The following is a 259,352-nucleotide window of genomic DNA, read 5'->3' as shown; positions in this document are numbered from 1 at the left end:
TTGGAGGGAAGCTACTGGATGCAAATAAATTTCCCTTCCAAAAGATGCCAGGACAGATGGCTAATTTCCCCCCTTGAGGCGCATTAGGAATTTATACCTGCAAATGTGTTATGTTCTCTGTAAAACCCTGTTGTCAACATTAACCAAGCATGAAAGCAAACGATGGGCGTGTTTTACTTTCACAGTTCTCGCGGACATTTAGCAAAGTTTGTATTTCAACTCGATGTTACTGCAGGGAGTCATTCGGCGTGTGTATATGGTATTTATCGGGTTACATGGTGTTGAAAGGAGATATTTAGATCAGATGTTTGCAAGGACTAATTGTTGCGTTGGGTTAGCACGCTGCCGCTTCACATTGTTTTATAATCAAGATTGGAATCCAAAATAACGTCCACTGGTGAAATGCGATGGATGATATAACCATCCATCCTATATTTTCTTCCATTCGCCATTATTTCACACACTCCAAACTCTGCAACTGTTATGGCAGCATCTCATTCTCACCACACGCTTATTTGGCAGCTTCCAGCCCGAAGAATTGTTTTCCTTTCCCCACCTATTTCTGCGGGGCTTCTCTAAAGTTAACCCATCCTACTCCTCGAGGATCGCTCACTGGCTGCAAAATCCTAGGTCCAATTAGTTTGGACAGCCCAGATCCAAATCTTGACATGTGCAAGTTCACCGGCACAGAAATTTCCCCATCCTCTAATTGGACTGGCATTTTTACACTGACAGGGGGCAAGAGTAATACTACTTAAGTTAATGAGATGTGAACTCCTACTGCAGTAACGACAGAAGCACATTACGGAGGGAGACGGAGTGCTACTCTGTCGTTGACAATGATGTATCTGAATTAGTTGATAGTACTGAATACAATCACTTTTCATTAATTTGAGGGAACTGAAGGTTTTGACTGAGCAGACTATGTAAGCACTTATTGTGGAAACCCATAACCTCCTTTAAATCCATGTCCCTAATCTTATGTCCGCATTCTGGTATTCTTCACAGTTGCCCCAGACAGTTAGAACAAATAGGACTGAAAGCCAAGGGCCTTGAGGATTGCAAAGCTGGCATCTTTAGCCTTGACAGGCCACATCCTTCATCTTGGCATTGAGCGATTATGTGACAGCTGTAATGTCCTCCTTTTTTTCTCTAAAGGGTCTAAAGACCATTCCATTTCAAAATTATTTGATTTACTTTAAACATTGAACTAAAAAGTAAAACGTGAAGGGACAAAGAGTAGTCAGGCAAGGAGAAATAACTTGTAACTAGATTGTCCACACACGACAACAATAAACGTGAACGCATTCCAGTTGATGAAAAGTTTTGGAATTGGCCTTGCCATTACTATATATAAAACGGTGCTTAGCAAGGCACCCATAAACTGCAAGATAAAGGTTGGAAAATCTGTTTGTGATAGTGGAGATAGAAGAGCGTTGTTAACGAGGACGCCAGAAGTAAGTGATGGAGTCTATCATGTAACCCTGGAAGGGAGGGATGAGATGGGTGTATCTCCGACTCTGCAGCACACCCTCCGCACTCTGCACCTTCTCCAACATGGATTATATTCTCTAAGTGACTTTTGATCCCAAAGTATTCCAAACTCAAGCCAGTGAAAGTTACAGTAATTGAGAACCGCATAGTTCTTTAAGATTGGCTATCTGTCAACTTCTTAAATAATAATGTATTTCAGATAACTGAAACAAATATGTTCGGTTTGGGAATTACCAGGCATTCGCGCAAGCAATCTATGTTGACAGCTAGAATCCGGCCACACTAGGGTTGTGTCACACTGTGACATGAAATTAGCACTCCACTTATATTTTATATACTTGCACACTGAAACGTCGTAATAGTATATCTCTGAACATCATCTCGATATTGGAATGCTCTGTGTGGCTATATGGGTGGCAAAGAACTGGAAGCTGCGTTCAGTTCCTCAACACAGACAAATTTAGCAATACATTGGATTTTGTTATCTTCAGGTAGAATTGATTATCCACAATGCCTCCGTAATTCGAGTGCAAGAGTCCCAAGAAAAGGGTTCAATTAATCTAGACAGTCACAATCACCGAGATTGTTTTTGAAGTTGGCAGCTATCCACATAGGGAATATTACAACTAGCCTTCCATCATAATTCTTACCAAAAACTAAATCAAACGTTATTTCATTTTAGCACAGAGAGTGGCAGCTCATCAGAAGTACTTTTTGGGCCCCGAAGTGATTCGGGGCTTCCTGGGGTCATGGAAGACGGCGTTTCACTGCAAGCTTTTTTAAAGAGAAAAAGAAATCCCTTATATTTGCCGCACAACACTAACTAGTCAGTAAAATCTGACGGATGTTTATTCAGTTTAAATCAGCTCTACAGACGACCCTGTAATTCAATGAAGAAATCACAAGTAGATGTTTTATGATTGCACTATTCCCTTCTTGTAAGTGTTGGGCATGTTTAATACTGAAGTAAATTTTCATTTTTGAAAAGCAAATATATTGAAATTTCCACGGCAGGAAAATTGAAGATACATCGTGAGCAACAGACCAACTATATTTATTCAAATATTTATATATAAATATTTGAATAAATTTCTGGAAATTGTATTCTCAGTTTTAATTTATCTGATCCAACTCCTAATACAAACTGGGCATTACACTCTTCATCATCGCCCATCGGTCTTATTTGGAAATGAGCTTTCTTTCAATATATATCCATACAACCGTGTCTAATATTAAGCTATAAAACCCAGCTCGCAACTGGTATTTGTGTTTTATTTTTGTTAGCATAAGTTATTAAGGGGCATGAGCGAAAAGGTATATGTGGCTTCAGTACATAGCTCAACCCTGATCTCATTGAATGGAGGAAAACGACCACCAGCTGTCTCAAATCCCTTTTTAATATTCACTTGCAGGACGTGACAACGCTGGCTAGGCCAGCATTTATTTCCCAACCGTAGTTGCCCTTGAGAAGGTGATGGAGAGCAGACCTCCTGAACCGTTGCAGTCCATGTGTTGTAGGTTGACCCACAATGTGTCGAGGAAGGCAGTTCAAGGATTTTAACCCAGCAACAGAGAAGGAATGGCGATATGTTTCCGAGCTGAAAAATGTGTTGCTGGAAAAGCGCAGCAGGTCAGGCAGCATCAAAGGAGCAGAAGAATCGACGTTTCGGGCATAAGCCCTTCACATTTTTCAGCTCTGATCTCCAGCATCTGCAGTCCTCACTTTCTCCTCCGATATATTTCCAAGTCAGGATGGTGAGTGGCTTGGAGGGTAACCTGCAGGTGGTGAGGTTCCCAAGTATCTGCTCCCTTTGTCCTTCTAGACGAAAATGTTCTTGGATTGGGAAGATGCTGTCCAAGGACCTTCAGCAGTGCATCTTGTAGATGGTAGACACTGCTGTTACTGAGCATTGGTGGTAGAAGAAGTGAATATGTTAATATGGTCACTTGTGACGTGGGAAAGGTAGCAGCCAATCTGTACACAGCCAATTCCCACAAAGGTGAATGAGCAGATAATCTGTTCAATTATGTTGATTAAGAAATAAATGTTGGCCAGATGTACGCATTGCCTTCATCACGCTTTGCTTGTTAATGTTTCATTGGACTTATGGGTGTTTTCCTGGTGGTTGAAAAATATAAAATAAAGTGTTTTTTTTTAACTGTGTCACCACACATAATATATAATTATATAAATACAGAGCATTTTGGGGAGGGGGGAAATAACATTTACTTAAATTGTTGCAATAATTTAAAATTTGGCATTCTTGAATATGTCCTGATGGAAGGCTTCAGCAACGTCTCACTTTTCAGTAATACTTAATACTTATCTCTCATACAACATTACAAAAACAGATTGATTGATCATCATCACAATGCTCTTTCAGCGAAGGTGGAATAAATAAATGTTGACCGGCATAGGAATTTCATCCCGAACCAAGGGAGCGAGGGGAATCGCTAAATCTGTTACTAAATGCTTTGTGCTAAAGTCGAGAAGTTGTATCATTTACTAAAACTCTTCGTTGTAAAATAAGATGATGCATATTCGGTGCTAAGATCCTAGTAGGTAATTGTGAAAATGGCAAGAGTTGGCGCAACTGGAAATGAGTTTGACTATCTGATAGTTCAGTTTGAAACCGGAACAGCGTCACGTCAATTCATTAAGTTCAAAGACCTGGAACTTTGTAAAACAATGTAACTTGTTACAGTTTGTCAGTAGGCCGGTTTTACAGTCTGGATTGGATCACCCATATTTCATAAGCGTCCTTGAAACCGGGAGATACCATTTAGGGGACGATTGCACGATTAGCAAATGTTACGTTTCAAGAAATATTTCAGTTTGGTGCGAGTGTGAGTGGACAGTACTTTAAAATGGGAGATAATTTCTCGGCTCTTCACAGCTTTCAGGCTGAGGACCAAGAGCCATCCAAGCGAGGATGGAGTTGTAGGATTCCAAAATCTTTGGTCAATCTCAGTCACTATCATCGATTCTATTCAATACACAATCTGGCAACGATGAGAATTTGAACTTTACTCACAAGTGTGTGTGCGCGCGCGTAGGTGTGTTTAGAAATAATGGCATTACCCTGACGACGGGTTCGAGTTGAGTCTGCCGAAGGGTCAGGCACTTTTCCATCGAGCTTGCGCCTCAGGTAATAATGTCAGAAGAGGGGCATTTCACACTTGGGTTCTGGAAGACACGCTATTGGATGCTGGCCAGATAGGGTGCCATTTTAAATCAACAGAGAAACAAATCCCATTGGGGTGAGACGAAAGTAAAATAAACAAGGACTTTGTATTAAATTATAAACACACCAGGGTAAGAAAGTCAAAAATGTTCGTTATCTCGGTTAAAATGATCTTTCTCACCCTGAAAGTAAACTAATGCGAGGTGCTGCATTTTGGGAAAGCAAATCTTAGCAGGACTTATACACTTAATGGTAAGGTCCAAGGGAGTGTTGCTGAACAAAGAGACCTTGGAGTGCAGGTTCATAGTTCTTTGAAAGTGGAGTCACAGGTAGATAGGATAGTGAAGAAGGCGTTTGGTATGCTTTCCTTTATTGGCCAGAATATTGAGTACAGGAGTTGGGAGGTCATGTTGCGGCTGTACAGGACATTGATTAGGCCACTGTTGGAATATTGTGTGCAATTCTGGTCTCCTTCCTATCGGAAAGATGTTGTGAAACTTGAAAGGGTTCAGAAAAGATTTACAAGGATGTTGCCAGAGTTGGAGGATCTGAGCTACAGGGAGAGGCTGTACAGGCTGGGTCTGTTTTCCCTGGAGCGTCGGAGGTTGAGGGGTGGCCATATAGAGATTTACAAAATTATGAGGGGCATGGATAGGATAAATAGACAAAGTCTTTTCCCTGGTGTTGGGGGAGTCCAGAACTAGAGGGCATAGATTTAGGGTGAGAGGGGAAAGATATAAAAGAGACCTAAGGGGCAACCTTTTCACGCAGAAGGTGGTACATGTATGGAATGAGCTGCCAGAGGAGATGGTAGAGGCTGGTACAATTGCAACATTTAAGAGGCATTTGAATGGGTATATGAATAGGAAGGGTTTAGAGGGATATGGGCCGGGTGCTGGCAGGTGGGACTAGATTGGGTTGGGATATCTGGTCGGTATGGACGGGTTGGACCGAAGGGTCTGTTTCCATGCTGTACATCTCTATGACTCTATAATCGGCGTCATTCATTATTGAATGGGCTTCAGTGAAGTGAACACAATCTGCTGTAAAACACACCAGGTAATCTCTCTATCCCACTGCATTTCAGAATATCCTCTCTTCCTGCTCTCAGTATAGTTGCACCTGGCCCAAATGCAAAGTAAACTTTCTCCAATTCTCTTCCGGTCCGAGATTGTTGCCATTAAATTCTTCCTAATTGCAGTTAAAAACACACACACAATGCTTATCTCTGAAGCTTGTATCGCTGGAGCATTAGAAGAACTCTCAGAACGAACTTCAAACTCAAGTTGATGGACACTCGTTGTTGAGAGGTCGTCGACAAAGAACTACAATCAATGTTGTGATGATCTGCATTGTTCCACTTCCGAGGAATCGCTTCTGCACTGGTTACGTACCAAAAAGGAAAACTGAAATTGGAGTGAATCAAAGCCTGAAGTATACCAGGTGGCTTTCATCATTGTAACTGAGATTGAAAATGTAAAGTAGGATGTGGTTGCATTATATGCAGGTCGTTGTAGAGACAGAAAAGTTCTTCATGCAACATGCGACCACAATAACCACCTTTGATAAAGAACAGGATCTAACCCAGCGCAGTAGAGGAGGCTTATTTAAACAATGTCACTGTGTGAAACTACAGTTTTTGGTTGTGTAGAGCAGACGCTACACTACCAGCCTCACTGACATAATCTGTCACATTTTGAAAGCCGCCACAAGTTTGAAACACAGATTTGTCTTAATCTGCTCAAATTAATGTACAATGGTGGAGAAGCGAAGCTATACAAGGCATGAATTTTATTCAGCAATTTAGAGCCAATGACTGTCATGTCTCTGATTATTAGTATCATCGAACTTGCAGTTTACAAGGCTATTTAGCTGTCCTATCTGTAACAATTCTTTGCTGGAGTACTCTGAAACCAGTTCAGATGTCCAATGCTCTCTTCAGACATTGTACCTTCAAATGTTTATCCATTTTTCACTTTAAAGGTGCAAAATCCATCCTTGTTGATGAATTACTCATCTTTAAACCTCCAATCTACTGCATTTCCAGCTCAACTGTGGCAGCAAATTAATCCTGACAGTCGAGAACTGAATATTTAGAATTTAAAAACACAAAACATTCATCCAGGTAAGTGGTGGCCAAGGGGAGTCAGGGGGTGAGTTACTTGCTGCAGTATTCTTAGCATTTGATCTACTGTTGTAGCCACATTATTTGGAAGTCAATCTCAACAACACACTATTGAAACTAGATAGTAAATGAGCAAACAGAACCCCAAATGTGGCAATGGCAAGTCACATCCATGCCAAACAAATGCCAGACAATGACCATCTCCAAAATCTAACTACCATTCCTTGACATTCAGTGGTGTTACCATCACTGAGTCCCCCATTATCAATATCCTGAGTGTTACTAATGACCGGAAAGGGATCCAGCTGTGTAACTATGTGGCTACTCTGAGTTAATAGTGGGCTCTCTACAAAGTTGAAATGGTTAAGGTGCAGACAATGCATATTCCCTGAAAAGAGAAAGGAAGGACAAACAGAGCTCCCTGTTTGGTCAAAAGTTGATATAAATTAAGATGAAGAAAATATATATTTATGACAAGTGTTGGGTATAAAATGTAACTGAGAAATATTGGAGATTCAGAGGGGTGGGGGAGGTGAAATGGAGTATTAGAGAAGCATAGAGGAATGTGAGAAAAGAACCCCAATGCCACATAGGCATATAAAAAAAGTAAAAGAGTGTTAAAAAGAGGAGGAGACCAATTAAGGACCAAAATAGGAATCTACATATAGCAATAGAGAAGAAAACTCTGTTACCGGAAGTGTTTCGAACAAATAAAAAAGAAGAGTTGGATAGACAATTGGTGCTTAAAGTTGGCAGAGCATCAAGACCAGATGAGATATATCCAAGGACATTGAAGGAAGCAATGTTCCCTCAAAGCTGCACAGCTGTGTTTGTGTATGGTGTCTCTGAGGGTCCATACATGTTAATTGATATGCCAATAATATTTGCAGCATTAACTTCTGGTTCTAAAGTCACTGACACACATGGACTTTAGAGGTCTGCACAAAGGAAAAATAATGGGAACGTTAGAAGGAAGTGAAAATTGCAGAGGTATTAACCATAATATTTCCGTCTTCCTGAGGCTCAGGAGAAGTGCCAGAAGACTGGAGAATTGCAGACCTAATGCCATTGTTCAAAGACAGGTGATAAGGTTAAGCCCAACAATACAGAGCAGTTAGTTTAACTTCAAAGGTGGGGAAGGTCTTGAATTATTTGGGATAGAATTAGTAGTCACATGAGAAAAAGCAAGCTGATTAGTGTAGTCTATGATACCAAAATGATAAGTCCAAACCAGATTACAAAGTGTGAATGGAAAATGGCAATAACCAATTGATGGAGAGTGGCTTATGGAAATGTGTGAGAACAGGCCATTTTGCATGAAGATTAACATGTTTATAACAATCAAGGACTATAGGAAAACTACTCAGAAGATTAAGAGAAAGCAAATGTGTAATTCAGCACATAACATCAAATTCAGCCTGCTGTTAATACTGTGTTATGGACCAGGCCAGACCACTCAAAACATTCTGAAGCAGGCTGCCCAGACCATAACTTTGCAATTTGTTTCAGTAAGTATACAGTGAAAATTACCCGGATTAGGTTAGTGAGGTTGACTACCAGGTTTAAAACAGACAAAAGATTTATTCACAAAATTACACAATGAAACGCGAAGAACAGAATAAAGAACTCCTACAGAACTCAGTCTATCCAAACTAGACTTAAGTGTGCTGTTCCAAATATACACAACAGTCTCAATAAGCAAACCCCCTTTAAAACACAGAACAAAAAAATGGTCAGATGCTTACAGGTTGAAGTTAGAGGGGCAGAAGTGAGAGTTTCCGCACAGCTCACTGTTAAACTCCCAAGCAATTCTGGACTGAATGAAACTGCTTAGCTGGTGAGCTAACCACAACCCTTTCATTCTACAGGTCACTTCTAAAACATGACCACTTTGGCCTGAAGTCTCTTCTGTTTACATATAAACAAAAGGCCTCTCAAAATCCTTTTCATCTCTGTACCAAACCAGTCTGATCGGAGCCCGGCCTGGTTTATTATCTCTCTGAAAAAATCAAGGACAGAGTCTCCTTGAGCAAAAGAACAGCTCTTAGAAAAAAAAACTCCAGCTTTGCAACACCTCCCCTCTTAAAAAAAAAAATCATCAATACAAAAAGATGACTTCATTTTTTAACCCTTCAAAAATTCGGTTAGTAGTCTAAATACACATACACACTATATTAACTATAAATATGCAAACATGCACAACCACATGCAAATTCAGGCCGTGGTACACCCACCACCGAATGTCTCCATAACACATTGGCAATCATGTTTTCACGACCTGCCACATGCACAATTGTCAAATTGAATGGCTGCAACAACAAGCCCCATCTAAACAGGTTGGCATTTCTGTCCTTAAGTTTTTCCACAAATGCCAATGGGTTATGATCAGTGTATACGATTGTCTCAGATGCATTGCTGGTAATATCAACAGTGTAATGTGATGCTGACACCAAGCTTAAAGTTTCTTTCTCCACCATTGAAAATTTCTGTTGATGAACATTCAACTTTTTGGAAAAACACCCAATGGGTCTTCCTATTCCCTTATCATCCTCCTGCAGGAGCACCGCACCGATACCCACATCACTGGCATCGATAGCCACCTTGAAAGGCTTCATGTACTCTGGTGTGTCTAATACTGGGGCAGTGGTTAACACAGTTTTTAGGCTGTCAAATGCCTTTTGATAGACTGCTGTCCACTGAAACTTGTTGCCCTTTTTTAGCAATCCACTGAATGGAGCATCCACACTGCTAAAGTTCAGCGCAAACTTCTGGTAAAATCCACTCAATCCCAGGAACCGTAGTACTGCTTTTTTCAGCGACAGTGTGGGAAATTCTCCAATTACTTTTGTTTTTGTATCCCGTGGGGCTATTTGTCCATGTACAATAACATGGCCCAGGAAGGTGACTTGGGCCTTGGCAAATTCACTTTTAGCTAGGTGTACCACCAAGCCTGCCTTCTGAAGATTGAACAAGTCTGATAAATGCTGTAAATGTTCCTTCCATGAGTGACTAAAAGTCACGAGGTCATCAATATACACCACACAGTTGGGTAATCGGGCAATGATCTTAGTCAGTCTCTGAAATGTGACTGGAATGTTTTTCATAACAAATCGCATGACTTTGAACTGATATAGTCCATTTGGTGTTATGAAAGTCGAAATTGCCTTTGGTCTCTCTGACAGAGGTACTTGCCAATAGCATCTGAGCAAGTCCAACTGAGAAATGTAAGTTGCTTGTCCCACTTTTTCAACACAGTCCTCCAATGGTGGATTTGGATATGCATCAGTCTTTACAATGGCGTTGACTTTGCGATAGTCCACACATAACCGTTGGGTACCATCTGGCTTTGGGTAAGCTTCAGTCACTGTAACTCACTTCAATTATGCCATCTTGGAGCATGCGCTCTATCTCCTTCTGAACTTGTGCCAACTTTAGAGGGTTGCTTAATCGGAACAGCATCACCTATATCTACACCATTAGGTAGAATTAGGTTTGTATTTCCCAGTATATTTCCGCATATCTCCCCATGTGATAGTAATAACTTTCAGGTCATTTCGATTTTGCTGTGGAAGGTAACTAAATAACTTATTCCAATTTTTGACAACTTCCTCATTGTCCAATTTGATTTGAGGAATGTCCAATTCAGAATCCTCTGAACTTGGTTCTTCCTTCTGTGCTGTAATCATTAACACCTCCACCTCTTGCTTTCCTTCCCTTTTGAGCATATGCACATGACACACTCTGTGAGATTTTGGCCTGTCTTGAGTCCTTATTAAGTAGTTCACATCATTCAATTTCCTCTTAATTTGATAAGGTCCACTAAACCTGGCTTTTAAAAGTTGATCTGTCACTGGAAGTAACACCAATACCTTATACCCAATTGCAAAATTGCAAATTTGTGATTTCTTATCCACTTCCTGTTTCATTGTATGCTGTAATACTTTTAAATGTTGTCTAACCAACTCTCCAGCTCTATTTAATCATTGTGTAAAATTTGACACATAGTCCAAATGGGCGGTCTCTGAATTCTAACTTATTAATTTCTTCTTAATCAATTTTAATGGTCCTCTTACTTCATGCCCAAAAATTAATTTAAATGGACTGACTTTGGTCAATTCATTTGGTGCATCTCTGATCACAAAAAATAAAAACAGAGTTCCCTTATCCCAAATCATCTGGATAATTCTGACCCTAAGCCTTCAACCTGGTCTTTAGTGTTTGATGCCATCTCTCTAGCACTCCCTGTGATTCCAGATGGTACACAATAGATTTGAATTGCTTTATTTCCAAGTTATCCATAAACTCCTTGAATAGTTTGGATGTAAAGTTTGATCCTTGATCTGATTGGGTCTCTATTGCCAGACAGTATCTAGTAAAAACAATTAAGTAATTCTTCTACAGCCCTTTTTGCTGTCATATTGTGTCATGAGATTGCCTCTGGAAATCTAGTCGACACATCTATTATTGTTAATAAATACATATTCCCACTTTTTGTTTGAGGGAGGGGCCCTACACAATCAATCAAGACTCTTGTGAAAGGTTCCTCAAATGCTGGAATAGGTATTAAAAGTGCAGGTTTTATTACTGTATGTGGTTGTGTGATTAGCTGACATGTATGACATAGCTAACAAAATTCATCTACATCTTTGTGTAGTCCACACCAGTAAAAAATGTTGTTGTATTTTAGCCTGTGTTTTCCTCACCCTTAACTGACCTCCAAGTGATAGCTCATGAACCACTCGCAGCACTTCCTTGCTGTACCCTACTGGCAAAACAAATTGATGAATCTGTGCCCATTTCTCATCTGCTTGAATGTGTGATGGTCTCCATTTCCTCTTTAGGCCATCATTTGTTAAGCAATAACACACATGAATGCATTCACTCTCCTCTGTAAATGCCCTTTGATATAACAGTTTTAAGTTCCCATCTTTGGTAATTCAATCAGCTCAGCAGAGCTAAAGATACTTGCACGTTTACCTTCTCTGTGCCACTTACCTGATCAAATAAAGTCTCGATAACACTATGTCAGCTTCCTTATGTGTGGCTTTTGATCCCTCCAGTTCAGCTTGCCTCTGTGATCTTGTGATCACACAGTCAGGGAAACTTCCTGGATAAACATTCTTCATTTCTTTAGTTGGCTGCATCTCCATTGGCTTTTCAACTAGAGTAAGCAGCACGCCTACTGGTGAGTCAGCTATATAATTTGCAAGGACAAATTGTATTCCTGGAGCTGGGAGTTAGTCCAGTATTCCTACCACAAATTTTCCACTCTTCTCTGGCCTCTTTAGCCCCACTTTACATAATTGAGCACTTTTTGTCTCACCATGAATTCCTGTTACCAGTACCTTTTCACGCAATTGTCCATCAGGAGTATATGTCTCCTCATCCTTCAGCATTACAGACTGAGAGGAGCCGGTGTCCCTTTACCTGTTACTGCTGGCCTATGTGAATAAACTTTACCCTTGCGTGTATATTTTTTAAACAGATCTGGCACTTCCTCCTTAATAAACCTCTGATCACCTTGTACACTCTGAGGCAGTTATCTAATTTCCCTTGTGTTTTTTGTTACTAGTCCAACAATACTTCCAGGCTTGTCTGGTTTTCCTACATCTGGCTTTCTCCTAGCCCACCAACACTGTGATTAGATTAGATTCTCTACAGAATGGAAACAGGCCCTTTGGCCCAACAAGTCCACTCTACCCCTCCGAAGAGTAACCCACCCAGACCCATTCCCCCTACATTTACCCCTGACCAAGGCACCTAAAACTATGGCCAATTCATCTGACCTGTACATCTTTGTGATTGTGGGAGAAAACCGGAGCACTCGGAGGCAATCCATGCAGACACAGGGAGAACGTGCAAACTCCACACAGACAGTTGCCCAAGGTGGGAATCGAACCCAGGTCCCTGGTGCTGTGAGGCAGCAGTGGTAACCACCGAGCCAAATTTCTGGAAGCCAAACCGAGTTTTATGGACCAGCTCATAGTCATCAGCCACTTCAGCTGCTAACCTTGCTCTTTCACATGAGTTCGCACTACTTAAGGCAGTGAATGTTTGAATTCCTCCAAAATAGTTACCTCTCTAAAGGCATCATAGGTTTGCTTGATTTTTAAAGCTCTTATTCATCTATTGAAATTACTCTGATCCTTTCAATATCAATATCAACCAAGGTCCATCCTTAGATTCTTGAAAGGTTATCTATAGGCTTCTGGTACAAGCTCCCTAAACACTTACAATGGCTTTTTTCAACTCCTCATAGTCCCCAGATAGCTCCTCTGATAGTGATGTGAACACCTCACCTGCCCTACCTATAAGTTTTTGTTGGATCAACAAAATCCACTGACCGCTGCATTTGTTTAGGCACCTTTTCAAATGAGATGAAAAAGGCTTCCACATCCTTCTCATCAAATTTAGGCAATACTTGAACAATACTTAAACAGGTTCTCACTAGACATCTGACTACCAGGGCCTTGCTCATCCTCACTCTCTTCCTCACTAGGCCTATCCTCAGCCTTTACCTCCAGCCTTTTAAGCTGACTTTCCTTTTTAAGTGTCGGCTTTTGAAGTTCAAAAGTTCTCTCTTTTTTTTTCTCTGCCCTCTCTTTTTCCCTCTCTTCTGCTTTTAATCATAACTCAAACTGTTTCATTTCGGCTGCTCTCTCCATATCTCTTGCCTCTAACGCAAGCTGCTTCATTTGCAATTGAATTCTTGCCATCTCTATAGATTCTGATGGTTTCTCCAGCAAGTTTAAATGCTGAGCTACTGCAGTAGTTATCGCTCCTTTCCTCACAGAAGCAGGCTAATCCAATTCCAGCTTCTCTGCCAATTCCTGCAGCTTGGTCTTATTCACTTTTTGCAACACTTCCAACGTCACCATATCCACATCCAGAAAACTTTTGACGAATGTAAGAGCCATTCAGGCTCTCAACTCCCAAGCTTTGTCTACCCAATCAAACCAACATGCGAAATAATGACAACAACACCTAGCACTCACTGTTTAAAATCCGGCAAAGAGCCCCCAATCTGTTGTGTATTAGGCCAGACCACTCAAAACATTCTTAAGCAGGCAGCCCAGACCATAACTTTGCAATTTGTTTTGGTAAGTGTACAGTGAAAATTACCCGGATTAGGTTAGTGAGGTTGACTACAGGTTTTAAAACAGACAAAAGATTTATTCACAAAATTACACAATGAAACATGAAGAACAGAATAAAGAACCCCTACAGAGCTCAGTCTAAAAAAACAGATTTAAATATGTTGTTCCGAATATACACAACAGTCCCAATAAGCAAACCCCCTTTAAAAAACAGTACAAAAAATGGTCAAATGCTTACAGATTGAAGTTAGAAGGGCAGAAAAGAGAGTTTCCACACAGCTCACTGTTGAACTCCCAAGCAGTTCTGGACTGAATGAAACTGCTCAGTTGAGGAGCTGACCACTTCACTTTCATTCTACAGGTCACTTCTAAAACATGACCACTTTGGCCTGAAGTCTCATCTGTTTACACAAAAACAAAAGGCCTCTCAAAATGCTTTTCATCTCTGTACCAAACCAGTTTGATTGGAGCCCGGCCTGGTTTATTACCCCTCTTAAAAAAATCAAGGACAAAATATCCTTGAGCCAAGCACTTAGAAAAAAAGGACTAGTTTTGTGACAATTGGGTGCTCTTCAAAGTACGTGGGGCATCACGTCAGGACTGGGCCATGAATGGTGCAGAAAACTACAGAAATTGAGCCTTCAGGTTAACCAATCCTGTGGGGTCCCTGATGTGCAGAAGGATGAGACTCTTTAGTTGCTTTGTTTCTCTTTTAATAAATGTTATTTGAATTATTAAAGTTAATCATTATAGTAGAATAAGATTCTTTGTCCTTGACCATTTTTCAATCACATCTGAAAGAATGCCATGACTCTAAAAACCTTAATGTTACAATTAGGAAGAGTTAACATGGATCTTCAAATTGGAAATTATGTTTAACTAACTTTTTGGAGAATTTTGAAGAGGTTACAGAAAGAATCAGCAAGGTAATGCTGTTGACGAGGTTTATGTCAACTTCCAGAAGGCATTTGAAACAGTGGCATACAACAGATTTGTTGGCAACGTTGTAGGTAATAGAATAAAGGAGCTGCAGATATGAAGTTGTCATTGGAAACAGAAAATTATGGATTTATTTCTGGGTTGGAGGAAGGCTTGTAGTTGAATTTTCCAGGGATCAGTATGGGAACCTTTGCTCTTCTTATACATATTAATGTTCTAAATCTTGGTATGCAGAGGGCAATTTATAAGTTTGTAGATGATATGAAAGTAAACTGCATGGAGGGCAATGTAAAACCTTAGAAGAATACAGATAAAGTTTATGGATGCGTGGCAGATGAAATTCAATGCAGGTAAGTGCGAGGTGATGTATTTTGCAGGAAGATATGAATATACAATATAAATAAGTACAATTCTAAAGAGGGTGCTTGAACAGAGGGACTTAGAAACATCTGTACTCAAAGCATTGAAGGTAGCAGAAAAGGTGCTGAGGCAGTGAATAAAGCATAAGGTATTCCAGGATCTACTAATAGGGACATAAAATAAAAAAGAAAGGTTACACTGGACCTCAGCTAGAATGTTGTGTACAGCTCTGGGTACCACACTATAGAGATAATGTGAACACATTGGAGAGAGTGGAGCAGAGATTTGCAAGAATAGTTAGGGGGATGAGAAACTTCAGTAAGGAGGATTGATTGGAGAGACTGCAAATATTCTCCTTGGAGTGAAGAAGCCGAAGAGGAGATCTGATAGAAATTTTCATAATCATGACAGAACTGGATAGAATAGTAAAAGAAAAGCATTCCTGCCTGTAAAAGATCAAGAATAAGTAGGCACAGATTTAAAGTGATTCTTAAAAGAAATACATGTGATGTGAGGAAAATATTTTTCACAGATTGAATTGTTTGGGTCTCCCTGGAAGTGTGATGGAGGCAAGATCAATTGAGGCATTCAAGAGGGTATTAGATGAATATTTAAATAGAAACAATGTGTAAGGGTGTCAAGAAAAGGCAGGAGAATGGGCATTAAGTCATGATGCACACTTAGAGAGCCAGTGCAGTCATAGTGAGCTAAAAGGCTTCCTTCTGTACCTGATTCTGCAACTCTAACTATGTGAATTATGTTTCCTTTTGTAACATAACTAAAATTCCGGCTGTAACATGGTATTTAAATATTAATGTTATCAAGAGGATACCACACTTAATCCATTGAAATATTTACCTCCATTCCAATTTTTTTGGAAAATAATGTCTTGTTTTCTCAATGCTTGACTTTAGTTTCGGAACTTCTATAAGTAGTAGAAAGGTTGGAAGCCTTGGATTTATTTAATTGTTCAAAAAACATATAAGATCATGAAGGGTCTTGTCATGGTAGATGTGGAGAGGATGTTTCCTCTCACGGGAGAATCTAAAGCTAGGATTCACTGTTTAAATATTAGGGATTGGCCCATTTAAAACAGATATGAAGTATATTTTTTTTCTCTTAGAGGGACTTCAGTCTTTAGAACTGTATTCCTGAAAAGCTGATGGAAGCAGGGTTCTGAAATATTTTTAAGGCAAAGGTGGATAGATTATTGCTAAGCAAAGTGGTGAAAGGTCATCAAGAGTTTGCAGGAATGTGGATTAGTGGTTATAATCAGATCAACTGTGATTGTATGGATTGGTAGAACAGACTTGAAGGGCTGAATGGTCTACTCTTCCTTGTTTGTAACTTCGTAAGTAAGTAATATTCGCTACATACACACATGCAGATGTAAATATAGAAAAGGTGCATAATGAGTACATGATTTGTGCCTAGAAGTTCATGGCTATAGATAGAGTGATTGGTAGACTTAATGGTGCATGCACTGTAAACTGACAGATGCATCCAAATCTAGAGATTAGCATGACAATACGAATCAATCTGGCTGACAAAATTGACCTTGCTCACTCTTGCCAGTCCTAGGAATTGCAATCAGTTGTCAGCTGAACCTACATATTTGTTGTTAAGCTAAACAGATGGAACAAAACCTTTGGCCAAGTGCGATGCAGTCTGCCATGTTATCAATATAGTCACACATCGTCTCCACATTTTTATGCTGCAGTGTGAAATCTCACAGCATCTCTGTGGCCTTTGTGACTCCAGTTGGGGAAAGAGAAGGTCAGCAAGTGTGCATTCTGCAGACACTTTAACGTCATCAGCTGCCTGGCCTCCTCCATTCAAGACTGGGGTGCATCTCTGATTGTATCATCTTTCAGTTCTGTTGCGTACAGTGTCATCCATCTCAACACACTTTTCCATGTTTGTCCTTGCTGATATTCCCACACCATCCCTGATAGTGAGGGAAAAGCCTCATCATCAGGTTGGTTGGCTTCATTGTGCTGCCCTTTGTTGTCAGAGCTTTGCATAATTGTAGCTTGTTGAACATAGCGTGACAGAAACAATGACAATTGTGGTTTCCAACACCATCTTCCATGCCTTCATCACAGAAATGTCCTCTCAAACATTTGGGTTGTATTCCTGCTTCTTATCAGTGGCCTTACTAACCTGAGAGACCTGATAACCTGAATTGATAGTAGATGTAATGTTTTGAACTTCTCCAAGGGCTTCAGGGGTTTGTCTCCACAGGAACGCAGATGACGCCTCTATCATTAACTCAGAACACCGAGGTTAAGGAGTTGAAAACAAACTGGAGTGACACTCATTTCTGACTGTTATGTAATGAACTCTGTCAGAAATGCTTGTGCATGCAGGGCAAAGGAGGCCAAAGTGGGAAAGAACTTTGATAACCTATGTAACCAAATAACCTTGAGAGACTACTCATCGGAGCTGCCAATTTGTAAAGAATATCCATTAAGGGAATGTCTTCAATTGTAAGCAAACCAGTGGCAAAGACGTGTAGAAAAGGGGGCTAAAGCTTTTATCGTAAATCATAATCTGATACAATTATAAAATGTTATGATTGTGATGAGAACAATAACTTTTTTAAAAATAAATTTGAACACTGAGTTATTAACTGAAAAAAACCAAATGATTTCACATCTTAAACAAAAAATCTTTTACTGTAAAAAAGTTAAATAAAGCAAGGGCTGTTAACTTCATGCATATTTTGTAAACATTTATACTTCTTAATCTCAACAAAAGACTATTTGATCTGGTTTTATATTCCAACCAAGAGTTTCCCTGTTCTTTATTCAGTCTTGTGGACTCCTTGACTTCTCCAGGGATCAAATCGAGGTGTGCTGCAGATCTCAGGAATTCAATTGATTCTCGTAAGTCTTCCACTGTTCTCAAAATTATGAGATTTCCGACAACTATCATCCAGATGGATAACCCTTCAACTCTACTGCAGTACTTCATCTGTATACCTAAAACACAGGCTTCACTGTTTCTTGTTTAGTAACTTCAAATCAGAAAACACCCTTGGTTTCTGATTACCCTCTGCTATGATCTGCAGCTCCTAACAGATTCCCTGCTTGCTTGACTCAAAGTATCTGCTAGGTTTCAATTGATTGCTTTAATAAAAAAAAACACACTTCTCACCTAACCAAAATGAAACAAAAACTTATCTTTGATCTATACTCACAGTATACCAGAGATGTCCCAGAAAGAGAGTATAACATTATCTCCAGTTTCCAAATCTTCTCTCTATTATGGGCACCATATGAATGATCTACCTTCCTGAGGCATTTGGATGGGTATATGAATAGGAAGGGTTTGGAGGGATATGGGCCGGGTGCTGGCTGGTGGGACTAGATTGGGTTGGGATATCTGGTCGGTATGGACGGGTTGGACCGAAGGGTCTGTTTCCATGCTGTACATCTCTATGACTCTATGTATAAATGAGAAGTGTTGTCTTAAAATAACAAGCTAATCACAAACATAGAGTAGTCCTGATCTTCTGTTCTGGTGCTAAAGTAATATTCTGTGAGATGCTGAAAATCTAAACTGAAAGTTGACTGTCTCAGATTAATGAATTTGTAATGATAGCTCTGTTTTTTCTCCAGTGATGCTGCCTGAGCAACTGAGTCTTTTTTTTTAACTTTGTCCCTGATTTTGGTTTACAGAGAGAAGCATAATTAAATTCTGATTGACCTTACCCTCCATTGTGCCCGCACTAGATCTTATCGATCTGTGGTTTTGCCCACCAAACAATGAACATATATCGTGGTTTTAGAGGATAAGGACCACTTTATCAACAGAACAAAATAGCTTGCATAGACTGATCTGGTCATTATAAAATGTATCATCTGCTTTATACAAACAACTGTCACAAGAGATCTGTTATATTCTTATGCCCTGTGCACATTTACTCCATCACAGTATGGGAATCAGGTTTGTATGTGTGCATCTAATTGGTGTAAACTAATTACTTATAAAACAGCAACAATCACAGTCGCAACAGTAAGGAACATATAAGTCAAACACAAGGAATGATGGGAAGAAGTTCAAAATTAAAATTTAAAAGAAATTCACTAAGATGATCTGCAAGGTCCTTACTTTAGAAAAAAAACATAATCTGTAAATAAAAGAAAAAAAGAAACACAATCAAATGGCTGCATATATTTTTGAAATCTCTTAACTGCTTTCTTAATTTCTCCATTAAGCTAAGGGAGCATTATAATAATGAATGTTTTTAGTATAACATACAAAAAAATGTTACCATCCTTGTAAACTTATGAAAGAGCATGATACACTACCATATTTAAAATGTCTTTAAAATAGTCCATTGGAAGCCTGCTAGAAAAGAGAAAGAAGAATTTAATAGAGCACCTTTTCACGATCTTATGGTATCCCAAAGAACTTCACAGCCAATTAAATACTTCTTGAAGTGTAGCCACATTTGTAATGTGGGAAACATAACAGTCGATTTACACATAGCAAGATCCCATAAACATCAATGAGATAATGACCAAATTACCTATTTCAGGGTTGTAAGCTGAAAAATGAGTATTACCAAGGAGTATTACCCAATCTCCTTCAAAATGCTGTTATGACATCTTTACGATGCAATTCGGTTGGGGGAGGGGTCTTGGTTTAATCAAAAGCTGACACCTATGGTAATGCAGCAATCTCTCACTGCTCTACTTGGAGATTTTGAGCTCAAATTGCTAAACTGGCATTTGCACCCATAAATTTCCAATTCCAACAGCACTACCAATAGATATAGAGCTAAGACTGCCGAGTGGAAAATGCTAACAATGTAACAACATGCATAAAATATACTAGAGGTATATGTTAATACACTGTTGTATGTTTTATGCACAATTATATTTAAGATGTTTGGTAGGAGATTCCCAGAATACACTGAAAATATCTCTCTTCTACTCCTAACCAATCAAAAAGCAAAAACTCCAGGCAGCCTTGGAATCTGTGAAATGAGTTGAAATTCTATTTGATGGCTCTGATCTTTTTAACATTCCACAACAGATGCTCAAACTTTGTGTCCAGGAGCTGTATCATTTTGAAGTAGGGTTCCAAAACTTTCTGATTTTGATAAGAAACTTGCATTATCAATGGTGTGCATCCTGAGTACAGACACCAGCATTTTACGAGAAATGTTTATTTGAAGATGATTTACTTTTTGATGCATGTTATGTTTGTAGAGAAGGTGATTGATGTAAATAGACTGTCATACTTCTGAGGTTCTGTAAACTTTTATTTTGGGTACAGTTATTGTTATTGGCTTTGGTGTACCTAGTATGTGTGCTGGAGTGTGCCAACTGCATGTGCCATTGACTGCAGATGCTTGGATCAGCATATATAAGAATGGCAGTGTAGTCAGGTCTAGTCTAGAGGCAATGTGATTAAGAGACACTTTTTCTTCAAGGATCTGACCCAGATTTTTATTTAACTATAGAGAGCTCTGCACCACTCAGTTCACAAGCATGAATTTGAGCTTTATTGTTCTGCTACTACAGTCTAAGACACAGTTCTGTCACTGTTATCCCAGAAAATGTCAATCGCATCAGCATCGCAGTCCAAGTCAGCAGTTCTGTTGATTGAGTAACACGGTACTAGGTAATGCAATGTATCATAAAGGTAAGTCATCAAAACAATTATTATTATCATTACAACAAGAATCAGGTGCAGTTCATTGTGTCTTGTGTACAATCATTTCTATGTCAGATAAAGGGGCACATTTTCATTGTGCAATTTTTGATTTGTCCTAGAACACAAGTAGCTTCAAATCCTATACTTTGTGAATCACATTTAGCACTGACATAATTGCATGGTAGATGGAAAATTGCTGATCCGATAATATTGGCTGTCAAGATTAATTTGTTGGGTGTCATTTACATTTCTTAATAGCCAAGAGAGCCAGCAATCACAAACGTACTTTCAGCTCAGAATTTGTTGATACCAGGAAAATATATCTTACAAGACTTGCATTGGCAACCACTCTCTTACTTTAGAACCTTATCTCCTGTTGTTCTATTCTCATCACAATTCTGAGTCAGCTTTTGCCATAAATTCTAATGCCCATACAAAATATTTTGGATTTTTAACCATTTTTCTATGAAAGTTATTTGGACACAGCTTATGCTAAAGTGCAACATTGAGGTGACATTGAGGTTGACATTTGTTTGTCTTATGAAGAGAGGTTAAGTGAGCTAGGGCTTTTCACACTGGAGAGAAGAAGAAAGAGAGATGACTTGATAGAGGTGTGCAAGGTAATGAGAGGTAAAGATGGAGTAGAGACTTTTCCCCAGGGCAGAAATGGCTGTCTCGAGGGGTCATAATTTTAGGGTGATTAGAGGAAGGTTTCGGAGAGATGTCAGAGGTAAGTTCTTTACACAGAGAGTGGTGGGTGCATGGAATGCACTGCCAGCGGTGGCAGTAGAGGTAGAGACATTAGGGACATTTAAGCGACTGCTGGACAAGCAGATGGATAGTAGTAAATTGAGGGGTGTGTAGATTAGGTCGATCTTAGATTAAGATAAATGCTCAGCACAACATTGTTGGCTGAAGGGCCTGTACCATCATGAATATACCATCTTTCTCTCATGCTCACATTTCTGTGTAGTTCCTGCTGCAGTTTTCCAGTGAAGCCCAGCATAAGCTAGCGGGGCACCAATTTATTCTCTTTTTAGGCACCTTATAAATTCTAGACTCAATATTGACATCTGCAACTTCATGAACTCTGTCCTCATTTTTCCCCATCTTCCCCCTCTTATGGTTTTCTTTTGTTTGCAGACAGGAAGATGCCAGAGGTGGCAGGGTAGGAATTGTTCAGGGTCCTGGGCCTATCTGATACCTCTCACATGACCGACCTAATCCTTCTTTTTTTCAAATTTATTTTCTTCATTTAACTTTTGAATCCAAATAATCAGTTCTTCCTTATGCAGCTGTAGTGATGAAAAAAGGTTGCTGGAGCTATTGAAGAGCAGATCCAGCATAGATAAATTGGAGTCCTTTCCTTTTCTCTGGTGTTTCAGTAGTATCTGAATGACCTATATTTGTCTTCACTAATCTCTTTCTCTTCACATACATATAGGAACTCTTAGTTTCCGTATTTATGTTCCCTGCAATCTTACTTTCGTACTGTATTCCCATTCATCCTCCTTTGAAGAATTCTAAACTGATCCCAATCCTCAGACCTATTATTTTTCTTCTCCAATCTGTATGTTTCTTCCTTGGATTGGATACTAACTCAAATTCCCTTCATAATCCATGGATTGGCCTCTTAGCCATTTTGCTTTTGCAACCCATGTTGCAGTTTCTCCAGACCTGCTGAGTTTCTCCAGCACTTCCTTCTTTTTGTTGTTTCATATCTCCAGCATCTGCAGTTCTTTGTTTTGTTTTATGCGATTTTCAAACAGCTTTATACAAATTAAATCCTCTCACAGGACAATGAAATGTGATTGCCTGACGTTGAGAAGTAATTGTATTTGCTTTATAATGCTAAAGTGTCTAAAGCACTTTATTGAAAAAAAAGACGAGATATAATTATCAATGACAAAAAAAAAACAACTGCAAGTTTTCAAACGAGTATATCATGGAAACAAAAACAAAAAAAATATTTTTCACATTATCAGTATCAAATGCATTCGCTGAAAGTTTAATGATTCGACTTTGGAGCAAAAACAAGAAGCAATTAAAAGGAAGCGCTGTAAAGCTGAACAACATTATAAAAATCGAAAGAATTGCGGATGTTGGAAACGAGATGCAAAAATCCCCAGAAATTACAGGAGAAGCTCACCAGGTCTGGCAGCAGCTGTGGCGAGGAAGGGTCATTCTGATTTCTCTGCACAGTTGCTGCCAGACCTGCTGAGCTTTTCGAGCAATTTCGGAACGACATTACGTCTCGCATCCACTTTTACAAACATAAAAACTGTATCCAGAAGTAGATGAAAGCAGCAAGTAGCCTACATAAAATACAGATATAGGAAGAAACCATTCATCTCTTAAAGTGGATGCAATGACATTTCCAAATGACAGCGACTGTGTTGTGCCACCCACCAGGATCAAAGCGAGTTTAAAGTCCGAGGGGAAGATTTGTGGATCGGAACTGGATGTTGAGGATGTACAACTCCACACGGCGCCGTTTGAAGGGAGGGAACAGTGCATCCAGAGAATGTCTCCGGGCGGCGAGAGCTGGTGAAGCGGGTTCCCTCTCTCCCCGCTGCTGCTGTTTAGTCGTTTCTGGGTATGGAGGATGGGCGATAAGGAGCTGGAGAAATTCCGGCTGCAGTGGAGAGAAGAGATTTGGGAGCGGAACCGGCGCGGGCGGGCGACCTGCGGCGAAAGGAGCAGCAAAAAGCGGCGCCAGCAGCGCGAGCCGGGGCCCGGTGACCATGGAGACGGGGAGGGGGTGGTGGAGGGGCCGAGCGGTCGGCAGCGAGCAGCCGATGATTATTTCTACCTGGCCGAAAGCCTGCTGGAGGGCCGGAGCAGCCCGCTCAGGGAGCGCCTGGAAGATGGGCGATGCGGCGGAGGGACTGAGACCGGGTCCGAGGCTCGGGGAGGGCCCCAGGGCCAATCCGCTCAGGCCCCCGGCCACAAGGAGAACCTGCTCGATCAGCTCATCAATGACTTGGTAAATTACTGTAACTTCTACCTGTCCGCCTCACCGCGATAGCCAGCCCTTCATTTAAAGACTTTAATGTGGATTTCCTGGCCGGTGGCGTTTTCTGGGCGCACAGTGACACCACTACCACAATCTCCAGTCGAGATCCAAACAAGAATTTTGTTCCGGGTTTCTGCATATGTGGTAATTTTGTTCCGCTTTAGCTTATTATAAAAACAAATATAATTAGAGGTTTGTGCTATTGCCGGATAACGGAACTGGTAAAACCTGAAGATGTGGAATTCCCTGGGGAGGTTCTCGAGGGTCGATAACGCTGCAATCTGGTTGTTTGCGGTGGTAATGCACTATGAGTCAAACTGTTTGTTCACTGTTTAGTTAAGGTCACAGACGCAGCTGACAGTCGAAAAGCAACCATTTCAAAAGCTGCAATTTTCGAATTAATGAAAATTGTGTTGTGCTCTATAAATGTTATTTACGAGAGGGAAATTAACTTTGTTTAGAAACTGAGCTGTGTGGAGGAGTGAAAGACATTAGGCACTAACCACCAAGGGATCCCAAGGGCACAATTACTGCCTCTTCATTACATGTGCGAAAGCACTGTGGCATTGGCAAGCCATAAAGCTAATTGAAGATTGTTATTTGTGAGATCACCCAAGGCACTGGAGTTCAAAGCGGGCACTGTGAATAGTTTAAATGTTGTTTCAGAATTGCAATCATTTGTTCTGGCAAAATAAGATAACAGGATGCGTGTGGAAGAGAATTAAACTTTCAATCATGACCTCCTCTATTGTCTTTGAATTTTAATATTGAAATTCATATATTTTCTCTAAATCTTAAAACTAATAATGTTTATTAGATAAGGAAAGGGATTTTTTTAGTTCATTTCTCAAAATTTTGCTAGTAAACAAATGTACAAATTGAACTTTTGTACCTTTTTAACTGCATCTCTCATTCCAGCTTACTCCAGGCTCTCTCTTTTTCTTAGCTTCTGACTCTCCAGTCCCTTGCCATCAATTCATCAAGTAAAATCAAGTATCGTTTGTAAAATTTGGACTCATTTCTGGTGTGAAAAAATGCATAACTTTAAATATTTTTTTTGAGAGATTTTTTTCCTTTTAATACGACTTGGAGCTCTTTCCCTGTAATTTAATGATCAAGGATGCTCCTTAAGCATTTATAACTTAAGTAGATCTGATGCAATCTTAATGATAACATTAATCTATATAGTTGGACAGCTGCTTGAGTTTTGACCTTAATAGTTAGAATTTTCATATGTATCAAATTGTCATATATCTCCTGACTATAATCTAGGAGTTAGGAAAAGGAAATCAAAATAAATAGAATTCTATTGCAAAAGGTTTAGGAACATCAAAGAATGTCCTGTCATTTGGCTTCCCAAATAGCTTAGCTGGTTGACCCAGCAAGCAGCTGAGTAGTACAGACCAGGACAGCTTTGGGGGCTAACCACTGGTCTATATTGAGTTGGTAGATGTCAAGGGGAATCACAGTTAGATCAGAGTTGTGGAGGAGAACTGGGATCCCCTTGTCATCTGCTAACAGGGTACCTGTATGGATGAAACGTGAGGATAAAATGTTCTAGTTCCTTGCTAGTACTTGCATTTTCAGTGAAAGAGATACTGGGATGGGTCTGGCACAGAATTAGCACCTTCAAATGATGAAGTGGTGAAAAAGGATGTTGGTGAGTGCAGGAATCACATTGTCAAATACACAGTACTATCATTAGAAAGCTAGTTTCTGTTGATTCTTGTTTCATTTTGAATAGCTTTTGCTTTGTCAGCTTTAAACTTGATGAAAATATACTGCTGCAACTCCATTAGGACAATATAACTGATGTAAGAAAATTAAGCTCTGTATAACATTATTTTGTTGCAAATTTTATATTTGTGCAAACTGTATTTGGTTAGGAATGTATGTGTTGACAACATGAGACTATCTTGTATGTAAACCAAGTTTAAAAAAATCAGTTATCTTGGAGATTCTTAAAGTTGGATTTTTTATTTTAAATATTGAAAGGGAACAGATGAGATGTTTGGTTCTCCAAATAACCGCAACGACTAAACATTTAAAATTATTCCCAAGTTTAAAGAGCTTTAGATTAGATTAGATTACTTACAGTGTGGAAACAGGCCCTTCGGCCCAACAAGTCCACACCACCCCACCGAAGCGCAACCCACCCATACCCCTACATCTACCCCTTACCTACACTACGGGCAATTTAGGATAGCCAATTCACCTGACCTGCACATCTTTGGACTGTGGGAGGAAACCGGAGCACCCGGAGGAAACCCACGCAGACACGGGGAGAATGTGCAAACTCCACACAGTCAGTCGCCTGAGGCGGGAATTGAACCCGGGTCTCTGGTGCTGTGAGGCAGCAGTGCTAACCACTGTGCCACCGTGCCGCCCCATGTCGCTAATCACTGTGCCACCGTGCCGCTGTACATGTCCTAAAAAGACCTTCTTCTTCTTCATTTAAAATGTAACCAGCATTTGGCTGTTGGTTTGCAAGATTCTACAACTGTGTTTGCCAATACTTGTTTTGCCTGTTTAGAGAATTGCATACAGCCATCAGTATAATTCAATGCAGTGTCTCTGATATCAGTTGAACTAAAGCCCTCCAATTGTAAAGGTGCAGAACTACAAATATTTTATGAAAAGGCACCTTTGTGAAGAAGAGCTACTTTGTTTTACAATGTAAATTTTGTTAGCTTTTCATTATTGTAACTGTTTCCATGTACAGGCAGGTATCACAGAATTTGCATTGCAAACAAATACTCTGTACACACCAACAGCATTACTTTAATCAACTTGTATGAGGTATCTATGTGCACTTCTGTTTTACTTGTGGAGAGTTTGTGTCGATTTGAGTACACGTTTTGTTTTAAAAGAGGGTAGTGCCTTGTGCTCAAGAAGTTCCAGTCTTAAAAGTTTTGGACTAGTGAAATATATTCTCAATCCCATAAATTTAGTATAACTAGATTTCATATGGTACTGTACAACGTGTAATTTTAGCATAATGAATGGCTGGTTGGCAGTGAACAGTTAGTCGATCTGAAGCCTTCTGTGTATCAAAACTACTGAAAATTCACTCATTCCTTACTACATCTTAACACCTGCTGCATTGATTTTCTGTCTCAAATTTGCTATTTTCTACGTTACAATCTATGGTAGATATCAGAAAAAAACTAATATTGAGTCAATCAAATTCTGATTAGATTTATTTCAGAAAGTAACATTTTGGTATATAGTGTGAACAATTTTAAAATATGTGTTGCATACTCCTGGGAAACTCATGACTTCAGACATATGGTTTCCAAAGTTTCGCACTGTTACAAATGTCCTCACATCAGATCTATTGCCAAGGACTGATTTGCTATGATTTGTCAACAACTCCATTATCATTGGACTACTTGACAGTCAGAATGGTAGAAGGTGTATTAGGTGATAACTGGTCCTCTCTTTATTCAGTAATTCCGTTGAAATTCTACTTCATTTTCCAGATTTACCTCAATCCAAATGATTCACACCTTGATGCATCTAAGCCTTCACTCCAGTGTTATGCTGATTCTTCCCCAACCTAGTAACATCAAAAACAGATTAACAGGTTATTCATCTCATTTGCAGGTTGTTGAATTTTGCAGTGCGCAAACTGATTATTGTATTTTCCTACACAATAACAAATAACTTCAAAGGGAAACTGTCGGATTGGAAATGTATAATGAAACCTTGGAAATAGACTACACTAATTTTCCTGGTAACATCCTTTATTTTTTATCTCGTAGGATTCCCTTTCAACCTCTTGCACCATATTTCACCTGTGATCAGTTAAACTTCAGGTTGTGACATCTTAAGTTTCTTTCATTGAATTAGAAGAAATGAAATGAAAACGTAATCACTTAGTTTAAACTATTTAAATTGAGTTGTTTAAAATTCAGATGGGGGATTAAATATGGACATGAACAGTTAAGTAAAAATAAGAATTACTTTCACTCCCAAAGATCTGAAGCACTCTCTTTGGGCCTTAAGCTATTTTCCACCTCCATTCCAATGAATAATGTAGTATTCAGTACTTGGATAAAGGAGCTGCTACAAATCATGGTTTAAAGCAAATTACTTAATGTAATTGATTTATGTATCTTGTAGTTAAAAATAACTCAGTGCAGTCAAATAATCTCGCATTACAATAAGTTCCATTGACTGAGTATTTTGGCAGAGTTGTCCCACTCTCCTCCATAATCCTGCAACTTTTCTTCTTTTCAAGTATGTATCCAGTTCATTTGCCAGTTACCATTGAATGTGCTTCCACCACCCTTTCTAACTACTGCTGCTTGTAGCTACTTCGACCAGGAGATCTGTTGTCATGGGGCACCACAATCATCTATTGTGCGCTGACACCTTATATCCACTGTCACTAACCTGCAGATACACTGACATCCGTCAGCCAACTGTATCTACATCAGCCCCTTTACTGGCAGTGTATTCTAAATGACAAATCACTACTTAAATTTCTATCCATCACTTCTTCAGTTCTTTCAAGAATTACCTTTTGCGTTGTGTGCTGTGATTACCTGTCTTCTACCAATTTCTCTGTCAAATACCACCATATTGAATAATGAAGATTGATTTCTAAGTAATCAGCTGCAGCTTCTTTAGTCTCTCAACATAAACCAACATTTCTTATGTCATATATACTTTTTAATAAGTTTTCTCTGCACCTTCATCAAGGTCTTAACATTCTTGCTGAAATTTGATACCCAGAAATAAGGACAAAACTCTAGTCATGGCTTAAGATTGTATTATTTTTCAACATAAGACAGTTCTCTAAGATGGGTAAAAGGGATAGGCTAAAACTCTTATGGCTTTGTGTTTTCGATATTGAATTACCAGTTCTCTGGGCCTTCTATTTCCCAGAAGATTGCAAGTAGGATCATAGTAACAAGTTTCCACACTGGAATTTCAGTTATACATTCAGTTGAGAGATTTGGGTAAAAAGGGCACAGGAGGGGAAAGTGCTCTGATTATCTCCAGTATAATTATTCAGACATGGGTAATTATGTCTTTTTTTAAAATACATGTAATCTGTTGCTTTTGGAGTGTATAATACATACTGTATTTGTTGTTCTATTGCAGAATGAAATAAATGAAATCCCATTTTTTGATATTGACCTTCCTTATGAGCTAGCACTGAAAATATTTGCGTATCTTGGCAAAACTGAACTTGCAAGATGTGCTCAGGTAAATGTAAAAGTTTGATTAAGTCTATAAAGCTATTAAATTTTTCATGCAAGCTTGATTATAATTTATCAATGTACACTTTTCTATTATATTAAACTTTTACAATTTGGATCAAAAATTACAGAATATCATTCAATGGGAAAGGTTTTTGTGAAGTGGCTCGAACAATAGCGGACAGGAAGGGAGTTTGTGAACAAATGGGAGTCAGTGAATAAATGATTTGACAACTGAGATCAGCTCAAGGATTTGTAATTATTCAGTTCCATTTAATTTGCTTCTAACATGAAAGTTTGGAATGCAACACATTTTGATATAAAGCTCAAGTGCCTTATGCTGTTATAGAGTCATGGAGATGTACAGCGCAGAAACAGACCCTATGCTGACCAGTTATCCCAACCCAATCTAGTCCCATTTGCTAGCACTTGGCCCATATCCTTCTAAACTCTTCCTATTCATATACCCTTCCAGATGCCTTTTAAATGTTATGATTATATCAGCCTCCACCACTTCCTCTGGCAGTTCATTCCATACACACATCACCCTCTGTGTGAAAAAGGTTGCTTTTGGGGTCCCTCTTAAATCTTTCCCCTCTCACGCTAAACTTATGCACTCTAGTTCTGGACTCCCCTTACCCAGGAAAAATACCTTGTCTGTTTACCCTATCCATGCCTCTCATGATTTTATAAATCTTTTATAAGGTCAACCCTCAGCATTCGACACTCTAGGAAAAACTGTCCCAGCCTATTCAGCCTCTCCCTATAGCTCAAACCCTCCAACTCTGGCAACATCCTAGTAATTCTTTTCTGTAAAATCTATGCATATGTTATCAAAAAAACAAGTTGTTCTGTGGGTGGAATTGCTACTTCGTGCAATTCCCATTGCAAACAATGTATAGAGTAAAAGACATCTTCAAATATGCCATTTGCAGACATGTGCAAATTCCACTTAGTATTTTTTAAAAGTTTGCTTGACCGTGCATATTCATCGAAATGAAGGCTAGTGGGCACAGTGGCTCAGTCGTTAGCACTGCTACCTCACAGCGCCAAGGACCTAGGTTCGATTCTAGCCTTCAACGACTGTGTGAAGTTTGCACATTCTACTCATGTCTGTGTGGGTTTCCACTGGGTGCTCTGGTTTCCTCCCACAATCCAAATATGTGCAGGTTAGGTGGATTGGCCATGCTAAATTGCCCAAAGTGGTCAGGGGTATAGGCTAGGTGCATTAGTAGGGGGAAATGTCGAGGAATGGGTCTGCATGGGATACTCTTCAGAGGGTCAGTGTGGACTTGTTGGGTCAAGTGGTCTGTTTCCACACTGTTGGGATTCTATGATTCTATTCTATGATTCAAAGGAGGCCTTCCAAATATTGAGGCATTTATTAACTGCCTAGCATCCTGCTGAGTATATGTCCACACCTAAAAGCATGCTTTAGCAGTAATTAATGGTATTGCCAAAGGGTAGTACATGGTGCCAGAATCTCAGATCACACAATCTGCAGAGTTTCCAAATAACAATCACCCTTCACAATTACCCTTTTGTTGCAGAAATGCCTGCTCACTATTTGTCTGTTTTATTTTTGTCACGACAAGGGGGTTGTTGCATTGTACAACATTACCACCAGCAGCAGCAAGGCACACAAGTCCTAATAATTCCTCAAAGTCCAGCTCTTCATTAGTGCTTGAACATCTCTGTATCAATGCAACTCCCATGGAATTAACATCGGCCATACCATGCTGTCACTGTTTAAAGTATATTGTTACTGGCAATGGAATTTTTAAAAACTCCCTCAGTGTAAAGACATATCAGAAAAACAGCTGACAGAGCTGTATGTAGTGCTTCAAGTTTTAGAGACAAAAATTGAAATTGGTAGAAAAGCTCGGCAGATCTGGCAGCATCGGTGGAGAGAAATCAGAGTTAACATTTTGGGTCGAGTGACACATCCTCAGTCAAACATTCACTCTGATTTCTCTCCACCGATGATGCCAAACCTGCTGAGATTTTCCAGCAATTTCTATTTTTGTCTCTGATTTGCAGCATCCGCAGTTCTTTTGGCTTCAAGCTTTAGCGCAGCTTTGTGATTTTTGGCCCCCAGATTTCAGTTCTGATTTTGTATTTTTGAAAACTGACAGATCCTTCATCTTGGTGCCTTAGGAGAGAATAAGTGTACCAGCCCTTTCCATAAAGTGCATTACAAGCAGTCAGAGCAGGTAACTACAGACCTCTGTTCAGAAGACTTCAGAAATTGAATAAATAATTTAGGCCAATTAACTTTTTGATTTTGTTTGCATTCCCTGACATGGAAAGTAGTACATTTGTGTCCTTGCATATTTGGCAACTAACTGTACCGTTACTGTAAGTTGGAGTTTGTTAGCTTCGTCATGAATGACATTGGTAGCCTGGAATATTTGATCTTTATAACAATATGGGATCCTTTCCTTTCTTAGGTGAGTAAAGCCTGGAAAGTTATTGCAGAAGATGAAGTGCTTTGGTACAAGCATTGCTTGAAAGCAGGCTACCAGGTGAAGGCAGACATTGGCGACTTCATATGCTGGAAGGCAGTTATGCGAGATTCCATGAAGAAGGAACAAACATTACAAGCCAACTGGAAGGTACATCTCATAATTGTTTGAAGTGTTATTAGTTGTGTTCTCCTGTAGCTGAACTACAAGCATTAGCATTTAAATTGTTATATCTACATAAAAGTTTGAAATACACTGTCATGCTTCAAATTGTGTACTTTCAAATTTCTAAAACATGTTTTCATTAAACAAAAATGAAGCCCCAGCATTTCTCATTTACAATGTGATTGACTCTTAATTGACCTCTGGACAATTAGGTGGGCAATAAATGCTGGTCTAGCCAGCGACATCCTCGTTCCATGCATGAATATGTTGTTAAAAAAACTTTGAATACCATGAGGCTTTATTGACCTCAGTAAGGCAATTTGATTTTTGATCCTAAAGGACACACCAGATTTTATGCCTCTGCATTTTGGCTACAAATAGCACGTAGTGTATATCCACAATAATGTTTTGTTCTTTAAAAATAGCACTTCTTCCTTTCAGCACCACCATTTATCTGAAAGTAAAATTGGAGAGGTCCCAAACTCTGCTGAGTTAACATACTTCAACAGGAGTAAATGATATGGGTGCTATAGCCTCAGAAATCCTTTGGTGTTCATGGTGTAGATTCACAAAGTTTCTGGTTTTCAGTTACTGTTCAGGGATCTCTAGTGAAAGTACATTTGTGTAAATATTTATTAGATGTATTAGATTCCCTACAGTGTGGAAACAGGCCCTTCGGCCCAACCAGATCCATTTCCTTTTGACTAATGCACCTAACATATGGGCAATTTAGAATGGCCAGTTCACCTGACTTGCATATCTTTGGACTGAGGGAGGAAACTGGAACACCCAGAGGAAACCCACGCAGAGAATGTGCGAACTCCACACAGACAGTCGCCCAAAGCTAGGACTGAACCTGGGACCCTGGTGCTGTGAGGCAGCAGTGCTAACCACTGAGCCACCATGAAAGCAATAACTGTAACTAGGATTTAATTCTTTCATATGACAGCTATCCTTCAGAACCTCGCTCAAATATTTTTATTTATGCTATGTGAGCATCACTGACTGTGGCAGCATTTATTTTCCATTCCCAGTTGCTGTTGAAATGGTAGTGGTGAGGCACCTTCTTGAACTGGTGCAATCCATCCACTATAAGTAGACGAACAATGCTGTTAGGGAAGGAGTTCCAGTATTTTGACCTAGTGACACTGAAGGAACGGCAATATACATCCAAGTTAGAATACTGTACTGTTTGGAGGGGAAATTGCTGTTTTTGGTGTTCTGATTTATCTGCAGAATTACCTACTTTTGCTCCTACATCTTTTAGTCTTATGAAATTATGGTAAGCTTCTTGAGTGTTGTTGGAACTGCACTCATCCAGGGACATGGAAAGTATTCCATCTCATCCAGAGTAGAAATTATGTCTGAATCTTTCTCTTTGTGGCTCCACATGGTTATTTGTCCAATCCAAGATAATTTATGAACTTCACATAAACTGGAAAATGAACTGAATGGTAGTAGGTGCCTAAGGTTTGATTAAGTTCAGGCAGTGCATTTATCTGTTGCTCTGTGATTAAAAGAGGTGCATTTTCCCTTTTTTGAAACTTTGTTACATTAGTAAATATGTTATGTTGAGTAACAAAGCTTTCTAGTCAAATTTTAGTTGTGCGAATCTTTCTTGTATTTATGGGTAAATGTAAATTTCTTGTGCTTATTTTGTATGGTTTGCTACTTTAGAGGCAAATTACAGATCTGTTTCCATAAATATTACTTGTTTTTGGATGTCTAGAGTATTTATCATACATCCTGAGATGACTGTTCCACAAATTTTCCTTCCCTTGTGCCCTACCCCGACTGTTGCTGGATGAACATTTCTGCCTCAGTTTGGTACTCCTGCATGTTAATAGATCTGCATTTTAAAAAAAAATTTCAATACTTGAAGTAATTAAATATAGTTTGTCTGTCCTAACAATCTGTAATTGTAATTGTTTTATTTTGGAGCCAATACATTTGTCCTGCTCCTTTTAAATTTAATGATCTGCCTAGCCAGTTGGAAATAATGTTAGAAGGGTGACCTCACTGACACCAGTACATGTGAGGAGCTTTCATGATGGCTGTTGATTCGTGCAACAAAACAAAAACAGCATTTACCACAGAGTGAACTGAACACCTCCACAAAATAGCATGTATTTACCACAAATAGCTCCCCCCAAGGCATTTTCAGTTTGTCTATGCATGTAATATGTATTTGCATGCAGTGATGCTTATAATACAAGCTAAGGAAAAATTGCTGGGATGTTTAGTGAACCTGTTTATAGTAGAATATAATGACATTGGTTTGAATTACTATTTATTTATTTATTTATTTCATGGTCACTCCAATGTCCCTAAATTTCACAGTCCTTTTTACAAGGGGCTGTTAATTTTCTGCATGCATTCTTGAAAATATATATACAATGATCAACTTTCATAACATACATTTTGAGATGTAAATTGCTTAAATATTATTAGTAAAAGGAATATTTGATTATGATGTATTCCAAAAATATTTAGTTTAAGGCCTGATTATTGTATTTTTTATAACAGTAAGGAAAAGAATATTCTTTCTCAAAAAATCCTCTTATGCATACTTTAACACTGAATAAACCATCATTCTATAATTCACCTCTTTGCAGAGGTTATTGGGGGATGGGTGGATTAGAGTATTGCACTGGATGGCCAATCATAATCATAATGAATAGTAGAGCTTGTTGAAGGGATTGAATGGCCTACTCCTATCTTCAACATTTCTATATACTTCAGTTTCAGGAATATACGGTATATATAAAGTTGCAGTTTGCTCATTGCACCACTTTATAAATTTGATCATTAAAATGTCTAGGATATAGATCAGCAACTTGAACAAACCATGTGTAGTTTTAAAATTGAGCTCCTACTGTGAAACCTTGAATATTTTTGTAATAAGTGAATGAGAGAGGAACATGTGAGCTGTTTGACTTCTTCTGTTGGCAAAACAGCTATAGATATACACTATTACATTTTTAATTTGGAATAAAATATGATTTTCTGTTTTAACAGAGAAGCTATTGAATGTTCATTGCAACTGTCATTCGACAAAACAGTTTCACTGTAATTTTTAGAATACAGTTGTGAATGGGTTTGTCAGAAATTTGACTGCATGGGTTTTTGCTGTCATTCCCAACACATCTCATTTTGCCTTGACATTACTGTGTGCAAATTAGTAACCACATTTGCTTTTATGTGCATATATAACAAAATTGTAAATAATTAATTGGCCAAGCAGCACTTTGGAGAACAGAAGATATAAAATGCACTGTATACATGTAACTATTTTCTGTTTATCAAGTTATTGTCTTTTTTTCTGTCAATCTGTTATATTCTGTACTCTAAGCACTAGATTATGTGTAATAATCATTTCAAAACTTCAGTCTTAAATGATAGAACATTTCAGACTAAGTGTTACAGGATACCACAACTTCAGTACAATTTGGATGCAATACAAATATAACTTCTTGGTTCTAATGGTCAAAGATGATTTCCACAGGCAAGGCAGTGCTCTCTCATGACTTGAAATATAACATCTTATCAAGCCCATCTTCCCTGAGGTACACATTAATTTACTACCATAAGCTCTTCCTTTTCCAATTAAGGAACACGTAATATGCTGGCAGATCAGAGCAACAAACTGCGCATCAGGTGTATTATGAAACCAAATTAAGAGCAAATGCTGCAAATTTTGCTTGATTCTAGAATTTTATTTCGTTAACACTGCCTTTGTTTAAAAATAATAAAATGCCTCAATGTTGGCAATTTTTCTGTAGTATTATCTTTTTATTCTGGACCTGTCCATGATACAAAATGTACATTTAGCTGCTTACAAAGCTTTTCACTAATCTGAACTTCTTAGCTGCCTGTCAAGAAAAGTAATCACAGAAGAAACTTAGAGATATTTCATCTGTTACATCAATATCTTGAAAAATTAAAAATCGTCAATAGTGAATAGTTTCCAAAAACACATGAGCAACTGCATCACTGATTTTGCAGATTGTGAAATTTACACCTGTCGGGGAAAAAAAAAACAAAATGACATTCTTCCCTTTGACGGACTGATTACAAACTATAAGTGGAAGTAAGTCAGTGAATGCCCTGTGGATCAGTAATAATTATTTCCAGCACCTGGATGAACTTTGCATCTGGTATTTGTCAGGCAGGCTATCTACCCAGAGGCGATTCATCTGTCTTTGAAATATATTTCATTTTGAGGTGAGCATTAAAATGGTCATAATGATTCAAGAAATATTAAATATAGTATTTTATGTTTTGAAAAGAGAACTCTAATAACAAATTCTTTACAATAGATAATTTTCCTATGCTGTGACTTTAATGTTACTGATTTGGTTTTTGTTATCTTCAGTTCTTGCTTGTGATTTAGCTGTCACCCACTCTCCCAGCTACAATGACCTTAACAAAATTTTAAAAGTTATGTTCATGTACACAATCTCTCACTCTCACTGTTCACCTTTGTTTTCTGTGAAGCATTAGCATGTATCATAACAGCAGATAGATTTGAACATCCATTGTTAGGTTTATGAAAATATGTGTTTGTATGGAGCTGTTTAGTTTGTTTCAGGTGTTGAAAAATTTTCTTTGTGTTTCATGACTTTTTATGTAATAAATTTTTTCAACAATGATTCTTGCATATATCTTGCAACTTCAAGTTCAAGTTGGACAATTAAGTCAGTATTTTGTTGTTATCAGTAAATCCTGCAGCAAATTTTCATAGGCTATATTCATTTACAATATGGTGAAACATCTGATCTGGGTGACCAAAGTTGTGCAATGGGTTGTCTTTGAAATTCCATTTGTGCAAGAGATGTAATGGCCAAGCATGGAGAGTGAAGATCCTGTTCAATGTAGACTACAGTCTTTGAGGGAGTTCAAATCCTAGGTGCCTCACTATCTAATCACTTGCCCAATTTTTGTCAATGCTGGGTGTCAGTCGAGCGTTTGCACAGTTGTTTATTTTTGTCAAAATATATATCTGTTAAAGCATTTGCAGAGTTCCAGAAGTAATTTAGGGGATTTCAGTTGTATTTTCTTTTTCTTAATTTCTGCATGGTTTGATGGGTCTGGGTTGGCTGCAATATGGTCAATAGATCCTGCAGTGTTTTAGTCCTGCACAGCAGGACGTGGAATGTTAGACAAGACTTGGAGCCATTTTGCAGGTGTTGATTTTAGTATGCCACATCCTCATCCATATGTTGAAGACTGAGGAGTATCTATATATTTTTGTATGGCTGCTCTCTGCTCACAGAGGGGAGCAGTATTCTGCTGAAGACTACCAGAATGAAGAGTCTGCTCGTGCCTGCTTCTTTATGGATGATGGTCTTGGTTTTTTACCATGTTTTCAAGTGTACTCCTTGGATCTTGAAACATTGGACCTGCTTCACCTCCTCTAAATCTAACTTTCCAAAGCATTAGTAAATGCTGTTGGAACAAAGAACGAGAGTTTGCCACTCAGCCCTTCAAGCCAGCTCCGCCATTCAAAAACATCATGGCCAATCTGATTCTGATCTCAATTGTACAGTTCATCCTCATGTTAATCAAGGATCTATGCACTGCATACTTTACTTCACTTCAGCTCTAATGAAGAGTCATCTAGACTTGAAACGTTAGCTTGCTCTCTCTTCATGGATGCTGTCTGACCTGTTGTGATCTCCAGCATTTATTGTTTTCAGTAAGGATCTGTCTGCCTCTACCTTAAAAATATGTAAAGATTCTACACCTTCTTCCTTTTTAAGGAGGAGAATTTCAAAGGCTCACCCTCTGACAGAAATGTTTTTTCCTCATCTATCAAATGGGCAACCCACATAGTTTGAAACTATGACCTAAATTCTATCACAAGAGGAAATTTCCTTTCAACACCCATCCCGTCAAGTCCCTCAAGATTGTATGCGTTTCAATTAAGTGACCTTTGATTCTTCTCAAATCGGAAGCTACAGGCTTAGCCAGCCTAGCCTTTCCTCAAGGCATTTTCATGTGTTACCATCTCTGAATTGCTTTCAGCATATTAATATCCTTCTGTAAATATCTGGACTGTACACAGTATTCCAGAAGTGGTTTGATTGATATCCTGTGTAATTGAAGCATAACCTCTCTATTCTTGCATTAAATTTCCCTCACAATAAAACATAACATTCTATTAGCTTTCATGATTACTTACAATACCTGCATACTAACCTTAGGAGATTCATACTGTGGGATGCATAGATCACTGTGTCTCAGAGTACTGTAACTTCTCACCATTTAGATAAGATATTTATCTTATGTTCCTCCTGTTTGTTTTTATTCGAAGTAAATTCTTATTTACCCTAAAAGCAGCAGACAGTGGTGAATCTGTAATACAATTCCAAGTTAGGATGGTGCATGGCTTGAAGGGGAGCTTGCAGGTGGTAGTGTTCTCTGCATATGAAGTTACTTCCAGAAGTAATAGGCTGTTGAGTTTTTAAGTTGCTGAAGGAACCAATGAGTTATTGCAAGGCATCTTATCAATATTGCACGTTGCTGTCACTGTGCTTCAGTGGTAGAGGAAGTGAAAGTTCAAGTTGGTAGATGGGGTGATAATCAAACAGACTGTCTTGTCCTGCATGGAGTTGGCTTCTTGAATGCTGTTGGAAGTGCACTGATCCAAATAGAAAGTATTGCATCACAATGCTGACTTGCTACTTGTAGATGGAGGACAAGGTTTGGAAAAACAGGAGTTGAGTTACGTGCCTGAATCTCCAGTTTCTGATTTGCTTTTGTGGCCAATGCATTTAAATGTCAAATCCAGTTCAGTTTCTGTCAGTAATATCCCCCAAGATGTTGGTAATGGGTGATTCAGTAATAGTAGTGCCATTGAATATCGAGAGGAGATGGTTGGATTCACTGTTGCAGATACCCAGCACTTGTGTCACAGAGCATTATATTGAAACATGTTCAGAAATCACGAAGTTCACTTTATAACCATCTATTTGAAATTACAAATACAAATACAAATAACAGCTGCAGTACGATGAATAAACTATCACAAACCAATTATTGGTTTATTTTGTTTGAATATTTTATTCAATTTTCCATTTATTGGATTTAAGAATTCCCTGTAATAGTACAGTTTAAGTATAATTTTCTTAAATACCATTGTATATCAAAATTTAGTTTGTATGTCGAAACAATATAATGTAACTTGGTATAAAAAAAAATTCAAGTGAAGAATGATACTTTAACCGTTTGTTAAGACACATGGAATTGCATCATCTATACTTGATTATAATTTCTTGATTAACTTTGTTTTCTCTCTTTGACTTTGCTGGTGTTTTGTACTTATTCACTTTGGATTTTTTAATCAAAATATTCATGACTGTTCTCAGTTTATAATTTGCTTTTCTATGTACAGATAATAAGATTGTACTATAAAGTAATGTGTTCCATTGTTTAAAAAAGTAGATTGCTGATTGCTCAATTTTCTGGATAATTAATCCTCGAAGGCAGATTAACTCTTTCTCTTTAAAATGATTAATGTGTAACCTATCGGTCATGCTTGTACCTGTTGATAATTTTGTATTGACGTTATCTTGATATAATTGTTTTACATTATGTTAGAAACTTAATTTTATTTATTAATTTTGAAGCAAGTTTGTAATTTGATACTCTTGTATTCGTATTTCCACTTTTTTTTGTAGTATCAACAGATTACAAGTAATGGATTTATCTGACTTAGAGTGATACCTCAGAACTGACATATTATCTAGATGCTATTTTTTCAAATAAAACTACAGGAGCACAAACAGAAATTGCTGGAGAAACTCAGCAGGTCTGGCAGCATCTGTAGAAAGAGAAACAGAGTTAATTTCAAGTCCAATGGGTTAACCACCTTCAGAACCGATTTGTAGCCAAGAAACAAGGTATAAGATGGAGGTGAGGGGAAGGAGTAAACAATAGATGATGATGGCGCCCAGCGAAAGAGAAGTAACACAGCAGTTGGGCAGACAATGGAATGGGTAATGGTCAGCCTGGGAGAATCAATAACTGCTAATGGGGACCTGTGGTGTGGGGATGGGTAAAGGACATGGGACAAGGTGCTCAGGCACTAAGATTATTGAACTTGAGTTCTGAAAGCTCCAGGGTCCTCAAGCAGAAAATTAAATGCTGTTTTTTCCAACTTGGGCTGATCTTTGCTTGGAAAAAAGGCAGCAGAATGCCTGAAACAGAGATGTTGGCCAGGGAACATGGTGGTAGTAGAAGAATTGAAAGTTGGGTGTTTCATTTTTGCAGACAAACTACTGGAAGTATGGTTTTAGTGGTTTGTATAATCATAATTATTTTAAAATAATATTTCCTTTCTTTCTTGTTTTATTTAATTCTTCTTGTTAAACACTTTGCTTACACAGTTCTGATTGTCAGTTTTGGATGGTCTTGGAGCATTCACTGGTGTGAACAACAGAAGGGAGCAGAACAAGTATATATTTTTGAACTGTTCTAATTCTTGGAAAATGCTGGAATAGTTTCAGAGGAGGTTTATTCATTTGATACCTGGAATGAGTAAATTCTATTGTGAGAATGGTTTGGACAGACTGGGCACACTTTCACAGAAGTTTAAGAGTTAGGGGTGACTTGATTGCAATGGATCCTGAATAGTCTTAACAAGATGTATGTTGAAAGGATGTCTCCACTTTTCAGTCAGCCCAGAACTATGAGGAATAAAAATGGAAAAAGGTGTGGATGCTCTAAATCAGAAACAAAAACAGAAGTTGCTGGAAAAAGGTTAGCAGTTGGCAGCACCTGCGAAGAGAAATCAAAGTTAATGTTTCGGGTCCCAGTGACCCTTCCTCAACTGAAAGACAATGGGACATTTCGATGAATATATACTGATCAGGAAAGTAAAGTTGGTGTTGGTTCCTTTCGTTGCCGTCCTGCATGTAGCTCACATTTGTGCTAGTGATAGCAACATGTATAGATTGCGTTTGTCAGTATTGTTAAAATCTGCTCCAAGCCTTCCAAAAGGTTTGGAGCCAAAAAAAACCTCTTCTGTTTGAGCTGATCGACTTGGATAAGACACTTGTAGGCAAGCCAGTACTCTTTTTCTTTGAAAATCGCAGAAGTATTGAAATGTTTTCTTTTTTATGATGAGAAAAAGAATTATAAGTTGTAAGAACATTTGAATGTGTCCTTTGTTTCTACAAATTGATGTGATTTAGGTTTGGTATGAATGGTGAGTGGTTTACTTTGTGTGCATGAGATGTCAAACTTAGTTTATCTCATTGGTTGGGGATAAAACTGGAATAATGACTGGGAATAAATTTATCTGGTTAAATGATTTGGATGCGAGCATAAGAGGTATAGTTAGTAAGTTTGCAGATGACACCTTCAGATGACATCAACAGGATCTTGATCAGATGGGCCAGTGGGCTGAGAAGTGGCAGATGGAGTTGAATTCAGATAAATGTGAGGTGCTGCATTTTGGGAAAGCAAATCTTAGTAGGACTTATACACTTAATGGTAAGGTCCTAGGGAGTGTTGCTGAACAAAGAGACCATGGAGTGCAGGTTCATAGCTCCTTGAAAGTAAAGTCGCATGTAGATAGGATAGTGAAGAAGGCGTTTGGTATGCTTTCCTTTATTGGTCAGATTATTGAGTACAGGAGTTGGGAGGTCATGTTGCAGCTGTACAGGACATTGGTTAGGCTACTGTTGGAGTATTGCGTGCAATTCTGTGTTTTCCATTCCTATCGGAAAGATGTTGTGAAACTTGAAAGGGTTCAGAAAAGACTTACAAGGATATTGCCAGGGTTGGAGGATTTGAGCTGTAGGGAGAGGCTGAATAGGCTGGGTCTGTTTTCCCAGAGCGTTGGAGGCTGCGGGGTGACCTTTATAGAGGTTTACAAAATCATGAGGGGCATGGATAGGGTAAATAGACAAAGTCTTTTCCCTGGGGTTGGGGAGTCCAGAACTAGAGGGCATAGGTTTAGGGCGAGAGGGGAAAGATATAAAAGAGACCGAAGGAGCAACGTTTTCATGCAGAGGTTGGTACACATATGGAATGAGCTGCCAGAGGATGTGTTGGAGGCAAGAATGATCGCAACATCTGGATGGGTATATGAACAGAAAGGATATGGGCCGGGTTGTGGCAGATGGGATTATATTGGGTTGGGATATCTGGTCGGCATGGACGGATTGGACCGGAGGGTCTGTTTCCATGTTGTACATTTCTGTGACTCTCTGATAACCTATTGTTGCACAGTTCTGTACTTTGAAGTAAATCGTTATTACTGAAGATAAAAGGAATGAATATGATTGTAGCTTTTTCAATTACAGAGATATGTTTGAACAAAAATATGTTGGGTCTGACGAGACAGGGAATTTTGCATCCCAGCAATTTCTGTTTTGTCTCTCACTGGATCCCATTTTAAAATAAATCAAAAATAAGGAACTGCCTATTTAAGACAGATAATGAAAGATGTTTTCTCACAGAAGGTTGTGAATCCTTGGAATTCTCTTCTTCAAAAGGTGCTGGAAGCAGAATCTGAATATTTGGGGGGGGGGGGGGTGCGAGGGGGGCAGGATAGTTTTTGATAAGCCAGGGAGTGAAAGGGTGAGATGGGAATATGAGTATTCAGAGCAGCCACCATTTTAGCAAATGACGGAACAGGCTCAAAAGGCTGACTGACCTATTGTTGTTCTTAATTAATCACAAAAAGGCAGGCAATCTGCTCAATGTCCTTAGCTAACTCCACTATTGAACCAGGCATTAGAGTCTTGAAGTGGCCTGAATGATTTTCCCAAACTTGTACAAGTGTATTTTGTCAGGGTTCTATGAACCACAGGGAATTCTTGCTTGCCAATTACCCCAATGCTCTGATGTTACTACCTGGCTTCAGAAACTTGCATATTAAAGTTTTGGAATGATAAAGAGGCTAAAAAATGCACTCAACTGATTAATCTCCAAATCTTGGTCTCATGTTTAATAATACTTTTAAATCTTTTCCTCATCCTTGGATATCATTTCTATCTTTATCAGAGCTACCAGTATATTATAACTTCTTAAAGTTCAGCCTTCACCACTCTTCCCTCTATTTGTAACTTATGTGGTATCCTTTTTGATTACGAAGTTGCATTCAACTGCCGCCTTACCAGTGGCATGTGTGACTGATCTGATTCTCCTTGAATTGTTATTGCCTTCCTCATAGCTGACTGTACCATTGCCTCTCTTTGACTGTCCACCTCTGGAGTGCATTTGTGATTTTACTCCCACCTGTCTGAGCAAATATTGCATGTCTTGAAATAGTTTCTTTTGTTGTGCCAACCATAAATACCAAAGATTCCAAATCCTGACACATGCTGTTCATCATCAATGTGCTATCATTTTGGAAATGTCATCTTCAAACTTAACTCAATATCTACATGTGCATTGATGAAATCTAACTCTTCAACTCTGCCATTCAAGCATTATGTTGTACGCTCTGACAATTTGTCCGGCAGCAAATATTATTATGATCTAGCTGATGTTATTACTGGACAAGTCATATCTCAAACTGAAAACCTGGCTTGATAAATCATTTTTTATTGTGTTGTTTTTGTTTGGTTTGAACAAAGTAACTTCTTGCTGAAACATAAGCACACACTGCTACAGATTTTGCTTTAACAATAAAAGAGAAGTTTACTAACAATAAATGAAGGTAAGAGTATAAACCAAACTGTCTACCTAAAATGCAAATTTAAATATTTTTGAGAATACAGTAAAAATATAATTCTGTTAATCACAAATCAAATTTTTTGAAACTAAAAAGAAAAGCAACAATTTTTGTATTGTACCTGAAACTTATGTTTGGCACGGTACCCAAATTCACACTCATACAGTACTTACAACAGAGTCTCTGTCTCATAGTGCCACAATATTTAAGTGACAAGTAATGTATAGACTGGAACTATAGATAACATTTTTTTTTTCTGGAACTTAACATTACTCGGCTTTAGGTAACACCTTCATGGTTTTATCTCAATACTTCCTGGTACTATTAAGACCATAAGACATAGGAGTGGAAGTAAGGCCATTCAGCCCATCGAGTCCACTCCGCCATTCAATCATGGCTAATGCGCATTTCAGCTCCACTTACCAGCGTTCTCCCCGTAGCCCTTAATTCCTCTAGACAACAAGAACCTATCAATCTCGGCCTCGAAGACATTTAGCGTCCCGGCTTCCACTGCACTCCGTGGCAATGAATTCCACAGGCCCACCACTCTCTGGCTGAAGAAATGTCTCCGCATTTCTGTTCTGAAATGACCCCCTCTAATTCTAAGGCTGTGTCCACGGGTCCTAGTCTCCTCGTCTAACGGAAACAATTTCCTAGCATCCACCTTTTCCAAGCCATGTATTATTTTGTACATCTCTATTAAGTCTCCCCTCAATCTTCTAAACTCCAACGAATACAATCCCAGTATCCTCAGCCGTTCCTCATATGCTAGACCTGTCATTCCAGGGATCATCCGTGTGAATCTCCGCTGGACACGTTCCAGTGCCAGTATGTCCTTCCTGAGGTGTGGGGACCAAAACTGGACACAGTACTCCAAATGGGGCCTAACCAGAGCTTTATAAAGTCTTAGTAGTATATTTCTGCTTTTGTATTCCAACCCTCTTGAGATAAGAGACAACATTGCATTCGCTTTCTTAATCACAGACTCAACCTGCATGTTTACCTTTAGAGAATCCTCGACTAGCACTCCCAGATCCCTTTGTGCTTTGGCTTTATTAATTTTCTCACCATTTAGAAAGTAGTCCATGCTTTTATTCTTTTTGCCAAAGTGCAAGACCTCACACTTGCTCACGTTAAATTCCATCAGCCATTTCCTGGACCACTCTCCCAACCTGTCTAGATCCTTCTGTAGCCTCCCCACTTCCTCAGTACTACCTGCCTGTCCACCTAACTTTGTATCATCGGCAAACTTCGCTAGAATGCCCCCGGTTCCCTCATCCAAATCATTAATATATAATGCGAACAGCTGTGGCCCCAGCACCGAACCCTGCGGGACACCGCTCGTCACCGGCTGCCATTCTGAAAAAGAACCTTTTTCTCCCAACTCTCTGCCTTCTGTTAGACAGCCAATCCTCAATCCATCCCAGCAGCTCACCTCGAACACCATGGGCCCTCACCTTGCTCAGCAGCCTCCCGTGTGGCACCTTATCAAAGGCCTTTTGAAAGTCCAGATAGACCACATCCACTGGGTTTCCCTGGTCTAACCTACTTGTTACCTCTTCAAAAAATTCCAACAGGTTTGTCAGGCATGACCTCCCTTTACTAAATCCATGTTGACTTGTTCTAATCAGACTCTGCTCTTCCAAGAATTTAGAAACCTCATCCTTAATGATGGATTCTAGAATTTTACCAACAACCGAGGTTAAACTGATTGGCCTATAATTTTCCATCTTTTGCCTTGATCCTTTCTTGAACAAGGGGGTTACAACAGCCATCTTCCAATCATCCAGGACTTTTCCTGACTCCAGTGACTCTTGAAAGATCTCAACCAATGCCTCTGCTATTTCCTCAGCCACCTTTCTCAGAACTCTAGGGTGTATCCCATCGGGGCCAGGAGATTTATCAATTTTAAGACTTTTTAACTTTTCTAGCACTCTCTCTTTCGTAATGGCAACCATACTCAACTCAGCCCAGTGACACCCTTTAATTGTTGGGATATTACTCATGTCTTCCACTGTGAAAACTGACGCAAAGTACTTGTTAAGTTCTCCTGCTATTTCCTTATCTCCCATCACTAGGCTTCCTGCATCAGTTTGAAGTGGCCCAATGTCTACTTTTGCCTGTCGTTTGTTTCTTATGTACTGAAAGCAACTTTTACTATTATTTCTAATATTACTGGTTAGCCTACCTTCATATTTGATCCTCTCATTTCTTATTACACTCTTTGTTATCCTCTGTTTGCTTTTGTATCCTTCCCAATCTTCTGATTTCCCACTGTTCTTAGCCACTTTATAGGATCTCTCTTTTTCTTTAATACATTTCCTGACTTCCTTTGTCAGCCAAGGTTGTCTAATCCCTCCCCGGTTAATCTTTCTTTTCTTGGGAATGAACCTCTGTACAGTGTCCTCAATTATACCTACAAACTCCTGCCATTTTTGCTCTACTGTCTTCCCAGTTAGCCTCTGCTTCCAGTCTTATTTTAGTCAGTTCCTCTCTCATGCCCTCATAATTACCTTTATTCAACTGTAACACCATTACATCCGATTTTGCCTTCTCCCTTTCAAACTCCAGACTGAACTCTACCATATTATGGTCGCTACTTCCCAAGGGTTCCCTTACTTGAAGATCTTTTATAGAGTCTGGTTCATTGCAAAGCACTAGGTCCAGAATAGCCTGCTCTCTTGTGGGCTCCATGACAAGCTGTTCCAAAAAGCCATCCTGTAAGCATTCCATGAATTCCCTTTCTTTAGATCCACTAGCAACATTATTTACCCAGTCCACCTGCATATTGAAGTCTCCCATGATCAATGTAACCTTGCCTTTCTGACATGCCTTCTCTATCTCCCGGTACATGTTGCGTCCCTGGTCCTGACCACTGTTAGGAGGTCTATACACAACTCCAATTATGGTTTTTTTGCCTTTGTGGTTCCTCAATTCCACCCACACAGACTCCACATCATCTGACGCTACATCATCCGACGCTACATCTTCCACACCACATCATCCGACGCTATGTCATTCAATACCATAGATTTAATTTTGTTCTTAATTAACAAGACAACCCCACCCCCTCTGCCCACCTCTCTGTCTTTTCGATAAGTTGAAAAACCATGGAGGTTTAACTGCCAGTCCTGACCCCCCTGTAACCAAGTCTCTGTGATGCCTACTACATCATAATTCTTTACTCTTAATCTAATTTCACTATACCCTTCCCTTCTGAGGAGAACTGGTTTATATAAGCATTTTCATCAAAGTGCTGTACAAGACTACTTTAAACTCCAAAGTAAAACAAAAAAAGCTCTAAGCTATGTGTGTTACCCTTAAGCTTAAAAAAACTCTCCTGATTTTCTAAATTGGAACATGTTTATCCAATTCAGTGCTAAAAGCCTATTAATTCTAAAAATCTATTTAAAAAGAAATCACTATGGCTACAGAAATACTTACAAACTAATTAATCACTTCAGAGTCACAGGAAACCCAAATGTTACTAACTCAAAAGTAAAAAACTCAGATTTGTAATAAATAATATTAAATATAGTGTCTATAAATAAATCACACAGTCTTCATCACACAAGACACATTTAGATAAAATCTTTCACAGCTCAATACTGGCAAATGTTTGTTGGCCATTTCCTTTGTGCCTGGATTATCACTGGTGACTTTATTTTGTCAATGATTCAAATAGTCTGTTAAATTTCTCTGATTTCTTTTGGCCCCACAAATTAATTTTAGGGAGCTCATTCTTATTCTCAAACCTCTCTCAAATCTCATTTCACTTTATCTGCAAAATTTCCATCTATTCTTTTAAATTTCAAAAATGTACCTAATTCATAAAGTTTCTTTTATATACATAATCACTGAAGCAGTTATTCTGTACAATATCATATGAAGAAACAAACTAACATTGGAGTTTGACTCTATCTAACAAGCAAACAAAACACATCTCTTACTTGTACAAGACAATATTTACATATATTTGAGGCATCGGGAGAGTCCAATAACTGAATGGACCCACGTTTAACTTCGGCAGCTTTCCCAACTGTGCCTTGGTGGCAGCTGCCTCTAGTGTTAGTGTGTCCCTCAGCAAGTAGTCCTAGACTTTGGAATATGCCAGTCTGCAACACTCAGTCAAGGTCATCCCCTTGATCTGGAAGACCAGCAGGTTTCGGGTAAACCAAAGAGCATCCTTCACTGGCCATATGCTCAAAATACACCAGGCGTTTGACTCTGGAATAGTGTACAGATCTTTTTGTTCTTTCCATTGTCACCATCAGAGTTTGACTTTTTGGTCCGTTTTGACATTAACTACTAATGTTACTTTCAAAAGCATCTTTGATTTCATCTTCAAACTCCTTTAAATATTTCTGTAGCAGTTTTTTTTTCTCCCTGCCCAAGTTTCTTCCCACGCAGTTCTGTGTCCTATTCTCTTTCTGTCCTGCAAAGTTTCCTAAGGCAGACTTGTATGTTAGTGACACTTGTAAATTGTCAACATTGATCAAGTCAGTGCATACTTATTAACATTTGGCTGGTTGTTATACATTAGCACACTCAAACTCTATTTTATATTGTCTCTAGAAAGCTACAATAGTCTTCTATGGAATACATTTGCACACCACTGGCAGCTTTATTTTGACAATTTTCACTAAATATCATGTCCAGGAATTGTTTTGTGCATGATATTTGAATATGTAGCATTCAGAATGCTTTATTTGATGTTCTATCAGGTCTTTTATTTCCAACAGAACCGTATTGGAGCTGCAAGCCAGTTGCAGTATGATGAGGGAGGAATATTATGTGAGGCACACTCATGCAATGGATTGGTAGTTTCTGGGTAAGAAAACATTTAAAATATTTTAGTACTTGGTGATTTTTAACAATGTTGCAGAGCAATTAAATTCTTGATAAAGAATAATGCATATCTGGGAGGACTGAAAGGTACAATCTAATGAATGCATCAGATAACTGCATGAGTTTAAGAATATCTTGAATTGCAATTATTTGAAAGTGTTTTTATGAGGTCTATGTAGAGTTTAATGTGAATAATTTTATTCCGTTTTCAGTGAGGTTTATTCTTGCCAGTGGATGCTGCTGCAAAGTGTATTCCTTGTATGTTGTCTGTTTTGGGTGTTGCATGACTCTTGAAATGTTTTGTTTTTCCAGCATGATGTGATTATGGAAATGGTGGGCATTAACTAGAGATTAATTTGAGTTCCTATTGCTTCTTAGAGTAGCTTACTAAAACTGCAGGTTTGAGTTTGCAATGCATGTTTGTAATTTGTATCTTTGTAAATGAGCGTTTCAAAATGCATAAAGATTCAGTTCTCCTGTGCCCCATGGCTATCTGAAATGTACCACTTGGGATGTCCCAAAGTACTTTACAACCAACTTTTGAAATGTAGTGACTGTTATAATGTAGGCAACACAGCACCAATTTGGGACTAGCAGTAATACCTCCAAATAGTAATATTAAAATGATGAGATCTGTTCTTTGTAATGCTGTTTGAGGGATAAATGTTGCCAAGGACACTGGGGACATTTTCATGTCCTTCTTCAAAATACTGTCATGAAATCTTTTAGATCCATCTGTGAGACAGGTAATCCAGACGATGACCCCGTGATGATGTAACATGCTTCAGTATTGCAGTGAAGTACCAAGTGCTTAAGCCTCTGGAATTTGAGCCCATGGCCTTCTGACTCATAGGCAAGTGGGCTATTTTTAAGCCATAAGTAACACATTGATATTTTGGTCCTACGTATATTTAAAGTACTGTGAATTGCAGGACATGAGGTTTTCTCTGATTAGCTACATATTAACAAATTGGTTCTTAGTATTTCACCAGGATTGATGTACAGATAAAAGTTATTTACGTAATGAGGGATTGAAATTAGTTAACTGGTGGCTCAGTAGTTAGCAATTCTGCCTCGATTCGATTCCAGCCTTGGGTGACTGTCTGTGTGGAGTTTGCACGTTCACCTTGCATCTGTGTGGCTTTCTTTCTGTTTAATCCCTCAGTAAAAATGTGCAGGTTAGGTGGATCGGCCAAGCTAAATTCCATGTTATTCAGGGTTGTGCAGGCTAGATGGGTCAGCCATGGTAGTTAACATGAAGGATCACTGGACCCAAAACATTAACTCTGATTTCTCTCCAGATATGTGTGTCATGTTGGTGGAGAGTCCCTAAAGCGTAAACAGAATTAGGCCACAAAATATGGCACAACATTTTGAGTTACTGTCAATTATTCCCCCTTTTGCTCTGCATTACACAGCCTACTTTTGTATTTAAGTCAGGGCTTCATTATGGAGTATTACCTAAAGCTCAAGGTCATATTGTCTGGCATAATTCATGATACACACTACTGAATGGCTATCTAAGACTTTTTTGATGGAGCCACATTAGAAATTATCCCTACATAAGAACAAGGAGTAGGCCACCTGGCCCTTTGAGGCACCATTCAATAAGGGTATGGCTGATCTATTCGTGGTCTCCGCTCCATTTACCCTCCCGCACACAATACCCTTAATTCCTTTACTATTTTTAAAAAGTATCGATCTTTGCTTTAAGAACATTCAACTACATCACCTTCTGGGTGAAGAAGTTTCTTCTCAATTCAGTTCTAAATGAGCTGCTCCTAATTTTGAGGCTATGCCCTCTTCTCCAAGTTTCACCCGCCAGTGAAAACATTCTCTCTACTTCTATTTTATCTATTCCCTTCGTAATTTTATGTGTTTCTATAAGATTCCCCCTCATTCTTCTAAATTCCAATGAATATAATTCCAGTCTACTCAGTGTCTCCTCATAAGCCAACCCCCTCAACTCTGGAACCAATCTAATGAACTTCCTCTGCGCCCCTTGTAGTGCCAGTATATCCTTGCTCAAGTAAGGAGACCAAAACTGCATGCAGTATTCCAGGTGTAGCCTCACCAATATTCCATACAGCTACAACATGACTTTTCTGCTTTTAAACTCAATCCCTTGTGATGCTGCTGCTCCTTTAACAAAGTTATGCTGTCCTTGGCTTTTTCTTTCAGAGAGGTCATAAAAGCAGTGATTCTGTAAAGTCTAGATCTGAAGGGTTTTAGGGCCAGTTTGATTATAGCTAACAGATGCTGCCTCAGGAAAAATGTCTTACAAGTGTTTTTTTAAAAACTTGAATGACAAATGGGAAGTGGCCAGTTTTTCTTCGGTTTGGTCTTTTAGAGTCTGGCTGTTCACTAAAAGCAGGCAGTCAGTTTGAGGCTACTGGTCCAAGAAGCAGCTATATGGAAGAAGGTCTTTCATGCTGAATCCCAGCGCCATCTCTCTCTTGTGTAAGACTTATGTTTGATTTTACCTTATTTTGCCAAGGGGTGTTTATGGGGATTGTTGCAAGTATTTGGAACAGCACCATTAAATTGGGTTTTCGGATAGTTTAACTTATTCTATATTCTGTTCTCTTTTTTGTTTGTGTTTCATTGGTAATCCTGTAAATAAATTCTGCTTTGTTTGAAAATAAGTGGCTTGACCAGCTGTGTCACTCCTGGAATATCCAATTTACACCTGCTTAAATCAACTGGCGAAGTTAGGCTCTGGGCTACTTTCTTGAAATGTTTTGAGGGAGTCTGGTCTGGTCCATAACAGATTGGGGTTTGTTCTATACTTCCGATTTTGGAATTAGGATTGCGGGGCTCGAAGGCAGCGAGTAGTAGGTGTTAGTGTCTTTTGTTCTGGGTGTTGATTTTGGTTGGTTTACTTAGAACATAGAACAATACAGTGCAGAAAAGGCCCTAAGGCCCTAGATGTTGCGCCGACCTGTAAACTAACCTAAGCCCATCCCCCTACTCTATCCCATCATCATCCATGTACTTATCCAAGGATTGTTTAAATCTTCCTAATGTTGCTGAGTTAACTACATTGGCAGGCCATTCCACACCCTTATCACTCTGAGTAAAGAACCTGCCTTAAATCTATCACTCCTCAATTTGTACCTATGCCCCCTCGTACAAGCTGATGTCATCATCCTAAGAAAAAAGGTTTTCACTGTCCACCTTATCTAATCCTCTGATTGTCTTGTATGTCACGATCAAATCCCCTCTTAGCCTTCTTCTTTCCAATGAGAACAGACCCATGTTTCTCAGCCTTTCATCATAAAACCTTCCCTCCAGACCAGGCAACATCGTGGTAAATCTCCTCATCACCTTTTTCCAATGCTTCCACATCCTTCCTGTTATGGGCGACCACAACTGTACACAATATTCCAAGTACAGCCGCACTAGCATTTTGTTTATTTGCAGTATGGCATCACAGGTCTGGAACTCAATCCCTCTACCAATAAAACATAACACAGCGTATGCCTTCTTATCAGCACTTCTCAACCTGGGTGGCAACTTTCGGGGATCTATGTAATGGACTCCAAGATCCCTCTGCATATCCACACTACCAAGAATATTCCTATTGACCCAATATTCTGCCTTCCTGTTGTGCTTCTCAAAGTGATTCACGTCATATTTATTTGCAATGAATTCCATTTGCCACCTCTCAGCCCAATTCTGCAGTTTATCCAAGTTCCCCTGCAACATTCTTTGACACTGTCCACTACTCCACCGACTTTAGTGTCGCCTGCAAACTTACTAACCCATCCACCTATGCCTGCGTCTAAGCCATTTATAAAAATGGCAACAGCAGTGGTCCCAAAACCAATCCTTGTGGCACACCACTAGTAACCGGACTCCATGCTGAATATTTTCTATCAACCACCACTCGCTGCCTTCTTACAGAAAGCCAGTTTCTAATCACCCTCAATCCCATGCCTCTGCATTTTCTTCAACAGCCTACCATGTGGAACTTTATCAAAGGTCTTACTGAAGTCCATGTACACCACGTCAATTGCCCTACCCTCATCCACATGCTTGGTCATCATCTCAAAAAAACTCAGGTTGTAAGACGTGGGCGGCACGGTGGCACAGTGGTTAGCACTGCTGCCTCACAGCACCAGAGACCCGGGTTCAATTCCCGCCTCAGGCGACTGACTGTGTGGAGTTTGCACATTCTCCCCGTGTCTGTGTGGGTTTCCTCCGGGTGCTCTGGTTTCCTCCCACAATCCAAAGATGTGCAGGTCAGGTGAATTGGCCATGCTAAAGTGCCCATAGTGTTAGGTAAGGGGTAAATGTAGGGGTATGGGTGGGTTGCGCTTCGGCGGGGTGGTGTGGACTGTTGGGCCGAAGGGCCTGTTTCCACACTGTAAGTAATCTAATTTTAAAAAAAAGACATGGTCTGCTCTTGAAGAAACAGTGTTGACTATCTGCAATCAAATTGTTGCTTGCTAGATGATTATAAATCCTATCTCTCATAATCCTTTGCAACACTTTTCCTACAACAGACGTAGGGCTCACTGGTCTATCATTACCTGGATCATCTCTACTGCCCTTCTTGAACAAGGGCTCAAAATTTGCAATTCTCCAGTCCTCTGGTACTAAACCTGTAGGCAATAACAACTCAAAGATCAAAGCCAAAGACTCCAACGCCTCCTCCCTAGCTTCCCAGAGAAACCTCGGATAAATTCTATTCGGCCCACGGCACTTGTCTACTTTCTCTTCTTCTAGAATTGATAACCCCTCTTCCTTACTAACCTCGATCCTTTCTAGTCTAAAATCTCGTATCTCATACTTCTACTCTACAATATTCTCCTTTTCATGAGTGAAAACCGATGAGAAACATTCGTTTAGCACCTCTCTGATCTCCACAAAGTCCACACACAACTTCGCACCTTTGTCTTTGGCCCTATTCCTACCCTAGTTATCCCTTTATTCCTCACGTACCTATCGAATGCTTTAGGGTTCTCCTTTATTCTACCTGCGAAAGACTGCTGATCCCTCTTGGCTCTTCTTAACTCCCTCTCTTTAAATCCTTCCTAGCTAATTTGTAACTCTCCATCGCCTCATCTGAACCATCTTGTCTTATTGTCACATAAGCCTCCTTCTTCCACTTAACAAGAAATGCAATTTCTGTAGTTCCCTTACTTATCACTTCCTACCTGCCTGATCGGGACATACCTATCAAGGACACTCAATATCTGTTCCTTAAACTAGCTCCATATTTCGATTGTCCCCATCCCCTGCATTTTGCTACCCCATTCTGTGCATCCTAAGTCTTGCCTAATTGCATTATAATTGCCCTTCCCCTTCCATCACTAATCTAAACCTAACCAAATTATGGTCACTTTCTGCAAAGTGCTCACCTACCACTAAATCAAACATCTGGCCTGGTTCATTACCAAGCACCAGATCCAGTGTGGCCTCCTCTCTTGTCGGTCTTTCAACATACTGTGTCAGGAAACCCTTCTGCACACATTGGACAAAGACCAATCCATCTGACGTACTAGAGTTATAGCATTTCCAGTCAATGTTGAGGAAGTTAAAGTCTTCCATAATGACAACTTGTTCCTTTCACTCCTACCCAGAATTGTTTTGCCGACACTCTCCTCCACATCCCTGGAACTCTGTGGAGACCTATTTAAAAAAAACTCCCAGCAGTGTGACCTCTCCTCTCCTGTTTCTAACCTCAGCCCACACTACCTCCATAGACAAGTCCTCGTCAAAAGTTCTTTGAGCAACAATTATACTATTATCCTTGACTAACAAGGCCACACCTCCCCTTCTTTTACCGCCTTCTTTGTTCTTAATGAAAGATATAAACCCTGGAACCTGGAACATCCATTCCTGACCCTGTTCTGTCCATGTCTCTGAAATGGCCACAACGTCGAAGCCCAGGTACCCACCCATGCTGCAAGCTCACCTACATTTGATGAGAAGGATGTAGAAGTCTTTTTCCACCTCGTTTGAAAAGATGGCTAAACAAATGCAATGGCCAGTGACCATGTGGGTTTTGTTGATCCAAACAAAACTTCTGCGTCGAGCTAGTGGGGTATTTGCCTCATGATCAAAGGAGGTATCTGGGGCATATGAGTGTGTACGAGAAGCCTACGGACAACATTTCAGGAATCTAAGAAGGGACCCTGGTCAAACCTACATTGAGTATGAAAGGATCAAACAAAATAATTTTCATAGTTGGATAAAGGCATTAAAAATAGAGCAAACCTGTGACAATAGTCAATAGGTGCAGGAGTAGGCCATTTTTCCCTTCGAGCCTGCGTCACCATTCAATATGATTATGGCTGATCATGACACTCTTGGAGAGACAATTATTTTGAAGGGGTTCAAAAATTCACTTCCTGAAGTACTGAGAACGAAGGTAGAAGGGCAGAGAGTTAAAACGGCAAGGTTAGCAAATGAAATGACTGATGATTCAGTTGCTCCATAAGTCAAAGTTTTGCTCTCAAAATCAGTTTCAATCTGTGAGGGATAGAAATTAGGGAAAAGAGAAATCCTCATGTACAAAGGGAAATTTGACCTCGGTGAAGATCATAAGGGTAACTTACCACAGGGTACAAAGAAAATCCTTGAAGCGGAAAGAGAAGTTAAAAAAGCTCCAGTGTTTGCACTGCACTAAAGTAGGCCACATGAAATCACAGTGTTGGTGGGTTAGGAGAAGCACTGTGAAGCTAGATGTAAGAAAACAGGATAAGCCAGTGACTCTTGTTGGAATGGTAATGGAAAGCACAGTGGAGGCTAAAAAGCTGCACGACAGTATACAACCTGGTCAGAGGTTGATTAAAGAAAACTTGCCAGATCATCTTAAACAATATAACTGCATAGGTAAAGCTTACTCGCATAGGTCAGGCACAGGTAAAGAGGTTACAATATTAAGAGATACAAGATCACCTCAATCTGTAATATTGAAAGTTGAGATATGTGCTTCTGAAAGACTGTTGCCAGAAAAAATGCTAGTAACGGGAATTCACGGTGAGACAAGAAGTGCTCGATTATGTAGCGTGAGGTTAGAGTGTCCAAAGAAGAGTGGAGAAATCGTGGTAGGAGTACTGGACAAACTCTTAGCTCCAGGAATAGTTTGTCCTTGCTAACGATATAGCTGGTTCACAGGTAGGAGTGCTGCCTACTGTGGTGGAAAAGCCAGTGGAAATTCAGACAACTAAACTATTGCAGGACACATATGCTGGGATTTTTCCAGACTGTGTGGTAGCAAGGTCAGGAAGTCACCAGTTGAAATGGGAGAGATCAAAGAGTACAGATAAGAAAGTTGAAGTGGACTTAGCAGAGACCCTGTTTGATCAAATGGTTGATACAAATAGGAGCAGATAGATGACACAGAAAACATCTTTAGCTCAGATAAATTAACTGAGTTGCAGCAGAAAGATGAAAATTTAAAGCAATTTATCAAAACCATACACAGAAAAAAAAATCAGAAAATAACATTCAAGGATACAATCTTAAAAATGATGTCTTAATGTGGAAATGGAGACCATCACATATTCAGGCAGATGAGAAATGGGCAGATGTTCATCAAGTTGTGGGTTCTAGAAAGGAGGTGTTGCAGATGGCGCATGAACTACCATTAGAGAATCATTTAGGTGTGAGAAAAACTCCAGCTAAAATACAAAAACATTTTATTGGCCTGGACTGCATAAGGATGTAGTTGGATTTTGATAGACATGTCATACATGTCAGGTATTTGGAAAACCACAGGCAGTAATAAAACTTGCAACTTAATACTTATTCCTGCATTTGAGAAACCTTTTGCAAGAGTCTTAACTGATTGCGTAGGACTCCTACCTAAAACAAAAAGTGGGAATCAGTATTTGTTAACAATAATGGATGTGTCTGCTAGATTTTCCGAGGCAGTTCCATTATGCAGTATCACAGCTAAAAGGATTGTAGGGGAATTACTCAAATTTATCACTAGATACAGACTACCCACAAAGATACAATCAGATTAAGGGTCAAACTTTACATCAAAATGATTCAAGGAAGCTATGGACACTTAGGAATAAAACAATTCAAATCTATTGCATACCATCCAGTATCACAGAGAGCACTAGAATGGTGGCATCAGACATTAAAGACCATATTGAGGGCTTATAATCAAGACTATCCAGATGATTAGGATAAGGTAATTCATTTGTACTTTTTGTGATCAGAGATGCACCAAGTGAATTGTTCAAATTCAATGCATTTGAATTAGTTTTTGGGCATGAAGTGAAAGGACCGTTAAAATTGATTAAGGAGTAATTGAGAAGTCAAAATTCAGAGACCACGTATTTGGACTATATGTCAAATTTTTGGGAACAATTAGATAGAGCGGGGGAGTTGGCTGGATAAAAGTATCACAGCAATACAATGAAACAGGAAGCAGACAAAAAAAATCAAAAACTCACAATTTTGCTATTGGGGATAAGGTATTGGTGTTACTTCAGCGACAGGTGAACCTTTTAAAAGCAAGGTGTCGTGGACCTCATCAAGTTGAAAGGAAATTGAGTGAGGTGAATTATTTGATAAGGACTCCAGACAGAAAGAAATCTGAGTGTGTCATGTGAATATGGTCAAAAGGTGTTTTCACAGGGAAGGAAAGCCAAAGGAGACCGTGTTATTGGTTGCAACACAAGGGGAAGAACCAAGTTCAGAGGATTCTGAATTGAACATTGTCCAATTTAATTTGAGAAATGAGGAAGTTGTCAAAAATTGGGATAAATTATTGAGGTACCTTCCAGAGGAAAATCAAATTGTCCTGGAAGAATTATTACTATCGTATGAGAGATAGAACATAGAACATAGAAGAATACAGCGCAGTACAGGCCCTTCAGCCCTCGATGTTGCGCCGATCAAAGCCCACCTAACCTACACTAACCCACTATCCTCCATATACCTATCCAATGCCCGCTTAAATACCCATAAAGAGGGAGAGTCCACTACTGCTACTGGCAGGGCATTCCATGAACTTACGACTCGCTGAGTGAAGAACCTACCCCTAACATCAGTCCTATATCTACCCCCCCTTAATTTAAAGCTATGCCCCCTTGTAATAGCTGACTCCATACGTGGAAAAAGGTTCTCACTGTCAACCCGATCTAACCCCCTAATCATCTTGTACACCTCTATCAAATCACCCCTAAACCTTCTTTTCTCCAGTGAAAACAACCCCAAGTGCCTCAGCCTTTCCTCATAGGATTTTCCTACCATACCAGGCAACATCCTGGTAAACTTCCTCTGCACCCGTTCCAGTGCCTCCACATCCTTCCCATAGTATGGCGACCAAAACTGCACACAATATTCCAGATGCGGCCGCACCAGAGTCTTATACAACTGCAGCATGACCTCAGGACTCCGGAACTCAATTCCTCTACCAATAAAAGCCAGTACGCCATATGCCTTCTTCACTGCACTATTTACCTGGGTGGCAACTTTCAGAGATCTGTGTACATGGACACCAAGATCCCTCTGCTCTTCCACACTACCAAGTAGTCTACCATTAGCCCAGTAATCCATCTTTTTATTACTCTTACCAAAGTGAATCACTTCACACTTAGCTACATTGAACTCCATTTGCCACCTTTCTGCCCAGCTCTGCAGCTTCTCTATATCCCGCTGTAACCTGCCATATCCTTCCTCACTGTCTACAACTCCTCCGACTTTCGTATCATCCGCAAACTTGCTCACCCAACCTTCTAACCCTTCCTCCAGGTCATTTATAAAAATGACAAACAGCAATGGTCCCAAAACAGATCCTTGCGGAACACCGCTAGTGACGGCACTCCAAGATGAACCTTTGCCATCAACTACTACCCTCTGTCTTCTTCCAGAGAGCCAATTCCTAATCCAAACCTCCAACTCACCCTCAATGCCATATCTCTGTATTTTCTGCAGTAGCCTACCATGGGGGACCTTATCAAACGCCTTACTAAAATCCATATATACCACATCTACCGCTTTCCCCTCATCTACCTCCTTAGTCACCTTCTCAAAGAATTCAATAAGGTTTGTGAGGCACGACCTGCCCTTCACAAAACCATGCTGACTATCCTTGATCACATCATTCTTATCCAGATGTGCACAAATCCTATCCCTTACAATTCTCTCTAAGACTTTGCCCACAACAGAAGTGAGACTCACTGGCCTATAGTTACTAGGATGATCCCTACTCCCCTTCTTGAACAAGGGAACCACGTTTGCTAGCCTCCAGTCCTCTGGCACTACTCCTGTCGACAAAGAGGACACAAAAATCAAGGCCAATGGCTCTGCAATCTCCTCCCTTGCTTCCCAGAGAATCCTAGGATAAATGCCATCAGGCCCAGGGGACTTATCTATTTTCACCCTTGCCAGAATTTCCAACACCTCTTCTCTACATATCTCAAAGCCATCCATTCTACTTATTCGTGCCTCAGTATTCATATCGACAACAATGTCCTGTTCCTGAGTGAATACTGACGAAAAGTATTCATTCAGCGCCTCCCCAATCTCTTCAGCCTCCACACGCAACTTCCCATTACTATCCTTGATTGGACCTATTCCTTCCCTAGTCATTCTTTTATTCCTAACATACCTATAGAAAGCCTTAGGGTTTTCCCTAATTCTACCAACTAAGGACCTTTCATGTCCCCTCCTTGCTGCTCTTAGCTCTCTCTTCAGGTCCTTCCGGGCTACCTTATAACTCTCAATTGCCCCTATTGAACCTTCACGCCTCATCTTTACAAAGGCCGCCCTCTTCCATTTAACAAGGGATTCCAACTCCTTATTAAACCACGGCTCCCTCACACGACCCTTTCCTCCCTGCCTGATAGGTACGTACTTATCAAGGACACTCAATAGTTGCTCCTTGAACAAGTTCCACATATCAATTACGCTCTTGCCTTGGAATCTACTTTTCCAATCCACACATCCTAAGTCATGCCTCAACGCATCATAATTTCCCTGCCCCCAGCTATAACTCTTGCCCTGTAGTACACACTTATCCCTCTCCATCACTAGACTAAAAATCACCGAATTGTGGTCACTGTCCCCAAAGTGCTCACCTACCTCTAGTTCTAATACCTGGCCTGGTTCGTTACCCAGAACCAAATCCAGTATGGCCTCACCTCTTGTTGGCTTATCTACATATTGTGTCAGGAAACTCTCCTGCACACATTGCACAAACACTGACCCATCTAACGAACTTGAGCTATAGCTTTCCCAATCAATATCAGGAAAGTTAAAGTCTCCCATAACAATCACCCTAATTACTGTCACTCTTCTCCTGAATCATCTTCGCAATCCTTTCTTCAACGATTCTAGGACTATTAGGAGGCCCGTAAAAGACTCCTAACAGGGTGACCTCACCTCTCCTATTCCTAACCTCAACCCAAACTACCTCAGATGGCAAATCTTCGTCCATCTTCCTTTCCACCGCTGTAATACTATCTTTGACAAGCAAAGCCACACCCCCCCCTCTTTTGCCCCCACCTCTGACCCTACTAAAACATTTAAACCCTGGAACCTGCAACAGCCAATCCTGTCCCTGATCTAGCCATGTCTCCGTAATAGCCACAACATCGAAGTCCCAGGTACCAACCCACGCTGCGAGTTCACCTACCTTATTTCGTATACTTCTGGCATTAAAGTATACACACTTCAAGCCACTCTTCTGTTTACAGGCATCCTCCTTTAAGATTGATGCCATATTCCTAACCTCCCTACACTCCAGGTCCTGCACCCTAAAGCTACAGTCTGGGTTCCCATGCCCCTGCAGAGTTAGTTTAAACCCCCCTATATGGAAATAAGCTGGGATGTACTAACCTAATTATGCATGCTGGCGATAGAGGAGATACTGTTCCAGTTAAGCAACATCCTTATTGGCATAACCCTCTAAACTTGGCACAGGTTCAAAAGGAGGTTGAATGCTTGCTCCAAGATGACATAATCAAATCAGTTACAGTGACTGGAGCTCACTCGTAGCAATGGTGCCAAAAGCAGATGGTACCCAACAGTATGGAACATTGCAAAGTCAATGCAGTTACAAAGACTGGTGCATATCCGATCGGAAGGTGGTGTTGTAAAGGTGGGACAAACAACTTCTGTTTCTAAGTTGGGCTAGCTCAGAGGATACCGGCAGATACCTTTGTTTAGATTACATTACAGTGTGGAAACAGGCCCTTTGGCCCAACAAGTCCACACCGACCCGCCAAAGCGCAACCCACCCATACCCCTTACCTAACACTATGGACAATTTAGCATGGCCAATTCACCTTACCTGCACATCTTTGGACTGTGGGAGGAAACCCACGCGGACACGGGGAGAACGTGCAAACTCCACACAGTCAGTCGCCTGAGGCGGGAATTGAACCCGGGTCTCTGGCGCTGTGAGGCAGCAGTGCTAGCCACCGTGCCGCCCACCGAAAGAGCGAAGACAATTTCAGCTTTTGTAACACGGAATGGACTGTATTAGTTTAAAGTCATGCCATTTGGTATGAAAAGTGCGGCAGCCACATTTCAGAAACTAACCAATAACCAATTGGATTACCCAATTGTGTCGTATATATTGATGACCTGGTGATTTTGAGTCACATATGGAACATTTGCAACATTTATCAGACTTGTTTGATTGACTTCGGAAGGCAGGCTTGGTGATAAAACTGGCTAAAAGTGAATTTGCCAAAGTCCAAATCACCTTCCTGGGCCATGTTATTGGACATGGACAAATGGCCCTATGGATTGCAAAAACAAAGGTAATTGGTGAGTTTTTCATACCATCAACAAAAAGAGCAATACCATGATTCCTGGGATTGAGTGGGTTTTATTGAAAATTCGTCCCAAGTTTTAACAGTGTGGCTGCTCCACTCCCTGAATCGCTAAAAGAAGGCAAAAAGTTTCACTGGACAGGGGACTGTCAGAAGCCAGTTGACAGCCTGAAAGCTGTGTTAACCACTGTCCCAGTGTTATTCAAAGTGGCTTTGGATGCAAGTAATGTGAGTGTTAGTGCTGTGCTCTTACAGGAAGATGACAAGAAGATAGAAAGACCTATTGGGTGTTTCTCCGGGAAATTGAACATGCAGTAGAAATATTCGACAGTTGAGAATGAGACTTTGACCTTTGTATTGATGTTACAACATTTCAATGTTTAATGTTATAAGTAATGCATCTGAGATAATCATATACCCTGACCATAATCTATTGAAGTTTGTGGAGAAATTTAAGGACAAAACGCCAGATTGTTTAGATGGAGCTTGTTGGTACAGCCAATCAATTTGAAAATTGTTCATGTGGCAGGACGAGAAAATGTGATTGCTGACGCATTGTCGAGACTTGAATGAGAAACTGAGGTATTTGGTGGCAGGAGTAAAACAGACAGAAACAAAATGTAGTAGCGCATGTTTGCATATTCATTGTCAATATTAGTTATTGAGTATGATTAGATAGAATGGACAGTGCGAACCTTTTTCATCGGATGGTGATGGTTAGCACGAGGGGACATAGCTTTAAATTGAAGGGTGATAGATATAGGACTGATGCCTAAAGGTAGTTTCTTTACTCAGAGAGTAGTAGGGGCATGGAACGCACAGCCTGCAACAGTAGTAGACTCACCAACTTTAAGAGCATGTAAATGGTCATTAGTTAAACATGGATGAAAATGGAATAGTATAGGATACATAGACTTCACATTGGTTCCAGAGATTGGTGCAACATCAAGGGCTGAAGGGCAGATACTACGTTGTTATGTTCTATAAAGAATGTGTGTGTTGGTTTTAAATTGAAGCCAACTTTGGACACTAATGGTTCATTTTTTTCAAAATGGAGAGGTGTGATGATACTGCTCCTTTAACAAAGTTATACTGTCCTTGGTTTTTTCCTCAGAGATGTTGTAAAAGCAGTGATTCCAAAATGTCTAAGTGTGAAGGGTGTTTGGGCCAGTTTGATTATAGCTAACAGATACTGCCTCAGGAAAAAGATTTTCAAGTTTAAAAAAAAACTTGTATAAAGAAAGGGAAGTGGCTGGTTCTCCTAGCTCAGCTTTTCTTTGGTCTGGTAATTAGCAATCTGGCTGTTCACTGAAAGCAGGCAGTCAGTTTGAAGCTGCTGGTCCAAGAAACAGCTACATGGAAGAAGGTGTTTCATGCTGAATCCCTCTGCCATCTTTCTCTCTCTCTCCCTTGTAAGACCCTATGTTTGATTTTACCTTTTTTCTTGGCCAAGGGGTATTTATGGGAATTGTTGCAAATATTTGGAACAGTATCATAAATTGGGATAATCCATTGGGTTTTTGGATATTCTATATTTTGTTCTTTTTTTGTGTGTTCATTTGGTAATTCTGTTTTGTTTGAAAACAAGTAGTTTGACCAGCTGTGTCACTCCTGGAATATCTAATTTAAACTTGCATAAATCAACTATCAAAGTTAGGTTGTAGGCTACTTTCTTGAAATGTTTTGTGGGGGTCTGGTCTGGTCCATAACATCTCTTAGCAATGAAGGAGAAAATTCCATTTGCCTTCTTAATTACCTATTGCACCTGCAGACCAATCTTCTGTAATTCATGCACAAGGACACCTAGGTGTCTCTGCACAGCAACATGCTGCAGTTTTTTTACCATTCAAATAATAGTCCTTTTTACTGTTATTCCTATCAAAATGGATGATTTCACATTTATTAACATTGTCCTACATCTGCCAGACCTTTGCCCACTTTTACTTAAACTATGTATGTCCCTTTGCAAAGTTTCATAGTCCTCTGCATGCTTTTCTCTGCCACGCATCTGCAAACTTTGACACACTTACACCTGGTGCCCAACTTCAAACCATCTATGTAAGTTGTGAAAAATTGCGGTCCCAATACTGATCCCTGAGGCACACCACTAGTCACTGATCACCAACCAGAAAAGCACTCATTTATCCCCACTCTTTGCTTCCTGTTGGTTAACCAATCCTCAGTCCTTGCTAATACATTGTCCAAAATGCCATGGATCTTTATCTTATGCAGCAGCCTTTTGTGCAGCACCTTGTTGAGTGCCTTTTGGAAATATAGATACCGGGAAAAAAAACCTGCAGAAATTGAAGGAAATCAAGAATTTAAAGCAACAGCAATGCATATTTCACCAAAAATGTAAAGGAAAATATTTTTACCAGTAGTAGAAGAATAACATTTAAGCAATTATATTCAAGTCACTAATTCTTATGATTAATTAAGACAAAGTGATAATTATGGTAACTTCAAATTCATCCAAGTAATGCCTTCTGTTAATTTGTATTCAAAAGAACAATCTAATCCTGTACAACTATCCATAAATTGATTAATGCAAGGTTAAACTTAGTTTCAGCAAAGTTGATTTTCTTTACCAAAGAAGATCTCACATTCTGTAATTTTGTATATGTGTTTCCCAAAATATTGACCCATACCTCAAAAAAATTTAATGATGTATGAATTCCTTTGTGAACCCAGATGTGTTGCTTAAAAAGTGCAACGGAGACTCTTGAATGCATTAGGTGGCTCTCAGTCATATTTGTTGAAGTAATTGTGCTTACCTACCAGTTGCATCATTCTTCAGTCATACATTTTTGAAAGCTGACCTCTTAGTTTTGTGGGTGTCTATTATTGCCTTGTAATTGTAAATCTGAGGTAGTATAACTTTTGATCTTTTATTAATGTATATGTTTGCTGATCAGGGAATGACTGCATCCATGTTGCAAACTATTTTGTTTGTGCAATGATATTGTTGATTGCCTTTTTAAAAAATCTATTGCTGATTGTGTTGACCAATATGCAGAAGTGATTTATTTCATAGTAACAAAACATATCATGGTTTTTTTGTTTTGGAATTGGGTCAGAATATTTTCGGAGTTACATTACAAGTTGGCTGCAGTATATTTTTTGCAGATGTGAAACACTGGACTAGTGAAAACTCATAGACCTCAAAGCTGCTGATTAGAATAGCTCACATTTGCATTTTGACTACGCTGTAAAACATTCATGCTTAAGGAAGTAAAAATGTTGATCTTTAAAGTGTTAATGGAGTAAGCAAGTAGTTTTAATGAGGTAAATGTGACTTGCTGGGCTTTGGCTGATAATGTAAATGGGTAACCCGATCCTACAATGGAGCCCAGCAAAATGGAGCCCAGCGACATGGTGGCTGAGTGGTTAGCACTGCTGCCTCACAACACCAGAGATCCAAGTTTGATTCCACCCTCAGATGACTGTCTGTGTGGAGCTTGCACATTCTCCTCGTGTCTGTGTGGGTTTCCTCTGGGTGTTCCAGTTTCCTCCCACAATCCAAGGATGTGCAAGTTAGGTGATTGGCCATGCTAAATTGCCCATAGTATTCAGGGCTGTGACAGTTAGATGCATTTGTCAGGTGTAAATGTAGAGTGGTGGGGGAATGGGTCTGGTTGGATATTCTTCAGTGGATATTCTTCGGTGGGTCAGTGTGTACAGGTTGGGCCAAATGTCCTGTTTCTACACTGTAGGGATTCTATGATGAAAACTGATAACTTAATGTTAAAAATAAAAAGGGAGGACAGCAAAGCATTGATGTTGCTATCCTTCCATCATAAAACAATAATTGTGCTACATAAAAACATCTTTTTATCTTGTAGTGGTTCTGCATGAAAAGTGAAGTTCCAAATAAATAATTGCTTTCATCAGTGACACTAATGATTTATAGAAAGGGCCAAATGGCTGCATCCAATGCAGTTACCATCCTGTGTGATAGAAAAAAGAAACAGTTATCCTGACATCAGTAGTAAGTACAATGCCAGAATCTGCTATTTGAGAAGTGGTAACAAGATACTTAGAAAACGTAATATGATTAAGCATGTTTTTATGCCATGGAAATAACATATCAAAATTTTTGAGGGTCTATCTGGCAGGGTAGATGAGGAGCAAATAAATTTGGTCTTATGGGCTTTTGGAAGGTGTCTGATAAGGTCCCACAAACAAAGAAATTATGTAAAATTAGGGCTTGTGGTTTTGCGGTTACATATTAGCATAGATTGAGGCTTGGTTAATGGACCAGCTTCTGCATCACAGCTGTGTCCACAAGTTAAAAATCATACAACACCAGGTTATAGTCCAACAGGTTTAATTGGAAGCACACTAGCTTTTGGAGCGACGCTCCTTCATCACGTGATAACTTTGTACACCCCAGTCCAACACAGGCATCTCCAAATAGTGTCCACAAGTGCCATTGTGTACTTGGTCATTGTTTCCATACTGGAAAGAATGGGCTGTAAGCTCTGTGCCAACCTTCTTTCTCTTCGATGGCTTGAATCTTATTTGTGGCAGATCTGTAAATATACCAAGTATTATTGTGTTCATTCCCAGCAGTCTTTTCTCATTTGCTGCTTTATTAAAGTCCTTACCTGAATTGTTTGCAGCAAAATTAATTTGAAGACTCCCTCTAGGGAACTGACACATACACTCTCCTTAACTCTGCCCTGCTACAGCCCACATTGAAACACATTGTTTGCTGCTTCGATAGTACCTTCTAACAGTACGTGTACCTGGGCTGGCAACTGCCAAGATCTGTAAGTTGACTACAGTTCTTCTTCCTCAGATGTCCACAGTTCTTGCCTGTTATCATCAGGCAGGAGCTGGAGTAACCGTAAGCATACATGTAGAAAGGGAAGATTGTGATGTGGGAAGGCAGGAATCTGAGTGATAGAATGCAGGAATATGGTCACACCAGCTTGAACTTCATACCAGATCGCAGACATATATGAAGTACAATTTGAGAAAATGTACATGATAGGAACATAACCTTAATCCCGGATGATTGCAGCAATGCTGGTCGCAATGGCATCAGTCACTGCAATGGTAATTATTTTGTACAGTGACTTCCTAGGAAGTCAAATAATGCAGTTGTGCCTATCCCTGTTTGCTGTCTGTTATTTTCCTCCTGTTTAGATCATCTTGCCCTGTCAGACAGTGCAAAGTGTCAGTGAATGTTTTGGATTATGTTCAGCCAACTAATATAACTGAATAATTGGAAGAATGTAGGTGTGGCTTATAGCCATGTTAAGTGTATGAAGGTGAAATACATCATATGCGTGTTAGAACGGAATCTTGATTCCTAATGGGTGAATGATGAAGGATACAGTGCATTAAGTGATCCCCCGTGAGGTTGTCTCTTTGGGTGGGAGATGGCATTTCAGGATGCGTTCACCAACTTAACCTGCTTGTGAAATCATTGAACTTTTTGTAGCATTGCAGCCACTGACCTCCAGTTATCTGCTCTCATTTACTGGACAACCTGTAAGAACATGACCACTGTCGTCCTTTCAACTCCCCCGGCTCCCATGATGTATCTGAGAACCTAGGAACCCTGTCTCTGATGCACTGCTCCATTGTTACTCTTTATTTCTTCTGAAGGATACATTTATAACATTTGCAGCCAGAAGGTATTTCCCCCTTGAGAGGATGCATGTGAGTTTTAGGAAGTGCACTGGTCATGTGGCTCAGTGATAGTGTCCCAGTCTCTGGTTTAGAAAGTCTGAGTTCATATCCCACCTATTCTAGAGGTATGTCATTACATGTCTGAGCAAGCTGATTAAAAAAGTATGTCTTGCTAGCCTCACGAGCATCTGGACACCCCTGCAGAACATACAGGCAATCATTGCTATGTTTAGCAATCAGCTGCAATTGTAATCATGAAGATTAACAGTCAGTTAAAAAGTTTATGTGCTGCATGCAACACTTTGATTGATGTGAGATAATAGCACATTTCAATTCCTTGCCCACAAACCGGCACACTTGAATTTTAAATCCTGCAAGTTGCAACAACAGAAACAGTTCTTAACCTGTTTACAGGTGTCACACATTCCCAGTGAAGGGTGCTGTGAAGATCAGAAACTTCATTAGTACAAGTCTCAGCTGAGAAGCACAAGAAAACATTGTTAGCGACAATCCGTGAAATGAATGGCTGTTGCTTTGCTGCATCAAAACCTGGGCCAAATACTTCTCCTGAGCTTTTTTTTATATAAAGCCATTAATTGGCTTTGTTCCTGAATGACCAAGCATAACTCTGACAGAAACAGCTAGAAATTTCCCAAATATTACTTCATGATATCCTCAGCTGACATCTTTAGCAAATTTCCCACTATTCTTCCTTAGCACTGCAACTTAAATTATATTTTACACCAAGACCAGCAAACAAGGACGCCAGATTAGAGAGGAAAAGCACAGTGAAACCAGCAGGAGGAAAAAACTAGGTCACAGAATGACATCATAATAATACCAGGGGCAAGGATAAAAGGACGGGTTATAAAGTGAAAGTACAAAGAAGCATGTGGGTTTGTAAGTGACGATCATACATTAAAACAAATTGTAGGGAAACAGCTACGTGGTTGCTGAGTAACTTTCCTTGTTTCTTAGCTAGGACATTCATTCAAATAGCAACTGTTTGGAGTAGTTATAGCAGTAACTGAATTAATAACAGAGGCGATCTAGAGGCATTAATTAAAGTTAATAGTTTAAATAAGTTACTAGCAAGGTTATAGAGTCAAACGGCATGGAAACAGACTCTTCGGTCCAACCAGTTCATGCCGACAACGTTCCGAAAGTCTAAACTAGTCCCACCTACCTTCACAATGCCCATGGCCCTCCAAACCGTTCCTATTCATGAAGTTATCCAAATGTCTTTTCAACATTGTAACTGTAGCTGCATCCACCATTTACTCTCACAGTTAATTCCATACACAAAGCATTCTCTGTGGGGGGAAAAAGTTGCCCCTCATTTGCTTTTTAAATCTTTTTCCTCTCACCTTAAAAATAGGCCCTTTAGCTTTGAACTCCCCTACCCTAGGGAAAAGACCCTTGTCATTCACCTTATCTATGTCCATCATGATTTTATAAACCTCAATAAGGTTACCCCTCGTGCTCCTAATTTTCAGTGAATAAAGTCCCAGCCTTTCCAATCTATTTCTATTTCTATATCTCAAACCCTCCATTCCTGGCAAAATTGTGGTAAATCTTTTCTGAACTCTCTCCAGTTTAATAATATCTTCCTATAACAGGGCGACCAGAACTGCAGACTGTACTTCAGAAGAAACCTCACCATCATCCTGTACATCCTGAACCTGATGTCCCAACTCCTATACTCAAAGATCTGAGCAATGAAAGCCTTCTTAACCACCCTATCTCCCAGTAACGCAGATTTCAAAGATTATGTATCTGTGCCATTTCAGAACTTCAGGGTACATATGTGTACCTTGAGGACCATGGTACAGAAGGAATTTTCAGCTCCTACAGTTGAAATTAGTAAGGATTTGCCATAATCTTCCTAGATACTGGGATAATGGGAATGGATTTGACTGAGTTACTCTACAGAGAGCTGGCATTGACTTAATGGCCTCCTACATTGTCAGTAGTTCCAGGACTGTACAAACCCGATGATGCTTAAGATTTTAGCTGTGAGTAAATGAACATACTAATGCAGAAGTTATGAGTGTGTTGTACAATTGTACAAAGTGTTGTGCCTTTGCAACAATATAAATGTTTAGGAATAATTGATATATATCACATGCATGAGTGCCAATAATATGCAGTATGTATCAAAAAAGTTACCATCTACATGACTAAGAACTCTTGAGAGTGGTATTATTGAGCAAGTGAAAGAAAATACTATACGTGAAAGATTGAGACTACCTCATATATCTGAACATCAAATGCAAATGAAAAATGCCTAAAGTCATTCTATTTTCAATTTTGTTATTCAAATTAGCGTGTGATAAACATTGCTCATTGTACTGCAAAATGATCTTTGTAACCTGGATAATGAGGAATTTGATGAAAAATTAAAGGATATTTGAACTGGGAGTGTGGAGTTCAAAGCATTGTTGTATCTTGCGGTCTGTCTGACCAAAATGACAGAACACTTATACTCTTGTGGGTCTTTGCAAAACTGAATAGTGAAACAGAACATAATTGTATTGTGGTACCCGTTATGGATATTACAGACCTTGAAAAATCAGTAAGAATTTATAGAGATTAGTGTCTGTAAGAAAAATTAGCAGTTTCAAATACTGTGCTAATGATGACATGTGAAAAAAAACTTTAATGTCTTCAGTTGCTGTAGGTATTTCATTGTAGCATCCTTGTATTTATTCACAGAAAAGAGCAAATAATATTGTTCTCAACCTATTGACTACTGTACCTCATTGAAGATGAACTTCACGACCCTTTCTGTGTAGTTAATTCAGTAATTTGCTAGCTTTTCTGATACTACGATCACCATTATACTCTCTAAGTTCTGTCAGTTGGAATTGTATAATACAGAAGGTCTTTCGTGTCTGACACCTTGCTTCAGATTTAGCCCAGATTAATGCCCTCCATTAGTCACATGGCACCCTCTGAGCAAATAAGTAATATGAGACAATTATTCATTTTGTTTTTAATGGGCCATAAGTATCTGATGCAGAGAAAAAAAGTGGGTATGGAATGCAAGGAAGTCTGATGCTTATCAGATATTGCATCAAGATGCATATCCAATCTCCAAGCATGACAATTTAAAAAAAATGTTTTGTCAGATGAATGCAGCTTGTGCTTCCATTCCATGGTACCATTATTGTTGATTGGTTTGGGAAATTGCAAGTGTACACATTCAACTGCAGGAAAGGAACAAATAAGGAGGCTTTTTTTTCCTTTAAAGAATGCGTTCTTCTTTTGTATCTTTAAAGTGCATGGAGGTCTTATGAAGCAGAAGGTAACAAACTTGCCTCTGAGTCAGAAACTTTGGTTTGAAGTCCCAACCCATGACTTGATGCTCACTGAAGGTGTGTTCATATCAAGGCAGTTGAGTGTTAAAATGTAAATCCTTCTGAAATACGCAAGTGAGAGGCAACAAGAATATGAAGGTTCTTGGTCAGCCACGTGATAGAAAGAAATTTGAATCTCTGTCAACACTTTCCATAGCTCTAAGCCACACCAACATATAAAAATTGACTTGCCACGCAGCACTGACACTTTAGGAGGTGTTGGCACAGTGCTAACATCATTGAACAGCAATCCAGAACAGCAAGCCAATGTTTTGTGGACTGGGTTTGAATCCCATTGTAGACAGACAATGAAATTTGATTCAATTTTTAAAAAACTTTGTAATAAAGTCCTGGCCTAATGGTTATCATGTCATTTTTTTGAAGACACCCATCTGACTCACTAAATATCATTTCAGGAAGGAAATCTGCCATCCATATCTACATGTCTACATGTCATTCCAGTTATGTGAATTAACTTAACATAAACCAAGATTCACTACTGGAGACCTTTGGTCAGTGTGCTTCAATAACTGTTTCCTGAGCTATCATTGGAACTTAACACACAGTTTTTGTGTCTAAAATTTCAATTTTGCATCCAGAGCAGATTGAAATCAACATGGTCATCTTGTTCTGACAGTTGAAATAACGGTTTATATTTCAAATGAATTAAACTCAGTTTTGTCACAGCACCACGTCATCCACAGCATGGAATTATCTGAATGTGACATAATTAACTCTCAGATCATAAGAAGTCTGATGGGGGAGAGTTGTGCTATTCTAACAATGGGGTGCTTTTTTGGCATTGATTTAAGTTGTATTCGTGAACAGAAATAAAGAGACCTTCCAACCTATAATTACCTGATTTGAGAGCTTTTGATGCTGACGGGGAAGTGTGACTGGATTTCCAGTCCCTATACAGATGTCTGTCTTTCCTTGACAAGCAGAAACCGCCAAAACCAAAACTTAGCTGAGGTTTGGGCATGTAGGATTTTAGTCATTCATCTAAGTTGATAATGTCAAATGTAGTGGAGTAGTACAGTTATCACAGTGTGGTAGATTCAAATCTTTAAACAGTGGCCTTCAGTGTTGCCCATCGAGGAAGTCACTATTATTACTGACTTAAATACTTGCAAAGTTTGAATTTTTGATGGAACTAAACTGTATATCATTAGACATTAATCCATTCATTGCTAACATTTCTCAGTCACACTCCAGCTGCACATGGAGCTTTGCCTATACAATGGCTCCATATCACCAGTTATGTGAGCTTTGAAAGCTGAGTTTGTCAAATTTTAAGTAAGGGAACATGTATGTAATTTGTTGGTTTTCTTTTTAAAATTTAACACACTGTGTAATTGATTTTCTTAACTGATGTCTCTAGGGAGTACATATTCCTTGTGTGCAAAGATCAAGAGAGAGAAGCAGAGCTCGATTGTGGTCGGTTTTCACTCCTTTGCAATACTTCATGATATATGAATTTTGCTGGTGGGTGAACATTTGGGTTGGGGGAGTAGGCGTGGTAAACATCCCCACAATGATGGAAGTCGAGCATTACTAGGGTAATGTGGCAGATTAGAGAGATTCATTCTCACCTTTGCAGTTCTGATTGCTGAGCTAACTTAAATGGGATGCTAAAATGTTTGTCCATCCTACAAAACCGACTGGTGTTTCGACCCAGATCATTCCTGTAAATAGCCAGAGGGAGCCTGGAAGCAAATCAGCAATTAATTACTTTGTTTGCTTTTAGAGAAAAGCTGCTGATTGATTCTTGTCTGCTGTCCTTTAATAGTAGATAAAGCCTCAAGGCGAGTGGGAAGACCAGCTCTTTTCTCTTGCCCACGTTCCCCACATGTGACCCTTTTGGAAAGCTCACCAAAGTTCAGCACAGATTACCTTACTTTGCTTGCAGCATACCCCAAGCATTCCAGTCATAAAATGAGATAATTATCATTGTTCCCTAGGTGGCTTCATGAATAAGAACCATTTGGTTTTCATAAACAATCAAGTGCAGTAATTGCAAGCTAGTGCTAGTGGAGCTGATCTTGACTGACTAGCAGTTGGGTTGCAACATTTTCAATTTGGAGAAAAAAATTTCAGCTGGGTTTTCCTTTCCTGGTTGCTATCCAGTGACCACTGCTGGTATAGTCTATGTGCAGAGACATCAAATAATAAGTACAGAGTGCAAATACATCCAATATATCAAGTCTTTTGACAGCATTCAGTATTTTTCCTCACACACACAGAATGACAACTTCAATAAGGTACCAGAAGGTCATCTGTGTTCAATGCTAGCATCTTCCCAAATCCAGAAAGAGGAAAATGATGAGCAAGATTCGCAAATTAAAATAAATCCCAAACATGAATGAATATCATGTCCTACATTTAACTACAAGCTAAAATGTGGAATGTGATTTTGAAAAGTGATTGAAGTTTGATTCATTGATTAAATATTTTTGATAAACATTTGAATTAGTCCCTCTGGGTGTGGTGTACCTGTAATAATAACAGCTCATCACTGTTTCACTTTACCTACCTGACATTTTCATTACAAACATGCATTGTAAATGCTTTTAAAAGCTGCCACATTAATGGGACTAAATCTAGTTTTATGATAATTCCATAAGACTCTGTCAACAATTTGATTCAATTGTATCCATCTCTTATTTAATTTACCTCAAATTAGAAAATTTCAGTAGGGCAACTTGCTGGTCTTGGACTCCCCTGAGATTTCCATTTTTTTCTCTCCTGCTAATTTACTGAGTGCAATGAAGAAGAACAGAGCAGAATTTCATTTATCGATTTGATGAAATATGAACTGTGCGGCAGTACGGTCTTGTGACTTTTTTCTCATGATAATAAAACCTCATGTTTACAGTCTGACATAAGCCAATTTAACCCAGCCTATGTTCGGACCATCTTGTGTATATCATTAAAAATTTATCAAGTGGTAGACGTGGCTGTATACTCCCTCAACCCCTTGATCCCTGCCATTTGAGACTGTTCACTGTGGTTACCTCATTCTTAATCAATGTTGTACATTCCATATTTTCTTTTGCTACATCTTCAACTCGATGTCATTTAAAGCCATTTATAAAGCCTTTCGTAAATATCAACTGTAGTTGTTCATTTTATTGTTTTTACTGTGTCTGCAGCTTGGGATAATTGAGAAATTGATTAGTTTATCTTACAAGCCAGGTCACATACTGTTTTTCAGCAAAAACAATCTCTAATAAATCCTAGATTTTGTAATCTGTAAATTTAAATTTTTGATCAGTTTAAAAAATAATTTTTTCAATAATTTGATTTCATTTAATCCTTTTAATTAAAAACATTGAATAAAGCAAATGTTCATTTTTAAAATAAAGTAGTTTGTTTTTGGATCAAAATTTTCCATTTACTTCCTTGAAGCTATGCAAGTGCAGAATGGAGACCAGACAGTTGTATAAAGGGAGGAACATGCTGGTATCAGGAAATGTTTCTTTGTACACGCTGATAATCTTAAAATTAAACCTAAGGCATTGCGTGATTGTGTGTGTGTGTGAGAGAGAGAGAGAGAGAGAGAGAGAGATAATGGATCAAACAGGTTGTAAATTTATTAGAAGTTGGATATTGTACAATACTCCAGCTTTTTGAATGATCTTATCCTTTTGTGCTTCATGTAATGATTAGGCAGTTTAACTTTTGTTAGGATGAGTTCGCTAAATAAAAAAACATTGGTGTGATAGTACCCTCCTTATTATCTTTGTCCTATTGGTTGACTTTGTGCTATGCTACTGTTGATGCCATAAAGATTTCCAGCAGCAGAGAACATCTTCAAACCATATTTGAGGCTACAGTAAAAAGAAAGACATTTCCAAGGGGAAAAAAGACAATATGTATTTGTTTTCTTAAAAATAAAACTAAATTTGTTTCTTTCATTGCGGCCAGAGGTTAATTCCTACTCTTATTGAAGTTTTTGTTTCAGATTGCTCAGCCAACATCATAACTTGTTGTTGTTAAAGTTTGTAAATTACAGTTGAAAAGAAAAGGCTGAATCTTACTTTTTTGGGCTAAGTGCAAGTTGCATCAATTATTTTGAGGGCTTCTTGCCAGGAGCCCTTGCAAGTTCTCTCACCGTATCTTACCAAACTCCCCACATAGGTTTGAGACACACGCACGCCCTCCACCTCCTCCAAGACGTCTGTTTCTCTGGCCCCAATGCCTCATCTTCACCATGGACATCCAGTCCCTCTACACCTCCATCTGCCATGACCAGGGCCTCCAAGCCCTCCGTTTCTTCCTCTCCCGACGTCCCCAGCGGTATCCTTCCACCTACACTCATTCGTTTGGCTGAACTGGTCCTCGCCCTCAACAGTTTCTCCTTCCAATCCTCCCACTTTCTCCAAACGATAGGGGTAGCCATGGGCCCCAGCTATGCCTGTCTCTTTGTTGGCTACGTAAAACAGTTCATCTTCCTCCGCTACATTGACGACTGCACCGGTGCCACATTGTGCTCCCATGAGGAGGTCGATCAGTTCATCAACTTCACCAACACGTTCCAGCCTAATCTTAAATTCACCTGGAACATCTCTGATACCTCCCTCCCCGCCTAGACCCCTCCATCACCATCCACAAGGACCGACTCAACACTGATATTTTTTTACAAACACATCGACTCCCACAGCTACCTGGATTACACCTCCTCCCACCCTACCTCATGCAAAAATGCTATTGCGTATTCCCAATTCCTCCGTCTCTGCTGCATCTGCTCTCAGGAGGACCAGTTCCACCACAGAACACACCAAATGGCCTCCTTCTTTAAAGGCCGAAATTTCCCTTTCCACACGGTTGAAGTTGCTCTCCACCGCATCTCATCCACGTCCTGCACCTCTGTCCTCTAACCCACCCCTCCAACAGCAACAAGGATAGAACCCCTATTGTCCCCACTTTCCACCCCACCAACCTCCGCAAAAATCACATCATCCACTGACATTTCCACACCTACAAATGGATCCACCACCAGGGATATATTTTCCTCCCCACCCCTATCCGTTTTCTGCAAAGACCGTTCTCTCCGTGACTACCTGGTCAGGTTCTCTCCCCCAAACAAGCCACTCTCCCCTCCTGGCACCTTTCCCTGCCACTGCAGGAATTGCAAAACCTGCACCCACAACTCCCCTCTTACCTCCGTCCAAGGCCCCAAAGGAGCCTTTCACATCCATTAACGTTTCACCTGCACTTCACACATATCATTTACTGTATCCGTTGCTCCAGATGTGGTCTCCTATACATTGGGGAGACTGTACGCCTTCTTGCAGAGCGCTTTAGAGAACATCTCTAGGACACCCGCACCAATCAACCCCACCATCCCGTGGCCGAACATTTCAACACCACCTCCCACTCTGCCAAGGCCATGCAGGTCAGGGCTGCCTCCATGGCCACTCCCTCACCACCCAACACCTGGAGGAAGAATGCCTTATCTTCTGCCTCTGGACCCTTCAACCTCAGGGATCAGTGTGGACTTCACCAGATTTCTCATTTAACCTGCTCCCACCTTGCCCCAGTTCCAACCTTCCAGCTCAGCACCACCTTCATGACCTGCCCCACCTATCAATCTTCCTTCTCACCCATCGACTCCAACCTTCTCTCCGACCTATCACCTTTAGCCCCACCTCCATCCACCTATTGCACTCTCAGCTTCCTGCTCCCCAGCCCCAACCCCCTCTCATTTATCTCTCCACCCCCAAGCTCCCAGCCTTATTCCTGATGAAGGGATCCGGCCCAAAACGTTGATTTTCCTGCTCCTCAGATGCTGCCTGATCTGCTGTGCTTTTTCAGCAACCCACTCAACTCTGATCTCCAGCATTTGCAGACCTCACTGTCACCACATTAATTATCTATCACGCCCCCAAGGCATCTCTCAAACCCACAATCTGTCATCTCTAGATGTGTCTTTCCTGGAACAACTCACCACTGTTGGGATATCCCAGAATTCACCAGTATCCCTTGCATCTATGGCATCTTTTAAAAGTCTGTCGTACACCTGGATGAATACTGTCAGTCCTGCGCAGTTGCTGACATGTTCATGACGTGGCAGACTGGGGGGTGGGGTCAAGATCCTGCTTTGCAAGCAGGGTCCTGGAGATCTTTGTGGGTAGTGTGGTGCATAGGTAGGACTACCCCTTCAGGATGCAACAGTAGAGGCCACAACACCAGACTATGCCAGCCCGGTCTTGTCTTGCCTGCTGGTTAAAACAGTCTCAGCCATCTGCAGAAATGCCAAATGCTTTGGGAAGAAGGTCAATGCCCTTCTCCACTCTATTAGCATAAGTGTCACCATCTACTCTCTCATACGTCACACTCACCCTATCTCTGGTGTACCCATCGACTATCAGAGATTCTCTGATTGACGATTCACTTGCAATCTATATTTTGGAAACCAGAATTCACCAGCATTGTTAATGTTAATCATTTCTATATATCTTGCTATTTCTTCTTTAATGATTGAAGTCCAACATTTTCCCAATAACAAATGTTAGGCTCATTAAGGAGAAAAGGGTAACTCTGGAAAGAATAAAGATCAGCAAGACCACCTGTGTGTGGAACTGCAGGAGATGGAGGAGATACTAGATGAGTATTTTGCATCAGTGTTTACTGTGGAGAAGGCTATGGAAGATAAAGAATATGGAGAAATAAATAATGACCTCTTGAAAATATCCATATTGCAGGGGAGGAGGTGCTGGATGTCTTAAATGCATAAAGGTAGATAAATCTCTGGGACCTGATCAGGTGTACCTTAGAATCCTGTGGGAAACTAGGGAAGTGATTGCTGGGCCTCTTACTGAGATATTTGTATCATCGATAGTCACAGATGAGGTGCTGGAAAACTAGAGGTTGCCTAATGTGGTGCCACTGTTTAAGAAAGGTGGTAAGGAAAAGCCAGGGAACTATAGAGCAGTGAGCCTGACATCGGCGGTGGGCAAGTTGTTGGAGGGAATCCTGAGGGACAGGATTTACATACAATTGAAAAGGCAAGGACTGATTCGGGATAGTCAACATGGCTTTGTGCGGGGCAAATTGTGTCTCATGAACTTGATTGAGGGGTTTTTTTTGAAGAAATAAAAATATGATTGATGAAGACAGAGTGGTGAATGAGATCTATATGGACTTAAGTAAGGTGTTTGGTAAGGTTCGTCATGGTGGACTGGTTAGCAAGGTTAGATCACATGGACTACAGTGAGAACTAGCTACTTGGATACAGAACTGGCTTGAAGGCAGAAGGTAGAAGATAGAAGGTGCTGGTTGAGGGTTGCTTTTCAAATTGCAGGACTGTGACCGGTGGTATGCTACAAGGATCAGTGCTAGGTGCACTGCTTTTTGTCATTTATATAAATGATTTGGATATGAACATAGGAGGATGGTTAGTAAGTTCACAGATGATATCAAAATTGAAGGTATCGTGCACAGGAAAGAAGGTTACCTCCGAGTACAACAGGATCTTGATCAGATGGGCCATTGGGCTGAGGAATTGCAGATGGAGTTTAATTTAGATAATTGAGGTGCTGAATTTTGGAAAGGCAAATCAGGGAAAAATTTATATACTTAATAGTAAGGTTCTGGGAAGTGTTGCTAAATAAAGAGACCTTGGAGTGCAGGTTCATAATTCCTTGAAAGTGACGTCGCAGGTAGATAGAATAGTGAAGAAGGCATTTGGTATGCTTTCCTTTATTGGTCAGTGCATTGAGTATAGGAGTCAGGAAGCCATGTTGTGGCTGTACAGGACATTGTTTAGGCCCTTTTTGGACTAGTGTGTGCAGTTCTGGACTCACTGCTCTAGGAAGGATGTTGTGAAACTTGAAAGAGTTCAGAAAAGATTTGCAAAGGTGTTGCCAGGGTTGGAGGGTTTGAACTAGATGGAGTTACTAAATAGGCTGAGGCTATTTCCCAGGAGCATTGGAGGCTGAGGGATGACCTCCTAGAGCTTTATAAAATTATGAGCGGCATGGTTCGGGTAAATAGTCAAGGTCTTTTCCCCGAGACTGGGGAGTCCAGAACTAGAGGCCATAGGTTTAAGGTGAGGAGAAAGATTTAAAAGGGAGTTAGGGGGCAACTTTTTCATGCAGAGGGTGGTGTATGTTTGGAATGAGCTGCCAGAGGAAGTGGTGGAGGCTGTTACAGTTACAACATATAAAAGGCATCTATATGGGTATATGAATAGGAAGGGAGGGATATGGGCCAAATGCTAGCAAAAGGGACTAGATTTATTTAGGATAACGAACAGATATTGTGTGGTCAGTTTCTGAAATTATTGAATTCAGTATTGAGCATTCAAGATTGTAAAGTGCCTGAATGGAAAATGAGGTATTGTGCTTCGCCCAGGACAGAAATGGTAGCATGAAAACAAGGGCATTTCACTTTGCTAATGGTGCAACATAAATAAAAGTTTGTCTTTGAAAAGTCAATATCTAATCTATTGCAACACTGTTGTCTAATGCTCAGTTTTGTTTGTTGCTCCAATTCTGTACATAGTTTTATTGTATTTGTTGTCAACTTCGTGAAAATGCTCTTGGTAACCATATTTCTGTTCGTTCAGGGTTTTAATTAAGAAGGCCGAAGGGATTGTTTTCAAAATATATTTTGCCATGTTTTAAAAACAATAGACAGCACAAAACAGAGTCATAAAGTTAAAAGCTTGTACACAAGGAACAATGAGGTGGTGGGGGAAGGATGCGTTTGTAGAAGGTTCTATAGCCAGCAAGTCCAGCAGTGTTCTCTGGAAGCTGGCAGGGTTCTCACTGCCCACAATAAGCACATAACATTCAGTACCTGCTGCCAGACCAAAGAAGCAGAAAATTGTGCAGGTGGCAATCATCAGTTAAGCCTCTTGTATCCCATATTGGGGAGCAAGAAAGTCTTAGGCTACTGTCACATTATTTGCAAGACAAGATTTCTGGCTTGTATCTTGGAGGATTTGTCAGAGCCACATTAGACTCAGATCAGTGCATGTAGTTATTTAATTTAAAGATTGGCATAGCCTCTGATCCTTCACATATATCTTCTAAATTGTTTGTAAAACAATGTTTAGTATTATGTTTGTTTGTTTTTCCTTAAAAAAAGCTTGAAAAACTCAGCTCAGGAATATTACATCATTCTCCCCAGTTCTAGACATTCAGTATTAATACACTGCAATAAATTTAAAGTCTATACTTTCTTAGCCATTCCTTACAATTTAAGCAGTAAATTCTGTTTTACAGCCTTAGAAGTATTTGTTCAGTCATTTATAAAATATGCAGCAATTTATAAAATACATTAACAGGTCTAAGTAATGCATTAACTTGCAATTGTATTTTCAGTGCAATTCTTTTAATTCTTTGAAATTTTTTATATCATGCAATCTAAATCTGAAAATAAATTATATTAATGATACTGTAGTACTCAAGTGCATAGTCAGTTATAGTATACTAAGAGTTGATTTCCTCTTGTTAACTTTAAAGGCTTTTTATCTGTTTCCTCGATGGATGGATTGATTGATTGATTGAAAGAAAGTGGGTTATAAATTCGTTCAGGCCAGATTCCAGTTTTGTCCTAGCATGTACTAAACTGGATAATCTCATCAAGAGTAGTGGTTGAGTATTATATTTATCTTTAGCTTCCTAGAGTTGGAAGGTGAGCTTTGACTTTGGGACTGATCACAAACCAGAGGTTCCATCGCACATGCGTGTTTGTAGACTTTGTGTGAGAATACAGTCAGGTTTATCTGTGAATAGTCTGCCTGAACAGACTGTTGAAATGGGCTTTTGTCAATGTGATGTAAGATCAATGGTGCAAATAAAATGATGTGCTTGGAGTGAAAGCATACCTTTATATCAAAGCTTCCATATCTTCAGAGCATTTCAAAGTGATGAATTGCACAGGAATTGCATTTGAGTTATAGTCATTGGATTTGTAAGTACCTTCAGGCATGGGTAGAAAATTGGTGGAATATGAAGAAAGGAGGGTACTATTTCATATTAGAAAGGGCTTTAAACTAAGTAGAGAGTAGCTTCAGGACAGGGATTCATAGACAAACAAAATAAAAGGATATAGCAACATTACTGAGCAACAATTTTGATAATGAAGCCTGGACTGGGACAAGAAGAGAGTGTGTATAAGTATAAAACTGCAGGAAATCGATTCAAAGGAGGGAAAAATAGTTTAAAAAAGCAAAATTAAAGGCTCTTAAATACGTGTAGTATTTGGAGCAAATTAACTGAATTACCAGCACAAATGGAGGTTAATACGTACGATCTTATGGATACACATTTACAAGGAGCTCAAAGTTGGGAAGTAAATATTCAGGCATTTTCAAAAGGGCAATCAGGAAGGGAAGGATGGTGGGTAACTTTGTTCGTGTGAAATACAATGAGTTTGATAGCAAGAAATTAGTGTGGATTGGAAAATGTAGAACCCATAGAGATTGAGACAGGAAATAGCAAGGTGAAGAAATAACAAGGCAAAGAAAACATTGATGGAAGTAGTCTGTAGGCCCCCTAATAGCAGAGCTAGAGAATTAATTATGATATAATGAGGGCACGTATAAAAAGACAGTACATTATTCATGGGTGACTTTAATTTTCAAGTAAATCATTAAAACCAATTTGCCAAAGACAGCCATTTTGAAAAATTCTTAGTGTGCATTCAGGAAAAATATATCTTTGATCAATATCTTATGGATCCAAGATATTGGATCAGGCTATTTTGGACTGGTAATATATAATAAGGCAAGTATAATAAATAATCTGAGTAAAAGATCCCTTGGGAACGATATATTAGCATTCAGTTTGAGAATGAGATACTTGGTCACTATCAACTGTACTAAACTAAAATAAGACTAAGTACATAGCAATGAGGACAGAGTTGGCTGGAGTGGACTGGGAAATGTGTTTTGCAGAAAATATGGCTGAGGAACAATGGCAAATCTGTGACCAGTGGTGCTCTGCAAGGATCAATGCTAGGACCTCTGATGATCTGGATGAAAATATAGATGGTGTGTGGGCCAAACAGTTTATTCATAAAGTGATAGGTGCCTGGAACACACCGCCAGGGGAGATAGTGGAAGCAGATGAAACAGCAACATTTTAATAAGAAAGAAAGAATCCCTGCAGTGTGGAAAAGGACCCGTCAGCCCAACAAATCCACACCACTTCTTCTGGCAGCTCATTTCATACACGTACCATCCTCTGCATGAAAACGCTGCCCCTTAGGTCTCTTTTATATCTTTCCCCTCTCACCCTAAACTTATGCCCTCTAGTTCTGGACTCCCCGACCCCAGGGAAAAGACTTTGTCTATTTATCCTATCTATGCCCCTCATGATTTTATAAACTTCTATAAGGTCACCCCTCAGCCTCCGACGCTCCAGGGAAAACAGCCCCAGCCTATTCAATCCTCCAACTCTGGCAAAATCCTTGTAAATGTTTTCTGAACCCTTTCAAGTTTCACAAATCCTTCTGATAGGAAAGAGACCAGAATTGCAAGCAATATTCCAACAGTGGCCTAACCAATGTCCTGTACAGCTGCAACATGACCTCCCAATTCCTGTACTCAATACTCTGACCAATAAAGGAAAGCATACCAAATGCCACCTTCACTATCCTATCTCCCTGCGACTCTACTTTCAAGGAGCTATAAATCTGCACTCCAAGGTCTCTTTGTTCAGCAACACTCCCTCAGACTTTACCATTAAGTGTATAAGTCCTGCTAAGATTTGCTTTCCCAAAATGCAACACCTCTCATTTATCTTAATTAAACTCCAGCTGCCAACTCCTCAGGCCATTGGCCATCTGATCAAGATCCCGTTGTACTTTGAGGTAACCTGCTTCGCTGTCCACTACATCTCCAATTTTGCTGTCATCTGCAAACTTACTAACTATACCACTTATGCTCACAGCCAGATCATTTATGTAAATGACAAGAAGTAGTGGACTCAGCACCAATCCTTGTGGTACTCCACTGGTTATAGTCCTCCAGTCTGAAAAACAATGCTTAACCGCCACCCTCTGTCTTCTACCTTTTGAGCCAGTTATGTATCCAAATGGCTAGTTTCCCAGTATTCCAGGAGATCTAACCTTGCTAACCAGTCTCCCATGGGGAGTCTGGTCAAATGCCTTAATGAAGTCCAAATAGATCATGTCCAACGCTCTGCCCTTATCAATCCTCTTTGTTACTTCTTCAAAAACTCAATCAAGTTTGTGAGACACTGTTTCCTAGCACACACAGCCATGTTGACTATCCCTAATCAGTCCTTGCCTTTTCAAATACACATGGTAGCCTGGTCTAAAGTTCCTGCCTATTTTTAAAGTGGTCTCAGCCATCTAAACGAATGCCCAGCACTATTGTTACCCCTAAACCAGCATAAGCACCATTATCTTCTGTCTGATACCTCACACGATCTTTATTTCTGCTTTACTCACCTCCCACCAAGCCTCCTACTCTAAAACTTCCACTGTTACCTGCAATATCTTCCCCATTTGTCCTCCACTACACCACCCCTGATACTACTAGGCCTGCATGCCCTCTGTGCTGCCTATTCACTTGCTCATGACATCTCCTCACCTGGGCCAAGTGTAATAACTGTACCATCCATTCTGTAATACATAACTCTGTCTCATTCCATGAGGAAAACCATCCACAGCATGGCAGAAGAGTCCAGACAGGGGGTGTGCTCCCCATCACTCAGCTCCTCACTCCTAATTAGAAGACCATCCTGATTCTAACTGCCCTGACCAGTATGTGGACTGCTAAAGGAGGCTGCCTTTGCATTATTTTGCCTGGAACCCCTGGGAAAAGGCTTGACTTGTCAGGGGCCTGCTGACACCTATGTCAAGCTTCCTGGCTTTGTGTCGACACTAAATGGCACAACAAGACAGCAGTGATATGAGCTTGGTTTCTCTAGCTGAGAGGGCATCAAGTAGGCTCAGCGTGAATGAGCTGTATGACAGTGAGCAAGCAAAGAGCCTGGAGATGCACCCTGGTCCAGTCTATATTTAATTTCCCTGACCATACAATGTCCTTGTAGCAGGATTAGAATGGTAGCTGGCAGTGCAGTCTAAAGCGCTGCATTAAAGAAGATTGGAGATATGTCATGAGGGTTCTGAAAAAGCTAGCATGTCGGATGCCAGTGTCTGTGGACGTGTATGTGTGTGTGTGGCCATCGCTCACAGCAAGCCTGAAATGTTGGTGACCAGTTTCCAACATAGTGGTTGCTTTGAGCAACAGTGAACAAAACCCACCAGGTGTTTGCTCTGGTTTCTTTGCTGAGTTATCCCGATGCTCTAGCTTGTTTTGAGAGTTTGGTAATATGAACACCTGAATATTAATGAGGCAAGTTGTAGCATTAACAAGGCATTTAATAAGCGCTAATCCCTGTCAACTGGCAACTTGCTGCCTAGTGAGAATCCCGCCATTGCCACTTATGAAAAGCAGAACTGATGGTGTGAATCGTTCCCATGTTGTGAAGGCCCTCACTGTACTTGTCACCCAATTCTGCCGCATATCTCACCATTGCCCACATCTCACACACCCCTAAAAAAAATTCCATCCATTATTTGCTTACTATTCAATGGATCTAAAATAAATAAAATATTTTATTCTTTCCAAGTCAATGCATTTAATAATACTGCTGTTTAAATACATGTTTGAGGTAATTTAAATGTCTCATTTATATTAAATCCAGTTGATTAAAATTGTTACTTTACAAGTGTTACCATGACTGAAGGTCATTCATTTCTTCACCTATAACAAAAGAGTTCAATTAGGTAGAAATAAACCATTTGTCCTATGTTATTTTAAAAATAACCTTTTCCTAAAAATATGTTCTTCAAGAATCAGCTCTTCGTCTAGGTTTCCACTTGTCTGCTTCCCAACCTGTGATTTTTCTCTCCATTTGCCTAAAAGCTGGGAAAATTGTGAGCTAGCAAGCAAAGAAGTCCAGACCCAAAGCCATGGTCTAGAACCAACCAGCAGTCACATATGTTTTAAAAATTATATCATTCAAAATAAATATCTATCTGATCAGATATAAATAAAATATAGCTTTTTGTTTTGATTGATGATGGGAATTATCACTTTTTTTATCTAACTGCATAAATTTGCCTTTTGTTGAGAAGATTGCTGTCTTCTATGATTTAAATTATGTTCAGTGACCGCATTTGCAGCTTATGAGTCATAAACATAGCTGCTGATATTATTTCCAATTAGTATCTTCAGTAGGTGGCCAGTATTTGGAATAAACAAGCAGATAATTGAACTGGTTCTTTCAGATACACATCAGGAGATGTGAGAATGTGGGACATAAGCACCTGGGACAGCAGTGCCTTGTATCTGGAAACGTCACAGAGCTCTGCAGAACTTGGACCACGGCCACCCGTCTCTTTTGTGAGGATAAATAGCACCATAGCAGTGGCGGCTTACAAGGGCGGTGAGTACCAAAAACACCACCACAGGGTTGTTCAACAATTAACAGCAGCAGCTGCTGCAGACATTTACTGTGAGGTTTAGAAAGGAACACTTCTGGCCAATAATCTAAATGCATTAGTGGGCAGCACAAACACATTACCATTAATGTTGCTATTATGTCGTCCGAAAAGTGTAATGCCAGTATTTCAGTTCCAGTATATTGTAATGGGGGAAAGAAACATTTTGGCTGCTCCTTGAGGATGTGAATCTAGTTCATGATGCCTTCTGAAAACAGCAATTCGGTAAACCTTAAAAGGCACATATGAATAGCAAAATACTTCAGGAAAATAAATGGAATTTTTTTTAGTGGTTTTTAATATTTGTTTGTTTTATTGCACTTAATAATGCAATCTGCATCCTTTAGTTTGAATGCTGAGTGTTACATAATATAAATGGGGTGGATCGTAAAATTCAAAAAGAGCATAATTCATGTTTATATTCATCTTCCATTGCATTTTGGGGCCGGGGGTTCAAAAGTTTAAATGTCTTTGTACTTTCCAAACGCATGAACATTTTGAAGTTGTTAAAACCATCTGAAGAAGTGCATAGCCAAAGCTTTATGATGCTGTTTAGACACAAGGATGGCTAAATCATCAACCCCTTTTGTTTTGGCATTGTCATTTTTTTACCTTTTTCACAGTCACTTTCAATATTTCCTTAGCAAGGTGAACAAATTTGAGATTATCCTAACTCCAAATAAAATGCACAGTGATAAGGGTGAGAGATCTGTGATTGAATAGCATGCCAACCTTTTTCTTGCACTAAGAATGATTGTTTCAGGCAACCCCCAGAGGGTTGTCAGAATCTCTGGTATAATAAAATCTTAAGGTGAAATGGAAAATGATTTGAAAACTGCTAGTGAGGACAAATCCAGTTGGAGACCTTGCTGTTATCAATTAATATTATTGCAAAACAGTCACCAGTAATTTGTCGAAATATTTTGCATGTAAAAGTCAATTAATCAATTTAAATTATATAAAATAGTGAAGAGTAAAATGGCACAAAACAAGTTGAGAAATAACCACTGGGATGAAGATTTGAATAGACCTTTTAAGTCTATTATAGTAACAATATAGTATCAGAAATTGGTTAGGTGTCACTTGTCTCCATGAGCCTTCATAATATTTTGTACTCTATTCTCCAAAACCCACTTCATTATCTATGCACCATGCCGCTATGGCTCCTCGCTTGTCCTGCCTTCCCTGTTGTCAGACGCAGTCGTACTTGCCACTGCTGGGATCTCCCAGGATTCCTAGCACCGCGCCATTTTTAAAACTCAGCTGTCCACCAGGTCAAGAGCTGTCAGCGAGAGTTCCTTCAACTGTGCAGATAGTGGGAGGGGAAACCAAAAATAAACATTTCTAAGGGCACATAGATGGCACAGCTGACATTTTAGTCCAAATACAAATGTACATTTGTAAATTTATTGCTATTTAAGAACCAAGCTACACAAGCTACTTGTCCTTGGTGTCAGCCATCTTAAAACCCCGATTAAGGGAGTACTAGTCTTTTCTCCCAATGCTAAAACGTAGTTATGCCAATCATCATGTTGCACTATTCCCCCGGTAGAAACCAGACTTTGTTGTGACTGACTCTAGCCTACTCTAGATTATAAAGGTACAGATCCCTGACCATGACCAACCAAAGAAGCCACAGACCATATCCAAGCTCCTGGACCAAGAGCAGACTGTGCACTTGATATTCTATGTCAGGCACCTTAATTAAAGGCTTGGCCTAACTATTCTCTCTTTATCCTTTGAGGAATAGCCATTGGTTGAAGCATATGCAGTGTTTTTGCCACTTAACATTGCTGGCAGATGGTTCAGGTCTGAGATTATCGTAGCACATTGCTCTACAGCAATATAGCCACACCCTGACTGATCATTGCTCGCAGTCATGGCATGCTGTCTGGCTTTGTGGCTATGCTAAATAAAAAATAACACAGAAGTACCGTGAGCCTTTAAACTCTGGTTGAGGACTCAAAACACACAAAGGCAAGACAAGACAACAATGCTGTGACCATTCAAGTAGTCACAACGTGAATGAGTGCTAATAGAAAAAGCAAGGAGGCTTGGCCAATCAGAACCAACCTTCCTAATTTAAATTTTAAATGAAATCTGACTGTAAAATGTCAATCAACATTAATGCATTCCCCATTACAACACCTCTCATGCAGTACAAATGTTAGTTTTCCCCTCTTGTGAATTGTCCTGTATAAGATGAAAAGGTTTGACAAAATGTGTCTTATTTATGCGATGTTAGAATTCTATACTACACACCAACTTTGCTGAACCTATACTTATGTCTTACAGTCAACTTCTTAATGTTTTTAAGCACATACTCTATAAAATAGGATTTTTTTAAAAATTGATCAGGTCTAGTTGTTACTGGCAAACCCAACATTTATTGCCTCTCTCTAAAATTTTAAATATTTCCTGATTGAACACAGCTCTCAAAAAGTGTTTTCCAACTGAACTAAGATTTATTTGAAGAAAGCACCTTCTGATTTCTTAGATTAACTCAGTGTTTCCAATTCACCTTGAGCAAATATCCATAATCATTGAACTAATGTTTAATATATTTTACATTTTTCATGTTTTTAATTCTATTCCTGTTGAAATGCACCCTAGTGGATATTTAAAAATACCTTTATCTCTTACATTGCACTTTAAATGGTTTGGTTATTTCTAGCTGCAGATCTCTTTGTTTCTATACTCTATTTCAAGCTTTGTTTTCTTTTCATTCCTTCTTCCATAATGTACCATTTCGCTCATGTATATAGAACAGAGAACAGTATAGGTCCTTCGGCCCTCGATGTTGTGCTACTTTTATCCTGCTCTAAGATCAAACTAACCTACATACCATTCATTGTACTATCTTCCATGTGGCTATCCAAGAGTTGCTTAAATGCCCTTCATGCATTGGACTTCACTACCATTGCTGGCAGTGCATTCCATGCACCCAGCACACTCTGTGTAAAGAATCTACCTCTGACATCTCCCCTAAACCTTCCTCCAATCACATAAAATGATGCTCCCTTGTATTAGCCTCTTTTTCCTGGGAAAAATGTCTCTGGCTATCCACTTTATCTATGCCTCTCATCGTCTTGTATACCTCTATCAAGTCAGTGCTCGTTCTTCTTCGCACCAATGAGAAAAGTCCTAGCTCCCTCAACCTTACTTCATAAGACATGCCCTCCAATTCAGGCAGCATCCTGGTAAATCTCCTCTTCACTCTCTCTAAAGCTTCCACATCTTTCCTATAATGAGGTAACCAGAACTGAACACAATATTGTAACTGTGGTCTACCCAGGGCTGTACAGGGCTGCAGCATAATTTTGTGGCTCTTAAATTCTATCCTCCAGCTAATGAAAGCCAATACACCATATGTATTCTTAACAACTCTGTTAACTTGGGTGGCAACTTTGAGGGATCTATGGACATGGACCCCAAGATCCCTCTATTTCTCCACACTGCCAAGAATCCTGCCTGTATTCTGCATTAAAATTCAACTTTCAAAAATGAATCACTGTACACTTTTCCAGGTTGGACTCCATCTGCCACTTATCAGCCCAGTTCTACATCCTGACAATGTCCCGTTGCAACATGCAACAGCCCTCCACACTATCCACCAGTCTCTCCAACCTTTGTGTCATCAGCAAACTAAGCCACCCTTCTACTTCCTGTTCCAAATCATTTATAAAAATCACAAAGAGCAGAGGTCCCAGAACTGATCCCTGCAGAACTCCACTGGTCACCGAACTCCAGGCTGAATACTTTTCATCTACCACCACCTTCTGTCTTCTCTGGGCCATGCAATTCTGTATTCAGATGGCCAGATTTCCTTGTTTCCCATGCCCCCTTACTCTGATTGAGCCTACCATGGGGAACCTTATTGAATGCCTTGCTAAAATCCATGTACAGCACATCCACTTCAGTCCCTTCATCAACGTGTTTTGTTACATCCTCAAAGAATTCAATAAGGTTAGTGAGGCATGACCTACCCCTCTCAAATCCATGGTGACTTTCTCTAATCAAGCTAAGATTTTATGATTATTTGGAAAACCAATCTCTCACGATCCTCTCTAATAATTTACTCACCACAGACGTAAGACTGATTGGTCTGTAGTTCCCAGGGTTATCTCCATTCCCTTTCTTGAACAAGGGGAAAATCATTTGCCACCCCCCAATCATCTGGCACTACTCCAGTAGACAGTGAGGACACAAAGATCATTGCCAAAGGTGGAGCAATATCTTCCCTTGCTTCCTAGACTGACCTTGGGTAGATCACATCTGGTCCAGGGGATTTATCTACCCTTAGGTATTTTTCAAAATTTTCAAAATCCTCCTCAACATCAACCTGTGGGAGCATATCAGTCTGTTTCATGTTGTCCTCAGGAACATCAAGGTCCCTCTCAGTAGTGAATACTGAAAATTGAAATTAATTTTTCAATTATATGCCCATTTGCAAGTTTATTAATGTTTTGCAATTTTTTTTATTGCCCACCACTTTTACTGCAGCCACGCAACTTGGTGTCATCTGTAAATAATTCTGAAATTATATATCCAATTTCCAAATTCAGAAGTTTTTTGACTCATTCATGGGATGTGAATGCTTCTGCCAAGATTAGTATTTGTTCCCCATCCCTAGCTACCCTTGCAAAGGTAGTTTTAAATGTTTTTGAAACTTCTATAGGAAGGATGTTGTTAAACTTGAGAGTGTGCAGAAAAGATTTACAAGGATGTGCCGGGACTGGAGGGTCTGAATTATGGGGGTGAGGAGCGGTTTCCATCGTTTTAAAATTTAGAATCACGTTATCTCTGTGTTAGACCTATGGCACTAATCACTTTTCCAATCAATATTTGTTTTATATGTGTAATAGTGCTTGCACTATAGCTTCCCTGACTACTTATATCATTTGCAGAGACAAATGCATCAGCCATGTAGACCACTAGTTACAATCTCACAACTGAAAAATAGAACGTAGAAAAATACAGGATGGAACAGGCTCTTTGGCCCATAATGTTGTGCCGAAGATCAATCTTAATGTAAAATAAAATGACTATGCACCCCTCAATTCACTGCTGTCCACGTACATATCCAGCAGTTGCTTAAATGTCCCTAATGACTCTGCTTCCAACACCACTGGCAACGCATTCCATGCACTTACAACTCTCTGCGTAAAGAACCTTCCTCTGATATTCCCTTTATACCTTTCTCCTAGTATCTTAAAACTATGACCCCTCATGCCAGTCAATCCTGCCCTGGGCAAAATGCCCTGTTTACTCATTCTGTATCTGTATATTAACCAATCTGAGTCCATATTAATATTAATTATTATGTATGAGTATTACCCCAGTCCCACAGGTACTAATTTAATCTCCTGTGAGGGACCTTAGTGAATATTCTTTGAAAATCCACTTACACAACAGTAGCTAGTTCCACCTTAACCATCCCGTTCATTGTATCAACAAATTTGACAAACACAATTCCTTTTTCATCATCATGAAAATTAAGTGCTGAAGAAACTCAACAGGTCTGGTTATCATCTTTAGAGAGAGAAGCAGAGTTAACTTTTTAAGTTCAATGTTTGCTGTTTCAAAACAGTTCCTTTCTTGGACTACTGCTCTTCTACTCTCCTAAACATTAATACTGCAGAAAGGTTGGAACTGAAGTTTTCAGCTTTGCAAAGGATGGAAATAGATCGGCATAAGTCATGAAAATGTAGCTAGGAAGGAATAAAAAGTTTTCAAGCCTTCAGCCGTTAACACAATTTAAGTTGTTAAATTAAAAATGCAAACCTGAGCTTATGGTGTTTCGCATAATTAAATTCAAAACTAAATGCAGTCATAGAGTTCAAAGTTAGGTTATGGTTAATGACCAGTTACTGCTGGAGCAAGTTGCTTGAGTTTTGTATTTAAGAATAACTTTCTTAGCTATGCCACTTTGAACTTGAGAAAATGCACAATGATGCACAGGAAAAGAAAGTAACATAGACAATGCAACTCAATTAAAAATGTTTTATGTAATATTTATGTAACCTAAATCACAGTGAAAGATTTGCACAGCAACAGCAACTTGTATTTCTATAGCACCTTTTATGTGATGTAATGTTTGAAGATGTTTTGCAGCTATGTTATTTAAAATATTTGTTACTGAGTACGTAAAGTGATACCAGGTCAATGACTAAAAGCTTGGACAAAAATGTAGGTTTTGAGGAGTGCCTAAAAAAAAAGAAAATGTGGAGATTGTGTTTCAGATTTTGGGGCCTAGGCAACTGAAGGAACAGCCATCCATGGTGAAGCCATTGAAATCAAGGGCATATAACAGGCCTGAATGAGATGACCACAGACAACTTGAAAGGTTGTGACTGTACAAGATTACAGAGGCTTGGTGGGCTGATAGTGTGGAAAGATTTGAAAACAAGGAAGAAAATTTTAAAGTCAAGACCTTGCTTGAGTGGGAGGTAAAGTTTTATATGCTGTTGCATTGTTTTGAAACTTTGGAAAAAAAGAAGCCAAAACAACAGCAGTTTTAAAAGGGAGAAGAACAGACAAAGGAAGCACATGGTGAGGTCAGTGCAGGAGAGAGAGAGAAAGAAACTGACACCACAGTGAATCTGCACAGTTACTGCCTTTGCTGTTTGAATTCATGTATCGCTGGACATTGGAGTGCGTCTGGGAAAATTAATCAATAGTGGAATTCACAACTGATTTTGGAGGAATTGTTTGGACAAAGTTCACAGCCACATAAGTGATTTGTTTTTAAGTATGGCCTACCGAAAGTCTGCAGTAGTGAGTAGAGTGGGTTCTTTCTTGATTAGATGTTTTTTGAGATATGTCTCTTGATTAAACTCAAAATATAAGCCATAACTATTAATTTCACCTGAGGAGGTGTTTTATAGAGGAATAAGACTGTGTGATTTTCCGAACCTTTAGATTGTGAAGGAGCTAAATGACCTTTAATAGAGTGATATGTACTTCTTGTCAGATGTAGGAGTTTAAAGAGAGTTTAAGGTTTACTGCAGATTATATCTGCAATAAATGCTGTTGGTTGCGAATCCTATCAGATTGACTGAATCGGTTGGAGAGGCAGTTAGAGGCAGCGAAGAATTTGCAACAGCAACAGTGTGATGGATGGCAGTTATAGGAAGGGGGGGAAAGTCTCACATACAGTCATATAGATGGGCTAACTCCAGGAAAGATAAAAGAGGTAGGCAGCTAGTGCAGGAGTCTTCTGTGGTTATCCCCATTTCAAGCAAGTATGCTGTTTTAGAAAATATAGGAGGTGATCGATTCACAGGGGAACGTAACACAAACAGCCACATTTCTGGTATTGAAACAGGCTCGAATGCAATGAGGGGTATGTCTGGTTCCAAGAGATCAATTGTGTTAGGAAACTCTCTAGTCTGAGGTACAGGCAGATGTTTCTGTGGCCAGCAGCGAAAAATCAGAATGGTGTGTTGTTTCCCTGGTGCCAGGATCAAGGATGCCTCAGAGAGGGTGCAGAATGTTCTCAAGGGGGAGAGGGACCAGCAAGAGTTCATTGTCCACATTGGAACCAACAACATAGGAAGGGAAAAGGTTGAGATTCTGAAGGAAGATTACAAAGAGTTAGGAAGGGATTTTAAAAAGTCCTCGAGAGTAGTAATATCTGGATTACTCTCGGTGCTACGAGCTAGTGAGGGCAGGAATAGGAGGATAGAGAAGATGAATGCATGGCTGAGGAGCTGGTGTATGGGAGAAGGATTCACATTTTTGGATCATTGGAATCTCTTTTGGGGTAGAAATGACCTGTACAAGAAGGACGGATTGCACCTAAATTGGAAGGGGACTATTATACTGGCAGGGAGATTTGCTAGAGCTGCTCGGGAGGATTTAAAATAGTAAGGTGGGAGGACCCAGGGAGATAGTGAGGAAAGAGATCAATCTGAGACTGGGACAGTTGAGAACAGAAGCAAGTCAAACAGTCAGGGCAGGCAGGGACAAGGTAGGACTAATAAATTAAACTATATTTATTTCAATGCAAGGGGCCTAATAGGGAAGGCAGACAAACTCAGGGCATGGTTAGGAACATGGGACTGGGATATCATAGCAATTACGTAAACATGGCTCAGGGATGGGCAGGACTGGTAGCTTAATGTTCCAGGATACAAATGCTACAGGAAGGATAGAAAGGGAGGTAAGAGAGGAGGGGGAGTGGCGTTTTTGATAAGGGAAAGCATTAGAGCTGTACTGAGGGAGGATATTCCTGGAAATACATCGAGGGAAGTTATTTGGATGGAACTGAGAAATAAGAAAGGGATGATCACCTTATTGGGATTGTATTATAGACAATCAGAGGGAAATTGAAAAACAAATTTGTAAAGAAATCTCAGCTATTTGTAAGAATAATAGGGTGGTTATGGGAGGGGATTTTAACTTTCCGAACATAGACTGGGACTGCCATAGTATTAGAATTAGAATACTTAGTGTGGAAACAGGTCCTTCGGCCCAACAAGTCCACCGCCGAAGCGTAACCCACCCATATCCCTACATCTACCCCTTACCTAACACTACGGGCAATTTAGCATGGCCAGTTCACCTGACCTTCACAAGGGTTTAGATAGAGAAGAATTTGTTAACTGTGTACAAGAAAATTTTCTGATTCAGTATGTGGATGTACCTACCAGAGAAGGTGCAAAACTTGACCTATTCTTGGGAAATAAGGCAGGGCAGATGACTGAGGTATCAGTGAGGGAGCACTTTGGGGCCAGCGACCATAATTCTATTAGATTTAAAATAGTGATGGAAAAGGATAGACCAGATCTAAAAGTTGAAGTTCTAAATTGGAGAAAGGCCAATTTAACGGTACTAGGAATGAACTTTCAAAAGCTGATTGGGGGCAGATGTTCATAGGTAAAGGGACGGCTGGAAAATGGGAAGCCTTCAGAACTGAGAAAATGAGAATCCAGAGAAAGTATATTCGTGACAGGATGAAAGGGAAGGCTGGTAGGTATAGGGAATGCTGGATGACTAAAGAAATTGAGGGTTTGGTTAAGAAAATGAAGGAAGCATATGTAAGGTATAGAAAGGATAGATCGATTAAATCCTTAGAAGAGTATAAAGGTAGTAAGAGTATACTTAAGAGGGAAATCAGGAGGGAAAAAAGGGGACATGACATAGCTTTGACAAACAGAATTAAGGAGAATCCAAAGGGCTTTTACAAATACATTAAGGACAAAAGGGTAACTAGGGAGAGAATAGGGCCCCTCAAAGATTAGCAAGGCAGCATTTGTGTGGAGCCACAGAAAATGGGGGAGATACTAAATGAGTATTTTGCATCAGTATTTACTGTGGAAAAGGACATAGAAGACATAGAATGTAGGGAAATAGATGGTGACATATTGAAAAATGTCCAGATTACAGAGGAGGAAGTGCTGGATGTCTTTAAATAGTTAAAAGTGGATAAGTCCCCAGGACCTGATCAAGTGTACCCTAGAACTCTGTGGGAAGCTAGAGAAATGATTGCTGGGCCTCTTGCTGAGATATTTGTATCGATAGTCACAGATTAGGTGCCGGAGTACTGCAGGTTGGCTAACATGGTGCCACTGGTTAAGGGTGGTAAGGACAGGTCAGGGAACTATAGACCAGTGAGCCTGATGTCGGTGGTGGGTAAGGTGTTGGAGGGAATCCTGAGGGACAGGATGTACATTTGGAAAGGCAAGGACTGACTAGGGATCATAGACATGCCTTTGTGTGTGGGAAATAATGTCTCGCTGACTTGATTGGGTTTTTTGAAGAGGTGACAAGGGGTATTGATGAGGGCAGAGCGGTAGATGTGATCTATATGGACTTCAGTAAGGTGTTCCACAAGATTGCCCATGGGAGACTGGTTAGCAAGGTTAGATCTCATGGAATGCAGGGAGAACTGGCTCAAAGGTAGAAGACAGAAGGTGGTGGTTAAGGGTTGTTTTTCGGACTGGAAGCCTGTGACCAGTGGAGGGCCTCAAGGATCAGAGCTGGGTCCTCTACTTTTTGTCATTTATATAAATGATTTGGATGTGAGCATAAGAGGTATAGTTAGGAAGTTTGCAGATGACACCAAAATTGGAGGTGTAGTGGACAGCGAAGAGGGTTACCTCCGATTACAACAGGATCTGTACCAGATGGGCCAATGGGCTGAGAAGTGGCAGATGGAGTTTAATTCAGATAAATGCGAGGTGCTGCATTTTGGGAAAGCAAATCTGAGCAGGACTTATACACTTAATGGTAAGGTCCTAGGGAGTGTTGCTGAACAAAGAGACCTTGGAGTGCAGGTTCATAGCTCCTTTACCGTGGAGTCGCAGGTAGATAGGATAGTGAAGAAGGCATTTGGTATGCTTTCCTTTATTGGTCAGAGTATTGAGTACAGGAGTTAGGAGGTCATGTTGCGGCTGTACAGGACACTATTTAGGCCACTGTTGGAATATTGCATGCAATTCTGGTCACCTTCCTATTGGAAAGATGTTGTGAAATCTGAAAGGGTTCAGAAAAGATTTACAAGGATGTTGCCAGGGTTGGAGGATTTGAGCTGTAGGGAGAGGCTGTACAGGCTGGGGCTGTTTTCCCTGGAGTTTCGGAGGCTGAGGGGTGACCTTATAGAGGTTTACAAAATTATGAAGGGCATGGATAGGAAAAATAGACAAAGTCTTTTCCCTGGGGTGGGGGAGTCCAGAATTAGAGGGCATAGATTTAGGTTGAGAGGGGAAAGATTATAAAAGACACCTAAGGAGCAACATTTTCACATGAGGGTGGTACATGTATGGAATGCACTGCCAGAGGAAGTGGTGGATTCTAGTACAATTGCAACATTTAAAAGGCATTTGGATGGGTGTATGAATAGGAAGGGTTTGGAGGGATATGGGCCGGGTGCTGGCAGGTGGGACTAGATTGGGTTGGGATATCTGGTCGGCATGGACGGGTTGGACCAAAGGGTCTGTTTCCATTCTGAACATCTCTATGACTCTATAAGACAGCGGACTGTGGGGTTTGGGGGACAGATGTGGTACTGATACTGAAACGGGAATTACTGCGACCTCAGACACCGACTTTAGAATTGTACAGGAACAAAAATGTCTGTGTATCCAGAACTAAAATGTTTCCATAGATTAATTGGTTTTGGGGTCAGAATGGAATGTCTTGTGTAAGTGAAGTTATAATGTTCTAAGGGAGCTCTGTTATTGTGGTATAGGAAGGCATGAAAAGACACACATTCATAAAACCGAGGAATAGGCTCTTTGAAAGGAAGTCTTGCAGTGCTTGCACAGAGATGAGGAAGATATCAAGACTCCTGGTATGAGTAAAAGATTGAAGTGCTAGAATGAGAGGAGAAGCAATATTGAAGATATTTGAATTGATTAGCATTTGCGATGCTTGAAGTTTTGTGGTCACATTGAAATAGACTGAGAATGAAGAAGTCTTTTTCTTTGTCCCATCAGACTGCTTTACATCCCACATCAAAAACATTCATGGACTACAAACATGATAAATATAAGACTTTAAAATTAAAAATGGCTAGCTGATCTCTTGCAGTATTGTTCCAGAGTCATTTGGGGACTGGAACATGTGTCTGTTTGTAATGATTGAGTGTCAACCTGGGCCATCCCTTCAAGGTTACTGCTTAACTGCTTCCTCCCTTTGGGAACTGGTTCAAATATTTAATGAAATCAATTGTTGTTAGAACATTCCTAAGATTGGCAGACCTTCTGTGACCACAGCAGATGCCCATCTAAAGTTCACCATAATGAATGTTTTGGCATCAGGTGTCCTAATAGTGCTTTTCCTCCTACCATAATCTGAAATTTGACATGTCTCAGAAGATGTGGATGAGAGATAGAAAATTAGCTACTCATATTTGCTACTAATATAAATACAAATTCATTTTCGATATTGTAGTTAAAGCAGAATTAATCGCACATACTCTACCTTAGTGAAAGGTGCAGCTCCTGTTTTATATACTATGATTATAATGCTGCAGTTGATAAATTTTAGTGTCTCCACCTTTTAAAATCCTCCATGCAAGCTTATGAGTAAACCTTGGACTTGGAAGTTCCTCGGAATTGCACAAAATGTGCATTTTGTATGATTAATTGCTCATAATAAAAAGATCTGCTATAAATCAGTGACAAATATCTGTAGAATGATCCAGATCATGATACTTCTACTAGATTGCAGAACTGGTTTGTAATGTTTTATTGGAACATAATGCAGTTATCATTACTAGTTTTATCATGTAACATCCAGATTTTTCTTTAATGTTTTTATTCTTAAGCTTTTTTTTGTTTCATGGGATGTGGGTAGTGCTGACAAGGTCAGTATTTATTGGCCAGCCCTAAGTAGCCTTACCTGACTGTCTGATTAGAACATTTAGGAAGGTAATTAAGAGCGAGTTTTGAGAAGAATTGTAGCTCAGGTTGAGGTTGTGGATGTAGGTTTGCTTGCTAAGCTGGAGAGTTCATTTTCAGATGTTTTGTCACCATACTCAATAACATCTTCAGTGAGCCTCTAGATGAAGCACTGGTGGTGTAATCTGCTTTCAGTTTACATGTTTGGATTTCTTTGGTGATGTCAACCCAAGAAAACCCAAACATATAAATAGAAAGGACTCCACCACCAGTGCTTCATCCAGAGGCTTACTGAAGATGTTACCGAGTATGGTGACGAAACATCTGAAAACGAACCTTCCAGCTCAATGAGCAAACATACATCCAGAAAATTACATCCACTGCAATGTGTTTTATTCTTAATGTCACAGGTAGACCAGGCCAGGTAAGGATGTTAAATTTCCTTCCCTGAAGGAAATTAATGAACCAGATGGGTTTTTATGACCAATCTATAATTCCATGGCACCATTAATGAAATGACCTTTATATTCCAGATATAGTAATTGAATTTAAGTTCAGTCAGCTGCAAGGTGGGATTTGAAACCATCTCTCGAGAGCATTAACTTGGGCCATTGGATGACGAGTCCAGTGATGTTACTACTATTCCACTGTCTCCCCCACTACATTGACAAACTGACACTTATGGATTCTACTGTGACTTTAAATAGAAAACAATGGATATCTGGATAATAGATTAAACTATTTACCAGGCAATAATTCAGTTGGTAGGGTGGTTACCATGCCCTACAACATTGGAGTGGAACTGAAATTTACATCAAAATCTGAAACATGAAATGAGGGTGTGACCTTAAAAAGAATTCATATTACTTGTATTGCTTATTACGTGGCTTCTGTATATATTAAAATTTAAGTATGGATCAAACTTTGTGGGCAACAAATAAATTGCTATATTCGGTTTTATTTTAATGACACCTTTCAATTAACATATGAATTGTTGCATCAATATTTCCTATTCACTTTCCACATACTATCACAATGTAGATGAAGTATGCTAGTAGAGGCAAGGTGGCTGTGTGAATAAAAGGAAGACTTGCATTTGTACAATGCCTGTGAAAACTTCAAAGCATTTCAACAGCCAGTGAAGTACATTTGAAATATAAACTGAAATTTGCCCCTCTCTGGAGATTATAAGAAGGGAAGATGAGACTATGCCCCTTTCGTTCCAGCTAATCAGTAAGTGCTTGATGAGGAGATCCTATATAGAGTTGAGGACCTCAATTCACTGCTTCCACAATTCAAAGCAGGTGAGAAAAATAACTGACATTGTGACTAGAAAACCAGGCCAACCTACCTGTCAGGTTGGTTGTGGGGATGGACAGGCAGCCTTCAATACCCCAATCTGGTGGCAATAAAAGGCAGTGATGATGGAATAATCCAGTCTCCTGTAAATACCAGCCACCTTAATTTTCCTCTGACCCTTTTTTCCCACAACCCCACCTCACAAGAAAGGATAAGAACAACATTTACATTGTCACCATTGTATCTCATGAAGAGTAGGCTTTGACTAATGGCCTTTAGGATCCAGTGGCTGGCAATCTCTGATTGGCTGGCAACTTCTGGTGAGTTGGGACTCCACTGTTGAGGCCTGCAATTGGCTGAGGAGCTCATCAGCTTGCTCTTAACAAGCTGTTTGGCTCACAATGAGGCAAACTTTCACATGCTGAAGGCAGTCAGTTGCTATTCAATATGCTCATCCTCCACACTTTGCCTGAAAACAGGAGAATTGCAGCTGTAGACACTTATGTAATGGAGAAAGTGAGGACTGCAGATGCTGGGGACCAGAGCTGAAAATGTGTTGCTGGAAAAGCGCAGCAGGTCAGGCAGCATCCAAGGAGCAGGAAAATTGACGTTTCAGGCATGAGCCCTTCTTCATTCCTCATTTCCTTTCCTCATTCCTGAAGAAGGGCTCATGCCTGAAACGTCGATTTTCCTGCTCCTTGGATGCTGCCTGACCTGCTGCGCTTTTCCAGCAACACATTTTCAGCACTTATGTAATGGAGTCAACATGTTTCGATGAGGACAAAGCTCACCAGGTGCCTGGTGGTAACTTGCTGGCAACTAGTCTGGGATAGGGGCTCAGGAGGATTTTGTTTTAACCTCTCTACTGGAGACGTGGCAATCAGTGGGCCACAGCTGCAGCCACTGGCTATCTTGCTACCACCGTTTATTTAATTTAATTCTCTCCTGTTCAGCAGGTGTCTCAAGGCAGACATGCCCTAGGATTTCCCCCTCTGCCAGCAGTGCCCACCTCTGCTGTTCTTCTAAGCTGCAGGTCTTCTGATTGGCACTCTTAATTGGCTACCTCTGGGAAGACTTTGCAGGAGTGTGGAACAGAGCAGGGCCAAGAAATAGTCTCAAATCAAACTCCTAGCCCAAGAAAAGAAGATTCTGCTCATAGAGTTACATTTGTCACCTTCTTTCTTTCTTTCTTTTTATTTAAAAACAATGTTTTGCAGAGAAAGAAGGTAATTGTTTCCTGTAGGCTTCTTCAGACCTGCAATAAGCAATTAATTTTAGGAAGGCAAATCAATTTTAAAAGGTATGCTCAATTACCCATATCCCTGTTTTGGCAGCAACATAATAGATTGAGTGTAACATGATGTGAAACAACGTATCATTCATTGTAAATATTGCTAAGGAGTTAACCTCTTGTGCGAGTTAACTTTTACGCGAGTTGCTAATTGTTTGGATTGAGGAAAGTAATAACATTGATGTGCTCATATTCAGGCAAGTAACTTAATATCTGGTACGTCAACCCTACCAATTTATGTATAGTAATAGCCTAAAGTTGATTCCTGGAAAATTGCACAATCAGTATATATCCAAGCGGACATCTTCAATCATATATCTTGGAGCGATTAGATAGTCTTACACTTTGTGAGATTTTAAATAATCATATACAACAGAAAAGGGAGACTTAAGCAGTCTTCTAACTGTGAAGGAGAAAATAAAGTCTGAAAAGTGCAATTTAGTCTAAATTTCACTGCATATTTATTCCTTGGCCTTTTTACCTTAATGTTTTTAATATCAAAAGTGTTATGGTGGCATTGGCAAGCTTTTTAATCCTTGCAGCTAATGTCTCATGACAAGCCACTTTGGAAGGCTACTGGTCGATTGCTATAATAAATAGTGATTACTACAAAACAATACCATCAATCCATAAATTGTGTAATTATACTGACAGTATGTATACTTATGACATTACTGGTTAGGGATGCATACATGGAGCAACAAAATTTACACTTGCAAAAGTTAATGAACTGAAATGCCATATAACCGGTTTCCAAGTGGCAGTAAATATACCATCAATGTTCTGAATAGATAAGGATTCTTGCATATTTGGTGCATGTTTCTGCACTGAAGTTGTTTGTTAGTGTTTTATGTGTGTGACTTTAGTGCCCTTGCATATTAAATTTGTTTTCCTACACTTTGGCATTATACCAGCCTGATTTTATCACTAATTGCATTGTGAAAATGTTACTGAAATGAATCAAATAAAATGCTTTAGTTGAACCATTAGATAAAATGGCAGAGTTGTTTTGATAATGAGCAGATGTAGCTAATGCATGGAGATTTGGCCATTTTCAAGTCCCATCTGCTGTATGCCTGCTTCGATTTGGCAGTGAGCCATTGCTCAGCAGACAGACATAACTTTCTCACAGTCACATCATTTGTCTCTGGTAACGAGACTGCCTCCAGAACCATTATCAGTTTGAGAAAAGAAAAGCCATTTAGTGCAAGTGAAAAAGTTTGTTTTGGATAAATAGGATGATAAAGTTGCACATGCATAGATTGCAGAGCCAACAGAAAATATGATGAGTTGATCAGAATTGTGAATTAATGTTTTTTAAAAATCTTAGAAGTGAGGTAAAAATAAATTTTCAAATTTTATGGGGAACCAAGGAAAAGTTTAGTTTATTTGTTGATACCGTGAGTTGCAGTTTTTAAATTTAGTCAATAATTTAATGTTTTATTTCATTGTAACTATACAGAGTATTGAATCTTGTAGTGAATAGGTATGCTTGCAGAATAATGATGGAATAACATTTATAACCATTGCTCTGCCTTTGCTGAACAAGGTTTATTAGTTCATTCACCAAATCAAATCAGTCTAAAATAGGAAATCCTGCCTCTTCAGTGTAGACCAGTGGTTCTCAATCTTTTTGCTTTGTGCACACCCATCCAATGTTATAAAAATTCTACAAATGTCCTGTATCATAGCACAAGCATTATTTTTTTAGATCTAAGAAGTCAATCTATCTTTTTACAAATAAAAATAAGCATGGCTTATTTCATTCAGTTCATTCTCAGTAATTTAAAATTTCCATAATTTGGAGGATTTTAAAGGTCCAGCACACACAAACTACTCATTGCAGTTGAGGTATGTCTCTATTTTCAACATTAAAAAAAAGTGAAATTCTCATAGTTTTCTTCATATTTCTTCAATTTTTCAGGATTAGTCGTGGCTTTATGATATTTACTTCTTCCACCTCACTATTCGTCTGACCACTGTGCCTTTGAGCAGAGTGCTGAGGTTCGAGTCAGCAAGGGAAATTCCAATTGCTTCCTTGAAACTTAATTTTGTCTGCATTTTACTGTAACTTGTTGAAATTCTAAATTTTGTTCAGGCTTAAGCAGGAGATATACAAGTTTTATACTTGAAAGCAGCTGAAGTCAGTTGATTAAGGAAACCAGCTTGAACATCTTTTTGCTATACAAGGGATTGAGCTAGGTGAAAGTGCCTAAATAAAGGCATCTCCATGTGACAGCGCTGACTGTAATTTTGAAGAGAGTGCTAGGGGGTGAATGAGGTCAAGAAGTTAGGCGAAGAAGAGAGCAAGGTGTTTCCTGTTTACTCACTATGCAGGAACTTGTTTTTGTCTTACCATGGGGGAAGAATTCTGCTGTTTTTGAGTATCCAGAAAGTGATTTAGGTATATTCTATTCTAGAGTTTTAAAATAGTATAAGGAGTGGTGGAAAGGTTCATAAAAAAATTTGAAAAGAAAATACGCGATTGAATAAATTGATTAAGTAGTTACTCAGAACACATTAAGAATGTTGTGCACAACCGCAACATGTAGGAGCTGCTGGTTGCCAGTGAGATCCAGGGCAAATGTGTCTGCAGGAAGTGTTTGCACTTAAAGCAGCTTTGACTGAGGATCATTGAACTGGAGGGCAAATTGTAAACACTGTGACACATCAGGGAGGAGGAAAGTTAAGATATTTTGGACCAAGAAGTGGTCGTAATTCTCAGGATAGGTTCATCTAATTTAATGAATAACAGTGGAGTGTGACTGCAGCTGAGATGGTAAGGGGACCCAAAGGGCAGGAGTGCAGGAGCCCGAGCCTTTGCAGTTATCCAATAAATTTTACATTCTTTCAGCTTGATGAGAATGGAACTGTAGAGTGGACGAACGAACTGACCGTGTCACTGTGGTGGAGGAAGCCATTCAAGTCAGTAGCGGATAGAGGAATGCAGTTGTTTTATGGGACAATATAGTGAGGGCGATTGACACTGTTTTCTGTAACAAAGAGCGAGAGTCCAGAAGGTTGTGTTGCCTGCCTAGTGTTGTGATTTAGGACATTTTCTCAGTATTGGAAAGGAATTTGCAGCAGGAAGGTGACAATCTAGTTAAAGTGGTTCACATAAGTGCAAATTACAGAACAGGGAAAGGGACTCTGCATTGTCAGTAAGAGGAGCTACGTACCAAATTGAGATGTAGGAGCTCAAAGGTAATAGTATCTGGATTGTTACCTAAGCCACATTTAAATTGGTATTAGGCAAATGAGATTAGAAAAATGAATGCAGGATCAAAGGTGCAGTTTTGAACTGAGTTCCAGTTTGCAGGACAATGATGCTAGAATTAGGTAAAATGCATTGTACTGTTGGGAAGGTCTATGCCTCAACCCTGCTGGGGCCAGAATTTATTTAAGCTGCACAAATGGAAAAGTAGAGAAGATTTGAAATTAAATAATGGGGCAGTGGATCAATTTTGCTAAGATGTGGTAAATCATAGAGGAGAAAAGGGAAGAGAAAAAGATATGGAAATGATAAATAGATATTAACAGGAAAGAATGGAGAGTACAAACTAAAGAGTAAATCAATAGCTAAATGTTACAAGACTAATTAAAAGGTCAAAATTAAAGGCTGAGTCTCTGAATGCACATAATATTCAAAACAAAGTATGTAAACTGAGAACGTAAATAGAACTGATTAAGTTCGATCTGATAGTCATCACGGAGAGATGACTACAGCAAAACAATTTGCGACCTGAATATTGAAGGGTATACAACATTTTTATGAAGGTAAGGAAAAGGTGGAAGTGTAGCTCTGTTAATCAATGTTGGAATACAATAGAAAGGATGATCTAAGTGAAGGATATGAGGATGTGGGAGCAATTTAGCTAGAAATAATAAAAGCAATAACCCACTTATGGGGATGGTATGCCAACCATTTATCAGTGACTAAGGATTATTAAGGCATAAATAATGAAGGTTACCAGAAGGATACTGTGATAATCATGTGATATAATTCTCCATATAGGCCGGAATAATCAGGTGGACAAAGTGTCCTAGATGAAAAGTTCTTAGAAAGTTTTTGGAAATTATGTTAACAAAGTGAGTGTTGATCCTATAGAAAGGAAGTCCAGGGAATTATGAAAATGGTAAGAGGAACTCAAAATTACAGTCACAAGGAATGTACTATTGAGCAAACCATTGGAGCTGATGAACGTCATCCTAGGGTCATAAAAGAAATGATTTTTGAGATGGTTGATGCAGTTACATTAATTTTACAATATCTCCTATATTTGGAGAAACTTCCCTTAGACTAAAAAATCCCAAATGTAACTTCTTTCATCAAAATTTGGAGGCAACTGAAATCTGAAAAGTACAGGTTAATTTATTTATATATCATAGTGAAGATGTTGAAGCTATAATTTTAAAAAAAATTATAGCAGGACACGAAGAAAAGGTTAAGGCAGAGTGAAAATAATTTTGTGAAAGGGAAATCTATGATTTCCAGAAATCATCTGATAAGGAGACATATCAAAGATTAATGTCACAAATAACAGGTAACATATTGAAGGAGTAGAAGATTGTCTAGCTGACAGGAAACAGAGTTGAGATATTTCTGGTTAGCATATGATGTATGGTATGCCACAGAGGTCAGTGCTGGGGCCTCAACGTTTTAAAATTAATATCAATGATTTGGATGAAGCAACCAAAGGTATGGTTGCTGAATTTGCTGATGTCACAAAGCTACATGGGTAAGTAAATTGTGAAGAGGACATGGGGAACTACAAGTATTATTGCTAGATTAAGTGAGTGAGCAGACATCTGACAAATGGAGTATCGTATCTGAAAATATGAAATTGTCCATTTTAGCAGGAAAATAAGAAAGAAGTATTTTATTTAAATAGTGAGAGATTGCAATACTCTGAGATGCAGAAAGATGACACTGCAATAACTTGTGAACACCTATCTATCTTCGTTTCCTACTGTTTGGATCACATATAGTTAGTATTATTATGATCCAAGCTAAATTTGTTACTGGAGAGACTGATACGTCACATTTTACTTTTCATTTTAAAAAGGTAATTATTTTTAGAAACATAATCATGTAATGTTACTGATTTGTTTTTAACAGTAAAACAGAGGTTTATTACAAAAGAGAAATGAAGATAAAATTAATAAACTAAACTATTTACAAAACACAACTTTCAAAATTTAGCAACATATTAATTCTAGCAGCACCTTTACTGGACTTGAACACGAGAAATAATTCACTTCTCTCTCAAATGTAGGATTTGACTTAGCTATGCCTTCAATTCCCCGACCTTGAGAATCATGATTGTCACTTCAATGAGTCTTCCTGTTTTTTTTATTCATCATGGGATGTGGGCATCACTAGCTAGGCCAGCATTCATTGCCCTCGCCCCAGATTGAACAAACAGCAGCTTAAAGACAACTACATCGCTGTGGGTCTGGTATCACATGTAGATCAGGCAAGGATGGCAGATTTTGTTTCCCCAAAGGACATTAGTAAACCAGATGGGTTTATATGAAATACACCAATGGTTGACATTTGCCTAACTTTATAGATTTATCTTTCAGACTTTCCATTGAATTCAAATGGCATGGTGGGATTCAAACCCATGCCTTGAGAAAATTTGTCTGGGTTCTGAACTACTAGTTTGGCAACATTACCAATGCAGTGCTACTGCCCCTTCCTACAACTAAGCTTGGATTTCTCCGTTTTAACTAACCTCTTCAAGCTTTTAACCTAACATTTAGGATCTGGAGCTTTCAAACTAATCTGCTTACACGAGGGTAACCTATATTTTAATTATTCTAAAGCATTCTTTTTTCACGCAGACCAACTGTTAGTAGAAATCCTGGCTGAAACTGGATTTGTCAAACTGAAACTTAGTTTTCCAAGCTGTAGTTGTTTCTTTTAAGCAAGAAAAATCACAATGTTCAGTATATTCTAACTGAAGCCTAATGCACTACACTGTTTACTCTCTCCATGTAAAACTCTCCTAATGTAAGCAAAGCCCTATTAACCTCTAAGAACTATACCTCTCATACAATTTTTAAAAAGAAATCTTCATGGCTACTGAAGTTCTTACAGCTGATCATTAAAGCTCTTCATGTACTCAGAAAACTGATATGCCACGAGTTCAAAATCCAGAAAAATGCTCTTAAAGTAAAGATCAGTCAAGCAACTTACATCGCAGTATGCAGGATACAGCTAGTAGTTAGGAAAACTAATAGAACATTTATAGTTTATTGAGAGGGGAGTTGAATGCAAAAGTAGGGATGTTAAGTTTCCATTATACAGAGCATTGGTGAAACGACACCTGGAGTACTGTACAGTATTGGTCTCTCCATTTAAGAATGGACGTATAAATGCACTGAAAGCAGTTTGGAGAAGGTTTACTAAAATAATACCTGAAATTGAACGTTGGTCTTATGAGGAATGGTTACAAAAAAATATTGCTTGATAGTACAGAGGTTTTCATCAGGAACTCAGGATAAGTTTAAAAATAATCACCTTCTTAAAATTGTCAGAGTGGCATAAGTAAAGTTTTACCAAGGCTTTAAGGCTACCTTTTTACACCTCAGTTAATGATAACTGGAGGACATTTATAGGGTAATATGTTGTACAGAAAAGGAAACAAAGTTTTCAAGAACCATAAAATTGCCACCAATTACTAATGTCATGATTGTTATGATGATCCTGATAACAGCTTACCTTTGTTTTTGGCTAGGCGATGGTTGTCACGTTTGTATTTTGCTCTTACTTTTCTGTTAGCAAGGTTATAAATTTGAAATAAATAGCATCTAAACACAAAGACAATACATAGTCATACTAACATTCTATAATAATACTTTATAATAGACAAAAGTGGAAACTTAATTTCTAGTTTAAATAATTAATGTAAATGACAATTATCATTCTTCATTAAGTCAAAGTTTGTTGGGGGATCCTGTAAGTAATAATATTAGTAGGTTCTACAGTCCTCTGAAGGGTAATTTTGTTTACAGCCCTGAGCTGTATATGCAGTGATTGAAGAAACATATCTTCTATAAAGTATTCCAAAATGCTGATTGTAATCAATTAACTAGGGAGATGCATTTAAGGGGATATCATTAGTTGGAAGAGATCTTGAAAGTACTGTATCTTAATTAACCTGCATTTTTCTGTCTATGCCAGATGTCAGCTCTTGTCATGCCTCGTGAAAATAATTATTTATTTAATCTTTGCAGTCTGTTTAACAGAAGTGAATTCATTCAATTGTATTTTAAACACCCAAAAATTAGATAATGGTTTTCTAGTTCTGTATTTTTTTTAGCCAGTTATTCTGGTATTGGTCTCTAATATATGTTTTCTAACCTCCACAATATTTCATCTTTATTAAATAGTGTATACATAATGAAGAGTCTAGAAGCTGGTGCAAATTCATAAGATCAAACCTTTTGACAGCATGACACTCAAGTTTTATCTCCGAGTTCTCACAACTTTAAGACATCACACATCAATTGGATTAAAAGCAACCCTAATTTGCTTAAGTAATTATCCATCTGTTAAATTACCAATCCAATCATTAATTGATTAAGAAAAAAATTGTCAAAATAACACAAACTATTATTGAAGCAGTGTTTTTCCTGAGCACTATTTAATTGCATCTGCAGGACAACGAATTTAGGACTGATGTTTACTTGCGTGAAGAGTGATTAATACCTGGAATAGTCTTATGGGTCACATAGTTGTGAAGTCCAATTTTTTTTTTGATTAGTCGCTTAAAATGGGAAAATATATTGCTTTTAACCAAGAAAACTGTAAAGAAAATGTTTGTAGTTCTAAAAACAAATGACTGGAACGTAGTGTTTTCCATAATATTGTCAGATTCAAGCAGTGAGCGACCATTCCAGACAAAATGGCACTGCTTGTATGTGTTTAGAGCATTTTGTCCAGAGACAGTCTTTTGATTAGTTTTTCAGTTGGGCTGGATTTATGCTCAGGAAGGTTCGGCATAGTAACAACAACTTGGTTAATTCTTGCACAGGTAGTCACAGCCTTGGGTATGGACAATATAATAGGAATTTTCAGCTTGTGAAGAGAGAACATCCATCTCTCTTTTCTCCTCCTGTGTGGAGAAGTAGAAGGAAAATATAGCTATCTGGCCACTGTCCATCATCTTTTCTCTATAATTTGTTCTATCTGCAAGTACTCAGTTGAGGCCCTTTAGAGGCACCAGTGAGTGAAAAACTAAGAATCACTGTTTCCACAAAGTGTGGAAGGATTGGTGCACTTTGTTTAAAACAAGTTACCTGATACTCAACGTAAGTGCTATTTAGATGGCTAGGAGAAAGTGAGGGCTACAGATGCTGGAGATCAAATTTGAAGAGTGTGGTGCCGGAAAAGCACAGCCAGTCAGGCAGCATTAAGGAACCCGAGAATTGACATTTCGAGTGTAAAGATTCCTCTTGAAAGGCTTATGCTCGAAATGTCAATTCTCCTGCTCTGTGGATGCTGCCTGTATTTTTCCAGCACCACACGCTTAGACTATTTAGTTGACTGCTGGTTAAAGCATTGAGGAAAGCTGAGTGAAAGATGGGCTGTAGCCAGGGGTTTGTGTACGAATGGAGGTTCAGCTGACAACAAGGAGCTGATTAATCTGTGACATGGTGACCAGTTATCGATGGCAAAGGCCTCAGCCTGTCAACAACTGTGATTGGTTCTCAGATAGCTGAACATGTTGGTGAATGAATGTTTAGGTCAAAAACTGCTGCATGACCAAAGAGGAGGAGTTAGGTTTTTGTACAACAGTAAAAAGCATTTCAAGCCTGAAGATAGCCATTTATTTCTCTTCATCACTTTCTGTAAGCAATGGCATTTAATGAAAAAAAAAGGCTTTTATGAATGTGAATCAGTCACCCTTTGCTTCTTGCAAAGAAGTGAAAGTATCTGGTGAAGGAAGATCAAGACATTGCGTCTACAATATCAACATATTGATGTTTGTATTGGGTCTGTATGATTGAGAATGTGTGGAAGTGAGGGGAGAGGTTATAAGTGGACAGGAATTTTAACAAATAGGGTTAAAAGTTGACCAATCGTTTTTTTTTATTTACAGCTAGAAACTATTTATTTCTAATAAATATATTTCTTGCTAAGTATAGAAACCTGATCCGTGTTTTCTGTCAATCTGGGTCTAAAAGCCAGGTAAATTAAGAAATTCTGTATGCTTTTTTAAATCTTTAATTTTTGTGACAACTCTGGGAGTAACCAGGCTTCATTTTACAGTGCGCTACCCCAGTGATATGCAGCAAGATTGGCAATTCAATTTGTCGATCTTCTAACATTGTTTTAAAAAAGTTTGATGTTAAAAAATAGTTGTTTTCTTGTCATTTGAAAAACCCTGTTATGTATATTCTTTTAACTTGAGTTAGATAGATATTATTGGACAATTTACTGGTTTTATTAAATTTTCACATTTGTGACCTCTCCAAGAATAATGGGGCTTGATTTTCAGTACATTACCCCAGTGACAGCTTTGAGGCAAAACTCTTAATTATTCAGGAAGCTTTTATGGAAGAAATACAGCCACAGCATTGTGTACATGAAAAAAAAAGGATCTGAGGAGGAGATGCAGTAAATTAACAGGATTATATTAGATGACAAAGTAAGAAATGGTGGTACTAAAGTAAGAAAAGATAATGTGTCCAACAGCATTTTAGTATACTGAGGGAAATCAGAAGAAAAGCAGAGGCTGTGATCACTGTCGTTAAAATATCCTTTAATGTGGAATTTGTGTTCGAGACCTGGAGAGCTCCCAATGCAAGCCCATCTGTTAAAAGGGAAGAAGCGGATAACCTTTATCTCAGTTAGATTAGATGGATAATAGCTGATCTTCACAGAACTGAATTTTCACTTTGGGGTTGGCAATGTTCCCTCTGATTTTTATTCCTGCCACGCGGACCACCAATGTCCATGCACAGCAGTGTCTAGTAGCAATGCATCAGCACGCTGATTTACGTGAGCGGAGGTTCCCAGTGGCTGCTTGGGGGAATGTGGTTAGAACCCCTTCAGCTGAAACACAACACAATTTTGAAGGACGTGGCCAATCAGTGGCCTTAGAGCATGCTTGTCATTTAATTTTAAAAATTATCAAGCCAGATTGCAGTCTGGGATCTGACGTAATAACACCAGTTGGGATCATACCACTATTCACTCTCTGATCAGTGAAAATACTTTTCCTGATTTGTTATTGAAAGCTCTCAATCGCATACTGCATTAGTTTGCAAGGGGACCATGATTAACATTAGAAAATGCTGATGGCCGGTAGGAGAGCAGATGTTTATGCTGCAATGTAGCAGGAAACAAGGGTACCTTAAGTTAAAGGTGTCCTCTGAGCAGATTACATTATTCTTCAAAACCAAAGATTGCCACAGTTACATTACCACTTTGAGGAGGGACCTCTCCCAGGATGACATGATATTATAGATGTTTCTATCTCCCTGTATTGGCTGTAGGGCAGTGGGACTAAGTTGAAAATGATACTGGATTGCTGGTCACCACCAGGAGGCTGTTTCTGTGCATTAGCCATGATTTAGCTGCCATGCTGATCTACCATTCACTTGGGAAATTTCAGTTAGCCTTAGAAGATTGGTTACAACGCATACATTTTAATTGTGTTGGTTGCTTGCTGTTTTTCAATAAGTTGAATAATTGATTTATTTTAAGGGTATTGCACTTCTAACTTGTGCAGTTGGTTTGTAGCTAACCACAATGTTGTTTATGGATAATCCAGGACGTGGGCTATAGTTTCTAATGTTAATCATGGTCCCCTTGCAAACTAATGCAGTATGCGATTGAGAGCTTTCAATAACATAAATCAGGAAAAGTATTTTCACTGATCAGTGAGTGAATAGTGGTATGATCCCAACTGGTGTTATTACGTCAGATCCCAGACTGCAATCTGGCTTGATAATTTTTTTTTGTTCTAATGAGGTAATCTTTCACTGAAACATAAACAGGCAGTGCTGCAGATTTATTTTAACAATAAAACTGAAGTTTATTACTCTAAGAAATTAAGATAAAATATAATAAACCCAAACTATTTACGTATAATTTAATGAATATATTTACAAAAATTAAAACATTTCAAAACAGGCGGCCAAATACAAATCCACTAATTTCTAGTAGCAGTCCTTTAGAGGACTCACACAAGAGAGAACTTATTTCTCTTTCACACCCACAGCATTTCATTTAACTGTGGCTTCAATTCCCCACAGTGAGAATCAGATAGCTGCATCCTAGAGCCTGCATACAACTGAGGTTGGATTTTCTATATGCAAAAACCCCCTCTACGGACCTTAATCAAACACTCTGCTCTGGAACTTTTAAACTTAACTCCTGACACTGAGGTAATCTCTTTGCTAATGGTAATAAGCTACCTCCCTCTTCTAGGAGCAATTGTCTTACACGTCCAACTTCAACCAGAATGTATGCCCTAAACTGGATTTAAAACACTTTTCTCCGAGTTATGGGTGTTTCCACTAAGGCCAAAATAAAATTCCAGAATCTTCTATGTGAAAGTGCAATGCACTGCACTGTTTGCTTTGTTCACGCATAAACGTCTGATGAAAACAAATCCCAATAATACTCCAGGAATTCTAATATTGTACTTACAAAGAAATCACAATGGCTACAGAAACACTCAAAAGTTAATCATTAAATTTTATGATATTAATTCAAAATTCAAAAAATCTGAAAAGCTATATGAAAAAATTATATAAAGCACATACCTTATACAACTAGTATGCAAAAGTGTAAAGACATCATCAAAAGATGGTGTTTCAATTGTAGAATAATGATTAGGTGTTATGTTGGAAGCAAAATCCATAATTTCTTAAATGTAATTACTTTTAGCATTTATACAATATATTTTTCAAGAAAGGAGTGAGAACAATAGTCTACGAATGGAGTAAGTTAGAAATCTTCAGAATTTGAGGGCTAGTAGCACAAAGATGGTTATTGTTTACTTTGCAACAGGTGCTGATAGTTACGTGTCTACTTTTTCAGTCATAGTTCCAAGTAAGAAACCTGCAGGAATAAAAAGGCTAAATAATATGAAATAGAAGAATGAAAAGTCCATTACAAATGTCAAGATTTATTTTTAAAACAAGCTACATTGTAATTATCAAGCTTAATGTGTTTGAGACCTTGTACACACTTAAACACTGGATTGTTAATTATACCTGATGTTTTTGTACTTCATTTTACAGCAGAATTTTTCTGAGAGGTCATTTGCTGGTCAGTGGTTGAAACAGCGTTTAATATTGGTACTTCACCATGGAGTGCACCCAAATTTGATTGTGCTAAATATATAACAAAAATGACGTTAAATGTTAAATTGTGAAATAAATTAGGTAATAAAGGAGACATTACTGTATATCAAGGAGTACTGCATTCCTGTGCTCAGTAATGTTTAGACTCCTCTGGGACTACATTTTATAATATTGGATTTTACAGTTGTATTCCAGTTGAGCAGCCGCCTGCCACATGTGGAGGCTGCCATTGCAATGGAGATGCCCTCCTTGAACCAGGTACGGCAGGTTTCACCTGAACTTTGATGGAACTTACCAGCCTGTAAATGTTGACCTGTAAATGCAAGGATGCTTCCTCCTTGAGGCAGCATTGCAGTATTCAAACTGCCTCAACAGTACCTAGCACTCCTAATGGAATTGTTGGTGTTCCAGAGCTGCATGCCATTTAGATTGGCAGAATTGGTAACTCACCTGTCATCCTTAATAAAGCCATTGCCTGTGGAAAGACTCCACTTCGAATCTGCAGTCTGTAAATATGGCCTCTGCCCCCAGTCCCAATGTTAGTCACCCAAATTCTTTTAGATATTCCAGTTTACTGTGATATTTGTGTGTATTTGTTGTGTTCTCAATGATGATATGCACCAACATCTGCATTATTCTGTTTCTAAAGATTAATTTTTTTAAAAATGACCTGGTTAAATACCTGTGCATCTAGAAAATTTCATTTTTTCTTGGGTTATAGTTTGCATAGGCAAAATTATTTGCCAATCAAGGAGTTTAGCCCTCTGATTTCACATTGTTATGTTTGCAAATACTGCTTACTGACGCAGAATGGTCTTTGTTTAAGCCATGGATCATAATTATATGCTCCCAATTATTTCTCAATTGTTTCTTGTGAGAGAGCATGGAGCAGATTTCAGCAGAGCGGGCATCACAGCGCATTTGCTCTTAAATATCGAGAAGAATGACGACAGCGAAATAAAAATAGGATTGAGAGAGAGAAAAGGGCAGAATGGAAAAATAAGAAGGAAGTTAACATTTAAAAGAGAACTAACAGCAATTTACTGCTTGCAAGAATGAGCTTGAATAATTTAAATTATTCTCTTTCTGTGTGAGCAAGTTTTATTGGTGTTGCTTTAACGATTATTAGATTATTAAAAATGGACTTGAACTATTGAGTTCCAGTCATTGCAAAGCAAATTTCAATATTTAGGATCTTCTGGTGGTCATGCACATTATAACATTTGTATCAGTAACGCTATTATCTTTGAGCGCACTGTGGCCCGTTCCTGTATAACTGATGCTCAGAAGCTGCAATATGTTAAACCTGTGTTACTTTGTACTTGGTGAAAGATTGTATCAGAGTGCTTGTTCTTTGAAATCTAATTGCTTTGCAGGTTTGTCATGAAGTAAAAGAGCACACCTGCCATCAACAGGAATGGCAAAAAATCATTCATCCTGAAATGAAATGCCAGTTGAAACCCTCATTGAAACAACATGAAATAAGTCTCACAGCATATAAAAGAAACCTGAGTTCAAGCAATAAAAGGGAAAGGCAATATTGTTAATTATGTTTGAGGAGCCAATAACTACTACATGAAAAAGAAACTGAGACACTACAAACTTGCTTTTAATTCTAGCTTCCTGGGAAAGCTTATAAATTATTCTTTAAGATTTATACTCTGCTGTGAACCTTGGTGAAATTCAGCATAGTGCTTTGTACATTTAAAAATAAGTCTTCAATCCAAAGATCTGATTTAAATACATCTATGAAGATGGATGTTTGATGTGTAGCAAATTTGATGGATTTTAAAAGAATTTTGGAGTAGGACAGAAGATTGTCTGTCTGCCAGCAATAGTATTTTGACCATAAATGAAAGAGTATTAATTGCTCCATCATACCATATGTTGAGGTTACTTGGATATTTTTCAGCCTACCCTTTCATACAAATACAATGCAATGCTTTAGTCATTAGCCATTACATTTTCAGTCAAAATTCCTCTATTCATTCCTTTAATTTTCTTTTGCAAACACCGGGATTTCATGTGCCCCTGCCACGCTGATATATAATTTGTTATGATTCCAAGTCTTTGAGTTTAGTGATCTTCTGCAACAAGCAAAGGAGGGAGCGAGGTGATTTATTTCAATGACTGTGTCAGGCACAAAACAGACATTAATTATTGATTGGTAAGTTGTAAGCTGAGACTTGGCTAGAGTTGATTATGTCTGGCTATCAGCAAAATGTCATCATCAGACGCATTAGTTGTGAGGATCAAATTGGGACAGTGTGTGGTACAGAATTATAGAAAATACTTTCTGAAATGATAAAACTGATTCCCTGGCTGAACAAATACTGTTCAACACAGGCCAAAGTTATTTTGGAGGATCATTATCATGTTTTGTGCTGAAACAAGTAATTGCCAATCTTTCAAGTGGCAAATCCCTTTAAACACTCTGACTAATTTGAACTAGTTTTGAGTTTGAAGTTAAAACCGTAGAGCAACATGAAACATCACAACAAACTTTTCCAAAAACTGAAGCTCTCATAACAGATAATGCATGACGTGGGCATTTTAAATTCAAACAGTTCTTAAGTAAAAAGCCAGTTTTTCTTGACTTCGTATAAATCACACATCATCATTTTTGGGATGATTGTGATTCCTGTTCATGTATTTTAGCAAACGAAATCTGGGTAAGAGCATACAAATTGTGGTTATGTACTCAACTAATTCTAAAAATTACCTTGTGTTAACTTAGTATTTATTTCTTGCCATGCACATTAATATCCTTTGGATGGACATTTAAAAGACTAAAGTTAAAGTTCTTAGTCTATTTGGACTTGTAATTTGAAAAAGGCTGAGTGGTGAGGTAAAATAAGGGGGTAACAAAGCTGCTGAAGTCCACTTTTACACTGCTAAAATGGTAAATGACAGAAGAACGGAGTACAATGCACAGTAGAGTTTCTCCATTCATTTAGTTTTAGATGGAGTTTCTGGAAGCAGCATAATGCATTCTGAAAACATGTTGTGTTTCACCCCACTGCATATGGTCCGGAAGCAAATAGGAGCAATGTTTCTTAATTTCTGCTAAATTAACAATAACATTTCTGTTTCAGAAGATTTCTTCGTATATTCTGAAATACTCTGCATTCTATTAAACTATTAAATTAACAATTAAAATGAAACATTCTTGTTTTGTACAAAGGAAACAGTGACTTATAAATGTTGACGTGGAGTGAAAATTTAGTTAGATCTAGAGAAAACATCTGGGACCTTGATGAACAATAGGATCAACTGTGCACTTTCTGAACAAATGAGCTGGTAGGATTAATGAATAAGTAGAATAAAGGTGAGTTAGAGTTGGTAAATTCAATGTCAAATTTGCTACAGAAAGAAATAATATGAAGCAGATAAATATTGGACAAAACATAATGGTGAAAAAAGAAAAAGTAAGAGTTTAAAAATTGCTATACTTTAAGCCTTCTTACAACAATCACAATTTTAAGGAATGAGACTCCACACTTCTAAATAAAGGTTTGACAAACATAATGGACAGTAAAAAAGGTAAAAAATTTAAAATTGCTAAACTTAAACTTTCCAACAGCAATCACAATCTTAAGGAATGGGAATCCACACTTCTCATTTTTACTCTCTTGACTACCCTCTTAACAATGATCATATTGTTTAATGTGTTTCACTATTCATTGTTTGTCTTGCCTTTCTGGTAGAAGTTTAATGAGTAATTCATGTACAAATGCAGAAACTTCATTGAAATGAGGTAGAAGTTACAGGTGCAATGTTATTGTTGCAAAGACTACTATCAACTCTGTGCTCAGTTGCTCGCCTTCAAGCAAGAAGGTTGTGGATTAAAGCTTCATTCAGGACTTGAGTGTGAACAACAAGCCTGAAGTTTCAATGCAAAACTGTATAGGAGTGTTGTTTATTTAAAGGCACTATATTTTAGATGAAATGTTAAATCCCAGGTCTGTGAAACATCCCATGGCAATATTTCAAGGAAGAGTAGTAGAGTTGTCCCTTGTGTCCTGGCCAGCGTTAATCCCTCAATTGACAACACAAAAACAAATTATCTAGTTATTACAAGGTTGCTGCTGTTGGAGCTTGCTGTATGCAAGAATGACTAAATTTTTAAAAAAGTCATTGGCTAGAAAAAATTTTAAGACATCCAGTGGTAGTGAAAGCTGCTGTATAAGTGCAAGTATTTTAATGGCAGAGCACTGTTAGTTATCTTTGTGATAATTCTCAACACTTCAACTCCTCCTCCCCCTCCATCAAGAACATGCAGGTCCTAGGCCTACTCCATTGGTAAACTGTTACCACCTGACGCCTGGAGGAGGAATGCCTTATAATTCGTCTTGGGACTCTGCATCCACACAAGATTTCCCCTCCCCCTACATTATCCCAGTCCCAAGCCTCCGACTCAGCACCACCCTCCAGACCCGTCCATCAACACTCCCCCCACCCCCCCGCCTCCCCGCCCCCGAACTATCTCATTATCTCTCACCTTCATCCACCTATTGCTTTCCCAGCTACCTGCCCCTGAACCCCTCCCATTTATCTCTCAGCCCCAACCCACAAGCCTTATTTCTCATGAAGGGCTTATGCCTGAAACATCAATTCTCCTGCTCCTCAAATGCTGCCTGACCTGCTGTGCTTTTCCAGCACTACACTCTCGACTCTGAGCTCCAGCATCTGCAGTCCTCACTTTCTCCTCCTTACTGATCTGCACATCATGTTAACTGTGCATCGTTCTTTGTTCTCACTACTTTGGTCCACCTTGATCGGACTAAATTTTCCTGAGTATGAAGGATTGAAAAGAAATCGGAATGGAGAACAACAATTGATACCAGACAAACCAAGGGCAAAATATAGTTTGCAGTTTTAGTCACCACACTATAGGAGGCTGTCGAGAGGGGACAAAAGAGGTTTACCATAATGTTACTGGAAACAAAAAATGCTGGAAATCACCGCGTGTCAGGCAGCATCCATGGACAGAGAGCAAGCCAACGTTTCCAATCTAGATGACACCTCTGATGAAGAGTCATCTAGACTCTGTCAGCTTGCTGTCTTTCCATGGATGCTGCTTGACCCACTGTGATCTCTGGCACTTTTTGTTTTCAGTATAGATTCCACATCTGCAGTAATTTACTCCTTTACCAGGATGTTGCCTACATTGGCATGATTTAGCTATTAGGAGAGTTTGGGTAAACTTGGTTTGTTTTTGCTAGAAGGTCAGAAGCTGAGGTGTGACCTGATAGAAGTATATAAAATTATGAGAGGCATGGGTAGGACAGATAGTCTGGACTCTTTTTTTTTTTCCCCCCAGGGTGAAAGTGTAAAATACTAGGGGCATAGGTTTAGGGTAAGAGGGGGAAAGTATAATGGAGATACATGAGGTAATTTCTTTTTTACAGAGGGTGGTATGTGCCTGGAACACACTGTCATGAGAGGTGATAGAACAGCAATGTTTAAGAGGTATTTAAAAAGATACATGAATAGGCAGCGACTGCAGGGGCTAGACAGCAGCCTGATCCGTGGAATTAATTACAGTGTTTCTGCAGTTCAAAGTTGTTGAGGTAGAATCTGAGGTATAGATATTGCAGGGAATCAAAAAATGAAAATGTTACTTGGACACTTTTGACTCAGGAGCCAGCCACACTCCTGAAGTTAACAAGTTGTACAGGTCCAGCAGCCGGGATTGGCAAGGTATGATTGCGAGTCAGGCAGTTAAGGTTACAAACACAAACAGAAATTGCCAGAGAAACTCAACAGCTATGTCAGCATCTTTGGAGATAACAAAGTTAACATTTTGAGTCCATGGTCCAAAAAGAGTGTAGGAGGCCCGTTTCAGAACTTACACTGGATGCATGCTGAAGGAACGTCGGCCTTTGAACTTATTGAGCTGTAATAATGCCCTTGTTCATTGTGCGGATGAGAGAAAAGTCTATAGGAGAGATAGGCAAAGTGACCTTGGCACTGTGGTACAGAAAAACCTTCCAAATGGAGAAATTGAAAAGGAATGTGGTCATAGTGTGTAATATCATCAGGGGATTAGATACTCTTCTTTGCAGCCATGACTGAGCGTTACACAGGTGTTACCATCACAGACCCCTGAATAAAGACCCTCTTTGAGGCTGGAGAAGAACTTGAAGCAGGAGAGACAGGATTTAGTTGTCATGGTCCACTGAAGAACTGACCTGGGAATTAAGAGAATGTTTTGCTAAGGGACTGAGAGAAGCTAGGTCAGAATTAATAATCACAACCTTAAAACAGCAATAATCTTCGAATTTCTACCCAAACCCTGTACCAATGCATGTGTGTGTGTGAGCGAGAGTGCCACATGAATCAAAACACCTGCCTCCTACACTCTTTTGGACCATGTAGTCAATTCTCTGATCTGCTGCAGCCTGAAAAATCCAAGTCCTGGTGAGTTGTTCTAAAATATACTTGAATCAGATATCCTTGCCCCAGTAAAATTATCACCTCATTCTGCTTATCATCCGTAATTTGTCAAAGTATGGAGATAGTTTGTTAATTAGTTTGCTCACACTAAGTGGAATCAAGAGGGTTCAGTATCAAAACTGGGATAGTGAGGGAACTGGGAAGGCTAGAATTTGTCCACCACCTGATGCTGCCTGCCTTGCTGTGTTCTCCCAGCCTCCGGCTTGTCTACCTTGGATTCCAGCATCTGCAGTTTTATTTTGTGTCTGAGGAAGTAAGCCGCAGCACTGTAACTTTAAGCCCTAGTACCAGGAGGATCTGGAGCCTCAGGAGGGCCCATCACGTGAATTATATAACCTTGTCAAACACGAAACTCCATACTCTAACTTGGACAGTATTCTCTTGAATAGCAAATCTCACTCATTTTGTTGGCTGCAGGCATCTCATCATCACCAATTAGTCTGTTAAATTCTGGGCTGCAATTTAAACTCCAATCCAATATTTATTCATTCATTTGTGACTTTAACAACTAAGCCAACCAGAGATAGAGCAGTAATTCGGGAAACGTAAGTTCTCAAAGCAGGGCAGTGAGTACACAATTGTCTACATTTTTTTGTGTTTTCTGCTTCCATTCGGACAGCAGAGTAACTTCGTTTGATGCATGCCATGGGCACTGAATGCTGCTATTTATGAATACTTTCCAAGCCTCAACCCACAGCATGATTAATTATATTATTACGTTCTGATAGGCCTAGATGGGGCAAGGCTCATTGTTTGTTAGGTAAAGGGACATGTGGTCTATTTATTTTTGCTATTAATGGACATTAATGTTATCTTCTACAATTTTCTGACTGGTTCCTTAAGTTGCCAATTATCGGTGGGTCCATCCTCTTCATTATGGTTTATATGGTTATTTTGTGATGTTTTGCTGAGATAACAGCATAGTTTGACATGTGCTTTACCCACTTGTTTTGGAAAGGATGTGTATGCTATCCAGACCCAATGATTGGTAATCTTGAGTTTACTGTCTCAATTTTCACTTAATTGGTGGAAGTTCTCATTAAATCAGACACTTATCATTGACCATTAGTACTGTCTTAGAGCTATTTGTTAGGGACTTTTTAAAATCTATGGTTGAATGGTTGGAAATAATTTCTTAACCTTTTTCAAAAACAAAAGGTACAGTTTGAAAAGTTGCTAAGAGTCTCAAAACTATATAAAATTAATACAGAAGATCACAAAGTACTAACCTAAACAGATTATTGTACAGTGTATGTCAAAAGAGTGAAAAGTGAAATATTCTTAGACATTCAGCCAATACATAGGTGAAAGGATTGTATAGTTATATACTAAAATATACATTGTTATTAAGTTAGTGATTTTTTGAGAAGATTTGTAGCTGAAATTAATGATAAGTATGTAAGTTAGCTTACTGAGCTGGAAGGTTTGTTTTCAGATGTTTTGTCACCATGACTTGGTAGCATCATCAGTGTCTCTGGTGAAGTGCTGGTGGTATGTCCCACCTCTCTCTTTATAGGTTTTGGTTTCTGAAGGTGGGTGATGTCATTTCTGTTTTTTTTTCAAGGGAAGGAGGATGGGAATCTAAGTCAATGTGTTTATTGATGGAGTTCTGGTTACAATGCCATGCCTCTAAGAATTCTCGTTCACGTCTTTGTTTCACCTGTCCTAGGGTATGTGTTGTCCTAGTCAAAGTGGTGTCCTATTTTGTCTGTATGTATGGAAACTAGTGATAGTGGGTCATGTCTTTTGGTGGAATCTTGGTGTTCATGTATCCTGGTGGCAAGTTTCCTGCTTGTTTGTCCAATGTAGTGTTTTTTTTTACAGTTCTTGCATGATTTCTTGTAAATGACGTTAGTTTTGCTGGCAGTATCTAATAGATCCTTTAGGTTCATTAGTCACTGTTTGTGTGTGTTGGTAGGTTTGTGGGCTACTGTTACTGCCAGCAAAACTAATGTCATTTACAAGATACCATGCACTACCTCTGACAAACACCAGGAAACTTGCAACCAGGATACATGAACACCAACTAGTCACCAAAAGACATGACCCTCTATCACTAGTTTCTATACATACAGACAAAGAAGGACACCACTTTGACTGGGACAACACACACATCCTCGGACAGGCGAAACAAAGACGCGCATGAGAATTCTGAGAGGCATGGCATTCTAATCGGAACTCATCGACTTAGATTCCATCTACCGTCCCTTGAAAATAAGAACTGGAAAGTTATTGAATCTCATATCAGGATTTCTTCATCCATTGAATTTTAAATATAATGTCCAAGATTAATGGGGACTGAGGAACTGCAGCATTAGGTTTAATCATGAAGTTTTCCCATTAATATGAGAAATGGTCTGCATTTTCTCAATGCATAACAGTTATTGGGTGATTGAATCTACAAAGTTAAAGATCTTTAAATGAAAATGTAGATGAATATTTTTGGAAGTCATACTGTTTGCATATACTTTCTGACCTTGTGATTGTAATCATTTTACTGATTCCGTTCTTTTTGTTTTTTTGCAGGTGCTATTGATGTGTGGAGCACAGTTCTTGCACGGGAACCAGTCCATCATTATCAGCATAGCCAGGAGATACAGGCTATAGCAATGGCATCAGATAGTGCTGTAATTGCAACTTGCTCAGGTTATCAAGTAAGATTGGAATCCTGTGATGAGAAAGGATATTGGAGGAAAGCACAGCGGTTTGAACTCCAAAAACTGGTGGGTTTGTGTTTCCATTGTATTTCTGCATTTTTCTTTGTATTTCATTTACTGCATTTAATGCATTCTGAGCTAATTCATTACCACAGATTCACAAAGTTTGTCTCTCACAGGTATCCCTTGGATGCCTTAACATCTTTCGTGGATTGAAGAATCCAAAGCAAGAACAATGATGAACTGATGAAACATATTTTGGAAAATAGATCAATACTAATAAAGCACAATAATTATATTCAAAGAATTATGTTCAAAAATATTCAATTAACTTCAATTTACTTTGAGAGTGCATTAACCACTATTATGAACAAAGACCAATTTAACCAATCACAGACCATGTACAAATTGCTCTATCAAGGCCAATTCATTCCCATCCTTTCAACAGGGAACCATTTAACTGGGAATTTTCAAGAAGGGTAACCATGTAAAATATCTCCCTAACACTTCAGATATAATCACACAAAACTCCAAATTATTAATAAAGATTTACCTCTCTGGATTGCTGTATTCAACAAATAATTCCTCCAATAATATTGGAATTATTACAATCATTTTAACTTATCCTCCAGTCAGTTGCTGGAAAAAAAGGCTAGTTTCGTGTTTTTCAACCATTTAAATTGACAAAGCATCAACTACTTTTGCTATATTCTTGCTATATCCAAGTTAATGTAGTGTTCTGCCACTAAAGCAAAGATATAGATTCATTTAAGGATGTTAAGTCAATATTTAATCTATTAAGAAACTGGAGGTATTGAGCTTCTGTTTCTTTTTCTGATGCTCAAGTGTCTTTTGTTGCGAGAGAGTTTGTACATGCCAAGTTATTGTCTCTTTTTTTTCAAGCGAGACTTTTACACATGCTAGAATCTGAAATATAGCTTGGAGATTATGTTTGCACTTGTGCAAATAGTATTGCTCGCATGGCTAGTAGCATTATTGAAGAAGTGCTGGATTAGTGGACAGTAGATGATAGAGAGAAAAAATTGATGCCAGCTGGAAATGTGATTGGGAAGTAATGTTTAATGATTGTTTACAGGCTGGAGGAAGGTCCTCGGGTCAATATTAGGACTACTATGTATCCATATTTATATTAATAATCGTGACTTGGATGCATAGGGCATAACTTCAAAATTTAAGGATGCCGCAAAGCGTGGATGAATTATGAGCTGAAGAGAATAGTAATCGTAACAGAAATTATGCCCTACAAATTCAATTTGGAAGAAGAAGGAAAAAGAAGTCACGAGAAAGAACAAAAAAGCCCTTGAGAAAAACTCAGACTCAGGAAGAGCTCTCTGGCAAGATGGGGTGTTATTTTGTGTCCTGCCTGTATTTATGCTCCATTTGAACCTTAGGCTATCCTTATTCTTCTAAATCTATCATGATATCACTCTTTTCCCTCCTTCCTTGTATGTTTGTCTAGCTTCCCCTTAAATGAATGTAAGATGTAGGAGCAGTAGGCAATTCAGCCCCTCGAACTTGTTCCACCATTTAATACGATTGTGGCTGATCTCATCTCAGCCTCAGCTCCACTTTCCTGCCCGCCCTCCATAACCTTTCAACCCATTATTAATTCAAAATCAGTGTTGTTAAGGAGATTAAACTTCAGTGAAGGGTGGGATGATGTTGGGTCTGGGGCTTTCTCAGAAGTGGAGAACAGCTCCAACCCAATATAGATCATCAGCTGAAAATAGGATAAAGGGCTACAAAGCGATGGTGTTAAGTGGCCTTTGTAGATTCTGGATTATATTCAGTGACTAAGCAGGGCACAATCACTCTTCTGAAGACCAATTCTTCTGAGGAAAGAGAGAGGAGATATAATGCATAGCAGAAAGCCCTAACGTGTAATCTTTGAAGCATCTAGCGCAAACATAAACTTAATGCATACTACATCACTGAAGCAGGAAGGCAGTTTTTTTTTGATGAGGTTACCTATACTTTGTTTAAAGTTAGTTGTATGTATGCAGGAACTGAAAGAAATGCTTTTCAGCACTAGTAGATGTGAGAAGCAATATATCTCAACAGGTGGCCAGGAAGTTACACTTTCTACATTATGTGATTATGTGAAATAGTTAATATCATAATTGTCTCCCATAGAAAACCATTTTGTTTGGTATTTATTGATTTGTCAAATTAGCTTATTGCAAGATCAAAATGTATTGAGAAACAGCCCTATAATCTTCATTTACCTGCTTTAAAGATACTGAATCACAAAATGAGGCAAACATCAGCTCTTGAAAGGGTTATATTCCCTTGCAATGCTATCAGAAACTCCCAAAAACTCACAAGCACTTTCAACTTTAGCTTTGATTTGATACAATTTATATATTCAACCAAGTTTTGTGCCATTTATTTCTTGTTGTGCTTTTCTGTTTCTGTGTAGTTTTAATGGCAAAATTAGTTTTTAGCACAAATGTTAAATGTGGACAGTGTAATATTTATTAACTTTCAGCAGAGCCAGATGAACTTGGAAGCATTCTACAATCTATGTAATTTCTACTGCATTTCATTGTAATTACAGTTAATTGATTTTGTACCTCACCATAGTGCTGGTACTTTGAACACTTTGTTAGCTGTGAAGTGCTGTGGGATATCCTGTGGATGTGAAAGACACCGTGTAAATGCCAGTTTCCTTTCTTTCATGGCATACATTATAATTCATGATTGAACAATTTATTGCAAAGGAAATGCTTGCTTTTGAAGTGCCATTTTGTTTGAAACATTGAGTACTACAATTCTGAAGATTTGAACACTTTAAAGTATTTTTCTGTCCTGCCACAATTGAGTTGTTAATTTATCCCTTTCAAGTTAGCGAAGCCAGCAGCCTGGCTAAAACCAATGCATAATGAAAGCAGATATTATCAGTTCTTTTCCTTTACTCAATTTAGTTAGCATTAAATTGAGAAAGGGGAAACAGAATATATTGTGTACTTTTGATAAAACCATGTGCAACACATTTATTAATGTGGGCCCACAGAGAACTATCTAAAAAGAATAAAACTCCAGTAGTGAAACCTTTCATTTAATTATAGAAGTCACTCATACATTTCTCTAATTATCAGGAATATCACAGGTGTTAGTTATCCCTCGAATCATTTAACCACGGTCACTCATTTAATCCTGCTGAGTTGCCATGACATCATTTTCTTGCCAAGAATTATTTTGGTTTGATTACCTAATGAGAAGAATATAAAGCTGGCTTTGTGCCAGCCTGGGTCTGTATTAGCACAGTTCTTTGATTTAGTATACAGAAAAAAGTGGTTAGATAAGACAAATAAAGAAATATCCACTGCATTTGGAAAGGACCAAAGGTGATACAGCAAAGCCTTAATTATCCACATAACCAAGATTACCTCAGTAAGCAGGTTAACTGCCAGATAATCAATACTCCCTGAATTACACCACAGATTAGTACTGTGAATTTTGAATGTGTTGTAGCCTGTTTCTGCTGTTGCACTCCCATCTTTTGCTCTGTTTCTGCTGGCAAGGTTTACTTGTACCAGACAGCTGATCTGCCAGCCTAGACCTCTCCCATCTACCCGTTCATGATTGCAGCTGCAGGACCAATCATGAGCCCAAATGAGCAGGCCAAAATCAATATTGTTATGCTCAATACAATCTGCACGTGGTGGCATTGGAAGATTTTTGAACAGACAATTTTGATATTTATTTTTTAAGTTGACAGCTCTGAGTTCAGTGGAAATTGCCAATAGGATAGCTTGAAGTGACTACATGTATCCTTCAGTGCCCATCTCTGTAAGCTGGTGGGAATGTCATCTGTGCTTGAATAGTAATTTTAGGCCAACTTTCTTGTGTGTGTTGAAGTGGGTGTGTGATTTTTTTTTTGAGCTGACAGATAAACTATTCTAATGCCAGCTGATCTTAGTGCTAGAAGAGTTGAATGGAGTTGAAATTAAACTACCACCTGCCAGTCTCTCATTATTCCATTATTCTTGAAAATAGTTAAGAGTTTGAATAATAGAGGTTATATAGTTTGAATGGGGGTTTAATTCTGTTCCTAAAAAGCAAAACCACACGTGGGAACCATGTTTAGTTGATAATTTGATTTCTATTTTTTGGCTTCTGAATTGTAATCCATAAAAATGCCGAAGACTCTTTTTATCTTGTTATTTTCCAGGTTAGCTATCTTCAACTTGTTCCAGGTGCTCCTCTAAATACAGATGGAAGTCAACCAGCAGTAGCAGCAGCTGAAGATACTGTTTACTTACTCAACCCTGATGCAGAACCAAAGGCACTTCACTCCATCTATGGAAATACAGTGACCTGCCTGGATGTGTCCACTAATCAGCTTGCCTGTGGTGTCAAAAGTTTTGGTTGGATAATTAGCCACGGCAACAAGGTATTTATTTTCCTGGTTCTACAATGAATAGTCAATATTTAAGAAAGATGACAATGCTTATAATATTTAAAGATCTGACAAAGTACTAGATAGAACATAGAATATTATACATGATAAACTAGAATACACTTTATGCTTGTACTTAGTGCTACATTTATGTTCCAACTTGTATCTTGAATTATCTTAAACTTTTTTTGTTGGATTTAGATGACAATATTTTGCAGTATCTGTACTTTTAAGTAGTATTCCTGGGTGATGTGCAATTTCCATTTTGCTTCTTTGAAATCCTATTAATCTTATCTTATGGTTTATCGCTATAAAAGTAAGCAATTCTTTTTGTAGTTTCAGGATTTGTGATTCATCAATAATTTTACTAGCTCCATGTAAGGTACTTCATGAAATCAAACATAGAATTTAAGCAGAAATCAAACTTTTGCTTATATTTATATCCCTCATCCAAAATAGTGTTTTATTTTACATTTAGTTTTTAATTAACTTATAACCTATACTCAGACATAGAAACTAGGACTACTTTCATAGCTATCTGCTAATTTCATAACTATCTGCAAATCAGAAAATCTCAGTTAATTCTGTGACAATAATCTAATTTGTTTTAATACTCATACAGAGCTCTGAGACATGTTGCCACTGCAAATAAAATTATTTTAAAAAAACCTTTTAAGTAAGGAACAAATATCTAGTACTGTACTCTTAAATATATAGAGTACCAAAAACCTCTGAAGCTGGAAGTCCACACGAATTCGATGACACTATTATATAATAACGCTACATTCCTATAATTTCTAATCTTATAATCAGCCAAAAATTTTTAAATAACATTTCATACAAGGAGATTGAAGAAAAAGGGGAGGATTGAAAAAAACAACTCACTGGTACTTGAATTTTTCTAATCTTCCAATTCTGTCATAATTGTGAAACAATTCCATACTAGTCTATGTTCATATGGAATTGGAGCAAGGATAATTTCCTGTGATTTTAGTTTGTGCTTTGTTTCTTATTGGATCTGGGCTTAAGTGTGTACACAAATATTGCCCAAGCAGGTACTGAGCTCCAGCAAGATGAGTCGTTAGCTTAGTGATTGCATTGATTCTTTGGTTAACACTGAAACTTTTGAAAACTATATGTATATTAGTTAACAAATTGCATGTAATAACTATTCATCAGAATGCTTCATGAATAATGGATAATTATTGGCTGAAAATTAACAAACTGACATTTTTAGTGAATTCAATTTAGTTATATTTCCACATCCTGGGTATTGAGTCAGAATTGTATAGTGCAGAAGAATGCAGAAATGGATGGCTTTAGATTCTAGTGAATATTGTTATTTCCAGTTCAAGAAGTTGATAGTTATACATGTTCTGACCTTAATTCTCTTGATTTGGATGGGAATTTATTTCTTACAATAAACTAAATTCCAGTTTTAGCCTGAACTAGATAGTTTGACAAGATGGTTTTCTGGTTGGTTTTAAGTAGTCTGGTACACTATGGACTAAAGCAATACTAAATGGTGGGAACACTTAGCAGATCCGGCAGCATGTGTGGAGAAATAAAGTTAATAATTAAATGTTAATTATTTCTGTCTCCATAAATGCCACTGCATTTGCTGGATATTTTTCTGTTTTACGTTCAGATTTATACCTGCAAAACATTTGCGTTTGTATCATATGCACAGTGAATTCTCTCCATATAAAGCAGGTATAAAAAGATAATTGTTAGTGGTGTAACTTATGAACCCATTCACTCCATTCATAAATTTATAGAGATTAAAAACTCCAGATGTCCGTGAATGTGCTCAAAACTGTTGTGACTTTAACACACAGTAAGTGTTATGGAAAAATGTTAATTCCAACAAATTACCCTGCATTGTAATTTTCAAAATGTCACATTTTCTTCATCAACTGAGAAATCTTGAAAGCATAGTCCATGCTTAAATATAATTAATCCTATAACTAAACTAAATTCATTGTTATTGCGTTTCATACCTTATTTGTTACATAAATAATACTGAATGGCAAGCAGTTGATCACTGAATTTATCATATTTATAGACCTTCTAATGGGTTATACATCCCATATATAAATAATCCCCATATTTTACAATGATAAGAAGATAGCAATCTAAATGAAACAAATGTCAAAACCTATCAAAATTAACTTTCAGCAGTTAAGTAACTGCCACCTGGCTCAAAGTTAGTAATTCATGCTTGAGATGTATCTGTAATTGTTCCTGATAAATCTTCAGTCTCAGTGTTATGTTCTGAGGAGAGTAATTATCTTCGTCACTTTCAGTTACTACGATTAGGCTGCCACTTGATACATGTTGCCATTTGCACAACGAGATTAATGAATGCAACATTACTACAGATTTATAATGAAATTACTTGCAGCTAAGTGCATTTACCAAATATACATTGTAAAACTTTCCTTTTCCCCACTATATTTATCTTTGGAGATTCTGAATTACCCTTTCTAAATGGGTAATGCTAAATAAAATCACCAAGTGAATTGGGCTATGAGGAGATGTCCATTTTACTGACAAGAACTAATGTTATTCTTATTATTAACCCCGAGCTAATGAAATTTTCATATAGAGTCATAGAGATGTACAGCATGGAAACAGACTCTTCGGTCCAACCCGTCCATGCCGACCAGATATCCCAACCCAATCTAAAGTCCCACCTGCCAGCACCCGACCCATATCTCTCCAAACCCTTCCTATTCATATACCCATCCAAATGCCTCTTAAATGTTGCAATTGTACCAGCCTCCACCACATCCTCTGGCAGCTCATTCCATACATATATCACCCTCTGCGTGAAAAAGTTGCCCCTTTGGTCTCTTTTAATCTTTCCACTCTCATCCTAAACCTATGCCCTCTAGTTCTGGACTCCCTGACCCCAGGGGAAAGACTTTGTCTATTTATCCTATCCATGCCCCTCATAATTTTGTGAGCCTCTATAAGGTCACCCCTCAGCCTCCGACGCTCCAGGGAAAACAGCCCCAGCCTGTTCAGCCTCTCCCTTCAGCTCAGATCCTCCAACCCTGGCAACATCCTTGTAAATCTTTTCCAAACCCTTTCAAGTTTCACAACATCATTCTGATAGGAAGGAGACCAGAATTGCAGGCAATATTCCAACAGTGGCCTAACCAATGTCCTGTACAGCCGCAACATGACCTCCCAACTCCCGTAATCAATACTCTGACCAATAAAGGGAAGCATACCAAATGCTGCCTTCACTGTCCTATGTACCTGCTACTCCACTTTCAAGGAGCTATGAATCTGCACTCCAAGGTCCCTTTGTTCAGCAACACTCCCTAGGACCTTACCATTAAGTGTATAAGTCCTGCTACGATCTGCTTTCCCAAAATGCAGCTCTTCGCATTTATCTGAATTAAACTCCATCTGCCATGCAGTTTGCTTGTGTTTATCACCAATCAGAATTTAAATTGCAATTACTGATAAGACCATAAGACATAGGAGTGGAAGTAAGGCCATTCGGCCCATCGAGTCCACTCCGCCATTCAATCATGGCTGATGCGCATTTGAGCTCCACTTGCCAGCGTTCTCCCCGTAGCCCTTAATTCCTCTAGACAACAAGAACCTATCAATCTCGGCCTTGAAGACATTTAGCGTCCCGGCTTTCACTGCACTCCGTGGCAATGAATTCCACAGGCCCACCACTCTCTGGCTGAAGAAATGTCTCCGCATTTCCGTTCTGAAATGACCCCCTCTAATTCTAAGGCTGTGTCCACGGGTCCTAGTCTCCTCGCCTAACGGAAACAATTTTCTAGCATCCACCTTTTCAAAGCCATGTATTATTTTGTATGTCTCTATTAGATCTCCCCTTAATCTTCTAAACTCCAACGAATACAATCCCAGTATCCTCAGCCGTTCCTCATATGCTAGACCTGTCATTCCAGGGATCATCCGTGTGAATCTCCGCTGGACACGTTCCAGTGCCAGTATGTCCTTCCTGAGGTGTGGGGACCAAAACTGGACACAGTACTCCAAATGGGGCCTAACCAGAGCTTTATAAAGTCTTAGTAGTACATCTCTGCTTTTATATTCCAACCCTCTTGAGATAAGAGACAACATTGCATTCGCTTTCTTAATCACAGACTCAACCTGCATGTTTACCTTTAGAGAATCCTCGACTAGCACTCCCAGATCCCTTTGTGCTTTGGCTTTATTAAGTTTCTCACCATTTAGAAAGTAGTCCATTCCTATATTCTTTTTGCCAAAGTGCAAGACCTCGCACTTGCTCACGTTAAATTCCATCAGCCATTTCCTGGACCACTCTCCCAACCTGTCTAAATCCTTCTGTAGCCTCCCCACTTCCTCAGTACTACCTGCCTGTCCACCTAACTTTGTATCATCGGCAAACTTCGCTAGAATGCCCCCGGTTCCCTCATCCAAATCATTAATATATAATGCGAACAGCTGTGGCCCCAGCACCGAACCCTGCGGGACACCGCTCGTCACCAGCTGCCATTCTGAAAAAGAACCTTTTATCCCAACTCTCTGCCTTCTGTTAGATAGCCAATCCTCAATCCATCCCAGCAGCTCACCTCGAACACCATGGGCCCTCACCTTGCTCAGCAGTCTCCCGTGTGGCACCTTATCAAAGGCCTTTTGAAAGTCCAGATAGACCACATCCACTGGGTTCCCCTGGTCTAACCTACTTGTTACCTCTTCAAAAAATTCCAACAGGTTTGTCAGGCATGACCTCCCTTTACTAAATCCATGTTGACTTGTTCTAATCAGACTCTGCTCTTCCAAGAATTTAGAAACCTCATCCTTAATGATGGATTCTAGAATTTTACCAACAACCGAGGTTAAGCTGATTGGCCTATAATTTTCCATCTTTTGCCTTGATCCTTTCTTGAACAAGGGGGTTACTACAGCCATCTTCCAATCATCCGGGACCTTTCCTGACTCCAGTGACTCTTGAAAGATCTCAACCAATGCCTCTGCTATTTCCTCAGCAACCTCTCTCAGAACTCTAGGGTGTATCCCATCGGGGCCAGGAGATTTATCAATTTTAAGACTTTTTAACTTTTCTAGCACTATCTCTTTCGTAATGGCAACCATACTCAACTCAGCCCCGTGACACCCTTTAATTTTTGGGATATTACTCATGTCTTCCACTGTGAAAACTGACGCAAAGTACTTGTTAAGTTCTCCTGCTATTTCCTTATCTCCCATCACTAGGCTCCCTGCATCAGTTTGAAGTGGCCCAATGTCTACTTTTGCCTGTCGTTTGTTTCTTATGTACTGAAAGAAACTTTTACTATTATTTCTAATATTACTGGTTAGCCTACCTTCATATTTGATCCTCTCATTTCTTATTACACTCTTTGTTATCCTCTGTTTGCTTTTGTATCCTTCCCAATCTTCTGATTTCCCACTGTTCTTAGCCACTTTATAGGATCTCTCTTTTTCTTTAATACATTTCCTGACTTCCTTTGTCAGCCAAGGTTGTCTAATCCCTCCCCGGTTAATCTTTCTTTTCTTGGGAATGAACCTCTGTACAGTGTCCTCAATTATACCTACAAACTCCTGCCATTTTTGCTCTAGTGTCTTCCCAGTTAGCCTCTGCTTCCAGTCTATTTTAGTCAGTTCCTCTCTCATGCCCTCATAATTACCTTTATTCAACTGTAACACCATTACATCAGATTTTGTCTTCTCCCTTTCAAACTCCAGACTGAACTCTACCATATTATGGTCGCTACTTCCTAAGGGTTCCCTTACTTGAAGATCTTTTATAGAGTCTGGTTCATTGCAAAGCACTAGGTCCAGAATAGCCTGCTCTCTTGTGGGCTCCATGACAAGCTGTTCCAAAAAGCCATCCTGTAAGCATTCCATGAATTCCCTTTCTTTAGATCCACTAGCAACATTATTTACCCAGTCCACCTGCATATTGAAGTCACCCATGATCAATGTAACCTTGCCTTTCTGACATGCCTTCTCTATTTCCCGGTACATGTTGCGTCCCTGGTCCTGACCACTGTTAGGAGGTCTGTACACAACTCCAATTATGGTTTTTTTGCCTTTGTGGTTCCTCAATTCCACCCACACAGACTCTACATCATCCGACGCTATGTCATTCAATACCATAGATTTAATTTTGTTCTTAACTAACAAGGCAACCCCACCCCCTCTGCCCACCTCTCTGTCTTTTCGATAAGTCGAAAAACCATGGAGGTTTAACTGCCAGTCCTGACCCCCCTGTAACCAAGTCTCTGTGATGCCTACTACATCATAATCATTCACTATTATCTGTGCCATTAATTCATCGGCTTTGTTATGAATGCTACGAGCATTCAGGTAAAGTGCCTTAATGCTAACTTCCTTATTAGAGATGTTGTAAGTCATATGTCCTAAGTTATCCTTGCTTTTTTCTGCATTCTCAGTCTGCCTCAATTTTAAATCCGCCTGGAAACATGCTATCCTGCTGCTTATCTTTCCATTTACCTCCATACTCCCTGTCGCTTTAACTTTCCCTTCCCCCCAACTCAGAAGTTTAAAGTCCTACTGACCACCCTATTTATCCTCTTCGCCAGAACATTGGTACCTGATCGGTTCAGGTGGAGACCGTCCCAACGGTACAGATCCCCCCGTTCCAAAACTGATGCCAATGCCCCATGAAGTGGAATCCCTCTTTCCCACACCAATCCCTTAGCCACGTGTTTACTTGCCTAATTTTCTTGTCCCTATGCCAATTGGCACGTGGCTCGGGCAGTAATCCGGAGATTATGACCCTTGAGGACCTGTGCTTCAATTTCCTGCCTAGTGCTTCGTAATGCCCAAACAGGTCCTCCAACCTAGTCTTGCCTATGTTGTTGGTACCAACGTGGACCACAACAACTGGATCCTCATTATCCCAAAAATTAAAGGGTGTCACGGGGCTGAGTTGAGTATGGTTGCCATTACGAAAGAGATAGTGCTAGAAAAGTTAAAAAGTCTTAAAATTGATAAATCTCCTGGCCCCGATGGGATACACCCTAGAGTTCTGAGAGAGGTTGCTGAGGAAATAGCAGAGGCATTGGTTGAGATCTTTCAAGAGTCACTGGAGTCAGGAAAGGTCCCGGATGATTGGAAGATGGCTGTAGTAACCCCCTTGTTCAAGAAAGGATCAAGGCAAAAGATGGAAAATTATAGGCCAATCAGCTTAACCTCGGTTGTTGGTAAAATTCTAGAATCCATCATTAAGGATGAGGTTTCTAAATTCTTGGAAGAGCAGAGTCTGATTAGAACAAGTCAACATGGATTTAGTAAAGGGAGGTCATGCCTGACAAACCTGTTGGAATTTTTTGAAGAGGTAACAAGTAGGTTAGACCAGGGGAACCCAGTGGATGTGGTCTATCTGGACTTTCAAAAGGCCTTTGATAAGGTGCCACACGGGAGACTGCTGAGCAAGGTGAGGGCCCATGGTGTTCGAGGTGAGCTGCTGGGATGGATTGAGGATTGGCTATCTAACAGAAGGCAGAGAGTTGGGATAAAAGGTTCTTTTTCAGAATGGCAGCTGGTGACGAGCGGTGTCCCGCAGGGTTCGGTGCTGGGGCCACAGCTGTTCGCATTATATATTAATGATTTGGATGAGGGAACCGGGGGCATTCTAGCGAAGTTTGCCGATGATACAAAGTTAGGTGGACAGGCAGGTAGTACTGAGGAAGTGGGGAGGCTACAGAAGGATTTAGACAGGTTGGGAGAGTGGTCCAGGAAATGGCTGATGGAATTTAACGTGAGCAAGTGCGAGGTCTTGCACTTTGGCAAAAAGAATATAGGAATGGACTACTTTCTAAATGGTGAGAAACTTAATAAAGCCAAAGCACAAAGGGATCTGGGAGTGCTAGTCGAGGATTCTCTAAAGGTAAACATGCAGGTTGAGTCTGTGATTAAGAAAGCGAATGCAATGTTGTCTCTTATCTCAAGAGGGTTGGAATATAAAAGCAGAGATGTACTACTAAGACTTTATAAAGCTCTGGTTAGGCCCCATTTGGAGTACTGTGTCCAGTTTTGGTCCCCACACCTCAGGAAGGACATACTGGCACTGGAACGTGTCCAGCGGAGATTCACACGGATGATCCCTGGAATGACAGGTCTAGCATATGAGGAACGGCTGAGGATACTGGGATTGTATTCGTTGGAGTTTAGAAGATTAAGGGGAGATCTAATAGAGACATACAAAATAATACATGGCTTTGAAAAGGTGGATGCTAGAAAATTGTTTCTGTTAGGCGAGGAGACTAGGACCCGTGGACACAGCCTTAGAATTAGAGGGGGTCATTTCAGAACGGAAATGCGGAGACATTTCTTCAGCCAGAGAGTGGTGGGCCTGTGGAATTCATTGCCACGGAGTGCAGTGGAAGCCGGGACGCTAAATGTCTTCAAGGCCGAGATTGATAGGTTCTTGTTGTCTAGAGGAATTAAGGGCTATGGGGAGAACGCTGGCAAGTGGAGCTGAAATGCGCATCAGCCATGATTGAATGGCGGAGTGGACTCGATGGGCCGAATGGCCTTACTTCCACTCCTATGTCTTATGGTCTTATGGTCTCCCCCTCCCGCTCCAATATCCTTTCAAGCCGGTCAGAGATGTCTCGCACCCTGGCACCGGGCAGGCAACACACCATGCGAGACTCCCGATCCGGCTTGCAAAGGATACTATCTGTCCCCCTAATTATAGAATCCCCTATAACCACTACCTGTCTATTAGCTCCCCCCTCTTGAATGGCCTTCTGCACCATGGTGCCTTGGTCAGTTGGCTCATCCTGTCCAGAGCCCTTTTCCTCATCCGAACAGGGAGCAAGAATCTCGTACCTGTTGGACAAGGTCAAGGGCTGAGGCTCCTCCACTCCTGAACTCTGGTTCCCCCTACCTGCCTCACTTACAGTCACACTCTTTTGTGCCTGATCATTAGCTGAGTGGGAATTAATTAATCTCCCAGGTGTGACTGCCTCCTGAAACAAAGCGTCCAGGTAACTCTCCCCCTCCCGGATATGCCGCAGTGTTTGAAGCTCAGATTCCAGATCATCAACTCTGATCCGGAGTTCTTCCAGCAACCAACACTTGCTGCAGATGTGGTCACTGCCGTTCACAATGGCATCAGCCAGCTCCCACATCATACAGCAACAGCACATCACCTGCCCAGCCATCTCTGCTTAGTTAGTTAATTACTTACTTTGTACAAGTATGAGTTAGAATACCTACTGATACCTCTCTGCTATAGTTTTTTTTACCCTAAGTAAGGACTTGATGTATACACACAAAAAAAAACACGAAGTTTAATAAGTAGTAGGACAAGGTCCAAAGATCTCATTAAGTCGGTCCAACTTTCTCGATACAAAATGGTATGAAATTAAACTCTGAGATTTTGATTTAGAAATAAGCTGTCACAACTGTCAAGTGACATGTGTCCAGGAAGGTCGTATTAGCTAAATTGTCTTTTCTTTTTTGTCATCTACGATACCTTGCTTTGACAGTTGTGATGGTTTATTCCAAAACACATCAAAGCTGTTTAACCTTGCACAACTACAAAGAGTTTTTATTTAATGAAAATCACCTGTAGGGCACAGAATCTTTCACAGGTTGCTGATAGATTTTGGAAATAAGCAAGTGCAATAACATTTTATTCAAGGAGAAAAGGGGTATAGGAAACATTTTGACCATTCATTACTGTTTAACACTTGGACATTTAAAAACAGCCTATAGAAAGTTTTCCTTCATCCATTCAGTCTTGACGATGCTTGCTGTGTTTGAGTAGTGCATGTTAGCTGTAGAAATGTTATGGAAATTATGCTGTGGGCACTCTGTGCAGGAGATTGGATTAAAGGTGCATAATCATTTGAATTCGCCTTTGGATGTATGATGCTTCCATTCTACAAGGAGCAGGCTTGATTCAAACCTATTGCTAATTGTGAAAAGGCTCAAAAAGACTTTGGTGCAGAACGTTTCTGGCTTACATTTTCGATTTTTAACTGGTCATGTATGTATAAAGGTGAGCAGAATGATGCACTGAAATCCCTTCCTGCCTGCTTTTCAATTTCTACCTAATAAAATTCAGCATTCCTACATCAATTTCCACACTTTAGCAGATGCTGTTTTTTTGATGGTGCTGTTTCCTGCACTCACCTTTTAACTGTATAGCTTAATTGACTTTACTTCCAATTTCCATCCTCTCGTGTCTTCACATGCTCTATCTGATCTTACTCTTACCTCCTTGACTTCTCTGCTTCCATTTCAGGAAATGTTAACTAAAGCTTGACCCCTGCAGTTAGTTTAATTGCACTTCTTCACACCTCACTTCCTCTAAGGATGCTGTTCCATTGTCGTAGTTTATCCATCCCTCTATTTCTCTTGTATTTGTTAGGACAAGGCAACCTCCTACACTAACACTGGAGGTATGTTCAGGATTGCTCACACCTCCCAGTACCAGGTTGATAATGGCCCACAGTAGTGCACAATCCATTTCATGTGCCCCTGCTTCATTCCTTCTCTGCTTCTGAAAGCCATGATAGGGTTCACCTTGACCTCACCTTCCATGCCATCATCCCCCAAATTAAAAGAAGGTCCAACCTCAATTATTTCTGACATCTCCAGCATGATGCTATACGGGACATCTTCCTCTCCCTTCTCTTGCAATATTCCAAAGGGAGTAACTCTCAGGGCCCAATCTACAGACACTCCCAACAGCTTGTCCCTTTCCTATGGCATCTTTTCATCCAACTGCAGGAAATGTAACATCTGACCATTAACCTTCTGTCTTCTTATCATCCAATGTATTGTTTCCTGTCCTCATTGTTCCACTATCCAGATCAACCTTTCTGCCATTCGACCTCTGTGCCATATTGTTAAAGGCCAAAGCCTTCCAAACAATCCGCTTGTGTTCTTTTGTCCCTAAATTCCTTTATTATTCATCCACAGTGTGTGGGAGGGTCCAACTTCCAGTTTGGCTGTGCTGCAGTGGTCCTCCTATACTGATCATGCCATGATAAAATTTCCCTTAATGTGCATGATTATTTAGTGGCAACAGCTTTGAATAAGTTGCTTATTAATTTACCAATATGAAGCCTTTATCGGACCACCAAAATATTGCAAACAATTCTTTTTCAAATTAAACACACATCTGATTTTAGATGTGTTTTTTCCTGCAAATGGTCATCACAGTCCATTTTAAATAAAGTGATTTTAAATCAGGTGATTGACAATCACCTGATGAAGGAGCTTCCCTCCGAAAGCTAGTGTGCTTCCAATTAAATGTGTTGGACTATAACCTGGTGTTGTGTGATTTTTAATTTTGTACACCCCAGTCCAACACCGGCATCTCCAAATCATTTTAAATAAAGCATTTACCTTTGCCAATAGACTTCCTTGTTTTAAAATCTATCACCATGATACATCACCATACCTTCTCACCTTGTCACATTTGCCAAGTGATTAGGACCAATGGACTTAAATAGAGAAGAAAGATCTAAGAGCATATTTGAGTACAAATAGACAAGGAATGAATCCTATACATTTGGCTTTGGTTATTGGCCTTGCCTCCTTTAGGCCCATATCTTAATTCAGCAGTGATGTAGTCATTGAACTGTTTGACTGAGAATGTTATTGAAATTTTAATTGGAAACTAAACACTACCAAGGAATACAGTTAAAATACAATAAAACAAATTATTTAAATTTTTTTAGAGGGAAGTCAATAACTTAATTTATTGTGAATGTATTCATCATTCTAATTTGTGCAAATGGATCACATTTTAGAAAAGCTCCCTGCTAATGTAAACAGAGTGAATGATAAGCTGGTGTAGAACAGACAGAGAGTTGGAGTACTGGGACAAGGAAATGGGATGTCAAACTGCAGGGCAACTTAGTCAAATTTTAATCATGTAACTTACAACTGTTTTGTTGAACTTTAGCTGAGCAACCAGATTTGGGAACTCTCTCTTGTGGGATGACATTTATGCTATCTAAGAATACACAAACACAATTAGCTTTTCGAGACAAGATAGGGACTTTGAGATTTTTATGGGAAGCTTAGATTTACAATTTCAGTTTCTTGCATCCAATTGCAAAAGTACAATTTTCCAAGTTTAGAGTGTTCGCTGAATAAATGGAAAATATTGTCAAAGACAAGTCTACAGTGGATTGTGTAAAGTCAATAGAGATGCAGTGGTAGATATTTCAGGAAATACACAGGGCAGATATATGTCAACAAGAAAGAAAAATTCCAAGGGGAGGACTTTCCATACATGGTTAAACATAACAGTTAAAGATAGTCTCAAACTATAGTATAATCATGCAAAAATTGACTACAAAATTAAAATGAGGGGAAAGTTAGAGTTGGAGAGAGATCACAAAATGAAAACTGATTCTCTGGGAAGTGAGATTGGGGAATCAATAATGGAACATAATAGCAAATGAACTGAACAGGTATTTTGCATTTGTCTTCACTGTAGAGGATACAAGTAACATCCAAGAAATAACTGTAAATGAAAGAGAGGAAGGAATTCAAGAAAAATTACAGTCACCAGGCTGGTAGTACTGAACAAATCTTTGGAATTGCAGGCTGACAAATGCCCGGTCCTAATGGGCATCAACTCAGGGTCTCGAAAGAAATGGCTCCTGCTTCTCGGATGCTGCCTGACCTGCTGTGCTTTTCTAGCACCACTCTAATCTTGACTCTTGCTGTGATAGTTATGTTAGGCTGAATTTTGCAAAATTCTCTATATTTTGGGAAGGTTTCATTAAATTGAGAAATAGCAAATGTAATTTCTTTGTTTGAGGAGGGAGAGACGCGGAATGTTCAGGCATGCTGTGTGTAGCCCTCAGGTTGTGGGTTGGCACCCCAATCTAAATGGTTAGAGAATGCTGAGATTGGGATGCCCTAGTACATAAGTTGTATATTGTTAGTATGCAGGGTACAGCAGGTAATTAGGAAAACTAATAGAATGTTCTTTCTTATTGTAAGATAGATTGAATACAAAAGTGAGGATGTTATATTTCACTTACACAACATTGGTGAGACCACATCTGGAATGCTGTGTTTAGTCTTGCTCTAGTATTGAAGGAAGGGTGTGAATGTTGAAAGCAATCCAGAGGAAACGTTTTAGATGAATACCTGGAATGGGTGGGTTGCCTTATGAGGAAACGTTGAACAAGTTAGACCTATATCCACTGGACGTTCAATGACTAAGAGATGACTTGATAGAAACATGTAGGATTCTGAGAGGTCTTGACAAGGTGGATATTGAAAAGATGCTTACTTTTGTATGAGAATCTAAAACTGGGGGTTACAATTTAAAAATAAGGCACCACCCATTTAAGACAGGATAAGAAGAAATGGTTTCACACAGAGGGTCATCAATCTCTTCCTCAAAAGCTGTGGAAGCAGAGTTTCTGAATATTTTTAAGGCAGAGATAGAAAGATCTGGATAAGAAAAGGTATGTAAGGTTATCAGAGGTAGGAAGAAATGTAGAGTAATCAGATCGGCCATGATCTTACTGAATGGCAGAGCAGTCTTGAAAGGCTAAGTGACTTACTCCTGCTTCTAATTTGTATGTTCATACATTCACATAGTTATTAAATTGTTTTGTACAGATTGATGACCATTTCTTTCCAAATGTACAGCTTAAAATGAGATAAAGTGTAATTTAGAAGTTCAAACTTACTTCAAAAACAGATTTTGATTCTTAACCCAATAGCATTTCATACCACTTCTTTTTTCCTTAACCCAAATAGTTCTATTTTTCTCAATGCAAAAAAAAAGCCATGTAGGTAAACATTGGATCATCTGTTCCATATCTTGTGAGGATGTTGTGTTAATGGCTGCTTCGGAATAGTGCTGTTTAACTGGATTGAGATTTTTGATTCTAAGTATGTGATTGGATCAAGTAGATTTGCATATCCAATGAAATGGCTATGTTTCCACACAGCTGCTGCTAGGTCAGGTTGGTTCAGGTGCCTGGATCATCCTACAGGGAAAAATTAGGGAATCACTGACATCACTTTGATTATCAGGCAGCACAATATTTACTAACTCTGTTTAGCACATGGTTGTGTTTATTTTCTAAAAATGAATCTCTTCATCATAATAAGAGAGCATAAGACTAATTCAAATGTGGGATAATTAATTTTCTGTTAGAAAAGGTCTCAGCACAATATAACAGTCATTGGAGGAAAAAATGTAACTTCTATTTTCATGTAAAGTGTTACAGACCAAAATAGTTGGTGAAATTTTGCAGTCACTGCAGTTAAATCTGATTCAATTTAGTTACAATTTAGTGCCTCAAGATCTACAGTTCTGTGCCTTATCCTTTTCTTTCTTTGTTACCTTTTCATTCATCTCTTTGGCTAACCCTATATCTCATCCCAGCTCTTGCCTAAAAGAGCAGGTAGACAACTGGTTATCAGTACTAAGTCAATATTGCTTTGTAACCAAAAATGTGATCTGCTATTTTTACATCTCAACTTGACACTGCCCTGAAGTAAATTGATTATATAGTCGTCTCCCTGTGACACAAACTTCAAAGGATGGTGTCCTGAGCCCCTAGGTCCCCCTGTTCTCCAACACATCACCCCCTCCCCATCTCCCTGTGATGGTAACTTCAAAGGATGGTGTCCCTGAGCCCCTAGGTCCCTGAGGGACCGAGTTCCGGAGCCACAATATCATGCTGCAACTGTACAAAACGCTGGTGCAGCCACACTTGGAATATTGTGTACAGTTCTGGTCCCCATATTTCGGGAAGGATGTGGATGCATTGGAAAAGGTGCAGAGATGAGTGTAGGTTTCACTGTTGATCAGATAATGTATTTAATGATAAATGCATCTCTTTGAAAAAGAAGAAATAAAAAAATGTACTTGAAATACATAATACCACTGAAAAGGTAGATATGTATTCAGGAAATTTATTTTTGTTCGTTTTAATTTTGCATTTGTAGATCATAATCTATACCCAGGCTAAAGCAAGGGTCAGTGCAAAGATGAATAGTCTGTTTGGCGCTAGTACAGTAGAGTATGATCAGAAGCATCTGCTGCAAATTTAACTGATAGATGATTTGGCATCTATTCAAATATTACATCATTTAAAATAAGAGTAAAACCGCTCTTCAATTTGCCATGCATTATTCATATACAAGTTGCTTTGTTATTCCTCCTCACCATTTACTGTATGAATTATTTCGTGATTTTTGCTCCCTGGACTGTACTTCAGAAAGTCATTGCAGACTCATCAACTATACTTCAGTAGGTCTCTGATCAGTCTTCTGTCTAATAACAATGACAATCACAGTTACTATTTTTCTAAATTTATATTTCATATGAAGCATCTCTATGTCCCAAGGTAAACTTTTTTTTTAATATAAGCAGCTGCCATGTTGTAATATTTACCCTTTCTAAGATCTCAGCTGCTTGATATTCAGGGATTACAAAAACCAGCGAACGTCAATGATTGGAGATAATTAAAGGTACATTGGTGCATCACTTGGGAATTTTCAGACAGAATTTATTCCAGGAACAACCAGATTCAAGATTTCCACTACCACACTACGCCATTACCTGGCACAGAATGTTCTAATTGTAGTAGATACAGTGTTACTTTAGCACAATTTTTATTTTGTATCTAGTTACAAAATGATCAGTATGAAATATCAAATACAATAGGTTTGGAAATACTGTGAAAACAAAAAAAAAGTGTAACTTTGAAGGTAAAGTAATATTTTGAAGGTAAATTACTGTCAAATAACATCAAGATGAACAGCAAGAGCTTCTTTAAATATAATAAAAGTGCATGCCCCTTGGAGAATGAGGCTCGGACATAAAGGGGAACCAGGAAATGGCAGAAACGTTGAACAAATCCTTTATATCTGCATTCATAGTAGAAGTCACTAATTACATTCCAAATATATGAAATAATCCAGGGGCCAAAGGAGATGAGGAATTAAATATACTAATGACCAGCACAGAAAAAGTACTAGGGAAACTATTGGGGCCAAAAACCAATGACTTTCCTGGATTTTATTGAATGCCAAGATATTAAAAGAAGTATGTACAGAGATGATTGGTGCACTGGTAGCAATCTTCCAAGAATCTTTAGATTCTGGAAAAGTCCCAGAGGACTGGAAAACTGCCATTGAACCACCTTTTATTTTGAAGCGAAGGAGACAAAAGAAGTACCTATAGCCAGTTAAATTAATATCTGTAATTGTAGAAATATTAAAGCAGTTTAAGGATATGGGGTATGTCATTTAGAACTGAGATTAGAAGTTTCTTCACTCCGTGATAAGCCTGTGGAATTCTCTACCACAGAAATCTGTTGAGGCCTAAACATTGAATATTATCAAGAATGAGTTAATTATTGTTCTTAGAGCGAAAGCGATTAAAACATTTGGAGAGGAAGTGGAAACCAGATACTGAGTTCAGTGATCAACCATGACAATATGAGTGCACTGAATGGCTGATTCCTCCTATTGTTGATGTTTCTATAAAAAATGTAATAGCAAGCATTTACAAATATACAATGGCTCACATGGCTTCACAAAGGGAAAATCATGCCTGACAAATTTGTGAGAATTCTTTGCAAAGGTAACAAGCAGGATCGATAAAGGGGACGTAATGGATCTCATAATATATTTGGATTTCAGAAGCTGTTTAATTAGATATTACACATTGGGCTACTTAACATTAAAAGTGCCCATTGCGTAGGAGATGGCACATCAGCATGAGTAGAAGATTGGCTTACTAATATAGAAGACAGGGTTGAGGCAACAGGGACATTTCAGGATGTCAACTTGTAACTTGTTAGAGTGCCATCGGGATCAGTGCTGGGCCATAGGCAACATGTATTAGTAATTTGGATGGGGAGAGTTAATGTACTATAGCTAGGTTTGTACAAAAGTAAGTGGGGTGGCACAAAAAGTCTGCAGGGGAATATAGACACTAAGTGGATAAGTAAACACTTGACTGGTAGAAAATAATGTGGAAAAGTATAAGGTTAAGCACTTTGAGTGGAAGAATAGAGGAGCTTAATATTATGTAAATAGACAGAGACTGCAGAAAGCTACAGCAAAGAGGGATTTAGGAGTCCTTATCCATAAATTTCAAAGCTGGCATCCGTGTACAGCAGGTAATTGGCAAGGACAATGGTGAAATTAGCCTTTGCTTCAAAGGGAAAGGAATAGAAAAATCAGGAAGCCTTGCTAAAACTATACAAGATACTAGATAAATCACACCTCGTAGATAGATCCAGGTGAACAAACTTTGGTTCCCTTATCTAAAGAAAGATATATTGGAATTGGAGGCAATCCAGAGAAGGTTGCCTAGGTTGATCCTGGGAATGGAGGGACTGTTTTGCGAGGGCAGGTTGAGTAGGTTGAGCCTGTATACTCACTGGAGTTTAGGCAATCTTATTGAAGCAAAGAAGAATCTCTGGCTACTTGACAGTGTAGATGTGGAAAGGTTGTTTCCCCTTGTGTAAGAGCCTAGGACCAGAGGGCGCAATCTCTGATTATAAGCCTGCCCATTTATGACAGAGATGAGGAGGAACTTTATCTATGAAGATGGTGAAACTATGGAATTCTTTACCACTCTTTCTTGTGGAGCATGGAGTGCAGACATTTGCAGCTATGTCCCTTTCAACTCTAGTTGTTCAGCATTTCCTTTTCGAGGAAATATTTAACAACAGACTTAGAATGTTCTTCATTCCATCTAGCTCCTATAGAATGGTGGAATTCAACCAAATCCAGCAACACAATTTAGATTATTTCTATGTGAATGTTCTGTTTGTTTATTTCCTGAGTACCTAAGTAATGAACATGTTTCATGGCATAAGTATTTGAAAACTACTTTCTGTAATGATCTGAAATTTATAGAAATATTGATCTCTGCTAAGCATAGCAAGGTTGAACGGTTAAATCATGATTCAGGTGTGGCAGTATTCTAAGTTTTTGTTTTTCTTCTACATTTAGCATTTTTTACAATTAAGTATTTATCTATTTGATAGGTAATGCCTATAACAAACATAAATAAGCCTGTTTGCATTTGTTATTTAACTCAATTATGTGCAGCAAAAACTGTAGAAAAGGGGAAATTGGTTATACATACATAAACATAAAAACTTATTGGGACTGCCTTTTTATAAAATGGAATAATTTCTGCTAATGCAAGACTTGGGGGCTATAAAAAGAATAGAATTGTTTTTTGATTGCCTCTCTTAACTCTTAGCTCTAAAGTTACCAAAAGAAAGCCTCCTATGTTGCATACGCATGAACAGTTAATCACCCACACAAACATGTACACATTACTTAATTTGTCTCGTTTTTTGTGATAATGCTGGTGCAATTACTGATAGAGATGGAAATCTCTGTATTAGAAATTGTAAAACTAATGAATTTTATTCTCCATATGCAGAAGGGTAAATATTTGCACAATTGCCAAGAAATTGTCAGCTAATTAGCATAGATACAAAGCTGAATTAAATTTTAACAAGAATATAACAAAATAAAAATTCAAGTTATCTTTAACTTCCAGCACTTGGAATCAATCTTGAAGCAATTCTTTTGATTCTGGTTCCATATGTAACTTTGCATGCATGTTGTATATCACTGTTGTTCCAACCTGTTCTGTTGGTTGGACAGGATATGTCCAGAGATTTAATGGAGCAGTCTGTGACATTGGCTGTCAGACATATTTCTGTAAATTTGATATGTCAGACTATTGGTTGACTGGCCTGAGCTGAGTCAGTTTTGATCACACCACAGACACTGGCCCGGGTGTGCTTTTGTAGTTTCTATCGGTTCCATCGGTTTTATTTTTATTCCACTTTTTTTTTGTGGTTTGATACAACTGAGGAGATGCTTGGCATTGCAGAGGATAGTTAAGAGTCAAAAACTTTTGGTGTGGGTCTGGAGTTGCATGTATGACAAAGTAGATAAGGACTGCAGAAATTTCCTTCAGTGAAATATCAAAAAGATCAAAGTGATAGTTTTTAGCCCCTGTCATTGTCTTAATTTATAATGATTTCATCCTCTGCTAGACCACTGAGTCAGACCATAAATAACATTGGAGTCCTGTTTATCCAGAAATTAGCTTTATTTATCACCAGCTTTATATGTATCCTTTACAATGTTTGTGTCATCTTTTAGTCAGTCTCCCATTATTCACCCAATTATAACTCCAACTTAGGCAGTCCTCACTGATTTTCATTAACGTTCTATTCACCACTAAAATGTAGCTCTATACTGTCCTGTTGAATTCTTCTCTCTTGCAATTCTGACATTTCTTATCATCCCATCTCTCCTTGCCTTCTGTTAGTTCAAACATCAGCCAATTGAATCAGCTCTAATCTCTGCAATTCACTCAACCCCCTCACCTCTTCCACCATCCAGCTTTTTCAATCACTTTTTCAGTCACTCTGCTTATATTTTTATGCCTTTTGATTCTATCCACTGACTGCACCACTCCATAAAATTTCTGAATATGTTTACCGTATTGAAGTTGTTCTTCAAATATGAATACCAGAAACAGGCCATTCAGAATAATTGAGCCATGTCGGTGGTGCTGCTGCATATGAGAGTTCAACTACCTCTCAATATTAAGCCTGTTATCATATCGTCCTAATCCTTGTGGAACAATGCTTGCCATCTCATAGACTTATAGAGATGTACAGCACAGAAACAGACCCTTCGATCCAACTTGTCCATGCTGATCAGATTTCCCAACCCAAACTAGTGCCACCTGCCAGCACCCATATCCTTCCAAACCCTTCCTATTCATAGACCCATCCAGATGCCTTTTAAAAGTTGTAATTGTGCTAGCCTCCACCACTTCCTCTGGCAGCTCATTCCATACACGTACCACCCTCTGCATGAAAAAGTCGCCTCTTATGTCTCTTTTATTTCTTTCCCCTGTCACCCTAAATCTATGCCCTCTAGTTCTGGACTTCGCCCCACCCTAGAGAAAAGACTTTTTGTCTATTTATCCTGTCCATGCCCCTCATGATTTTATAAATCTCTATAAGGTAACCCCTCAGCATCCAATGCTCCAGGGAAAACCAGCCTCCGCCTTATCTTTAACACCTGCTCTCTGTTCTGTACTTAGTTTTAGCTCTTCTCTGTGACTGGTCTCCTGACCCCACATATCTGATTTAGTTATGAATCTATCATGCTGTATCTTTTCAAAGTACTTTTGAAAATCCAAATTATATTTTGTCTTCTCAATTTTTCTTGTAGTATTTCCTTTCTGTTATATCAAAGTATTCAGTAAGGTTTATCAAGCTTAATATGTTTACCATATTGAAGTTGTTCCCCTTTCAAAACTATGATGAGCCTTTCTTTATCATATTTGAAATTTCTAGAAGTTTTTTTCTGTTTTATCAATGAGTAAGGATTTAATTATCTTTTCTAACACAGACTCTAGAGCTCCTTCAATTTGCTCTATCTCCCTTTAAAACATATAAATCAATTAGCTGTCTACAGGTTTTCTAACACTATTTATGTTTCCTATTTATGTTGTATCTGTGTGATAGGGCTTCTGATTTGTCCTCTCAAGCTTATGGATGGATATAGAGTAGTTTCATTGTTTCTAAGCTTGATCAGTTCATGAATTATCCCCCCAGCTCTCTCTCATTTTTGCTTAAGTGTCTTCATGTTTCTTCTAATGTCATGTCTACCATGTTAATTTTAGTAAATATGCTAAAATTATTCCTGACTTTGTTTATGTATGTGGCCCATTTCCTTACGTGAGCTTTGTTTTGTTATTTTCTTTTTATTGAATGTTTTATAGTTTCTTTTTATATTTCTGAGTAACTTTATTTTGTGATATATTTTACCTTCCAGTTTTCTTTTAATCTTCTCTCTTTACCTTAGTATTCCCATTTCTCATGGTCTCCTTTGATATCAATGTACTTATCATATACATTTTTTATTCATCTATGATGTGTCATTATTGGCTAGTATGTTTCTGGAATTTTGTGTGATGTATTTGTATTGAACTCTGTGTCACTTTTTCACATGTTTCTCATTCCCATTACTTGCCCATGTTTGTCAGTAAATCTTTAGTTTATTTTGTCTAGTTCTATTCTTCTCAATGATATTTTATCAATTTATTCCAAATTATTATCTCTCTTTTCTTATTGTCAGTCTTTACCTTAAAAGTCATCATTGTATCTTTGTAGATTTCTGTCTGTGGTTCTCCAGTTTTTATTTGAGACGCTATGTACATTACTGTAAAGGCAGTTTATTTAATCTTTTAGAAGTTGTTCCTTTAATTATTAACAGTCCTTTTACAGCTAATTTAACATTGTTAATTACCTAGATCTGACTTGTACTCTCATCTACTTTTATCTTTAAACACGTTAATTTAGTAAGATCCCCACTCTATCAACAGACCTATTTCTCCTTTTTCCTTTTGAACTGGAAACTCTGCAGTTCAGATGGAGCCCATCTATTTATTTCATTTCCTTCTTGTTCTAGTATTGGTGCCAGCATCCAATGAACTCTAACCCCTTCTTGGCACACCAAGCATATTCCACCATATACCATTCACACAGTCACATTTTTGATCTGCAAATTTCTTTACCCATTATCATGAAGTTCTCTAATTTAATTCTTAACTTCTGGTATTTCTTTTGCAGCACCTCACCCTTTCCTTGCCTGTGTTATTTGTCCCTTTACAAATTTGTTTTCATTTGCTCCAGGATGTCCTTAGTTTTTGCATGAGGTAGACAACGGTACTTTTCTCACTCGCACTCATGACTATAGGGAGGATTCTATCAATTCCCCTAATTATCTCATCCCTTGACTCCAGTCTTTCTGTTCTGATCACTCCCTCCTTCTCTCCCTCCTCACCCCACCAACCACACGGGTCACTGAGCCTCTGCCCTTATTCCTTACTGTCTTCTGTACCATCATGCCATGGTTAACATTTCGGTCATTAATCCTGAATGACTGCATTCTTACCTTGATGAGTAGCAACTACACTGTATCTATAGGTCAGTACCAGTATCACTACCCACTGATATATAGTCATACACTTTATATCCTGCACCTGAATTTTCCTCTATATTATGATTGTTGTTTGGCAAAAAATACTCAAAAATACTTTTCCCTAGTTATGCAATGAAGTGACTTGAACTCATATACAAACTGAAAACCTCTGTGCCAAATTCATTTAAGCCAGGCATCCTGGAGAGTATTACTGTCCACACGCTCCCACATATTACAGTTTCAACATATTGCCGACACTTCAATTTATCCTTTTTATTTATTTATTGATGGCTATTAATATAGTTAGAAATATAATGCAAGTTCTTGAGCTCTAATTTATACATAATAAATGGCTGTAACTTGATTTGAGATTCATTTGTACCTTGTCTTTTTATTACCTTCTTTATTTTGTTTTCTCAATTCTTATTTATTACTTGTATGCACCAAACAATAAACACTTGTTGTTAACCGAGATATTCGTGTTAGAGGTGTATTGAATCCTTCAACATCCTTTTCAGTATTGATGTCTCCAGTATTGTGACAGGACATACTGATATCACCTTTAGCATTTGTACTATCTCATTTACTTTAAAGCCTTCCACTGAAATCAGCAGTGCCAGCAGCACGTTTGTTTGCCTTGTTTTCTTTCCAATGCAAGTCTATTTTGCCAAATAAAAAAAATCTAGCATTGTCCTCCTGTGAGCTTCAACATACATAGAACATCCAATCTTTTATAATGATTATAATGCTATTTTAAAATAAACTTTCCCCCACCTGAGCACTCGTGATATTTCTATTTTAAGAGCTTTATCATTGTTTCCTTTTGTTGACAATGACATCATGATGCTGTAACAGTCCCCATATTTCAATTGACTAATGATATCTGTCACATATTTCATCAATAGGAACACAACAGCAGGAGTGGGCCATTCAACCCATCTGGCTCACTGTACTATTAAATATAATTGTGGATGATCAAACACTTCAATGCCTACTAACGACACTTTCTCCATAACCCTTAATGCCATTGGTAATCAGAAATGTATTATTCTGTACTTTAATATTACTCAAAGTTTGTGCTTCCAAAGCTCTGAGGGTAGAGAATATCCACAGTCTAATTCTATCTGTATTTTAGTTGGTTAGCTGTTACATCAAATACCTATTAAATCATTAGGAACAGTGCATCACTTTGTTGTTCTCGCTGATATAAATCATACGGTGCAATTGTCATTTTTGGAAAAGAAATTATTTAAGCAGGTTTATTTTTAGAATTATTAAAACGGTTTACAACTTTTAACACTAAGAAAATACCCAAAAGAGATTTTCAGGCTTTATTTCTAGTTTCCACTAGCTGTAGCTCAAAAATAATATAGTGAATCTATTAAATACCCATTTAAAGTCTGGAAACGAGTTTCTCCTAAATCATTAATTGGTTACAGCACAAGAGGCCATTTGGATTTTTATATATGAGTCAGTCTTTGTAAGAACAGCTCAGTTAATCCCACTTCTTTGTCCTTTCTCTGAAGTTCTGCAATTTGTTTTCTCTTCAGATACTTAGCCAATATTCGTTTGAAAATCACAATTAAATCTACCTCCACCCCACACAGACAGCAGATTTCATACCATAACTATTCATTATCATTCACCTTAAATTGATGTCTCTGATTCTAGATCCTGCCTACAGAAGGAAATGTTATCTTGAAGTATGATGTCATGATTTTAAATGCCTCTATCGAATCTTATCTTAGTCTTCCATTCTCAAAGGAGAATAGTCCCAACTATGTTAGGCATAACATCAGCACACCTAAAAATGAGGTGTCAACTTGGTGAAGCCACAAAACAGGACTACTTGCATGCCAAACAGCATTAGCAGCAAGTGATAGAGCCAAGTGATTCTATGAGCAATTGAATGTGTCTAAGCTGTGCAGTGCTGCATATCTAGTCATAAAAGGTGGTAGAGAATTAAACAACACAATGGAGGAGGAGGCTCCATAAATATGGCCAACCTTAATAATGTGGGAGCCCATTATCAGTGCAAAAGCTAAGGCTGAAGCATTTGCAATAACCTTCGACCAGAAGTGCTCGACCTCCTTCAGAAACTCCCAGAATCATAGATTCTTGTCTTCAACTAATTCAGTTCACTCCATGTGACACAGTTGGAGATACTGTATGCTGTGAGGGCTAAGGGTACTAACAAATTCAAACAGTCGTACTGAAGACTTGTGCATTAGACCTTGCCATGCATGTAGCCAAGCCATTCCAGTACAGCCACAATTCTGGCGTCTCCCTGAACGATTGGAAATTTGCCCAGATATGTCCTGAATACAAAAAGCATGATAAACCCAACCCAATAAATTGCCTGCTTATTACTGTCAATCATCAGTAAAGTGTGGAAAGTGTCATCAACAGTGCTGTTAAGCAGCACTTGCTTAGAAATGACCAGCTCACTGACAGTCACTTCAGGTTCTACAAAGGCCACTCTGTTCCTGACCCCATTAAAGCCTTGGTCCAGACATGAACAAAAGAGCTGAAATCCAGAGGTTAGGTGAGAGAAACTATTAGGGAGGAAATTCTTTTTCCAGATTGTTCCCAACAAAATTGTTGGGAGTTGAGACGTTGAGTATTAGCAAGCTTTATTGCATGGCCATGGGGAGTACACCTTTCTTCAGAGGAGTCCAAAATAGTCTGTTGAAATACAGAGTGCCACAGATTATATAGTATATCATAAGCATACTGTCCATTAGTTACGCAACCTAGGGGCAGTCATAAGGTTACATAAGAGCAATGGTCAGTTCGTGTAGCTGATACATACATATCATAAGTCTACATTTCTCAAATCTGCCTAAATGAATGCTATCTTCTACTGCAGGTTAACATAAGGCAGGAACAGATAATTAGTACAATAGACAATTCATCATTTATGAAAGCAGATCTAGTCTAGGGGCCGGGGGAGCTGAGAGTGAGCTCACAACTACAAGGTCATTTCTTAAAAAAACAAGTTCGTCAGCTTATTGGAAAAGCATTGTCAGCAGTCTAAGTTTTGCTGTGAGGATAGCTCTGTGACAAAATGACTTCCACACAAATTTGTGTCAAGTTTTGTGGCAAATTTTCTTCCACATAAACTAACCCATCAACCCTTGGCACTCCTGGATGAATGCAGCTCTAAAAACATGCAAGAAGCTTAACACCATATAGGGCAAAGCAGTATGCTTTATTGACACTATGTCCACAAACAATCACTTTCTGTACCACCAACATTCAAATATACCAAGTCTCCTAAGTGATCTCCTCTCAAACCCACAATCACTAATATCTATGAGGACATAGGTAGCAGATACATGGAACCACCACTGTATCCAAATTCCCCTGAAAGCCACTCACCATCTGACTTGGAAATATATCCCTAATTCTTCAATATCTGGGTCAAAATCCTGGAACTCCTTCCCTGGAGATATTGGGGGTGTATCAACATCAATTGGACTGCAGCAGTTCAATAAGGCAGTTCACCACCAACTTCTCAAGCGCAATTACAGATTGACAATAAATGTCAACCCAGCTAACACATTCCATGAGTGAATCAAATAAATATATAGCCCCAGATCCCTCTGCTCCTGCATCCTCTTTGGGGAATTGTATATCCTGTATTTTATATTGCATATCCTGTATTTTATATTGCATCCTCTTGATCTCTCTCTTAAAATATATCACTTCATACTTCTATTTTTAAATTTTAATTGTCATATGATCCATTGTTCCACCAGTTTGCCTGTGTCCTATTGAGGTTTATCATTATTCTCTTCACAGGTCACAATATTTTCAAATTTGGTGTCATTCACATGCAGTATTTTGTGAAACTGAAGGTTTTAGTGTAAAGACATTATAATTAAGCTTTTATTTTACCTGAACACTCATTCAGTTTTTATATGATACCTATTAGCTTTTCAATGATAATTGGTTCTGTTAAACTTAAGTGACTTCCTGACATAAATCATGTGCAGATCCCATCCACCACAGTCTGGCTTGCCTAATTTCTTAACCTCAAAATGTTTATTCAGCTAACATGCAGTTGTATCAAAGCTGTTTTCTAACTGGTTGAAGCATGGAGCACATAAAGCAGATTTATCTAATGGTTTTTTTTGAAGGAGGTAATTTAAATGAGGGAGATTAAATAATGGTGTGTTTTATTCATGAAGCACATGTATGATTGGTTAAAATACAAAAATTATGAATTCTTTGTGATAGTACTGTGCTTAATCAACATTTGAATCTACATCCTAACAAGTTCCTAAGGTAGTTTTAGCCTAAGACATTTGACGCTTATAAATGGGGCTATTGGCTACGGAACATCAGAACTGTGTAATGCAAGTGAACGTTGGCACAGATTCACCACGTTGTGGTAAAAGTAGTGTCTTAAGTAAGTTGTCATTCAAATAACATGAATTATAGCTTTAACATATTACTTTGTATATGGATGTGTATCAAAACAATAGTTCAATAAAGAGGTTTCTTAGTGTAATGTGGATTTGATACACTTTTCTAAGTGCCATATATACATGAATAATTGATATTATCATACAGAGCAAGTAAAATGATTGTCTTGTTTGGTCAGCATTGGGAGGGAGAAGTGGGCTCTACTACTTAAAACATTTTTCTCATATCAATCATCTACACTGAGATGCATAATGTTTTTATGTTTCACATTATGATTTTAACTGAATCTAATACTGAAGCTCTTGTGGGATTTGTAAGTTAGTCATATCACTTCATGAATAACTTTTATTCTTGCTCTGTTTGTTCAGCACTTTCCAGAATGAGTTCTAATTGTTCTAAGGTTATTTTCATGTTAGCTTTTGTCTGCCAGTTACCCATGATTTTCATGTTGCAACTATTTCTTTCACATTTGGTTGTGAAAAGCTATTGTTTACATATAAAAAAGCAGAACAGTAACAAGGATCAACGAGGTAAAAACAATGATTGCAGATGCTGGAAACCAGATTCTGGATTAGTGGTGCTGGAAGAGCACAGCAGTTCAGGCAGCATCCAAGTAGCTTCGAAATCGACGTTTCAGGCAAAAGCCCTTCATCAGGCTTTTGCCCGAAACGTCGATTTCAAAGCTACTTGGATGCTGCCTGAATGCTGTGCTCTTCCAGCACCACTAATCCAGTAACAAGGATCAAGCAGAGGTTTTGTATAGTTTGGTACAGGTTTAGTAGGTAGCCGTGAACATACAAGTAATGATGTTAGCATTAAGGGATGTGATGGAAAGATAGCAGCCACAAAAGAAAAAGTGCCTGCTGGTCACCAAAGGCAATGTGTAGATGCAGAAGAGCAGGAAACCCGAGGTGGATTATTGCAGGAGGAATGGGAGTAATAAGGAGGAATAAAGGTAATTGGTTGTGATACGTTGATTGCTTTCAGGCAAGACACAGTACCATCACATAAGGGGAGTCAATAGACTGACAGAACCCAAGAGCAGTGTAGGGGTGGGATCAGGAGTGACAAAAACAGCTAAACAATCATCTCAATCTTAGAGATAATGAAATGCAACAGCTTTTCACTTCACTTTGGTAATCAAATTGGAGGGATGCAGCAAGGAGTTTGACAAAGTAGACTTAAGGAGAAAAGGATCCTGAATTAACAAAGAGAATTAAAATTGAAGTTTTGAGGACCATCCAAACTATGGAATGTCCCTGTAGACTCCGTAAGTTACCTGCTTAGCATGTTAATGGTTGGACAAGGAATTGCAGTTTGTAAATCTATCAAACGTTTCTCTCATAGCAGCAAGAAATACATCAAACCTGGGGCAACTTAAAAACTCTCGCAACGAAAGAAAATCTGTGGGATATCCGGAGAGCAAAAGAAATGATTCTGCCCAAAACTAGGAAATACTTGGAGAGGTCCACACACATTCCTTGACCATTCTCAAAACCAAAAATACTTTAAATTTACATTTAAAAAATAAGTCCCCATTTCACCAAGATTTAAATATTAAGTTAATTCCATTGCTCAATGCTAATCTTTTCTTTTCTTTCCTTTCCTGTATCTTGAATCATCTGGCAAGATGTTCCTGCCCTAATATGAAGAATTATATAGATTTATAGAACTTTCAATGTGTTTATAATGACTGTAACCTATAAATCACTGTTCCCTGTCATATGTATTATATAGCACAGCAACCTATAAAATTGAATCAAATATCTTTCAGAACAAATTATGTGTTTAATAGTCAAACAAAAAGGTGTTCAAAATTTTTTTTACTAATAACTCCTGAATTCAATCATGCATTTATTTCACATATTCTGGCTCAATTTGTGGCCAATTTTGAGCTACAGACTCCCATCCATTAGAACCTGATTTCAAATGACCTGAATCTTTCACTTGGAATCTCTCTCAGCAATCAAGTTAAAAGATCTTTATCCCATCTGTCTTGTATCTGGATTGTATTTGATTCAGGCCCTCAGAGGTGATGCATTCCCTACACTCCTGGTTACTTTATTTAAACAAATTTCCCAAGTGGCATTACACTATTGATTAATAATGCATGCTGTAGATTCTAAAATGCCAGTACAGATTTTTTTCCTGATAAAATTCCTGTAGCAGTTACTTTACTAGCAACCAGACAGCAACTATCACTCTACTTTTGAAGTATGGTTATGTCTAAGTACAATGTTCAGTTTTGTGTGTTTCTAAAATACTTATCCAACATTGTCCATGAAAACTGATTATGGGCAGTGATCCTACTGCACTACAGGCCTGTAAAGCCCCAAGCCAGATATTAAAACTCATTCTGGAACCCTGAATCTTATCCATGTTATCCCTAGGGAGAAAGTGCAGAAATGTATCATAAATCATTCTTAGGCACTCAACGGATACCTTTTTTCATAAACATTTTAAACTATTTCTCTCACACAAGAGAACTGCTTTCATATGTAATAACATGCCATATACTCGGGAGGAATTATGATCATGCTTAATCGCATTTTTCATCTGAAATGTGTTGCAGAATTTTGTTCTAAAAAGTTGTACAATGCTGCTAATTTAATGAGGAATACACATGATTTTCTTGACTCCTTAGCATGAATTTTAAATTTACAGTAACTGTTGATGGAAGAAAACAAGTAGATATAGTTAACAAAACAGTTTGTTCTTACTGTATTAACATTTATAAATCTTTTACTTGTTTCTTGACCTAATCCCCTCACCTCCACATTCATGCTATCATATATAATCTACAGGATAGGGTGACCATATGAGGCTGTCTGTAGCTGCAATCAGTGCAGCTCTTTGGTTTGCTTATCATAATATATACTATTGAACCACTTTACTAATGCCTCTTAGATCAATACCCTGTGTTTTCAAATTTATTAATACATTAACAGCGAGAGATAGTGTTACTAACACCTTGAAAGCTACAGTATCCTATTTCCAATAATCTGCTCTTCGATTTCAACTATAAATTCCACATGTCTATGCATTTCATACATGTGCCAACAACTATAGCTCACATGATGTTGAGGAAGGAGCATTAATATTTGAATAAATTTCAGATTCTTAATCTAAAATCCCAATAATCTGCTTTTAATTACTATTAAAATCATGTAGGCATATTGGTTGGGGTGGCAAAAGTAAGCAACCAGAAAGCAGTATTGTATTTCATTATACTGTACTTTCTTGGAGTGACTGCAGAATAGCTCAGAAAAGAATAAGGTAAGTACTGTCTGGTTGCTACAGCAAAGGACAGATTAGTCCATAGTCAATATAACAATGTGGCCAAATGCTATTAGGAGATGAACAAGGCATGAGGCCCCCAGGTAATTTTTGGTGCAGTTATACAATATTACACCAGCAAAGCAAAAAAAAATTAATTACTGGACTACCAGGATATTTGTGCACAAACAGGTTTGCTTTCTACCCCAGCTTCTGAGAAGTTATTTTTTTATTATAACTAATGTAATTTGTTGTGAACAAAGTATATAAAAACTAAGTATGTTGACCAAAACGACTTAATTAATAAATGCTCTTCTCTGTATGAACTGTATCATGCATACTGGGATGATCCTGTTTAAGATCACTAATTTAAATTTCCAGGCTAAACTAACTGTAGCTGGGTTAGGTGAATCTCTACTCAGCAACTTTGACCGAGATAGAAGAAGAATAGTATAATTTCAACTCTTCAGCTTTACCCAATGTTTTCTAACAGTCTAACAGAATCAACTTCACTAAGTAATGCCCATCACCTTATGGAGAGAATAATCTGACATTCGCTGTCTAGACTGTCAGAAATTGACTGAAGAAAAATAAAGATGTGTGACACGTGTCTTGTTATAGTTGACCAAGGAATATGTACTTTCAAAAATCAAAAGAACAAAGTTCTATTATGATTTTTTTATCAAATCATTTTTCCAGTTTTCAATAAGATCTGATTCCAGAGCTTCTCCCTGTATAAAACAATAATATTGACGTATCTTCAACACAGAAAAACACTGGAGAACCTTCAGTCCATCTGCAGATTCTAAAATTCCATTTCTTGAAATATGAAATTGAAGTGACTACTGGCAAAACTGTAATATAATGATTAACACTGTAAAACTATATATTACTTTCTCATCTAAAGCATCTAAGTCTGTGTGTGTTACTATTTGCATCCACATTTCACCCACACATTTACCATCTCAAAATGTAACTTTTTCAATATAACAGAAACAATTTAACCAGAACTCCATTGTTCAAATCTTAATGATATGAGATTTTGCTGCACCAAAGTGGATTTCATTGCCCAATGCATTAACGTAAAATTAAAGGGAAATATTTAGAAATATTTGACTGGTCAGGCACCATCTTTGGAGAGAAAAACAGAATTATCAGGTTAGATTTTGGCCGCCAAGACATGAGGCTCAGGAGAGGAAAATTCTTAACTCATTTGTCCTGCCGGTGACTATGGGTGTGTTTTTGTATCCCAATGTACTTGTTTCTGATTTGCCAACCCACTATTCATCCATACCCCACTATTCCCCATATTTTCCATGCCAATTCATGTCCCCCATGCCACATCTTACACTCCATTCCAACTCATGCAGTCACCCACCCCATGGCCTCTGATACTCTCAACATCAATTCAGGGCCCTTACCCACTTGATGGACTTTTAAACACTCAATGTCACCTCCATAGGCATTCCCCTAATATCAACCATTAGCAGACCTCAGCAACCATGTGGAAATGAAAAATAAACTTCTAACTATATAGGCTCTCACTCCGAAAGGCTTGATAGTGAAAAAATTCATAGTTGTAAAATCCTTTCAAAGCTTTTAAATGTACTTCAATACTTAACATTTTATTGAAAGAAACGGCTCTACTTCAAGGTCACCTAATCGTTTCAAAGCCTCTTGGGTTGTTAAGTTTACATTGGCACTGTTAATTCAGGACTCCAACCATGGCAGGAGAAGGGCCTGGAAAAGCAAAAGTTGGGTCTGTTTGAAATCAGCGTTGAAATGGTCATACTGAGTTAAGGGCCACTGTGTGAATCTGTCCCCTTTTCTTGCTGTCAAAAAAATTAAATGTATCAGAAATGGGGCCAGGATGTCTACATCTTTGTGCTACCTACTACTTTTAAACCTTCAATGAGGCTTCCCAGCTCCACCACAAAATTGTCCAGCATTTAAGGTTGATGTTCCATCGGAGATGTTAGATTTTAAACAAGTACAGAGGCAGGGAAAGTGGTGGACTCGAGAAAGAACAAGAAAGAAGGTCTGTGATAGGGTGGAATACACTAAATATGAAATAACAAAAGGAAATGACTGTACAAAAATAATATCAATGGTAATGAACAAAGTGAAAGGAATCAAAAGATACGTCTATTAAGAGGTGTAAGTGGTAATAGCAGAATTGTTAGCAATAGGTGATGTCTGGAAAATGGAATAAAGATGTGTCAACTAGCAAGCAAAACGTTTACAAATTCTAAGTTAAATGGATCAGTGATACACAGATGAGGTTATGGACTACATCCACAATTTCTTCACCGTAATTGTGAATTGAAAAAATCGTTAGTACAATGGGGAAGTCGAGAAGAATATAAAGCAGTCTCCATCATAAAAGTAACTGGAATTTTAAAAATTGTAGCAAGTAGGTGAATATTAGAACACCTAATTCAAAATGTATTTTTATCCATACCCAAATTCATGAATTCTTGTGACACGTTTCAGATTTATAATTTGGATGAACAGTATTAATGATCTATAATTTCAAAACTTTTGTCCTCATTTCTAAATTTTTTTCTCTACCCTATCTGTGCTGTCTCTGCTAGCTTTGTAACTCAGCCACCACCACCATGTCCATATGTTTTCAGTTATTTATGGTAAAGCTTTCAGTTGCCATGAAAAATGTCAGGTGGATAAGGTATCAGTTGTGTTCCCAGATTCATGTGCCTTCCTGCACCTTTTCTAAACATTTCTTAACACTTGCCACTTTATTCACACCTCCTTTACCTTTCGCCCTATGTTTGGTCAGTTTAGGATATAGTATCATATTATAAGCACTATATAAGTGACAGTTGCTGTAACATTTTGAAAATAAGTAATTACTGTTTAAGTAATTGTGCAGGATATACTAACATTATAAATGTTATTCTTTAAACTTAAGTTCCTCCTTATTCATTAGCCAATTCATTTAATTTTGGTAAATAATATAATGTTAGAGGGAAACCCAAAAGATACAATAATTTAGAACGGTCCTTCACATTGTAATTTCAGTGCCTAGGTAAAAGTTAAAACAGGGATCAGCAATAAATTCTAGCTTAGTAATCTGTACCCTATCCTAACCAAAGCAAATGCAACAAGCAGAATCCACAACAACCCCAAATTTATGTTTTGCAAGACACTGAGGTTGTTGATTGTTACCATTTGTGACATGTAATAATGTTAGTGTTAGTGCAGGTTACAAAATGGTTTCATCCTGAAACACTGGAGGTGAAAGTTTCTGCCCTTAACCATTTAACATTTTACCACCACTTGCTTACAGAATTTTTAGCAGCTTGTTTAGTCATTAGCAAATGATTTACTATAATTTAAATAGTTGCATATAAAATTGATCTATAAATTATCTGTTGAATTATAATGGACTAATCTAAAAATAGTTTAAAAGTCCATTCTGTGAGAGATACTGTTCAACAAAGGTTAAGATATTTATGTATCAATGAAGAATGAATCCTTACATTAAGTAAACTCCCAGAATATTTACTTCCAGAGTTTCAACACTTGTACAATATATTCAGTATTGAGACCTCAATATCAAAATATCCCAACTCAGAGGCTATAAAGTTATGCATCCTCTAAAGTGATGCTTTGATTACATCTAAAATTAATGGTTTGTCTTAGAAATATATTGATTTTAATCAGATGTATTTTGACCTTTTTTTGTAAAATATCACAATAATTATGCATAATCTCTTCTCTATATTCTGCCATCAGCTCCTGATAGTGATACGCATTGTTCCAAACTGGAATATTGAAAATTGAATTACTCACTTAGTGGTTTCTTGCAGTCAGTCCATTACTGTTTCAAAAGCCGTGCTGTGCTCCTGGGAACATTACTTAACTCTTTTTGATGACCTTTTTAAAATTTTGACGAGTTGACCAAGTACAGCAATATTCAATACATTAGGTAACAAAGAAAATAATCAATTAACTGAGTCTGTAATGGATTCATAGGGCTAATCCAGTGACCTGTGTAAAATGACATAAATGACATGAGAAAATAAATGCTAAATATAAATTCAAAGAAATTACACTTCAAACTTTAAAAGAATATTTTTCTTTCAGCTGACTTTACTAAGGATTAATAATTTACATTATGATCCATTTTTCAAAGCTAATATGAGGTTTTTGGTTGTTTATGGAAATTCTGGAAATTTCCAAGTCATCCAATATCAACATAGTACTTGCATTAAATATATTCATTCAATACAGTTGTTTACTAACATGAGGTAAACATGACGCTGTACTTCTCACCCTCTTGTGGCAATAAAATGTCATTCAAAGTAACTCTTGACTGCTCATCTCACTCAAATTGCAATAAGTACAAATTTAATATAATATTGCATATACACACGTCAAAATAAAGTTATTTGCATTTAATATATTTGTTTTGATTGCTCAGTATCTACTTTATCAATCTAGAATTTTTATTATATTCTAGATCCACGTTTATTGTCTACAGACAGCTCAACCAATAGCAACACTGGGAAACTCTGCAGGAGACTTCACCTGTGTGAACCTAAAGGATAGTCCTCCTTTTCTAGCTGTTACTGGAAACAAAGACAGGAGGTATGTAGACAATGTTTATATCAAGCCTGGATGTTCTTTCATGATTGCTAATATGTCCTCCTCTCCTTTAATATCTCTGATTAATTTTGCATCAACATTTTAATCAAATTACTTGATGAGGTTTTATTAAACCATATTGATGTTGTTAACTTAGAAATCATTAAGATCTTCTTGAATATTGTATTAGTTTCTAAACATCATTCTATGACCGAGCGAACCATTGAATATTTACAAACTCTGTGAGTAACTCTCATCAATTTCTAGGTTTCTTTCATAATTAGTATGGATACCTACTAAAATTAAAGAAATCAGGAACTCTCCTGATTTAGCACTGTTCATGACTTTAGCATATTTCCTCCAATGTGAGTTGACAGATGCTACAAGTACCTGTTTAATTTGCAAACTGAAATCTTGTTTCACTCTCAAATCCATGACTGTGTTGATCAAAGTTCCTGGAAAGGCATTTAATGTACTTGTACTGTCACACTTACAGAAACCTTACTTCATGGCATATCAAAGTAGGAGGAACAAAACGCCACCAAAATTTGTAATTTTGTTCTAGTTCAGAGGTAGCCATTATAACTTCTAGTATAAATCAGAACATTGTCTGGACTCCAGTACGACAGCTGAAGGGTCAAAGTATTGCTGAAAATATTGTCTTTATCATGTTCCAGTATCTCCCTATGTTCGGCAACACTTTCTTCCTTTGTTTTCTCCTTTCACCTGAGCCTTCAATGCTTGCTTTAAATAGGTTATATTGTACTGTTTTGCACAAAGGTGATGCCTTTATGTTCAAAGATAAAGGCACACTGTCAAGCATACACATACCCTTTCACTGGCTTATACTCCGTCATTCTCTCTCTCTCTCTCTCTCTCTCTCTCTCTCTCTCTCTCTCTCTCTCTCTCTCTCTCTCTCTCTCTCTCTCTCTCTCTCTCTCTCTCTCTCTCTCTCTCTCTCTCTCTCACACACACACACACACACACACACACACACACACACACACACACACACACACACACACACACACACACACACACACTTAATTGCAGATACATTCTATTTTGTTCAAAAAGCACGTGATCTGCAGGTAGTCAATCCAAATCATATTTTGGAAATAGAACCAGTCTGACTCAAGATTAGGATACAGACAGACTCTAACCTCAACATTTAATGCATTGCCTGAGCTGAGATGTCACCTGTTTTTTAATAAAACCTTGCCTTACCTTGAGAATGTGACTCACGCGCACACTCTACCAAGCATAAACAAGCACATATATTCCCACATACACACTCACATGCATGCTCTCACACTCTCTCCCTCACATGCGCAGACACACACATATAAGTCTATGGATGAATTTGCATTTGCAGATGCATTTTATTTTTGCTGAAAAAGAACACAATTTGCAGGCAGTCAATCCATATAACATTTTGTAAATTCCGACATTGGAAATAGAACCAGTCTGACTCAAGTTTGGGATTCAGACAGAGTCTATCCTCAACATTTAATGCATTGCCTGAGCTGAGTTTTTTTAAATAAAACCTTGAGTTATCTCGAGAATATGACTTAAAAAAAGTTCAGGGATTTACATATTGATGATCTGAAAACTGCAACCCATTCGAAAAGATGGAAGACTTAACAGCAATCTAGGTTTGTTCAAAATATCGTTTTAATTGCATGACTCAGATCTTTTGCTATAAATTCTGTGTCTTATGATCCTGCTCCACAGCTACCTGATGAAGGAGCAGCGCTCCAAAATCTAGTACTTCCAAATAAACCTGTTGAACTATAGCCTGGTGTTGAATGATTTTATAACTTTGTCCACCTCAGACCAACACTGTCATCTCCACATCTTGTTCAAAGATAGGCAGATTGGATTGTTAAATGCAACACAAGTTAACAAATATCCTTGTGTTCAAAATTTAAAGCACATCCCCCTCAGCCAAAAGTGCAAATAAAGAAATTATTTACCTAGTTAACATTAATGGTGTTGTGCATTTTTGGCTGTTCTGTTGTGATTGTTAGAGGAATTATTGGTGTAGTTAGCATTAAACTCCTTGTGTCAGCTTAATCATGCTGCAGAACCACATCACATTTCTATATCCCATTCATTAAACCAGCCTCAAATAGGACTGCTGACAGATGCATTATCATTTTAAAAACATCTTATATTATTCTTACTGTGATACCCCCCACACTTGCTCTCTCTACCTAACCATGCCGCCACTTGCTAGCCTAGAAGACACTACCACATCAGTGAGATACTGTCTTTTGTGTCAGTTGTCCTATGTGTAATTAATGGTTTGTACCAGTTGTGATAGGCCTGTCGATTTATCTGGCTCAAATTGAAATAATAGTTACAAGAAAGTGAAATCTTGTCTGGCAATTTCTTGGTCAATAACTTTGATTATTTTAGTTTACGGATCCTCAGAGTCATGAGAAGTCTCTCCTCGTATTACGAAATGTGTTGGAGTACCTCACTAGACAGAAAAAATTAAGCCCCCAGGCACAAGCAGAACCACAGAAGGATCAACAAAAAGATAGAGCAAAAACAACAGAATACTTTCAAGAAGAAAGTAGGAAGAGAAGTAGCAAGATGGGGAAATTTGGGAGAGTGGCTAACAAAGTGGGGTATTAATGCTTAATACCATTTGTGGTGGCAGTGGAGGAACTGGGAAAGCAATAGCTAAAATGATCAGATTTGTTCTATCTGCCACTTAAGCAAGAACAGGCTCCGAGTGTCAGAATCATCATCTTGTATTGGCTGACTGTTTATGAATTCAAAAAATATTTTCACTTCCTATTATCACTTCTTTAAAACCTATTTTGACCAATCTTTTGGTAATCTCACTTAATGTCTCTCCTTTTGTTACTCATTGTCGTGCTTTGTTTTAAATTGATTTTTTTGAAAATCATTGCAAATTCTATTACGGTCAACATGCTATACAAATATGTTGCTGTAAAAGAAGAAGGTGTTTCCTGCAGTTACAGAAAAGGATGGGAAAAGAGTGCCTCAATTATTGCTATCTGAATAAATTGACTGCAGCATAAGAACATTAAAAATTGGAGCAGGAGGTGGTCATTTGGCCCTTCAAACCTACCCCATCATTGAGTAAGGTCATGGCTGATCTATCTGAGGCCTCAAACCTTTTGTGCCTGTTCCTCATAGTCCTCAAATTCTTGGTATTTCAAAAATCTATCTGCCTCCTCCTTAACTATGTTCAGTGATCCAGCTTTCACAACTATCTGGGATAGGGAATTCCAGGCATTCCTCAGGGAGGTGAAATTCCTTCGCATTTCACTTTTCAGCAAATATTTTCTTATTCTGCAGTTATCTTCCCTCGTTCAAGATTCCTCCATAAGTGGAAACATCTTCTCAATGTCCATCTTGTCAGTGCCCCTCAGAATCTTTATTATGTTTCAATACGATCACTTCTCAATCTTCCAAATCTGGACTAACCGAGGCTGAGAACTGACATTATAGAGGTTTATAAATTCATAATTCAATCTTGAGCCAGACTGGTTCTATTCCAAAGAAAGAATTTATAAAATGGTATATGCATTGACTGCCAGCATGTTGTATGCTTTTTCAGCAAAAATAGAATGTATCTGCAAATGCAAGTTCACCCCATAGACACGTACGTGTATGTGAGTACATGTGAGAGAATGTGTGTGCGCGCATGAGTCTGATATGCCACATTGTCACTTTCTTTAATAAAACCTTGAGTTATCTTGAGAATGTGACTTAACAGAACTTCTGGGATTTAAATTTTAATGAACTGAAACCTGCAACACATTCTAAAATATGAAAGACTTAACAGCAATCTAGGTTTGTTTAATGTATCATTTTAATTGCATGACATTGTGATCTTTTGCTATAAATTTGGTGTCTTCTGGTCCTGCCCCACTAGTTACCTGATGAAGGAGCAGCCTCCAACAGCTAGTACTTCCAAATAAACCTGTTGGGCTATAACCTGGTGTTATGATTTTTAACTTTGTCCGCCCTAGTCCAACATCGGCACCTCCACATCATGTCTATAATAAAGGCCTCACCTGTTTAATTTTTCTTAATAAGTCAACTCCTACATCCCAACCCAAAAAATCTCTTTTAAAATGCTCCAATGCTAGTATATCCTTCTCCTTATTTTGGTATCATTAGCATAGGTTACACTCTGCCCATTCCTGCAAGTCATTTGCGGCTCCAGAATTGATCCTTGTGGTAGTTGGCTAGTTACATCTTTTAAAACTGAAAAAGATTCATTATCCCAGCTCTCTGTTTTTTGTGTGTTAACCAATCTCAGTCCATACTAATGCATATACCTGTAGTGCCATCTTGTGCAATAACCTTATATTTGGCAACTTATTGAATGTCTTCTGGAAACCCAAATACACTACAGCAACTACCACGGGTGAGGTCCCAGAAGACTGGATGGTAACGAATGTTGTTCCCTTATTCAAGTAGGACTGCAAAGAAAAATCTGGAAACTATAGACCAGTAAGTTTAACATCTGTGGTAGATAAATGTTGCGACATGGGGTAAACTCTCCTACTTAATTTAAAATCAGCCACACAGAGAAGATTTATCCCTTGCAGTAATCTGTGAAAATTCCATAGGCCAAGTTAAAATAAAAATTAACAACTTTATTTCTTGAAGTATAACAGAGAATAATCAACTAACCACTATTTACAATTCCTCCCTCTAACCTATCTTTTACATTCCTTTCTGTAATACTAGTCCGATAAAGCTCCCAATTAAGGTTTACAGAAAAATCCAAATTTTAAAGCCGGCCAGCAGTCGCATCTTCTCTTTAGCTTTGTCGGTAGATTGGCTCTTCAGGTCAGGGTTGAGGTTTTTCACTGTGCAAACTCCTTCTCTAGACAGGTACCTGTCAGAGAGTTCTGACGTGCAGTCTATATCTGTTGGTTGGGTAGCAGTTCTCCTCACAACTGTTTGATTTTCCCCGGTCTTATACCTCAAAGCATCGGATTGTGCCATTAGCTTTTAAGATTCAAACTTGATTGGAATTTGGTATTTTTTTCAGGGTATAATTTAAACTGATTGGCCTAGCCTAATTCAAATCTGTTCTGTTGTTTCCAGGCAACCAGCTACCCCAGTAGCTGGAGCACATGTTACATTGTGTCTTATTGAGAACACTTGGTGCTGTGACTTCTAGCTTTTACTCTCTTAAAGGTATAGTACACCCACATCTTCATAACACCTCCCCCCTTAAGAAAGAAATGAACCATCATAATGAAAAGATGGCTTCATTTTCTTCCTCTACCTTTTAAACACATTACCCTAACTTACAGATAACTTTAATGTAAGTTCACCTTAACTACTTCTCATATACCTATGTATAACATTAAATAAATACAAATCTCCTCTAAACTCTTGAGTTAAATCCACGATAATGCATCTGCAATTACATTCTTCTGAGTCGCAACATGAATGATTTTAAAATTAAAAGTCTGTAACATAAGACTCCAACAAAATAGTCTCATATTCTTGTCTTTAAAGCATTCTAAGAATGTAAGTGGATTGTGGTCAGTATACACAACCATCTCTGACACACTGTTCGTGATATACACATGAAAATTTTGTAAGACAAGTACCAAACTCAATAGATACCTAATGGTCAACCTTTTCATGCAGAGGGTGGTACGTGTATGGAATGAGCTGCCAGAGGAAGTGGTGGAGGCTGGTACAATTGCAACCTTTAAAAGGCATCTGGATGGGTATATGAATAGGAAGGGTTTGGAGGGATATGGGCCAGAAACTGGCAAGTGAGTCTAGATTGGGTTGGAATATCTGGTCAACATGGACGAGTTGGACCGAAGGGTCTGTTTCCATGCTGTACATCTCTATGACTCTAGGAGTTCTTTTTTGATTGTGAAGTATTTCCTTTAGTGGATATCGATCTTCTTCGAAAAGTAACCAACTGGCAGTTCAATCCCATCCTCATCTTCCTGTAAGAGTACAGCTCCAACTCCAATGTCACTAGTATTGATGGCTTTAAAAGGTTTTGAAAAGTTTGGTGTAGCTAAAACTGTTTTGTGGTTAATATTGATTTCAAATGGTCAACTACCTCCAGGCATGGTTCTGTCCACCAAATCTTTGTGTTCTTCTTCAACAAATTGGTTAACAGTGCCACTACATTGCTGAAGTTTGGAACAACTTTCATTAGAATCCACTGAGTCCTAAGAATCGAAGTTCCTTTTTCTTTAAGGTTATGGAAATTCCTCAATGGCCTTTGTCTTTGCGTTCCGTGGGGTCAACCTTTCATGACCAATGTTATGTCTGAAGAACATCACCTCTGCTTTCGCGAATTCTGTTTTATTTAAGTTTATCACCAGTTTTGCTGCTCGTAGTCGTTCAAAAACAATACGAATGGGATACATTTATCACAATCATGCAGGTAATCCTAACAGTATGCTCTCAACATAGTCTTCAAGGTCTGATGCCACCTTTCTAAAACTACCTGGGTTTCAGGATGATACGCACTGGATTTAAAGTGCTGTATGCCTAAGCTATCCATAACCACCTCAAACACCTTAGCAGTAAAATTCGACCCTTGGTCCAACTGAATCTCTCTGAGTAGCCCATACCGTGTGAAGAAAGCTACTAACTCCTCTACTAACCTTTTTGCTTTGATACTCTGTAATGGAATTGCCTCTGGAAATCTGATAGAGAATCAATTATGGTTAACAAGTACTGGTTCCCACTTTTATTTCTCGGGAGGGGACCTACACAATCAATTATAACCTGCGTGAAAGGTTCTTCAAATGTGGGAATTGACAACAAAGGTGCTGGTTTTATTACCGCCCATGGCTTACCTACCATTTGGCATGTGTAACCACATTCTTTTGCATTCCAGTCCAATAAAAATGTTTTGTACCCTAACCTGAGTCTTTCATACGCCTAGGTGACCTCCCATAGGTCATGTGTTCCCTGTAACACCTCCTGTCTGTTTGCTACCAGCAACACAATCTGGTGCACTTTGGCTCATTTCTCTTTTGCACTAACCTGCCATGGTCTCCATTTCCATCTTAGGATTCTATCTTTTGGGTAATAACTCTCCGGAATATTCTCTGTCTCCTTTTCGGAGGACGCATCCACATATATATCTTTTATTGTCTTGTCTTGCTGTTGCATGTCTCTTAGCCTTTCAGGAGTAACTACTTCTGTCTGATCCTCTGCCTGTTTAGATTTTTCCTGCACCATTATGTCAAACGGGTATCCCCTAACTGAACCTCAACTCCTTCATCTTTCTCTTTACTTTTTGCTTCGTGCTGTGACTTATGACAGTGGGATCTGGTTTCCACACAGTCTGGGAAAATACCAGGATATGTCTGTTTTAACTTCTCAGTTTCTTGGGCTTCTCCAAAACAAGGGGTATCACTCCCACCTTGGATCCTGTCAAATCATTCCCACGAAAAGACTGAATTCCTGGAACTGACACACTGTCAATCACTCCCACTGTAACTTGCCCAGTCTTGAGTTGGCACTTCAACTTGATCTTACATAGGGGAGTGCTAAATTTCTGCCCATCTATCCCACAAATTACCACACTCTTGGGTAACAGATCACAAAGAGTGCATATTTGCTCATCCCTTACTATCAGCGACTGGTTAGATCCTGTATCTCTCAAAATTATAACTTTTTGTCCTTCTCCCCCTGTTCGTTCTGAGTAAACTTGACCCACAGAGGTGAATTCTTTGTAGAGATCAGGTACTAACTCCATACCCAGCCTCTGCCTAGGCTGTGCACTCTCCTGCAGCTCCTTGGCTGTTGTTGGGGTCTCATTTACTACCTGCACTAATGTCACTGGCTTAACTTCTTTTCCCACATCTTTTCTCCCTGTACCTTTCTTTAATGACCAGCACTGTGACTTTACATGTCCCATCTTCTGGCAGTGAAAACACTTTTCCCAGTGCACTTCTGAAACCACTGGCATTATAATTTTCTATGTACCACTCCATTACAGGGAAAACACCTGAGGCCTTTCACTTCCTGTCCACCTTTTTGGGCTTCTTCAACCGGTGGTAAATTCTTACCAGTGATCTCTACTCTTGGTTTCGTAGTGTAGGATCTCCCCTTCTCTATTCCTTACAGGACGAAATTCTGGCCAGAAGGTTGTCCTATGCACCAACATGTACTCATCTGCTAATCCTGCTGCCCTTCTGACTTGCTGAACTTTCTGTTCCTCCATGTGAATTCTTACCATCTCTGGAAGTAAGTTTTTTAACTCCTCCAGCAGAATAATCTTTCAGAGCCTCAAATGTCATAGTCATTTTGATCGATGATTGCGTGCTTTGAAAATAGATATGTTCAATTCTTTCGAACTCAACATAAGTCTGACCTGGTTCCTTCTTTGTGTTTCTGAACTGCTGTCTACATGCTTCTGGTACCAATTCATAAGCACTTAAAATAGCCTGTTTAACCTCATAATAATGTGGATTTTGCACATTCTCCATGTTTGCGTGGGTTTCCTCTGGGTACTCTGGTTTCTTCCCACAATCCAAAGATGTGCTGGTCAGGTGAATAGGCCATGCTAAATTGCCCATAGTGTTAGGTGCATTAATCAAGGGTAAATATAGGGTAGGGTAATGGGTTTGGGTGGGTTACTCTTCGGAGAGTTGGTGTGAACTTGTTGGGCCGAAGGGCCTGTTTCCATACTGTTGGGAATCTAATCATAATCTCTTGACCCCTCATCTGACAGTGCAGCAAACACCTCACAAGCTCTGCTGACCAGTTTAGTCTGAACTAGCATTACCCATAAAATCCTCGGCCCATTCCATCTGCCTATCCAATATTTCAAATGAAATAAAGAAGGCTTCAGCATCTTTCTCATCAAAATGTGGTAGAGTTTTGACATAGTTATCTATATCACTACCTTCTCTTTTAATTTCCATCCTGTAAACTTTGCTGACTAAGTTGCAACATCTCAAGTTCAAATTCTGTCTCTTTTGTCTCTCCCTTTCTTCTCTTTCTCTTTGCTCAGCTAAGAACCTTCTCTCTCCCTCCCTTTCTTCTCTCTCATTCCTTCTTTCTTTCCCCTCTCTCTCTCTGTGTATCTTCTAACTCCATTTTCCTCAATTGTAATTTAAGTTTTTCTCCCTCTACTGCACTTGTCTGTTTCTCTGACACACCCAAGTGTTTGAGTAACCCCCATACAATTTCAGCTTTACTTTTGTCCTTCATTAAACCTAAATCTAATTTATTTGCTAATTCTAAAAGTATGCCCTTTTTCTTTCTTTGTAAGCTTTATTGGCAAATTTGAGAATTATCTTTAAATCCCAGAACCTGTTTAGCAATTTTAAGAGCCATTTCTCTCACTTTTAATTTAATCAACCACAAGTCACCAAAATTAAACAAATTGTCTCACCTACATTTTATTTAAAGATCTAGGACACTAACCTGCAAGTGTTTAAATCTGCTGGGACTTTTCATACGCCCAAATCTATTCAAATCTGTCTAAACCAGTTCAACTCTCAGACCCGAGCCCCGAAAACTGTTACAACATGGAGTAAACGATCCTGCTTAATTTAAAACCAGCCACACAGTAATGATTTATCCCATGCAGTAATCTGTGAATATTCCATAGACTAAGAACTAATTAAAGTAAAAATTAACAACTTTATTTCTTAAAGTATAACAGAGAATAATTAACGAACAATTATTTACAATTCCTTCCTCTAACCTATCTTTTACTTTCCCTTCTTAATACTAGTCCAATAAAACTCCCAATTAAGATTTACAGAAAAATCCAAATTTTAAAAGTGGCAGCAGTTGAATCTTCTCTTTGTTGGTAGATTGGCTCTCCAGGTCAGGGTTGAGGTTTTTCTCTGTGCAAACTCCTTCTCCGGTACCTCTCTGAGTTTTGACTAACAGTCTACATCTGTTAGTTGGGTGGCAGTTCTCCTCCCAACTGTTCAATTTTCCCCAGTCTTAAATCCCAAAGCATCGGATTGTGTCATTTGCTTTTCAGATTGTCAATATAATAAATTCAAACTTGATTGGAATTTGGTTTTTTTTTGAGTATAATTTAAACTGATTGACCTAATTCGAATCTGTTTTGTGGTTTCCAGGCAACTAGCTATCCCAGTAGCTGGAGGGCATGTTATACATTGTGTCTTATTGAGAACACTTGGTGCTGTGACTGCTAGCTTTTACTCTCTTAAAGGTATAGTACATCCACATCTTCATAACTGTAAGTTACTTGAGAAGATTCTGAGGAAAGACAGGGTTTGTTTAAGAATAGTCAGCATGCATTTGTGTTTTGGAGATCATACCTTACAAATTTGTTAGAATTCTTAGATGAAGTGACGAAGAAGGTTGATGAGGGCAGGGCGATAGACATACTCCACGTAGATTTAGTCAAGCCTTTGATAAGGTTCCACATGGTCAGCTGCTCTGGAAAGTTAGATCACATGGGATCTGGGGGAGCTGTCAAATTCAGTACACCATTAGCTTGATGGTAGGAAGCAGATGGTAATGTTGGAAGGATGCTTGTCGGGCTGGAGACCTGTGACTAGTGGTGCACCTCAGGGGTCAGTGCTGGACCTGTTGCTATTTGTTAACTATTATCAATGATTTGGATGAGAATGTACAAGGCATGATTAGCAAGTTTGCAGATGCCACTAAAATAAGCGGTATCGTGGACAGTGAGGAAGGTTATCAGATCTTGATCAGCTGGGGAAGTGGGCTGGGAAATGGCAAATGGTGTTTAATATAGATGTGTGAGATCTTGTGTTTTGGAAAGTCAAATCAAGGTAGGTGTTTCCTGGTGAATGGTAGAGCCTTAAGGCGTGTTGTGGAATCGAGGGACTGTGGAGTTTAGATGCATGGTTCTCTGAAAGTTGTCACAGGTAGTGAAGAAGGCTTTTGGTACACTGGCCTTCACCAGTTACAGCATTGAGTATAGAAGTTGGGAAGTTAAATTGCAGTTGTACAGGACATTGGTGAGGCCACACTTGGAGTATTTTGTTCAGTTTTGGTCACCTTGCTATAGGAAGGATGCTTTAAACTGGAAGGATTCCAGAAGAAATGTACAAGGATGTTGCCACGACTCAAGGGTCTAGTTATAGGTTGACATAGGACAAGCTAGGACTTATTTCTTTGGAGTGGAGTAGACTGATAGGGGATCTTATAGAAGTGTGTAAGATCATGAGAGGCATGGATGGGGTGAATGCACTCTATCCTTTTTTCCAGGACTAGAGAGCATCAATTTAAGGTTAGAGGGGAGAAAATAAAAGGGAACCTGAGGGGCAACATTTTTATACAGAGGAATGAGCTGCCAGTAGAAGTGGTTGAGGCAGGTACATTAACAACATTTAAAAGGCATTTGGACAAATACATGGATAGGAAAGGTTTAGAAGAATATGGGCAAAGTGCAGGGAAATGGGGTTAGTGTGGATGGACATTTTGATTGGCATGGACCAGTTTGGGCCAAAAGTCCTTTTGCAGTGCTGTAGGTTTCTACAACTCTAAGACTGTGTAACTGATTCCCCTTTATCCATTCTGCTTGTTATGGCGTCACAGAACTCTAACTCTGATTTGCCTTTCGCAAAACCGTTTGACTCTATTTAATTGAATTGATTCCTTCTTATTTGCAAACTTCAGTTGACCAGCGATATTGTACATAATCATGTTTGTTGTTTTTGTATTTTAAATAAGTATGTTTCTCTTCACAGTATGCTCCATATAACTGTGCATGTCAGTGCAACAACAGGTACAGTGGTTCTGGCTGGTTTGTGACATCTGAAGTGTTCAATTTAACTTTCATTGTCAAACCAAGCCAATTACAATTATAAACCAGGTTGGGATGATACAATTATTAATGGGTCTTTCAGTGCTGAATAAACGCACAACCACTCTGGGTACATAAATATCTTCTCAAATTTTGCAGGACTTTTTGTTTCTTATCGTAAGTACAATAGAGTAGTATTTAATAAAGGCAGAGGAATCAGTCTGTCCACTCTGTGATTTTTGACTGTCAGGGCATTTGTCTCTTGCTGTGATCCGTTGAGTGAAGTCTACTACTTTGTTTTTCCTGTGGCTTGCTAAAAGTTACTGCTCATTGTTCTTTGCTGATCATTGCCTATGTGCATTGTTAGTGGCATTCCTGAACTCTGATTGGCTTGCCAACACTCATATAGTGCATGATCAGCAGTTATGTGTGAACAATTTTAATTGGTTTCTTAAGAATGATGTATTACTGATACATGAACATACAAAGCTCTGAATTAGGAGCAGACATAGGCCACTTTGTGCCTCAAGCCTGCTCTGTCATTGCAAGAATCCTTAGATTCTGGAAAAGCCCCAGAGCATTAGAAAATTGCCAGTGTAACACCTTTAGTTAAAAAGGGAAGGAGACAAAAATAACAGAAAACAATTGGCTAGTTAGCTTAACATCAGTTATTTGGAAAATGCAGTGTATAGAAATACATAATATGATCACGCAGAATTTCATAAAGGGGAAACATGACTGACAAATTTATTAGAATTCTGTGATGATTAGTGAACAGGATAGATAAAGAGGAAGCAATGGATGTTAGACATTTGGATTTTCAGGTGCTCAACTATGTAATAATAATATGGCGTTAAAAGTAGTGTGTTATTATGGATAGAAGAAATAAAACTAAAAATGAAATCTCCTTTTGTTGGCCCCATTCAGCCAGCAGCCTGAGCCTTGGACCCATTGCTGCAGCTGCCAGCGGTTGCCAGCCTTCCATTGCCTCAAGCAGGTTAGCACTTGTTGGCTGGGGAGCCTGACTGATCAAGAAGCCCATCAGTCAGTAGTAAGTGCCTGACTGGCATTTGATCCTGCGGCCTTGCATGCAGGGGGCCAGGTGGTGTAACCCAAAATACATTACTTGTTTATATGAAGTGAGATACATATATACAAATGAATTAAAATTTGATATTAGCAAAATTCTTATTCAAATACAAAATGATTGTGTCATGCCCTGTCATTTGTCACAAGTGAAAAGTATAAATGATGTCTACATGCAGTGGTTAAAATGGGGCTAATCTGCTACGTCATTAAGTATATTTTGGTAGGAAAATCCAGATGACTTTATTTGGAAAGAATGACTTGATTACATTTTTTTTTAAAATCTTGTAATTTGAAATCTCGATGAATGTCTTTTATCCCTAGAACTACTTATTTTCTAAGTAAATTGACTTGGCACTTGGTCATTGCAGTTGATATTCTAATAAGCATTGCTAAAAAAAATTTCCGTAAAATTTATTTGGCAAGATGCTCACTTTAAAATTAAAGACTGAAAACTGTATCATATAAAAAACAACATCTCTGTGTTATGAGAGTGAGGGAACATGTGTGCACAGGGAGCTACACTAGCCCTCTTGTGAAAAAAACTCCATCAAGCAGATTTCAGATTCCATTTAGTTGATTAAAGGCACCAAAATGGTACTTATTTCAGGTGCTTTAGAGATTTCCTCAGACAGTCCTTTGGCTAAGCTGCTCAAAATGATAATCCATAAACAGTGGGGAAATGGTAATAGAAGCACAAATATTGTTGAATTGTGGCACAAAGCCAAAGTCTAATGGATTTTTCTTTGCTTCTGAGGAGCAGACTTTTAGCTCTAAATTGTGGGTGCAGTTGGCAGCCCAGTCCCACAGTAGGTGTCAGATTATAGGGTATAGTTCGCTTGCCAAGGAAAGAATACTTATGCCCGAGGAGCAGCTTGCCGAATAATTAATTAATTGTCAAATTACTTTATGAACTTTAGATTGATTAATTCTAGAGCACTTTGCCTGACAAATTCTTACAAATGAATAATAAAAGCTTGTGTTCGTCTTTGTATTTAAATTGATACAGCTTCTGCATTAGCAGATGTGAGAGTCTGTAAAAGCATTAGCCCTGTGATGAAGCCTTGTTGTCTTGTTTCCCTTGATGAGTTTCCTACAGGGAATGAGATTTGATTTTGTAAGTAGTTTTGGAAAAAAAAATGGTTTAGAATGTGAGAATTGTCGTCATGTTGCAGAGCAAAGACTGATACTAGAAGGGAATTGGAATGCAGTGATGGATTGGGAATGCAGTAATCTCTGAATGCTGTTGCATCAAGTTTTACATGTTCCATTGTTCACAAAAAGAGTGACTTTTTTTTATCAGCCATATACAGTATATGATGTTAAAACTCCTGCAGTAAATTGGTTTTCTTTAGAAATGCTATTGTACTTATTTATTAAAAAGTAGATATTGTTGCTGGGATAAAATGAATATTCTTCATTCTTCATTTCCAGATATGATCCTCAGTTGTTCAAGGGTCACCAAATCACAGCTAAATGTGACAGACCATTGACAAGCTCAAATTTAATCTCAGTCAGAATGGGAATCAGATTCCATCTATGACTCTGTGGTGTTGTTCAGAACCACCTGTTAGCTGTCTAGCCAACTTAGTTAACAGGCCCCTCTCTAATTGACTGTATCAAAAATGTATATTATTCATAGCATCCAATGTAATGCCTTTGGTTTGTGCTGTGTTGTTGGTTTCAGTACTGAGTCTAATACAATGTCATTCTGACACTGCTAAAGTCATGTAGTTGTTGAATTGTGTGGTTTCATATGTAGTCACTGGCTTGCTCTGGAGCAATGGTTTTGCTACTGTAGTAGCTAGTGAGGGGAGATAGGTCTAAGACAGATGCCAGAGGTAGTTTCTTTACTCAGAGAGTAGTAAGGGTATGGAATGCTTTGCCTGCAATAGTAGTAGATTCACCAAGTTTAAGTGCATTTAAGTGTCATTGGACAGGCATATGGACGCACATGGAATAGTGTAGGTGGGATGGGCTTCAGTTTAGTATGACAGGGCGGCGCAACATTGAGGGCCGAAGGGCCTGTACTGCACTGTAATATTCTATGTATGCAGGTAGAACAAAACAACAATTTAAAACATAGTAATGTAACAGATGTAATTAAGTTCTTTTTTAAAGTTAAATGCTTTGATTTACAAAGTTTTGCCTGAATTAATTTTAGAATGCACTGTCCTGCCAACCATGTAATTTTGCACTCTGCCCCAGTCCTTTCCCAAACTTTGTACCTGAATTTCCTTCTACGCTAAATAATCATCTACATTTTCGTCCCTTTTTTTGCATTCACTGAAGTCATTATGGATGTGAACACATTTGTTTCCATGGCTTTCAAGTGGTTCCTAAAAAAGTGGATAGTATTTGATTGATACAAATGCATTTACTGCATCATTTGGTAAGATTGTTTTGAAATAAAAGACTGACCTACAAATCTGAGCTCATCAGCTTCCCTCTCCTTAGTTTTTCATCTTGATCGTCCCCACCTTCGCTGTGGCCTTTTCAAATCCTCCCACTTCCCATATCCCACCTTGGTCTAGATTTTCCTCCATTCTTTAACATCCTTTGACTTGAAAAAATGTTGAGATGTTATTGGTTTAGCTTTCTCTAAATGCCAAAAGATTTGAAAGCGTCATATTGGTCATGTAATTAAAAGACATAATGGTACAGATAAGAAAGGAAGAAGGGGTGAAAATGGTCTTCACTTGTATGAAATAGCTTATGAGAGGCTGAACACCCTCTTTATAACACACTGTAATTTGACAGACAGTAACAAACCACTCTATCCTTCTAGTCTTCTGAACATTCTTGATACCCGGGACACCATGACTAGATATTACTCACCTTCCAGAGACCATGTGAAGAACTTCTGACACACCCAACAATTATCCATATTGTTAAATTTCCTGCTTTTATAAGATGTGACCTTTGCCCCCAGCCAAGAACTGACCCAAGTTCCTTTTGATAACTTGCAGGGAGCTAGCACACACTGCGCAATGCAGCAACATATTCCAGAGGCTCACTACAGTTTTGGAAAGAAAAACTGTCCAATGCTTAGTCTATTTCTACTCTCTATACTTCACTTATTCGTATCCAATCTACCAATATATATGCATTCCAGCTGTTTCCCTTCTATACTTTCAAGTCAACTCTGAGTCTATACTGTTCCAAAGTAAATAGACTCTGCTCTTTTAACCCTGAGAAAATCATTTTCATTAGGCATGACATCCTTCTGTTGACTCCTTTTTTTAAGGGCATTATATCACCCACCAGGTGAGGGGTCCAAAATTAGACTTTGTGTGCCAGATACAGATTAATCAAGGACATAGGTAAGTATAGGTTCACTAGATTGATTCCAGAGATAAAGGGTTTGTCTTGTGAAGAGAGAATGAACAGTTTAGGTTTGTACTCTGGAGTTTAGTAGAATGACAGGAGATCTTATTGAGGTATATAAAGTGTAAAAGAAGATTGATAAAGTAGATGTAGAAAGGAAGTTTCCTTATAGAGTCATAGAGATGTACAGCATAGAAACAGACCATGCCAACCAGATATCCCAACCCAATATAGTCCCACCTGCCAGCATCTGGCCCATATCCCTCCAAACCCTTCCTATTCATATAGCTATCCAGATGCCTTTTAAATATTGCAATTGCAGTAGCCTCTACCACTTCCTCTGGAAGCTCATTCCATCCACGCACCACTCTCTGCGTGAAAAGGTTGCCCCTTAGGTCTCTTGTATATCTTTCCCCTCTCACCCCAAACCTATGCCATCTAGTTATGGACTCTCCCACCCAAGGGAAAAGACTTTGTCTATTTATCCTATGCATGCCCCTCGCTTTTTTTAAAAATTAGGTTACAGTGTGGAAACAGGCCCTTCGGCCCAACAAGTCCACACCGACCCGCCGAAGCGCAACCCACCCAGACCCATTCCCCCACATTTACTACGGGCAATTTACCATGGCCAATTCACCTAACCTACACATTTTTGGATAGTGGGAGGAAACCAGAGCACCTGGAGGAAACCCACGCAGATACGGGGAGAATGTGCAAACTCTACATAGAGAGTCGCCTGAGGCGGGAAGTGAACCTGGGTCTCTGGCGCTGTGAGGATGCAGTGCTAACCACTGTGCCACCGTGCCATTCACGTTCCAGAGAAAATAGCCCTGGCCTATTCAACCTCTCCCTATAGCTCAAATCCTCCAACGCTGACAGCATCCTTGTAAACGTTTTCTGAACATTTTCAAGTTTCACAACATCTTTTATGTGGAGCAATCTAGAACGAAGAGGTTTAGGGTAAAGGGGTAGCAGGTTCAAAACACAAGGGGAAATTACTTCCCTCAAAGAGTCATGAATCTGTGGAATTCACAACCCCAGAGTGTGGTGGATGTTGGGACGTTGAGTAAATTCAAGGAGGAGATAGACAGGTTTTTTTTAGTTAGTGATGAGTTGAAGGGTTATGGATAGCAGGCAGGAAAGTGGATTTGAGGCTCAGTTAGGATCAGTAATGGACATATCAGATGGCACAGCAGGCTCAAGGGTCTCAATTTCCTGCTCCTTGTTCTTGTGTTTGAAGTTTTTTTTGACATGAATGAAATGGTGCTGTCGATAGAATTCGATACATTCGTTGCACATGAACAACATCGGCAATAACGAGTCAGCTGGGAAAATATTGCAAAGTCAAAACAATGAGATTCTTGCTGTAGAGAAAAAATGTCCATTTTTCTAGTGAGCAGTGAGAAGCCTATTTGCATGCATTTTCATATCATCATTATCTGTTATTTCCAAATTTCTATGAATTTGCTGTTCCCCCACACACTGGGGAGAAGCTAGATAGCAACAATTCTGAAATAAAAAGTCAAAGCAATACCTGGCAACTCCAGCTCACGGCTTGCTCCTCTGAGCCTCCATCATGGCCAACATTCCCCAAAATTTCAGTCAAACACCCCATAGACAGAGACCATCTGCACTTCCTGTCCAGAGGTTGGCATCAGACGCACGCCAGTCTCACAACATCATGGCAAAAGTGAGGACTGCAGATGCTGGAGATTAGAGTCAAGATTAGAGTGGTGCTGGAAATGCACAGCAGGTCAGATAGCATCCAAGGAGCAGGAAAATCGACATTTCAGGCAGGTGCCCTTCACCAGTAATCAGAATTCTTGACTCTTTCCACATAATGTCATGTCACCAGCTCACATATGATACAGGTTAGCTCTTTAATCCTGTACTTTGCATCTCACTGATACTTTTCATTATAATTCTGTTGTGAGGCCACTCTTCACTCACCAGTCAGGACTGACATTCTAAGTCTGTAAGTAGACTAGACCATTGGTCTATCTTGGGGATCTGTTCATTTGAATTCAAGGCAAGTTAGCCGGAGCCGGCACAATGGTCAGCAAATTGAGGAAGTCAGTTGTGGGGATAAAATACAGTATGTTGGGATGCAGAGGGGTAACAAGTGTGACCAGGTGGGGGTAGCTCACCATATATTTGGGAGATGATGGTGCATTGGAGATTATGGTTTCCTTTGTGGGGGTGAAGTGTATCACCATAATTGTGGCTTCAACTGGTGGACTGGGATTCAGGAGTAATGGTGGATAGAAGATGGCAGAAGACTGAAATGGAAGAGTTGGGTGGAAAAATGTCTCAAAAAGATTAAAGGCATCTCAGAACTGATGGATTTGATAAAGAGTGCAAGAGAAGAGGAATGTGAAGGTTTGTATCATAGAATCCCAACAGTGTAGATGCAGGCCATTGAGTGCACACTAACCATCTGTAAAGATCTCACCCAGACCCACCACCTTACCCTGTTCCTGTACTCCTGCATTTCCAATGGAAACTCTACCTACCCTGGACACTATGAGCAATTTAGCATGGCCAACCACCAAACCTGCACATCATTGGATAATGGGAGGAAACTGGAGCAGCTGGAGGAAACTCGTGTAGACACAAGGCGAATGTGCGAGCTCCACACAGGTAGTCACCCAAGGAAGGATTCCTGGCACAGTGAGATAGCAGTACTAACCACTGAGCCACTGTGTTGCCTCTTTGTTGGATCAGCAAGGTTGAGTCTGCGACTCTCAATGAGAAATGCAACCAGCATTGCCTTCCAGCTTCATCCAAATCGCAAGTGAGCAATGTAGATGAAAAATGACTGCCTTCGAACCTGGATTAAGTGTTTTCTTTCTGCTGAGGATCCAAGCTGTATTTGTGAGCAGTGTGGCTGTTCAAGGGCCAATTGTATTTGTCAGGTACTTACAGTGTACAGGTTTAAGGTATTTGTAATGATAGCTTGTCACTGCATGCATTTCATGTTCTATGTTGAATATTAATCCTGACCACAAGTAATCTTGACGATGTCATTGATCATTGTGAAGCAGAAGTAATCACAGATGACCTTAAAGGTGTCACAGTTTACAAAGACAGTCCAAGCTCTCATAGACTGCTCGAGGGTCTGGACTAATTTTCTCCCTTTTACGCTGTAAGTATTTACCAACGTGTTCTTCTATGCAATGCTACTTCTCTTGAGTAATGGAGTGTGTGTTGGAGGTGGGGTAATGAAGAAGAAGAAGGATTTCAGTAGTCCTACCACACTTAAAATCTCCTATTGTATATTCACTACATAGCTTGTGCTACCTACATCACAATAAGGTTCACAATGTCAAAGTACAGGCATTCCATGACCCTCTTTGTCAGAGTCCTCCATGTCCCATTGCACAGATGATGAGGATCATCATCTAGGGACCAGGGACTTGTTCTATTTCTGATATTCCCCACTTAAGATCTTTGGAATTGTAACCAAAGGATCCAGTTACAGCAAGATTATCATTACTGTGGCAGAGGTGCAACAAAGGCACAGAGAAATGTGGAGGAACAGATGTGTCAGCTAGTCCAGGACCTGTTGAACAGCTGCCCTGTGAAGCTTTTGCAGCTGAAAGTCCCCTTCAGATGTGGACGAGGTGCAGAAGACCCAGAGTCCTTTGTCCTCCATACCATTTCTTCCAGACGAGTAAATATATTGCTCCTGCAGACCGAGTATGTCCCAGGACACTGTCACAAAACTGTGCCATCTGCTGGAGCAGGACTTGCAACCTGAAGGGATGGGTGATCATCATATCCCAGTGTCTGCACCTAATTTTTATGCAACTTGAATGTTTCCCAGATTCTACGGGGATTGTGCATGGGATCTGTCAATCCTCGATCCACAGATATACTACAACTGCTACTGATACAATTTGTGATAGATCACACCACTTCATCTCAATTTCTGTTACTATATCAGTGCTGCAGCCTAGACAGTAATCTTTGCCAACATAGCTGGTTTCCCATGGTGCAGGACACTATAGATTGCACAGATGTTGTGTTGAGTGCTCCATATCATAATGACTTATCAACAGAAAAGGGTTCCATCAGTGTGCAAGTCATCTGTGAGCATCGGTTTCTTAAGTATCTGCACCAGATATCCTGGAAGTTGCCTAAATGTCTGTATCCTTGAGAATGTGGGTGTTTATTTCCAAGGCTAGATGACTGACTCCTGGGAGACGTGGACTCCCCTCTGCAACCATGGCCGATGATTCTCACAACATGCTGACTAGGACAATGTAATCCATTCTTCCATGAGGACCGATATCAAGAAATTGATTGGCATCCTGAAGATGAGGTTTCCATCAGTCTTAGAGGATTTGCTTTACATTCCAGATATAACATACCATATCATTCTTGCATACTATACCCTGCATAACTGGATTGGACACTGAAAACAGTGGCAACGTTTCTCTGAGGAAGAAAATGAGGACGTTCAATTGGAGGAGCATCACCTTCAGCATATCAAACCAGACAAGACTTAATTGACACCCGCATCGAATAGATCTGAGGTAGGTGAAGTGATGGAGTTAATCTGTTTTTGGAGAGGCAAACAGCTTCTGCTTATTCCAGCTTTCCTTGTTGCTCAATAAAAATTAATTTTTTTCAACTGTTTGAAGGTTTTCTCATGTCATGCTCCCACAATTAACAATAACAAGACATTATGCTACACTGAGCATTAGGGAAAGAGTACCCCTTCTTCCGAAAGGGTTGTACCTAAGACTGTAATCTGTAGGAGAGAAATAGGCTATTCAACCAAAACAGTCTCCTCTGACAGTCAATAAGATCATGGCTGATCCAACAATCCTCAACTCCACTTTTCTGCCTTATTCCCAATACTCATGATGACTTTAGTGATTAAAATCTGTCCAACCTAGCCTTGAAAATATGACCCAGACTCTACAGCCCTCTGTGATAAAGAATAATACAGATTCACTACTCTCTGAAAGAGCAAATTACTCCTCTGTCTCTTTTGGGTGACCTCTTATTCTGTAATAATGGTGCAAAAGGGGGAATAGACTGTAACTTCATTTTTGTAGATGCAGTTACTAATACAATTGATCAAATGAGATGATGTAAAATGTGAGATACAAATGTCAGATTCTATTTCCTATGAAATGCCATCTGAAAGTCCTCTTTTACCATGTGTACTGTGAAGGGCTAATCATGCTGTATAGCTGGCATTTAAATATGGCGCTGGTGGCAGAATTTTCTTAAGGTTCCTGCTCTGGTGAGTTCTGCTCTTGGTCAATGTGCAATGGCACCACAGTACATGTCTGATAAATACAGAATGAGATAAGTTGCAAAATTGCGAAAGATAACACACTCAGAGAAATCTCTTCAAAACTTCCTGAAATTGGCACTGCCGACATTTGGTGAAATTCAGCGTGCTGTTTCAAACAAGGACAAAATAATGTAAAAGCCAAAAATCTGAAATCAAGACAGATAGTAAGCTGGAGAAACTCAGGGTACACAATATCTCAGAAAAGAGACCTTAACTTTTAAGGTTGTGATGACCCTTCGTTAGAAGAGAAGTAAATTAAAAGTAGAATATATTTCGAGCAAGTAGGAGGGACAATGTGAAAGAACTGAAGGTGTCTCTAATAGGGTGGCGGGCAGGAGAGATTAAATGACAAAAGACTTTGTTATACAAAAGCCAAATGAAGTAGACTTGGGCAGCACAGTGGCTCACAGTGCCAGGGATCTGGGTTCAATTCCAGCCTCAGGTGACTGTCTGTATGGAGTTTTCACAATCTCCCCTTGCCTGTGTGGGTTTTCTCGGTGCTCCGGTTTCATCCCACAATCCAGATATGTGCAGGTGAGGTGAATTGGCCATGCTAAATTGCCCTTAGTGTTCAGGGGTGTGTAGGTTAGGTGCATTAGTCAGAGATAAATGTAGAGTAATGGGAAATGGATTGGGTGTGGTATTGTTTGGAGGGTCGGTGTGGACTTGTTGGGCTGAAGGGTCTGTTTCTACACTGTAGGGATTCTATGAATTCTTTCAATTTTGTATTGTATTTTCTGCTCACGGTGCAAAAACATTGGAAAACCATATGCAGATTGGGTGGGACACTTGGTACACCTTCAGTCAGTCCATAAGCATATCTCAGTGCCTTTTTTGTTCATTATAGGATGTGGGTGTTGCTGGCTGGACCAGCATGTATTGCAAGTCCCTAGCTGCCCTTGCGAAGGTAGTGGTGAGCTGCCACCTTGAACTGTTGCAGTCTATCTGCTGTAGGAAGACCCACAATGCCCTGTGGGAGGAAATTCCAAGATTTTAACCAAGAAATTGAAGGAGTGGTGATATATTTTAAAGTCAGTACAGTGAATAGCGTGGAAGGGAACCATGTATCTGCTGCCTTTGTCCTTCTACTTGGTCATGGGTTTGGAATATGCTGTCTGAGGATCTTTGGTAAATTTCTGCAGTGCAAGTGTATAGATTGTACACACTGCTTCCACTGACTGTCAGTGGTGGAGGGAATGGATGCTTGTGGATATGTGCCAGTCAAGCGGACTGCTTCGTCCTAGATGGTGTCAAGTTGCTTGAATGTTGTTAGAACTGTATCAGTCCAAGCAAATGCAGAGTATTCCATCACACTCCTAACTTGTGTCTCGAAGATGGACAGGCTGTGTGCGTCAGGAGGGGAGTTATTTGCTGCTGTATTCCTAGACTTTGGCCTGCTGTTGTAGCTACTATCTTTATGTGGTGAGTCCAGTTGATTTTCTAATCAATGGCAACCCCCAGGATATTGATATTGGGGGAATTCAGTGATGGCAACATCATTGAATGTCAACAACAGTGGTTAGTTTGTCTCCTTATTGGAGATGGTGACAGCCTTATTGCTTGTCTCTAAGCCTCCACCTCACCCCTGCTCTGTCTTTGATCTGCTCCAGATTTCCAATGAAGTTCAACAGAAGCTTGTGGAACAGCATCTCATTTTGGAATGTACATTTGTGGCCTTCTGGACTCTAAACTGTTCCATAATCCTTTGTGTTGCACTCAGCTGCTATGCAGTCATTCACACCTCATCTGGACACATCCTTTGTTTCTTTGCCCTACCCATTGCCACTTTTAGCTTCTGTACAATTAAACCTTTATAATTTTTATCTCTCCTGCCCTCCACCCTTTCAGACCTTCCTGTTTGTACTTGATTACCTCAAAGCTCATTACCTTTTGTGGTCGTAACACTAGAATATTTTTTTCTCTCAAACAATTTCAGTACTATTCCCGATAAAGAATTAATATATTCTATATCAGTTCTGTCTATATACGCCATACTGCATTAGTTTGCATTAAATGCCATTTGCTATTGTTTGACCCATTCCCCTAGTACACTTGTTCGAAAGAATCATGTCAGAAAACTATACTTCTCTACAGTTTGAACATTCAAACAAGTTCTTGTATCATCTACAAACTTGCTAATTATATCATAATATTGCTTTCCAGGTCCTTAATAAAATTAATTCTGAACAATAATAAGGCCTTATACTGATCCACAATAATTGACTACAGCTTTTCTTTAATTTTCTCCCTGCCTGATCTCTTTTGATATAGCAGCTGAGGGAACAGGTTGGTTACCCTTCTAATAGTGTGTTACCACAGTCTGTTCATTGCTAGAAGGTCCTTTTGAATGGTTCCTGCCATTCCAGAAAACCTAGATTTTAACAAGACAAAAGTTTCACTACATCTACGAGTTTTTTTTTAAATCCTAACAATTGTTGTGTTTCATCTGGTTTCAGTTCCAGTCTCTCTCTCCCCTCTGGAGGGTGAATTTGCCATAATTCCAGGAATCTGTGACTATTGAAATGTTCTTTTCGGATCTTTGTCCAGCTGGATCATAAATTATAGCTTAACAACTGCTGGTGCTGTGTTGTGGCTGAAACCTGCAACACTAATAAGGATTAGGTTTCCTTACATTGAGACTGTCCACTGGAGTTAAAAGTGCTGCTTAAGTTTCTGTCTGACTCAGAACTCTCATGGGCATTTCCATTCTTCTTCACCACTAATTTAGATTTAAGAACCCCACAAAAAGAAAAATAAAGCCAACAAAAATGAGAAATGTGTTTAAAATCAACTTGTTAAAATCAACTTGTTAAAAGCATCAGAATTAAGATTTTTCTTTCCAATATCTTTTTAGAACCAATTGAGGGGGACTTTTCTGCAGTTAACTCACTTGATGGGGATTACGATTTTGGAAATTGAAATGCACAGACAATGTGTGTGGATGTTTTGTGAGAATCTAAGAAACAAATCAATAGATGTTTTATGGACAACTATGACAATGGATGCAGAAAGCAAAGAACCAATGAGCCCCACCAAACAAGATTTCATTATTTGTAACTTTGACTTTAACAAAAATCTGATTCAGCATAAACTAAATTAACATGTAAATAACGGTTAGTACAAACTATGTATTTTGCTCAGAATTGGAGACATAGCGAAGATAGAAAAATCATCAGATCTAACTCGTCCACTCCCTGTATGACATCAGTGTTGGCAACACAGTTCTTTTAGTTCAGATATTCCTCTGGCAAAAGTGCAAGCCCATTTCCTTCAAGGGCTTAGCCAGACAGCAGTGTGCATGAAAGCAGAGTTGTATTGTACAATCTTGCACACAATGGCACAGGTCATTGTGGAACCTTTTCAACTCTGTCCTCTCAGCATGGTTCAGCTGATTCTGGAAATTCAGTCAGTTGGAAATAAAAGAACTAGTGGCAACAATCCTATATTCCTTCCAGCTGTCTGACCCAGCTTGCAGACTGCCTCCTCTATTCAGTACTTCTTTTTCCTCATTTTCTGTCTCCCACATGGCCTGTATAATTTTAACTTTGTGTTTATACAGCTTCCATGTCAAATGTTATCCGGTCCCACGAAGCAGCTTTTATCATCCAAAATTAATATTGGTCTTTTTACAAATGATACAAACTCTTCAAGGAGTGTGTTTGGAAAGGACTTTTTTTTAAATACACGTAATAAATTTAACTTCTTACAGATTTTCATTTTACTGGTTCTCGTTCAAAGGCTGTCATAAAATAAAAACAACAAAGGAGTAGTCACAGAAGACCCATTTTTGAAGAAGGAATTTTTTTTACTACTTTTTGAACACAAGTTTAAAAATCACTAACATCTGGCAGTATGGTTAAAAAAATCAGTTTGAACAGTATGGAAAGATTCCATTTTTCATTTAGTAAAATAAACTTGGAAACTGGTAACAAAGTGCCCCAATACATGTACAAAGTAGGAATTATTGAATGGTAGTATTCATATTAATGACTGTTATAACAAGGTGGAATTTTACACCCCAAGAATACACTTTTCCAATTGCTGTGTGGAAGTCCACAATGAATCAAACATACCAATCAGGGAAATTATTAGAAGCACTTACCCAGTAATCTCAGAATGCAGTGACTTCACTTGAGGCTTTTGTTCTATCTCAAAGATGAAGAGGAGAAGCAGACAACATAACAGTAACATAACTGAATTCCACTTTGGCTGCCTTGAGAACACAAAGCATAAAGTGTACGTCAAACGGTTTTTTTTGTTAAGTAAAATTATGATTCAAGCTTACTCTCAAATTAGATAAAAACATACCTTAAAACAGTGAACTAGTGCAGTTGGTTCCTTATAGTAGCGTGGTGGATTAGAGGTAATGTTACTGGATTAGTAATCCAGAGGCCCAAGCGATTCCTCCACAACGACTGGGTAGGACTTAATTTCAATTAATTAATAAATCTTGGAATAAAAACAAAGTTAATTAATGTCCTGTAAGAGTATAAATCTGCTGTCCATACCTGGTCTGGTTTACATATGATTCCAGAATGACAGTAATGTGGGTGACTCCTATATGCCCGTGAAATGGCCCACACAGTTAGAAAAGGGCTCCCCATCACCACCACAAGAGCAATGAAGGATGTGCAACATCTGCTGGCCTTATCAGTGAAACACATCCCTTGATTAAAACAAAAATTTGATCATTTTAACCACATGTATTTATATTATAGCTGAAAATAGGTTTATCACAATGATTTAACATTTTAATAAGTGTCCAATTCTCTACCACAATGATTCTCTGTGAACAACTGGGGAATAGGACTTTCCAGGGGCTCCACAAATTGCTAGGTAAGAGCTAACTGAGCAGGACTGGCTTTATGGTTGAATGACATGGACAAATGTCTAAGGCATCATGATCAGGGCTTGGATCTCACCTAACCACATAGTCAGTTAAGGGAACCCACCTGAGCTTTTTAACTTAAAAGCCATGTGTGGCAAATGTTAATGGAGTCTTGGTTTCTGCACTGTCGCTCAAGGAAGTACACAAAGCTGTCAAATAGTCACATATCATCCTTTAGTGGGTCTACCAGTGCTTTGCAAGACAACTGAATAAACTAAATTCTATTTTTAATTGCATGTGTTTTTTTTAAATGAATGTACTGGGGAAACTACATTTTGCAATTCCATACACTTGTCCATGATAAAAAAAAACTTTTATGTAGAATGATTTATGATTGTCATTGTCAAACATCACAAGACAGACCATCATTGTAGTGAGAAATTATCAGACCCATCTCACTGATATCTGTAAATAAACACCCATTTTCTTAGACATACAGCCCTCCCATATTAATAAGTATTACATATTATGCTTTTGAAGGGGTCTTTGATTCCTGATCAATTCATAAAGGGGTCCTTCACTTAACATTGATCAACCCTCGACGTTTTCAAAGTAGAAATTTTTTTAAATCATTGGTCAAGATTATGATAGCTCAACTCACATTCAATGAAGCTTATAATAAAAAAAAAATCCCTTCTTTTCTTGTGTTGTTCTGGATGATTTCAGGCAGATTGTATTGATGCAGCCAGCAAAACCTCAAGACCATCTCATTCCACTCAGCTGGTATCAGTGATAAATCTTTTTTTTGGGGCTATTTGCAGTAAGCTTACACATTTTTATGCATGAATATACCTTTCATATTGGCACTAAAGAATCATTAAAAAGTAAATTGTAATGAAACAGTAATTTCTAAATAATCAATTCTCACTAGGAATGAGGGGATGCTGCCTTTGAATCACTGACCAGTTTTCTGAGACATATCAACATAGCTTGTAGTAAACACAAATACCAATTAAAACTAACATTTTCAAAACTAACATTTCACTATATGTTCTTATGATCCTGCGGAAAACATCAGCGGTTTTGCGTAGATCCTAAAATACAGAAGTGGAGTTTGTACTTCAGGAAATTTATTTTGTGATAAATCCATAAAACTGTGGAGGTAATCTTACTAATCAATAGAGTTATTTATAGTTTGAGATACTTATGTAACATGTGTAAATTCTGATGAGGCACAATATTCTCTTCACAGAATGTCATTACTTGAGAAACAAGGATTTTATTAAAAAGACATTGATTATCCAACAAATATGTGGAAGTAAAGTTTTCTGAGTTTTCTTTTGCCATCAGTCTGTACACAGTATTCTGTTTTGGCCCTGGTTTAGCATGTCTCAACTCTTCTCTTTTTCAGGGTGAGAGTATATGACCTTCGGACAAGTAAAGAAGTGATATCGCTCTATGGCCATCAACTGGGCGTGTCATCAGTACAGATGGATGATTGGAAGATAGTCAGTGGTGGCGAAGAGGGATTGGTCTGTGTGTGGGAACAACGAATGGGAACTAAACTCTGGGAAATGCATTCGAGGTATGAGTTTTTTAAAATCGAGGTAAATGGTCATCAGCTGTTTCTGTGGATTGATCACAGAAGAAAAACATTTCAGTTGTAACAATTTGTTCACTTTGCATAAGACAATTGCAAACTCAAGTTTTGAGTGTGATTTTCTAAAACCTGCCAAAGATCCTTTCCTCACTTGTAATTTTTGAGTGGTTAGTTTTATGCACTTGTGACATATCTGGATGATGTGAAAATGTGTATCATGTAATGAAGTGCAGTTTTTATACAACATAATCAAATGGACAAAAACAGATTATTAACTAGTTAATGGTTTTGTTGTTTTTGATTGATGATGGAAAGGAATATTGATCAGGACACCAGGAAATTACCTGGTGCTTTTTAATTAATGTCAGACAATTTCTTTAATACATACAAAAGTAACTTATCCAAAGAACAGCATCCACGTTTCATCCTCAGTGCAACCCTCTGATGATGTTGAATCAATCTCAAGTGGAACTTGAACACAACCATCTTGTCAAATTTCTGGCATCCCTTCCTACTAACACAGACTCTTTTCAAGAAGATGTACATGTTAGAAGGAATTGTAAGATACTAAAAGAGAACAGACCTGTATTCAATTTTTATCCCATGGACTCAAAGAACATTGCAGCTCGCTCTACTGCTTGCCTGAGGTCAGTTCAGTACAGCTTATGAACCGAATTGAATCCGTCACCTTCAAGATCTCCATGGATCATTGAAAATATTTGCTGCACTACTTATAGAATTAACAACAATTAAAATGATAAATTTTCCGAGGACATGTTTAGATTTTAGTATCTAGAAAATCAAAGTAAAAACAAATTGAGTGTAAAAATTTTAAAAGCTGGAAATCTTGGGGGAACAAAAGTGAAAATAACAAGATTAAATATTTGGAAGAAAAAGATCAATGTTTATCCTTCTAGATACTGACTAATGTGATAAGCATTTTCATTTCTGTTTCACAGATGGAAATGATAATTGCAGCTCCAGATCAGGGAATTCACGCTAATTTTATAATTATTTTTCCAGACATCCCGTACGACACCTACGTTTTGGTGCACATACACTGGTCACTGCAAATATTCCTAATGAGAAATATCCAAGAGGAGCCAGTATCATGGATGATGATTTAACAGCTCATCGTAGGTAAGGCATATCTACAATACAATCGTGCATTATAGAACATAAAATAGTACAGCACAGAACATGCCTTTCAGCCCACAATGTTGTGCCGACCACTGATCCTCATGTATGCTCCCTCAAATTTCTGTGACCATATGCATGTCCAGTAGACTCTTAAATGTCCCCAATGACCTTGCTTCCACAACTGCTGCTGGCAACGCATTCCATGCTCTCTCAACTCTGTGTAAAGAACCCGCCTCTGACATCCCCTCTATACTTTCCTCCAACCAGCTTAAAACTATGACCCCTCGTGTTAGTCATTTCTGCCCTGGGAAATAGCCTCTGGCTATCGACTCTATGCCTCTCATTATCTAAACCTCAACTGGGTCCCCTCTCCTCCTCCTTTTCTCCAATGACAAATGTCCGAGCAAGGATTTCCTTATTTCCTTTCTTGAAGAGAGGAATTACATTTGCCTCTCTCCAGTCCTCAGGTACAACTCCAGTGGAGAGCGAGGATGCAAAGATCTTCACAAGTGGTGAAGCAATTGCATTTCTCGTTTCCCAAAGCAGCCGAGGACAAATCTGGTCCGGGCTTGGCGACTTGTCAATCTGAATGTTTGACAAAATTTTCAGCACATCAGCTTCTTCTATCTCTTTCTATTCCAGCATGCACACCTGCTCTTCAAAGGTTTCATTCACGACAAAGTTTGTTCCCCTACCTCCTCAGACTCCATACACAAATTCCCTATGCTATCCCTGATCGGCCCTACTCTTTCTTTAACCGTTCTCTTATTCCTCACTTAAGTGTAAAATGCCTTTGTGTACATAAATATTGAAAAGCAGGGCAGCATTGTGTAACCCATCGAAATAGAATTGTCAATGTCATCTTTATTTAAAAATAATAATCACAGTTTACCTGTAAGTGTCTGTATCCTGTGTCAATCATGCTGCAGCTAAATATTGGAATCAAGTTTGTATTAAGCTCAAATAAATTGAATGGATGTCTGCTTTCTTCCAACTACTGTAGTTGTCCTCAGTAAGTTTGTAAGGTCTTAATCCAGGTGCAGGTTGTGCTACTTGGCATGATAAAATTTCTAATTTGGCAGTAAACTGTTAAAGTTAGTCATTTCACTTTGAAACCACAATGGCGGGTTTTCTGTGAAATAGAAGTACCATATCCATGGTAACAGTAAAAGATAGAGGTTCTTTCTTCTGTTGTTAAGACTGAAAAGTATTGTTAAAGTAAGTAGTTGATTTCAACTTTTGGGTAATCAATTAATGGAACACTCATTTTGACAGCAAAGATGTCCTCATGATTTTAGATTTTGCTCTCAATTAAATTTGGCAGATAAACTCTGAGACTTCAAAAAGCATCTCAGTGCAGCTTGTCAGAATGAGGCCTCAGAATAAGACTGCGCAGCAGTCAGTGTCATAGAATATGTGTGAGGGGATGGCCATGGTCTCTGAGGCTGGGTATTTTGAAACATTGGCGATATCTGAAATTATTTATACTGTTTGAAAGCACACACAGAACTTTGACCAGTTCCACCCAAGAGTGGAAATCAGGGCTCTGTATGCTGCAAAGGACCCTAATTGAACCACATGGCTTGAAACAGGCAGGTGCTTTAGAAATTCAGCAACAAGCCCATTTCAAAACTGACAGTGTTGGCATCGTGAAGAGATTACCAGCACAGTTTTTGAATTTGTAACTACCCATTTTGCATAAAATGGAGGCATTCAGAATTGATTCCACTTTGTGCAGACTTAAATCTGAATTTTAATTATTTTTGACCTTGGGTATAGTCAGTAAGGCAATGTTTTGTTTTGTAAAAGCAAAAAAATGCAAATAACATACTTTCTCTCTCTTTCAAATCCACTCACCCTCACGATGAACAACAATGTCAATTATAAAGAAGTCTAATTTTAAAACACACTTTCCTATGCTAGTTCTTTAACAATACGTTTGATCATTGTACAATGTAATAGCAAATTGCATGTTGATTATAATTTACAGCGGATGAAATGATGAATTTGCTGAATAAAGTTTAACTTTTTTTAAGATCGTTAACTGCCGATTATTGTTTTTCAGGCATCGAGGAACTATTTATGTCTATGACTTCTCTGTTGATAAATCAGCTCCTGTCTTACCAATCTGTCGTTCTACCTATGATGAAGATGTTGGCTACAGTTACAACATCGCACTTTCGATGCCTTATGACCAAATCAAATGAATATCGTCACTTCATGAATATATTGGTTTTATTACAGTCATATAGTAATTCTGGAAGTATGCTTGTAATCGACCTACACTTTCAGATGTAAAAATATAATACTTCTCAGGAGAGGTCAAAGGAGGCATGCAGGGCATTGGATAGACAAATGAACCAGAAATGACCCTTGGTCCTGAAATTCCTCAACAACTTATCACCAAACTTTGAAGAAAAATAACAAATAATCATTTTTAGCCATGCTTCCGTGGCTGTTCCAATTTTGCACCTAAATCACAATGGGAGATCTGTCCTCACCTTTAAATATTTTTCTTTCTTTTCGTTTCTCTTTGTTTCTGATGATAATTTGGATTAGAGAAACTGATTACATGTATGGTAAAATGAGGACAGACACTTTGACTTCAGATTCAGTTACATAATTTGCAGGATGCAGTATATAGATAATGCAGAGAAAGCAGAAGATGTACTATTTGTGGAAAACACTTTATTATTTTAAGTATTCAATAAAGCTGCCATTTTGTGGCTGGTGCTTTTCTATTTTTTTAAATCACTGCTCCATCTCAGATTCTGCAGATGGTAATCCCTTTTGCTATACATGTTGGAGGATAAAGCTCCTTTGGTGCAGGGTAGCATCCCTACCTGAGCCAGATATTTTGGGCTCCAGTCATGTTCCAGGACTGAAGGGCCAAGGAAGATATGTTCAAAATGCAACCGAACATCGATCTTCTAACATCTACCAGTGACAAGTGGTAAAAATTGGAGCCTCGACCATCTCAATTCATATCGCTGTGAACCACAACATGCACATTGTGACAGCACCTCTGACTCCTTGCGGAGGGTGGCTGGCTCAGTTGACTGGATAACCAATTTGGATCATTTTAGTGACAGCAGCATGGGTTAGCTCCCAGTTCCAATGAAGGTCAAACAGAAACCTGCTTCCTAGCCTTTACCCGTAGTGGAGTTTGCAGTGCCATGGATCAGACCTGCCTTTAGGCAGATAACCATGCATCAGGCTGGAGATACAAAGTCAAGTAGATGGCAGGGTGAGGAGGCAGACCGTACTCATCACTCTCCTCCACTGGTATTTTACACATTCTGGGGTGGCTTGAGGGCAGTGCACTTGCTGTTAGCCCTATTAGGGCCTTTAAGTTATCACTAATAGCTGATATGGCTGATATTTTATTAGCAGCAAGTAGATATCTTGTATATAGATAAGGAAAGCAGAGCAGTAGGTGGGAAGAGGATTTGTTTTGATTAAAAATGCTTCTCCTTCTCTTCAGCTGCCATTTTAAATTTAAATTGTTATGATGGTGTGATTACATATTGAGGCCTCAAGTTCATATAGCTTTCATAGGTAAAATAAGTTGTGCATACCTTGTGCTCCTACTGTTGTCTTCTCTGCTTGTGCTTAGAAAGCTGCAGTCCTCTAACGGACTATGATGATTAGACATGCACCACCGTACTATCAGCCCCTTCGTGCCTCGGTTATCAGCGTTCAATATTATATTTGAGCAAAGTATAAATCATAAATTCTGGTTCATCCAGTGATGCGCTTGTTTGGTTTGTTCCTTCTTTAATTAAAAGAACTACCGGGACTAAAACAATTTTAATCAAAATCTTCTGTACAAATATTCTATTTAACTAAGAATATAATATTTTTAAACAAGATGGAGGCAAATAATTTGGCTCATATTGGTATGGATGTAATCAGATTGAGAGTATTTACATAAGCAATACTGAATGAGCAAGTCTTAGATTTGATCGGTAAAGTCAAAACCAGACTCCTCTGGCATTCAATACTTTATGTAAATTAGATATCAAAAAAGCTTTAAAGATTTAAATATTAATGCAGTTTATCACCAATAATCAATCTCCTTTGCAATTTCTGCATTTTTTTGTGATTCTCATAAAATTGGGTGAGACATTTTGTACTTATTTAAATTCTGTTCTTTAAAAAATTAATATTTGTATTTTACAATTATAAAACAGTTAGTTTTGTGGCTTTTTAAAAAAATTTAAGCTACATTGAAACAAGTCCAGGTGTTAATGATTATAGTTTATCATTATTGTTCTGGAAATGTGTCTTAAAATATGATTACTATTTTAAAAGAGTTACAGTGTATTCTGCAGAACTGGAAACCATTGTTGCACTTTCATAGAAAGTAGACTTCTGGAATCTATGAAACCACTCTTTTTGTGCATTTATGTTGTAAGCATTCAAAGGAAACTCTTTTGAGCTTATTTTTAGTGCAATTTGGCACAAACTGTAATTGTGGGAGGACAGCTAAGAAGTACAAGTTATACCTGATACAACATACTCTTAATTCAAAGTTACTTAATTCAAGTTATTTGATAACTTTTTTAACAGGTAAAATTCTCACTTTGCTTATTTAAATATCTTGATTTGAATTTCAGAGTTAATTCTAATATTTGTTAACATAAACTAGATGAGTAATCAGCTGTATACTGTAATTATTTGCTGACTATTTTTTGTTCATACTACATTAATGATGCCAGGGATCTTAATTCACAGGAAGATTGTTGTACAACAAAACCTAGGAAAATGTAAGTCACAATGAGTGCTGATAAGCCAAAGTAGCATAAAACTGCCCTCAACCTAAAATGAAGACCAAATAGATAAAATGAGAAAAATACAAAGTGATCTAATATGTAATCTAATCTTGCAGTTCAAATAGCAAATACAAGTATACCAGGGTTCACTCTTACAGTTTATGAGATCACTTAAATCCCTTGATCATATTACAGCCGTGAAATAGCTCCGTTCTGTCTGAGATCTATGCATTATACTGTTGTGAGCTTTTATGTCCAGTGGGATACAGTGGCAGATTTCAGTTCATCACAGTCTTTCATATGTGTGGCAGCCTGAAAAGGTGTTGAGTATTGTATTTGAATTTTTCACTTGCATAATTCTTCCCCCCCCCAACTGATTTAATAGTTGCTGGACAACTTCCTGTCTGTATTGCAAGGTCATGGTTCGGAAGGGTAAATAGTTAAGACTGTTTTAAGCCCCACCCAATTTGATGATGTCATATGTAATTTAATCTTGCATTTTAAATAGCAAATACAAGTTTCCCAGGGATTGTATTTACTGTTTATGGCATCACTTGGCTGGAGAAAGGCTGACAGCTCTTCATTTTGAAGAAACCGTATCTACCATCTTGGTCACCATAACAGTGGTTCAATATTCCAAGGAGTGACAATAACAATCAGGAATTCCAATCTGTCTGCTTCAAAAGTGTGGAGCACTGCTGAAGTCAACAACAGATCCCCACAGTGCAGGATAGTGGGAGGAAGTAAAATCACATCCCTTTCACCAGTAGTATGCCAGGTTCTGAGATTTAAATGTCTGCTGCCATTGAGGCAAACACTTTAACATCTACTGTGAAAGGACAAGAATGTAAGCTAAGTATGGGAATAGAGTGGCAGTTGTTTCAGTGAAAAGGGTGTCAGATGTCAGGCTGTTGGGCAAGGATGTGGGTTGGAGGAGGGAGGAGGTATTGTCAAGACTGCTGTATATTAGCGTTCAGGGGTTACAGGGATTCAGACTAGTGTTGGGGGAGGGGAGGAAGTCAGGTATCAGACGAATGGCAGTGGGAAGGTAGGTGTTGGGGCAGGAGAGGGGAGTTAAAACAGGTAGTGGACACAGTAGGGTGTGTTAACACCAGTCAGTAAGAGGGTTGGCAGCCATCTGACATTAAGTGAGAAACCTCCAATTTGACCACAATTGCATGGGGAAACCCTCTAGAAAAATCACTAAACCATGTATTCAAAAAGAATAGGAACCCAATGAACACAGTCCACCGATTTCTCAGCAACGAACCCAAACAAGCAGATAAAACATGTCCAGGAACCCTAGCCACTCTCCCCTACATCAAAGACATCTCAGAAATGACTGCCAGACTACTCAGACCCCTTGGCATCATGGTAGCCCACCAACACACTAAAACATCAGCTAATGAACTTGAAAGACCCTATACAGACAATGAGCAAAACTAACGTCATTTACAAAATACTGTACAAAGACTGTAACAAACACTACATTGGACAAACAGGCAGAAACCTATCCAGCAAGATACATGAACACCAACTAGCCATACAAAGACATGATCCTCTCTCACTAGTGTCCTCACACACAGATGAGGAAGAACACCACTTTGACTGGGACAACACATCCATCCCAGGACAAGCCAAACAAAGACATGCACGAGAATTCCTAGAAGCATGGAATTCCAACCGGAACACACTCAACAAACACATCGAGTTAGATACTGGATTAGTGGTGCTGGAAGAGCACAGCAGTTCAGGCAGCATCCAACGAGCAGCGAAATCGATGTTTCGGGCAAAAGCCCTTCATCAGGAATAAAGGCAGTGAGCCTGAAGCGTGGAGAGATAAGCTAGAGGAGGGTGGGGGTGGGGAGAGAGTAGCATAGTACATCGAGTTAGACCCCATCTACCACCCCCTGAGAAGAACAGGAAGTGACTTCACCAGAGGAAATGACATCACCAACCCAAAGAAACCCAAACATATAAATAGAAAGCAGGAACTTTCAGTATTGTTTCGCCTGAGGTTCACTGAAGATGTTACCTAGTAGGGTAACAAAATGTCGGGAAATGAACCTTCCAGTTCAGCGAGTAAACCCACATCCAAAACCTCAACCTGAGCTATCAACCTTTTCAAAAACCCTCTAGAAAGTAAAACATAAAAAGCATTGATTTACTATGGGTTTAAAAACCTTTAAAGCAGCAAGACTAATGAAGCTTTAAATTTTAATTGAAAAGATTTATAGTACATAGGCTCATTCTTGTGCAATGGTGTTCTTTCAGCCCAGGATATTGTGCTTAACATGACGCCAAATTAAACTAATCCCTTCTGCCTGCCCTTGGTCCCTATCTGTCCACTTCTTGCATATTCATGTACTTACCTTAAAGTCACTTCAACTCCCCTATTGCAGCTGTCTCCACCACCACCCCTGGCAGCACGTTCCAGACTCCTACTACACTCTGTGCAAAAAACCTGCCTCTCACATCTCCTTTGAACTTTCCCCATCTCACCTTAAATGCATGCTCCCTAGTATGAGACATTTCAATTCAGGATGACTATCAGAATGATTCTCCCGATCTATGCATCTCATAATTTTATAGACTTCTATCAAGTCTCCCTTCAGCCTCCTCCACTCCAGAGAAAACAACCATTGTTTGTCTAGCTTCTCCTTACAGCTCATACCCTCTACTCCAAGCAGCAACCTAGTAAACCTCTTCTGCACCCTTTCCAAAGCTTCCATGGCAACCAGAAATGAATGCAATGTATGAAGAATAAATAATTACCTGAGGAAGAAATGGCAGGAGAAATAACATCGACTAGGACTGCCAGTGTTCAGGGTTTAGATGGAAGGAATTTCTTAAGTGCGTACAAGACGATTTTCTGATTCAGTATGTGGATGTACCTATTAAAGAAGCTGCAAAACTTGACCTACTCTTGGGAAATAAGGCAGGGCAAGTGACTGAGGTGTCAGTGGGGAAGCACTTTGGGGCCAGTGACCATAATTCTATTTGTTTTAAAATAGTGATGGAAAAGGATAGACAAGAGCTAAAAATTGAAGTTCTAAATTGGAGAAAGGCCAATTTTGACGGTATTAGGCAAGAACTTTTAAAAGCTGATTGGGGGCAGATGTTCGCAGGTAAAGGGATGCCTGGAAAATGGGAATGAGATAACAAGAATCCAGAGAAAGTATATTCCTGTCTGGGTGAAAAGGAAGGCTGGGAGGTATAGAGAATGCTGGATGACTAAAGAAATTGAGGGTTTGGTTAAGAAAAAGAAGGAAGCATATGTCAGGTATAGACAGGATAGATCAAGTGAATCCTTGGAAGGGTATAAAGGAAGTAGGAGTATACTTAAGAGGGAAATCAGGAGGGCAAAAATGGGACATGAGATAGCTTTGGCAAATAGAATTAAGGAGAATCCAAAGGGTTTTTACAAATATATTAAGGACAAAAGAGTAACTAGGGAGAGAATAGGGCCCCTCAACGATCAGCAAGGTGGCCTTTGTGTGGAGCCACAGAAAATGGGGAGATACTAAATGAATATTTTGCATTAGTATTTACTGTGGAAAAGGATATGGAAGATATAGACTGTAGGGAAATAGATGGTGAAATCTTACAAAATATCCAGATTACAGAGGAGGAAGTGCTGGATGTCTTGAAATGGTTAAAGGTGTATAAATCCCCAGGACCTGATCAGGTATACCCAAGAACTCTTTGGGAAGCTAGAGAAGTGATTGCTGGGCCTCTCACGGAGATATTTGTAACATCGATAGTCATAGGTGAGGTGCCGGAAGACTGAAGGTTTGCAAACGTGGTGCCACTGTTTAGGAAGGGTGGTAAAGACAAGCCAGGGAACTATAGACCAGTGAGCCTGACGTCGGTGGTGGGCAAGTTGTTGGAGGGAATCCTGAGGGACAGGATGTACATGTATTTGGAAAGGCAAGGACTGACTAGGGATAGTCAACATGGCTTTGTGCGTGGGAAATCATGTCTCACAAACTTGATTGAGCTTTTTGAAGAAGTAGCAAAGAAGATTGATGAGGGCAGAGCAGTAGATGTGATCTATATGGACCTCAGTAAGACGTTTGACAAGTTTCCCCATGGGAGACTGATTAGCAAGGTTAGATCTCATGGAATACAGGGGGAACTAGCCATTTGGATACAGAACTGGCTCAAAGGTAGAAGACAGAGGGTGGTGGTGGAGGGTTGTTTTTCATACTGGAGGCGTGTGACCAGTGGAGTGCCACAAGGATCGGTGCTGGGCCATCTACTTTTTGTCATTTCAAAGCTTGACAGTCACAGTTTTACATAATTTTGTATGGATTTCCCTGGAAGCGTAAACTCTTAAATCATGGTCTGTCAAGAACTGTCAAAAGCTTACAAAACTTCATCTAAGCATCAGTGTCTTTTTTTTTAATGTTTTGGTGCTAAAGAATCATTAGCAGTAGTTTCAGTTGAATACAAAATGGATTTACTTGTTCAGCTTCTGGTTTAACAGCTAGCTTAAAAGCAATTCTGTATCTTAATCAGTCAAGAAAAAAAATCATCTAGCTCAGAAATCCAGATATACTCCAAAAGAAAAGAAAATGCCTACTTCATCAAAGCAGCTGTCTATCATGAGGAATATTGAAGAGATTAAAGGGTTCCCCCAGATAATGTTGTGGGACAATTACATAACCATTTCAGAGATATGGCTGCAGAATGACATATATTGTGACCTGAATCATGAAGAATACAGGACATTTCGGAGGGACAGGAAGCGAGGAAAAGATGGAAGGATGGCTCTGTATTAGGAAACTTCTGAGGAAAAGGCCTGTTTGAAAACAGTAATACTTGTAAATAAACATCCTGGCCATGCCGGTTCTCCATTTTAAAGTGTGCACAATGGGTCAGACCAGTACAAATCATTCAGCAGTTTTATTGGCTTATCCTTCAGGATGCTGAATTCAGGAAACCCAAAAATGGAAATAGTTTGGGTAGTGGTGAGGAATGAAGAAAGCAAGACCTCATTTGTGGGAGTGTGTACAGTATCCCTAACAATAACCACATAGTAGGGTGGAACATAAAGGAATAATGAGAGCTAGTCAGAAAGGCACATGGGAGATTTCATCTAAGTTTTCCAGTCTATATTTAGAAGGACAGAAACAGTCGGAATGAGAAGTTTATAGAATGTCTAAAGGATACTTTCTTAGAACAACATTTGGAGCCAACCAGAAAGCAAACTATCTTAGACCTGGTAGTCTACAACAAGGTATGATTATTTCAACTTGAAGATGCCCTAGGTAGTAGCATCCATAATATGATGACATTTACATTCAGTTTGATGTAAAGAGAAGTGCACCTGGGGCTGGTTTTTAAAATTTAAATAAGAGATATTATGACGATATGAATGCAGAATTGGCTGAAAATAAATTGGCTCATTAGCTCATAGGATGAATCAATAAAGATGTAGTGACAGATATTTCAGAATACAGAGAGTAGAAAACATTCCAAACAGTAAGAAAAATTCCAAAGGGACAAAATTATCATTGTGTTTATAGGAAGGTTAAAGATAGTGTTTTACATAAGTACATAATTGTGCAAAGACAAGTAGCAGGTCAGATGTTTAGAATTTTTTTTAAAAGCGACAAAAAAATTAGAAGAGACAAAGTTAACCAGAAATATGAAGACGGTTACAAAGTGTTTCTATAAATATTTGAGAAAGACAAAAGTTAACAAAATGAGCCTCCAGTCTATAGAAAGTAAATCTGGTAAACTACTAACTGCAGTACATCTCTCCCTGAGTTTTTTTCTTGATGGTTTTCCTCCTGGACTACAGAATTGTATGTGATACAATTTATTTTACTGATTTGCCTTTTGTCAACAAGTGTTTATGGGCTGTTACTATATTGGAACAGTTACTGTTTGGTAGTTAAACATTGTCAAGTTTTCCAATAGAGGCAAGTTATTCCAATTTTTCCTTTCTTTTGTATTTTAACAGTAGTACAAATGAAATGTGTTTTGCTTCAAGACTGGTAGTTTGACCAATCAAATTGCATCTGGAACACAACACCTGACACTTCCCTTTAACTTGCTCTTATTTTGGAGTCTAGGCTATCCTCTTAAAATACTTTGAGACGATTCAGTCTGGTCCAAAATTAATAGCAAATATAACTCCTTTATTCAACTACATCTTGTTTAAGAAAAGAGCCTCTTCTCATTAGATTATCTGGTGATGTTCCTCTTCTACTCTAGACCTGGTAGACCCAGTCAGAAAAGGTGAGAGTGGCAGCTATCTACCAATCCACACATTGGCTGTGATTGGTATTTAACCATAATTTAATATTGTTATTCTGTATTCTTTTCTGCAGTGGACAATGAATGATAGCTTAGTTAAACTGAAATAATTAGTTCCAGCCACTAGATGACAGTACTTTAATACATTTTGTAATTATATCATGTCTAATACCAAAGCACCACATAGTGGCTGGAAATAAGTACTGCATCCGTATATTTACAGTAAATGCATCACATAAAAGGCATTGAGAGAAGAGAAAGGGAATGCCACGTAATAAATTTAAATATAATTTTATGGTGCAGCTCCCTTTCCAAAAATATTAAATTGGGAATTCCAGCAAAGACCTCAGCCTCTACACAAAAATGTTAATATTCTGTCAATGTGAGCTGATATTTGTGCTAGTCACATAAGTATTTATCATAAGGAGCAAGATTCAACATTAATGACCACCAACAATGGCTTCACATTCATCATAATCTGTCAAATTAAAACAACTGTTTAAAATTCATTTGAGCGCTGTTTCATATTAACAGCAGGGAGTCCCTTGGGTCCATAACTGTTTGTAATGTATAGAGAGAATTTTGAAATTTATGATTTAATTTTAAATTTAATTCACAAACACTTAGTTTGGGTTCCACAAGGCCCACTCCTGCCCTTATTACAGCATATCCAAATGTGGTCAAAAGAGCTGAGTCAAGACTGGAAGAATGACTACCCTTGAGGCCAAGTCATTGTTTGACTGAGCATGACATCAAGGTGCTGAAACAACTTAGTCAATAGGAATCAGGGGAAATTGTCGATGGGTTAGAGTCATACCTAGCACAAATAAAAGAATAATGTGGTTGTTGGAGGTTCACCATCTCAGTCAGAGGTCATCATTGCAGATGGTATACGAGGTCTATGAGAAAGTGAGGAACTGCAGATGCTGGAGATCAGAGCCAGAAAGTTGGCACTGGAAAAGCACGGCAGGTCAGGCAGCATCTGAGGAGCAGGACAATCTACGTTTCGGGCATAAGCCCTTCGTCAGGAATATGGGGGAAGTAGGGGGCTGAGAGATATATAGGAGATGGGGAAGTGGTTAGCTGGCCGGGAAGGCAATAGGTAGACACAGGTGGAGGGTGATGGAGTGGATAGGTGGGAAGGAAGATGGACAGGTAGGACACTTCAAGAGGGCGGTGCAGAGTAGGAGGGTTGGATCTGGGATGAGGTGGGGTGAGAGGGGATGAGGAAACTTGTGAAGTCTAAATCAATGCCATGTGGTTTGAGGGTCTTAAGGTGGAAGATAAAGCATTGTTCACCCAGGCATCAGGTGGTTTAAATTTGGCAGTGGAGGTGGCCCAGGACTTGCACGTCCTTGGTGGAGTGAGAGGGGGAGTTAAAGTGGTCAGCCACAGGGTGGTGGGGTTGACTGGCGCACATATCTCAGAGATGTTCCCTGAAACATTCCGTGAATTGGTATCCTGTCTCCCAAATGTAGAATAGATGACATAGAGAACAACCTTTGGTTGTGCAGGAAAATCTCTGCCGGATGTGGAAGCATCCTTTGGAATCTTGGATGGAGATGAGGTGGAAAGTATGGATGCAGATTTTACACCTCTTGTGGTGGCAAAGTGCTGGGAGTGGAGGGTGCGGACCTAATGAGGGAGTTGCAGAGGGAATGGTCTCTGCGGAATGCCGATAGGGGTAGGGAGGGAAATCTCTCTCTGATGGTGGGGTCTGTTTGTAAGTGGCAGAAATAGCAGAGGAGATTCTGCTGTGTCTGAAGATTAATAGGGTTAAGGTGAAGATGGGGGTGGGGGGGGTGTTCTATCTTTGTTGTGGTTGGAGGGGAGGGGTTCAAGGGTAGAGGTGCAGAAAGTGGAGGAGATGCTCTGAAGGGCATTGTTGATCACGTGGGAGGGGAAATTGTGGTCCTTGAAATAGGAGGCCATCTGGGATGTCCTGGAGTGGAGTTGTTCCTTGTTGTGGTTCTGTTCGCCGAGCTGGGAATTTGTGTTTCAGACATTTTGTCCCCTGTCTAGGTGACATCCTCAGTGCTTGGGAGCCTCCTGTGAAGTGCTTCTGTGATGTTGTTCCTCTTGGGAGCAGATACAGTGGAGGCAATGGAATTGGGAGTAACGGAGGGATAGGTGGGAGGAGGTGCAGTTCAGGTAGCTGTGGGATTTGGTGGGTTTGAAGTAGATGTTCGTGTTGGGTCAATCACGGGAGATGGAGACAAAGGGGTCCAGGTCGGGGAGGAAGGTGTCCGAGATGGTCAAGGTGAACTTGAGGTCAAGGTGGAAGGTGTTTGTGAAGTAATTGAATTGTTCAACCTCTTCATGGGAGCACGAGGTGGCACCGATACAGTCATCAATGTAGTGGAGGAAAAGCTGGGGGATAGTGCCAGTGTAACTTTAGAATGATTGACTGTTCGATGTATCTGACAAAGAGGCAGACATAGCTGGGGCCCGTGCGGGTGCCCATGGCTACCCCCTTTGGTCTGAAGAAAGTGGGAGGCTTCAAAGGAGAAGTGGTTGAGGGTGTGGACCAGTTCTGCCAATCGAATAAGTGTATCAGGGGAAGGGTACTGGTTGGGTTGGCAGGAGAGGAAGAATCTGAGGCCTTCATCATGGTGGATGGTCGTGTACAGGGACTGGATGTCCATCATGAAGATGAGGCATTGGAGGCCTGGGAAAAGAAAGTCATGGAGGAGGTGGAGGGCATGGGTGGTGTCCCAAATGTATGTGGGGAGATACTAGACCAAGGGTGATGGGACAGTATCAAGGTATGAGGAGATAGGTTCGGTGGGTGGACCGGGGCAGTCAGGTTTATGAATTCTGGTTAAGTAGTAGAACCGGGTGGTGCGGAGTTCCCGGATTGAGATTGGAGGTTGTGGATGGGAGAATACTCTTCGTTTGCCTGGATGAATGTATCTCAAAGATCTGCAAGATAAAAGACAACTACTTGATTGACTACTCTCCACAAATGCTGCATTTTCTATTTTAATTTCTGATTTTCAGCATCGACAGCATTTTGCTTTACCTCTGAATGGCAGCCTAGCCAGCAATGCCCACATTCTGTAAATGACAAAAAAAAAGTTGATTTGTTAGATGTTTATAGGGTGTTGATTTCCAAGGTCACACAGTGCCTTGACGTTAAACCAACAAACAAACCTCAAGTGCAAAGTTTAGTAAGTGATGTTATATTTAGAGTCATAGAGATCTACAGCATGGAAACAGGTCTTTTGGTCCAACTTGTCCATATTTTGTCCTGACCAGATATCCTAAATAAATCTAGTCCCATTTGCCAGAACTTGGCCCATATCCCGCTAAACCCTTCCTATTCATAGACTTATCTAGATGCCTTTTAAATATTATAATTGTACCAGCCTCCACCACTTTCTCTGGCAGCTCAGTCTGTACACATACCACCTTCTTCATGAAAATGTTGCTCCTTAGGACCCTTTTAAATCTTTCCCTTTCACCTTAACCTATACCCTCTAGTTCTGGACCTCCCCACCCTGAGGAAGACAGCTCGTCTATTTACCCTATCCATGCCTCTCATGAATGCATAAACCTCTAAAAGGTCACCCCTCAGCATCCAATGCTCCAGGGAAAATAGTCTCTCTCTACAGCTTAAAGCAGTCAACCCTGGCAACATCCTTGTAAGTCTTTTCTGAACCCTATAAGTTTCACAACAAACTTCCTATAGAAGGGAGACCAGAATTGCACAATATTCCAAATTTGGCCTGACCAATAACGGCAACCTTACCACACACCTTCACTATCCTCTCAACCAATGACTCCACTTTCAAGGAACAATGAACCTACACTCCAAAGGTCTCTTTGGTCAGCAACACTCCCCAGGTCTTTACCATCAAGTGGTCTGAGCCCTGCCCTGATTTGCAATTCCAAAATGCAGCACCTCACATTTGTCGAAATTAAATTCCATCTGCCACTCCTTGGCCCATCTGATCAAGATCCTGGTGTACTCAGAGGTAACCTTCTTCGTTATCCACTACAGGTCCAATTTTGGTGTCATCTACAAACTTATTAACTATACCCCCTCTAAGTCATATATATAAATTACAAAAAGCAGTGGACCCAGCACTGATCCTTGTGGCACACCACTGGTCACAGGCCTCCAATCTGAAAAGCAACACTCGATCACCATCCTGTCTTTTACCTTTGAGCCAGTTCTGTATCCAAATAGCTAGTTCTCCCTCTATTCAGTATGATCTAACCTTGCTAACTAGTCTACCATGAGGTACCTTGTCAAATGTTTTACTGAAGTACTGACGTGGAGAAGCTGGTGTTGGACTGGGTTGGACAAAGTTAATAATCACACAACATAAGGTTATAGTCCAAAAGGTTGATTTGGAAGCACTGGCTTTCAGACCACTGCTCCTTCATCAGGTAGTTGTGGAGCGGGACCATAAGACACAATTTATAGCAAAAGATTAGTGTCATGCAGCTGAAATGATATATTGAACAAACTAGATTATTGTTTAGTCTTTCATCTTTTAGAATGGGTTGCAGGTTTCAGTTTGTTAATATGTAACTCACAGAACTACTTTTAAGTCACATTCTCAATGCATTGAAGATGTAAGGCTAGAGTCTGTCTGTATCCCAATCTTGAGTCAGACTGGTTCCATTTCCAAAGTGAAATTTACAAAATATTATATTGATTGACTGCCTGCAAACTGCATTTTTGAGCAAAATTGAATGTATATTCAAATATACTTCAGCAAATACAAATCCACCCCACTGACTTAAGTGCGCACGCGTGCAGGGTGGGGAGGGAGAGAGAGAGAGAGATTTTGCATGTGTGTGTGTGTGTGTGAGAGAGAGAGAGAGAGAGAGAGAGAGTATAAGCCTCAAAGTGTGCATGCGTGGGAAAGATTGTGGTGTGTGTATGTGTCAATGAGAGAAGGATTGTGTATGAGAGAGGGTCTGCATGAGTGTGTGTATGGGGTAAGAGAGAGTGAGTGACTGTATAGTGTAGTGGAGTCACCTGTAGTGCGACATGAACCCAAGGTCCTGGGTACTGAACTTGGCTATCAGACCTCTTTGTTACTTCTTCAAAACACTCCATCAAGTTAGTGAAACACAAAGCCATGTTGACATATCCCTAATCAGTCCTTCCCTTTCCGAATTCATGTAAACCTGTCCCTCAGGATCCCCTCCAGCAATTTGCCCAAAACTGATGTCAGGCTCATTGATCTATAGTTCCCTGGTTTTTTCCTTACAACCTTTCTCAAAAAGTGGCACCACATTAGACAACGTCCAGTCGTCTGGCACCTCTCCTGTGACTATCAATAATACAAATATCTCAGCAAGGGGCCCAGAAATCACTTCCCTAGTTTCCCATTGATTTTTAAAGCTTTTAACACAATGGAAAACACTAAGGGGTGTCATGAAAATGAACTACGTCAAATATAAAATAGTAATTTAATCTGCTATTCTAGGAATTTTTGAGTAGCCACTTTTGCTAAGCAAAGGACACTGACTTGCTACAGCTTCTGATTTACACCAGTGAAGTCAATTCAATCCAATAGAGCTGTAAAGATTATGAAGACAGCTACAGTTGGTACCCTGGAACTGTGAATAGGTCATGTGTATCTCATCAAGATAAAGGATGGGATCATTCAGGACTAACAGCTGGGCACTAAAAACGAATCACCACAGATAAACTGCACAGTGACTAAGAGGAGAAAGCTAAGACAGCCAACAGCTAATCAACCACCCTTAGAATATACAGCCATCTTCAAAAATGTTTCTTACTCAATGGTGTCAGATTAGATTAGATTCCCTACAGTGTGGAGACAGGCCCGTTGGCCCAACAAGTCCACACTGACCCTTCGAAGAGTAACCCACCCAGACCCATTTCCCTCTGACTAGTGCACCTCACACTGTGGGCAATTTAGCATAGCCAATTCACCTGGCCTGCACATCTTTGGACTGTGGGAGGAAGCTGGAGCACCCAGAGGAAACCCATGGAGACGTGGGGAGAATGTGCAAACTCCACACAGACAGTCGCCCAAGGCTGGAATCGAACCTGGGACCCTGGTGCTGTTAGACAGCCGTGCTGATCACTGAGCCACCATGTTTGCTCTAGCACAATTAAACATGAAAAATGTGGAAAGGCCACCACCTCATAGAGGCAGTCTCCCTGCAACAGTCTGGAGGGTACCAGGAGCTGGAGGTTTCCTGGCACAACTGGGTGCTGCACATTTTAAAAAGACCCCCTGCAGTCCTAACAAATCATTCCAAGGTGTTTCCTTTCACACCCATGAATTTTCAGTTTATTTGCTTACCTAAAGGGAGTCCAGGATCTGCCTCAGTAGTAACCATCTTTCATATACATGATCAAAGATGAAAATTATTATTCATTAACAGAGCTGGGAGTTAACTCTAGTCAGTTCCACTTGTCAGACTCTGTGTACATGCATTGTGTGCATCATGTGTAAATTAGGCAGGTCTCCCAGTGATATATGTGCATTATGTTGGCTGTCATTTGGTATCTGCTTAACCCTAGTGATGTTCCTTTTTTGATGTTTCATTCCCATGGTGGATGCTGTTGTCATGGTGACTTGTTGCTGATCCATTTCCATTGCTGGGGAACAGTGGACCTCTGGGACTGATAGTTATTCTGCATTTTGTGCAGGTGGTGAGATCACTTCTTAATTCACTGCCTGAAGGTGAAGGAAGACAATTTCTCTCAACGTATATTGACGTCTGCAGTTGTGATGATATATCGTGTTGTTCATATTAGTTATGTACAATTGTGATAACTGCTCAATACAGGTCTCAATTTGTTACAAGGGTAAACTTTTGTTGTGTTAAATGTTTGCACTTTGATCTCTAATTCTGAGAAGACAAACAAAAGTTTTTAATGGGTGAGAAAAAAAAATGAGGTGAACACAGTTTAATAGCACCAGTCCACGAGATTCAATGAGATATCCTTCTGCTTCTTCAGAGCCCTTCTGAGCTTAGAAAGAAGATGCAAGTCCTTTCAGTTCTTTAATATAGACAGTGCAATTGTCAGATTAATTGTTTAGTACATCAGTCACTGGTGCGAGGCAGCAGCTTATTAGGCAAATGCAAGTGGGAATAGCTAACTACCTTCCAATTCTTTGTTACTTCTGTGCAAGGAGAGAGGTGCCATCCTTTGAGAATCTGGGAGCTGTCTGTCCCTTTATTACTCATACACAGAGTGTCTACCTAGGCAGGAGCCAGGGAGGAGTCATCATGCCAAGTACACCTGACCCACACAACTGGTCCTGACTGTAAAAACACTCAACAGCTGTCTCTGAGCAAAAGTGCTAAACACACACCCTTGTGGAGATGAGTCCAGCAGTCCTCCCCACAGCATGACTAAAGCGACAGTGTAAACATAATTCAAAATGACAACATCTTGTTCCACAGTTCCCTTGGCTTAAAGCAGTATCCTGTTCCCACTTTGGTCCACAAACCAAAAATAAAGAATAATAAAGGGTGTCTTGGCAAGTTGTGGCATGTTTTTTCAATGGTTGGCTTAAGGTATGTGTGTGTGTATGTAGTTTATATGTGTCTGTATGTAGTTTTCCCAGGTTCTTTTGACTGCTACCATGCTCCTAATTTAGAACCTTGAACATAGAACAATACAGCACAGTGTAGGCCTTTTGGCCCTTGATGTTGTGCTGCCCTTTTATCCTACTCTAAGATCAGACTAACCTATATACTCCATTGTAATATCTTCCATGTACTGATCCAAGACTCACTTCAAAGTCCCTAATGTATCTGATTCTACAATTGCTGGCAGTGCAATCCATGCACCTATCACTCTGTATAAAATATAGAACATAGAATAATACAGTGCAGTACAGACGCTTTTGCCCTCGATGTTGCATCAACCTGCGGAACCAAACTGAAGTCTATCAATCTGACACTATTTCATTTTCATCTATATGTCTATCCAATGGCCATTTAAATTCCCTTAAAGTTGGTGAGTCTACTACTGTCACAGGCAGTGTGTTCCACACACCTACTATTCTCTGAGTCAAGAAACTACCTCTGACATCTGTCCGATATCACCCCTCAATTTATAGCTATGTTCCCTTGTGCTCGCCATCACCATCTGAGGAAAAAGGCTCTCACTATCCACCGTATCTAATTCTCTGATCATTTTTATGTCCCAATTAATTCACCTCTCAACCTTCTTCTCTCGACCCTCAGCCATTCCTCATAGGACCTTTCCTCCATACCAGGCAACATCCTTGTAAATCTCCTCTGAACCCTTTCCAAAGCTTCCACATCCCTCATAAAATGCGGTGACCAGAAGTGTATGCAATACTCCAAGTGCGGTCACACCAGAGTTTTGTACAGCTGTAGCATGACCTCATGGCTCCAAAACTCCAAAATAAAAGCTAACACACCATATGCCTTCTTAACAACCCTATCAACCTGGGTGACAATTTTCAGGGGTTTATGTACATGGACACAGAGATCTCTCTGCTCTTCTACATTACAAGAATCTTACCATTAGCCCAGTATTCTCTTTTCCTGTTACTTCTTCCAAAGTAAATCACCTCACACTTTTCCGTATTAAAATCCATTTGCCACCTCTCAACCCAGTTCTGTAGCTTATCTACGTCCCTCTATAACCTGCAATATCCTTCTGCACTGTCCACAACTCCTCCGACCTTAGTGTCATCCACAAGTTTACTAACCCATCTTGCTATGCCCTCATCTAGGTCGTTTATAAAAATCACAAACAACAATGGTCCCAAAACAGATCTTTGTGGGTACACCACTAGTAACTGGACTCCAGGAAGAACACCCCCCCCCCCCCCCCCCCACCGCCGTCTTCTTTCAGCTCACCAATTTCTGATCCAAACCGCTAAATCACCCTCAATGCCATGCCTCCGTACTTTGTGAAATAGCTGACCATGGGGAACCTCATCAAATGCCTTACTGAAATCCATACACACCAGATTAAGCACTTTACCCTCATCGACCTGTTTGGTCACCATCTCAAAGAACTCCAAGTTTGTGAGGCCGACCTACCCTTCACAAAACTACGTTGACTATCCCTAATCAACTTATTTTTCTCTAGATGATTATAAATCCTATCTCTTATAAGCTTTTCCAACACTTTACCCACAAGCAAAGTAAGACTCACTGGTTTATAGATACCAGGGTTGTTTGCTATCATCCAGTCTTCTGGCACTATTCCTGTGCACAATGATGACAAAGATCAAAGCCAAAGACTTTGCAATCTCCTCCCTGGCTTCCCAGAGAATCTGAGGATAAAGCCCATCCAGCCCAGGGGACTTATCAATTTTGACACTCCCTAGAATTGCTCACACCTCCTCCTTGTGAACCTCCATTCTGTTTAGTCTAGTAAAAACCTTCCTCCAATCACTTTAAAATTATACCCCTTCATGACAGACATTTCTGCCATGATAAAAGTCTCTGGCTATCCACTCTATGTCTCTCAACATCTCATACACCTCTATCAACTCACCTGTCACCGTTCTTTGCTCCAATGTGAAAAGCCTTAGCTCCCTCAACCTTTCTTCATAAGATACACCCTCCAGTCCAGGCAGCATCCTGGTAAATCTCCTCTGCACCCTCTCTAAAGCTTCCACATCCTTCCTATAATGAGGTGACCAGAACTGAACACAATATTCCAAGTGTGGTCTAACCAGGGTTCAATAGAGTTGCAGCATGATCTTGTGGTTCTTAAACTCAATCCCCCCGCTAATGAAAGCCAACACACCATATGTCTTCTTAACAGCCCTAACAACTTGGACATGGGTTCCAAGATCCCTCTGTTCTTCCACACTGCCAAGAATCCTGCCTTTAGCTCTGCATTCAAACTTGACCTTCCAAAGTGAATGACTTCACACTTTTCCAGTTGAACTCTGCCACTTCTCAGCCCAGCTCTGCATCCTGTCAATATCTCATTGTGACCTATAACAGCCCTCCACACTATCCACAACTCCACCAATGTTCTTGTCATCAGCAAACTTACTAACCAAACCTTTCACTTTCTCATCCAAGTCATTTATAAAAATCACAAACAGCAGATTAGAACACCACTGGTCACCAATCTCCAGGCTGAATGCTTTCCATCTACCATCACCCTCTGTCTTCTATGGGTCAGCCAACTCTATCCAAACAGCCAGATTTCCCTGTATCCAATACCCCCTTAGTTTCTGAATGAGTCGACCATGGGGACCCTTATCAAAGGCCTTGCTAAAATCCATGTATGCCACATCCATTGCTCTACCTTCAATGTGTTTTATCACAGCCTCAAAGAATTCAATAAGGTTTGTGAGGCATGACCTGCCCCTCACAAAGCCATGCTGACTATCTCTAATCAAGCTGTGATTTCCCAAGCAGTCATAAATCCTGTCACCCAAAATCCTCTCCAATACTTTGCCCACCAGTGACATAGGACTGACTGGTCTGTAGTTCCCAGGATTATCCCTGCTCCCTTCCTTGAACAAGGGAATAACACTTGCCACCCTCCAATCATCTGGCACTACTTTACTGGACAGTGAGGATGCAAAGATCATTGCCAAATGTGCAGAAATTTCTTTCCTCTCTTCCTATAGTAACCTTGGGTATATCTCGCCTGGCTGGATGATTTATCAAATATTTTTCAAAATTTTCAGCACATCCTCCTTCCTAACATCAACCTGTTCCAGTGTATCAGTCTGTTTCAAACTGTCCTCAGAAACGTTAAGGTCCCTCTCAGTAGTGAATACTGAAGCAAAGTATTCATTAAGGACCTCTCCTGGTTCCTCCGACTCCAGGTGAAAGTTCCCTCCACTATCCTTGATCAGCCCTGCCCTCACTTTGGCCATCCTCGTCAATAAATGTAGAATGCTTTAGGGCTTTCCTTAATCATACCCACTAAAGCTTTTTCATCTCCCCTTCTAGCTCTCCTAAGTCCATTCTTTCATTCCTTCCTGGCTACTCGTAACCCTCTAAAGCCCTGTCTGATCCTTGCCTCCTCAACTTCAAGTAAACTTCCTTCTCCCTCGAGTAAATGTTCCACATCCCTTGTCACCCAAGGTTATTTCAACCTGTCTGCCTTCCTTGCCTCAGTGGGACAAACCTGTCCAGCACTATCAGCAAGTGCTTGCTAAACAACTTCGACATTTGTGTCATGCATTTCCTCAAGAACATCTGTTCCCAATTTAGGCGCCCCAGTTCCTGCCTCATAGCATTGTAATTCAAACTGAATTGAATTTATTGGCACGTGTACCAAGGCACAGTGAAAAGCTTTGTCTTGCGAGCAATACAGGCAGATTACATAGTTAAGTAGCATATAGATAGTAAATAATAGGTAAACAGCAGCAAAAACAAAAACACAGGTACAGGCGAATGATAAGAGTTTGAGAGTCCATTCAATATTCTAACAACTGAAGGGTAGAAACTGTTACGAAACCGGCTGGTGCGTGTGTTCAGGCTTCTGTACCTTCTCCCCGATGGTAGAGGTTGTAGAAAAACATTGCCAGGGTGGGATGAGTCTTTAAGAATGCTGGCGGCCTTTCCTTGACAGTGGGCCTAGTAGATGGATTGTAGATGGGAGGTTGGCATTTGTGATTGTCCAGGCTGAGTTCACCAATCTCTGTAACCGTCTCCGATTTTGAATGATGCAGTTGCCATACCAGGTTGTGATACATCCAGACAGAATAGGTGTTATTTCTCTGCTGAAATTCTGCTCAAAATGAGCATAGAAGGCGTTGAGACAATCTGGGAGGGCTATGTCATTGTCTGCTATCTTGTACCATCTCTTTTTAGAATCTGTGCTGTCATTCAGTCCTTGCCATAGTCTGTCTGGGTCTCTAGTTTGGTTCGGTATTGGTCCTTGGCTGTCTTAAGGGCTCCTCGAAGGTCATAATTGGATTCCTTATATTTGAGTAGGTCTCCTGATTTGAAGGCCTCACGCCTAGTTTTTAGCAGGTTCTGTATGTCCTGATTCATCCAGGGTTTTCTGTTGGGGAACACCCGATTGACTTCCTCGGTATGCAGTCCTCCACACACTTGCTGAGAAAGTCTGTGACAGTGGTGGTGTACTTGTCCAAGATACCTATGGACTGTTTGATCATGGCCCAATCAGCCAATTCCAGTCAGCACCGGAGTTTATAAACCTCTATAAGGTCAGCCCTCAGACTCCAAACCTCCAGAGAAAACTGTCCAAACCTATTCAGCTGCTCCCTTTAGCTCAAACTCTTCAAACCTGGCAACACCCTTGTAAATCTTTTCTGAACCCTTTCAAGTTTTTCACAACATCCTTCCTATAGCAGGGAGACCCGAATTGCACACAATATTCCAAAAGTGGCCTAACCAATGTTTTGGTCACCATCTTGAGCAACTTCACACAGATCCATGAAGGTCATGGTTTTTTTGTGAAACAAAGTGTCACTTCACAATCATTCGATGATATCCAACTGAAGCCATCATTCCAACAGTCACTAGCTATGCATCATCTCTGGACAGGTTGTAATTGTATCAGCTTGGTCTGGCTAAGCTCTTGCATACAAACTGATTCAACGTTTTGTAGTTAAAGCACGGTTTTTCCCACATTGTGCACACTTTCTTTTGTGATGTCCTCCACAATATTCAGGCCTTCATCTTTCTTCTTACTCTTCTCCAAATATTTCTTCTTTATGCCCAATCTGTTGTTCTTATTCAGCCTGGTATGTCTCTCAGCATTATACAAAGTCTCTTATGTTCTCTCATTTATAGGCTCTGGCTGATGACTGGCAATCATAGAGCTTCTACACACGTTAGCTTTCTGGAGAGTATGTTTCTCCTTTCTCAGCAGTCATGCTGTCACTACAGGAGCCCTTATTTCTGATGAGATAATGTCTCAGTTATCCAAATTCTCAGGAATCAGTTGATATTTCAGCACAGTCACAAGTTTGTTACTATTCCCTCTCTCCTTGAGCCTGATGTTGATCAAATACTATTCATGAATAATATAAAGTTAATGTGTCTTGAAAGCTTGCAAAATCTCTGCAGTCTGGCTTTCTGTTCCTCAATGAAATGCAGGTTGCAGCTTGTAACCATCTTGCCCCCAACAGGGTTGCAATTTTTACATGCTGAGGTTTGTAAATTAATTGTGTTGCATTTACATAATTTTGCCAAGAGGGAAAAAAATCTAATTCCTACCGCTGCAGGGAGTGGAAAATACTCTGCCATTTTGACTTGTCCACTAATTCAAAGTTGTACATTTTTCTCCTTTATAAAATTTATTTGCTGTTTTGTTTAGTAACTTGTCCTCCTATAGCTCTGAAAATCCATGTATCTCCAGGCACACCACTCTCACACCATGTTTCAAGTGATTTGGGTTTTACAATTCCTGCAAACTGTGCACAATGCACTTACAGAGGTAGCAGTCATATGGCTACAGCAAGACAGCAAGTACACTAAGGGTATAATTGCATTTCTCCAAACAATAATACTGTGTCACAACCCCTGCCTCAGCTCGCTTGCTAGATCATCTTTTGTGCTTTTCCTTATCTCACAACTCATCTATTCCAATGCTCTCTTTCCTTGTGTCCCACTTTGCAGCTTCCACAAACTTCAGCTCATCCAAAATTCCACGACCCATACTCTAATTCATACAAAGTCCTATTCACCATTAGCCCTATGTTGACTGACCCAAAATGGCTTTTGGTGTGACACGGTCTTAAATTTAAACATCCTTATTCTTAATCCAATATCAGTCAGATAATTTATTGACTTAAATCTTTCACTCCTCAGCTCCCTGCTGATATGCTAGTACAATTTAGGACTTATTTAAATATTAGGAGGTAAATGGATTAGAATTCTTTGGGGGAAGAAAAGTAATTCTGAGGGCCATTTCAAATTGTAGTTGGGTCTGGAACAATTGTTAGAATAGCAAAATAAATAACTTTCATTTCTATAGCACCTTCATGGCCTTAGGATGTCTTTAAGTGTTTCACAGTCAGTAAATTACCTAATAAAGTGCAGTCATTGTTACAACGTATCAGGTAAGAAATGAAGAAGTGGTTAGATTTGGATCACAGCCATGGACCTTTTTATTTTTCCCCATTATCATTTATAATGTGCATTGGTTTTTATGGGACTTATACCCTCCAAGAGAAAACACTAACCTGCATTCAACAAACCAAGGGACATCTCTGAAAGTGAGATGAGAGGGTTACCTGTACCTGGAGAGTGGGGCCTTCCCAGCTGACTCTGACTGTCTGCCGCCTACCTGCACCGACAGGTGAGGCGGGCGAAGGTGCGCCGCGCGTGCGCACTCGAGCGAGCCAGCAGGAAGTGCTGGAGGTTATTGTCCTTGGAAAGTTGCTCAGTCAGGCAGCACAATGGGTTGCAGTAATTGTTTACAGCTCGCTACCGTTTTCAGTCTCGCCTTGTGTTCTTTAGTTTGGGCAGGTAGGTTTATAATATATTTATGTATCTATTTGAATAGCTCATTTAACCAGCCGAGCGTCCGATGAATTTTCCAAGAGCTGTGTTATTTCCTGCTGTGAAACGAATTTGGGTTCGACATGTTTATGCAGGCTGTTTTGCACGTTTTGCTTGCACTACTCCAGCAAACCATTCTTAAATCTTTGGATGTTAGTTTAGTTGAAACGATACTGAGATCGCATGTTTTACTGTGGTTTGATAAGGGTTTCACTGATAGGGTATTTATGTCCCCAGTACTTATTTAAAAGGTAAGATAGTTATTACTTGGTATTTTTGAGTGCAACTGATCTTACAATGATAAAATGTAACAATCATCAAGCGTGTCGTTTTGAATCGTAATTAAAGTTGTGAAAAGTCTTTTCCCCTCCCCCTTTCTCTAACATATACCAACCGTGCATGCTGCAGTTAAGGCCATTTTAATTATAATAAATCCTCATGATGTGCCTCTGGCAATCTTCCATGTAGGAGGATGTTACCTGCGAACTATGTTCTGCACTTTCTTTTTCCTCCTGTGTTTGATACAGTGATTTAAATTTCCTTGATCGCTTGATCCTTGACCACCCATCCAGACACCCCCCCCCCCCCCCCCCCCCACTCTTACATGTGGAAGTTTATTCCATATGTAAAGTGCTCAAACGAATGAAGAAGAAATTCCTGACGTCTATTCTAAAAATAGCCTTGTTAATTTCAAGTCTGTGTCTCTGGTGTATATTCCCACAGAAACGTTCATGGTAATAACTTTTTTTAAAAAAAACAAAAATCTGTAAGATTGTTAGATATCTCGAATTAAAATTGCTTTCTTTCCAGGTTGATTCGTCCAAGATTTCTGATAAAAGCCCTCAGACTGTGGATGAACCTAGTATCTCTTTTCTCTACTACTACCAGTTGTTACGTGCCTTCCTATTAACCAAAGCTACCAGAAAGTGTGAACACAATAAAGCTGTATTATTACCTGCTCTAGCTTCTACATGGTCAAAATGCTGGAAAGCTGAAATAAAAACCAGGAAATTCTTGCTGCACTTAGCAGGTCAAGCATATCTAGAGTTAACATTTCAGGTCCCTCACTGAACTCCACAGCCTATCAGTTTTATTGATTAATACTTTGCAATTGTTGGGCATATTTAATGTTGAGTCACAGGTGAGGTGCTGGAAGACTGGAGGTTGGCTAACGTGATGCCACTGTTTAAGAAGGGTGGTAAGGACAAGCCAGGGAACTGATACCAGTGAGTCTGACCTTGGTGGTGGGCAGGTTGTTGGAGGGAATTCTGAGGGATAGGATGTACATGTTTTTGGAAAGACAAGGACTGATGAGGGATAGTCAACATGGCTTTGTGCATGGGAAATCATGTCTCACAAACTTGATTGAGTTTTTTGAAGAAGTAACAAAGAGGATTGATGAGGGCAGAGTGGTAGATGTGATCTATATTGTCTTCAGTAAGGCGTTCGGCAAGGTTCCCCTTAATGGTAAGGTCCTAGGTAGTGTTGCTGAACAAGGAGACCTTGGAGTGCAGGTTCATAGCTCCTTGAAAGTGGAGTCGCAGGTGGTTAGGACAGTGAAGACGGTGTTTGGTATGCTTTCCTTTATTGGTTTGAGTATTGAGTACAGGAGTTGGGAGGTCATGTTGCAGCTGTACAGGACATTGGTTAGGCCACTGTTGGAATATTGTGTGCAATTCTGGTTTTCGTCCTATGGGAAAGATGTTGTGAAACTTGAAACGGTTCAGAAAAGATTTACAAGGATGTTGCCAGGGTTGGAGGATTTGAGCTATAAGGAGAGGCTGAAAAGACTGGGGCTGTTTTCCCTGGAGTGTTGGAGACTGAGGGGTGACCTTATAGAGATTTACAAAATGATGAGGGGCATTTCCGATGTAGGTTTGCTCACTGAGCTGAAAGGTTCATTTCCAGACGTTTCATTACCTTACTAGGTAACATATTCAGTGGGGCTCATGCAAAGCAATGCTGAAAATTCATGCTTTCTATTTATATGTTTGGGTTTCTTTGGTTTGGTGATGTCTGGAAATGAACCTTTCAGCTCAGCAAGCAAACCTACATCGAAAACCTCAACCTGAGCTACAAATTTTCTCAAAACTCGTTATGAGGGGCATGGATAGGATAAATAGACAAAGTATTTTCCCTGGGGTGGGGGAGTCCAGAACTAGAGGGCATAAGTTTAGGGTGAGAGGAGAAAGATATAAAAGAGACCTAGGGGACAATTTTTTCACGCAGAGGGTGGTACGGGTATGGAATGAGCTGCCAGAGGAAGTGGTGAAGGCTGATACAATTGCAACATTTAAAAGGCATTTGGATGGGTATATGAATAGGAAGGTTTGGAGGGGTATGGGCCAGGTGCTGGCAGGTGGGACTAGCTTGGGTTGGGCTATCTGATTGGCAGGGATGGTGTGGACCGAAGGGCCTGTTTCCATGCTGTACATCTCTATGACTCTACAAACTAATACTTTCTGTTGATATCAATTTCATCTGCAGTTATTTCAGCACCATTCCTGAAGTATGGTTGTTATTTTAATCATCCACTTAGTAATATGTTACATTCCTTTAGTGCAGACAAAATGTATTTTTTTGTTTTTATTCTACCCTCTGAACTGGCACTACTTATTCTACTGCCTGTCCTATTTTGCCATACACAGATACAAGCACTGGTTAAATAAAAGGTGCCTGTAAGTTGTAGTGGTTCCAGTAGTAAATGGAAAGGCACTGCACTTTCCATTTTTCCATTTTTGACATTTTCTCATTAATATTTTACTATACTGAAGAGAATATTTTCAGTATTTTCTAAACCATTCCCAAGGTTTCTTTTTTCCTGAGTTATATTTCTGGACTCTGCTGAGTTGTTCACCCTAGGAATGGCTGTGGCTAAACTGTAATAAAGTTGCATCCCAGCCTCATCCAGCTAATCCAGTCAATGGATCACAACATAATTGATCAGTAAAATGTGCCACATTAAATAAAACCGCTACATTGGAAATAACAATTACATTACTATTTTACTTTGTGTATGAGTCCTTCAGTTTTCCTAACAGAAACATCTACAGCCGTGTCTCATTTGTACTGTTGCCTCCGGTCTAAAAATTAGCATCACTGCATTGAACTATTGGCTTCATTCTTCATTTTCTTCACAGCAGAAGTTACTATAGGTTGCTTTTATAATGTCTTGTGCGAAGGCAATTGTTTCATTTTCTAGCAACAACATTTATGGAAGGTGATGCTAAGAGGGTAGTGTGGAGAATAGAACAATCTGTCCTCTGTTTTAATTTTAATTGTATTTCTCTTCACAGCTCATGGACTTTCTGAAATTGTCAACAGTTTCTGTTTTAACTTTATTTATCATACTTCTCAAGCTCTCACCATCTCATCAAATAGACCTTCATTATCTTAGCAGTTTACATTTTATCCATGTTCATTTAGGGCGACTTAGTGTTATTTAATTAGGCCTCACAGTGCCAGGGACTGGGGTTCAATTCCAGCTTTGGACAACTGTGTGTGGAGTTTGCACTTTCTCCCTGTATCGGCATGCATTTCCTGCTTGTGCTCCAGTTTCTTCCCATAGTCCAAAGATGTGCAGGTTGGTTGGATTGGCCATGCTAAATTGCCCATAGTGTCCAGGGATGTGTAGGTTAGGTGGGTTAGCCATGAGAAATGCAGCGTTACAGGGATAAGGTAGGGGGTTGGTCTGTATGCTCCTTGGAGGGTCGGTGTGGCTGAATCGATGGGCTGAATTGCTTGCTTGCACACTGGGGATTCTATGACTCATTACTTTAACCTTTATTATCATTGTATTTGAGATGAAGAGAATAATGGTGGAGAGTTGTTTTTGGACTGGAGGCCTGTGACCAGCAGTGCTCCACAGGGATCAGTTCTGGGTCCTCTTTTGTTTGTCATTTAGATAAATGATTTGGATGAGAATGTAGAAGGCATGGTTAGTACGTTTGCAGATTATACCAAAGTTGGTGGTATAGTCGACAGTGATGAAGGATTTCTAAGATTACAGAGGGATCATGATCAAATGGTTCAATGGACTGAAAAATGGCAGATGGAGTTCAATCTGGATAAGTGCCAAGTATTGCATTTTGCTATAACAAGCAAGGGCTTGTACAATTAATGGTATGGCCTTCCGTAGTGTTGTAGAACAGAAGGTCCACGGAGAGCAGGTACATAATTCTTTGAAGTTTGTGTCACATGGAGTGTGTTTAAAAAGGCATTTGGCATACTTGTCTTCATTGCTTTTTTTGAGTATAGGAGTTGGGAAGTCATGTTGAGGTTGTACAGGACATTGCTAAGGCCTCTACTAAAATACTGTGTCACGTTCTGGTCACTCAGTTATAGGAAGGATGTTATCAAGTTAGGGTTCAGAAGAGATTTACCAGGATATCACTGGATATGGAAGATTTGAGTTATAAAAAAAGGCTGGGACTTTTTTCACTGGAGCGTAAGAGATTGAGACACGACCTAATAAAACTCTATAAAGCAATGAGAGGTACAGATAGAATTAATGGTAATTGTCTTTTCCCTAGGATGGGGGATTTCAAGACTAGGGGGCAAATTTTTAATGTGAGAGGAGAGAGATTTAAAAAAGACATGAGGGGCATTTTTTTAAACAGGGTGTGTGAGGAACAAACCGCTGCTGTCCTCTGACAGCCCCAACAAGTTGGTTCGTATGTAGAATGAACTTCCCGAGGAAGTGGTGGATGTGGGTACAATTACAACATTTAAAAGACATTTGGATAAGTACATGAATAGGAAAGATTTGGAGGGATATGGGCCAGGAGCAGGCAGGTGAGACTAGTTTATTTTGGGATTATGTTTAGCATGGACTGGTTGGACCAAAGGGTCTGTTTCCATGTTCTATGACTCTATGGTAACATTATCAGAATATTCTCCAGTATATTTGACATTTTAAAATAATTTTTCCCTTGTTCCCAAATCAATTAATATATTCCCTCACATCTTACCTTCTTAGTTCTGAAGAAGGAACTAGTTTACTTACTACTGGTCTCTTCATGAATACTGAGGGACCTGCCAATCATGGGGGCTGGGAACAGGGGAGGCAATCAGCCCATTGTGCCTGCTTGACTGTTCCAGCTCATGGCTGAGCATATCTGTCCATATCCTTTAAAGTCATTAAGAGGGTCAGTTAGTTTAGTTGACAGGCCAGTTGGTTTGTGATGCAAAATGACTCCAATAGCACAGGTTCAATTCCCCCAGCAGCTGAGGATAACATGAAGGTCCTTTGCCTGAGTCCTCTGGGACTACAGCAGCTTTACCTTTAGTGTCATTAGTCTCCAGAAACCTGTAGGCTTCCGTCTTGAATCACTCAATGACTGAGCTTCCACAAACCTAAGAGGTAGAGAATTCCAGAGGATTGCCACTTTTTGTGAAGAAATTTCTCCTCATCTCAGTCTTAAGTGTTCTGACCTTTATCCTAAGATTATGTACCCTGGTTCTAGAGTCAGCTGCCTGGAGAAATATCCTGTATCCACTCTAAGAAGTCTGAAAATTTCAATAGGATCACACCACATTCTTTGAAATTGTAGGAGATATAAATCAAGTTACCTTAATCTCTCCTCATAAAATAATCCTTCAAATGATAATTCTAGGAAACATCTTTTGTTACAAGTTTATCCTTCCTTGGATAAAGAGACCAAAACTGTACACGACACTCCAGGTGAGGTCTCACCAAGACTATGTACGACTACGGCAAGTTTTACTTTTCCTCTCAAATCACCTTGAAGTGAACACCAACATTACTGCTTGCCTTTTTAATTGCTTGTTGCACTTGCATACAGGCTTTTAGTGACTCCTGGACAAGATCACCCTCATCCTCTTTGAATACCCATTCTTCCGAACCCCTCACCCTTTAGGAAATTTTCTGTCTTTATTGTTTGTTTAAACTAAAGTGCATAATTTCACACTTAGTTATGTTCTATTCCTTCTGCCATGTTCTAGTAATTCATTTTGCCTTCAACATTCTCTGAAGCTTTCTAGAACCTTCCTCTCAGTTTGCATTCCCAGATTTACATCATCGGTAAATTTAGGAATATTACAATTGGTTCCCACATCCAAATCATTTATGCAGGTTATGCACAGTTGTGAACTGGTACTGTCCGAATAGTAACAGCCTGTCATTCTGAGACTCCCTGTTTCTGCCTGTTAACCGATTCTCAATTCATACAAGTATTCAAAGTCTTAATTCCATGCGCTTTTAATTTTATTTACTAACCTCCTATGTGGGTCTAAGCTAGAGCCATCAGAAAATTCCAATACACTACATCCATTGCTCTCCTCTGTATGTTCTATGGTTAACATCCTCAAACATTAAGTTTGTCAAACATGATTTCTCTTTCACAGATCCATGTTGATTCTGCCCAATTTTGCCATTCTTTCCTAAATGTTCATTTATCATATCCTTTATAACAAAGTCTAATATCTTTCCTATTATGGATGCCAAGTAACACATCTGTAGTTCTCCACTCTTCCTCCCATCTTAAACAGTAAGGTTACATTTGCTACTTTCTAGCCTAGAGGAACATTTACACTATCTATAGAGGTATGAAACATAACCACTATTCCATCCACACTCTCTATTATTATTTTCTTTTACACTCTGTAAAAGAGCTCATTGGATCCAAGTGACTTTTTCAGACTTTTTTAAGCCAATTAAATAATGGAAAAATTGGAATTGCTGTTTTCTGTCCCAGCCAATGTTCTCTCTAAGCTGTATGGCTACTCTGAGGGTCTGCATGTGTTGATCAGAGTGCGAACTCATAAACTGCTGGTTCTGGAGACTGCTGCTGTGCATGGTCCTCAAAGGTCCAGACATGGTGGCAAGAGCTAGACGGAATTAAAGTCCCTACTCCTAATCTATTCCCTAGCTACTGACTTTCTCTCTCAGGCAACAGTCTGAGATTAAGTTGTTCTGTTTGCAACCTTTCTGTCACATTTCACTCAGATGAGCTTCTGACTTCCTTTAATTGTGCTACCACTGACCACCTATTTCCATATCCAGAAGATTGTTCAATTTCATCCGTCTCAGCTCGTCTGCTACTGAAACACTCATCTTGTCCTTCATTACTTCTGAGCTCAACTAATACACTTTGGCTAGTCTCCCATATTCGGCCTTGCGTGAACTTGAGGTCATCCAAAACATTGCTGCCTGTGTCTTAACTTATACCGAGTTCTGTTCCCCTCTAACCTTTCCCCGTTGACCTATGTTGACTCTGATATGAGCAATGTCATTATTTTAACATTTGTATCCTTGTTCAAATTTCTCAGGGGCCTTATCCCTTCTTATTGCTGTAAGCTCCTTCAATTCCACAATCTTGACATAACTATGGCATTATCCATCTGGTCTCTTGTACATTTCGAATTGTAATCATTCTGCCATTAGTGGAAACATTTCCCTAGATCTCAAGCACTAAAATACTCTCTCCATACCTCTTCACCTTTCTAGACCATAAGATATAGGAGCAGAATTAGGTCATTCAGCCCATTGAGTCTGCTCTGCAATTCGATCATGGCTGATATTTTTCTCAACCTCATTCTCATTCCTTCTCCCCATAACACTTGATCACTTACTAATCAAGAACATATCTCTGACTTAAACACACTCAATGACTTGACCTCCACAGCCTTCTGTGTTAATTAGTTCCACAGATTCACCACCCTCTAGCTGAAGAAATTCCTCCTCACCTCAGTTCTGAAAAATCATCCCTTCACTCTGAGGCTGTGCCCTCGGGTCCTGGTCTCTCCTACTTATGGAAATATTTTTTGCATATCCACTCCATTTCTACTTCACTTTTCTCCTTTAAGATAATGCTTAAAATAAGCCTCTTTGTTCAGGCTTATGGTCATCCAACCAAATATCTCCTTGTGTAGTTCTGTGTCATTCTTGTTTTCTAAAGTTTCTGTTAACCTCGTTGGGGTGTTTTATGCTAAAAATCATAAAGTTATTGTTGTAAATTTGGGACTTAAAATATGGAGAAACATCATTCTAAGGGTCCAAAAAATTAACAAGTTGCAAACTCATTCTATTATTATCTGGATATCGTAAAACATTTAACTGTTAATGCAAGGTTTGTTAAGGTTTGTAGCTCAGGTTGAGGTTTAGGGTGTCGGTTTGCTTGCTGAGCTGTAGGTTTGATATCCAGACGTTTCATTACCTGGCTAGGTAACATCATCAGTGGCGACCTCCAAGTGTAGCGAAGCTGTTGTCTCCTGCTTTCTATTTATATCTTTCTCCTGGCTGGGGTTCCTGGAGTTTGTGGTGATGTCATTTCCTGTTCGTTTTCTGAGGGGTTGATAGATGGCATCTAGATCTATGTGTTTGTTTATGGCGTTGTCGTTGGAGTGCCAGGAATTCCTCTAGGAATTCTCTGGCATGTCTTTGCTTAGCCTGTCCCAGGATAGATGTGTTGTCCCAGTCGAAATGGTGGTTTTTTTCACCCATGTGTAGGGCTACGAGGGTACCCTTAACTGTTAAGGATGCGATGACATTACTTTATGTTAGACCTTTGATGTTGTAAACGTTTGGACATTTTTAAAATAGTCTAAATATGTTTTTGTTTAAAATTCATACTGTAAATGTCTAAATGCTTTAACCAATATTGGTTCTTATACTCCATCAATCTTGTGTATAACCTCTAGTCATTTTGCAGTACAATAAATAGACTTCCAGTTTTACAGTGCAAATAAGTGCGTTTGTAGAATGTCCACAATACCAAATATGCCTTTCCCACTTTGGGATGGAGTGACACTTGATAAGTTTCTATCAATTAAAAAACTAAAGTGTGTAGTTATTGATATTCACACCTAACACTGGAAATAGTATTAAATGTCTGTTGCTTTCACTTCAATCTCAAATGTGTTCTTTGCACTTACAGATCATGAAATGAAATTTACTATTACCATTAGTCCTGGAGAAGAATTGCCAAATAAAACAATCTACGTGATCAAACACAAAAATGTTACATTCAGTTGCTCGACCACGTTTCAACAGAAGCAGAACATATCCTGGATCTTTGTTCATCCAGATTCAAATCAGGAAGTTTTTACAAATGTTGAGGGAGCGCATACGGAATTTACACTTTTTGATATAGGTTATGACAACCAGGGGAATTATACCTGCTCAAAAAACCTCAGTGATACCAAAGAAGTCCTTGTCTACTGTAAGTTATATTTACAATTGCTTTTTAGTATCTCTCTCAAATATTTTACTTATGACCAAAAAGCAACACTTCCAGATGTCATAGATTAGCACTAGTTAATGCAAGTGTAATTGTTTTAAATTTATCACTTTTGCTATCTCAAGCTGTTCCTTTCCATATCAGCAAGTACTTCATTAATATAATAAAAGATCCAAACATGAAAATAAACAATGTATAACATTTTGACTTTGTTTAGAATTCTATTTTTATGTAGTATCACTGATACGTGTTAAGATTTGATCAGTTCCTGGACAAAAGACATCTCTTGAATCTTTGGCTTAAGTTACCGAGTGATGCCAACAATGACTCTGAACAAATGGTATGTGGGAGTATGGAATTAGTGAAATATTATGTTCAGGTGGTCCCTAACATCCCACTTTCTTTTTGCTCCCACAAAAACTTGGATCCCCTGAAGTAAACTATGGGGTTGTCAAGGCATTCAGCAGGTGACTGAATAAGGGAATAAAGTGAACAAAAAGTAGGAAAAAGGAAGCCTATTCAAAACATTTTAAAAAGTGTGATGTATTTAATGCCATAAAATAAGTGGATGTATCCTGTGAAATTAAGTGAGGATACATTATTGTCAATTTTTGCTAAAACTTAGATTGTATTCCTTTGAGTTAAGAAAGTTTAAGGGCGATTTAATCGAGATATTTATAATGATAGTGATTTGACGGTTTCACTATATTAATTCTAATTTCCATTGTTGGCATAATTTTACAGCACGGAAACAGAGCCTTTGGTCCAACCAGTCCATGCTGAACATAATCTCAAACTAAACTAGTCTGACCTGCCTGCTCTTGGTCCATATCCCTCCAAACCTTTCCTATTCATGTACTTATTGCCTTTTAAACGTTGCAACTATACCCACATCCACCACTTCCTCAAAGTTCATTCCACACGCAAATCACCCAGCGTAAAAAAATTTGCCACTCATGTCTTTGTTGACTCTATATTTTCTCATGATCACTTAGGCACAAAATAATAAAGCACCTTTATCACATATACAAGTGCTGATCTGGAAAACGTGCCCTCAAAATTCTTTATGTCAAGTGAAATTTTCAAAACTGAAGTTCATGAATTTTCATTGAATAACGATATTGAGTGTAATGCTGCCTCGAGGCTGTTCATTGGCTGCAGCGACCTGAAAGGTCTCACAGACAACTCGGCCCCGATATGTTATTTTGCTAAAAAAAAGAGATGTACACAAAATAAAGTTAGAGGACAGATTAATCAAGAGATAATGATCAAAGGTGGAATTCTCTCTAAAAACATCTCTCTGTCTCATCAAGCTTTAAGGTACTGCTTAAAAGCAATGTCTCCAACAAAGCTTTGATGTGGTTCTGTGTCAAATTTTATTTCAAAATTGTCCTCTGGAGGAGAGGTTTTATTGCCTTAAGGATGCAGTTTGAAATCAAGTAATTGTAAGTGATCCTATTGTTTCAAATATTGGGAGACCTGAGAAATAGAAAGTTTCCTTTTTTAAAAGAAGTCTCATAGTAGCCATTTTGATATCGTGCGCACTGACTTATCCATGTTGCTGTTATGTAATAATTGATAAGAATATATTATAATTTTAGGAATTAGGAGCAGGAGTATGCCCCTCAGTCTTTCTCCACCATTTAACTAGATCATGGTTGATCTAGTTTTGATAATTGACTATGTCACTAGCAATCAAATCACCAACCAACTTAATTCAGTTTTTTTGAAGAACTGAAAACGAAGGATAAACCGCAGACATGAATGTAGAATTCAATCATGCCATGCTCTTTCATAAAGTAGCTAAAGGGCTTAAGAGCCTTATAATTTTTATAGTTCTGTGCACAAATCAGTTCATGTAATTGAAGGAAATTAAAAATAAAGGATTCCAAAATGGAAGAGAAATCATCCAAATACAAAATTCATCTATTGGGAAAAAAAAATCCAGAGAGCAATTAATTTCTGAAGCTTTTGAACTCATTGTTCAGACCATGGGACTAAAAGCTTCTAGGGGAAGATGCAGTACTGTTGCGGCAAGCATGAGCCCTTTCCCATTCAACAAACTATGTATATGGTAATCTAAGTATTATAAAGCAAAATCTGTTGTTAGTATACTTTGGCTTTTAATGTTCATTTTTCAGATCCACCAAAGGGACTTCCAGTCTGTCATGCATCAATTTCAGAAGATAATGTTCAGCTGTTTTGTTCTTGGACTGAAGGATATCCCTATCCGACACTTGTTTGGTCAAATGAAAATCAGGAACTCGGACCTGATGGGCTATCTGGGTCAAATGATACCACAGTACTAGAAATAAAAGGTTCAAATCTACGCGATGGTCAATTGTTTAAGTGTGTGGGTTATCACATTGCATACGAACAAAGGATGGAAAGGTCATGCTCATTGACATTGAGTAAGTAAAATTTGTTCAATATGCTATTTTTCCAACATACACAGTGACCATCTTTTGCTGACCACATGATATTTACAGTAAATTGAACTGTAAAAATAATTTAAGGCAACAATAAATACTCATTTGCTGAGCTGCTGAGGTACTGTCTTTTACCATATATGGATATCAAACAAGCTTCATGCTTTAAAGCAGATGGCCTCATTAAAGTGGAAACTGAGTGGTTTACACACATGCTGGCAAGCAACTTAAAAGGCAAACCCTGGTTATAAAATATGTTTTCTACATTTGGATGAAATTAACTCCTTTGTATTTGATTGTAGGTGTAATCCAAAGAAAATCTTTTTAAAACTTTTTTTAAAAATCAGGTTTCTATTGTATTGAGCAGAGTTGAAGTTTACTCATAGAATCATAGAATTCTTACATTGTGGAAGCAGTCACTTCGCCCATCATGTCCATACCGACCCTCCGAAGAGCATCCCATACAGACTCCCTTACCTAACCCTGCATTTCCCATGCACTTCTTTGGACTATGGGAGGAGACTGAAGCACCTGGTGGAAACCCACACACACTCAGACACAGAGAATATGCAAACTCCACACAGACAGTACTCTGAGGCTGAAATCGAACCTGGGTCCTGGTGCTGTGAAGCAGCAGTGGTAACCCCTGAGCCAACGTACCCCCCACTGACATTCTCTGACATTATTTCAAAATTTGATGCCAAGGTTTGAATCCTTGTTGACCTTCTCAAAAAAAACAATAGAATGTTAATCTGTGTCTCTGGTTTATGGGGGAGAACTTGTACGAACAGGTGCCAGTTGAAGCACTGCTGTGATAGCTCAGTGAGAAACTTAAAGCAATCATCGTTGCCTTGGAACTCAGACTGTTGAGTGTGAACACCCACTTTGGGAAGGCCTGATCTATGTTCCTGAAGTTAAAATTAATAACTTGTATTTTAAAGATTCATTTAGTAGTTAGTAATATGGGCGATCTTGCAGTTCACATCACTTACACTGCTGTGTTTATTCTACACATTCACCCATTTTGGACAAATTACACTGAAGGACCTTCCATTACCATAAACATTGATTGCAATTTGGAACACAGTTGGTCATTAGCTAACTGAAACCACTGTTCAACACACGTTGAACATGAGGAATACTTTGAGGATTGTGAGCATGAAATAATTATTTTCTGTCAAAGTGTGCTGAGACTGCAAAATTCTTTTTGTCTCCCCCAGAGATGGAGGTGGGGTCGGTAAGGTAAAGGTTGATAGATTTTTGATCAACAAGGGAGTTAATGTTGTATCAGGGGTAGACAGGAACATGAAATTGAGACCACTGTCGGATCACCCATGATATTACTGAATGGGAGAGCAGGCTAGGGGTCCAAATGGCTGCCTCTCCTAACTTGTGTGTTTGATTTTCTGCTGTTAAGTATTTTACAGGATGCCCCAAGCAACAAAAATGACAGCCTACTGAAACCAAGCTGCATTTAATTTTCAGCTTATTCAGCAAGAATCGCATCCACATTGCATTCTTTGTCCGCACTGATCAGTATTTTCTGCATTTATAATCGTAAGAAATTGTAATTGTATATAAATGCAAAAAAAAGCTTTTAAGTTTGCCAATAGCAAATAATGGTAACAGAAGTGTAGAGACTGATGGTTCCTGACCTGTTTTGGAGGATCATCTCAAAGGAAGGAATATTAAAATTTTGAACTTACATTACTTAAGTTTAGTTTCTAATTTGTGAATTTCTTAAAATTGATCTAACTGTGACCAGATGCAATGACCATCAAGTATAGCAGGAAAAGGGCATTTGCACAGTATGCTTGCATTTGTGATAAGCAAATGTTTTTTAAAAATCATAAAATTTACATTAGGCGAGTTTCAGTAAATGTTACTTGAGATTTTTGAATGACAAGTGTTTAATGTATTCATCTCATGGATATTTTCAGTTAATTACACATTTTTTCCCCTTCCATGTTTCTCAAGAAATGTTTTTTTTTCTCACTAGTTCTGATATTTATTCAATTGCAGTGTAAAATTAGCTTAGTATTTTAGTAAGCAAGACTACAATATCTATAGGATGTTGCATGAACCATTACTCTTGTTTGTTCTAGAGGCTCCACTTCCAGAGTCACAACCTCTTGTAACTGGATATGTAGGGAAGAATACAACACTGACCTGTCACAGTAAGGAAGGAAATCCACCCCCCAAATTGACTTGGTGGAGAAATGATGAGGTGGAAATTCTCCCAAACAGTAAATACATAATCTCAGAAGAAGGTGTTGTTTCAAGCTTAACAATATTGATGCCCTCAAAAGAGGAGGATGAAGGAAGATACATTTGCAAGAGTGAGAATCCTCTGGGGATTAAAGAGGTCGAAATATGGGTCTCATTTAACAGTGAGTTAATTACTGTAACTATTAGACTAAATAAACTTTTTTTGGCTCTTTTTATATGCGACATGATTAATGAAATAGAATAGTTTTCAAAATTCACTTGTTAAAACATCATTTTGTAGCAATTGACAATATTAACTTTGATCTTCCTCTACACAAACAGCTAAAGTCATTTCTGGATTAGTTGGGGGAATCACTATTTTTGTACTCCTAAGTGCTGCAACAATCTTTGGAGTTTTACTGTATAAAAACTGGAACAAGTTAATTACCAGTAAGTACTAAACATTTTTTTTTATGTTCAGCAGCAATTATTCCTAAGTAGTTTGTTTAGGAATAATTATTCCAAAGATGTCACTAGGATTTCAATAAAATGTACTAGCTTGTGAAATTTTCATACTAGATCGAACTGAACTAAAGTTCGCAGTTTGACAATTTATGAATATTACTCTTTAAGGTTATTATGTTTAAGGAGACAATTCTGAACTTGTAGCATTAGAAATGCTTTTATGTTATCTAATTAAGTTTAGTTGTCTCCTGGCTTCTTATCTATTTCAATAACTCCTTAGTCTTTTGTACTTTTACAGTGTAGTGCAAAAACCCACATTGTATATTTGTTATTTCAGTTTTAGTTTTATATGTATTACATTTATACATTTAGGACACTAATTTTAATTCAAACTTTGTACTTTTAAGGTGTGTTAAAGCCTCAGGCTAGTCTATCTCCCACTTCATACTATGTCCCTGTTTACAGTTGGACTTTATTTGTAAATCAGTAACTTCTGTTTTTCATAATCACTGTCTTACCTTCCATCCCCCAATCAATACGGAAGAATTATAATCCCATTGGAATTCTGTTTAGAGTTTTATGTCACAGTTTGTTTTGTGACTTATTTAATGTTTCATCAGAACAGAATGCCTGCAAAAATAAATTAACTTGGCAATTTTCCCTCTTATACAATGATGTGTTTAGGAATAGTAATGCACTGTTGTGAATCCGTTACGGATGACAGGAGGTTTTGACTAGATTTATCAACAGTTCCTACAACTGGGGATAAGAGCAGTTTATCTCCTGTCTGTACCACCGAGATACTTGTTGAAAGTAAAGAATAAATCAAGTTTTGCCATTAGTCAGTTTGAAGACCAACACAAATGTTACAGGGATGGGCATAGAACAGCCAACCAGGTTACTTAATTGTGTTTCCAGAAATGTAATTCAAGTTTTTAAAAATCATTCATGGGGTACGGTCATCACTTGTAAGGACAAAATTTATCATCCGTTTTTAATTACGCTTGTGAAAATTGAGGTGAACTGCCTATTTGATGAGCTGCATTCACTATGGTACACCTGCTGTGCTGGTAGCAAACAAGTTCCAGGACTTAACCCAGTGACAGTGAAAGAATAGCACTTTGGTTCCAAGTTAAAATAGTGCATGACTTTGAGGGAAACTTTCAAATACTGGTGCCGCCCTTCTCATATTAGATATAGAGGTTGGAGATTTGGAAGACACTAAGGAGCCTTGGTGAGTTGTTGCATTGTATCTGATAGATGGTACATATTGCTGCCACTGCACATTTGTCATGGAGGATGTGAACGCTGAAGGTGTTATATTGATGCTAATCAAGCAGGCCTCTTTGTCCTATATGGAGCCAAGCTTCTAGAGTCTTACTGGGCTGCACTCATCCAGTCAAGTGGATAATATTCCATCATGCTTGATTGTGGACAGATTTTGAAGTTACTTACTGCAATTCTCAGCCTATGAAGTGCTCTTATAGGCACATTATGTATATCACTTGACAATTCAATTTCTGTTCAAAGGGAATCTCCAGCAAGTTGATCGTGGGGAGTTCAGTGATACTACTATTGAATCTCATGGGGTGATTGGTGGATTCTGTCTTGTTGGTGATTACCTGGCACTTGTTTGGTCTGTATGTTACTTGACATTTATCAGCCCAAACCTAAAGGTTGTTCGCATCTTACTGCATTTGGACATTGACTATTTCAGTGTTTGCGACGCAGTCAGTACTGAAGATATTCATTGAATGCACATTATAATGAGCGAAGGTCATTGATGAAACAACTGAAGATGGCGAGACTTCAGAAATAACCCTGAAGAGCTCCTGCTGCATTATCCTGGGACTGAGATGATTGACCTCCAACCCACAATAGTCATCCTTTCTGCCATTGGCTCCACAACAGTTTTGCTCGGTCTCCTTGATGCTATACAGTCAAACACTATCTTGATGTCAAAAGCAGAGATTCTCACTTCCCTTTGAGTTCAGTTCTTCTGTTTGAACGAAGGCTGTAATGAGGTCAGGAACTAAGTGAGTCTGGTGGAATCTAAACTGAGTGCCAGTGAGTAGATTATTGTTGAGTAAATATTGCTTGATAGGCTGAAGATCCCTGTGAGTGTTTCAGCCTTGGTTTTTGCACTGATATGCTGGCCTCTCCCTCACCCCCTGCAACAAGCCTAGTTGAACAACTATGTCCTTTAGGACTCCGCCATCTTGGCCAGTAGTTGTGCTGTCACTCCCCGAATGATGATGGACATTTAAATCCCCACCCAGAATACATTGGTGCCCTTGCCATCCTCTGTCCTCCAAGTGATGGTCATCATGGAGAACAACTGACTCACCATCTGACTGACTGGTGTTAATAGTGGTAATCAACAGTTGTTTTCTTCACCCATGCTTGATATGATGTCATGAGATTTTGTGGAGTCCAGGGTCAAAGTTGAAATTTCCCGGCTAATTCCCTCCTGACTGTACACAATTGTTCCACCACCTCTGGAATGGCCATCATGATATGTGGAACATTGCATTTAAGGTGTAATTTCATCTGAATGTGTCCGCCTGTTGCTTGACTATCCTGTGGGACATTCCTCCCAATTTTCACAGTAGCCCCGTGATGTTAGTAAGGAGGACTTTGTAGCTTTTTCAGGTTTAGTTTCCAGTGATTTAGGGTTCCATTTCTGTTATTAGATTTTGAAGCATTAAACTGGGTGGCTCGCTAACCATTTCAGAGAGTGTTTAAGCACCAACCACATTGCTGTGGTTCTAGTGACAGTTGGGCCACACCAGATGAAGTTGGATGATTTTCCTACCCTACGGGATATTAGCATAAGAATGTAAGACATATGAGCAGGAGTAAGCCATCTGGCCCCTCAAGCCTGCTCTGCCATTCAATAAGATCATGGCTGATTTTTTCTTGTGGACTCAGGTCCACTTAGCCGCCCATTCATCATGAACCTTAATTCCTTTACTGTTCGGAAAATCTATCTGCCTTTTCCTTAAACATTCAACAAGGGAGCATCAACTGCTTCACTGGGCAGGGAATTTCACAGATTCACAACCCTTCAGGAGAAGAAATTCCTTTTCGGTTCAGTCCTAAATCTGCTCCTCGTTCTTTTGAGGCTATGCCCCCTAGTTCTAGTGACCTTCTCATTGTCAGTTTACAATAATCAGTACTGGCCACCACTGGATTAAGTCTTAACTCCAGATCTACTAATTCCATTCAGATCCCAACATCTGCCATGGTGGGTTGCAAACCCATGTCTAGGAGAAAGTGATACCTGTCCATCTTCCTTCCTACTTAACACTATTCCACCACCATCTGCATCCATCTCTTGCCTTCCCAGCTACATTCCCCTCAGCCTCACCCCACCCCCCTTTTTATCTCTCAGCCCCCTTTCCCCTCCACTTTCCTGATGAAAGGCTCATGTCCAAAATATTGACTCTCCTGCTTCTACCACACTTTTTGACTCAAATCTATGTCCCCTGAAAGCATTTGCCTGTATCACTGGATTGCTAGCCACCATACCCTTAGTCTGTAAGAAATTTGCTTTCTTTTGAAAAGGTGTTTATTAACCTTATATAAACTGACATTTCTTTTTGGTACATTTTTTAACTATATTGTGAAGTACTGACATTTGGTTTAACAATGAAACATCACCACCGCTAAACATGAGTTTTATTTTCTCTTTTATTTTTCAGGAAGACATTTTTGGTAAGTAATTTTTTTCTCTTTAAAAAAACATGCAAACTGACCAAGATTGAAACCTTTCCTATATGAAATTCTTTTTTTAAAAAAGAGCAATTGGAACTACTGGCTGGATAAAAGTGATTTTCTATTTTAATTTGATTTACATTCTGCAGTTACTTCATGCTAATTTCTAGATTTATAATGTTTTGAAATGGAAAGGATAATTTAGAGAGGATATTATGAATGAAATCAAAATAATAAGCCATAAGTTTTATCCGGCTTACACCAGCTGAACATGGAATCTTGAAGCAAGCACCAACACAATTACCAGCCCAAACTGAGAACTCCATTCTCAGGATTTATATAAACAATAACCAGATCCAACTGAATTTGCTGCAAGAAAAGTAAAGGGTTCCTGGTGTAATACCAGGAAGGTCAGCACACTGGCATCAACTCTGGTAGCCCCCTCTAATATCAAATTTGTGGGAACCTTAAATTTCTGCTTGCTTATGCTGTTTAAAAATAAATTACTGGATAACTTAAAAGGTTAGTGTAAAAACAGAGCTTCACATTATCAAGATGAGAGTATATATTTTTTGGTCTCTGGAATCTTCATTTCAAATTTGCAGTGTTGTGAAGATGTGGGTGCACTCTATCTTTGAGAGTTAAAAGCTAGCAGAACTACCTGACAGCACCAAGCGTTCTGAATCAGGTAACAATGTAACACTTGGTCAAAAACTAGATAAGTTGAGTTGCCTGGAAATGTCAAAACAGATTTGAATTAGGCCAATCAGTTTAAATTATACCCTTAAAAAAAAACAAACTCCAATCAAGTTTGAATTGAATATATTGACAATCTTAAAAGTAAACGACACAATCCGATGCTTTGAGGGTATAAGACCAGGGAAAAATTGAACAGTTGGGAGGAGAACGAGCAAGCCAATGACATCTGCAGATTGCCCGGAGAATAGCTGTCTTAAAGGTACCTTTATCAATCTGTGACCTATGAAGCAGAAATCCCAAAAAAGAAGAAAAAAGATTCAATATCTGGCTAGTTTTTGAAGTTTAATTTTGGTAAATCTTAATTGGGGGTTTTTTCGGACTAGTATTATAGAAGGCAAGGTAAAAGGTTAGAGGAAGGAGTAGTAAATAGTTGTTAGTTAATTATTCTCTGTTATACCTTTAGAAAAAAGTGGTTCATTTTTAATTTAAATAGTTCTTGGCCTCTCGAGTTTTCACAGATAAATCTTTTCTGTGTTGCTGGTTTAGATTAAACAGGAGGGTTTACCCTACGTCGTAACAGTAGACATAAATGTGTATATATGACCAGTAAAAATACTTCGCGAAAAAATTGCTATCTAACTGAGCAGCCAAGCACTATATTAAATTTATTACAGACATGGAGCAGCACGGTGGCTCAGTGATTGGCACTGCTGCCTCACAGCACCAGGGTCCCAGGTTCCATTCCAGCCTCGGGCGACTGTCTGTGTGGAGTTTGCACATTCTCCCCGTGTCTGTGTGGGTTTCCTCCGGGTGCACGGTTTCCTCGCACAGTCCAAAGATGTGCAAGTTAGGTGAATTGGCCACGCTAAATTGCCCATGCTGTTTGGAGCGTTGGTCAACGGGAAATAGGTCTGAGGTGGGTTACTCCCCAGAGGGTTTGTGTGAATTTGTTGGGCTGAAGGGTTTGTTTCCACGCTGTAGGGAATCTAACCTAACCTAATAACTGATTTGGGAGGAACAACTGGCAATGGAAACATGTAATTGATGAATGAATGCTGAAAGATATGAAAGAACTCAAAGGACAAATTACAGTCTTTTAATATAGCAATATAAAGCCATAGCTACTGCTTTAGATATACGTATCAAGATATAATGTACAAGACCATTGAGGTTATGAGTTTATACAAGGCAATGCTGAAGCCAGATTGACATCACTCTGGTGTTTTTGGTACTTTATCACGGGCCTTTAAAGCCTGTATTCTCAAGAATGCACTGGAATGAGAAACTGCAGTTATGCTCCAGTAAGTATCCTAGTTGAGGCCAAAACCAGTTTGCATTTAATGGTTAACTATCCAGCCAAAAGAGATAGGAGAAAGTTTTGAAATAAATCTCTGTACAAAGAGTTGTTGGATAATTGCCACTGGGAGAAGTTGAAGCAAAAAATTGTGTTATTTATTCCTTTCTTTGATGCAATGATTTGAAGCAGATGAAAATAATAAGGAAAGAGCTGGTTAGTGTAATTGGTTTATGGCTCTTTTGCAAGGTTTGTGAAGGTTTGTAGCTCAGGTTGAGGTTTAGGGTGTAGGTTTGCTCGCTGAGCTGTAGGTTTGATATCCAGACTTTTCATTACCTGGCTAGGTAACATCATCAGTGGCGACCTCCAAGTGAAGCGAAGCTGTTGTTTCCTGCTATCTATTTATATGTTTCTCCTGGATGGGGTTCCTGGGGTTTGTGGTGATGTCATTTCCTGTTCATTTTCTGAGGGGTTGATAGATGGCATCTAGATCTGTGTGTTTGTTTATGGCGTTGTGGTTGAAGTGCCAGGTCTCTAGGAATTCTCTGGCATGTCTTTGCTTAGCCCAGGATAGATGCGTTGTCCCAATCGAAAAGGTGGGTTTTTTTTCATGCGTGTGTAGGGCTACAAGGGAGAGAGGGTCGTGTCTTTTTGTGGCTAGCTGGTGTTCGTGTATCCTGGTGCCTAACTTTCTTCCTATTTGTCTTACGTAGTGTTTGTGGCAGTCCTTGCATGGAATTTTGTAGATGACATTGGTTTTGTCCATGGGATGTACTGGGTCTTTTAAGTTTGTTAGTTTTTGTTTGAGAGTTTTGGTGGGTTTGTGTGCTACTCGGATTCCGAGGGGTCTTAGTAGTCTGGCTGTCATTTCTGAAACTTCTTTGATGTATGGTAAGGTGGTTAGGGTTTCTGGCTGTGTTTGGTCTGCTTGTCGTGGTTTGTTCTTGAGGAATCAGTATTTTGAGTATCTGTTCTTCTTGAATACATTGTATAGGTGGTTCTCCTCTGTTTTCTGAAGTTCGTCTGTGCTGCAGTGTGTGGTGGCTCGTTGGGATAGTGTTCTGATACAGCTTTGTTTGTGTGTGTTGGGATGGTTGCTGGTGTAGTTAAGTATTTGGTCAGTGTTTGTCAGTTTTCTGTGTACGCAGGTTTGAAGTTCTCCGTTGTCCTTTCTTTCGACTGTGACGTCCAGGAATGCGAGTTTGTTGTCGGTTTCTTCCTCCTTGGTGAACTTTATGCCTGTGAGGGTGTTGTTGATGATGTTAAATATCTCTTCTATCTTGTTTCGTTTTGTGGTGACAAAGGTGTCATCTACATAGCGGACCCAGATTTTTGGGTTGATGGTTGGTAGGGCTGTTTGTTGTAGGGTTTACGGCTCCTCTAGTAAAGGGCCCATAGAGACTTGGGAGGACTGAATATGGACCTTGTGTTCTCGATGTTAGTGCTTAATTTATTTGTACAAGAGGAAACCAATATTTTTTCAACATTTAAGTTATTTGTTTACAATAGATGAGTGAGTCAATATTGTTAGAAAAATAATGAAATGCCATATAATTGTTTTGAGGAACCTGTCCTGTGAAACCTGAAGACCAGTGACATTAATCATAGATCTTTTGTGTTCTGTTAATACAGCAATTGGCTACTCACTGCTTTATTCTAAGATGATGCTTGAAGCTGTTACTTCAAGTTCTCATTACTAAGATCTTAATAATTACAGTCTTGGGCTGAAGAATATTGGTGTTGGCCGCAAGAGCCACATAATGTTTGAAAGGGAACTGGGTCAAAAGTCAATAGATGCATAAAGACATGTCAGGCTGGATTTTAACATAAGCTTTGGAACTCCGCAATTGGTTCCCAAAAGGGGTCCCAGCCCCAATTTTCTGGCAATGAGACCAGTGTACAGTTTTCTCCAAATTGGCTACTCCTGTGGTCTCAGTCTTATTAAGAAAGCTATGTGGAAACTTAGTGTTGGCAGCAGTTCAGAACCCACAACAACCACACTGGGACAGAAGGTGCTGCTAAGGCAGGCTGAGGACAGAGAAGTTTGCCTTGACAGTGAGCTGCCCTGAGAAGCACTTCTGGACAAATCGTTTGGGCTTCCACTGGGTATATTTCTGCCCACTGCCTGCTTTTAGAAGTGTGGACCCTCCACCTCCAATAGTTTCCCAGACCCTTGCTCACCAGGGGCTGCAAAGTGATGGTGAACTTGCAAAATCACTCCATTATTGGAGGCTTGAACATACTGGTTGTCTACCCACTTCCAATTTTTCCTGAAACTGGTCATTGGTGGTAGATATGTGTAGAGTAGTCACCATTTGCAGCTTCTTGCTCTCTTCCTGGCCATCTCTGTCTCCAAACCCACTGTGTCATGTGACGAGGAAATTTCAGCCCATTTTTGCTTTGCTGTATACTTTATGTAATTCTGGTGTGGTGTAAATGTTTGCCTTTGAACAAGGATTCAGAGATAGTGCTGACAAAGCTAATATTTAGCTGATATGTTGCTCCCACTTCTCTTTTCCCACCCTCCCCACCACCCCCCTCCCACACCCCCCAACTAAATCCTAGAGGATTGCAAATTATAATTTTCATCTAGTATTGTTGTATACAGGATCGTTGCACTAATTTGCTTAACTGTAGAACAGTTTTCTCTTGCCAATAACTTGTACTTGATCACAACATATCTTGATGTTTCTTCTTTAGGCAAACTGGTTCTACTGTTTTTACCCTTGTGGACTCTGAGGAAGAGAATGATTTTGTGGAGGAGGGCTCATCAGGAATAACCTCTGTTATTAATCATCAGACTGCTCAGACAATGAATGGTCATGCTTCTGTGGAAGGTAAATAACTTTTTGAGGTGAATTAATTGGAAATATATTCATGACATAATTTATAAAATACAAACTGTTTTTTTTAAAAAAAGCTAAAACAGTATTTTTGGTTTGTGATTATTTTCTTCTTAATATTTGTGTCTGTCTTTCCGTACCAGACAACTTCTGTACCTTGGATATTAGTGAGGGGGATAGGAAGTGAATATCATTTCTATATTCTCCATGCATACCTATGATTTGATTAAATTCAGTAACTCTGATTGGTTTGGATTGTATTTGCAAATGAAGAATGTCGATCTCCTGCCTGTCAATGGTACTTGACATTATTGAAGCTTGCATGGCAATTACAAGACCTGGGTTTGAGTAATTCCGTATTTTAATATACAAAAATGCTTATCATTTTTTATTTTATTGTTTCCTTCCCAAACACCATCCAAAACTAACTATAAACTAAACTCAATGTGGGAGAATCTCAGCCAATCTGGCAGAGAAAGAAACAAAGTTAGCTTTTAGAATCCAGTCTGATGGTTTTTTCACACTATGAATGAACCTTGACTTACCCTTCACGCCAGTTTTCCTTTTAAGACCCATTCTCAAACTTAATAAAATGACTGTTTTTGCTAACCCTGCTAATTACATTTTACCTTTGGCTTAGCATTTGGTTTTCCTGAAATTTGTAAAGAGCTTTGGGATTTTCTGCTTTGAAGGTGCTGTACAAGTGAAAGTTGTTGTTGTTGTAGTGGTAATAATTGGGATAAAGCTATGCTATTGATTTTTGATTGTGTAATATTCTTGCCAAATTTACAAGAATGGGTCAACATGGCTGATATTAATTTCACCATGTAATGCTTTCCTTCCTTGTAGAGGGAGTGAACTCAAATTGACTTGATTTCCTTTGTAATTCTGCCAAATTACTTAATGTACTTGGATAATAGTCCATGTGAAATCTTGTAACAAAGCTATGAAACAAACTGCTTCAATACGGAGAATCTCTCTCTCAAGGCCATTACCCTTAACAGGGTCTAATGTTCCAGCATCAGCCGTAGTTTGAATTTACCCTTGGGGTGCATGATATAAAGTCATATTGAGGCATCTCAAAGCAAAACATGCTGTTTGAGGACAAGTAGAATTTTATTGTGTATTCTGTCGTATTAAATGTTTTGTGATGTACTTTTACAAAGTTTATGAATAATGGTCTTACAAGTGAAACACTGCAATGGTTTGCCATAACTATCTCCGAATGGGCTGATAGGGAGACTATCCCAGTCCTGTTGCCTTATGCTAAGCACGCTGGGATGATTTACAGGCTGAGAACCTGTTTGGCCAAACTCACCATCCATAGCTTACAAGCCCTAGCCTGACACTCCAACCTGTCCTGAGACAGGAATATTGCCTACTGCACCACAAGGCCCCTAATATGGGAGAGGAGCATCATGGGTTCAGTGCCCTTGTTTTTGGAAGTTGCCCCACCAGATGAAATAATTGCTCCACGTTTACCCAATAAGGAACCCATTACATTTTTGAGCACTGTAGTGATTGTAATAAGGTCAGCCAGTTGGACCTCAGAGAATGAGTTCCCTGATTGGGGCTGTTAATTTGGGCCAATCAGGAAACCCTGGCTGATAGATAAAAACTGGAGTGTCTCCCCGGGTGTCCTTGGAGAAGGAGCACGCGGTGTCCACCAACACCCTGGAGTTGTGACTGGCCACTTGAGTGTAAAAAAAAATAAACAAGGGATTCAAAAAGTCTCCTCAGTTGAGGGACAGGTTTTGAGCTGACTGGTCAGAACCCATATACTGTGCACTTATTAATAATGGGTGACTTGGTGATATTTGCCTCTGTGCAGCTATTTCACTAACCAAAAAAAAAAAAAAAAAACTGGAGTGTCAGAGGTTCTGTTCACTGAGAGCTGGTTCTGAGGAAGCCAGATCAGTGTCAAGGACATTCCACGTGTAAACAAAAGATGTCTCACTGTTAGGAAACCACCCTGTATGGAATTATTTCAAACACCTCGATTGGATTGCCCACTTGGGGGTGAGTTTATATGAACTGTTCTAATAGATAATTAATAATAACAGGTGAAGAGCTCTTAGGTAAATTCCTATCTATTCGTGATAATCTTTCGTGCCCCTTGAGGGACAGTGCTGGACTTCATATTTCTAATTTTTTTCTAATAACTTCTACTGAAGAATCTGTACCTCGGTACCCTGTACCTACGATGTAATCATTTGATTACATGTGACAATAAAGCTAATTTAATTCAATTCCATTCAAAGGGCCTTATGCTTTGAATTCATTGTTTTTATAAAAAAAGTGCTCAATGTCATGACCAATGAAATAGAATGCATTGTGGTATAAATCTGTGCCATACCATGAATGTGGCAGAGTCACTGAATATAATTCAGAGGCTCAAGTTTGTGATAAATCTTTTTTTTTGGTTTGAAACTGCTTTGGCATATTTCCCTGGTGAAGGATTGTTTGAGGTATGTACAGTGAGCAGCAGACAACATTCTCCTCCTATCTGCTTTTCTCTGTGATATATTACAAATGATCAAACTCATCAGCATAAACTACCACTAAAGATCAATAAATGGAAAACAGCTATAAAACTGATGACTAGTCATTCCTGTTTGTGTAAGGGAGTAAATATTGGTTCTAACTAACCCTTGGATGCAACGTAAATTATTAGTGTCTCATGTTTCTGCATTGGCTGTTATCTGATCAGGGCTGACAGAAATAAATGCACAGAACTGCATTAAAAGCAGCCCATTTCAATGATAAGTAACAAATAGCATCATACTACAGGTGCTCGTGTGATGCAGTGGGTAGCATTCTTGCCTCTCAACCAGAAGCTCCTGGTTCAAGACACACTCCAAAAATGTGCCTATGTGACCAAAACAAATTGATTATAAACTTTCAAATTCTACCAATATACCTAAAGCAGGTAGTAACAATGTGAGAGATTCCCAGTCAGCCATACCTTCTGAGGTGTAATATTTTTCAAGAATTAGCATTATCTATAACTGTAGGTTGGTGACCAGTTTTCAGAAAAATAAGCTATAGAAAGAAATTGGGTAGATGCTTTGTAGCCTCGCGCATCTTTGGATGCTGAAACTATGTGTATATTGATACATACTACCACACTGGTTATTGATTATGGGGCGGCACGGTGGCTCCGTGGTTAGCACTGTGGCCTCACAGCACCAGGGTCCCGGGTTCAATTCCAAGCTCGGGTGACTGTCTGTGTGGAGTTTGCACATTCTCCCTGTGTCTGCATGGAATTCCTCCGGGTGCTCCGGTTTCCTCCCACAGTCCAAAGATGTGCAGGTTAGGTGAATTGGCCATGCTTAAATAGTCAATTAAGTGCATTAGTCAGAGGGAAAAGGGGTTTGGGTGGGTTACTCTTCGGAGGATCGGTGTGGACCTGTTGGGCCAAAGGGCCTGTTTCCACACTGTCGGGAATCTAATCTAATCTAATCTAATCTAAATGCAAAAAGGTGCTATTATTGCTATTGGTGCAATCACTTTAAATACTTTTATTTTATATATCCTATACTTTCAATAAAGTAACTTTACATCTGTGCATCTCATGAAGAGGAGATGGTGGCGTAATGGTAATATAATCGGATTAGTTATCCGCAACTCCAGGCTAATGTTCTGGGGATATGGGTTTGAACCTCACCATGTCAGATGTCAATTACTTCAACAAAAATGTGGACTTCAAAGCAGGTCTAATGGTGACCACGTAACTACGATCTAATGTTGTTAAAAAAAAAACCTATCTGGTCCGCTCATGTCCTTTAGGAAGGAAATCTGCCATCTAGACCATGCCTTAGTGATCCTATATGTGACTCTAGACCCACAGCATGTGGTTAACCTTCAACTGACTATCTGAGCATTTGGAGATGGTGATAGATGTTGACCTGGTCAGTGATGCCCAAATCCCATGAACAATTTTTCTTTAGTTGTCCATGTATTGTCCCTTAAATATTCATCAAATTGGTGATTTTCTCAGCAATTCTGTTTGCGCCTGCTGTATGAATTGCAGAGAAATCATAAAGTAATAGAGTCATAGAGATGCATAATGTGGAATCAGACCCATCGGTCCAACTTGTTCATGCCGACCAGATATCTTAAATTAATCTAGAGCCGTTTGCCAGCACTTGGCCCATATCCCTCCAAACCCTTCCTATTCATATATCCATCCAGATGCCTTTTAAATGCTGCAATTGTACCAGCCTCCTCCACTTCCTCTGGCAGTTCATTCTATACACACTCACAGTGTGAAAGAGTGGCCCTTTAGGTCTCCTTTAAATCTTTCCCTTCTTGCCCCCTACCTATGCCCCCCTCTAGTTCTGGACTCCCAAACCTGAGGGAAACACCCTTATTTATTTACCTTATCCATGCCCCTCATGATTTTATAAACTTCTATAAGTTCACTCCTCAGTGTCTGATGCCCCAGGGAAAAGAGCCCCATCCTATTCAGCCTCTGCCTGTAGCTCAAACCCTCTAACCCTTACAACATCCTTGTAAATCTTTTCTGAACCCTTTCAAGTTTCACAACTTCCTTTGTATAGCAGGGAGACCAGAATTGTGCACAATATTCCAGAATTGTGCACAATCCTCCCACCCTCCTCCTCTAACCTAACTTTAAAGTCCACAGGTAAGTGACTCAGTGTTCTTGTTTTTGGAGACAAAGTGTACAGTCATGGCAGTGCAGGCGGTGGAATGTTCCTCCTGCAGGATGTTTGAGGTAGGGGTGACCACCGATACTCCTGCCGACTTCGTCTGCAGGAAATGCAGTCAGATCCTGATCCTCACCGAACGAGTTAGGGAACTGGAACTGGAGCTGGATGAACTGAGGATTATTCGAGAGGCTGAGAGGGTGATTGATAGAAGCTACAGGGACATAGTTACGCCGGAGAACAGAGGTAGCTGGGTAACAGTTAGAGGTGGGAAGGGGAAGAAGCAGACAGTGCAGGGTTCCCCTGTGGTCGTTCCTCTAAAAAAATAAGTATACAGCTTTGGAAACTGTTGGGGGGGACAGCCTTGCAGGTGTAAGCTGCAGTGAAGGGGTCTGTGGCTCTGAGACTCAGAAGGGAAAGGGGGAGAGGAGGAGAGCGCTAGTTATAGGGGACTCTCTAGTTAGAGGGACGGACAGGCGGTTCTGTGGACATGGGCGAGACTCTCGGATGGTTTGTTGCCTCCCGGGTGCAAGGGTCCGAGACGTCTCGGACCGTGTCTTCAGAATCCTTAAGGGGGAGGGTGTGCAGCCAGAAGTCATGGTACACATTGGCACCAACGACATAGGTAGGAAGAGGGGTGGGGAGGTCATTCAAGAGCTCAAGGAGTTAGGCTGGAAGCTAAAAGCTAGGACAGACAGAGTCGTCATCTCTGGGTTGTTGCCGGTGCCACGTGACAGTGAGGCAAAGAATAGGGAGAGAGTGCAGTTGAACACGTGGCTGCAAGGATGGTGTAGGAGGGAGGGCTTCAGATATTTGAACAATTGGACTGCATTCTGGGGAAGGTGAGACCTGTACAAACAGGACGGGTTGCACCTGAACCAGAAGGGCACCAATATCCTGGGGGGTAGGTTTGCTAGCACTCTTCGGGGGGGTTTAAACTAATTTGGCAGGGGGATGGGATCCGGACTTGTAGTCCAGCAAGTAAGCTAGCTGTGTGTCAGGATGCCCAAGACTGTAGGGAGGCTGTGGAGAAGGTAGCACTGACAGGGAATACTTGCGGACACAGAGATGGGCTCAAGTGCGTATACTTCAACGCAAGGAGTATCAGAAATAAGGTGGGTGAACTTAAGGCGTGGATCGGTACCTGGGACTACGATGTTGTGGCCATCACGGAAACATGGATAGATGAGGGACAGGAATGGCTGTTGGAGGTTCCTGGTTACAGATGTTTCAGTAAGATTAGGGTGGATGGTAAAAAAGGAGGCGGGGTGGCATTGCTAATTAGAAATGGTATAACGGCTGCAGAAAGGAAGTTTGAGGGGGATCTGCCTCTGGAGGTAGTATGGGCTGAAGTCAGAAATAGGAAAGGTGCAGTCACCTTGTTGGGTGTTTACTATAGGCCCCCCAATAGCAGCAGAGATGTGGAGAAACAGATTGGGAAACAGATTTTGGAAAGGTGCAGAAGCCACAGGGTCGTAGTCATGGGCGACTTCAACTTCCCAAATATTGATTGGAAGCTCTTTAGATCAAGTAGATTGGATGGGGCGGTGTTTGTGCAGTGTGTCCAGGAAGCTTTTCTAACGCAGTATGTAGATTGTCCAACCAGAGGGGAGGCCATATTGGATTTGGTACTCGGTAATGAACCGGGACAAGTGGTGGGCTTGTTAGTGGGTGAACATTTTGGTGATGGTGACCACAATTCTGTGACTTTCACCTTGGTTATGGAGAGAGATAGGTGCGCACAACAAGGTAGATTTTACAATTGGGGGAAGGGAAATTACGATGCTGTAAGACAGGATTTGAGGAGCATACGTTGGGAGCATAGGCTGTCAGGGAAGGATGTGGTGGAAATGTGGAACTTTTTCAAAGAGCAGATACGACGTGTCCTTGATATGTATGTACCGATCAGGCAGAAAAGAAATGGTCGTGTGAGGGAGCCTTGGTTGACGAGGGAGGTTGAATGTCTAGTAAAGAGGAAGAAGGAGGCTTACATAAGGTTGAGGAAACAAGGTTCAGACAGAGCAGTGGAGGGATACATGATAGCCAGAAGGGACCTGAAGAAAGGGATTAGGAGAGCTAAGAGAGGGCATGAAAAATCCTTGGCGGATAGGATCAAGGATAACCCCAAGGCATTTTATGCGTATGTGAGAAACCTGAGAATGACGAGAACGAGGGTAGGTCCGATCAAGGACAGTAGTGGGAGACTGTGTATTGAGTCGGAAGAGATAGGAGAGGTCTTGAACAAGTACTTCTCTTCAGTATTTACGAACAAGAGGGACCGTATTGTTGAAGAGGAGAGTGTGAAATGGACTGTTAAGCTAGAAGAGATACCTATTAGGAAGGAAGATGTGTTGGACATTTTGAACAACTTGAGGATAGACAAGTCCCCCGGGCCTGACGTGATATATCCTAGGATTATGTGGGAAGCAAGAGAGGAAATTGCAGTACCGTTGGCAATGATCTTCTCGTCTTCATTGGCAATGGGGGTGGTACCAGGGGACTGGAGAGTAGCGAATGTTGTGCCCCTGTTCAAAAAAGGGAATAGGGATAACCCTGGGAATTACAGGCCAGTTAGTCTTACTTCTGTGGTAGGCAAAGTAATGGAAAGGGTACTGAGGGATAGGATTTACGAGTATCTGGAAAGACACTGCTTGATTAGGGACAGCCAGCACGGATTTGTGAAGGGTAGGTCTTGCCTTACAAGTCTTATTGAATTCTTCGAGGAGGTGACCAAGCATGTGGATGAGGGTAGAGCAGTGGATGTAGTGTACATGGATTTTAGTAAGGCATTTGATAAGGTTCCCCATGGTAGGCTTATGCGGAAAGTCAGGAGGCATGGGATCGAGGGAAATTTGGCCAATTGGATAGAAAACTGGCTAACCGGTCGAAGGCAGAGAGTGCTGTTGGATGGTAAATATTCAGCCTGGAGCCCAGTTACAAGTGGAGTTCCGCAGGGATCAGTTCTGGGTCCTCTGCTGTTTGTAATTTTTTATTAATGACTGAGATGAGGGAGTGGAAGGGTGGGTCAGTAAATTTGCAGATGATACCGAAGATAGGTGGAGTTGTGGACAGTGAGGAGGGCTGTTGTCGGCTGCAGAGGGACTTAGATATGATGCAGAGCTGGGCTGAGGAGTGGCAGATGGAGTTCAACCCTGCCAAGTGTGAGGTTGTCCATTTTGGAAGAACAAATAAGAATGCGGAATATAGGGTTAATGGTAGGGTTCTTAGTCAGGTGGAGGAACAGAGGGATCTTGGGGTCTATGTACATAGATCTTTGAAGGTTGCCACTCAGGTGGATAGAGTTTGTAAGAAGGCCTATGGAGTATTATCGTTCATTAGCAGAGGGATTGAATTCAAGAGTCGTGAAGTCCTGTTGCAGCTGTACAGGACTTTGGTTAGGCCACAGTTGGAGTACTGTGTGCAGTTCTGGTCGCCTCACTTTAGGAAAGATGTGGAACCTTTGGAGAGGGTGCAGAGAAGATTTACCAGGATGTTGCCTGGAATGGAGAGTAGGTCGTACGAGGATAGGTTGAGAGTTCTCGGCCTTTTCTCGTTGGAACGGCGAAGGATGAGGGGTGACTTGATCGAGGTTTATAAGATGATCAGAGGAATAGATAGAGTAGACAGTCAGAAACTTTTTCCCCGGGTACAACAGAGTGTTACAAGGGGACATAAATTTAAGGTGAAGGGTGGAAGGTATAGGGGAGATGTCAGGGGTGGGTTCTTTACCCAGAGAGTGGTGGGGGCATGGAATGCGCTGCCCGTGGGAGTGGTAGAGTCAGAATCATTGGCGACCTTTAAGCGGCATTTGGATAGGTACATGGATGGGTGCTTAATCTAGGTTAGAAGTTCGGCACAACATCGTGGGCCGAAGGGCCTGTTCTGTGCTGTATTGTTCTATGTTCTATGTTCTAAGTGGTCTCACCAACATCCTGTACAGCTGCAACATGACCTCCCAACTCTCCTGTACTCAGTGTTCTGACCAATAAAGGAAAACATACCAAATGGCTTCTTCACTATCCTGTCTACCTGCGACTCCACTTTCAAGAAGCTATGAACCTGCACTCCAAGGTCTTTTTGTTCAGCAACACTCCCCAGGATCTTACCATTAAGTGTATAAGTCCTGTCCTGATTTGTCTTTCCAAAATGCAGTATCTCACATTTATCAAAATTAAACTCCATCTGCCACTCCTCAGCCCATTGCCCCATCTAATGAAGATCCCACCTTCTTCGCTGTCCACTAAGCCAACTATACTTCCTCTGTTAATATCCAAATCATTTATATAAATGATGAAAAGCTGTGGATCCAGCACTGATCTTTGTGGCACACCACTGGTCCCAGGCATCCAGTCTGATAAGCAACTCTCCACCACCAACATCTGTTTTTTCCCTTCCAGTCAGTTCTGTATCCAAAATGACTAGTTGTCCATGTGATCTAACCTTGCTAACCAGTCTACCATGAGGAAACTTGTCAAATGCCTTACTGAAGTCCATTTAGATCCCATCCACCTCTCTGCCCTAATCAATCCTCTTTGTTACTTCTTCAAAAAACTCAATCAAGTTAGTGAGACATGACTTCCCCCGCACAAAGCCATGTCGATTATCCCTAATCAGTCCTTGCCTTTCTAAATACATGTATAACCTATCCCTCATGATTCCCTCCCAAAACTTGCCCACCACCAATGCCAGTTAAATTTTAAGAAAGTTCCAAAATCTGTGGTTGGGGATGATTTGAAAAATTTGTAAATTATTCAAATGATTCTGATCTTTAAACCAAAACCAATCTGATATCTGGAAGACCCTTAGAGATTCAACATCATGTTTCCTGTTATCTATTTGGAATAAGTTGTGAACTTGTGCAGTGGTGATCTGATATAGTTAATACATTTGCAGCAAATATTACTTCCAACTTCTGAATGATCTAAGTTCAACTCTTGCCAATAGTCATTGTCACTGTGGAAATTGAGGTCTCTTTAAAGGTCAAGTTTCTAAATATTTACTGTGTTTCATTTAGTTGCTATTACAGCAGTAGGTTTTCTATGCTAGAAATTTGGAAAACAAAAAGAAAGATCACAAGAATGACTGAAGTCATGATGCCCCATTGAACAATCAATAATAACAATACGTATTATTTGAGAGGCCAATGCATTTTTACTTTTAGAATGAATGGTAACCTAAGGTGAAGGCAGGCAAGGTAATAACAGTCATCTTGGCATCATGAGTAATTGCCCATGGGTTCAGACCAACGATTGACACAGCATAGATTTCTGGCCTCCAAAATAAGGAATATTAACATGGGTGGGTCGGGAAAAAAGTGAGACAGGATCCAGGGGAATAGGCCAGTATCTTCTTGGAAGAAGACCCGGAGTTCCACTACATCAGCCAGAGGAGCAACAAAACTATTACCACTAAACTTGTGCTGCAGGTCGGCATGTGGGCACATTGGGAATTTTTTGTCACTGTATCTTTACTGTATAATTGTTAATTGAAAGAGTGCAGTGCGTGTTACGTTCAATAAAGCAAAAAGTTCAGTTTGCACACTGTGTCTGATTTCCTCTTGCAGTTGCTTCTGATGATCCACAAACACCTACTAAAGATCAGCTCCCAAATAAGGAAAGAAATGTATCAGATGTCTAAAGGTATGTAGTTATTTTCTGTTTGAGAGTATTAATTAATATGGAGTTATTTTTGTTTCTATTAATGGGTGTTGATCCACAGTCCATGGGCAGGACCTCAGCAAAAGTCTTACTGTGCCATAGATTTGGAATTATTTTGGTGATACTTAGATTAAGGATGATGAGCCCCCATATCCAGTATTGTCTGATTTTAATGCACCAGAAATTTGCCTTCCTTGTGTCCGCCCACTATTTTAAAGACTGATTTATGTAGTAAACTGGACAGCAGAATTATGATTAACAGAGGCCATTTGAGACACTGATGATATAGGACTCTGGATGGAGAGCATCTCTGTACTTCATTTTGGTTCTTTACCCTTTCATCCATGTTTGATGGCCTTGTAAACCTTGGTTTGGAGATTACGTTGGAAATTAAAATTTGATTTAAAAAATATGCAACTGTCATCCAAATTGTATAATCTTTGGTGGCCAATAATGCCACCAACCTGAATGATGATGTAAAAAATGGTGGTGGAGGTTCCCTAGCTATTTAGCAGCTTCTCTAGGAGAAGAAAAGCTTCAAAATCAAAGCCTGCATTCTTTTCTGCTGGTGTGATTGAGGCATGTTTTGCACCAGTATAGCGTCAGCTGCCAGGAATGAGAGCATGGAAGGATTATGCACAAACCTCACCCTGTTACATATATCCCCTGAAACACCCATTAACAATTGCCCACCAAGCCCTGTGGAAATTGAGAGCTGAGAGCTACAACAAACAGAGTTGTTATCTCTGGTTTGTTGCCCGTGCCATGTGATAGTGAGGCAAGGAATAGGGAGAGATGTCAGCCGAACACATGGCTGCAAGGATGGTGCAGGAGGGAGGGTTTCAGGTTGTTGGATAATTGGGGCTCATTCTGGGGAAGGTGGGACTTGTACAAACAGGACTTCACTTGAACCAGAGGGGGTTCTAATATCCTGGGTGGGAAATTTGCTGGTGCTATTCGGGTGGGTTTAAACTAGCTCAGCAGGGGGATGGGATCCGGAAGTGTAGTTGCAGTGCACAGGAGGATAAGAGTAGGAAGGACAGGGACAGGATTTCAGAGTCACAGGAATGTGCTGGCAGACAGCAAAGTGGTTTGAAATGTGTCTACTTCAACGCCAGAAGTATCCGAAATAAGGTAGGTGAGCTTGCAGCATGGATAGGTATCTGGGATTTCGATGTTGTGGCCATTTCTGAGATATGGATAGAGCAGGGTGAGGAATGGATATTGCAGGTTCCAGGGTTTAGATCATTCATTAAAAACAGGCAAGGTGGTAAAAGAGGGGGAGGCGTGGACTTGTTAGTCAAGTATAGTATAACGGTGGCTGAGAGAACTTTTGATGAGGACTCGTCAACTGAGGTAGTGTGGGCTGAGGTAAGAAACAGGAGAGGAGAGGTCACACTGCTTGGAGTTTTTTATAGGCCTCCACAGTGTTCCAGGGAGGTGGAAGAGAGGATTAGCAAAATTATTCTGGGTAGGAGTGAAAGGAACAGGGTGGTCATTATGGGGTCTTTAACTTCCCCAACATTGACTGGAAATGCTATAACTCTAGTATATCAAATGGATGAGTTTTTGTCCAATGTGTACAGGAGGGTTTCCTGACACAGTATGTCGAAGGGCCGACAAGGGTGGAGGCCACATTGGATCTGGTGCTTAGTAATGAACCAGGCCAGGTGTTTGATTTAGTTGTAGGTGAGCACTTTGGAGAGAGTGACCATAATTCAGTTACATTTAGTTTAGCGATGGAAAGGGATAGGTATATGCCACAGGTCAAGAGTTATCGATGGGGCAAGGGCGATTAGGCAGGAACTAGGATTCATAGAATGGGGTAGCAAAATGAAGGGGATGCAGACAATGGAAATGTGGAGCTGGTTTAAGGAACAGATATTGTGTGTCCTTGATAGGTATGTCTCTGTCAGGCAGGGAGGAAGTGATAAGGTAAGGGAACCGTGGTTTACAACAGAAATTGCATCTCTTGTTACGAAGAAGAAGGAGGCTTATGTGTTGATGAAGCAAGATGGTTCAGATGAGGCGATGGAGAGTTACAGATCAGCTAGGAAGGATTTAAAGAGAGAGTTAGGAAGAGCAAAGAGAGGACATGAGCAGTCTTTAGTAAATAGAATAAAGGAGAACCCTAAAGCTTTCTATAGGTATGTGAGGAATTAAAGGATGATTTGGGTAGGAATAGGCCCAATCAAAGACAGAAGTGGGAAGTTGAGTATGGACCCTGTGGAGATCGGAGAGGTGCTAAATGAACATTTCTCATTGATTTTCACTCAGGAAAAGGAGAATATTGTAGAGGAGAAGAATGAGATACGAGATATTAGACTAGAAAGGATCGAAGTTAGTTATGAACAGGTGTTATCAATCCTAGAAGGAGTGAAAGTAGAAAAGTCCAGATGGGATTTATCCAAGGATTCTCTGGGAAGCTAGGGAGGAGATAGTAGAGCCTTTGGCTTTGATATTTGAGTTGTCATTGACTACAGGTTTGGTACCAGAGGACGGGAGGATTGCAAATGTTCTGCCCTTGTTCAAGAAGGGCAGTAGAGATGACCCAGTTAATTATAGACCAGTGAGCGTTACTTCTGTTGTAGAAAAGGTTTTGGAAAGGATTATAAGAGATAAGATTTATAATCATTTAGCAAACAACAATTTGATTTCAGATCGTCAACATGGTTTCGTCAAGGGCAGGTCGTGTTTCTCAAACCTCATTTGAGAAGGTGACCAACCATGTAGATGAGAGCAGGGCAGTTGATGTGGTATACATGGACTTCAGTAAAGCCTTTGATAAGGTTCCACATGGTAGGCTGTTGGAGAAAATGCAGAGGCATGGAATTGATGGTGATTTAGCAGTTTGGATTAGAAACTGCCTTTCTGAAAGAAGGCAGCGAGTGGTGGTTGATGGAAAATATTCAGCCTGGAGTCTGGTTACTTGTGGTGTTTTGGGACCATTGCTGTTTGTCATTTTTATAAATGACGTGGACGCAGGCATAGGTGGATGGATTAGTAAATTTGCAGGCGACAGTAAAGTCAGTGGTGTAGTGGACAGTGTGGAAGGATGTTACAGGTTTCAGGGGGACTTGGATAAACTGCAGAATTGGGCTGAGAGGTGGCAAATGAAATTCAATGCAGCTAAATGTGAGAGGATGCGCTTAGGGAAGAATAACAGGAAGGCAGAGTACTGGGTCAATGGAAAGATTGTTGGTAGTGTGGATGTGCAGAGGGATCTTGGAGTCCATGTACATAGATCCCTGAAAGTGAATCCCAGGTGGATAGTGCTGCTAAGAAGGCATACGGTGTGTTAGGTTTCATTCGTAGAGGGATTGAGTTCCAGAGCTGCAATATCATGCTGCAACTATACAAAACGCTGGAGCAGCCACACTTGGAATATTGTATACAGTTCTGGTCCCCATATTTTGGGAAGGATATGGAAGCATTGGAAAACATGCAGAGGAGATTTATCAGGATGTTGCCTGGTCTGGAGGAAAGGTCTTATGAGGAAAGGCTGAGAGACTTGAACCTGTTCTTATTGGCAAGAAGGCTAAGAGGGAATTTGATAGAAATGTCCAAGATGATCAGAGGATTAGATAGGGTAGACAGTGAAAGTCTTTTTCCTAGGATGGTGACATCAGCGTGTACGAGGGGGCATAACTATAAATTGAGGGGTGATAGATTTAAGAGAGATGTCAGAGGCAGGTTCTTAAGCAGAGAGTGGTAAGGGCGTGGAATGCACTACCTGCTAATGTAGTCAACTCAGCCACATTAGGGAGATTTAAACAATCCTTGGGTAAGCACATGGATGATTTTGGGATAGTGTAGGGGGATGAGTTGAGAATAGTTCACAGGTCGGCACAACATCGAGTGCCGAAGGGCCTGTTCTGCGCTGTATTGTTCTATGTTCTCAACAAATGTGAAGTTTGTACCTTCCTATGGTGATGGAGGAGACCATTTCTTTATATTATGGGACTGCCTTCCAAGATAGGGAAGGGGAAGAAATTTTAATAAAGGAGCTCTAAGCACAGCTTGCTACCCCACAGCACCTGCCAGGATTGCTTCTGGCTGGTTGCCATTTATTGAATTTTCTTTTACGTTTTGACTGCAATCCCAAAGGGCAGTCAATTGTCAAACAACATTCAGCTCACAAAATGTCAGAATGATTCCAGACACTAATACAAAATCAGAGTGTCGACAGTGCTCACAGCCAATATGCTGGGCAGCTGCAATATCGATATAACTACTGTAAGTAAAATCAGGTTTGCAAAGAAGTCTCATTTGAGAAAGCAGCTTCCAATCACACATTAGGCTGGATTGGCAAGTTCAAGGAGTGGCCTTGACAGTCATTTGTGAGCTATGCAACTCTATCCAAATTGGCAGGTAAGCACACACATTTCTCAAGGGCATGAACAACTTACTTTTGATACTTTGAATAAGTTTTACTAGAAACCAGTATGTTACACCCATCAGTGCCCGTGCATCAACAAAGACATAGAATGTTTCTTTGATCATGTTTGTATGATGATCTAAGCAGGGTTACCGGAGGAGTAACACACCAGGACTGACTGACTGTCCTTCATGGTTTCAATGCCCATGTCGCCACTGACTATTATGGAGGAAACTACTGGGATACAATAGCATTGGTGGAGTATAGTCAACAACCAGCCTCTTCTCTTCAAATGTATTAAGTTTATCTTTACCACCCCCAATACAATGTTCCAGCGAGCTGATAAACTGAAATCTACATGGTGCACCTCCGATCCTTTTTGGCACGTCAGACTAAACTATCATTTGAAAGTTGTCAAGAACATATTTTACTCTCTGCCTCAGAAGTGCTGACTGCTGGTCAGATCTTTGGCTCGTAAGGAACAAAATGACACAGTCTAAAGAAAGCTTGACATAACTATCAAGCCTTAACAAGAGATAAGAATACAAATTAACCTTTTGAATTTATGAATAGGAAGGGTTTGGAGGGATATGGGCCGGGTGCTGGCAGGTGGGACTAGATTGGGTTGGGATATCTGGTCGGTATGGACGGGTTGGACCGAAGGGTCTGCTTCCATGCTGTACATCTCTATTACTCTACACAAAATAATTTGTTCAAAGAATCATTTAAGAGAGGTCCTTGAATTTGTGGGACAGAAACCCCATAGCTGGTTCAACAAGAACATCCAAGATATCGAAGTGCTACTAAACGTACAATACACAATCCAGTGAATCTCAAAACAGACTATTTGACCAGGAAAGCTAGGTGTCATCCAGTAAACCCTGTTGCAGGAAAAACTAAGATGAACCAAAGGGTGGGAGAACAAGGCTGCAAGAAGCTATTGATAAGCACAGTCTGGAGACATCACTAATATCCGGCCCCAAAAACCAATGGCACAGAAACTGTCCTCAACAAGTGACAATCAGCACAGCAACACATTATTCAGCTCCTAACAAACGGGCATGAGATGTTCCTCTGTGGGTAGAGTATTTTCACAATCTGATAATCCAGTGAAATACACTTTGTGATAACACTGTTGAATCACTTCTACTACATTGTGTTTTGGATGAACTTGCCCTGTGTCCATCTCAAAATCATAAAGCTAGCTTCCCCTTCTGGTCAACTCTTCTGCCACTTCCAAGGAGGGGAAGTTCCACTCTAGGTTTAACACCGCTACGTGAGATACAAATTATGCTATGACAGATCCAAATGCAGGAGGTTTGACATAAAACAATCTTCACATTTATGGAGAAGAAAATCAGGTTCTTGCAGGATAAATAAACTTAGTGCAATATGATTACCTCTACCATCACCACCTCCTCCACCACCACCACCACCATTCCCCTATCCCTGAACAGTGACTTCAAGTAATATTTGTGATCAAAACTACAAGGTCAAATTTGACATCACATCACATTAAGTTGCATGAATTATTGGTCTCATTACTAAACTCTTATCCATTGAAGTGAGGTGGGAATATGCAAGCCACCAATGCTGACTAGAGTTTCATTTTGATATAAAATTTACATTTAAATGGAAAGTTTTGCCCCTACTGTTCCTCCTGAAGGTTCAGCGCAAGTTGATTTTTGGATGGGTGGAAATAGGTGGAGATTGTGATGTTTTACTGTCTCCTGTGGAGCATTAATTATTTATTCCATATGGTTTAGGGTCTTTCTTTTTCTGTGTCAAAGTGTACCACTAATGAGTGCTATTCCATTGAGGCACCAAAGGAGCATTCAAGTGTCGAGTATTTTAAATCTTAAACTACTACCTTTGACTCCACAGCAATGCTCAGTTAAGTGTTAATGTACATGTGCACACAATCCATTATAATAAATAGATCAAAGTTACTGTTGCAACACAACTTCTTTCACCAATATGAATATGGCATTGTTGTCTCTTGTGTTGTTGATATTCAAGTATAAAGACTCTTTGACTGGATACAGAGTAGGTGTTTGTGTAAAACAGGCATTGCGCAAGTAGAAATATCATCTTTAATTTTCCAAAGCAATGATTACTGTGAAGGGAGGGTGTCTGGTGAGGGTTTTTGTTCCCTGCAACCATACCCAGTTGTATGACTTGACGAACATTTATGCTGAGGTGAGAGTGGGGGTTTTAATTTTTCTCAAACTGATGTCATTGCAATTAATCAAATATAGTGAGAAAAGCAGTGGTACTGATCGAAACATCAGATGTTTGGAACAAATATTTGTAAATATGGATTGACCATCATTTTAGGGAGCTAATAAAGCAGAACCATTTAAAATCAAATGCATATTAGTTTTTTCCTCTAAAATGTTGTACTATGGTCAAAAAAAGGCGAGTGAGATTGATCACTTGTTCCTGTCTCAGTAATTTGAAAATGCTATTCAAACATTAATTTATGTATGTGGCTTTGTATTCATACATTGCCCATCCTGCTGGGGAATGGAGGTTTGTGACAAGATTGTAAGGTATTCCACGAGATAAGATACAAAGCCATTTTATTGGCTTTCCTAGGAGAAAAAAAATCAATAACTATTATCAGTAACAACACTGACTACAAATACCACAAATGTGTGACACTTGCATTAAAAGAAAATGAATTCACTATGTCGCAGGATTCCATCTCAATGGAAGTCGCCACAGAGTTCTGAAAAACCTATTCTAATGTTGCACATTCTACAGCCTCCTTTTGCTCTGAATGTTTGAGAATCCACATGATTTAATTTAATTAGTTGTAGTGACAGCATTTTATCAAAAATCATTCCCAAGCTGTAATATCGATTGAACAGTTTACAAAGTCATTGAACTAGAGACTAATGCAGAGAACAAATGCCCTCTTCATGGACATTACAAAACGGTCCTGAGAAAAGTCACCATCAAAAGCCAAAATTTCTCAACTCCATAGTTAAAATATGACGGTAGATTTCTCTACCTCTTAAGAGTGAACGAACAAAAGCAGTTTGTCCCCTTTCATTGTCTGCTAAATTGCTATGATATGGATCCGTTTTACTACATTGAACACTGTGAACAGCAACTCACTTAAAAGCTAAAGTTCTTGCTAAGAATTAAGTTTCTTTATCTCGAAGGTCAAAAAGAATTTCTGACATTTATGCAAAATGCTGTTTTGTTTCAAATGATTAATGTCTCCATCTGCATATAAAGCACAGGCTTATCAATTGAAGTATGAAAAGCAAAAACACCTCAATGGCTTTGACAAAGTTGTGCCTGATAGGTAACATTTTAAAATTCAACTGATTCCATTAGCTGATAGAATCACAGACCAATATGGTGGTTCAGTGGTTAGCACTGTTGCCTCAAAGCGTCAGGGACCTGGGTTCAATTCGACCCTCTGGTGACTGTCTTTGGGTTTCCAATAGATCTCCAGTTTCCTTGCACAGTCCAATATGCAGGTTAGGTGAACTGACCATGCGAAATGGCCCATAGTGTCCAGGAATGTGTAAGCTAGGTGGATTAGCCATGGGAATTTCACGGTTACAGTGATAGGGTAATGGGGTGGGTCTGAGTGAGATGCTATTTAGAGGGTTGGTGTGGACTTGAAAGACTGAATGGCCTGCTTCCACACTGTAGGGTTTCTATAATTCTGTGAATTGTTAGCGTGCAAGCGGAAGCCTGTCAGTCCATCCTGTGTGCACTGGTTCTGAGTATTTTGACTTCATATCAATCTTCTATTTCCTCCACAATCCCTGCATGTTATAAATAATCATCCAATGGTCTCTTGAATGGCTCAGTTGAACCTGCATTCACTACTTTTCCAGCAGCGCCTTCTGAACAAGCTGCGGAAAGGTTTTCTTTTTCCTCTTTTACAGAACACTTCAAAATTGTGCCCTTTGATCTGATCTTTGTCTAAACAGGAGCTGTTTTCTTTCCCCCTACCTACTCTGTTCAGACTCCTTGTGACTTTGAAAACTTGTATCACAACTCCCCTCAGCCACCTTCTCTCCAAAGAAACCAGTTCCAACCCCTTCAATCTATCTTCATCCCTGGAACCATTCTTGTAAAGTCTGCTGCACTCTCCCCAATGCATTGACTTTCAAAAGGGAACGTTGGATGACTAAAGAAATTGAGGGTTTGGTTAAGAAAAAGAAGGAAGTATATGTAAGGTATGGACACGATAGATCGAGTGAATCCTTAGAAGAGTATAAAGGCAGTAGGAGTATACTTTAGGAGGGCAAAAAGGGGACATGAGATAGCTTTGGCAAATAGAATTAAGGAGAATCTAAAGGGTTTGTACAAATATGTTAAGGACAAATGGGTAACTAGGGAGAGAATAGGCCCCCTCAAAGACCAGCAAGGCGGCCTTTGTGTGGAGCCGCAGAAAATGGGGGAGATACAAAAAGAGTATTTTGCATCAGTATTTACTGTGGAAAAGGATATGGAAGGTTTAGAATGTAGGGAAATAGATGGTGACACTTGCAAGATGTCCAGATTACAGAGGAGGAAGTGCTGGATGTCTTGAAACTCATAAAGGTGGATAAATCCCCAGGACCTGATCAGGTATACCCTAGAACTCTGTGGGAAGCTAGAGAAGTAATTTCTGGGCCTCTTGCTGAGATATTTGTATCATCAATAGTCACAGGTGAGGCGTTGGGAGACTGGAGATTGGCTAACATGTCACCGTTTACGAAGGATGGTAAGGACAAGCCAGGGAACTATAGACCAGTGAGCCTGGTGTCAGAGGTGGGCAAGTTGCTGGAGGGAATCCTGAGGGACAGGATGTATATGTATTTGGAAAGGCAGGGACTGATTAGGGATAGTCAACATGGCTTTGTGTGTGGGAAATCATGTCTCACAAACTTGATTGAGTTTTTTGAAGAAGTAACAAAGAGAATTGAGGGCAGAGTGCTGGATGTGATCTATATGGATTTCAGTAAGGCGTTCGACAAGGTCCCCCATGGGAGACTGATTAGCAAGGTTAGATCTCACAGAATACAGGAAGAACTAGCCATTTGGATACAGAACTGGCTCAAAGTAGAAGGCAGGGTGATGGTGGAGGGATGTTTTTCAGACTGGAGGCCTGTGACCAGTGGAGTGCCACAAGGATCAGTGCTGGGTCCTCTACTTTTTGTCATTTACATAAATGATTTGGTTGCAAGCATAAGAGGTACAATTAGTAAGTTTGCAGATGACACCAAAATTGGAGGTGTAGTGGACAGCGAAGAGGGTTACTTCAGATTACAACAGGATCTTGACTAGATGTGCCAGTGGGCTGAGAAGTGGCAGATTGAGTTTAATTCTGATAAATGCAAGGTGCTGCATTTGGGAAAGCAAATCTTAGCAGTACTTATACACTTAATGGTAAGGTCCTACGGAGTGTTGCTGAACAAAGAGACCTTGCAGTGCATGTTCATAGCTCCTTGAAAGTGGAGTTGAAGGTAGATAGGATAGAGAAGAAGGCGTTTGATATGCTTTCTTTTATTGTTCAGAGTATTGAGTATAGGAGTTGGGAGGTCATGTTACAGCTGTACAGGACATTGGTTAGGCCACTGTTGGAATATTGCATGCAATTCTGGTCTTCTTCCTATCGGAAAGATGTTGTGAAACTTGAAAGGGTTCATAAAAGATTTACAAGGATGTTGCCAGGGTTAGAGGATTTGAGCTATAGGGAGAGGCTAAACAGTCTGGGGCTGTTTTCCTTGGAGCGTCGGAGGCTGAGGGGTGACCTTATAGAGGTTTACAAAATTATAAGGGGCATGGATAGGGTAAATAATCAAAGTCTTTTCCTTGGGGTGGGGGAGTCCAGAACTAGAGGGTATAGGTTTAGAGTGAGAGGGGAAAGATATAAAAGAGACCAAAGGGGCAACTTTTTCACGCAGAGGGCGGTATGTGTATGGAATGAGCTGCCAGAGGAAGTGGTGTAGGCTGGTGCAATTGCAACGTTTAATAGGCATCTGGATGGGTATATGAATAGGAAGGGTTTGGAGGGATATGGGCTGGGTGCTGGCAGGTGGGACTATATTGGGTTGGGATGTCTGGTCGGCATGGACGGGTTTGACTGAAGGGTCTGTTTCCATACTGTACATCTCTATGACTTTGGCAGGTTTAACTCTCAACACTATGGGGACCCTCTTGTGGCAGCAGTGTCCCTACCCCTGAATCAAGAAGCCCAGGTTCAAGTCCCACCCACACCAGAGGTGTGTAATAACATCTCTGAACAGATTGATTGATTAGGAAAACATAGTTAAATTTGTTGATTGTCCCATTGCATTTTGTTGCTAAAGATTGGCTGATCAATTTCTAATAAGTTAAATTAGATGCAAGTCTGCCAGTGTCAATTTAATTGCCCATGCAGAAGTGAACGATGATCCATGTACTTGCCACATGTGAGTGAAGGAAGAGAAAATGTTAACTTGAATCATTTTCACCATTTTTGCAGCAAATTAAAGTGGCTTTGGCAAAGTTGGGAGGATGATGCTTATGAGAAAGATCTGAAGAGGAGATAATACTGTTCAAAACCTAATGTAGCTTATGAACATTTACAGTCAGCACTTACTGTATCATGCTTGCAATTTAAATGTTCATCTTACCAAAGCAGTCTGGTAACAGACATAGCTTTTGAAGCAATGTCAAATGATGTCAGTTCTTAACATGTTATCATTGATTTATTCTTTTAGGAACAGAAGAAATGTGATTGCTTCTGTGCAATATTTTGAACCTTAATGAGAAGTCTTCTGTGAAAGTGCTTTCAAACAAGCTCTGGTTGAACTAATGTACTAATTTTGACACATTTTATACTTGTGTTACTGTAAAGTTTAGCCTGTTCTGGCATATGGGAACAAATGACAAATCAGCATTCTGTATTGCTTTTAAAACCCAGTACATAGGCTGAAAATGTACTATACTTTGTACTCAGGATGTAGCTATGAAAGGTCCGTTTCAAGTATTAGCTGTTTGTTTTTGTATCTAACCTGTTGGTGTGTACCCAATTTAGTTTGAGTTTATGTGAATGTGCTCTGTATCTTAATACTTTGTTCTCTAGTAAATGTTTTACATTCACACTGAAAATTGTTATTCACAAACATTGCAAACATAATTTTAAACATTTTTTTGTAAGAGCAACTCATTTTTTTTGGGAAGTGAATACTTGTTAAATTGATACTGTGCATTTTAGTTTTGTTCAGAGATTGGCTTGTTTATGCAAATAGCAATCCAATTGTATCAGTACATGAGAATCAACTAATAAATAATGTATTTAGTTTTTATTTGCTACTTGTATAGTATAGTCAGTATGTCTCTCTTTAATTAAACAATTTGTATTTAGTGTTTTAGATTCTTGCAAAATAAAGATTTGTTTCTACAACAATTTAGATTTTAACAGCACTCCATGGAAAACATCAACAATTTACATTTAAGTGACAAATTTAGCCAATAAAAAAATTGCAAGGACTTTCAGAGGTGTAGTCAGAACAAAATTTGATATTAAACCAAACAGTCAAGATGTGGAGGGGGTCACATGACTTTGGGCAAAGAGGACATTTTAATGCAAGCCCTAAAGTAATGAGAGAAGTGATAAGATTGAGATTAAGGAAAGAAGATCCAGAGTA

General features: G+C 39.4%; 2 protein-coding genes across 5 annotated transcripts; both read left to right on the top strand.

Moving 5' to 3' along the window:
• Positions 1–23,232: 23,232 nt before the first annotated feature.
• Positions 23,233–191,416, top strand: fbxw8 (F-box and WD repeat domain containing 8). 4 transcript variants are annotated; one of them, XM_072587320.1, is made up of 11 exons: positions 23,370–23,856; positions 28,999–29,103; positions 31,547–31,711; positions 48,158–48,246; positions 84,292–84,449; positions 120,754–120,950; positions 125,080–125,301; positions 159,494–159,621; positions 187,337–187,510; positions 188,549–188,665; positions 190,731–191,416. In XM_072587320.1, exons 1-11 carry the CDS (start codon positions 23,476–23,478, stop codon positions 190,870–190,872), a joined length of 1,878 nt encoding a protein of 625 aa, XP_072443421.1. In that variant the 5' UTR covers positions 23,370–23,475; the 3' UTR covers positions 190,873–191,416. The 4 variants fall into 4 exon arrangements, with proteins under 4 accessions (XP_072443424.1, XP_072443422.1, XP_072443421.1 ...); XM_072587322.1 differs by lacking the exon at positions 23,370–23,856 and adding an exon at positions 23,879–24,030; XM_072587323.1 differs by lacking the exons at positions 188,549–188,665; positions 190,731–191,416 and adding an exon at positions 169,713–169,807 and having other exon boundaries at positions 23,233–23,856; positions 187,337–187,442.
• A 22,566-nt stretch (positions 191,417–213,982) lies between these two features.
• Positions 213,983–259,111, top strand: vsig10 (V-set and immunoglobulin domain containing 10). Its single transcript, XM_072587313.1, has 9 exons — positions 213,983–214,113; positions 223,044–223,328; positions 225,488–225,757; positions 227,881–228,165; positions 228,326–228,433; positions 232,153–232,165; positions 236,859–236,995; positions 247,235–247,310; positions 258,423–259,111. Exons 1-8 carry the CDS (start codon positions 214,044–214,046, stop codon positions 247,306–247,308), a joined length of 1,242 nt encoding a protein of 413 aa, XP_072443414.1. The 5' UTR covers positions 213,983–214,043; the 3' UTR covers positions 247,309–247,310; positions 258,423–259,111.
• Positions 259,112–259,352: the final 241 nt, after the last annotated feature.

The sequence above is a fragment of the Chiloscyllium punctatum genome, chromosome 17, assembly GCF_047496795.1.
Source record: "Chiloscyllium punctatum isolate Juve2018m chromosome 17, sChiPun1.3, whole genome shotgun sequence".
Classification (NCBI taxonomy): domain Eukaryota; kingdom Metazoa; phylum Chordata; class Chondrichthyes; order Orectolobiformes; family Hemiscylliidae; genus Chiloscyllium; species Chiloscyllium punctatum.
Note: the sequence above shows the minus strand (reverse complement) of the source record. Positions and strands in the feature narration are given on the sequence as shown.

Bases quoted from the DNA above. Each gene is read 5' to 3' on its own strand.
- vsig10 (XM_072587313.1), top strand. From the start codon at position 214,044: ATGGGTTGCAGTAATTGTTTACAGCTCGCTACCGTTTTCAGTCTCGCC. The intron at 214,114-223,043 runs GTAGGTTTATAA...TTGCACTTACAG, and splicing joins GTGTTCTTTAGTTTGGGCAG to ATCATGAAATGAAATTTACT. The intron at 223,329-225,487 runs GTAAGTTATATT...TTCATTTTTCAG, and splicing joins CAAAGAAGTCCTTGTCTACT to ATCCACCAAAGGGACTTCCA.
- fbxw8 (XM_072587320.1), top strand. From the start codon at position 23,476: ATGGGCGATAAGGAGCTGGAGAAATTCCGGCTGCAGTGGAGAGAAGAG. The intron at 125,302-159,493 runs GTATTTATTTTC...ATTATATTCTAG, and splicing joins TAATTAGCCACGGCAACAAG to ATCCACGTTTATTGTCTACA. The intron at 187,511-188,548 runs GTATGAGTTTTT...TTATTTTTCCAG, and splicing joins CTCTGGGAAATGCATTCGAG to ACATCCCGTACGACACCTAC.